At 41.3% G+C, this 288,358-nt stretch overlaps 1 protein-coding gene and 1 non-coding gene across 3 annotated transcripts; both read left to right on the top strand.

The window, feature by feature from the left end:
* Nucleotides 1-44,038: 44,038 nt before the first annotated feature.
* LOC136879018 (golgin subfamily A member 6-like protein 2) lies at nt 44,039-226,800 on the top strand. Of its 2 annotated transcripts, none has more exons than XM_067152720.2 (3): nt 44,039-44,506; nt 182,300-182,719; nt 189,572-190,417. In XM_067152720.2, exons 1-3 carry the CDS (start codon nt 44,463-44,465, stop codon nt 189,633-189,635), a joined length of 528 nt encoding a protein of 175 aa, XP_067008821.1. In that variant the 5' UTR covers nt 44,039-44,462; the 3' UTR covers nt 189,636-190,417. The 2 variants fall into 2 exon arrangements, with proteins under 2 accessions (XP_067008821.1, XP_067008823.1); XM_067152722.2 differs by lacking the exon at nt 189,572-190,417 and adding an exon at nt 226,429-226,800 and having other exon boundaries at nt 44,055-44,506.
* On the top strand, nt 162,604-162,710 carry LOC136879437 (U6 spliceosomal RNA). The gene has a single exon (XR_010860932.1). It is a non-coding gene; the product is annotated as a U6 spliceosomal RNA (small nuclear RNA).
* Nucleotides 226,801-288,358: the final 61,558 nt, after the last annotated feature.

Below are 288,358 nucleotides of genomic sequence, written 5' to 3' on the forward strand. Positions count from 1 at the left end.
CAATTCTGTTACTGGAGTTAATTGTATAGAGTTTTGCACAAAGGTTGAAAGTTCTGGTAATACATCTGTTTTATTTGCATCTTCAAGTTTGTATGGTAGCGATAGAAAGAAATCATTTATATAATTAACCAAATGATGCGGGTCATTCATTTGTATTTTCTTAACATGTTTTATGGCAGCAACTTTATTTCCAACTGCGTGTCTGTTTGTTTCTCCCTTGATTACATCCCATACAGTTCGTGATTTATTGCATGATTCTTTAGCTTTTTGTTATTGTGCGTTATCTTAGCCCCCCTAAGAACTCTTCGATAGACTGATTTGTAGTTTTTAACGTACTTACAAAAAACCAGGTAACAACTCCGCTGTGCTAATATATTATTCAGTGGCGTATGCTGGTATTAAGACATGGGCTACCACTAGACTTAGGTTACCTCTTTTCGATGGTTGGTTTAGTGAACGTCAAGCCTTCAGCGTTCTGAGCTGCAGCTAGTAGCCAACGGTGAAGCCTGCTCTGTTGTCAAGGCTGCTTTACAGGCTACTGCCCCGGCCTCTGCTACTGCCAATGCTCAACCCCTGATCAGTGGAGATGGTAGCCTAAGGTTTAGCAAATGAAAGTCCGGCTTTGTGGCTAAATGGATAGAACGTTTGTCTTTGGTCCGACGACCCCGATTCATTTTCCAGAATCAACCCCCTCATACTGTTGATTCCCCTGGCTTGGGGACTGGGTGTTTATGACATCTTCGACATTTATTTTATCCCCATTAGGTCAACGCCAAGCCTATATAGATGCCATGCCCCATTATTAATATTATTATGATTATTATTCTTCTTCTTCTTCTTTCGAATGGGCCACCAGAGGACCACGTGCCAATTTCAATTCCTTCTTCTTTGTTCTTTCCTTTTCTTCCAGTACGCTTTCATCTGTTCACTATGTTTCTTCTTTCTGTCTTCAGACCACTTTGAACCAGTCGTTTTTACTTTCCTACCTTGGAATCCTTCTATTTTCAATACTTTTAACCGAAAGCCTTCTCTATTATTTATTTCTTCTGTTGTTATATTGTTTTTTTCTAAATCCTTTCTTACTTCGTTGACCCAGCTTGTCGTTGATTTCTTACTCCACAAATATCTGAAAATCTTACTGGTTAATCTACTATCTTGCATTCGATATAAATGTCCAAAAAACATAAGTCTCCTTTTCCTCATTACATCTGATATATTTTCTATTTGTTGATATATTTCAGCATTACTTCGTAATTTCCAACCTTCTGCTGTGTTTTGTGGGCCTAATATTTTCCTCATGATTCGCCTTTCTAGTATTTCTAGCTTATCTAAATTATAGTTTAATGCCAGACACTCGCTTGCATATAGGCATTCTGGCTTCACTACTGTGTTGTAATGCCTTATTTTTGCATTTTTGGATAGGCATCTTTTATTGTAGATATCTTTGGTGACACCATAAGCTCTCTCCATTTTATGTACCCTCTCCTCTACTGCAGATTTTTCTAAACCATTTTCTTGGATTATTTCCCCTAGATATTTGAATTTTTTTACCCTCTCTATTTGGCCAATATCTGTTTTCAGAAATTTTGGTGCATCCCAAATATTTGTTAAAAATTTTGTTTTTTCTGCAGAAATTCTTAAGCCAGTTCTGCTGGCGATTCTTTCCAAGACATTTACTTGGGTTACAGCAGATGTCACATTTTCAGAAAGTATTGCAAAGTCATCTGCAAATGCAAGACAATTTATTTCAATCCTTTTGTTTCCTCTTCCTAACCTTATCGGTGAAATGTTGAGTTCAATAAGTTTTTCGTTCCAAATTCTCACTATTTTCTCTAGGACACAATTAAAAAGAATTGGGGATAGTCCGTCGCCTTGTCGTACACCAGTTTTTATTTTGAAAGGCTGTGATATCTCTCCCAGAAATTTCACTTTAGAGACTGTGTCTGTAAGTGTTTCACGGATTAGATTTGCCAGTTTAGACTTTATGCCAAATTCTCGAATTATTTTATATATAGTTTCTCTGTCAACAGAATCAAAAGCCTTTTTGAAATCTACAAACATGACTACAATGTCCTTTGAATTAAGTAACCTGTGGCGAATTATTGACTTAAGATTAAATATTTGTTCTGAGCATGATCTTCCTTTCCTGAAACCACCTTGATATTCACCTAAATGATTGTCTAGTGTTGTTTCTACTCTGTTTAATAAAATCTTGGAAAATATTTTATATGCCACTGCTAATAAAGATATTCCTCTGTAGTTATTAACGTCCTGTTTATTACCTTTTTTGTGGAGTGGATGTATCAAGGCTACTTTCCATTCCTCAGGAATTTTTTCAGTTTTCCAGATTTCTTCAAAGAGTAATTGTAGCTCATTTGCTATATTTGGCAAGGACCACTTCAAAAGTTCCGCTGTAATAGAATCTTCTCCGCTAGCTTTGTTGTTTTTGAGGGTTTTAATTACTTCTTCAATTTCTTTTATAGTTGGTGGTATGTCTTCTTCCAAATTTTCATCAATATCTTGAAATTCTAATTTATTATTATTATTATTATTATTATTATTATTATTATTATTATTATTATTATTATTATTATTATACAGTGGTCGTACCCATCGTTCACTGGTTAACTAGCTTCCTCGGGAGCTCAGTGGTGGTGTCCGATCATGATCACGGGTTCGATTCCAACCAACAAACGAAAACACTAAACCTGAAAGACGGCATTTCATTTTAGCAGATCTACCAATAAGAATAAAACTATATTGCTCTTCTAACAGCAGCCCTGCAGTCTCTTCCTATAAGGATGTAGAAGTAAATGGGAGTGAGGAACACCCACACTCTCGTATCTATATCATTGAGTCAGAAGTATGAAGTGAGGAAGTATATACGATGAGTAACGCATGGTTGATAGCAGTAGCGATCTGACGGACCGAAGCCTAGCGCACCCGTCCTCCTCCGGTCCCCTTTCTAAACCGATATCCAGCATCAAGCCGCGTGTGGCGAGTCTAGGGGAGAGGGGCGAGTCTGGGCTGCAATATCAGTCTTTGATGCCTTGTTCTCAGAAATATGTGCGACGTTTTTCTCACTGCTTTCAAGTTTTGTAAATGGAACAACGTTTCAGATGACATTATAATGTGCTTTAGACTTCCATCATTCTCAGTTGAGATTTGGGCTTCACTGATAGCCTTGGTAGCCCTCAGTATACGCCACTGATACTATTTATGTTTTTTACTTGTAATCCGTATACCCTTCGTGATCCATGGCTTTTTTGAAGTTTCATTAATTACTGCAATCTTTTTGGAAAATGTAATTCAAATTGCATTAAAATGCTTTAAAAGGTTCTGTACTTTTGGTCAATGCTATGACCAAATGTTAATGGAGCCCACGTCTGAAGTTTAAGACTTTCAATGAAACTGCCACATGCAGCTGCGGAGAAAAAGCTAGTTAATTGTGCTTGCTTCATTTTGGTTGAATGCATGTTAGCATTCTCAACTTCTAGTTGGAGAATTTGAGCATGATGATCTGATAATCCAAAATTTATATTTGATGCTTGCATTTTAGAACAATGAGAATTAATACAAATGTTTTCTATCGTTGTTGCTGAGGTGGCAGTTACTCGGGTGGGTGTAGAATTTAAGTGTTTTAGATTACAGCTTTGAAGAACATGCAGTAGTTGTGATGTTGACGGAAGGTTTTCTTCAGCAAAATCTATGTTAAAATCACCACAAAGTATTACTTCTGCGCTGCTATTCCTACCGAAAATGTTAGTGATTTGATCTAATTTTCCTAAGAAAATCTCCACATCAGCATCCAGTGAACAAAAAATGAAATGGCGTATGGCTTTTAGTGCCGGGAGTGTCCGAGGACATGTTCGGCTCACCAAGTGCAGGTCTTTTGATTTGACTTCCGTAGGCAACCTGCACGTCGTGATGAGGATGAAATGATGATGAAGACGACACATACACCCAGCCCTGTGCTAGCAAAATTAACCAGTGATGGTTAAAACTCCTGGCCCTGCCAGGAATCGAACCCGGGACCCCTGCGACCAAAGGCCAGTACGCTAACCATTTAGCCATGAAGCCGGACTCCTTTTACCATAGGGAATCTTAAATTCCACTGAAGTTAGTTCAAATTCTAATTCAGAATTATGCATTTGAAGATCCTTCTTTCTTTACATTCCATTCCTGACTTAGCAAAAATACAAACTTCCCCACACTCTTTATTAACCCGGCTGTAATTACTTGCCAGATAATGCCCTTCAATATTAATGAGTTCAAGTTCATCATTATTATACCAATGTTCATCCAAACAAATAAACATAACATCCTGTATTGGTTTTAAAATTACTTGTAATTCTAATATTTTATTTTAACACATTGAATGTTCTGATGAAATATTTTGAACTGCCTATTCCCACCCCCTCCAAGTCATTACCGGTATTTAATTCTGGACTCACATTCTGGATTGAAATGTTATTGGGTCCGGAATCTAACACATGTTTACCGGACTAGGTAATAGTGTAGATCATCTAAGACTACTGGCAAAAATGAGTGCAATTGGACTAGAAGAAAGAGTGACTGAATGGGTGGCTATATTTCTAGAAAATAGAACTCAGAGAATTAGAGTAGGCGAAGCTTTATCTGACACTGTAATAATTAAGAGGGGAATTCCTCAAGGCAGTATTATTGGACCTTTATATTTTCTTATATCAATGATATGTGTAAAGAAGTGGAATCAGAAATAAGGCTGTTTCCAGATGATGTTATTTTGTACAGAATAATAAATAAGTTACAAGATTGTGAGCAGCTGCAGGGTGACCTCGATAGTGTTGTGAGATGGACGGTGGACAATGGTATGATGATAAACGGGGTTAAAAGTCAGGTTGTGAGTTTCACAAATAGGAAAAGTCCTCTGTTTTAATTACTGCGTTGATGGGGTGAGAGTTCCTTTTGGGGATCATTGTAAGTACCTAGCTGTTAATATAAGAAAAGACCTTCATTGGGGTAATCACATAAATATGATTGTTAATAAAGGGTACAAATCTCTGCACATGGTTATGAGGGTATTTAGGGGTTGTAGTAAGGATGTAAAGTAGAGGGCATATAAGTCTCTGGTAAGACCCCAACTAGAGTATGGTTCCAGTGTATGGGACCCTCACCAGGATTACTTGATTCAAGAAATGGAAAAAATCCAAAGAAAAGCAGCTCGATTTGTTCTGGGTGATTTCCGACAAAAGAGTAGCGTTACAAAAATGTTGCAAAGTTTGGGCTGGGAAGATTTGGGAGAAAGGAGACGAGCTGCTCGATTAAGTGGTATGTTCCGAGTTGTAAGTGGAGAGGTGGCGTGGGAGGACATCAGTAGACGAATAAGTTTGAGTGGTGTCTTTAAAAGTAGGAAAGATCACAATGTGAAGATAAAGTTGAAATTCAAAAGGACAAATTGGGGCAAATATTCGTTTATAAGAAGGGGAGTTAGGGATTGGAATAACTTACCAAGTGAAATGTTCAATAATTTTCCAATTTCTTTGCGATCATTTAAGAAAAGGGTAGGAAAACAACAGATAGGGAATCTGCCACCTGGGCGACTGCCCTAAATGCAGATCAGTAGTGACTGAGTGATTGAATTCTAGGACAGTCTTTTCCTGATCTTTACTTGTAATGATGTTACTTATTAACTTGCTTAGGCTACATATTGCTTCCCCAATCTATTCAAGTGCATGCCATGGCTCGTATGGGAAGTTCAGTTTAATTTAATGACGTCTAATAGTGTAACATTTTAATAATAATAATAATAATAATAATAATAATAATAATAATAATAATAATAATAATAATAATAATAATAATAATAATAATAATAATAATGTTATTTGCTTTACGTCTCACTAACTGCTTTTACGGTCTTCGGAGACGCCGAGGTGCCGGAAAATAGTCCCGCAGGAGTTCTTCTACGTGCCAGTAATTCTACCAACATGAGGCTGTCGTATTTGAGCACCCTCAAATACCACCGGACTAAGCCAGGATCGAACCTGCCAAGTTGGGGTTAGAAGGCCAGCGCCTTAACCGTCTGAGCCACTCAGCCCAGCCAACATTTTTTTTAAATGAATACATATTTGCCTGAATTTCTCATTTGTGTCCTTGACAGCTTTAGTCACAATTGACCAGTCAGTTAAATCATGTCTATGGGGTACGTTTGTCACTTTCACATGTGTATGGGTCAACTTACCTAGAGTCTTTTTCAGAATACTTGCAGCCTAATGGCCTTCATTTCTCGCTACATCGTTGGTTCAGTCGACAATAACTATGACGTCGTTTGATGAGAGTTTATCAGCATTCTTCGAGAGGTGTTTCACGACTTCTGAAAAGTGGGTACCTGGTTGAATAAAACCTGTCGCTTCACTGTCGGCTAGCACTTCTGCTAGATTTGCTGAAAGGCCTAAACCGCAGGCCCCTCCGCCCCCCCCCCCCCCCCCTCCCCCATTTTGTGAAGAAGACATTTCATTTTTATTCCATTTTAGCAGGCTCAAATTAGGAATTATTTTAGAAAAAAAGCCATTTGTACAAGCCTTGCTGTCCTATCAGCTAATTCTTTCCTTTATTTATTTAATTATTAACAAAACGATTTGCGGAAATTCGCACGAAATGTTGTCGTCTTTCGGCTGTTATGTCGAAGTATATAAACACCTCATCTCTCACATGATTCGCTGAGATTCATCCTTGCCAGCCAATCATGAGTGATCCTCTTTTCAAGACCATGCCCTGAACTACTTCTCGGTCCCAAGACATAAACAAACTCTCTGGTGTGTTTCACATGAGTCAAAGAACTTTCCTTGTACAACATCAACAAGCTCATGTGATTCTGGGCTATTCAGATGATTCATCAAACTTACCAACAACAACAAGTACATCACGTAAGACACTCGGATGTCCGCATGAGTTATACAAATTACCAGAGTCCAATATAGCAATGTTTTCCCACTCGTTGTTCAAAACAAATTACTCATACTACATATATGGAGATCTCCCAGCTTACAAATATTAGTAACAAAAAATACAAGTGAAATACTGATGATGAAGATGATAATAATAATAATAATAATAATAATAATAATAATAATAATAATAATAATAATAATAATAATAATAATAATAATAATAATAATAAATCGAATACTGACAATAATTTCTCTCACTTCCACATATAGCACGAGGGTGTGATATATGTACTATCACAACTCTAGACTAATGTATTCTTGTGCAGTTTCCTTCCTTTTCAGCTCTTCATATATATTTTTTGTCAACTTGGTAGATTAAGGTTCATTTCTAGCTCATATATTATTCTGTTAAAACCCTAGAATAATGATACATTTCAGCTCTTCATATATTCTAGCTCATAATATACTGGTTGTACCTATTTATGTACTAATTCCCTACAATAATGATACATTTCTGTAAATTTATATATTTTGTTAATACCCTAGATAATTAATTAATTTGTTGTTGTTGTTGTTGTTGTTGTTGTTAATTCTCCAAAAAAATAGAATAGTAATAATAACACTAGCCTGCAAAAAGAAAAAAAAAATCTCTCCGGCAAAACATTGAAGAGGTGATTTACCCTAATTTAGGCGTGCTGATTTCAAATATGTAAACCATTTTTGCCTATCACATACAGTTTTTTTTTTTGCTATTTGATATCCAAATTTGACATATTGGTGTACATAATTTCTATAGAAAACACCATAAGAGAGAATATATTTAATTTTAAGGGGACATGATCAAATTGCAACGAATATTTTTAAAAAGTAACACGTTCATTGCTAGAATGTACAAATCTCACTACAAGAACACTATTGTTTGCTGTGCTTTGATGTGAATGAACTCTGTGTTGATTTGCGTTTCTGTTCCTCAGTAGTGTTATCTCGCACTAGACAACGTTCCTTGCTGAATGCTCCAGATGATTGTGCAGGTTAACAAACATCCTTGAATGATTCCCATTTCTGAAGCTGTGTTTTGTTCGTCGTACTGAATGTCGGATCCTTCATAAGCTTCAGAATTTGGAGGCCGTCAAAAACACGTTCCTTAATTTTGGCATCCGACAATCCTGGAAATTTCTGACAGACGTACCGAAAGCAGGGACTGCCTCTATCCAAACTCTTCACATGCTGCTTCATAATTCCCTATTTAATATGTAAAGGGGGCAATAACACACTTTGAGGATCAATTAATGGATGATTTACAATGTTTTTTCTCCAGACCTGAACTTTTTCCTTTTGGGCCATTCGGACACTAATCGGTGATGATCTCTGTCCCAAGAGCCCCACTCGCACAGAAAACACGGGAACTTTGTATATCATCCTTGTTGCCCTAATATGATGCTGCACACTTTTAAATCACAGCACAGTAACCATCTGTGTTCAGTGTAGTTCTGTTTCTGCAATACCATAGATAAATTGTGATAGTTTTAACAAAGAGATGTTGAATGGGAGACTGGCACTGAAGCAAGTTTATTTCTATTGTGCAGAAGAACACATCTGAGACTTCTATTACTGGTATCAATAGATGCCAGGGATATCGCAGCAAAACACAAATTCTTCTTCGTGAACAAAAAACTGCTGGAATTCTCCCTCCCGATTTCTGTAACAATATGAATTTGTCTCAGGAAGTAAAACATTTCTCTCTTTTGATCTTGATCCTAAAATTTCACTCTTTTCTTTAGTGAGGCTTTGGTCACACACCAAATCAGTTAAGTCACACTGATTATAAAACTGTGGAGTTTTATCCTCAACATCCGGTACTAAGTTATCATCACCATCCTCCGCACTTGAAGATGATAAAGGCACACTCTCTGGTAACTGTATTGGTGGTTTTGGAACAAGAATATCAGGTCCATGTGGTATGGGTTTTATGGCAGATGGAAGGCAGGGATACACAATGTGCTTTTTGTTTTTCGTACTGAACCTGGACACTTTACATACACAAAAATAACATTTGTCAAAATTATTTCTTTGTACCCGCCAAGCCATTGAGATTCCGAATGGCATTGACAGCAAAAACCCATTATACCATTGCTGCAGGTTTTCTACACACATTTTTCACACAATATGGGGTGCAAAATTCTTGTCCTGATCACCTAACTTCATGTTAAAATATGCCAAGTACAGGCTTTTTTAAATGGCATAATATTTCGCTTCTGGCCTTTAATTGTATAACTGGCCACATATATAACAAAGAGTTGATTGTTCACACATTTTTGCCTCTGAACATCACTGCTACTTGCCATTTTAACACAAACTAACTCACTTATTCACTCAATCGACTTCAAGTGCACGTTGTAACTTGTAGACAAAGGTGTGACACACGTTCTCAGATTCTACTCTCAGGCCATGGAGAAACGCGATCTTGGCATTTTGAACTTGTCTGACATTGCACATGCGTGAACTGCAACTGTTCTAATTGTTCTTCCGGTGTTCCTGTATGATTACCTACTCCCCTCCAAAACAGAGCACGTACAATATTTTCTCTCAGACATGTCCATACTATACGCGCACTTTATCTTGAGCCCGGATCTCCATAGTAACGAATGGGAACTAGGGCTCAAGAAAAAGTGCGCGTACTATACTTACATTCCATACAACCAATCCAAACCTCATTTACAACAACAAAGCTCCATTAGCATAAACATGAAACGGACTTGTGACAAATCTGTACGTGTTACAAAACAACTGGTATTATATTTTATATAAGGACACTCGTCATCGGTTATAACTTGATCCGAGTATATATAACTTCTTCCTGCATACATTGACCAGTTCAGCTCAGTTTATAGATGTGTTTATGATGACTAAACAGACCAATCCTGGCATAAAACATACGCCCACACAAATCACACTGAATGGATGGAGGAGGGCAGGGTTGTAATTGACAGAGTTTTCTTGCTTATCGCTTGGCCTCTTGATGTCCGCGGTGTTCTCTTTCAAACAAGTTGACAGCGGTGGATGTAGTGTTCTGCCACAGTGAGCGGTCCACAGCATATTCTTCCCATGTCTGTATATCTATACCGGTTGTCTTCATGATGTGTTTCAGTTGGTCCTTAAAATGCTTAAGAGGGGCTTCATGAGGTGTACTGCCGGAGCAAAGTTCACCATAAAGAATTTGGTGGGGAAGCCTGGTATCACCCATGCGGTGAACATGGCCTAACCATCTCAGTTGATGAGCGATGATTGTTGCCTCACTGCTATTTAGTTGTGCTTTGTCGAGAACTGTCATGTTGGTCACATAGTCCTCCCACTTAATATTCAAGATGAATCTCATTTTCTGTTGGTGGAAGCGCTCAAGTTTTTTGTTATTACGGCGATAAAGTGTCCAGGTTTCACAGCCATACAGAAGCATGGAAGTGACAACAGCTTTGTACACCATGAGTTTGGTATGCAGTTTTAGGTCATTATTCATCAAGACTCTGTGCATCAACCATCCAATTACTGCATGAGCAGCTCCAATTCTTTTATCAACATAAATGTCAGTGTTACATCCCTCTTGGATAGTTTTATTAGTGTTTTCAATAGCAAGTTTTCTCACTTAACATGTTCTTCCTTGTCTGCTGCAAAAAGTCATAACAAGGTTTTACTATAATTACTATTTCACAGCCTTTTTATTTTATCTGTACTGTGTGTTAAAAAGCCATAAAGGAAAGGAAAACTATTACATAGAGTAAGTTGTTTTATAGCAAATTTAAGTGTTCTATGAATCTTGCACCATTTCGTTATCCTAGGCTCCTAATGTATATTTTGTGTCTCTGTCTCCGGTCAGACTTTCAAACAGAGCCTGTTGAGTGTTGCACAGGCTGAGAGCTGCCAACTAGTTGGATCTGTTTTAACAAACATAACAAAATGGCAATTTCTGTTTCAGGAGATACTATGTGCTGTCTTTATACAATATGGTCTGTTTCGTCAGAGAGAACAACCACACAAGCCATAATGTCCTAAAGAATTTGTTGCTGAGCGAGTCGCTACGCAGTTTGGGTCACTTAGCTGTCAACTTGCATTCCGGAGAAAGCAGCCATTATCACGAGTGCCTTTCAGGAAGATACAGCGGGGAAACTCAACACACTAGAACTCTTGGTGGATAATAACACATTCCACAAAAATGTAATTGTCATCTGAAGGAGTTTCCCCTTTGACATTTTATGAATTTTAAAGAACATTTTAAATACCCTCCTAGTCAATTCCTAAACTCAAATTTCTATGAAAATCATTTTAATGGTATCCAACTCGATTATATCTTATATGATTTAAATTCTAAGTGTGAGTTTAAGTGACATAATTTTAAGGTTATCCTTAAAATGTTGAATTCTGGTGTATGTATGCATTGACTACAAGTTGATGCTCAAGATAAAATTTAACTTAATACACATTACTTTTTTTTTAAACCAAACATGTAATAATACTAAATGTTGTCCTTGTAATCTTATGCATATCTTTCAAGGAACTGAAGACTTATCTATAAGAGGCGAAACATATATTCCCACTAATATGTAACTCAGTATAGAGATAGTGTTGAACAGGTGGATCCTTTCATTTGAGAATTGGGTAGTGTCAACAGAGGACATTTATCAATTGTTAGAGATAGTGGGTTCGAACCCCACTGTCAGCAGCTCTGAAGGTGGTTTACCATGGTTTCCAGTTTTCACACCAGGCAAATGTTGTGGCTGTAACTTAAGGCCATCGTCACTTCCTTCTCAGTTCTACCCCTTTCCTATCCCATTGTCATTATAAGACCGGTGTGTTTGTGCTACGTAAAGCAAAATTATACTTCAAAGTACTTGCTACAAAAGAGTGTCTACAGGGTGGCCAAGAGGTTCCTCTACATGTTATAGCATAGGACAGTGAGACATACTGCTATGAATAAAACTGGATTTTTTTTATTTCAGTATTTATTTTAAATAAACAATGTCTGGTTAAAGTAAACAATTCAATTCATTGATCAACAATGTCAGGATGGCCGAAACATATCTCACATTTTCGATGGCTTCCTTTCTTAAATATCTTGCTCTGTGGGTGGTGGTGGTAGAATAACACCTACGGTGTCGGCTGCCTGTCATAACAGGATACTAGGGAACGTGGGTTGACGATCACGGGGCCCTGAGCTGAGTCGTGATGTTGCTTCCACTTACTTGTGCCAAGCTCCTCACTGTCACCTATCCTATCCGACCTCCCTTGGTCAACTCTAGTTCTTTTCTGACCCCAACGGTATTAGGTTGCAAGGCCTAGGGAATCTTTCATTTTTATGCCCTTTGTGGCCCTTGTCTTCCTTTGACCAATACCTTCATTTTTCCAAGTGTTAGATCCCTTCCATTCTTTCTCTCTGATCAGTGCTATACAGAGAATGGTTGCCTAGTTGTACTTCCTCTTACAACAATAATCACCACTTTCTTTAACATCGGAATAATTACTCACTTGGACCAATCTTCATGCACCTGATTATCATGCCACACTGTACTTACAATTCAGTACATCCATCAGATGCCAGATGGTCCTGCTGCTTTGATATCAGCTGCTACTTCCTCCATCCCAGCTGATTTACCACTCTTCATCTGATGTATTGCTCTTTCTACCTCATTCCAGATAATCAGTACATCACCTCCAGTTATTCCTGACCATTCAGCAGATTCTTATTTGCAAGTAACAAAGTTAAAATAATGAATTTGCTGTTATTACCAAAATTCACATGAGTTAGAAATGAAATTCACTAGAGACAGCATTGTTGGTAGCAGGATTAAAGCTGCTGATGTCGGTGGGATACATAGCTCTAGTGTAGGGAAGGACGTGGGAAGTGACTGCGCAGCATAAAGCTAAAGTTCTGTAGGAAGATTACGAGACACGTGTTCGAGACATAGGACTTGCTTCCATTTTAACTGTAAACAGGTTACGAAGACAAGATACACTAAAATTATGCTGACAGCTGACATTTGCTGTATTGAGTAATAAAATGTGTGTTTCTATCAGTAGAAATTGTACACTCATGTTCATAAAAAAAACAGAACACCTTTAAAGAATAGAGATAGGAAGCTCATATTCACAGGGTATGTTCATTAGTATGTTCAGCAGAAACGATTAGCATTGCAGTCACCTAGGTTCAGAATGTGTCCTGTAGGCACTGGATCCTCCATGGGAACTGATAACTTGTTCCATGCGTCAATTGTGTAGACTGTTTTATTTACACATATTCTTACACACATGCACTAATAAACCGCCATGCTGACAAAAAATTTGACTGCTACATCAGCATGTCACAACCAACTACCAACATAACCAATTCACATACACTAGAACCCCGTTTAACCGAAATAAAGGGGGCGGAACCACTTAGGTTGACACTTTTTTTGGATGACACATGGCAAATATTTTCGGAAGTTAAAAGTCGAAATAAAAATGCATAAACTCTGTTAAGCAAACATTCATACTGTATATTAACATTAAACTGTTTACATAATATCACTCATTGTATAAAATCAGTGATTTTCTTGTGAATTTTCTCGGTGCAGCGCTGTCGTGCAACTATGTCATGCCACCGTTTAATCAGCAATACATCAGCTGGTATAGATTCATTGCATTGTTCAACAAAGCGCAAAGCAATCTGAAATAATGAAACAATTTTTTTGTTACTTCTGAATGTAATACTGTATACAGTAATTTTATTACAGTAGTGTAATTAAAGCATGTGGCACTGTATTTTAATAAAAATTCAAAATCAATCTTATCTCGACTGCATTAAATCCATCATCTACTGTAACTCGATTCTCAGAACTGCTATTGTTAAAGTCGGAGTCGTCTGCATAACCTTAACGACGAATAATAGAGTAATAATAATACAGTAATAATGAAATGGCGTATGGCTTTTAGTGCCGGGCGTGTCCGAGGAAAAGTTCACAGTAATAATAATTCCTGTTTGTTCAAGAAAAGTATATCATGGAATGAACTAGAGGGTAAGGAACTATTTTGTTTTGTGCTACACGTGCATTCTAGCATAAGTCATACCAATATAAAAATAGGGTTTGCCTAGTAGCTCTCAGCACATATAGCAAGAGAATTACTAATATCGACAGCTGAGAATGCAATTTTGCCAGAAAATTTTGGTTAAACCGGGTTTCGGTTAAGCGGGGTTCTACTGTACTTGACGTCACTCGACTAACACGACTTCCACACAAGTCTCATTAAAACAACTCTACTCCCAAGACTGCCTCTTTATATACGTTGCCTGGCCAGGCTTCTAGAAGAACATGATGCAACATGTTTTCTCGTAAATTTGAGAGTCTCCAATAGCCTATTTACAATGTAAGGAAGTTTCTTCATAAATCTAGTTGCACATTACATTGTTCTGGACTTACTACAGTGTGTTGCACAATGTTGCATTGGATTATACATCATATATACAGGTAATAAAAATTATATACTATTAATTACATGTTCTTACATTAAATAAATTCATATTAATATATATATATACAGCAGATGTTTCATGACATAGCCCCACAAATAATACGATCATGATTATACCAAATAAAATTCATACACAACTATGTAAATAATATTACCAATACTAACAGATGTAAGCAACTTCATAGCCACACCTCACAAGTAATAATAATAATAATAATAATAATAATAATAATAATAATAATAATAATAATAATAATAATAATAATAATAATAATAATAATAATAATAAATATTTACATTATTTACGCAGTTATATTAAATGGCATTGACACGTATAAGGCATGAATGGTGCCCTGGAGTATAGCCATCCATGCTGCATTCACCTGGTTCCACAGTTCATCTTTGGTGGTTGGCATTGGGTCACAGCTCCGCACCCGTCGTTTCACAATATTCCACACATTTTTGATTGGCGACAAGTCTGGTGATCAGGTGGACCAGGGCAGCAGTCTAACATCCTGTAGCAACAAGAAGGCGCGTGTTCGTGCAGCAACATGTGGTCATGCATTGTTCTGCTGAAATATGGTGTCTGGGGTGTCATGCAGAAAGGGTACAGCTATGGGTCGCAGGATATCATTCACGGAGGTCAAACTGGTCACAATGCCCTGGACTTGCACCAACTGTGATTTGTGATTATACCCAATAGTACCCTACACCATAAGGCCTTGAGTTGTCACTGTATATTTTGTGCAGTCAATGTGATGCCTCTTCCCTGTCTGCGGTGAACCAAAATGCGGCCATCATTTTGAAACAAACAGAACCTGGATTTGTCTAAAAACACTACCTGCTGCCATTCCTGTCCCCAGTGACGTTGTTCCGTACACCATTGCAGTCTAGCATGTTTATGCACATTGGTAAAAGGAAGGCGGAGAAGTGGACGACGCACCCGTAACCCAGACCATAATAAACGGCGACGGACTGTCACTCCTGATTAGTGTACGATGTGTTACACTGTTCCACTGTTGCGGCATAGCAGAGGAGGACGTAGATTTGTCTTGCAATGCCATTTGGATGAGGTGTCGATCTTTTTGGGAGACCCATTTTGTCGTGTTCTATGGCCTACTGTAAACCATTTTGTACACACCCGTTGCACTGCCGACACACTTCATCCCACACAAGCACCTGGATGGATGCATCATGTTCTCTCTTGCCAATAATGCGCCCTCCTTCAAACTCACTCATTTGGCGGTATGATTCTCGCATGTCTGCGAGGCATCCTGCACGTCTGCTCAATTCACGCTGATCCATTACCTTCGGTATATAGCAACAACAAGAGCTGCAGACATATTTTACCAGTCGGCGGTGGTGCACCAAGATATCGATGTGGACCATAAACTGAGGGCCAAAATGGTTCAAATGCTAATCGTTTCTTCAGAACATACTAATGCACAGGTCCTGTGAATATGAACTTCCTATCTCTATCTTTCAAGGTGTTCTGGTTTCTATGAACATGAGTGTATATTGCTTGTCAGTTGGCCATGAAAAACAGAAAGAGAAAAAGTTACATACTGGACGAGAAAATAAAACTCATACAAGAAGTGGAAAACTGAAATGGTTGTATATTTCACACTTTGCATAGTCTTTAGTGAAAGAAATGCTGTTAGAGACAAATTTTTAAAATTGGGTGCACTGATCAACAAAACATAGCCGTCAACAACAGGGGGGATTACAGATTTGGAAAAGCCTTTCCTTCAAATATATGTTTCAACTCTCCCAGTCAATGGCGACACGCTGAAAACTAAAGCAGTATATCTATTGTCGCGGCCACCAAATTAGGCGGGTCAGAGAAATTACACTGTTGCCAAGGATATGTAGCAACTGGCGAAGAAATGTCGTAACTGAATACGTCATTTCGGAGCGCGAAGCAAGTTGTTCTCTCTCAAGCTCCTGATGTTACTTCACACAATGTTTCGAAACAAATGATACTACAAGCTTCAGAAAAGACTGTTGATTTCAGTGGCATAACTATTTTCCATATAAACCACTTTAAATAATTATTAAAAATAAAATCTTGAATGAGTAAATTTAAATCCGTAGGATCATGTATTGAAAATTTCAGTAAGCGGCCAAGTTTTTATTTCTTCAGCCAATAAAATTTTGTCTGTGGGAAAAATGTAAAAAATTGCCTGACTTATATTTTTTATCTGAAACATATTTCTGCGAGTCTTATAATTTTCCTGGAAAATGGCCGGGAAAGCGATCATGTAAATGTCGCTAGCTGAGGCAGTTCGGGGCGCGCGCATCAGCACAGGCTGCAGGACCCCGTGAATACTTTCGGATTACATATTAATCCGTATCAGTTTTATTACATTATAACTTTAAATATTTGAATACTGTATATTGTACTGAGTGATATAGAAAAAGATCTACTTTAAAGAATAGGTTTACATTAATTTACAATGAATTAAGAATCGGTTTCTAGCTTCAGGGCAGTCTAAGATTTCTTAGTCACTGTCATCACTCATCTCACTATCTGTTGAGTCGTCTTTTACACTGATGATGATGATGATGATGAATGGCTCCATTCTTTTGTCCCTTACTATTTCCTTGGCCCAATCGTCTGTTTGAAGATTTTCTGCGCGATTGAAGCACTTTGCCCAGTCTGCAGCAGTCACTCGGTCTATGGCTTCCGACGTGAGTTTTTCGACGTCCTTTATTTTGAATGTCTTGTTCCTCTCTGCCACTTCTCTCTTGACTTGAGCCCAAATCAATTCACATTCACTATCCATCTTTAACTGCACTTACGGTGCGAGCTCAACAGCTGCACGACAGGGAATGACTCGAGTAAGGTGGCCTGGAGCGGATGGGCTTCAGTTTGACATCACTGCACGATCAGTGTTGCCAATCCGTGCCTGGAGGTAAGCGACTCTCGACCATCTGTTGCTTCACCGTTCCCATATCTGACAACAGCGCAGTTTTCCTCACCCGCCTAATTTGGTGGCCGTGACAATAGCTAAAATGATTATCATTACTGAATTACTTAAAGCCTTGTCAGGATGGCTGCAAGGATTTAAAGATTGTCATGTAACCACTGGAAGAAAGATTTGTGGCAAGTCCAACTCTGCAGAAAAAGTCACATTGGAAAGAAGAGATTCTACCAGAAATCACAAAAGAATATGAGCTTCAAAACATTTACAACTGTGATGAGACTGGCCTATTCTGCACTCTCGTTCAAAGTTAAACACCAGCTGAAAAGGTTGATCCATGCGATGAGGCCAAAAAAGCAAGATTTGCATTACCGCTCATGCTTGCAATGTGGGTAGCTCTGACAAACTGCCTCCTCTTTTGATAGGAAACTCTCAAAATCTGAGGTGCTTCAGGAGTGTCAAAACAAAACCTACTGGTCATAAGCCCAACAGAAATTTGTGGATGACCATGGTTGTTATGGAACAATAGCTAAATAAATTGGACCTTAGAAAGAGAAAGGAAAAGAATATCCACTCAAAATAGCCTTGGAAAATGTTTGAGTGGAATTGCACCGGTGTTCTTCAGCTGCTTGACCTGGGCAGCTAGATTTATGACAGGCTGTTACTTTTTATACCTATATACACTTTGATGGTGATCTGGCTGTATGTGGAGACTTACAGGATGTCTGCCAACATGGCGTTGGTCAAGAGGACAGAGCCATTACAAATGATGACACTTTTAGTTACCCAAACTCAGTGACATGTTAAATGCAACAGATATGTGTAGACATTACATCAATGCAAAAAGTTGTAGTGAAACATGGTAAGTTTGTGAAATAAAGTTTATATACTTAATAATAGAAGAGTAAAACAAACCAAAACCAGGGTCAACCTCAATGTCTTTAATGTTCTTACTGTTTTCCTAAATTTCTGCATTATGTTGGTAAACTGTACAATATTCTGGTATAACATTTCTAACGAACCTTCAGTGCTAAATAGTTTCTTTTCTTTTTTTTTACAGTGACAATGATGAAGCAAAAAGAAGTTTAAAATAAAAAGTTCTGATTAATATTAAAACTAAAAGTTTAGCAGTTGATGTGATGTTCACTGTCACTGTATTCATAAAAATGTTGCAATGTTGCAATGTTTCCTGTCTTTAGTCTTATTCTTGAAAATAGAGAAAATTATTTAATAATTATAAGACATAATATTTTAACTTGATTTGTAAATAATTATTAGTTATATGCAAAATCTGCTATTCACCTTGATATTCGTGTAACTCAGGCTCAACTGTGTATATAGATCACCGATGACCTTTCCAAATCGAAAACTCTAAGATAAACTTCTGGTATCCTGCAAGGGGCCCCTTAAACCCTCTACAATTTTACAGCAGACGTCACTCAGTCACTAACCCCTCAAGAGGTTAAAAGGTACATCTACGCAACGATATGGTAACAGCCTCTACATCACAAAATTAACTACCAGCAAGTTTCAATCTGCTGGAAAATTGGGCAGAAAGAAATGAACTCAATCAATTAATCACTTCTGATCTATAATTAGGACACTGACTCAGGTGGCAGATTCCCTATCTGTTGATAACATAGTCTTTTCTTAAATGATTTCTAACTCCCCTTCCTATAAATGAATCTTTGCCCCAGTTTGTAGAGCAGAGAAGGGGACTGGAGAGTGATCATGGAGAAGGAGATCTACATGGATAGACAACACCATCCTACCTGGCAAGCTGGAAGGGTTACATGATGACAATGATGAGTTGCCATTCTATCTTCATAGTGAGGTCTTTCCTACTTTTAAAAACATTACTCAAACTTATTCATCTACTAATGTCATTCCATGCCATCTCTCCATTGACAGCTCAGAACATACCACTTAGTCAAGCAGCTCGTCTCTTTTCTCCCAAGTCTTCCCAGCCCAAACTTTTCAGCATTTCCGTAACGCTACTCTTTTGTCCGAAATCATCCAGAACAAATCAAGCTGCTTTCCTTTAGATTTTTTCCTGTTCTCGAATCAAGTAATTGTGGTGAGGTTTCCATACACTGGAACCATACTCTATTTGCCATCTTATCAGAGACTTACATGCTCTCTCCTTTACATCCTTACTACAACCCTTAAATATCTTCATGACCATCTGATGAGATCTGTAAACTTTATTTACAATTCCATTTATGTGATAAACTCCAGTGAAGATCTTTCCTTATATTAATACCTAGGAACTTTCACCCCATCTATGCAATAGGTCTAATTAAAACTGAGAGGAGTTTTCCACTTTGTGAAACTCACAACCTGAGTTTTCACCCCATTTTACATAAAACCATTGCCTGCTGTCCATCTCACAACATTGTTGAGATCTCTTTGCATTCACTCACAATCTTGTAACTTATTTATTACTCTATACAGTACAACACCATCCACAAAAATCCTTATCTTTGATTCCATTTCTTTATTCATATCATTTATTGATATATAATTCTGCCCTAAAGAAGTCAAAAAGGACCTGGAGAAATCCCAGATAGATACATCAGAAATATTAGACAGAAATCTGTTCCATAAAAAAAGTAAACAGATGGTAGTACAGCCAGAAAATGAAGCTCCAAGGAGACCAGGAACCAAGTGGACTGAAGAAAGGAAGAGAAGCCATGGAGAAATAGTGAAAGCCATATAGAAGACAAGAAAGTCGAATCATAAAAGCGCTGCATGATCCAACAGGATCCATATGCAAATAATAATAATAATAATAATAATAATAATAATAATAATAATAATAATAATAATAATAATAATAATAATAATAATAATAATAATAATAATAATAATAATAATAATAATAATAATAATAATAATAATAATAATAATGATGATGATGATGATGATGATGATGATGATGATGATGATGATGATGATGATGATAGCCTGAGGAATTCCCCTCTTAATAATTATAGCAGATAATGCTTCACCTATCCTAATTCTCTATTTTCTCCAAATATAGCTACCCATTCAGTCACTATTTTGTCTGGTCCAATTGCGCTCATTTTTGCCAGTAGTCTCCTATGCTCTATCCAATCAAATACTTTAGGTAGGTCATATGTGATACAATCCATTTGACTTCCTGAATCTAAGTTATCTGCTATATCTTGCTGGAATCCTACAAGGTGAGCTTCAATGGAATAACCATTCCTAAACATGAACTGCCTTCTGTCAAACCAGTTAGTAATTTTGCAAACATATCTAATATAATTGGAAAGAATGCTTTCCTAAAGCTTGTATGCAATACATGCTAAACTGACTCACCTGTAATTATTGGCTTTATGTCTATCACCGTTTCCTTTATACACAGGGGCTACTAAAGCAACTCTCCATTCACTTGGTATAGCTCCTTCATGCAAGCAATAATCAAATAAGTACTTCAGATATGGTACTATATCCCAACCCATTGTCCTTAGATATCCCTAGGATTATTATCAACTGCAGCTGCTTTTCTAATTTTCAACTTTATCTTATTATAAATTATAAATATTTCCTGAAAATGTCAATACTTCCATTAGTATTAGTGACCTCCCCTATCTGGACATTATCCTTGTAACCAACAATCTTTACATACTATATTAGCGAGGGAATGACCCTGTAATTGACCTTTAGAAGAGGAAGAAAGCGACATTATACAATCATAAGACCGGATCAATATCTACAGTGACACACTTCAAATATCTGGGTGTGACATTTCAAACATCTGGCAATATATACACCTGGCACATTAAAAACAGGGTTATTACAACAATAAACATAATGAACAACATAAAGTATCTTGGCAGATTATCTCTTGGTACAACCATGAAACAATTCCACATTAAGATATCTAACACCTGTCACGACATCTGGGAATGCCTCACAAAAAGGCAGTCAAAAGGCATGTATCTCAAGGAGGTCTTGTTCCTATCTAAGTTTGGTCTATTAGATACTAGACACAGAACAGTACTACGTAGAACAGCCTGTCCTCAATCTGAACTGACTTCTGTGCCACTAATGTTATGTTTTTTCAGGACTGCATCATGTGGTGCACAGATTTCACCATCTGATATGTGGTAATTCAAGATTTCACCAATCAGGATCAGATTGTATTTGAGAACTCTGTGGGATGATGTGTGGAAGATAGCACGTAATATAATGTAAAGAGTGTCCGGCGTGCTAGCCTTTGGTCCAAGGGATTCTGGCTTCAATACCGAGCGTGGTTGGGGATTTTAACTTTCATTAGTTAATTCCTATGACTGTGGGGCCACATTCTCACTGACATGCAGGTCAACTCGAAATACCTGCGCCAGACCTCTCCGGAGGCCATACGGCAGGCATTATTATTGTTATAAAGGGAGACAATCAGAGTGTGGGCATTATAGGCCGGGACCAGGGCGGCAAATTTATGGGGCAGCAAAAATGAAAAGTTCTCATAATTTGAAAACGAGTCTTTAGAATGTGCGCATTTTCATGGTATTCAAAAGCAAAAGCTCCCGACATGAATAATCAAATTTTCATTCCACTTATATGAAGGCTGTCAGTAAAAATATAAATACTACCACAGTGTTGAAACACAGCCTTCTGACTTCGCCCTGCAATTTATTCAAGTAGGCTTCGATCAACACCACCTAGAGACAACAGACTGGTGTTGATTGAATCGGGAAGGCTGCTAATTTCCCATAATACCAAGAGTTCCAGAGAAGTCCATGAAAGTGAAAGCCATTTTTATTGTGAGAGATTTATTGTTTTTCGTCTTACGTACACAACATAGATGGTCGAAAACGATTACGGTAAGTGGCATAAATTGTTGTAGATTAGCAGAAGGGAAAATAAATTGTGTCTCAGTCACCAAAATTGGACTTGTTCTTCCACAGATCCAAACTACAACTCAAACAACTTCTCTCATGCAATGACTAAAATAAAAATAATTGTACTGGTGGTGGTGGTGATTATTGTTTTAAGAGGAAGTACAACTGGGCAACCATCCTCTATATAACACTAATCAGAGAGAGAGAAAATGGAAGGGATTCGACTCTTCGAAAAATTAAGGTATCGGCCAAGAAAAGACAAGGGCCACGAAGGGCGTGAAAATGAAAAACTCCCTAGGCCTCCAAACGTAATATTGTCGGGGTCTGAAAAGAACAAGAGTTGACCAAGGGATGTCGGATAGGATAGATGAAAGTGAGGATCCTGGCACAAGTAAGTGGAAGCAATGGCAGGACTCAGCTGAGGGCCCCGTAGTCGCCAACCCACGCTCCAAAGTTCAGAGCCCCTGAGGCCCCTTTTAGTCGCCTCTTACGACAGGCAGGGGATACTGTGGGTGTTATTCTACCGCCCCCACCCACAGGGGGATAATTGTACTGGCACAGAACACTTTGATGAGTTGCGTTTCCATTGGTCTGCTGTTGGAACTGTAACTGAAAAACGTGAAGATGATTTAGTACCAAGAGAAGATATCTTTAAACCAAATGATTACACTTATTTTTGTCTTATAAATAATGTTACTAGAAACTAATATGCTAAAAGTGGACTGAAACAGAATTTGGATGTTTTCTGTAATTCTATGCAGATGTGTCCTATACAATTAGCAATTTCTGACAGAAGTGCTGTTTAAAAGAAAGCTTTTAAATGAAGATGTTATGAAATGTGAATATCTGGTTTATTCCTTCAACCAATGATTTGCTTTTGTGCTCCTTGTAAACTTTTTGGAGGGACATCCCAATTTGCAACAACTGGCTTCAGTGACTGCAAGCAGGGAAATCAGCGGTTAACGGAACATGAGAATTTCCACTCTCATCATGATTACATGTTAATAGACATGATATAGGCTTTTGGGCTTATGCCGTGTCAAGAAAATAAGGTGAAATTCTTTATGTTTTGCAGAGAACTGTGCTCCGCATCATCAGAAGAAAATCTCAACTGTCCACAAGAAAGGTTTATTAAGCAATGAATTTTTGAAATTAAAAGTTATAATAGAAGTGGAAATGGTACATTCATTCACCACCAGATGGCTCCCAGAACATGGCACAATGCTAGCGTTCGAAGCGGAAGCTGACCGAACCATCAGAATCAGTCTAAGAGGGTCACATAACATGTGTACATAACATATGACATAGACAGGTGTATGATATAGACACAAGCCTGGAATGAAACATCTGGCGACGAGGAACGTACGAATTTGGAAAACACCAAGACAAAATAACAATAGTGAAGGGACAGGGAAGGGAACTACCTACGTAAATTCTTAACGGCTGGTAACCAGGTATTACTTAATTGATAGCCAGTGTCCCTGTTGAAATTGTTAGGATTTCTACGTATTTCCACAGCTTCCCATATAATCCTGGACCTGTAGTGTCTAGTGTGGGTAAGAGCTCGAGCATCTTGGAACATGACATCATGACCCGACGATAGAGCGTGCTCAGCTATTGCCGATTTGTCTGGATGGTTGAGACAAATATTACGTTCATGTTCCTTGATACGGGTACCAATGGACTGGAATGTTTGGCCGATGTATACCTTCGTGAGAATGCCTTGATTTTGTGCTGGATAGTGGTGAGAATCTGCATGAAGATAGCGATTTGTGTGGGTAGGCTTACGATAGACGGTAAGTCCTAAGGATGTTATAATTGTCATGTTTTGGTCCGTTTGGAATTATCAACTACATTTTTTCTTTTATCATTAATGTAATGCCCTCAACCTCCGCAAGGCGCCACTTTACAAGGTTTAACGTAACAATTTATGTTCTTATAAAATTATCAGTATACAATTTGTTACCAATTTTTAAACAAGGACATTCAAAAAAGTGTATAAATTTACAACTATTTGTTTTTTAAGACTTTATTAAGGCTCCATTTTAAGAATAACATAACTATTGTTAACCATTTGAAGCAATTTCCAACATCATCCTCACACATTCATATGTAATTTTAATACAATCAGGTACCTGATTAATTACTTTTCAGATTGAGATTAAGGCTGAAGATGCCCTTAATTAAAGGGCGAAACATGTCCCTATAATTTTATTCAAGATTTTATTTTTTTAATTAAAATCTCTATTTATGTATTGAATAGGTGGAATAAATAAATTTTAATATTTATTTGACTTCATATCCTAAGGAGCTGTCCGGTTTCTTTCTGACTAGAACATCCAAGAAAGGAAGGCATCCATCCGACTCCATCTCGATAGTGAATTTAATTCAAGGATGTTGCTGATTTAGGTGGTTTAGAAATAGATGAAGTTCCTCAGGACCTTCTGTCCAGTTTAGAAGAACAAAACAACAAGGTCATCGACCTCCAAAATAAAAAATTATGCACTAAAATATAAGGTAATTTACTTAATCGCACACGGAGGAAACGTCCAGGCGATGTCACACGTCAAAACAATGATCCCACACTCACACACAGGATGCACAATCATGCCGAAATGCTGACAAGATGAGTCCAAATAAACAAAGAGAAAGGTATAGGGTTGGGGAGCCCACAGTTCAACTGGTAATCAATCAATCAATCAATCAATCAATCAATCAATCAATCAATCAATCAATCAATCAATCAATCAATCAATCAATCAATACTGATCTGCATTTAGGGCAGTCGCCCAGGTGGCAAATTCCCTATCTGTTGCTTTCCTAGCCTTTTCCTAAATGATTTCAAAGAAACTGGAAATTTATTGAACATCTCCCTTGGTAAGTTATTCCAATCCTTAACTCCCCTTCCTATAAAGGAATATTTGCCCCAGTTTGTCCTCTTGAATTCCAACTTTATCTTCATATTGTGATCTTTCCTACTTTTATAAATGCCACTCAAACTTATTCGTCTACTAATGTCATTCCACGCCATCTCTCCGCTGACAGCTCGGAACATACCACTTAGTCGAGCAGCTCTTCTTCTTTCTCTCAATTCTTCCCAACCCAAACATTGCAACATTTTTGTAACGCTACTCTTTTGTCGGAAATCACCCAGAACAAATCGAGCTGCTTTTCTTTGGATTTTTTCCAGTTCTTGAATCAGGTAATCCTGGTGAGGGTCCCATACACTGGAACCATACTCTAGTTGGGGTCTTGCCAGAGACTTATATGCACTCTCCTTTACATCCTTACTACAACCCCTAAACACCCTCATAACCATGTGCAGAGATCTGTACCCTTTATTTACAATCCCACTTATGTGATTACCCCAACGAAGATCTTTCCTTATATTAACACCTAGATACTTACAATGATCCCCAAAAGCAACTTTCACCCCATCAACGCAGTAATTAAAACTGAGAGGACTTTTCCTATTTGTGAAACTCACAACCTGACTTTTAACCCCGTTTATCAACATACCATTGCCTGCTGTCCATCTCACAATATTTTCGAGGTCACATTGCAGTTGCTCATAATCTTGTAACTTATTTATCACTCTATAGAGAATAACATCATCCGCAAAAAGCCTTACCTCCGATTCCACTCCTTTACTCATATCATTTATATATATAAGAAAACATAAAGGTCCGATAATACTGCCTTGAGGAATTCCCCTCTTAGGTCAGACAAAGCTTCACCTACTCTAATTCTCTGAGATCTATTTTCTAGAAATATAGCAACCCATTCAGTCACTCTTTTGTCTAGTCCAATTGCACTCATTTTTACCAGTAGTCTCCCATAATCCACCCTATCAAATGCTTTAGACAGGTCAATGCGATACAGTCCATTTCACCTCCAGAATCCAAGATATCTGCTTTATCTTGCTGGAATCCTACAAGTTGAGCTTCAGTGGAATAACCTTTCCTAAAACCGAATTGCCTTCTATTGAAAAAGTTATTAATTTCACAAACATGTCTAATATAATCAGAAAGAATGCCTTCCCAAAGCTTACATAGTTCAGTACCGTGCAAAATGTAATTGGCCCAGAGGAAATCTCTGTGAGCGACTAATTAAGGGTTAAGATCTCACAAAAACTATTTCTTCAGGAAGACAATCATACTCATCTATGAGAGATAGCCCATTAATGTCTGTTTTCCAAGTTTTTGGCTGAAGATGACGCGGAATAAGCATTGAAACTGGTTCCATTCAATAATTAAATGTTGTAATTAATGTTATAGGAATGTTTTGTATTGAATAGGTGAACCCATTATTTTGTTCCTATTTTAGGTCTCTAATATGGCAGAATTTTTAAACATTTTAGCTGGCGGTCAAGTTTTGTGTGGTTGAGTGAATATGGTCTAAACCCTCAAAATGCTGTGTTGTACTGTAGGTTGGCTAATGGCTAGATTGGCCTTTTCAATTTCTTTGACAGTTTACACCAGCCCTGTCCAACATGGCGCCCTTCGCAATTAATTTCCAAATTAAATTTGACTTAATATTTGAAAACAATACTTTTGCATACATACATACATACATTCATACATACATTATCATTATAGACTGTTATGCCTTTCAGCGTTCAGTCTGCAAGCCTCTGTGAATTTACTAAACGTCGCCACAATCCTCGATTTGCAACTAGTGTTGTGGCCTCATTTAGTTCTATACCTCTTATCTTTAAATCGTTAGAAACCGAGTCTAACCATCGTCGTCTTGGTCTACCTCTACTTCTCTTACCCCCCATAGCAGAGTCCATTATTCTCCTAGGTAACCTATCCTCCTCCATTCGCCTCACATGACCCCACCACCAAAGCCGATTTATGCGTACAGCTTCATCCATCGAGTTCATTCCTAAATTAGCCTTTAATTCTTCATTCCGAGTGCCCTCCTGCCACTGTTCCCACCTGTTTGTACCAGCAATCATTCTTGCTACTTTCATGTCTGTTACTTCTAACTTATGAATAAGATATCCTGAGTCCACCCAGCTTTCGCTCCCATAAAGCAAAGTTGGTCTGAAAACAGACCGATGTAAAGATAGTTTCATCTGGGAGCTGACTTCCTTCTTACAGAATACAGTCGATCGCAGCTGCGAGCTCACTGCATTAGGTTTACGGCAACTTGATTCAATCTCACTTACTATATTACCATCCTGGGAGAACACACAACCTAAATACTTGAAATTATCGACCTGTTCTAGCTTTGTATCACCAATCTGACATTCAGTTCTGTTGAATTTCTTACGTACTGACATCAATTTAGTCTTCGAGAGGCTAATTTTCATACCATACTCATTGCACCTATTTTCAAGTTCCACGATATTAGAATGTAGGCTTTCGGCACAATCTGCCATTAAGACCAAGTCGTCAGCATAGGCCAGACTGCTTACTACATTTCCACCTAATTGAATCCCTCCCTGCCATTTTATACCTTTCAGCAGATGATCCATGTAAACTACAAACAGCAAAGGTGAAAGATTACAGCCTTGTCTAACCCCTGTAAGTACCCTGAACCAAGAACTCATTCTGCCATCAATTCTCACTGAAGCCCAATTGTCAACATAAATGCCTTTGATTGCTTTTAATAATCTGCCTTTAATTCCATAGTCCCCCAGTATGGCGAACATCTTTTCCCTCGGTACCCTGTCATATGCTTTCTCTAGATCTACAAAACATAAACACAACTGCCTATTCCTCTCGTAGCATTTTTCAATTACCTGGCGCATACTGAAAATCTGATCCTGACAGCATCTCTGTGGTCTGAAACCACACTGGTTTTCATCCAACTTCCTTTCAACGACTGATCGCACCCTCCCGTCCAAGATGCCAGTGAATACTTTGCCTGGTATACTAATCAGTGAGATACCTCGATAGTTGTTGCAATCCTTCCTGTTCCCTTGCTTATAGATAGGGGCAATTACTGCTTTTGCCCAATCTGAAGGTACCTTACCAACACTCCACGCTAATTTTACTACTCTATGAAGCCATTTCATCCCTGCCTTCCCACTATACTTCACCATTTCAGGTCTAATTTCATCTATTCCTGCTGCTTTATGACAATGGAGTTTATTTACCATCCTTTCCACTTCCTCAAGCATAATTTCACCAACATCATTTTCCTCCTCCCCTTGAGCTTCGCTGTTCACAACACCACCAGGATGATTTCCTTTTACATTGAGAAGATGTTCAAAATATTCCCTCCACCTCTCCAGTGATTCCCTGGGATCTATTATGAGTTCACCTGAATTACTCAAAACACTGTTCATTTCCTTTTTCCCTCCCTTCCTAAGATTCTTTATTACTGTCCAGAAAGGTTTCCCTGCTGCTTGACCTAGCCTTTCCAGGTTCTTACCAAAATCTTCCCATGACTTCTTTTTGGATTCAACAATTATTTGTTTCGCTCTGTTTCTTTCATCTACATACAACTCCCTATCTGCCTCGGCCCTTGTTTGGAGCCATTTCTGATAAGCCTTCTTTTTATGTTTACAAGCTGCTCTCACTTCATCATTCCACCAAGATGTTCGCCTTTTCCCGTCTTTACACACAGTTGTTCCAAGACATTCCCTGGCTTTTTTACTACAGCATCCCTATATGCCACCCATTCACTTTCTATATCCAGAACCTGCTTAATGTCTACTGTTCGAAACTTCTCACTAATCATATCCATGTACTTCCGTCTAATTTCCTCGTCCTGGAGATTTTCTACCCTTATTCGTTTGCAGACAGATTTCACTTTCTCTACCTTAGGCCTAGAGATACTTAGTTCACTACAGATCAGATAGTGGTCTGTATCATCGAAAAATCCCCAGAAAACTCGTACATTCCTAACAGATTTCCTGAATTTGAAGTCTGTTAAGATATAGTCTATTATGGATCTGGTACCCCTAGCCTCCCACGTGTAGCGGTGAATAACCTTATGCTTGAAGAATGTATTTGTAACAGCTAAACCCATACTAGCACAGAAGTCCAGCAAACGCTTCCCATTCCCATTAGCTTCCATATCTTCCCCACATTTACCAATCACCCTTTTGTATCCTTCAGTTCTATTCCCAACTCTCGCATTGAACTCGCCCATTAGCACTATTCTATCCTTGCTGTTTACCCTGACTACGATGTCACTCAATGCTTCATAAAACTTGTCAACTTCATCCTCATCTGCACCCTCACATGGTGAATACACGGACACAATTCTAGTCCTAATTCCTCCAACTGACAAATCTACCCACATCATTCGCTCATTTACATGCCTAACAGAAACTATGTTCCGTGCAATGATATTCCTGATAAAGATCCCTACCCCAGACTCTGCCCTTCCCTTTCTAACACCCGTCAAGTACACTTTATAATCTCCTATCTCTTCCTCGTTATCTCCCCTTACCTGAATATCACTTACTCCTAGCACATCCAGATGCATCCTCTTTGCTGACTCAGCCAGTTCTACTTTCTTTCTTCCATAATCCCCATTAATATTGATAGCTCCCCATCGAATTCCATTTCGTTCGCCAAGTTGTTTCCAAGGAGTCCCTCGCCTGTCAAATGGGAGTGGGACTCCGTTACTCCCATAGGTCCGAGGCTTGCTTAAAATGTTCTGAGCTCGGTCGATTCATGAAGCAGGATGCTGCCCTACTTGCACATAGTCCAAGTGAGGATCTCTCCTCTAACGGGTTATGGACCACCGGTGAATTGTATAGTTCTAGCCGCCTGAGCACAAGGAGGACCACGACTCAGAATATGTCCGAGATGCCCACTCCCATTCCATAGCAACTGGTATCCCGACTCTCAGGACCACTTACTAGGCCACTCAGCCATTTGCCATGGTTCACGAACTAGGACGTGACTACAGAAACCCACATACTTTTGCATTTCAATAAATATTCTTACTTTTCTCTTAAAAATACCGTCCTCAAAGTCAGGAAATTTGTTATATACGTACCTCCAAATACACAAAGAGCATTGAGTAAACCATAAATGTGATCTAGGCCTAACTAACTTGTGTCCACAATTAGTGAAGAGATAGAAGAAAGGTTCAGAAAGAGAGCTATTCGACATATAAGTAGTTGCGACAAAGGGAAATCCACAAACCTCTCACTGTGGGGGGGCTAGCACCAGGTATAAGACCCTCTCTATTCAAGAAGCCAAATATAGCCGCATATTTATTCTGCCAAACAGAACCGCTTTCTTATGATTCACTTGATTGCAATGCCATAACTACCTACCATGACAGAGTTTCACCAGGACGACAATGGGACACCCAATTTGCACACAACTGGTTTGGGAAGAATTGAGAGAAAGAAGAACAGCTGCTCGACTAAGTGGTATGTTCCGAGCTGTCAGCGGAGAGATGGCGTGGAATGACATTAGTAGACGAATAAGTTTGAAAGGCGTTTATAAAAGTAGGAAAGGTCACAATATGAAGATAAAGTTGGAATTCAAGAGGACAAACTGGGGCAAATATTCATTTATAGGAAGGGGAGTTAGGGATTGGAATAACTTAGCAAGGGAGATGTTCAATAAATTTCCAATTTCTTTGAAATCATTTCGGAAAAGGCTAGGAAAGCAACAGATAGGGAATCTGCCACCTGGGCGACTGCCCTAAATGCAGATCAGTATTGATTGATTGAACTTTAATCCCAACAAAGCTCTGCCGTAAACAATGAACAAACGATTTATGAAAGTCTTGCAATTGGAATGTTCCCAGTTCCTGGCCTTCAGGCGAACATTCAGTATTACTTGTGAGCTTGTGCAGGGCTTATGGAATACGTTTTGAGTGCCTTGTGTTGTGATAAGAAAACACAAAGTGAAAAACCTAAAATCTAAATTAGGATTGCAACATTGTGCATTTAAGAAGCCAGTTCAGCAAACGCATAATGTGGCAATAGCTTCTTGTAAAGTTTGTGACGTCCTAGCTAAAAGGAAAAACGTTTTCAGTGATGGGGAAGTAGTAAAAGAAGCTATGCTAAATGCCACTGAATCTCTGTTCGAATCTCACAAAGATAAATCTGAATTGATATCTTCAATCAAAGGACTTCAGTTGTCTCACCAAACTGTTGCTAGGTAGGTTGAACAGATTTCTTATAATATGGAAACTCAATTACATCAGGATTTGAAATCGTGTGAACATTATTCACTCCAGTTTGATGAAAGTGCTAATATGTCTGATACTGCTGAGTTGTGTTATTTGCTAGAATGGTTTTACAGTAAAGGAAGAATTTGTCAAGCTATTGCCACTTCATGGACGTACTAGGGGAGAAGACATATTTAATGCTTTCGTTAAATTCACCAAAGAGAGTAACTTACCACTGTCAAAGCTTGTCGCTATAACAACAGATGGGGTACCGTCTATGACTGGCAGAAATAATGGATTTCTTTCTCTTTGCGCTAAGGATGAATCATTTCCAAAATTTATTTCTTATCATTGTATTATTCACCAACAAGCTTTATGCGCAAAAGGTTTTAAAGTTCGATTGTGTCATGAATATTGTAACTCATTACAAGTAACAACTCTCATTATTGTTCCGTATTGAAGATGACGTTAGGCATAGATATCAAGGATAATTAAATAAAAAACCACCTATTCAATACTTTCCACGTTTAATGTGGTTATTATCTACATGATTTTATGGAGACTTATTTGGTCAGGTACATGTTTCACCCATTATTTTGGGCATCTTCAGCCTGTAAACAACCTTTAGGTCAAGGTTTGGGACCCTCTAAACCAATATAAACATACTAATATATACACTATATACAACATATACATTATATACAATATATACAAACATAAGTCAAACAGTAAAGTTTTTTGGTCCTAATCTATCTAATATGGAAAATGTCTAAAAACTAAAATGGATCTTCTTTTCGGTGAAGAGGATTGCATATCGGGGTTTATGTGACCCCTGTATCATATTAAGTACTTGACGTATCGTGTCTGGTGACAGGATGTGTCGTCAACAATAAGTGGAGATTTGAACTGATTGTAGGTTGGTCAAGATTGAAAATATAAATTTAAATTGAATGTGTTTTAACTTGGCAGTTCTGGTTAACTTAAAATGTTCAAAAATAAGAATAAAATGAAACGGATCTTCTTTTTTCTTGAGAAGGGGTGATATTAAAACTGGAGCTTGTTTGACCCTTGATTTTCATTTCATGTTCTTGACGTAACTAATATTTAAATGTGTTGTCGTGCACAAATGGAGATTCAAAAGCCGATTGTTGTAGGTAGACTGGTCAAAAACGTTGTGAATGAAACTGTTAGAGTCTTGACTTTGGGTCTCATGTAACGTCAAGGAACTGACAAGAGTATCAAGTGTCTAGGATGTCTCTTCTCTATTAAGCAGCAGCCTAAAACTATGAAACAGCTAAATATTGTACTCTTGTCAGTTCCTTGACGTTACATGAGACCCAAAGTCAAGACTCTAACAGTTTTATTCACAACGTTTTTGACCAGTCTACCTACAACAATCGGCTTTTGAATCTCCATTTGTGCACGACAACACATTTAAATATTAGTTACGTCAAGAACATGAAATGAAAATCAAGGGTCAAACAAGCTCCAGTTTTAATATCACCCCTTCTCAAGAAAAAAGAAGATCCGTTTCATTTTATTCTTATTTTTGAACATTTTAAGTTAACCAGAACTGCCAAGTTAAAACACATTCAATTTAAATTTATATTTTCAATCTTGACCAACCTACAATCAGTTCAAATCTCCACTTATTGTTGACGACACATCCTGTCACCAGACACGATACGTCAAGTACTTAATATGATACAGGGGTCACATAAACCCCGATATGCAATCCTCTTCACCGAAAAGAAGATCCATTTTAGTTTTTAGACATTTTCCATATTAGATAGATTAGGACCAAAAAACTTTACTGTTTGACTTATGTTTGTATATATTGTATATAATGTATATGTTGTATATAGTGTATATATTAGTATGTTTATATTGGTTTAGAGGGTCCCAAACCTTGACCTAAAGGTTGTTTACAGGCTGAAGATGCCCAAAATAATGGGTGAAACATGTACCTGACCAAATAAGTCTCCATAAAATCATGTAGATAATAACCACATTAAACGTGGAAAGTATTGAATAGGTGGTTTTTTATTTAATTATCCTTGATATCTATGCCTATTGTAACTCATGTCGTGAATTATATAAGATCATCATCTACTCGTCATTGATTGTTCAGAAATATTTTAAGTATGTCAGATTCGGAGTATGGTGACGTCATCCTTCATGCAGATGTAAGGAGGCTTAGTAGGGGGAAAACACTCAAACGGTTTTGCTGCCTGTTGGATGAGATACAAGACTTTATGAAATCATCTCCTGGGAAATATTATCACGAACTTGATGATATATCTTGGCTAATCGAATTAGCATTCTTGGCAGACATCACCTCAAAATTAAATGAGTTAAATCTCAAATTGCAAGGAAAAAATCATAATATTTCAGGTATGATAAGTATTGTCAATGCATTTGAAAAGAAACTTAAGGTATGGATTGTCCATTTAAATGGAAATTCCCTTTCACGTTTTCCAAATTTCAAATCTATGGCAGATAACAGTAAATGGTGGCAAGCGTGATTTTTCATCTCTTGCTAAACATTTTGAAACTCTTGGGTCCAAATTTGGTAGCAGATTTAGCCAGTTTTCAGTGCTTGAACCATGATCATGTTTGTTAATAATCCCTTCGCTTCTGTTGACGTTTGTGAGCTTGGAGGGAGGGTGTGTGAAATATTCGAAAATTATAATCCTGAAGAATTAGAAATGGAAATTTTAAGCCTTCAGTCAGACCTTTCTTTGAAATCCTCCTACGCAACATGTGGCAATTTCTGGACCCTGGTGGATGGTAAAAAATATCGCATTACCCACCGTGTTCCTCTGAAGATGCAATCTTGTTTTGGTTCAACCTATATGAAGTCACGTTTTCGACTATGAACATAATAAAAAACAAATACCAATCCTGCCTGACAGACTCGCACCTGGATGATGTGTTAAGAGCAGCCTGTTCCAGTTACCCTGCTACAAAGAGAGATGTTACTGAAGTGGTCCCGAGACCAAAAAAATCAGCAGTTTATATACCCTCGTGGAACATTTGAGACCTTTCATGAATGATAACAACCCACCCATAAATTTTTATAGGTCGGCTAAAGATTACAAGTCAAAACTGAAGAAGACATCTAGGATTGGTGGAAAATTAATTACAGAAATTACTCATTGGTCAAATTCAAAACTGGCGGAAAGAGAAGGGTTATACTGCCAACCCAAACAATGACTGAAAGAAATTTAACAAAGAACAAACTTATGAATACCAAATTTCTTTAAAAAAAAAAAGTTCCTTCACTTCGCACTAGGGTGCACCATTGTAGTTCTTAAGTAGTGCCATCTAGAAGAGAATGTTCACACTTCTTACTACAGAGCCAACAAATACAAATCGAAACAGACATAGTTCAGAACACTTCAAAATTTACAGTAGAGACATCTTCTGAGAAACCTTAGAATTAATATGGTTGTTAAAGTTCAGGCTTTCTCCAGTAGAAGAGTTTCAACTGGTGCAATGTTTGAATTAGCGGCGTGGAGGTGTACCGCCTGGTGCAATTATTATTATTATTATTATTATTATTATTATTATTATTATTATTATTATTATTATTATTATTATTATTATTATTATTATTATTATTATTATTGTACCGGGCGGTACACCTCCACGCCGCTAATTTAAAATGTGCGCCAGTTGAAACTCCTCTGCTGGAGGAAGTCTGAACTTTATTGACGGTATTAATTTTCTACTTTCTCAGAAGATGTCACTACCTGTAAATTTTGGAGTTTTAGAACTGTGTCATTTTTGATGTGTTTTTGTTTTGCTTGAAGTAAGAAGTGTGAACTTTCTCTTCTAGAGGACACTACTGAAGAACTACAATAGTGCACCCTAGTGCGAAGAAAAAGAACTGTTCTTTGGAGAAAATTTTATTTCAAAAGTTTGTTCTTTGTTAAATTTATTTCAGTCATTGGTTAACTTGGCAATATTACCCCTTTCTTTCCCCTTGTTTTAAATCTAGCCAATCCCTAATTTCTGAAATTAATTTTCCACCAATAATGTGTTTCTTCTTCATTTTGTGTAGGGGGTTCTCTGTATTCTCCAATAAAGTGATTGTGGGCGGGTGTTCTCATTCCCCTAACGCCTAGAACCTTCCGCGAGAGTATATAAACTGCTGATTTTTTGGGTCTCTGAGCCACTTTTGTTCCATCTTTCGGTGTGTAAAGTACATAGCAGGGGGCGGGAAGCGCCTCTGTCTTCTCCAGCCGTTCAACAACCAGGTAATGGCCTCTTAATAACTTCTTTTCTTGCTAGGTCGGCAGTTTGATTCTCGGGGCGGGTTCGAAGCGTTTCCTCCATGTAACCTTTTCCTAAAATGTAACTACTCTTTTCATCTATTCTCTTTTAAAGCTACATATTGGGATAGAGAGTGCTAACCCTCTCGAGCTCCCACTCATATTGTTGTGAGGTGAACTTAGTTTTCACAACCTATTCTTCCTTGAAGTAATGTAAATTGTTTCTTTTGAGTCACCTCTTTAGTATGGGATTAGCCCTTGTATTAATGGCCTAGTGCCAAGTAGGTTTTAAACAAAGTGTATTAGGAGTGCAAGTTCGCCTCCTCTCAAATTGTTAGTTTAGAGGTCATGTAATCAACCTTTTTTTTTATTTTTTTTAATTTAAAAGACCTCAGTAGGTTGGGTATTTTACCCCTGTGTATATGTCCTTAGAGGACAGCTTGAAGGTGGAGTTTGGTGTGGCCTGTGATTGGCTTAAACTTTGAGAGCAGATTGTTCTTTTGGAATTTGACTTTTGTATGCCGCGGGGAGGCTTTTCTGTGTAAAGAGGAGCTAGTGCTCCTGAACATGAATGGGGTTTTCTGCCCCTCTGGTAAAACTTATTTTGAAGTAAGGTTGGGCTGATTGCCCAAACATTGTAAAGTCAGGGCGCGAAGCCCAAACCCTGTAAATATTGTAACTACCCTTTGACTTGCTACTTTGTACCTGCCATGCTTGTTATTTCTTTATTTTTGAAAAGAAAATATAACCTTGTTAAATTTTACATTTAATTTTAATTCCGTAGTTGGAGACCTATTCACACCCGCACCTTCTTTCACCTCTCCCTACCACGGAAATCTCCGTAACAATTATTATTATTATTATTATTATTATTATTATTATTATTATTATTATTATTATTATTATTATTATTGTTATTATTATTATTATTATATAGTCATTGTAGTACTGATAACAGTAATTGAATTAGTGGAATCGTACCTGGCACCCGCATACCCTTAGTTATAATGTGAATGTGCTCGCGTAGAAACAAATGTTGGACAGCCCTGGTTTACACCATTCTTGGCTAAAGAAAATCATTATAGTCTAGGAACAAGACAACTATAAAAAACCAATTGCTGCTACTGTGGTATTATAGGATATCTGATTGCAAAATAGGCCCTACTTGACAACACACAGGACTGGATTTACCTCTTTCATGCCCCCTAGGCCAAGCAAGCCCTGCCTCTCCCTATTGTGTTCTTGACAATTGAAACATACATACATTATCATTATAGACTGTTATGCCTTTCAAGCATTCAGTCTGCAAGCCTCTGTGAATTTACTAAACGTCACCACAATCCTCTATTTGCAACTAGTGCTGTGGCCTCATTTAATTCTCATAAAAATTGAAAGAAATCACTTTTTTTGCTAACTGCATGGAGTACCAGTAGGATATATCAGGTGTATCCATAAGGTTTTGCCAGTTTTTGTGGTAAAGAAAACATATAATTTTCAAGGGAAATTCATTTTTTGTTTATTCAAAATATTGGCCTCAGCTTCTACACACTTCATCCATCTTTTAGATAAGTTATGAATACCATGCCCAAGAAAACTGCTTTTCTTTTGTAGCAAACCATTCGTTGAGCCATTTTCAAACTTCCTTGAAATTGCTGAAGTGCTGCTCTGCGAGCGCGTGCCCCATTGATGCGAAGAGGTGATAGTCGGATGGTGCCAGGTCAGGGCAGTATGGCGGGTGCGAAAGGATGTCCCATCCAAGCGATTTCAAGGAGTCTTTCACCTGTTTTGTATGTGAGATGGCACATTATCATGTAACAAAGTCACTTTGCCATGTCTTCTGGCCCATTCCAATTGACTTCCGATCACTGCGTGATTTAAATTAATCATTTGTTGGCGATAGCGTTGTGCATTAATGGTTTCTCCGGGCTTCAAGAGTCTTCGCACTTTTGTGGTCTACTAGAGTGTGCTGTCTTTCACACTGAAATCACCAAATTTAAGTTGCCAAACCATGTCTCAGACGTTCTAATTGATGGAGAATGTTTACCATATGTTTCTACCAGCTTACGATGACTTTCCACAGCCTTTTCTTTTTCTTTTAAATAAGTAAAGCAATGTATGCTGCAAATGTTCTTTTTTCAGACACGAACATCGACATGATCACTGAAAGATACAACAGACACACTAGTGTTTGGCAGACTCAACTTGTGTGTGTTGATAGGTTAATGTTAGGCGAACAAACTGACACATGTGTCAAATTCATACACTGCGTACTGTTTGCTGGCACCATCTCTTAGTGAAACCAGAAAAGACTTATGCATGCAGCTGGTAAATTAAACGATTAGTACAGTTTTGAGATCTGAAAAATGTAAGAAAGAGATGATATACCTAAATTATATAAATTGATTTTAACGTATGGTACCTCATTTTCATGAGAAGATTTTTCTCGTTGTTTTGTGATGAGCAGAATGATCAATCAAGTCATCAAATTCCATTATCTGCATCAACATTCCTTCAGTGTTAAAGAGCGCTGACTGCTGAAATCCATTCCCTAGCAATCGATGAACGTTGGTAAGACACCACACGCCTCAAAGTTGGAGAAGTTAACAAAAAACATTTCAGATACGCTCACTCATTGTGCAAGTTTGAGTTAAGATCAACTTAATTGGCTATGCCTGACAACCCTGTCTTTAATTAATAATACAATGTTATTAACATGGTTCACACTTTCTGGAAAGTTGTGGAAAATTGGGGAGTCAGAGAATTTGGGGGAAAAGTCAGGGAAACACTGAAAAAATGCTGAAAATCAGAAAAAATAGCTAGGTCTTTTAAAAAAGTCAGGGATTTTTAAATTACATCTTTCACTCGTGCTTGTTGCTATGATAAATCATCAACAAATGTGCGATTTCTTCTTGATAACTGCTGGTGAAACAAATTGTAATCAAGTATAGGTAAGAAATATTTATACAGTATATTAAATATCTGTTAGTACTTTTAAAATAGAATTAATCAAGAACTACTTTAATTTACACTATATTACAAAATTACACTATAAGTGTGCATTTACTATACTTCAACTTTTATTGAATAAGTACTGCAAAAGTACAAAACCATATGAAGTATGCTTCATATACATAATACCATGTTGTTAATACAAAGGAATTCACTTTATGCATTTAATATATAACGATAGACAGGAGATAAGTCTACCACTATCTTAAAGGCTACAGAAATTTTCCATCAAAGGCTACATTTTATTTTTATTATTTTTATTATAGATATTCTCCAGCAGAGAAATGAGAGAGAATGTCCCAGTGAATTGGTGAAAGCCCTTGGGAATAATGTGCCCTCCCATACCGTATAGTAGCATGGTGGGTAGGAAAGTTTCAGTGAGGATGTGTGGTGTATGATAAATAAACATTTCCAGAAGGCTTAGGTCTATTTATTAGGAAACTCACTCTGACCAACCAACCAATCAGAGGACAGGTGGCCACAGATCTACTGTGGCTATCCACCTCTGCATTCAAGAGACATAATAGGAGCATCTCATTAAGAATTATTATCTTATATTCCTAATCATTATACAACAGTTAAGGAATATTGTAGAATAAAATTGTAGAATTTTTAATTTTTCATTTTCAGGTAGCTTTACGTTGCACCGACACGCACAGGTCTTATGGAAATGATAGGGCAGGAAAGAACTAGGAGTGGGAAGGAAGCAGCAGTGGCCTTAATTAATGTACAGACTGGTGTAAAAATGGGAAAACCATCTTCAGGGCTGCCAACATTGGGATTCGAACCCACTATATCCCAAATGCAAGCTTTGTATTATGATGATGATGGTTATTATTATTATTATTATTATTATTATTATTATTATTATTATTATTATTATTATTATTATTATTATTATTATTATTATTATTATTATTATTATTATTTCGTTTCAGCCAGCTATGGACCACGCTATTTCAACCGTTTTCTGTCTCACTTTAACACTCGCCCAGTACCTACTCCCGCTTCCTTCTTTGGTCCACATTTTGCCTGTCTTCATTTTTGTTTTTGTTCAAAAACTCTGTATAGCTTCAAGTTTCTTATTTAAAGGGTCATGTTGCAAGATGTCATGTCATGTCAGTTCTTGTAAATCCTTTTTCCACCTCAGTGGACCAAACCCCTTTAGTTTTCTTATACAGAAAGTAGGCAAAGATTTGAGTGGACAATATTTCTTGTCTCATTTGTGTTAAGTGACCATAGAAAGAAATCCTTCTTTTCCTAATACTGTCTGTTAGTTTCTCCATATGCAGATATAGTTCATGATTGTGCCTTCTCCTATATTCTCCATTTTCCTTTACTGGGCCCAAGATCTTCCTTAAAATCTTCCTTTCTTTGGCTTCTAGTTGTTCTGCTAGACCTTTCTTATTAATTGAGAGGTATTGTTGTTGTTGTTGTTGTTGTTGTTGTTGTTGTTGTTGTTGTTGTTGTTGTTGTTGTTGTTGTTGTTGTTCCAGGGATTTTGTGGACCCCAATGTTAATTGGCTAGAGAAAAATACACAAAAATTCCTGATTGGTTAATAACTAAGGAAGAAGGGAGCCATAGAAGTGCTGATAACCTTAGCACATAAAAAATCTACAAACACCAACATTGTCAATAGAAAATTCCCTTAAAAATGAAAAGTCCATACTCACACCAGAGAGGGCACATCAGCCGATAGCAGAGACATCTAAAGATTAAAGGTCCAAGTATCTTCAGATACATAGTTTAGGATTCACAGTACAGATGGCCTTCTAGGAGGCACGCGGTTCAACTAGACGGAGAAGGTGTACTCCCGGTACTATTGTTATTATTATTCAAGGAATATGAACAATGTCCACCATGGTGCTGTATCGTTTTATTATTACGATTATTGCAATGACGTTATTGCTTAGGCCTATTTTATTATGAGCTATTTCAGTACATTGTTTTATTACAGCATATCCTCCATGTCATATTATTTAATAATAATTGTATTTGTTTTATGTACCACTGACTACTTTTACTGTTTTCGGAGACGCCGATGTGCCGGAATTTAGTCCTGCCGGAGTTATTTTACATGCTAGTAAGTCGACCGACACGAGGCTGACGTATTTGAGCACCTACAAATACCACCGGACTTAGCCACGATTGAACCTGCCGAGTTGGAGTTAGAAGGCCAGCGCCTCAACCGTCTGGTAAGATTTTGTTCAAGATTTTCTGTTCTATTATTTTAGTTCTCTGTAAGTGTCCGACTCGTTGGCTGAACGGTCAGCGTACTGGCCTTCGGTTCAAAGGGTCCCGGGTTCGATTCCCGGCCGTGTCAGGGATTTTAACCTTAATTGGTTAATTCGTACTGCACGGGGGCTGGGTGTATGTGTTGTCTTCATCATCATTTCATCCTCATCATGACGCGCAGGCCGCCTACGGGAGTCAAATAGAAAGATCTGCACCTGGCGAGCCGAACCCGTCCTGGGATATCCCGGCACTAAAAGCCATACGACATTTCATTTTCTCTGCTAAATATATTCCATAGTAGTGCATTGTGATTTATCTTCTTTCAGGAAATGTGTTTTTTTATTTTCTTTCTTTATGCACTTGCATTTTTAAGGCCGTTTTTAAAAGACATTCTGCACCTTGGAGTGCTTTCCTAACTAAGAAAACTCGATAACGGTCTTAACTCCTACAGCCTGTGTAACCCGCTTGCTTCATCAATCATCACGATCATCACCACGCCCACTTGTTTTGGTCATCTATATATATAAAATAAGAGTTTTGTCTGTACATTGCTCAGAATTTGAAAAGAATGGTATTTCTGTATCGGTCATGTCCATAGTAACAAGAAAATGTACTTTTTACTTTTCCGTAATGTCTGTCTGTCTGTCTGTCTGTCTGTCTGTCTGTCTGTCTGTCTATCTGTCTGTCTGTCTGTCTGTCTGTACACGCATCACGAGAAAACGGCTGAAGAGAATTTAATGAAAATCGGTATGTAAAGTCGGGGGATAAGCCGCTACAATCTAGGCTATAAATCATTTTATTTACGCTGAGTGAAATGGTAGTTTAGGGGAAGGCCTTAAATTTAATTATCGAATATTTATATTATTAGCAGTCCTATCGATAAATACTATATAACTAAAGTTATATAGAATTCAATTTCCAATCATTTATGTCTTATACATTTTTACCGTACCGGCTCTGATAACACAGATATTAATGAATTTGTATTTTTGTTGCTAAGTCCATATCAACGCCGAGCCACGAGAAAACGGCTGAAGAGAATTTAATGAAAATCGGTATGTAAAGTCGGGGGATAAGCCGCTACAATCTAGGCTATAAATCATTTTATTTACGCTGAGTGAAATGGTAGTTTAGGGGAAGGCCTTAAATTTAATTATCGAATATTTATATTATTAGCAGTCCTGTCGATAAATACTATATAACTAAAGTTATATAGAATTCAATTTCCAATCATTTATGTCTTATACATTTTTACCGTACCGGCTCTGATAACACAGATATTAATGAATTTGTATTTTTGTTGCTAAGTCCATATTAACGCCGAGCCACGAGAAAATGGGTTAACAGAATTTAATGAAAACCGCTATATAGAGTCGGGGAATAAGAAACTACAGTCTAAGCTGTAAATAATTTTATTTTCCCGAGATGAAATGGTAGTTTAGGGGAAGGCGCTTAAAATTTAATTTTTAAATACCGGTACCTATGTTATTGGTGCTATCGAAAAGTACGGTACTACATAACAAAAGTTATAGACAATACAATTTCCGATCATTTATGTTTCATTCAGCTTTACTGTACCGACTATGATAAGAGTGGTATTTCAGAAGGCCTACAGTATCCAAAGCGCGTAACACTGATCAACAATAACTTTACATTGATCATTGTTTGTTGTGATGTTCTTCGTGCCGCTCAACTCTGATAGATGAGATTACTACTGCGTACCGAGTATAACAGCCTGACTGAACATTGGCGGAAATAGCTAGAGAGTTGGAAAACTTTCTTCTTTAGCATGCCACTCCTCTGGTTCATACATTTTCTGATAATGCTGGTACGTAACACACTGGTTCATCATAGCATTCGAGCTATTCAATCCCTACTTTGATGCACTGATTGAAATGAGTAGTGTGCATATTTAATGGAATAATGACAGAGGAGTGTTCATGGCAGTTTGCGACCTGGTTATTTCAGCTCTGGAACTTTGGACTGTTAGATCGGCACCGTAGTACTGTTCGTTGAAAGTGAGAAAGTGTGCGGTTTTTCATTTGATCGAGTATTTTATATGATATCATTGCTTTCAATCGCTACATTCCTACTGACGTTTTTGTAATGACCTATGTTGAATTCAGTTAGGAAAACCACCAAGACAGTCTTTCTGAGAATCCCGTAGCGAGCACGGGTACATCAGCTAGTTTAAAATATGTCAGACGCGGAGTTCAGGTGGATTCAAATATGGCGGCGTAACAGCCACTCTACTAGTACAGTCACTGTATTTGGTACAGTCTTCTTTCAAGCGCGTTGTTTGTCGCCTATTCTGCTTTACTCCTTGCTTTTGCTACTGATTACAGCTCCATCTGGCAAACTGGAAACGATGTTGTAATAAACAATGAGCAAGAGCGGGAATACTTAAAATATTATTTTAGTGCACCGCACGACGAAATGGCAAATTTTTGGTATAATTTTCAAATAAAATGATTTTTACTCAAGAAGATGATTAGGATAAGTGGTAAGCCCCTCATACATTATTATTTTATATATTTTGTTTTGCAGTCTCAACTATATTCTTTCAAATATCTCATGGGCTAATCTGAAGTAAGCTCGTCATTTCCCTGAGTTCAAATGAAATAATATCTCCTTTTTTAGTTCAAAATACCATGAAAAAAGCATACAGAGTCAAAATTAATTAACGCGATGCATAAAGAAGTTGAATATTTATGCTTAAATAGTCTATGATATGTCGCAAGAAAGGCATACCGGTATCATTCTTTAAAGGCATAGGTTAGTTTAAATTAAAAAGCTTTAGTATTAATATGAAAGCGTGCATTTAGCATTCAAGCGATATTTATCTTAAGATTTAGGGCACCACTTCGAGAAAGCTCGGGATAAAATATAGCCTGCAATGATAGAACACATTATATTTTATGGGTATTTCTAATACGATATATCGCCACGGCACTGTTATTAAAAGAAGCTTCATAGGTAAGGGATAATATTTCAACTCTCGTTATTGATAACTGACAATTAATGTGACTCTGAACTGAAATGTTCCATGTTCTGAAATTGTAATGAACGTAGGAATAAAAATATAAAAATATAGGAACATGAGAATATGTCCAGATAAGGATGCAGAAGTAGGTCAGTGTGTTGTACGCGTGGGCGCCATGCATGCAGACCGAATGGCACCTGTAAGCATAGACGCAGCATTTTCGATCAATATGAGGCGAGGGAGCACATTTCACCCGTGTCAATAACATTCATCTCTTTTATGAAAGGAGACATCCAACCTTCAGTATAAAATTATCTTAGGTCTGACGAGTCTTCCATAATTTGTTATAATTTCCTAGTACAGTATTGTATAAAAGGGAAGTAGTCGTGCATCGACGAACACTTGGTGTCGGCGCCGGTCGAGGGTTAGACGAACTAAGCGACCGACAGCAGGGTACTGACGGTGCAATCTGTACATTTGTTCACAGTATATTGCGTTCGCACTATAATATTTGTCTTCTCTCATATTTGTTTCGTCAGAGGTGTGCGAGTCGTGTGGTGCCTTCTCCACCTGACACGAACACGAGCCAACAAAATTCTACGTGTGTAGTTCTAACAAACCGAACCGATACATCATGTTCTCGCTCTGGTACACAGTCTTGGCATTACAAGAACTCAAGTAAGTGGACACAACATATATTAATATATAGACTGTATACGCTGCTTTTGTACATAGCTTTTATTTTTAGAAATGCTAAATATTCCACAGCGGTGCCGAAGTTTGCTTGTAGAAAAATGCGTGAAAGTTAGCTCCCCACTAGCTTACAGAAACTAACACTGCAATGCTAGCGAGCTTCCTTTATTTCGTCATAGACCTCTATGTCTAATTTGTTGTGTGCCATGTAGCAAAGTATTGGACTTGAAAATTTGCCCTGATTCACGTGACCTACTTTCGAATGGGAGAGTTTCTTGAAATCTTCCTTGGCCTTCATACAAAGAATCCGTCGCTTTATAGAGAGCTGTGTTTTCGTTTCGTTATAAGTTTATATTAAATTGATATGCAAAAATATACCATTTCCATTTTAATATTTTCCTTAATTTGGCGGTAGCCCACGATTTGCTATCGAACATGCGCAGTATGATAAACAATTCGATTTATTTTCGGAATGGTCGAATAGCAATGCTTTTTATAAGTATAGACTATGATTACACATTACACTTCACTAAATACGTAAGCTAATTAGGAAAAAAACAAAGGATTTTGTGACTGAATGCCAGACCAATTATTCTTTTTTCTGTTTCTGACATTTCCTGGCGGGCGACATTTCTGTAGAAGGAACGTAAAATAAGCTTCTCATTCAGTTTACTTTGCATGTAAAGACAAAAGATATATGTGTGTGGTAATTAAATTAAACTAGAATTACAGTAGACTCAAGGGAGAAACAGAATGTTACTCGAGAATTAAATGCGTTTCAAACAATATTATCGCCAATAACGTGTATGAACTGATCAGTTAAATAAATATTATGTTTTATAAATATTGCTAAAATATGCAGCCAGCTTAATGGTGCAAGGATGGTACGTCTGCCTCTTACTCGAAGACACCAGGTTCATTTCTCGGCTATTTGGAACAGGATTCTTCACCCCACTTAGGTCAACTAAGAAACTATCTGCCACGAGGGGTAACCAAATAAATTTATCCAAGAAAGCCAAGCATTATGGCTGAGAAACTAATAACATTTACCACAAAACGCTTTAATAGCAGGCTATCTAGGTGGGCAGGAGTCCTCTTAGCACGCCCTGCGCCCTTACTAGGCTGTACTGTACGGGCCACCAGTGACTTAGTTCAAGTCTGTGATAAGCAAATGTACACATTTAGATTTGCCTCAACTTTCAACATGCATGCAAAAGAAAATGCAGCGGCATCAAGAATATATGGCATATCAAAATCCCAAAACCTTTCAGTCTTAACATGAGTCGCCAGCGGAACCCGCAATCTTCAGTTTATTAATGGAGGTAGAGTTGAGATTCCTTCAGCCATTGCAGATCACATTGCGTCACATCATTTCGTAGATACGTCCAGCTCTGGGAAATATGACCCTGAATTTCTTTCTATTAAGCACAAGGCGGAGGCTCACTACCTCTTTTTTCCCTCTGTGGGTGGGAGCGGGAGAATAACAGCCACGGTATCCCCTGCTTATCTTAAGAGGCGACTAAAAAGGGCCCCAGGGGTTCACAACTTGGGAGCATCTGGCATTGCTTCCACTTGTGCCAGACTCCTTACTTTCATTTATCCAATCCGACGTCCCTTGGTCAACACTTATTCTTTTCCGACCCCGACGGTATTAGGTTGCGAGGCCTAGGGAGTCTTCACGCCCTTCGTGGTCCTTGTCTTCCTTTGGACGATACCTTAATTTTCGAAGTATCGCATCCCTTCCATTTTTTATCTCTGATTAAAGTTATATACAGGAGGGTGGCCTAGTTGTACTTTCTCTTAAAACAATAATCTCCACCACTACTCCCTTTCGCTTCTAGCGCTTCGTATTCCTATATCGTGCTTTTCACGGACCGGGAATTGCGGAGTGCACTCGCGCTGCGTGGTGACACAGCTCCTGGGTCGGACAAAATCCATATCAAATGCTTAAGCATAACCACTACCATTTCAGGGCTGCCGACCTAGGGCGCCCATACCCGGGGGCAAGGTGGGGCCGCGGCCCCCCTCTAGCTCTCAGGGAAAGCAAAAATCTAGTGTAGTCAGGTGTTTTCCTTTCAAGAAAATGATTTAAAAGTCAGTATTACGTAGAAGCGGTAGTACCGTCCCCCACCAACAAGCAGAGGATACCATGGGTTATTCTACCGCAGAATATAAGTCGCCATTTTTCTTCCAAAATATTAAAAATACTACGTACACCCAGGTCTGCCCCCCCCCCCCCCCCTACAAACTGTCATATGGGAGCCCATGCTGCCGACCACTACCTTCCGAATGCAAGGAAGTTGTAATACCAATTCTCAAGCCAAGTAAAGAGCCAAAGCTCCTGGATAGCTATAGTCCAGTATGTCTCCGTGGGCTGAGTGGCTCAGATGGTTGAGGCGCTGACCTCACGCCAGCTTGGCAGGTTCGATCCTGTCCCAGTCCCTGGTATTTGAAGATGCTCAAATATGTCAGCCTCGCGTCGGTAGATTTAATCGCACGTAAAAGAACTCCGGCACCTCAGCGTCTCCGGAAATCGTAAAAAGTAGTTAAGTAAGACGTAAAAACAAATATCATTATTATTTGAAAGGATGGTAAACCGAGGATTTGTGCACGCCCTGAAAGAGAGAGGTCTCCTGACTGACTACCAGTGTGTTTTTCGCTATGATCAGCCACCGGTCATCTGGTTGGGATGGAGAGCGCCATGAAGGAGAGGCCTTTCTTCGGAAGGAGAACCTAGTCTTTGACCTGGAGAAATGCTTACGATTCTGTCTGGCAATATGGGGCTATCTCCACCCTACACCAGTGACGGTTCCGGAGTCCGTGTACGGAATGCATATTCTCAGTATTCAGTTCAAGGAAGAGTACCACAGGGATCACTACTAGGTCACTCTGTTCACAATCGTCATCAGTGGCAAATTGCCGCCGCTGGCTCCGCAATCGTTCCGTATGTTGACGGTTTAGCTCTAAATTTCAACTCCGAAGGATAGCTACAGGAAGCTATTAACCGAGTCGACAAATGGGCCTTACAACACAGTTTTCGACTTTTAGCGGCGAAAATCTCAGTTGTTTCTGTCGACGTCGGCTTGTGCATTCTGAACCAGAGTTCCGCTTGTAAAACACTGTCCTACACCTGCCGGTTTCTGGGTCTCCATATCAATAAGATATTAACGTCGCAGCTCCATATCCGCCAGTTGAAGGAAGCCTGCATTATGAGACTTTAGGCACCTCGTGAGGGGCTGACCCTGCGGGACGGCTAGGGTTCTATGGCCTATGGAAGTGCGGCTTGATCTGCGCCGAACCTTTTAGACAGTACAGACATTTACCGATTACCGTGTCAATTAAAGGTCTTGTTAATTACTTTATCGGTTATTTTCCTTTAAAATCATCATGAAATCCCTCATTTGACTTCTATTAGATTGCATTAACGTACTGTCCGCCACTGTGGTGCAGTGCTTAGTGTGATTAGCTGCCAACCCTTTAGGCCCGGTTTCGATTCCCGACTCTGCCACGAAATTTGAAAAGTGGTACGAGGGCTGGAACGGGGTCCACTCAGTCTCGGGAGGTCAACTGAGTAGAGGTGAGTTCGTTTCCCACCTCAGTCATCCTCGAAGTGGGTTCCCACTTCTCCTCCAGTAAATGCCGGGATGGTACCAAACTTTCCATCCCCCTCGCAACAAGGCCCCTGTTGAGCATAGCAGGTGAGGCCGCCTAGGCGAGTTACCGGTCCTTCTCCTCCGTTGTATCCCCCGACGCAATGTCTATGCTCCAGGACACTGCCCTTGAGGCGGTAGAGATGGGACCCCTCGCTGAGTCCGAGGGAAAAACCAAACCTGGAGGGTAAAGGGATTAAGAAAGAAGATTGAATTATTTATTAATTTAACTAAATGTTGCATGATTTTATTTCGCAAACATCAATATTACTTTTGCTTTAACCTAATAACATTTGTAAAAAATATGGCACCGGGCGAGTTGGCCGTGCGGTTAGAGGCGCGTGGCTGTGAGCTTGCATCCGGGAGATAGTGGGTTCGAATCCCACTGTCGGCAGCTCTGAAGATGGTTTTCCGTGGTTTACCATTTTCACACCATGCAAATGTTGGGGCTGTACATTAATTAAGGCCACGGCTTTTCCTTCCAACTCCTAGGCCTTTCCTGCCCATCGACACCATAAGACCTATCTGTGTCGGTGCGACGTAAAGCCACTAGCAAAAAAAAAAAAAAAAGAAATATAGCCATAGAATTAATTGAGATATACTTCTTTATTAAAGTATAATGTTTAATTATGCTATGTTGCTAGATTTTCGGCCTATGTATTAGGCCTACATGTTTAACATCCACTACCAGTAGAGATATGAAAACCGACCGAATGCCACACAATTGATAGCTTGTGTCGTAAGTTGGATGTGGCTGGCGGCTGTTGTCTTGAGCGGACCCCTAACGAGGTGCCCCCCGTGGCTGGTTCCGCGATCGGATATACGACTAGATGTAATCCGTTGACCGAAGGTGAACACGGATGCCTCTGTCGATCGGAAGAATCCTAAAGCGCGACGTGTCTTCACGGACGGTTCTAAAATAGGAAAGGATGCTGGGTGTTCGTTCGTTCGTGCACCCAGATCTCGCTTCCAAGTGTCTGTAGCATGTATACTGCGGAGTTCTTCGCCATATTAGAAACTTTGCAGTTTGTACTGAATCACGAACGAGACCACTTTCTCATGTGCACCGACTCCATTAAGTTCTCTGCAGTCTACTGATAGGGACGCAGGCGAATACACCCACGGTATCCTCTGCCTGGCATAAGAGGTGACTAAAAGGGGAGATAAGGGATGATCGAATTAGAACCATCAGACTACTTACTTGTATTTGTAATTAGTACCACCACGCGGGGAACACCACCATAGGTCGCCTTTATCAATCAATCAATCAATCAATCAATCAATCAATCAATCAATCAATCAATCAATCAATCGCTACTGATCTACATTTAGGGCAGTCGCCCAGGTGGCAGATTCCCTATATGTTGTTTTCCTAGCCTTTTCTTAAATGACTGCAAAGAAATTGGAAATTTATTGAACATCTCTCTTAGTAAGTTATTCCAATCCCTAACTCCCCTTCCTATAAACGAATATTTGCCCCAATTTGTCCTCTTGAATTCCAACTTTATCTTCATACTGTGATCTTTCCTACTTTTAAAGACACCACTCAGACTTATTCATCTACTGATGTCCTCCCATGCCATCTCTCCACCGACAGCTCGGAACATACCACTTAGTCGAGCAGCTCGTCTCCTTTCTCTCAAGTCTTCCCAGCCCAAACTTTGCAACATTTTTGTAACGCTACTCTTTTGTCGGAAATCACCCAGAACAAATCGAGCTGCTTTTCTTTAGATTTTTTCCAGTTCTTGAATCAGGTAATCCTGGTGAAGGTCCCATACACTGGAACCATACTCTAGTTGGGATCTCACCAGAGACAAATATGCCCTCTCCTTTACATCCTTACTACAATCCCTAAACACCCTCATAACCATGTGTAGAGATCTGTACCCTTTATTTACAATCATATTTATGTGATTACCCCAATGAGGATCTGTCCTTATATTGATACCTAGGTATTTACAATGATCCCCAAACGGAACTTTCACCCCATCAACGCAGTAATTAAAAGTGAGAGGACTTTTCCTATTTGTGAAACTCACAACGTGACTTTTATCCCCGTCTATCATCATACCATTGCCTACTGTCCATCTCACAACATTATCGAGGTCATTTTGTAGTTGCTCACAATCTTGTAACCTATTTATTACTCTGTACAGAATAACATCATCTGCAAAAAGCCTTACCTCTCATTACACTTCTTTACACATATCATTGATATATATAAGAAAACATAAAGGCCCAATAATACTGCCTTGAGGGCACGTAGTACCACTATGCTATGTACACAATAGGTTTGTGACTAGTAGCGACAGTGTGTGAATCAAGGTGGGTTTTACAGTACCTGTGATTAGTACCACTATATGAGCGACACCGAGGGTCTGCCTTGCCTATGAGTAGTACCCACTGTGTGAGGGGATAGTATGAGTCCCTGTGGTTAGTACACCTAGGTGAGGAACACCATAGGTTTGCGTTGCGTGTAAATGGTGCCGCTGTGTGAGAAACGCCATAGGTCTGTGTTACATGTGCGCATTATATTACCTGTCTGGCTGCATGATTAGCGTGCTGAGCTTTGGTCACAGGGGTCCCGGATTCGATTCCCAGCAGCGTCGGGAATTTCAACCATAATTGGTTAATTTCGCTGGCACGAGGGTTGGGTGCACGTACTTGTTCTCTTCATCATTATTTCATCCTCATCACGATGCGCATGTCGCCTACGGGAGTCAAATCAAAAGACCTGCATCTGGCCTTAATTAAGGTACAGCCCCCGGCATTTGCCTTGTGTGAAAATGAAAAACCACGGAAAACCATATTCAGGGCTGCCAACAATGGCGTTCAGACCCACTGAAATGAAATGGCGTATGGCTTTTAGTGCCGGGAGTGTCCGAGGACATGTTCGGCTCGCCAGGTACAGGTCTTTCGATTTGACTCCCGTAGGCGGCCACAGCCTCTTCCTTCCCATTCCTAAGCGTTCCCTGTCCCATCGTCGCCATAAGACCTATCTGTGTCGGTGCGACGTAAAGCAAATAGCCCCCACCCCCACCCCCCAAAAAATTCTTTGCGGAATTTCTAATTCTCACTCGTAAAGAGAATTTTCCTACGAACAATCGATCGTTTGATGAAAATATTCGCCACAGTTTCAGAGTTCAATTTGCTTTTTTTTTTTCATGATTATGGAGAGGCTATGCATGATTGCATTGTCATTCAATTTCCCTTGCATCATGGTACTGCACAGGTGAGTTTTAAATCTTCTCAAGGCGGAAAAAGAACGTTCTGATGTACATGTAACAACACGTATAGTATAAAGCGAACTTTGGCAAATTGAACTACCGTACCTCTGGAATCAATTACCCTTTATGAAATTTTAGATGAATCAGATCTAATTATTAACATTAAATATCCATATACTGTAACTCACTTGTGATTTAGAATAAAGTAAACAAAAGTTTCGCAATGAGCTCTTCAGCTCCCTCCCCCCATTTCTAATCTAGGGACAAAAATACCCCCACTTTTCTTCTGTTATTATCTCTTTTTAAATCTTTCTTTTCCTTGTTTGTGGCCTTAATATCCCGGATGCGAGCCAAATCGCCCGGTTTTAAATTTTAAATTTTGTACTAAAAGTAAATTCGTGTCCTCACCCCGAGGTGGTGCAGCTCTTTTCAGGCACACCCCCATTGGAGGTGAGCTGCATGTACCATATCAACCACATACCAGCCCTCCTGCCAGTTTTAACTTTCTGGCAGTACCGGGAACCGAACCCGGGTCCCCGAGGTCGGCAGCTAATAACACTAACCGTTACGCTACAGAGGCGGACAAAGACTTGTCTTCAGACACTCCCGGCACTAAAAGCCATACGCCATTTCATTGTTATTACATTATCTGTGAGTAGTACCATAATGTAGGAGCCTCCGTGGCTCAGACGGCAGCGCGTCGGCCTCTCACCGCTGGATACCGTGGTTCAAATCCCGTTCGCTCCATGTGAGATTTGTGCTGGACAAAGCGGAGGCGGGACAGGTTTTTCTCCGGGTACTCCGGTTTTCCCTGTCATCTTTCATTCCAGCAACCCTCTCCATTCTCATTTCATAACATCTATCAGTCATTAATAAATCACTTTGGGAGTGGCGACCCCATCGTACTAATAGCCTATATCTGCTTCATTCATTCCATCCCTGACCCGGTCAATGACTGGAAAACAGGTTGTAGGTTTTCATTTTTCAGTACCATAATGTGTGGAATACCGCGAGTGTACGCTACTTCTCTTTAGCACCGCAACATGACAAATACCATGGTTCTATTTTCCTAGCGATAAATACCATTATGCGGGGCCGATGACCCGGACTGTGGACCCCTTTAGACTACAAGCATCATCGATTCAGTATTGTGCTTTAGAAGCAGTACCTTAGTCAGTACTACTATTGTTTAACGCTAGTTTCTGGGAATGTGGGCCATTGCGGGTCGGATCCAGTGATTGTTTTAAATTCATGTCCAGCCATTCATTCTTCGTCATCACGTTTTCAATTATTCTAGTCGTGTGGCTTTAAAGGCACACTGGGAATGCTGAGAAATAACTTGTGGACCAAGCTGCAAAGGAAGCGGTACTTTTATCACCTAGACACATGAAAGTACCTGTCCGACTCATTGGCTGAATGGTCGGTTCAGAGGGTCCCGGGTTCGATTCCCGGCCGGGTCATTCAGACAACACACTACAGAAACACGCAATAGTAATTACATCCCTCCATATAGGATTGGCGTCAGGAAGAGCATCCGGCTGTAAAACATGGAAAACCCCCACACGTGCGACACAGTTTGCACCCTTGACCCCACAGCTGTGGGAAAAACGGTGGAAGAAGAAGACACATGAACGTACCTGCTTGGGATATTTGTTGTCAGCTACGTCAAAACCATCTTGACGTCCAAGGAATCGGAGTGGCTAGCTATCCGAACTGCCAACAAGCTGAGAACAATTAAGAAGACAAATGCCATGTGGAGTGTTTTGATATTCAGGGAACTTACGTTCCCTTTTGATGTGTTTGAGACCATTTTGGCTTAATAAAATATGTTTTTGTTTTATTTTTAATTCATTTTCGAATTCCCCCGTTGAATAAACAGTTTAATTATACTTTCATTTTTGTTTTCACATGTACTCAAAGAGGATGGTTATCTCTCTCTCTCTGTTCCTCTTAAAATAAAAAATCCCCACCACCAACGATAGTGTGAGTATGAGAAAGAAGGGGGTGTGAGTAACGAGAAGCGTACTGTAGTGTGACGAGAAGGGAAATACAGAAGCCATAACTTTCACTGGTAATTTCTGATTTATGTATTTATTTTAAAGCATGTTTTCCGTATGTCTCTCAACACTTGTACCCTGCCTAGGACTATTTTAGATTCTTTTGCTGATTCACTCAACAGAATGAACCGCCAGGCTGGGCTGGTTATGACTTCCGTGTGCTCGAAGCGAAGAAAGCCAAATAACCACCAATATTCTCCCTGATTTGACCCTAAAGAAAACAATAATCAGGAAAATAAGTGGCCATTTGTTTTATTGAAAGGGTTTTTTGCTTTACGTCGCACCGACACAGATAGGTCTTATGGCGACGATGGGATGGGAAAGGCCTAGGAGTTGGAAGGAAGCGGCCGTGGCCTTAATTAAGGTACAGCCCCAGCATTTGCCTGGTGTGAAAATGGGAAACCACGGAAAACCATCTTCAGGGCTGCCGATAGGGGGATTCGAACCTACTATCTCCCGGATGCAAGCTCACAGCCGCGCGCCTCTACACGCTCGGCCAACTCGCCCGGTGAAAGGGGTTTAGTGAACCACTGAACCACATGAGAAACCGCGCCTGCGCAATGTAGAGGGAAATCAAGCAATCACCACTGATCTGCACTTACAGCTGGTGCCCAAGTGGCAGATTCCCTATCGTCTGTTAACCTAGTCTTTTATTAAATGATAAAGAAATTGGAACTGTATCCAGTAAATTGGTAAATTCTTCCAGTTCTTAACTCCTCTTCCTAGAAACGAGTATTTCCTACTTTAAAAGCTCCACTCAAGCTTATTCGTCCGCTAATGTCATTCCACACCATCTCTCCACTGACAGCTCGGAACATACTGCTTAGTCGAGCAGCCCGTCTCCTTACTCCCAAATCTTTCCAGCCTAAAATTTGCAACATTTTCGTAACACACTCTTTTGTTGGAAATCACCCGCAACAAACCATGCTGCTTTACTCAGGATATTTTCCCGTTCTCGAATCAAATAATCTTAGTGAGGGTCCCATTTAGGGTCTTACCAGTAACTTATACGCCATCGTTACTACAATCCCTAAATACCCTCGCAACTATATGAAGAGCTCTGTAACTTGTACATAGGACCTCGTTTAAGAATGGCAGGAGGGCTGCTAAGTGATTTAAATGGTACATACAGCTCGCTTCCATTCGGGCTGTGCCTGGAAAGAGCTGTACCAACTCGGGACGAGAACAACAGTTTACTTCATTTACAACCTTCTTAACGTGAGATCTTAATCTGAAATTAACGCCTAGGCGCTGCTACCGGTACTTTAACTCCATTAACGCAATAATTACAACTAATCTCGTTCCTAGGACCAAATAATTTACAACTCAAACGTACATCGTAAGCCTACTTAGCTACACTGACTGCCAAGAGTTATAAATAAGCTCCAAACTTCAGTATTTAGAGTTTAGATAACAAGGATGTGTGTTGATTGTTGTGAGTGGCAGCAAGGGATGGTTATTATTGGAACAGTTTGGGAAACCCACATTCTTTCGGAAATAACTACCACCGGGCGAGTTGGCCGTGAGGTTAGGGGCGCGCGGCTGTGAGCTTGCATCCAGGAGATAGTGGGTTCGAATCCCACTGTCGGCAGCCCTGAAGGTTTTTCGTGGTTTCCCATTTTCACACCAGGAAAATGCTGGGGCTGTACCTAAATTAAGGCCACGCCCGCTTCTTTCCATTCCTAGGCCTTTCTTGTCTCATCGTCCCCATAAGACCTATCTGTGTCGGTGCGACGTAAAGCAAATAATAATAATAAAATGTATGTAAATTATATCCGATGTTTTAAGATAATTACTACAAGGTGTACAACTTTGCTTCCGCCGTTTTGTCCCCAACATTGGAGGCTTTAATGAAACAGATTACTTACACATGTATCATTCAAAGTAGTGTACATCGCTGGCCACGACTTTCTCCCATCTTTCGGGCAGTGTTCGAATCCCGTGTCGAAAAAATTGTTCATCTTTTGAAGCGATCCACGAATCGATCCAATTTGTGACTTCTTCATGAGATCGGAAGTGTCGGTCAGCCAGGCCATGCGCCATTGATCGAAACAGGTGATAATCAGAGGGAGCAATGTTTGGAGAATACGGCGGGTGGGGTAGGACGTCCCATTTTAACATTCCCAGGTATGTTTTGACCTCTTTTTCAACGTGGGGTCAAGCGTTGTTGCAATATCACTTTATCGTGCCTCTCGCTGTATTGCGGCCGTTTGTCTTTCAATGCTCTGCTCAAACGCATGAATTGCGTTCGATAACGAGCACCCGTGATTGTTTCGCCGGATTTTAACACCTCGTAGTACACGACGCCGAGCTGGTCCCACCAAATGCAGAGCATGATCTTGGAGCCGTGAATATTCGGTTTTGCCGTCGACGTTGAAGCATGGCCGGGATATCCCCATGATTTTTTGCGTTTAGGGTTATCGTAATGAACCCATTTTTCGTCCCCGTTCAACGTTTCTTGGTTTCAACTCATACGGGACGCAAGTTCCTTCTTTCTGAATCATGGCCGTGGTCTTGAGACGTTTTGAAATGGCTTGCTGTGTCACTCCCACTGATCGTGCCAATTCTTCTTGGGTTTGACGCAAGTCTTCACTCAGCAATGTCTCCAATTCTGCATCTTCGAAAACTTTCTCTCTTCCACCACTATGCCGGTCTTCGACGTTAAAATCACCCTTCTTGAAGCGTTGAAACCACTCACGACACGTTCTTCCACTAATAGCGTCCTCACCATACGTACATGAGAGTATTCGAGGAGACTCAACCGCTGTTTTCTTCATATTGAAACAAAACAGTAACACCTCCCGCAAATGCCGAGAATTTGCCTTGTACACTGCCATGCTCAATCGAGAACAACTTTATGATGCAGACACACATCGACTAAGTTTGAATGGGGTTATGTTGACCGAGGTTCAAGCTAAATGCCTGATGTCTGCGATCTGTTTCGTTCGACCGCTACGCACCGTTGTCACCATCCATCGGCAAACGGCGGAAGCACACCTTGTAGCTATCTGCTTGCCTTGCCACGACCAGCACAAGCGGTGTTTCCCATCTGGGCACTTCCAAGACGTTACGGTACGCCGGCGCCTCGACTATTACCTTTAACTTCTGTTATCCCATGACTTTTGGCATGTCAGTGCATATGCTACACTGTGCATTTCCAATGTGTGGTATCGCTTTAGGATGTGTTTCAGAAATCGCACGCGCTTCTTCAGTCTTGCTTGCTTACCCACTTCCGCAAGGTCCGAACTTCCTCGAATTTCTATTGTCTCGCGGGAAAGAAGACGTGAGCTATCATTGGTTGAATTTAGAGTGGAAAGAATTCTACGCATGTGAAGCCACGGGTAAACTCTAGTACTACATATTTATTTATTTATTAATACAACTTCCCCCATGAGGAGGCTGCCACAAGGACAAAGTATCTCCACTACACAGTATTTTGTCTTCTAAATTACTGGTGAATTTGCTAGTGTGCCAGATAGAAATAACCATCACAGGACTCAGGAATGAATTTGGAATGTGGCATGATGTATGGTTCTTCAAATGTTTTGTAGATGGTTGCGGAGTATGTTTACTGAACTTCGTATTGCGGCGATAGTGATGTGAAGTCGTGTTCGGTTGAGACCGAGAGAATCCCATAGCTGTACAAGAAATTTAGGGATTGTGCCTCGTGCTTCAATCATGAGTCCATGGACAGAGATATTGTCTAGGTGATATCTGTCTTTATAGTAGTTCACGGTTGGCTGGTAAATCGACTTCTTTTTGGCGTCCACCTCTTCGGCCTGGCCAACATGCGATCCGAAGCGTATTGTGGGATCTAAGATTAGTCCTTGCTTGCTACCTGGTTCAAAGGCTTTCAGTCAGTTACTCCCACCGGTAGCTAGGCCAGAAACCTCTTCGTCTACCGTGAAACCGTGATCCCTCAGCGAGGTTGCGATCATGTGTCGTATTGTATGATGGCGGGAAATTCTCAATACCTGTCCGTGAGGACATGGGCAAGAGTTTCGTGCTCTCTGCGGCAACGCCGACAGAGGGTGTTGTCCTCAGACCTTCCCGTGACGGAGCGAACGGCGCACACATTCGCTGTCATCTTGATGGCCTCTCTCCATTCCGCACAGGATAAGCCTCGGTGATCTCTTATCCATTTGTTCCCTGGCGTGTATTCCTTGAAGAGTCCAACGCTCGGCAGCTTCGTCCATGGCTGAACTTCTCTGTCTCGTGGTATCTGTCGGACCTCCCTTACATTGGAAAGATGGCTGCTTATGGACATAACTTGATCATTCATGTCTATGCCTAGATCTTTCAAACAAATTATACGTTCTTGCTCCAGGTTCCTAGTACTATTAATGTAGACGTTATTTGCAAGAGTTGATTTATTACAGATGTTAACATGCTGCAGTTTGGCTTCCCAATTGGCGCAAAACAAACCGAGGCCTTTATACTTCCTTTCGGTACACACCATGTGATCCGGAACGTCTGCTGGTAGTTGTAATAATTCATTAATTTATCTGGCCCGTAAATAGGCTATTGGTGTTAACTATAGTATTGTATGTATCGTTGGTCGTTGGAGTCCTCAGCCCGAAGGCTAGTAGGATCTCCAATAGCTCCACCATCAGCTGTCATAGACTGCCTAGGTGACATTGAAGAGACGTACCGGGATTGTTTCCTGTTGCTTTCCTCACAGGTGGTGATTGTTTTAAGAGGAAGTACAACTGGGCAGTCATTAGTGATCTGTTAACTCTAATCAGGAGAAAAGAGGAGGTCCGACGCTTCGAAAAATGAAGGTATCGGGAAAGGCGAAGAAGCGCCACCAAGGTTATGAAAATGAAAGACCCCCTAGGCCTCCTAAACCTACCGCAGAGATCTGAAGAGAAGAAGAGTTCACCAGGAGAGGAAGATGGGAGTCAGGAGTTTAGAAGAAGTCAGTGGAATCACTGTCAGACTCAGCTAGAGCCTCGCTCTCAAGTCGAGAGCACCAGTCCCTGTCGACAGACAGGGGATATCGTGGATGCACTCTACCGCCCCCACTCACAAGGGGAAAACGCAGACAACTTCCTCGGTAATGCATTAGATTACGATAGACTGTAACACACCAACATTTTTCGTTTCCTTAACTCTTTCAACCAACAAATAATTTGAGGTGCCCCAATATTTGTTCAAAATATGACGATATCAATCTCTTGAGGGCACATGTGATTCGTACTTCTTTTGTTTCTCTTTGAGTCACAGCCTTCACACCGGCGCTGTCATTCTTCCCACTCATTTGTGTATTGCCAAGACGCTGTGTGTCTGGACGATATTTTAAACACTGCTGGCACTTGAAACATAGCGCTAGTCATTAACTCTCAAAGTAAATCGAGGTCAACGGCTGACCAATATTTTACCCTCTGAAAAAGAAAAGAAAGAAATGACAAGTATCATTCCATGGCTAAACTTTACCTAAGAAAGTCCTATCATCTCTCGCTTAAAAGGAACGACAAAATGTGTTGTAAATACGTAGCATTCATATTTGCATCGCAAGATAAAATCACTTAAACCGAAAATCAATACATCATTGATATATACATATACTAGCTGATGTACCCGTGCTTCGCTACGGGATTCTCAGAAAGACTGTGGATTTTCTAACTAAAGTCAACATAGGTCATTACAAAAAGTCAGTAGGAATGCAGGGATTAAAAGAAATGTTATTATATAAAATGCCGGTTCTCGATCAAATGAAAAACAGCACATTTTCTCGCTTTTAACGAACAGTACTACAGTCCCGATCTAACAGTCCAAAGTTCCAGAGCTGGAATGACCAGCCCTCAGACTGCCGTGAACACTCCTGTGCTATTGTTCCGTGAAATATGAAAACTGCTCATTCCAATCAGTGCCTCAGAGTAGGGATTGAATAGCTCGAATGCCATTATGAACCAGTGCGTTACGTACCAGTAGTATCAGAAACTTTATGAACCAGAGGAATGGCATGCTAAAGAAAGTTATCTAACTCCCCAGGTACCACTTCCCGCCAATATTCAGGCAGGCTGTTACACTCGGTACGACCGAGCGAGTTGGCCGTGCGGTTAAAGGCGCGCAACTGTGAGCTTGCATCCCGGAGATAGTGGATTCGAACCCCACTGTCGGCAGCCCTGAAGATGGTATTCCTTGGTTTCCCAGTTTCACACCAGGCACATGCTGGGGCTGTACCTTATTTAAGGCCAAGGTCGCTTCCTTCACACCGAGCTCGATAGCTGCAGTCGCTTAAGTGCAGTCAGTATCCAGTATTCGGGAGATAGTGGGTTCGAACCCCACTGTCGGCAGCCCTGAAGATGGTTTTCCGTGGTTTCCCATTTTCACACCAGGCAAATGCTGGGGCAGTACCTTAATTAAGGCCACGGCCGCTTCCTTCCCACTCCTAGCCCTTCCGTGTCCCATCGTCGCCATAAGACCTATCTATCTCTGTCGATGCGACGTAAAGCAACTAGCAAAAAATAGCTAGCTTCCTTCACATTCCTAGCCCTTTTCTTTACCATTGTCATCGTAAGACCTATCTGCGTCGGTGTGACGTAAAGCGAATAAAGAAATACTCGGTACGCAGCAGTAATCCTACCTATCGGAGGTGAGTGGCAACAGAAGACACAAAGCACATCACAAAAAACAATGGTCAATGTAATGTTATTGTTGATCAATTTTATGAGCTTTCTATATTGTAGGCCTTCACATTTAGTTTTCTTTCGACTCTGTGATATTAGGACACCTTATAAAATTATTTATAGCGTAGACTGTAGTTCCTTATTCTCCGACTTTACATATCTACCGATTTTCATTAAATTCTGCTTACCCATGTTCTCGTGACTCGGCGCTGATATGGACTTAGTAAAATAAAAAATAAAATAAAAAAATCCAAATTCAGGAATATTTCTGTGATCATAGTCGGTAACAATGTATAAGACATAAATGATCGGAAAGGTAATGTTATATAACTTTAGTTATGTAGTATTTATTGCACGACCACTAATAACATAAATGTTTGAGAATTAAATTTTAGGCCTTCTCCTAAACTACCATTTTTTCTCAGCGTGAATACAATTATTTATAGCCTAGATTGTAGCGACTTATTCCCCGACTTTGGGTACCAATTTTCATTAAGATACGACCACTAATGACAACTACTAGGCCTTTCCTATCCCATCGTCGCCATAAGACCTATCTGTGTCGGTGCGACGTAAAGCCGCTAGCAAAAGTTTGTGACGCCCTCTCTCTGGCCAGAAGATGTGTTGCTAAAATATCGCGTTTTTATTTTATTTGCTGATTGTGGTGGTTATTGCTTTAAGAGGAACTTCAATTATGCAATGTCCAACTTCGTAGCGTATAACTGTTAGCGCTATTAGCTGTCGTCATCGGAGGTCCCGAGTTCGATTCCCATTAATGCCAGAGGTTTCCAATGGTACATGCAACTCACCTCCAATGGGGGTGTGTCTGAAAAGAGCTGCACCACATCGAGACGAGGACAAGAGCTTTGTACAGCTCCATGGCTAAATGGTTAGCTTGCTGGCGTTTGATCTATGGAGCTCCGGTTCTATTCCCAGCTGGCTCGGAGATTTTAACCATCATTCGTTCATTCCTCTGGTTTGGGACTGGATGTTTCTGCCGTCGTCAGCATTAGAATTCATCTTGGGCAGGGCGCCATCCTCACAGACCTGGCGGTGTCGTGTAGGGCGTCACCTTGAAAGACCTGCATCAGGCCTCTCCGAAGGCCACACTCTGTTGTTGTTGTTGTTGTTGTTGTTGTTGCTGTTGTTAATATTACCGTGATGTAGGAGTAGCGTGCCTGCCTCTAACCCGGAGGCCCCGTGTTCGATTCCCGGCCAGGTCACGGAATATTTACCTGAATCTGAGGGCCGGTTCGAGGTCAACTCAGCCTACATGATTACCATTGAGGAGCTATCTGTCGGTGATACAGCGGTTCCAGTCTAGAAAGCCAAGAATAACAGCCAAGAGGATTCATATTGCTGACCACATGACACCTTGTAATCTGCAAGGCTTCAGGCTGAACAGCAGTTGCCTGGTAGATCAAGGCCCTTTGGAGCTGTTGAGCCAGAGGGTTTGGGTTTTTAAAATTATTATTATTATTATTATTATTATTATTATTATTATTATTATTATTATTATTATTATTATTATTATTATTATTATTATTATTATTATTATTATTATTGGGCAGCCAGCCTCTAGTAACACTAATCAGAGAGAATGCGGAAGACACCCGACCTTTGAATAATGAAGGCATCGCAAAAGAAAGCGAAAGGCCATGAAGGGGTGAGAATTAAAGACTCCCTGAGCATTGCAAATCTTTTGTGTTAGAAGAGAACAAGAGGTCACCAAGGGTGGTCGGGTAGGAAAGATAAAAGTGAGGAGACTGACACAAGTGAAAGCAGCTAGGGGGATTGTGATTTTCAATCCACACTCCTGAACTCAGAACCCTAGGTCCCTGTTTTAATCACCTCATATGACAGGATGTATTCCACCATCCCCTTCTACAAGTTTCTTAAGTTTGCTCCTATAGCATTTTTCTGGAAGGCTCCCTTCCTGAAAAATTCCCAGCTGCACCTGAAAAATTTCCTGGCTATGTTGCCTTGTTGCTGTCCATTTCACAAAATTTTCGAGGTATTTTTGCAGTGCCGAGTAGAGTAGCTCGGACGGCAGAGTGTTGGCCTTCTGAGCCCAACTTGGCAGGTTCAATCCTGGTTCAGACCGGTGGTATTTGAAGGTAGATTTACTGGCACCTAGAGGACAAACTTTTGGCACCTCGGTGCCTCTGAAAACCATAAAAGTAAAAACCGGTAACATAATTATCTTTTTGAGTCTCTCAAAATCCTGTGATTTATTTACTACTCTACATTGGACGAAGGATGGGAGTGGTGGAGAGAGAGACAACTATAGAAGTCCTTGATTCACAACCCGACCCAGAAGGCTAGAAATGGGAAATGAAGAAGAAGGTAAAGAAGAATATAACATCTGGAAAAAAAAAGTGTGATTCCAGTACTTTTCCTATATTATTATTTCTTTTCCTTCAACATTTCCCATCCTACCACATTTGCCATATTGTTACTATTCCTTATTATTGCAGTAGTGAGACAGAAGATTAATTAATTACCGGTACATAAGAACTCTAAGCAATTTATTGTCAATCAATCAGTCAATACTGATTTGCATTTAGGGCAGTCGCCCAGGTGGCAGATTCCCTATCTGTTGCTTTCCTAGCCTTTTCCTGAATGATTTCAAAGAAATTGGAAATTTATTGAACATCTCCCTTGGTAAGTTATTCCAATCCCTAACTCCCCTTCCTATTCCTCGTGAATTCCAACTTTATCTTCATATTGTGATCTTACCTACTTTTATAAACGCCATTCAAACTTATTCGTCTACTAATGTCATTCCACGCCATCTCTCCGCTGACAGCTCGGAACATACCACTTACATGTTATAATTCTCATGTTAGGTCCGTATTGAAATGTACGTAAATACAAAGTATGTTACAAGTGTTTATTTATATATCTGTGTGTGTTTGAGTCATCAGTCCATAGACTGGTTTGATGCAGCCCTCCATGCCACCCTATCCTGTGCTAACCTTTTCATTTCTACGTAACTATTGCATCCTACATCTGCTCTAATCTGTTTGTCATATTCATACCGTGGTCTACCCCTACCGTTCTTACCACCTACACTTCCTTCAAAAACCAACTGAAGAAGTCCTGGGTGTCTTAAGATGTGTCCTATCATTCTATCTCTTCTTCTCGTCAAATTTAGCCAAATCGATCTCCTCTCACCAATTCGATTCAGTATCTCTTCATTCGTGATTCGATCTATCCATCTCACCTTCAGCATTCTTCTGTAACACCACATTTCAAAAGCTTCTATTCTCTTTCTTTCTGAGCTAGTTATCGTCCATGTTTCACTTCCATACAATGCCACGCTCCACATGAAAGTCTTCAAAAACATCTTTCTAATTCCGATATCAATGTTTGAAGTGAGCAAATTTCTTTTCTTAAGAAAGCTCTTCCTTGCTTGTGCTAGTCTGCATTTTATGTCCTCCTTACTTCTGCCATCGTTAGTTACTTTACTACCCAAGTAACAATATTCATCTACTTCCTTTAAGACTTCGTTTCCTAATCTAGTATTTCCTACATCACCTGCCTTCGTTCGACTGCACTCCATTACTTTTGTTTTGGACTTATTTATTTTCATCTTGTACTCCTTACCCAAGACTTCATCCATACCATTCAGCAACTTCTCGAGATCTTCTGCAGTCTCAGATAGAATAACAATATCATCGGCAAATCTCAAGGTTTTGATTTCCTCTCCTTGGACTGTGATTCCCTTTCCAAATTTCTCTTTGATTTCCTTTACTGCCTGTTCTATGTAAACATTGAAAAGGAGAGGGGACAAACTGCAGCCTTGCCTCACTCCTTTCTGGATTGCTGCTTCTTTTTCAAAGCCCTCGATTCTTATCACTGCAGACTGATTTTTATACAGATTGTAGATAATTCTTCGTTCTCGGTATCTGATCCCTATCATCTTCAGAATCATAAATAGCTTTTTCCAATCAACATTATCGAATGCCTTTTCTAGATCTACGAATGCCATGTACGTGGGCTTGTCCTTCTTGATTCGATCCTCTAAGATCAGACGTAAAGTCAGGATTGCTTCACGTGTTCCTACATTTTTCCTGAAGCCAAATTGATCTTCTCCCAACTCAGCTTCAACTTGATTTTCCATTCTTCTGTAAATAATACGTGTTAAAATTTTGCAGGCATTAGATACTAAACTAATGGTGCGGTAGTTTTCACACCTGTCAGCACCGGCTTTCTTGGGAATAGGTATAACTACATTCTGCCGAAAATCGGATGGGACTTCTCCTGTCTCATACATCCTGCACACTAAATGAAATAACCTTACCATGCTGGTTTCTCCTAAGGCAGTCAGTAGTTCAGAGGGAATATCATCAATTCCAATTGCCTTGTTCCTATTTAGGTCACTCACAGCTCTGTCAAACTCTGACCTCAAAATTGGGTCTCCCATTTCATCAGCATCAACAGCCTCTTCATGTTCCAGAACCAAATTATCTACATCGTTACCTTGATACAACTGTTGGATATGCTCCTGCCATCTTTCTGCTTTGTCTTCTTTCCCTAGAAGTGGCTTTCCATCTGAGCTCTTAATATTCATGCACCTAGATTTCCTTTCTCCAAAGGTTTCCTTGATTTTCCTGTATGCAGCATCTACCTTTCCCAAGACCATACAGTCTTCGACATCCTTGCACTTCTCCTTCAGCCATTCTTCCTTAGCTACCTTGCACTTTCTATCCACTTGATTCTTTAATCGCCTGTATTCTTTTCTGCCCTCTTCATTTCTAGCATTCTTGTATTTTCGTCATTCATCGATCAGGTCTAGTAACTCCTGAGTTATCCACTGATTCTTAGTTGATCTTTTCTTCCTTCCTAACATTTCTTCAGCCGCCCTACTGACTTCATTTTTCATGACTCTCCACTCTTCCTCTATTGTGTTTCCTTCAGCCTTTTCATTTAGTCCTTGTGCAACATGTTCCTTGAAACAATCTCTCACACTCTTTTCTTTCAACTTGTCTAGATCCCATCTTTTTGCAATCTTTCCTTTCTTCAGTTTCTTCAACTTCAGATGGCATTTCATGACCAACAAGTTGTGGTCAGAGTCCACGTCTGCTCCTGGGAAAGTTTTGCAATCCAACACCTGGTTTCTGAATCTCTGCCTAATCATAATGAAGTCTATTTGATACCTTCCAGTGTCTCCAGGTCTCGTCCACGTATACAGCCGTCGTTTGTGGTGTTTGAACCAAGTATTGGCAAGGACTAAATTATGATCAGTGCAGAATTCAACCAGCCGACTTCCTCTTTCGTTCCTTTGTCCCAATCCGAATTCTCCTACTGTACTACCTTCTCTTCCTTGGCCTACCACTGCATTCCAGTCTCCCATCACAATTAGATTCTCGTCACCTTTTACATATTGAATTAAATCTTCTATCTCCTCATATATTCTTTCGATTTCTTCATCATCCGCTGAACTAGTAGGCATATAGACCTGCACTATTGTGGTGGGCATTGGTTTGGTGTCTATCTTGACAACAATAATTCTTTCGTTATGCTGCTCGTAGTAGCTTATCCGCTGCCCTATTTTCTTATTCATTATTAAACCAACTCCTGCATTTCCCCTGTTTGATTTCGTGTTGATAATTCGGTAGTTGCCTGACCAAAAATCCTGTTCTTCCTGCCAACGTACTTCACTTATACCAACTACATCTAACTTTAGCCTATCCATCTCCCTTTTCAGATTCTCTAACCTACCACAACGATTCAAACTTCTAACATTCCACGCTCCGACTCGCAGAATGTCAGTATCCTTCTTCCTGATGATCGCCCCCTCTCGTGTAGTCCCCACCCGGAGATCCGAATGGGGGACTAGTTTACCTCCGGAATATTTTACCCAGGAGGAAGCCATCATCAGTACATCATTCATACAGAGAGAGCTGCATGTCCTCGGGAGGTAGTTACAGCTGTAGTTTCCCGTTGCTTTCAGCCGAGTAGCAGTATCAACACAGCTAAGCCATGTTGAGTATTATTACAAGGCCGTATCAGTCAATCATCTAGACTGCCGCCCTTGCAACTACCGAAAGGCTGCTACCCCCCTTTCGATGAACCATTCGTTAGTCTGGTCTCTCAACAGATACCCATCCGATATGGTTGCACCTGTGGCTTGGCTATCTGCATCATTGGGACACGCAAGCCTCCCCACCGCGGCAAGGTCACATGGTTCGCAGAGGAGGATTTATATATCTATATATATTTATATCTAAAAAGATCTCTTTGTATTGAATAGGTGGATATATAAATAAACACTTGTAACATACTTTGTATTTACATACCACTTAGTCGAGCAGCTCTTCTTCTTTCTCTCAATTCTTCCCAACCCAAACATTACAACATTTTTTTAAACACTACTCTTTTGTCGGAAATCACCCAGAACAAATCGAGCTGCTTTTCTTTGGATTTTTTCCAGTTCTTGAATCAGGTAATCCTGGTGAGGGTCCCACACACTGGAACCATACTCTAGTTGGGGTCTTACCAGAGACTTATATGCACTCTCCTCTACATCCTTACTACAACCCCTAAACACCCTCATAACCATGTGCAGAGATCTGTACCCTTTATTTACAATCCCACTTATGTGATTACCCCAATGAAGATCTTTCCTTATATTAACACCTAGGTACTTACAATGATCCCCAAAAGGAACTTTCACCCCATCAACGCAGTAATTGAAACTGAGAGGACTTTTCCTATTTGTGAAACTCACAACCTGACTTTTAATATTAATATTGTAAATACTTACTACTCTGTAAACTTTGAAAATCGTTAATGCTATCTTCTTACACAAAGAGCACTTGGCGGTCACTGCTTCCTAAGAGTAAACACTGGCACATCTCTCAATGCATTATGCCAAGAACCTTTAGGCACTTCTCTGAATTCTTGCCTAGACACAGGGCTGAATTTAATTAAAGTCATTCCAAATCAGCTACTTCAGTTCAGGAAAGAGTTCAATTAATCAGTGTTACAGCTGACAAAGCCTAAGCATTTCTGCAGATCAGTGTATAGCACAGGAGGACCAAGAATTTTTAACATTTCTCTGGTGGAAAAGTAATTGTATTAAGACATTGCAGGGGGTGTTCTGGGTAGCCCCTAGTCTGCTTTTATTAAATGCTACTTTGTGCCATCGCTTGGACCTGGCACCTGAGCAATTGAGAGTTACCTCTCAGAAGCTGAGAAAGTCATTCCATGTAGACAGCTGCGTGGCTAGTGTCGAGTCCGAGGCTGAGTTATAAAAGAAGCAAACAAACTTTGGTCTACTGCTAAATTTGAACTCCATGGATGGCTCAGTACAAAACTACAAACAGACGCAGATTTAACTGGAGGTGAGACTGTACCATTGCTTGCACTACTGTGCGACATTTTGAGTGATGTCAGTTCTGCAGGGCTCACAGATAGCAGCTGCTCTTGGATGTGCAATGTTAGTGCCAAGACTGATTTTTGTTGTATTGGATATTGTCTAGTCTCAGCTGCAGTGCCTCAGTTGTACGCATCTACTTATCTCCGGCTCACAATGCTTCCCAGATGAAAAATCTAGTTCGTCGCCCCATCTCTACTAATCCTGTTGTTGACATTAGGCCGATTCAGATTTTTGCAGTCCGTAATCATAACCTTGGCTTGGTATTGATACATAAACAGTATTCAGCGCTAGCATCTTCCAGCTTGCGTGTCAGTTTTTCAAGTTCCTTTTGACTGGAGGTAATAAGAGCAATGTCATTAACAAAGTGGAGGTTTGAGTTCTTAAATCTACTGATAGAAACAGCTGCATCCCACTCATCTAACACACCTCACATGATTTATTCACTATAAACATTGAATAATAGTAGCAACAGGATACATCCTTGGTGGATTCCCTTTCCACTGGGGCATTTGCAAGATAGGACATTGTCTATTTCCAGGAATGACTGGAGAGAATCATATAAGACTCTTCAACAGGAGGATAAGGTGAGGCAGCCTCCCCATCTTTCCTGGAATTTTCTGCAGGTTTCTCCATCAGAGATTATCAAACACTTTTTCATAATCAACAAAACTGATGTACATGGGTGTGTAGTACTCTCTTGCCTTTTCTTCTTCTTATTCTTCTTCTTCTTCTTCTTCTTCTTCTTCGTATTATTATTATTATTATTATTATTATTATGATTATTATTATTATTATTATTATTATTATTATTATTATTATTATTATTATTATTATTATTATTATTATTATTATTATTATTATTATTATTATTATTATTTTTATTATTATTATTATTATTATTATTATTATTTTAAAAATCCAAACCCTCTGGCTCAACAGCTCCAGGTGAATACAATAAACTTCACAATCATATGCAATTTGATTGTGAACCATGTTTAAGAGAACAAGATATACAAACAAACCGAAAGAAAACCCGTCATTAACATTACGGTAAGTTTTCTATTACATTATCAGTAATTATGTCATAAATACAATAATATTTCTTTTCATTTGGTACAGTATGCTGTGTCTGAATCATTAAGTTGGTTGGCTCTAGAGTCGAGACAGTACTTATTGGAAAAATATGTCGTCTTAGAAGTACTTGGGTTTGACCTTCCACTAGTCGGTGATCCTTCTTGCATATCTGAGTTACAAGTTGATTGCAGTCAACATTAGTGCTTACAGCAAAGAAGACAGTGAAATTTTCAAGAAATCTAGAATAGAACAGAAAATGAGTACAAATAATTTTAATATTCCAGGCCCTAAATGCTTTTCTGGAATTAATATGAAGTTGAACCACTTTTTAAGTAGGAGACGAAGCATTTGGCCAAGAGTGACATAACTAAACAGACATTCGTGCCATAAGTATATCATAAAACACATGGTCATTTGTTTACGATAGTCGTAAACAAATTAGCATTTTTGTTTAATTTCCCAGCATTATTCTTCCAGATGTTATCACGGATATTCCCATCTTTGTACGACTAAACTTCAGGATCGAACAACAGTGGATTTTCTACAGCTAATTCTGCTAATAGCTCATCTTCTTCAGCAGTAAATTTAATTTCCAATATAATATCACTTCGGAAAACGTGCTGCGACAGTTTGTTGTGAGACACTACTGGTCTGAGAGGTCTCTGTCACCTGCCTCTGTCTCGCGCTCTCAAATGTACTTCATATGATTCAATGAGAAGCAGTTCAAAAGTGACGTGTCTCGGTCTCACAAATCTGTTGTCTGTCTCAGCTGCTTGTCTTTGTCTTGTGCAGCCAAGGTGTCATAATGCTGTACATACCAATAGTTCAAAGTGAGAACCTCGATTTCCAGGTGAATACAGAGATATAATGCATAAATCTGCACACTTTACATAGCTGTGTGGAACTATGCAGGATAGATGTCTGACTTCACAGAGTAGTGAGGATTCAAATCCTCCTTAACTCATACATTTTTTAAATTTTAATTTGTACTCAGGTTGATATCCTTTATGAAGATTTGGTATTCCTTAAATCTCAGATATCTTCATAAAGAAATGTAGTAGAAACAGTAAATATCACCAAGTATGGACAAACGCATTGTGCATACTGTTATTAGCATTGCTGCACCCTTTTAACCAAGTGTGGAATGCACTTTCCTCACAGGCCTAAGGAGGGGTATGATTCAACACCAACAAGGCAAGCCTATCTACGCACAGTTCTTGTTCAAGCAACCACTATGTCTTCAGGTGACGAGTACGTGGATAACCACAAGGAGAAGATTACGTCATGGAAAGCACAATGCATATACCAAGAATGATTTCCTGGATGAAGGCTACTAACTGTGCATACATTTAACAGGGTAAAAGACACCTGCATGAAACGATGTTCACTGGAAGGGAATCATCTATTCAGAATGCTCCAGTGATGTCTAGTGATAAGGAAAAATATGTGCATGACATAATTAAGAACAACCCGCATACATCTCCTGGGCCATTGCACATGATCTGAACATCAGCCAGACACCTGTACTGTGCATATTCTTATTCTCCTCAACCCTAAGGTTGGTGAGTAACATGCATGTCTTCCAAGCCAAGCCAACAGCTTCCAGTGACAATAGCTGTGCTTGCTTTTAATGTTGTCTATAAATTGCACTCTAGTCCTCTTTCTCGCCTTCGTGGAAAGAGGCCATAGTATTGTGTAGGTTGAGGATAGGTCATTTACGATCTACGCACACTTCTCTCCTAAAGAGGGAAGACACCCCAGTGTGTTCTTGTGGTGCCAACTGCACCGTGGCCCACATCCTTACAGAGTGTGCCGATCTTTCTGGCCTAAGACGGAGCCTCGGCTTACAGGAAACACTCAAACGCATACTAGCCTATGATGCAACTACTGCTGATCTCGTCATCCGCTTTATGTGCAACAGTGGATTAATCAAGGGTATATAAATTGCAAGTGTACTGTTACTCAGGGAACGCATGTTCCCTTTTGATTCGTTAGTAATTCTTCTCGTCGCCATAAGACCTATCTGTGTCGGCGCGACGTAAAGCCCCTAGCAAAAAAAAAAAGTAATTCTTCGGCCTAATTCAATCATTTTTTGTTTTATTTTGTACTGCGTTTCCAAACTCCTTTGTTGAATAAATAATTTTATTTTCAATTTCTTTTCCACTAATTTGTTCAGAGAGGATGATCACCTAGTTGTACTTCCTCTTAAAACAAAACACCACCACCACCAGATGTGCAACGATGAGTCTCATGTACTCCAACACCATCGGCCACCAGAAAACGAATGATACTTCTCTGCTCTTCTTTGCTGGCCTCCATTTTTACTGCTGGACGAACACTCTGGAGCAGTCTGCGCACCAACAACTGCATGCACCTGTGAGTTTTCACTGTGCAGTTCTCCTTCCATAACAATGGCAGTATCGATACATAACAACAGTGTTGCCACCTTTCATGAGGAATGTTTGTTAGGGCGGGTGGTTTTCATTATTCTATACCCTTCCCAACAATTCTTTGTGATGATTTTCAGAAGGATCTTGAATGCTTGATTTCTAATCTCACAGTGGTATATGAATCCTGAAGACTGAACCCCTCATCCCTTTATAAATATATCTGACTACTTTGAATCCATTGGAAATAGGAAATTATTCTGAAAATTTCATCAAGATTATTTTGGCAAGTTGAATATCATTCAGTCAAGATTGGGATATGTCATGCTGTATAAACCAGTTTAAAAGGGATTATGAAAACACTTGTTCAAGCTGCTCTCACATGCATAACTTACATAACCCAAGGAAACTGAATAGAAGGGACAGGAAGTTCAGTTAATCAATATGAAGTATTGTAAAGAGCGAAATTACAAGTAGGCTATTTTATAGCAGGCCCTATCAAAGGAAACATTCAATAAGAAACATATGAATTCCATTTTCACAATTGTTCCTGTGTTACATTAGAGTTCACATAAGTACGATAATTCGTCCACATAGCCCACAGTACTTTATGCATCCAAATAAATGAGAACATTATTCTCATCATATCCCTGCCATTCAAAAATAAGCTAGAGATTCATAGCAGAATGCTTTCTGATAAGAATGGCTATAGACAGCAAGCTTGCTACTATTGCCTTAGTCACATAGGAAAGCAATAGAGTTGGTAGGTCCTTCTAATTTGTAGACCTGGAACACTTTTCCTAATCCTAGCACGACCTACTCAATACTGTACATCCCGGGTCCTCATTTCATGTGTTAATTCAGCAGCAGATTGTGTAAATGACTTATTATTTTTACAGATTAGAAAGACTACAGATCCACATGAAGTACAGGCTACAGACTGATGGATACGTTGCCCTTGGTCAGAAAGATAACTGAATGAACAACTATGGTATTAAAAGAAAGCATGGATCTTGCCGAGACTGATTTGTTTGTAACTGTTGTTACTTTCCCAGGTGCTTGAAGCTCTGAGAGGCTGTACTATGGTCGTCTGATGAAAAGCTGCATGATTGTAGGATGAGAGTTGTGGGGGGGGAGCAAGTCTCAAGGCTTGACAATATACAACTGTTTCATCCGCGGTGACTCTTGTGAACTGAGGTACTGTCGTGAAGTTTCAAAGTGGTAGTGAAATACATTTACAAGTACTGCATATGAACAGTTCTATAATGAATATGCATGGATTCAGAGAGCTCACGTTGTCTGTCACGACTGAAGTTTGTAGCAAAGAGTGTAACTGTGAAATGGCTGGTTACACAGTAAAACACAGTAAAATTAACTTAAGTTTCTACCGAAGCGATGTGCTATAAAGCGTAAACAACAGGTTGGAAAACATGGCTTCTATAAAATAGATGTGGAAAGAGGCATGGATCCTACAAGGTAAATGGAATGTATCCATTGTGAAGGGGGAAAAAATATAGAGGGTAATTACCCTTTATTTCATTTATTTAAAGTAAATAAATAAATAAATAAATAAAAAGACAGACAGACAGACAGACAAAAACTCAAAGATTTTGTTATAGTAAATGTGTTAACTGTGCCTGCAGATATGATGCGCAATGTGTCAAGGAAAATTTTAAGCTTCACTTAAGTATACAATGATACATGATGATTTAAATGAGGACTAATCCCAGTCTACACAGTGTAGGGAAAAAATCCTACCACAGAGACACAGAAAACTTGCATCAGTACCTAAAACGCTTCCAGTAATGAGCATAGATTTTAGGTGCATGTGTTAAGAGTTGCAGAACTACAGGAGGCAAACCTGAGGAAAAGGTTAAATTACATGTTAGTTACTAGGTTAAAAAAAAAAAAATTCTACAATTTTGGTGATGAATGTGAATTTCGAGGATAAACTCCTGTGCATAAAAAGAAATAATTACAATGTCTGAAATAAAAGAAGAAATAGTGCTTACCCCGAGAGAGGTATCCCGTGACAGGACTGATGCAGGACCGCGTCCGCTCTCTACAATGGTCAAAAATCAAAGATGCAGAGACTACCTCGCTCCCACCGAAGAAGCAGATGAGATCGAGAAACCGGAAATGGTGCAACCACCAAAGTAACCAATCAGGGTACGGAATTTACCCTCGACTTTCACATTCACCAAAATTATATTTGATATTTTCACAAATCAGAGGTCTATTCATTTCTCGCTGACAAATATTCGAGATAGTTCTTTTATGCAACAGGAAATTTGCCTCTAGAATGGCACGTGTAGGTACACCCTGTTTCTCAATTTTAACAACAAATTTTAAATTCACAGATAAATGATCCAAAACAGAATTCTTCCAAGTTCAAAAGTACAATCCAGATAATATTTTATACAACACCATAAATAATTTTTAAAACAATAAATTAAGAAATTTACATCGATTCCCCCAATCCTGCCACAAAGACTGTCGTATATGTTACTTATGCCGTACCTACAAGCTGCCATGACTTCTCATCAGATGCAGATTAGTATTATTCTCTGCAGTAAGCTCTCACTGTTGACCCCAGATCGTGAGTTCAAAACTGGCAGAGGTACCTAGTCGGATTTTTGAAGGGCGGTGTGCCGGCATGTGAAAGATCTGAGGTGATACATTTGGTGTTTCTTCTTCTTCTTGTTTTATGACTGCATAGGATCGCTTTAGTCAGTCCATTGTTCAGGTCTCTTTGAAGGGATTGTTCGGGCTTTGCGGTCCTCCCAGTACTTCTTCAGATGCTCCGATCTTCGTGCCCTTTCCTCGGTTGAAAATGTGTGTATTGTTGGTTTGTTTCATGTAAGGGTAAAGCAGAGTTTGTATTCTTCAGTTTTGTATTCAATTTTATCTTATTAGTGTGTCTTCTATTGTAAGGCCTATTTCCTTCAGGTCCTCCCTTACTTCTCTGATCCATTTACATCCTGTTGTGGTATTTTTTGAGACAAGATTGTTTTGTACTGGTTGTTTCAGAAGTCTCAAATTCTGCATCCTCATGATATGTCCAAAGAATCCCAGTCTCCTCTTAGCATAGTATTTGTAATGGGTTCTAGCTCTTTATACACGACCTTGTTAGGTATTATCCGCCACTGTCCATCTTTCTGGTATTTTTTGTTGATGCAGGTTCTTCCAATCCTCCTTTCAATTTTCGGAAGTCTGTCAGTCTTTGATTGTTTATTCAGATGAAAAAGTGTTTCTGCTGCATATGTAGCTTCCAGGTTTATAACTGTGTTGTAGTGTTTTATTTTTGCATTTATTGATAGACATTTCTTTTTGTAGATGTCCCATCATAAGGAAACACTACCACCCTATCCTGTGCTAAACTTTTCATTTCATTTCATTTCATTTCATTTCATTTCATTTCATTTCATTTCATTTCAACGTAACTATTGCATCCTAATCTGCTCATCATATTCATACCTTGATCTATCCCTACCATTCTTACCATCTATACTTCCTTCAAAAACTAACTGAACAAGTCCTGGGTGTCTTAAGATGTGTCCTGTCATTCTATCTCTTCTTCTTGTCAAATTTAGCCAAATCGATCTCCTCTCAACAATTCGATTCAGTATCTCTTCATTCGTGACTCGATCTATCCATCTCACCTTCAGCATTCTTCTGTAACACCACATTTCAAAAGCTTATATTCTCTTTCTTTCTGAGCCACTTATCGTCCATGTTTCACTTCCATACAATGTCACGCTCCAGATGAAAGTCTTCAGAAACATCTTTCTAATTCCTATATCAATGTTTGAAGTGATACATTTCTTTTCTTCAGAAAGCTCTTCCTTGCTTGTGCTAGTCTGCATTTTATGTCCTCCTTACTTCTGCCATCGTTAGTTATTTTACTACCCAAGTATTCATCTACTTCCTTTAAGACTTCATTTCCTAATATAGTATTATCTGCATCACCTGCCTTCGTTCGACTGCACTCCATTACTTTTGTTTTGGACTTATTTATTTTCATCTTGTACTCCTTACCCAAGACTTCGTCCATACCATTCAGCAACGTCTCGAGATCTTCTGCAGTCTCAGTTAAAATAACAAATTCATCGGCAAATCTCAAGGTTTTGATTTCCTCTCCTTGGATTGTGATTCCCTTTCCAAATTTCTCTTTGATTTTATTTACTGCCTGTTCTATGTAAACATTAAAAAGGAGGGGAGGACAAACTGCAGCCTTGCCTCACTCCTTTCTGGATTGCTGCTTATTTCCAAAGCCTTTGATTCTTATCTCTGCAGACTGATTTTTATACAGATTGTAGATAATTCTTCGTTTTCAGTATCTGATCCCAATCACCTTCAGAATCTTAAATAGCTTGGTCCAATCAACATTATTGAATACCTTTTCTAGATCTATGAACGCCATGTACATGGGCTTGTCCTTCTTAATTCAATCTTCTAAGATCAGACGTAAAGTCAGGATTGCTTCACATGTCCCTACATTTCTTCTGAAGCCAAATTGATCTTCTCCCAACTCAGCTTCAACTTGTCTTTCCATTCTTCTGTAAAAAAAAATTTCTGTTAAAATTTTGCAGACATGAGGTACTAAACTAATGGTTCAGTAGTTTTCACACTTGTCAGCACAGGCTCTTTTGGGAATAGGTATAACTACATTCTGCCGAAAATCGGATGACACTTCTGTCTTATACATCTTTCACACTAAATGGAATAACCTTGCCATGCTGGTTTCTCGTAAGGCAGTCAGTAATTCAGAGAGAATGTCATCAATTCCAGGTGCCTTGTTCCTATTTAGGTCTCTCACAGCTCTGTCAAACTCTGACCTCAAAATTGGGTCTCCCATTTCATCAACAACAGCCTCTTCTTGTTCCAGAACCAAATCATCTACATCTTTACCATGATACAACTGTTGGATATGTTCCTGCCATCTTTCTGCTTTGTCTTCTTTCCCTAGAAGTGGCTTTCCATCTGAGCTCTTAATATTCATACATCTAGATTTCCTTTCTCCAAAGGTTTCCTTGATCTTCCTGTAAGCAGCATCCACATTTCCCAGGACCATACAGCCTTCGATATCATTGCACTTCTCCTTCAGCCATTCTTCCTTAGCTACCTTGCACTTTCTATCCACTTGATTCTTTAATCGCCTGTATTCTTTTCTGCCCTCTTCATTTCTAGCATTCTTGTATTTTCGTCATTCATCAATCAGGTCTAGTATCTCCTGAGTTATCCACTGATTCTTAGTTGATCTTTCCTTTCTTCCTAGGTTTTCTTCAGCAGCCTTACTGATCTCATTCTTCATGACTGTACATTCTTCCTCTACTCTGTTTCATTTAATCCTTTTCATGTAGTCCTTGTGTTACATGTTCCTTAAAACAATCCCTCATACTTTTTTCTTTCAACTTGTCTAGATCTTATCTCCTTGCATTCCTTACTTTCTTCAATTTCTTCAACTTCAGATGGCATTTCATGACCAACAAGTTGTGGTCAGAGTCCACGTCTGCTCCTGGGAAAGTTTTGCAATCCAACACCTGGTTTCTGAATCTCTGCCTAATCATAATGAAGTCTATTTGATACCTTCCAGTGTCTCCAGGTCTCATCCATGTATACAACCGTCGTTTATGGTGTTTGAACCAAGTATTGGCAAGGACTAAATTATGATCAGTGCAGAATTCAACCAGCCAACTTCCTCTTTTGTTCCTTTGTCCCAATCCGAATTCTCCTACTGTATTACCTTCTCTTGCTTGGCCTACCACTGCATTCCAGTCTCCCATCACTATTGTGATGCACTATTGTGGTTGGCATTGATTTGGTGTCTATCTCGACGACAATAATTCTTTCACTATGCTGGTCATGGTAGCTTACCCGCTGCCTTATTTTCTTATTCACTATTAAACCATCTCCTGTATTTCCCCTGTTTGATTTTGTGTTGATAATTCTGTAGTGCCCTCACCAAAAGTCCTGTTCTTCCTGCCAACCTACTTCACTTTATACCAGCTACATCTAACTTTAGTCTATCTATCTCCCTTTTTAGATTCTGTAACCTACCACAACAATTCAAACTTCTAACATTCCACACTCCAACTCGTAGAATGTCAGTGTCCATCTTCCTGATGATCGCCCCCTCTCGTGTACCTGTAGGCCCCACCCGGAGATCGAAGTGGGGGACTAGTTTACCTCCGGAATATTTTACCCGGGAGGAAGCCATCATCAGTACATCACTCATACAGAGAGAGCTGCATGTCCTCGGGAGTTAGTTACGGCTGTAGTTTCCCGTTGCTTTTAGCCGTGTAGCAGTATCAACAGAGCTAGGCCGTATTGAGTATTATTACAAGGCCATATCAGTCAATCATCTAGACTGCTGCCCTTGCACCTTCCGGAAGGCTGCTACCCCCCTTTCGATGAACCATTCGTTAGTCTGGTCTCTCGACAGATACCCATCCGATATGGTTGCACCTGCGACTCGGCTGGGACACGCAAGCCTCCCCACCGCGGCAAGGTCACGTGGTTCGCAGGGGAGGCTTACCAAACTATACTTGTAAATTGTTTCAATAGTTCTGAAACACAGAATGCTACCAGTGCTTTGCATTATGAAGTGTTCTGTCATCTGTGGTGCTTTGACTGATGGCTTCACTTGCTCTCATCATACCTCAATGCATAGTTAACTATTTTGTACCAATCTGTGAAGTGTAAATTTGTTCTAATTAAGTGTATTAACATTGATTCCAATGCTATTCTTCTATTAGATCAGTATTATTCGAGGCATGAATTGTTTCAGTATTTTTAGAATGTGCAGTTATTTATTTTGCGTAAACCGTATACATTGCAATCCCGTCACCTGCTTCGATATTATTTAATCCTTGGGTGACTTAGGTGCCTTTCTCAGATTTAAAAAATCAATTTGATACTGGTAAGCAATTCATGAAATATAAAACTACAGGATTATCAGTCCCATGTAACAAACAAAACAGAATAAGAAAGAGGCCAGATGTCTCAGAAAAACAAGAATATCAGCTAAAATAAGGGAGGGACATAATCATTGGGTAGAAGAAAGACTCCCTGGGCGTGTCAGACCTTATAGGCCTACCACTGGATTCGGAAAAGCAAGTGAATTGATCAAGGGAGGTTGGACAGGGAAAAAGGAAACAAGGAGCTAGGTAAAAGAGGAAACAATTCTAGACTCAGGTAGGCTTCTGGTTGCCACATACATCTTGCAAACAATGATCCCCTTGGTGGAATGTTAACTACAGTACCCGAAGAATTGAGACTGATTAAACAGTCGGAGGAATGGATGTCTATACTGGTTTGGCCACTGGAGCAAATTTTCTTCTCTATCCTAGCTCCAGTGAATTATGCACACAATTATCAATACAAGTTATCAGAGACTTAATATGGGGCTTTTGATGTAGAGAAAAACAATAGCTGGGCTGAGTAGCTCAGACTTTAAGAGCACTGGCTTAAACCTAGGTGGCAAGATCAACGCTGGCTCAGCCCGTTGGTATTTGCAGGTGTTAAAAAATACCAGCTTCATACCGGTAGATTTACCGGCAAGTGAAAAAACTCCTACAAGATAAAATTCCCATCACCTCAACATCTCCAAAGACAATCATTGGCTGCAACTCGTATCCAAGTAAACAATACTCTTCAGCATTTTACATTTTCACACTCACAAAAGTTTGTGAATATGTTTTATATAGCTTATAGCCCAATCTTGGCATGAAATATACATTTACATAGATCACATGGAATGAAATGGTTGGGGGGAGGGCGGAACTGAGCTTCACGGAGCTTCCATGCTTGTCGTTTCTCCTCTTCACGTTGCCCTTGTTCCTCTTCAAACACCGAGAATAGTGTAGAAACAGTGTGGCGCAAGCATATCCCAGCATTGAGTGTTAATTCCAGCTCTTTTCATAGTATGCTTTAGCTGATCCTTGAAACGCCTCAAAGGGGCTCCGGACAGAGTTCACCACACGGAAGTTCACGAGGAAGTCTGGGTTCACTCACGCGATGGACGTGCCCTATTCATCTGAGACGGTGGCCAATGATGGTAGCCTCAATACTTATAGCATGTGCTTTCTCAAGAACTGCAAGGCTGGTGACCCAGTCCTCCCATTTCATGTTCACGTTTTTGCAGATAGAAGTGCTCTAACTTTTTGATATTCTGATGGTAGAAGGTCCACGTTTCACAACCATAAAGCAGTGTTGATACGACAACAGCATGGTAACCATGATCTTGGTACGCACTGTAAGGTCCTTATTCATGAAGACACAACAGGATAAAGATCCAAATGCTGAGTGGGCGGCACCAATTCTCCTATTAACATCTTTAGTTAGCATTTATTGAGAGGATACTTCCTAGATATAAAAAGTGGTCGACCTGCTTCAGTGGAGTATCCGCAATGGAGATATTGAAAGGTGGGAGGTTCTATCCAGGTGCAGGCTGCAAGAGTAATTTGCTTTTCTGAACATTAATGGAGAGACCAAAACAATCGCAAGCACTCTTGAAACAACTAACTGACTGTTGCAGCTCCTCAGGTTTGAGAGCAGGTACGAGAGCATAATTTGCATACTGCAATTCCATAACGGAGGAAATATTGCTAAGCCATACAACAAGTAGTTAATGATACATAAAACCATATTATTATTATTATTATTATTATTATTATTATTATTATTATTATTATTATTATTATTATTATTATTATTATTATTATTATTATTATTATTATTATTATTATTATTATTATTATTATCATTATTATTATTATTATTATTATTATTATTATTATTATTATTATTATTATTATTATTATTATTATTATTATTATTATTATTATTATTATTATTATTATTATTATTTTCTTGTGCTAGTATGGGATAAACAGTTACAAACACATTCTTCAAGCATCAGGCTATTAACCACTACACATGTAGGGTAGAGGAACCAGATCCATAATAGACTATATCTTAACTGACTTAGAATTCAGAAAAATCTGTTAGTAATGTTCGGGTTTACCGGGGATTTTTTTATGATACGGACCACTATCTGATCTGTAGTGAACTAGGGATCTCTAGGCCTAGGACAGAGAAAGTGAAATCTATCTGTAGACGAATAAGGGTAGAAAATCTCTAGGACAAGGAAATTACACAGAGGTACATGGATAAGATTAGTGAAAAGTTACAAACAGTAGACAGTAAGCAGGTTCAGGATATACTGTAGAAAGAGAATGGGTGGCATACAGGGATGCTGTAGTAGAAACAGCAAGGGAATGCCTAGGAACAACTGTTTGTATTGATGGGAAAAAGCAAACATTTTGATAGAATGATGAAATGAGAGCAGCTTGTAAACGTAAAAAGGGTGTATCAGAAATGGCTCCAAACAAGGACTGATACAGACAGGGAACTGTACATAGATGAGAAAAACAGAGCAAAACAAATAGTTATTAAATCCAAGCAGAATTCGTGGGAAGATTTTGACAATAACCTGTAAAGGCTAGGTCAAGCAGCAGGGAAACTTTTCTGGTCAGTAATAAAGAATCTTAGAAACAGAGGGAAAAAAAGGAAATGAACAGTGTTTTGAGTAAAATCAGGTGAACTTATAATAGATCCCAGGAAATCACAGGAGTGATACAAGGAATATTTTGAAAATCTTCTCAACGTAAAAGGAAATCTTCCCGGTGATGTCGTTAACAACCGATCTCATGGGGATGGGGTCAATGATCTTGGTGAAATTATGCTTGAGGAAGTGGAAAGGATGGTAAATAAATGCCAGTGTCATAAAGCAGCAGGAATAGATTAAATTAGAACTGAAATGGTGAAATCTAGTAGGATGGCAGAGATGAAATGGCTTCCTAGAGTAAAGATTAGCATGGATTATTATTAAGGTAATTTCTGATTGGACAAAAGCAGTAATTGCACCTATCTATAAGCAAGGGAACAGGAATGATTGCAATAACTATCGAGGTATTTCATTAATTAGTATACCAGGCAAGGTGATCACTGGCATATTGGAAAGGAGGGTTCGATCAGGGGTTGATAATAAGTTGGATGAAAACTAGTGTGGTTCAGCATGCACCAGGTCATTTTAAAATGCTACAAGATAAAGAGACAGTGATGTTCATGTTTTGTAGATCTAGAGAAGGATTAAGTCAGAATAGCAAGGTAAAAGATGTTCGTTCACTGTACTGGAGGACTATGAAATTAATGGCATATTATTATTATTTATTTTTTATTGTATTTTTTTACTATTTGCTTTACGTCGCACCGACACAGATAGGTCTTATGGCGACAATGGGATAGGAAAGGTCTAGGAATGGGAAGGAACCGGCCATGGCCTTAATTAAGGAACAGCCCCAGCATTTGCCTGGTGTGAAAATGGGAAACCACAGAAAACCATCTTCAGGGCTGCCGACAGTGGGATGCAACCCACTATCTCCCGAATGCAAGCTCACAACTGCGCGTTCTAACCGCATGGCCAACTCGCCCGGTAATGGCATATTATTAAAATCAATCAAAGACATTTATGTTGACAATTTTGCTGCAATGAGCAATGATGGTAGAATTGAGTTCTTGGTTCAAGGTACTTACAGGAATCTTTCACCTCTATTGCTCATAATTTACATGGATCATTTACTGAAAGATATTAATCTTTTCATTGCTAACATATTGAGCGACTATCAGAACCCTCCATGATGAAGTACATTTTTTTAATATAATGTCTAAAAATATATGAAATACTGTATATGAAAAGAGAGCAAAAATAATACAAAATGTCATCTCAACTGGCAAAAGAATTCCAAAATTTCTTTCAGTTTTAATTCTTTTGCACGAAAATTAAGGACAGAGAAAATCAGGGTAGTCCATTGGAGCCAAAAATACACTATCCTATAAAATGTTTGAAATTCCTCTTTCATAAGTGCCAATTCTGACTAATGCTGGGGCTGTACCTTAATTAAGGCCACGGCCGCTTCCTTCCCACTCCTAGGCCTTTCCTGTCCCATCGTCGCCATAAGACCTACCTGTGTCGGTGCGACGTAAAGCAACTAGCTAATTCTGACTAAATTGTGCAATGCTCTTTCAAAAGTTATGAATGCCAGAGATATTAGCTATCTTACAAATCATGGTTGTCCATAATAGCCGAAGTACTCACTGGTCATCACCTTGAGCAGACTGGGTATGACTAATTACTTCCTAACAGAAAGCAATCAAAGAACATTACATTATTTAAGAATGTAAATTTAAAAAATTAAGTCTGGGTTGATCAAGATTAGAAATGTAGAGGAAAACACTAAACAGGCTAATAAAATCTAAACTTACATAATTTACATCATTTACAGCGGACTCTCCAATGAGTCCATCTGGAACACAGAGAACTACGTCACATTTGACACACATGTGCAGAATCTTGGAGAATTTCTTCTTTGGAGTAGGCCCTATACATTGTAAAGGGGATGGAAAATGTCTCTCCGTCAGTCTGAGTGGTTGGTCAACAGATGCAGGCCATCCTCTTTTTACTGGTGTATCTAGAAACGTGGTACTTCTTGATGAGTTCCCTTATAAGCTGCAGCTGGAAATTTCCTAGAGATATCTGTCCAGTTTTGATACTGAAAAGGGCATGAGAATTTAGAACAGTGATGTCCAGATGGCAGAAAAAGAACTTTTGGTACCACTGATGGTAGAATTGAGTTCTTGGTTCAAGGTACTTACAGGAATCTTTCACCTCTATTGCTCATAGTTTACATGGATCATTTACTGAAAGATATTAATCATCATATCTGATTGGTCAACAGGACCCATATACTTGTTATAGTCAATTACACAATGGGGTTTCATTAAAGGCTGTTTTTCTGTATTTCTTGTGGGTCTCATGTTGTTGGTAAATTGTGTGGTCAACATACAGTACAAACTTCCCTAAAATGAAACCACCTGATGGCAATCATGTTATCTATCACTCTTGATTCAGTTTGTCCTTTCACCTAATGTTTTAGTAAATTTTGGCATGCCCCTTCTGTTTTTCCTGACGGCACCAATGTAACTACGGTACTTGATATTAAATTTAAATAAATACAGCTATGGGTACCTAGTCTTAATTTCTACTAACAAACACTAAACACCATGGATCACACACAGAATTAACCTAATTTCTATACAGAAGGTATTAACTACTTTATCACTACAATAAAACAAGTGGCTTTCATATCAGCAGCGGTGGTAAAGTGCATCCTGATAATATCACTAAACATCAATTGTTTGATATTGCACTTATGAAGACGGTGGGTGGGAAAACGAAAACTGGAACAACTCCCTAAACACTACAAGAGCTTGAATAATTCCTACTGGACGAGTGGACACATCTACCTCGAGTGAACAGGCAGCGTCTTGTCAGAAGCAGGAGAGTAGGAAAAGTCCTCTCAGTTTTAATTACTGCGTTGATGGGGTGAAAGTTCCTTTTGGGGATCATTGTAAGTATCTAGGTGTTAATATAAGGAAAGATCTTCACTGGGGTAATCACATAAATGGGATTGTAAATAAAGGGTACCGATCTCTACACATGGTTATGAGGGTGTTTAGGGGTTGTAGTATGTAAAGGAGAGGGCATATAAGTCTCTGGTAAGACCCCAACTAGAGTATGGTTCCAGTGTATGGGACCCTCACCAGGATTACCTGATTCAAGAACTGGAAAAAATCCAAAGAAAAGCAGCTCGATTTGTTCTGGGTGATTTCCGACAAAAGAGTAGCGTTACAAAAATGTTGCAATGTTTGGGTTGGGAAGAATTGAGAGAAAGAAGAAGAGCTGCTCGACTAAGTGGTATGTTCCAAGCTGTCAGCGGAGAGATGGTGTGGAATGACCATTAGTAGACGAATAGGTTTGAATGGCGTTTATAAAAGTAGGAAAGATCACAATATGAAGATAAAGTTGGAATTCAAGAGGACAAACTGGGGCAAATATTCATTTATAGGAAGGGGAGTTAGGGATTGGAATAACTTACCAAGGGAGATGTTCAATAAATTTCCAATTTCTTTGAAATCATTTCGGAAAAGGCTAGGAAAGCAACAGATAGGGAATCTGCCACCTGGGCGACTGCCCTAAATGCAGATCAGTATTGATTGATTGAAAGTATTGTTTGTTTAACGGCACACAAAAAAGTTTTCATACAATTAGATCTTAGTCATGTATGGTATGTTTATCTAGTTTAACAGTGAGTATTAGTGCCTCAAACTAAAGGTGTACAGGAATGAGACATCGATTGGGTGAGTTGAACACTGTTGTGAAGGAAAAGAAGTGTGTCCTTATGGCAAGAAGGATTTCGTTGCCGAACCATTGCTGAGAAACTGAACTTCTCGCATGCTGCTGTCCAGTACCGGTATGTTGGGAACAAATACAAATGACAAGAGCTGTGAATGTCTGAACGTCCTAGAGCTTTAACGGACCGAGAATCGCGATGTGGCACAACAAGCGCGCAAGAACTCGAGCGTGAGCTGGAGATGTCGCAAAAGCAACAGGTAAGGAAATAACACCTCAAACCATAAGGAAATACATTCACGAAGCTGGCTTAAAAGGCAGAGTGGCAAGAAAAGAACCATTCATTAACCAGCGCAAGAGGGCAAAAGACTGGAGTTTCCTTGCGAATATCTCAACAAAGCTATGGAATATTGGAAGAAGGTTATATTCTCAGATGAGAGCAAGTTCAACCTTTTTGGATATGATGGGTGAAGGTACGTGTGGCGTAAACCAACTCAAGAATTTGACCCTAAGAACATTGTAACAACTGTCAAGCATGGCGAAGGTCATGTCATGGTGTGAGGATGCATGAGGTACGCTGGGGTGGGAAAACTGGTTGTTGTTGTTGAGGATAATATGACTGCCACAGCGTATGTGGACATACTCCGTGATAATTTGCTGGCCACTTTTGCGAATTAAATCTTGAGGACGCATTTGTTTTTTAACAAGATAACAATCTAAGCATCGTGGGATTCTTGACTACATTAGCCCAGACTCCATACAAAAAGCAACTGCAACAACAAATCATCTTCTTTCTGGGCTAATAATGTAGATTTTAGGCTTCTTAAAATAATAGTAATAATAATAATCATCATCATCATCATTTTCTAAGTTATCTGAAGTGTTTGTATTGCGCATACTCTCCATCTTCATTTTCGTGGCCTTCAATCAATCAAGCAAGTAGCCATCATTAATCTACATTTCGAGCTGTCGCCCAGATGGCAGATTCCCTATCAGTTGTTCACCTAGCATTTCCTTAAACGTTTTCAAAGAACATGGAAGTTTTTCGAACTCTTCCCTTGTCCTATATATGAATATTTAACCCAGTTTGTCCTGCTGAATTGAACTTTATCTTCATATTAAGATCTTTCATAATTTAATAGCTTCACACAAGCTTATTCGTCTACTGATGTCATTCCAGACCACTTCTCCATTGACAACTCGGAACATTCACTTATTAGTCGAGCGTCTCGTCTCCTTACTCCCAAGTCTTCCGAGCCCAAAGTTTGCAACATTTCGGAATATTACAATGATCACCTTGCCTGGTATACTAATGAGTGAAATACCTCGATAGTGTTGCTTATAGATAGGTGCAATTACTGTTTTCGTCCATTCAGGCGGTACCTTATCAACATCCCATGCTAATCTCATTACCCGGATAGGTTAGAATAAGCCGCCCCGCTGTATAGGGGTAGAGTACCCGCCTCTTACCCGGAGGCCCCTGGTTCGATTCCCGGCCAGCGTCAGGGATTTTTACCTGGATTTGAGGGCTGGCTCGAGGTCAACTCAACCTACGTTATTACAATTGAGGAGCTATCTTACGGTGAGATAACGGCCCCGGTCTAAAAACAGAAAATACCGGCCGAGGGTATTCGTCGTGCTGACCACATGACACCTCATAATCTTCAGGCCTTCGGGTCGAGCAGCGGTCGCTTGGTAGGCCACGGCTCTTCGGGGCTGTTACGCCATGCGGTTTGGTTTTTAATAGGTTGGAATGCAAACTAATTTGGTGTCGGTTACGCCGCTATTCCGTAATGTAGCAAGAGTAACATAAATTCTAGGGGTTCTGATGGGCGGAGCCCCTAGTGTTTATACAAAACTCGTAGCATAACCGTTGTGTTGATTGCAGCGTACAGTACTTGTCACCCGCTTCATAAAGTTTGCATAAAAATCCTGGCTATACGCATTACTCTATTAAGCCATTTCATCCCTGCCTTCACTCTATATTTCACCATTTCAGGTCTAATTTCATCTATTCTGCTGCTACTTTTTTCTCAATTGATGCGGGCACTTTTGTGGACTTGGTTCAATTTTGCGGTCGGATGCCTATGTAGAGGGATGTAGTGTGGTGAGTTGTATGAGACGAACACAAACACCAGAGAAATTAACCTTACATCTTCATGATATACTGTTATGCCTTTCAGAGTTAAGTCTGCAAACCTCAGCGAATTTACTAAATGTCATGGAGCCAGACTCTTAGTTACTGACATTCTTTTATTCCTGGAAAGGCTAATATTCAAATCATACTCATTGCACCTATTTTCAAGTCTGAAGGCTTTCAGCACAATTTGCCATTAAGATCAAGTCGTCGGCATAGGCCAGACTGCTTACTACATTTCCACCTAACTGAATCCCTCCCTGCCACTTTATGCCTTCAGTAGATGATCCATGCAAACTACGAACAACAAAGGTAGAATATTACAGCCTTGTCCAACCCCTGTAGTATCTTGAACCAAGAACTCATTCTTACCGCAGCCCAGTCGTCACCATAAAGGTCTTTGATTGCTTTTAATAATCTACACTTAATCCTACAGTCCCCCAATACGGCAAATATCTTTTCCCTCGGTACTCTGTCACATGCCTTCTCTACATCTACGAAACATAACTGTCCATTCCTCTTGTAGCATTTCTCAGTTACCTTGTGCATACTGAAAATCTGATCCTGACAGCCCCTCTGTGGTCTGAAATTACACTGGTTTCCATTCAAATTTTTCTCAACCACTCATCGCAACCTCGCTTCCAAAATGCCAGTGAACACCTTGCCCGGTGTACTGTTAAATGAAATACCTCGATACTTGTTGCAATCCTTCATTTTCCATTGCTTGTAGATAGGTGCGATTACTGCTTTCCTCCAATCAGAAGGTACCTTACTAACATTCCATGCTAATCGTATTACTCTATGAAGCCATTTCATCCCTGCCTGCCATTTCACCATTTCACGTAGGCCTGTAAGTTCATCTATTCCTGCTGCTTTGTGACAATGGAGTTTATTTACCTTTCTTTCCACTTCTTGAGCGTAATTTTCACCAACTTCAATGTCTTCCTCCCCCATGAGCTCGACTGTTCGCGACGTTACCAGAAAGACTTCCTTTCACGTTGAGACTTTCAAAATATTCCTTCCACCTGTCCAGTGATACCCAGGGATGTACTATAAATTCACTTGTTTTACCCAAAATACTATTCATTTCCTTTTTTCCCCTCCCTTGTTTCGCTCTGTTTCTTTCATCCACGTAAAATTCTCTGTTTCATTTATCCGTAAACATTCTTATGTCGCGCCCCCTTCTGGAACATAAAATTCCTTGAGCCCCCGTTTATACTCTCTCTTGCTCCACACTATTTGAGAAGGAAGACTGGAACTAGCATACCAAATGATTGAAGATACCTACCAAAAACCAAACCCCATGGCGCAACAGCCCCGAAGGGCCTTGGCCTACCAAGCGACCGCTGCTCATCCCGAAGGCCTGCAGATCACGAGGTGTCGTGTGGGCGGCACGACGAATCCTCTCGGCCGTCAGTCTTGGCTTTCTAAAATCTGGCCTTGGCCTACCAAGCGACCGCTGCTCATCCCGAAGGCCTGCAGATCACGAGGTGTCGTGTGGGCGGCACGACGAATCCTCTCGGCCGTCAGTCTTGGCTTTCTAAAATCTATCAAGAAAAACTAAAATCAAACACTACAACACAGTAATCAAACCAGAGGTTCTGTATGCTACAGAATATACGTTCGCTGCGAAAACCAGCGAAATAGAAGAGATACAGAAAAAGGAAAGAAAAATATTGAGGAAAATCCCGGGACCATTGAAAACAGAGGAAGGAGTGCTTAGACGTAGGAGGAATAAAGGTCTATACAAGGACGAATAAAATGAAAGGTTATCAGACACGATTAGAAAGAGGAGAATTAATATGTTTGGCCACACAATGAAGATGGATAACAGCAAATTGACAAAAAGAGTGTGTAACCATGTTTACAAGAGGAAGAATGGGAACCAGAGGATCCAAGAAGAAAAAAATATGCCAGAGATTGGAATAACTGAAGATATAATACAAGACAGAACAACTTTCAGAAGACTGATACAAATTTCAAGAGTTTGCAGGAGAAGAAGAAGAGGAAAGGGAATAACATCTGGACACAAGAGAGGAGGAAACAGCAAATCACACGAAATTTCAACAGTTTTTTTAAATAATCCAGTACTTGTATTGCTCAAAGATATCGAAGATTTAATACTACAACCAACTAGGAAATTTTAGTGACTGCATGAAAAAATTGGTTCACTTCAGTAAGTTTGTCACTAATTACCATAGTTCTTTACTAATTCACGTCTGTGTTGCTTAGTTCGATTAGAATGTGTCTAACATTTGAAAACTTATGACATTAATATTAAGAATATCGCCAAAACACGAAATAACATATACAATATGAAAATGTATTCACTGACATTTAAATGTGAATTAAAAGTTAGATCATAGCCGCGCCCCCTTGCATTGCTGTCTGATTCACATCCTTTTTACGCCCACAAGCTGCCCTCGTTTCATCATTCCACCAAAATCTTCTCTTTTTCTCCATCTGTACACACTGTTGTTCATATGCATTCCATTGCTGTATGCCACCCATTCTCTTTCTATATCCTGAAACTTCTTACTGTCTATTGTTTTATTGTTTGGAGCTTTTCACTAAGTATATCCGTGGACTTCTATCTAATTTTCTCGTCCTCGTGATTCTCTACCCTTATTCGTCTGCAGACATGTTTCATTTTCTCTATTCTAGGCCTAGAGATACTTTTAGTCTTCTTCTTATTAATTCTCATTCCATATTCTTCTAGTTTCATGTTGAGTTTATCTAACATTTGTATCATTTCACGTTCGCTTTCTCCCATCACAACCATATTATCTGCAAATCTTATACATTCTACTCTCCTACCTCCAACACAAACTCCACTATTTCCATTAAAACTTTCATTGATTATTTCTTCGAGATAGATGTTGAACAGTGTCGGTGATAAAGAGCAGCCCTGTCTTACACCTCTTCCTAATTCAATTTCTTCACTCAACTCATCTCCTATTCTCACTCTTGCTCTCTGGTTTATATACAAATTCTTTATTAGCCTTCTATCCCTCCAATCAACTCCATGTTTCTTCAGGATTGTCATCAATTTGTCCCATCTGACACAGTCAAATGCCTTCTCAAGGTCAATAAATACAGCATAAACCTTCCTGTTTTTCTCTATGTACCTCTCTCCTATCACCCTCAGAAGTCCAATGGCGTCTCTTGTTCCAGCTCCTCTCCTGAAACCAAACTGTTCTTCACCTATAAAGTTATTCAGCTTTCCATATATCCTTCTGTTGAGCGTCCGCAGTAAGACTTTGGCTGCATGTGAAATTAGACTCAATGTCCTATGTTCTTCACATTTTTTGCTGTTCTTTTTCTTTTCCATAGGGATTAAGATTATTTCACTGAAGTCCTTTGGCCATTTTCCTGTCTTGTATATTTGATTACATAATCCAATCAACTCCTTTCTCCCTTCATTATTTAACGCTTTTAACAGTTCAACAGGAATCTCATCTATTCCCATTGCTTTTCTATTTTTCATCTCGTTCAGTGATGCTTCGATCTCTCTTCTCAGTATGGTTTCCCCTTTATCATCCTCTTTAACCATATCTTCCTCCTCTAATTCAAGTTCTTCTTCATTTGGTCGATTGTCCCGATCATATAGCCATTCTATGTATTCTTCCCATCTTTTCATTATTTCTTGGGGTTCATATATCATTGTGCCATCTGTAGCCTCTATTTCCTTATTGCTGTTGTTCCTTCTCTTTTCTCTGAATACTATATTTGTTGCTTCCTTGTACATCAAGTCATATTTCCCTTCTTTCTCCAGTTGCTCTATCTCATCACACTTTTCTGTCAACCATTTCTTCTTTGCCTTTTCTGTTTTTCTTCTTAATTCATTATTTCACTTCCTGTAGTTACGCTTTCCTTCTTCTGTATTTACTGTTTTCCATTTCCTGCGTTCCTCCATTTTACTTATCATTTCTGATGTTATCCATTCCTTCTTTGCCCTTTTCCTCTCCTTGACTCCAAGCGTTTTCTTAGCTGCTTCTTTTATCCCATTTTTAAAAGTTTCCCATCTCCTTTCTACATTTTCTGTTTCATTTCCTAATGTATTATTGTTACAATACTCATCCTCTAGTTCTCTACACTTGTCTTTATCTTTCAGTTTCTACAGATCTATATCATCAAAACGTCGTCGGAATACCCGCACGTTTGTAACAGATTTCCTGAATTCAAAGTCGGTTATGATATAGTCTATTATGGATCTGGTACCCCTACCTTCCCATGTGTAGCGGTGCTCGAAGAATGTATTCGTAACTGCTAAACCCGTACTAGCACAGAAGTCCAGTAAACACTTCCTATTCCTATTAACCTCCACATCTTCCCCACGTTTACTCATCACCTTTCCGCATCCTTCAGTTCTATTTCCAACTCTCGCATTAAAATCGCACATTAGCACTATCCTGTCCTTGCTATGGACCCTGACTACGATGTCACTCAGTGCTTCATAAAAGTTGTCAATTTCATCGTCATCTGCACCCTCACGTGGTGAGCAGACTGAGACAATTCTCGTCCGAATTGCTCCAACAGCTAAATCTGTTCACATCATTCGCTCATTCACATGCCTAACATAAACTATGTTGCGTGCAATAGTATTCCCGATGAACAGTCCAACCCCACACCTTGCCCTTTCCTTGTTAGAACCTGTGAAGAATAATTTACTATCTCCTATCTCTTTCTCGTTATCTCCTCTTACCCGAATATCATTTTACCATAAGATATAGGGTTTTTTTTTTTTACAAATGCTTTACCTTCCAGCGACACAGATAGGTCTTATGGTGACAATGGGGTAGGAAAGGGCTAGGAGTGGGAAGGAAGTGACCGTGGCCTTAATTAAGGTACATAGTGTTTGCCTGATGTGAAAATGGGAAACCACGGAAAACCATCTTCAGGGCTGTCGACAGTGGTGTTCGAACTCAATTAGGCACCACGGTAGATTTTATATCCCTAGCCGCCTGAGCACATGGAGGACTACGACTCAGAATATGTCTGAGATGCCCACTCCCATTCCATAGCAACTGGTATACCGATTCTCAGGACCACTTACTATAAAGGCCACTCGGACGTTACTCATGATTCACGGACTAGAAAGTGACACCACGAACCATTAACCTTGCACAGTTAAAATCCACGGAGTCGAACCCGAGGCCCTCTGAACCGGGGACCAGTATACTGACCGCGCAGCCAAGGCATCGGACTCTCCATAGAGCTCACATGTTGGTCAGCAGTTCATTACGGGCCATTCAGCAGAACGCGGGCTACTAAATATCAGGATACGGATGATTACTGAGACAGCCAAGCCCACAACCATTCTCTGTACAACGAAGATTTAGCTTGACTGAGTCAATTATAGCGTTCAAGGCTTGCTCTCTCAGACTACTGCGCATTTAGTTAGGCGGCACAAATAGACTAGGTGGAATATTTGATTATCAGAGAGGTAACAACATTTAGTTGTGTTTGTTTAAAGAGTCTGTCACAACAAATACCCATAACGAAGATGACTTCGTCTCAATATATCTATACAATGAAACACGTCAATGGAAGATCGTGACTTCGAGTCTTCTTATTCAACCTAAGAGTAGGGGTTGGCGACTACGGAACACTGGCTGAGTCCATCATTATCACTCAGACCTGCTGGTGTCAGGTTCCCCACTTTTAACATTCCTATCCGACGTCCCTTGGTCAACGTTTGCACTCTTATGACCCCGACGGTATTAGGTTTGCGCAGTGTAGTGAGTCTTTCAGCTCAAGCCTTTCATGGCCCTTGTCTTTCTTTGCCATTACCCAACGATAGGAACTCTTCCATTTTCTCTTCTGATGAAAGTTAAAAGTTAAGGAGGAATGGTTTCCTAGTTGTATATCAATCAATCAATCAATCAATCAATAAATCAATCAATCAATCAATCAATCAATCAATCATATTGATCTTCATTTAGGGCAGTCGCCCAAGTGGCAGATTCCCTCTCTGTTGTTTACAGAGTCTTTTCTTAAATAATTGCAAAGAATCTGGAAGTTTATTGAAATGTATTGGTAAAGTATTCCAATCCCTAACTCCTCTTCCTATATAAAGGAATATTTGGCCCAATTTATCCTCTTGAATTCCAACTGTATCTTCATAATGTGATATTTCCTACTTTAGAAAACACCACCTAAATTTATTCGTCTACTGATGTCATTCCACGCCATCTCTCTACTGACAGCTCGGAACATAGCACGTAGTCGTCTCCTTTCTCCCAAGTCTTCCCAGCCCAAACATTGCAACATGTTAGTAACGCTACTCTTTTGTCGGAAATAACCCAGAACAAATCGAGCTGCTTTTCTTTAGATTTTTTTCCAGTTCTTGAATCATCTAATCCTGGTGAGGGTTCCATACTCTGGAACCATACTCTAATTGGGGTCTTACCAGAGACTTATATGCCCTCTCCTTTACATCCTTACTACAACCCCCAAGTACCCTCATAACTATGTGCAGAGATTTTTACCCTTTATTTACAATCTTATTTATGTGATTACCCCAATGAAGATCTTTCCTTATATTAACACCTAGGTACTTACAATGATCCCCATAAGGAACTTTTACCCCATCAACGCAGTAATTAAAACTGAGAGGACTTTTCCTATTAGTGAAACTCACAACCTGACTTTTAGCCCCATTTATCATCATAATATTGTCTGTTTCCCCCTTTAAACAGCACAATCAACACCGAGTCTTCTTCTAACGTATTAGATATGATGGTCGTTGCTGATTTCATTGGAAATACGACAAGCATAGATCCTTGTAGTACTTTGTTTAAAGAAAGTTCTGACTTCTCGACGTCTGGATCCTTGGCTGAATGGTCAGAGTACTGTTCTGCGATTCAGAGGACCCCGTGTTCGATTCCTGGCCGGGCCGGGGATTTTACCTATGAAGGGTTAATTCATCTAGCTCAGGAACTGGGTGTTTCTATTCGTCTAACACATAGCTCAGTGCATTGCGGCACGCCCCGCTATGGCCTCGGGAGGCAGGTGGGTTCGAATCCCCCGTCGGACATCCAAAAAATGTTTGTCGGTGTTTTCCCATCTCAACCCCAGGCAAATGCAAGGATGGTACCACTTCCGCTTCCTTCCCATTCCTAGCCCGTACACTTACACCCACATGGTGCATACCGGGAAAGCGAGCCGAACATGTCCCCGGACTACGAACCACCACTGAAACAAATCGCTCCATATAGGGCTGACGTCAGGAAAGGCATCCGGCCGTAAAAACTGGGCCAAATCCACATGAGGGATCTACCCCAAGGAATTAGGAGAAGGCCATAAAGAAGTAGTTCCGACTTCTCCATGAATGACGTTATCGGTTTAAGAAAGAGAAGAAACCTTGATAGACGGGAAAACTAACTTAGAACTCAGAAACCTAGTATGTCGGCGTAGAATAGAACAAGAAGTTGTCAAGGGAAACTGGACAGGAACGGTAACAGAAAGAGGCTGAGTGCATCCAGTTTCTTAAACCAGTCTTAGTGTTATAACCCGCAATCGAACCTGGGACAACTGGGTTGGAGGCCAGCCGGCGGACTGAAAATACAGAGGCGATGCATTCAACAGTAGGTAAAACGTGTTTTAAAGCCGTCGTGTTACGTAAATCAAGTTCGTTAAGAGGTGTTTAGGGTAAGTTCTTCCTTGAATAATCTGACTAAGGTGTCGCTGTGAACACTTTAGCACCGTAGTAGTAGTAATCTGCTAGTATACAGAATAGTTTAGTGCCAGTTGGCAGCTGTCCATGTGGGTTCGTTGCCACCGTAGACCATCCTTGGAACTGCTTAATTTCAATTAGAGGTAAATGCTTTTATGGGACCTTCCTTATAGCCCACGACTTCTTCTCGCTTTTCCACTGTGGGATGCGTACAGACACCACAAACCACAGGTTACACACAGTTAATTATAATGTTATTGGTTCACGTTCCGCTGTCTACTTCGCACACGAACACAGGAGTGATTTATATGATGTCCTAAGAAATATATATCTTCATTATAGACTCTTACGCCTTTCAGCATCCATCCCGCATGCCTCTGTGAATTTATTATACGCCTCCACAATCCTCTGTTTGTAACTAGCTGTCTAGCTTCGCTCAGTTCTCCTGCTACTACTGAACGTTTTTATTTCTTCCCTGAAGGGGGAGGCGGGCCTCTTAGACGTTGATGCCGTCTCTCAGGCCAGGAGGTTTGTATCGGAGAAGGTGAGGGGGTTGGCAGCCGTGACCTATACTAGGAACTGTCCCGGTATTCGCCTTAGTGGAGGAGAATGGAAAACCACGGAAAACCATTCTCAGAACAGCCAACAGTGAGGACGAGCCTCTCTTCGTTTCCCGAATACAGAGGCGTAGAGCCACGGTAGAGCTGTGGCCACCCGTCCTCTGCTCAGTTGGTCGGTCGGAATGCAGAGCTGTCGGACCATGGACCAGCCGTGGCCACTCTGCAACTGCCAACCGCCCAGTTGTTCATCATCATCGCCTTGGTCTCCGTCTGTTTGCTGAGTTCATTATTAACGTCCTCCATTTGTCTCATTGGTCTGCGAACACGGCTTCATCCAGTAAGTTCATTCCTAACGTAGCCTTTATCTCCTCATTCCGGGTGCCATCCTGCCATTGTTCCCGTCTGTTTAGGGTGATTGGAATGCCGTGGTAGGCCAAAGAAGAGAAAGTAATGTAGTAGGAGAATTTGGACTAGGACAAAGGAATGAAAGAGGAAGTCAGCTGATTGAATTGTGCACCCATCATAAGGTTCAAACACCCCAAACGAACGGTTTATATGTCGTCAAGACCTGGAGACACTGGAAGGAATCAAATAGACTTGATTATGATTAAGCAGAGATTCAGAAACCAAGTGCTGGATTACAAGACCTTCCCAGGAGCAGACGTGGACTCTGGCCACATCCTGCTTGTCATGAAACACCCTCTGAATTTGAAGAAATTGAAGAAAGGAAAGAATTCAAGGAGATGGGATCCAGACCTGAATGTTGAAACATAGTGGGAAAGCAGAGTTGAAATTGCTTCATAGAATAATAAGATTGATGATGATTATGATGCTTGTTGTTTAAAGGGGCCTAACATCAGGTTATCGGCCCCAATAATAAGATTAGGATGCAATGTAAGGTACCTTCTGATTGGACAAAAGCAGTAATTGCGCCTACCTATATGCAAGGGAACAGGAAGGATTGCAATAATTATCGACATATTTCATTGATCTGTATACCACCGGGCGAGTTGGCCGTGCGTGTAGAGGCGCGCGGCTGTGAGCTTGCATCCGGGAGATAGTAGGTTCGAATCCCACTATCGGCAGCCCTGAAAATGGTTTTCCGTGGTTTCCCATTTTCACACCAGGCAAATGCTGGGGCTGTACCTTAATTAAGGCCACGGCCGCTTCCTTCCAACTCCCCAGCCTTTCCTATCCCATCGTCGCCATAAGACCTATCTGTGTCGGTGCGACGTAAAGCCCCTAGCAAAAAAAGATCTGTATACCAGGCAAGGTGTCCACTGGCATTTGGGAAGGGAGGGTGCGATCAGTGGTTGAGAATATGTTGGATGAAAACCAGTGTGGTTTCAGACTGCAGAGCGGCTGTCAGGATCAGATTTTCAGTATGAGACCGGTAATTGAAAAATGCTACGAGAGGAATAGACAGTTATGTTTGTTTCGTAGATCTGAAGAAGTCATATGACAGACTGCCGAAGGAGAAAATGTTAGCCGTACTGGGGGATTATGGGATTAAGGGCAGATTATTAAAAGCAATCAATGGAATTTATGTTGATAACTGGGCTGTGGTGAGAAATGATGGTGAAATGAAATGTCGTATGGCTTTTAGTGCTGGGATATCCCAGGACGGGTTCGGCTCGTTAGGTGCAGGTCCTTCTACTTGACTCCCGTAGGTGACCTGCGCGTCGTGATGAGGATGAAATGATGAAGACAACACAACCAATTAACCAATTAAGGTTAAAATCGACCCTGCCGGGAATCGTACCCGGGACCCTCTGAACCGAAGGCCAGTACACTGACCGTTCAGCCAACGAGTCGGACAAGAATTGATGGTAAAATGTGCTTTTTGGTTCAAGGTACTTTGGCAGGGGTTAAACAAGGCTGTAATCTTTCACCTTTGTTGTTCATATTGTAGTTTAGATGGATCATCTGCTGGAAGGTATGAAGTGTCAGGGAGGGATTCAGTTAGCTGGAAATGTAGTAAGCAGTTTGGCCTATGCTGACGACTTGGTCTTAATGGCAGATTGTGCTGAGTATGAAATGAAAATTAGCCTTTCCAAGACCAAAGTGGTGTCATTAGGTAACAAATCTAAGATAATTAAATGCAAGTTTGGGAATACAAAGGTGGAACATGTATTTTATAAGAAGGAAGTCAACTCCCGGATGAAGCTATCTTTACAGCGATCTGTCTGCAGACCATCTTTGCTTTACGGGAGCGAAATCTGGGTGGACTCCGGATATATTATGAATCAATTAGAAGTAACAGACATTAAAGTAGCGAGAATGATTGCTGGTACAAACTTACTAAAGCTGAAATAAATAATACAAACCCTATAAACAAAAGTGACATTCAATCAAACAAAAAGGTCATAACAATTGAGCTTGTATTCAAAACAATGGTAGCAAGGTACTAGAAATGAGAAGATAAAGAATGTTAGGAATGAACTCGATGGATGAAGCTGTACGCATAAACCGGCTTCGGTGGTGGGGTCATGTGAGGCGAATGAAAGGAGGATATAGTACCTAAGAGAATAACGGACTCGCTCGTGGAGTGAAAGAAAAGTAGAAGGAGACCAAGACGGCGATGGTTAGACCCATTTCTAATGATTTAAAGATAGGAAGTATAGAACTAAACAAGTCCACAGAACTAGTTACAAATAGAGGACTGTGGCGGCGTTTAGTACATTTACAGAGACTTGCAGACTGAGCGCTGAAAGGTATAAACGTCTGTAATGAAGATGTATGTATGTTAATTTGTTCAGAGAAGATGATTGCTTACCTAGTTGTTCTTAAAACAAAAACCACCACCACCACCCATCCAGTAGAAATTAAGAAGGACAAGATGTGAGGGATGCTATAAAATTACCAGTCATCAACGTTATGAATGTTCAGCAAGACCAAGACGATGCTTGCGTGCTTACCTTTGAAGAAAAATAAAAAGAAGTTTCCTTCTGTACAGACTAACACTAGCTCAAGAATAGTGTTCGGTGATATGAAATATCTATTGATTACTTAGCCTTGTACCACCTCACGACATGGATTTCTGTGAGGCCTTGGGAGTGTGGGAGAAACTCTGGTCGATTTTGGTCTCAGGGCCGTAGTAACTCGTGTACCCTCGAGTCAAGTTCAGCTGCGTATAACCCAGACCTTGTAGGAGTTAAATATAACACCCTCCCAGTCCCGGCTCTGCTGTATTTCTGGCACCTGCTTGCTTTCTCTGGAACCAATTTACTGCGAGCCCACTGTACCGACCAATGACCGACGAACTGTAATGTTCTCCGCTCTGCCTGACAATTAAAATACTGATATTGTCTTCAGATAATGATCTTTTTCTGAAAGCATGAATACAAGAATTGTACCATTTAGATAATTAAATTGGATAAAGAATTTCTGAAGTGACAGCTATTTAAGCTGGGCATTATCCGCATTTAGCTCTCCACAGAACTAGAAAATACACCACTCCAAGTCACGTGTACAGGATCAGCCCTTAATGCAAATAAACTCTATCCTTGGATCATGATGATGGTGGTGGTGATTATTGTTTTAAGAGAAAGTACAACTGAGCAACCATCTTCTGTTAACATTAATGAGAGAGAAAAAGTGAAAGGGGTCCCATGCTTCGAAAAATGAAGGTATCGGCCAAGGAAAGTCAAAGGCCACGAAGGGCATGGAAATGAAAGACTCCCTAGGCCTCGAACCACGGAAACCATATTCATGGCCAAGCTCACAGTTACGCGAACTGCGGTCGATTCGCCCGATATTATATTATATTATATTATTATTATTATTATTATTATTATTATTATTATTATTATTATTATTATTATTATTATTACAAAAAGGTGTAGTATGATCATACTGAACACCCTTCAGAAATAGTGTTATAGAGACAAATGTCACTTCTATTTTACTTTCTTTCCCTAATCATTGGGGCTTATAATCCCATTGCTTTCCCCTTAATACAACAATCCCATTATTCATCGCTCGTCATAATTTTCCCAAAACCGAGCGAATGGCTCCGCGATTTTGGTCGCGTAACTGTCAGCTTCCATTCGGGAGATTGTGAGTTCGAACCCCACTGTCAACAGCCCTGAAGATGGTTTTCCGTCTTTTCCCCATTTTCACACCAGCCAAATGCTGGGATTGTACCTTAATTAATACCACGGTCATTTCCTTCCCACTCCTAGGCCTTCCCTATCCCATCGTCGCCAAAACCTTCGATATGTTAGTGCGACGTTAAACTAGCGAAACAAAACAAAAAACTACACATGATACCTTGCAACTTTCGAAATGATATTTTCCTATTATTTTTATTTTTGTCGATGGCTTTTAGCCTTTCAAATTTTTTGCCATTCACTTTGGTTCTTAAAATTCTCATTTCTCATTCGATGTCTTTGAGGGGGGCGGGATACATATTTGCCTTACAGGGGTACTTGAAGGAATACCTGTGTAATTTTAAGAACATCGTTAGGATAAGTATAATGGTGTGCTGGGAAGTACCAGAGAGGTAAGAAGGTACTGGTTCTGATTCCGTGCGATGCATATCAATTAGGTACTAGAATGTAACGATTACAATTTTATTTCCAGAAGTAAATTACAAGTAAAAATAACTGGTTGTAAAAAGTAAGAATGTAATCGTCAGAAGTAATTCGATTACTCCTCAATTCTGGTTATGTGTTACTAGTGTCCGCGAGTTGGTGCAGCCCTTTCCAGCCACACTTCCAGTGGAAGTGAGCTGAGTGAACCAGCCTTCGAAGCGGACAACATTTTTTGTTCTGGGTTCAAAAAGAAACCTTGATAAACCGAGGGAGGTGGCTTCACGGTTGCTGTAATATTGTTTTCGAGAGATGATGGGTTCAAACTGAACATGTTTTTTCCGTGGTTTCCCATATTCACACCGGATAAATTGAGTTCACAGATACTATCTTTCCAATCCTTGCACTTTCATATCCCATCGTCGCCGAAACCCTATTTCAGACAGTGCGCGGTTTTAAACATCTAGAAAAAGTAAAGAAACCTTCATGAAGTTGCCTCAGGATATCAGTGGTAGAGGGTCGTGTCGTACGAGCCGGCTGAAGAGGAAGCTCTCAACCTGGAAGCAAGGAACCACGGAGGTCCACTTATCGCTTTCCTGCTCACCCCATGTTCTCTTGGTACTATGTTTCTATCGCTAGGAAGTCTTTAATGTTCAGCCATACGTGGGTGAGGGTGGTAGAATATATCCACGGTATCTCCAGCTGTCGTAAGAGTAACGGAAAGGGGGTGACGTCGGTTGGCGAGCGTAGTTCCCTTAGTGAGTCTCGCGTTGTTTCCACTCGTGCCAAGCCCCTCACTTTCGTCTATTCTATCTGACCTCCCTTGGTCAACTCTTGTTCTTTTCTGATCTTACGATATTATAGCATTCGAGGCTTAGGGCCCTTGTCTTTCTTTGGCCGATGCCTTCTTTTCTCGAAGTGTCGGATCCCTTCCATTGTTTCACTCTGATTAGTTTTAATAGAGGATAGTTGCCCAGCTGTACTTCCTCTCAAAATAATAATCACGACCACCACCTCCTCCTTAAAACTTGGCTTAATCCACACATAACACAGACCCCAAGTAATAAGAGTAGGAACATTATTATTGTTATTAGGAAGGTTCGGCTTGTGCCGGTAACATACTGGGCTGACTCGACCTAAGCAAGGACTCACCCTCTTGATTATGTACAGATATCTACAAATAGTTACAACAGAAATAATTGCAACACATATAAATGTGCACAGATGATGTCCCTAAACATTTTTTAATCTCCCCATTTTTCACCGGCACTGCGGCCTGGATCTCCATACTGTTTGGTGTAACTCAGAGTAAAAGTCGTTCCTAGAAACTGTCTCAGTGTGACAGGTGCTCAGGAGGGTAGCTTTCTGTAGGTGTGATGATGCAGGTTTAATGAAGCCAGAGAGCTGTGCAAGGTTTTCGGAATAACACCAGTGCATGATATTACTATTGGAACTGTGTTGACTGATTATTATTATTATTATTATTATTATTATTATTATTATTATTATTATTATTAGATGAATCGGACAATACTTCCTTTTATTTCTGCCAGGCTCGTCATTTTCAGCTGAACTCCTTCGGTAATCTCTTGCTCTCTTTCGACTCCGACGGCAGGTACTGAGTCTAAGGAATCTTTCATTTTCCAGCTTTTTTCCTTCCTTTAACCGATACCTACACTCTATGAAGGAATGTACTTTTTCATTTCTCCAATGATTAGAGTTAAGAGTGTGTAATTATCTCGTATTTCCCCTTAAGGCAATCATCACCACTGCTTTGGAGCTCGTAAATTTGTCCCCCTGTGGGTGGGGGCGGTAGAATAACACCCACGGTATCCCCTGCCTGTCGTAAGAGGCGACTAATAGGGGCCCCAGAGGCTCTGAACTTTGGAGCGTGGCTTGGCGACCACGGGGCCCTAGCTGAGTCCTGGCATTGCTTCCACTTACTTGTGCCAGGCTCCTCACTTTCATCTATCCTATCCGACCTCTCTTGGTCAAATCTTGTTCTTTTACGACCCCGACGCTATTAGGTTTGCGAGGGCTAGGGAGTCTTTCATTTTCACGCCCTTCGTGGCCCTTGTCTTCCTTTGGCCGATACCTTCATTTTTCGAAGTGTCGGACCCCTTCCATTTGTTCTCTCTTAGTGTTATATAGAGGACGGTTGCCCAGTTGTACTTCCTCTTAAAACAAGAATTACCACCACCACCACTCGGAAATTTGCATTGGCAAAGCCGAGACCTCCTAGGACACTAACTGCGACGAGCTCCGTGTGCGAGTCCATATCTCACCGATATTCTCCGTGGCTTAAAAAGGGCCGAAAGCCAAATACGTTATATAGCACTGCAAGGTTCGTGAGATAGACCAATGCAACGCCGAGCTGAAGACAGAAGGCAAGCGGATAGAATGTCGTGATTGCCCAAAATAGTCTCGAGTGGTATCGTGCATGCGAGACTACTTCCAGCAGCGTCTTCATTTGCTCTGCTCTTTTTTCTTCTTGAGGAACAAGAGGCATTCGGAATAGTCTCAAAGAAGGGCCCGCCAGCAACTCGTGTGATCTATTCAGTCCCCCTCATCACATCACCATGCATGATCAACTAACATGCCAGCTTTTTCTCTCCTTTTTTTCCTGTATTAAAGTAGACTGGGCCATTCGGAGTGGTCAGCTCTCCCTCTGTGTCCGAAGATGACCTTCGGTAGGACGGTAAATGTATGAGATACTACAGGTCTTTCAACAAATTCTTATTTTGACATTTGTGGCGAACTGCATCGCAAGCAATGAGCGAATTGGCTGCGCGGTTTGGATCACGTATATGTGAGCTTGCATTCGGAAAATGGTGGGCTCGAACCTCACTGTTGGAAGCCCTGAAGTTGGTTTTCCGTGGTCACCCATTTTCATACCAGGTTAATTCTGGGTCTGTACCTTAACTAAGGGCGCGGTCGCTTCTAGCCCTGTCCTAGCCCATTGTCGCCATTAGACCTGCGGCATGAAATAAATGAAGCCCGCGAAGCCCCTGGCGCTCTAGATTGTCTTGCGGGTTGCATACTAGAAGCACATTTGGCGCCAGCATTAAGTTCACAAATGGTTAGCGTGTTGACCTTTAATTCAAGGGGTCCTGGATTCAATTCCCGGTCGGGTTAATTGGTTATTTCCAATGGCTCGAGGGTTGGGTGTCTGCGGCATTAGGGCCTCATCCTCACAGACACACCTATAAGGCGTCAACTCCAAAGACCTCCACGAAGCCATTAAAATGTATTTCTAAGTTCCCCGCTACAAGAACGACTGAAAGAAAGAAGCATATTATAACAGAGATTCACCGAGCGAATTGGCCGTGCGATTGGGGTCGCGTAGTTGTGAGCTCGCATTCGGGAAATGGTGGGTTCGAATCCCATCGTCGGCAGCTATGTAGATGGTTTTCCGTGGATTCCTATTTTCACACCAGGCTGCACCTTAATTAAGGCCACGGCTGCTTCCTTCCCACTCCTTGAGTCGTTGAAAACCTTCCATGTATTTGTGTGACGTCAAACCATTAGCAAGGAAAAAAGTGTACAGTAAAACCCCGGTTAACCAAATTCGGCTTAACCGAATTCCGGGTCATACGAAATTTCTCCAAAATATTTTTTTTTAAAGCAACACAGAAACTCGAGTCCGTACATGTGGTGGTGTTATTTTAAGTTGTCTAAGATATGTTGAACAATGCAGTGAGTCACCGCCGGCCGACTCCCTCTGATGAAAGATGCTCGAAAACGTTGGAAGGGACGCAATAATCAAATAAAAATTACCGAAAATATCAGGAATTGGGTGGTTAGGCCGTATGACCACGCAGTTACGCCACTGCTAAGCAGTCCTGGAGGGGCGAGAGCCCAATTGACACGTCTGGGCGACACACTGCAAACGCACACGGCCTAACCACCCAAGCGCTGATTTTTAGATCTGCGGCTGTGAAAGCCATTTTTCTTAATTTATAAAATGACTGAGTTTGATGAATGAGTAATCCTAAAAATGCAATTTTAACTTTAATAAAGAACGTAAGTGTAACCTACAAAGAGTTTTTAATTCGTTTGGACTTCAAAAAATAGTAATAGATGTCCTTGGCTTAACCGAAATATTCGTTATCCGGAACGGCTCCCGGCCCCCCGCCGCCTTAGTTCGGTTAACCGGGGTTGTACCGTACTTTTCTTTATATAAAACACAGGGGTACATGTGGCCTAGTCATTGGCGTACCACTAGGCGATCACCGGGCAATGCATTTGGGATTTTTGAAATGAGTTCAGTTACGTTCCTGTGGGCTGGACTGGCGAGAGTTACCTCTCACGGGATGGAGGAGACTCAACGTGTTGTGTTGGGTGGCGGGAGCTTCTTTAGTTGGGTGCCTGTTCTCCAGGTTAGGGGCGGGTACACTGAAACCTTGCAGTTAGATATGGGGTTGCGAGCCTATATGAAGCGCCCAAGTCGATCAGAACAGTCGTGTCTCCAAGGAGGAGCAAGAAGTGGCTGCCCGAACCTGATGGGAATCGAACTCAGGACCCTCTGAACCCTCTGACGCTGACCATCCAGCCAAGAAATTGGGTGGGAATTACTTAAGAGTATCATTCACTTCTGTAATCCGTTTACCCTCCAGCGTTGGTTTCTCCCGCACAATCAGCGAGGAATCCCACCTCTACCGCATCAAGGGCAGTGTCCTGGAGCGTGAGACATCTGGTCGAGGATACAACTGGGGACGAGGACCAGTACCTCTCCCAGGCTGGGGGGGGGGAAATTGAAGGGATAGGCAAGAAGGAGGGAAGGAAGCGGCCTGGCATTTGCCTGGAGAAGAAGTAGGAAAAAACGGAAAACAACTTCGAGGACGGCTCATCAGTTGGATTGGCACGTCCCTCCAACACTGCTTAGCAGTGGCAGACCAACTGCGTGGTCACACGGCCTAACCACCCAATCCACTCTCTACCCAGTTGACCTCCCGAGGCTGAGTGGACCCCATTCCAGTCCTCGTACCACTGTTTAAATTTCGTGGGAATCGGACCTTGGCCTTCGGGGGTGGAAGCTAATCACACTACACCACTACTTAAGAGAATAGGTTTAAAATATCCACTACAGGCTACTTGACAAAGGTGTCTCCGTGGATAGTAAGAGAACTTACGCGCGATCACACACGGCGTTATAGAGTTAAATGAAAATAATAACAGCAGGTCTTTCGAGTTGACGCAATACAGGCGACCTGCGCGTCTATGAGGATGAGGCCCTATCTATGATGAGTTCTAATGATGAAGACGGCCCCCGAGCCAACGGAATTAACTAATGAAGGTGGGCCAAAGACCAGAACGCTAACCATTTAGCCATGGAGCCGCACTAAATGAAGGATCTTACATTCCACACATGAGTCACCGAGTTACTATAGGTTATTATTACACAGCGAGGGTGAATGAACGGGCTCTTTACAAAGTGAAAGTAGTACAGAGTTCACCTGCCGTTCCCAAGGTTGCGGTGTCGAAACCCGACACAGTCGGTCAGGGCCTACGAGAGCTCGATGGAGCAAATCCCCTGTAACCTGGGACCGCGAGGTGTCTAGCTGAGTCTGGCATTATGCCAGGCTCATATCCGACCTCCCTTGGTCGAGGAGGTTAGGTTTACGAGCCCTAGGGAGTCTCATTTCCACGTCATCGTAGCCCTTCTCTTTCCGACACCTTCATTCTTCGAAGTATCGGACCCTTTTCACTTTCTTTCTGATTAATACAGGATGCTTACCTGCCTATACTTCCTACTAAAACAATAATAATCACACCACCCATTAGCGACATTGTCGCTGGCTTATCATGAAGTCAGATGCAGTTCGAATACCGAACAATGCATGTGGAAAATTCGAACTAAATGTCACGTATTTTTTGTTTGGATTTCATGTAAAATTGGAGGTGGTGTAGTTATGATCACGAATCAACAGCCAAGTTGCTTTACGTCGCACCGACACAGATAGATGTTGGGACAGGAAAGGGCTAGGAGTGAGAAGGAAGTGGCAGTGATCTTAATTAAGGAACGTCCCCAGCATTTGCCTGGTGTGAAAATGGGAAACCACGGAAAACCACCTTCAGGGCTGCCGACAGTGGGATTCGAACCCACTATCTCCAGAATACTGGATACCGGCCGCATTTAAGCGACTGCGGCTATCGAGCTACAAACTTGCTTGAGATCATAAGTTGAATAAAAAGCTGTTTGGGTGGCAGAGAATCACTAGACGCACGAAATTATTAATGTAGATTTAATGAAAACACACCGCATTACCAACCGCCACAGAGTGAATGCATCCCTCCACATAAGGTTGGCGTAGAACTGCAAGCTCGTTAATCTGATAACCCCAATGAAGATAATTCCTTATATTAACGCATAAGTGATCCCCCATGAATTTACTCTCACACCACCAACACCGCTGAAGAGTCAGTTACATGAGTTGTCATGGATGTTGTGTTTTCAACTGAACATCTTGGTAGGTATCAATGCGACTTGTCGAAAGTCAGTTCCTCAGCTATAGAGAATCCTTCTGAAATGTGGTAGCAAGAAAATTGCAGACCTATCATTTAGACAAGAGAAATTCTTTAAAGATTTGAGCTTTTGATTGGCAACCCAATATAAAATGATACTAATATGTTGAATAATCAGCGAATTCTTTTAATTATGCAAATGGAAGTAAGAATGAGATGAATTCCCCGAGCAAAGGTTTAAGAGGGTAGCGTTACCAGCTCAGAGCAAAGAGGTGTTGGTACACTCACTGTTGCTGCCCTGAGAATAAGCTTTCAAAATTCACAGTGCGGTAGTGTGTCGGCCTCCGGATTCCAAGATTGCGGGTTCTAATCCGGCAGAGGTCGGATTTTTGAAGTGTCGTACGACGATGGCATGTAAAATACTCGTGTCTCTGGTGACACCTGGTTTTCTCCGCCATCTAGTAGGAAGATGGCTGCACTCGATAGCTAAGCCTATATTATTATTATTATTATTATTATTATTATTATTATTATTATTATTATTATTATTATTATTATTATTATTATTATTATTATTATTATTATTATTATTGAAAATGAAAATCCACAGCCTGTTTCCAATCATTCGACCGGGTCAGGAATGGAATGAATGAAGACCCGTCTAGCGGCGAGGATAGGAATTGTACCGGCTGCCGAAGCCTGTCGCACTCCTCTGGCGCAATGATTAAAGCATGGCAGATGAAATGAAATTATAGTGGAGAGTGTTGCTGGAATGAAATATGACAGGGAAAACCGGAGTAACCGGAGAAAAACCTGTCCCGCCTCCGCTTTGTCCAGCACAAATCTCACATGGAGTGACCGGGATTTGAACCACAAAACCCAGCGGTGAGAAGCCGGCGCGCTGCCGCCTGAGCCACGGAGGTTCTATTACTATTATTATTACTTATTATTGTTGTTGTTGTTGTTGCTGTTCTTGTTTGGGTCATCAGTCCATAGACTGATTTGATGCACCCCTCCATGCCACCCTATATGTGCTAACCTTTTCATTTCTACGTAACTGCTGCATCCTACATCTACTCTAATCTGCTTATCAGATTCATACCTTGGCCTACCACTACCGTTCTTACCGCCTACACTTCCCTCAAAACCCAACTGAACAAGTCCTGGGTGTCTTAAGATGTGTCTTATTACACTTGTAGCCAGCAGTGTACAGGAGCTTGTCGAGGCAATGGATCTTGTACAACAGGAAAGTCACAATCTTGGCATGGAAATTAATTGGAACAAGACAAAACTAATGATTGTTAACAAGGGTGCAGAGATTCAGCTGCCACAGCACCTGAACAATCTCCAAAGAGTCTGTCAGTTTCCTTATCTTGGTTCAATAATCTAGGATACAAGTAGCTTCGAAAAATAAATCAAACGTCGCATCATTCTAGGATGTACAGCTATGGTAAAATTAAAGAAGATCTGGCAACATAGAGTAATATGTATGAATACGAAGAAAAGATTAGTCGATTCGGTTGTGTTCTCGATCTTCCTGTATGGATGCGAAACTTGAACCATAAAAGCTAAAGACAGGAAGCGAATCAACGCCTTTGAAATGTGGTGTTGGAGAAGGATGTTGCGAATACCGTGGACAGCCAGGTGAACAAATGATTCTACCATCCGGAAAATTGGAATACAAGATAGTCTATGCCAGGTTCTGTACCAGAGAATCCTGCAGTTCTTTGGTCACATCATGAGAAGGGAGAGTGACAACCTGGAAAAATTAATTGTCCAAGCAAAAGTTTGTGGCACAAGGTCACGAGGGCGGGTCGTAAAAAGATGGGTTGATCAAGTAAGAGAGATCATGGACTTACCATGGAGGAATACTGTCCGAAAAACGCAAGTTCGTACAGAATGGCATCAGCCTATAAAAGAAACAACAAAGTCCTTGGGTCACGATACTCGGTCATGAGTGGAACGACTGGAGAGAGAGAGCATTTTATCTCTTCTTTTGGTCAAATTTCACCAAATTATTATCCTTTCACCAACTCAATTCATCATCCCTTCATTCGCGATTCCATCTATCTATATCACCTTCAGCATTCTTCTGTAACACCACATTTCGAAAGCTCCTATTCTCTTTCTTTCTGGGCCATACTCCAAACGAAAGTGTTCAAAAACGTCCTTCTAATTCTTATATCAATGTTCGAAGTAAGCGAATTTCTTTCCTTAAGAAAAGCCTGTCGACCGCCTCTGTGGTGTAGTGGTTAGCGTCACCCCCAGAGGCTGGGGTTCGATTCCCGGTTCTGCCACAAAATTTGAAAAGTGATACGAGGGTTGGAACGGGGTCACTCAGTCTCGGGAGGTCAAGTGAGTAGAGGTGGGTTCGATTCCCACCTCAGCCATCCTCGAAATGGTTTTCCGTGGTTCCCACTTCTCTTCCAGGCAAATGCCGGGATGGTACATAACTTAAGGCCACAACCACTTTCTTCCTTTCTTCCTTCCAATCTTCCCATCCCTCTACAAGGCCCATGTTCAACATAGGAGGTGAGGCCGCCTGGGCGAGGTACTGCTCCTCCTCCCCAGTTGTATCCCTAACTCAAAATCTCACGCTCCAGGACTCTGACCTTGAGGCGGTAGAAGTGGAAGCCCTCGCTGAGTTCGAGGGAAAAACCAACCCTGGGGGGTAAGCAGATTAAGAAAGAAAGAAAGAAAGAAAGAAAGGCCTGTCTTGCTTGTGCTAGGCTGCATTTTATGTCTTCCTTACTTCTGCCATTGTTATGTCACTAACCAAGTAACAGTATTCCTCTACTTCCTTTATGACTCCATTTCCTAATCTAATATCTTCTGAATCACCTGACTTCATTCGATTGCACTCCATTACTTTTGTTTTGGATTGATTTATTTTCATCTTATACCCCCTTATACAATATAAACATTCAGCGTCAGTGTTCTGGCGATCTTAGAACCGAGGTGATGTGTGTAAATCTACTTTTCTTAAAACCATTCCACTTCTAAGAGATACTCGATTTATTGCAGGTGAGGTATTGAAGCTACTTTATGTCAGTGTTGTTGCCATCCATTTGTTACTGGCTTGCTTGTTAATCCAGATACCAAATTCCTCATAGGAATCTCAAATGATCGTCTGCCTCCGCGATCGATCGTGGTGATACCGGTTTCCTGGAAGATTGATAATACCTAGCACACCCTGGCGCCAAGGTTGGGGACTGAGCCTTGTGTTGACAGTTGGGAAGCCATGGTGCCATGAATGCCGCTGCATTGACCATGCATTCCATTTAATTTGTAGGCCATGACCCGGTGAGCAGCAAAGGCCGCAGAGTCACTGAGTTAAAAGGGAAATAGTTAGAATTCGTCTGCTTTGTTTCAGATGTCATATGCCTTATCAGATCTTTTAAAATGCGTTGACATTTTCTGCTCACATCTGGTCACTCTTATTCCCCATCAGATGTTTAGAACATTTTGGTTTGTATTTATATGCTCCCATTAAGGAAACCACATTGTCCGGCTCTTTGGCTTACTTATATCAGCGTAGCGGCCTCCGCTTCAATGGACCCGTCTGGTTAATTGCTCTAGAATTCAACATTGTAGGAACATAACTGGCTCAGGCAGTTTTCTGTCCCCTCACCTCAGGGTAGGATAACTAACGTTGTGCATAGAGAGGCTCTTAAATATAGACATTCAAACAAAGTTTGAGCATCAGATTTTAATTCCTGGGTTCGGTTCTCGAGCAAGGCGGGCATTTTAGTCTTATCCGGTTATTTCTCTGGTTGTTGGTGTTGTCTTATTTCACATATTTTCATTCAAATAAGGCACATTACACTACCAACAGCATGTTTACACGTGATATATATATATATATTCTACCCTTCCAGCCTAACCGATTGGGTTCATCATATAACTTATATTACAATTTGATTTACGTCGCACCGACACAGATAGATTTATACGTAGTATATATATTGGCGTTAGGCCTCGAAAGACCATGCGGCCAGCATTTACAGAGTGAGCATATTTTTATGGTACATACATTTCGTGGTTGAAAAGACAAAGACATATCTTATAAATTAATGTTACAGTCTGATAAATATTGGAAAATTACAACGCATAATATTGTGGAGTAAGGTTTGATAACAGGAAGGCAATTGAAGTTGGCAGTGACACAGATAGATCTTATGGCGACGACGATATAGGAAAGGACTAGAAATGGAAAGGAAGATGCCGTGGCCTTAATCAAGGTACAGCCCAAGCATTTGTCTGGTGTTAAAGTCGGAAACCGCGGAAGAACATCTTCAGGGCTGCTGACAGTGGGGTTTGAACCCACTGTGGCCCGAATGCAAACTCACAGCTGCGCGCCCCTAACCACACGGTCAACTCGCTCGTTTCCACGTGATACTGAATAGATCACTCCTCCTGGTGGGGAGGGAGGGAGGTTGTAGGACGAGCATCCAGCACCAAGCCCATGTGTGCGATACAGAGCGCAGGGTGTGAGAAAAGTGGCGGAGAAACAAGATTTATTACACTTTCTAAATTTACTCCGCTTTTAAATGTTTTACCTGGATTTATGTGGATAATCGAGGCAAGCGATAAGCGTCGTAATGATGCATTTGAAAAGTGGTGTTGGAGATGAATGCTTCGGATTCCATTGACGGAGAAAAGGACGAATGATTCCATAATCAAAGAACTAGGAATACAGAAAAGACTCTCCACTACGCTGCGTCGGAAGGTTAGGCGTAAGGGACACAACTTGGAAAAGGTCATTGTCCAAGGAAAAGCGAATGTCAAAAGGTCAAGAGGAAGACCGAACAAAGGGTAGATTGCCCAGGTAGAAGGTGGGGGAAAATGGAGTAATTTACTATCGCATAATATGTGATCACGATGTTCAGAGAGAGAGTTTTTACTTTGTATATTTACAGGCCACCGAGCTTGATAGGTGCAGTCGCTTAAGTGCGGCCAGTATCCAGTATTCGGGAGATAGTAGGTTCGAACCCTACAGTCGGCAGCCCTGAAAATGGTTTTCTGTGGTTTCCCATTTTCACACCAGGAAAATGCTGGGGCTGTACCTTAATTAAGGCCACGGCCGATTCCTTCCCACTCCTAGCCCTTCCCTGTCCCATCGTCGCCATAAGACCTATCTGTGTCGGTGCCGACGTAAAGCAACTAGCATATTTACATTTTCATTATGTATATGTTGGAACTATCGAAGTGTGTCACCTGTTGGTAGCTATTTATTAAGAAAGAGTCACGCTGATACTCAAATATGTAGCTAACGGCTCCTTATGACCTGCACGTGCCATAGAACTTGGTTTATAGTTGTTCTAGTATAATCATTTCGTGTCTGACCGTCAGTGGTTATGGTGTCATTGCTATGGGGGGAGGGGACATTCTAGATAAATATTCTGACTTCAGAATGTAGAGTCGCAGCCCGTTCTCGCCAAACCTCTTTTTCCAATGTTCTACCTAGTGCCGAAGTGGAAGGCAAGGCTGAGCTCCTCTGAAAGTAGAATACCACGTCGTACGCATGTGGGAGTGTCCAGGGGTGCGGAGACTGAATAATCAGCCATAGGTGTATCCATACAAAGGTTCAAGAGTTGGGACGAGATGAACGCCGACGGTGATGTCAAAAGGCGGTGAGAGCACAGCCGGACATCGAATCATGCTTGTGACTGACTATCTTGAACCATGTCAGAAATGAAGACTTGCAATGTAGACATGTCGCACGAAACAATGAACATTCCCTTCAGCTTGATTCAAACGGACGCCGACCACCAAAGAGACCGCCGAAGCGGTGGATGGATAACATCATGGAAGACATCCGTGCTGTCAACCGTCAAGACGTCCTAGACATGGCCAAATGGCAAAAATGTAGCAGAGCAGCGAAGCCCGTTTGATGAGAAAAACACAAGGAAAGAGAGAGAATACGTTTGTGTGGCTATTACTAGCATGGCGCAGCCGTAGTGCGGGTTACACATGGGATCCGACTCGATCAGATTCGGACCGACTTTCCAGATCGTCGGAGGGATAACACACTCAGTCCAGCATTAGAGCTCTTATGCGTCCACACTTGTATCAGATCAGAGTATCTGTATCAAGAATTGACACGCGATTATGATACAGCTGTCTTTTGACAAGGCAGCCCGATCTGTATCATCCATGCCTATCTGCCAGTTTTCTACCAGTCGGTCTTGTATCATCAGCTGAGTGCTGACAATGTGTCTCCAGCTACAGATGGCTGCTATCAGCTATATTTCCATGCATTAAAAGAGAAGTCGAGAGGATCACGAAGATGGTGATGAAAAGTGCTTTTGTCAACAGAGGAAGTCATGGGGGTTCACGAGTACGCAACTTGAAGTTTCAGTCAGTAAGTGGACAATATGAATACTTCACCCTTATGTCAGTGACTGAATTCGAATACCTGATAGGCTAAGGCCACACGAGACAGTAAATACAGTTGCAGCAAGCAGCAAAACCTGTACCACGGCAATTGCTGCCGCTGGATGCCACACGGCAGTTGTAGCACAGTTGCTGCACAGCAAAGATCATCTGTTGTTCCCGAAGATCTAGTTCAGTTATGAATCTTGCAGCGAATGTTGATTTATCCGTGTTACTTGTACGACTGAGGTGGAGTTGACAAGAAGTAAATGTGGTGGATTCATCCTGTTATCACTGAAAGGTCAACGAAGGGTAAATGTGTCCTTATTCATGGGAACCTGAAGCTTTACCAAGACTTTTTTTAAATATTACGGGATGTTAGTGAACTCTTTTCACGGTCTATTAAGTAGCGAAATGTCATCGTCGTTGCTCTTCATTGTAATGATATACAATCTTGTACTACGAAATAAACATGTAACTTTCCTCATCAGGAAACGGGGGGGGGGGGCGATTTTCAATTATTGCGCCGCCCCCCCCCCCCCCAGCTTCTTAGCGCCGCTACTTCCGCTTATTGTACAAACATGGCTACTTCTCCACTTCCAGAATGACACGTTCACTGTCCACATACTTCATATTTCGTAAATGTACTATTGTCTTCCAGTACAACCACAATGAACAGTAACGATTCAGACAGTGCTGTGCGAAACAGCGTTGCCGATTTTGTGAAAAGTTACAAACCTGTTTAATTATTAATCTTTCTCAAGGTTATTGTTAACTGCAATTATTGTAATAATTTTGTCTTTAATAAACATTGATTTAAACTTATGTAATGAATGAAAATGAAATACGCAGTAAACACCGTCTCTTGTGGCCACTGTCCAACAGCTTATGCAGTGAACCTATGCCTTGAACTACATTTACTGACAAGTGTGGCAACACAAGGTGCACATTTTTTCTCCTGTATTTGCTGCTGTTCATGTGGCCGTACATTACGAAGAACGACACAACATTAAGAAAAAGCGATCCCGGTGCAGAACCTTGCGCTTGATTCGTACACAAGCTTACAATGCCTGTTTCGAGCATCGAAGCCAGCTGATCAGGGAAACGCTCCGTCCACACTGTTCGTATCTGTATCACGGGTCTTCTCTTTGATGAGGCGGCAAAAGACCAACTCCCTGATTGTATCCTATTTGACACACGATCTTGATGCAGAACTCTGTTTCCACAAGGCCGATCATGATACAGATGAAATGAAATGGCGTATGGCTTTTAGTGCCGGGAGTGTCCGAGGACATGTTCGGATCGCCAGGTGCAGGTCTTTTGATTCAACGCCCGTAAGCGACTTGCGCGTCATGATGAGGATGAAATGATTATGAAGATGACACATACACCCAGCCCACGTGCTAGCGAAATTAACCAATGATGGTTAAAATTCTCGACCCTGCCGGGAATCGAACTCAGACCCCTGTGACCAAAAGCCAGCACGCGCTAACCATTTAGCTATGGAACCGAACATGATACAGGTACGATCATCTGATGCAAGTTTGGACGCACCTTTACATTGCAACCGACCCGATTGGGAATGAACTCTAGCCGAAACGGCATCCAGAGTGTCACGGTTCATTTCAGCTGCCCCAAAGACTATGAACTCGCGACTAATATCGGTCATTTTTCAGATTTTTACATTTCACCCCTTCCGTTAGGGGTACTAGGGGTTTCTTGCCCCTACAGTAATTTTTCCAGATAGTAAGTTATACAGGTATTCGAAAAAGTATTCGTACACTTAAAAATGCTGGTTATTTATACATTCTTGGCGTCTGTGGATAAATATATTGATATGCACGGGGACTGTATGGATTAAAATAGAACGAGACGTAATGTCTGAACGTTCTTTGCCCCATTTCATTGCATCAAGAGGTTTAGATAGTTGATTGTACAGGTTGAGTATGACATTACGCACCTCATAAAACTATTCATACACCAAGAGACAGGTTCTTGTAGTCACATGCAGTGGCACGCGAGTACTGCAGTCCACGTACAATCGCTGTGTACGCCTGCAGTTGACGCAACGTCCAAACAAGCGCAATGGGACGAAAAGGGCACGAAGGGGCTCTGAACTTTGGAGCGTGGGTTGGCGACCACGGGGCCCTCAACTGATTCCTGGCATTGCTTCCACTTACTTGTGCCAGGCTCCTCACTTTCATCTATCTGATCCGACCTCCCTTGGTCAACTCTTGTTCTTTTCCGACCCCGACGCTATTAGGTTTGCGAGGGCTAGGGAGTCTTTCATTTTCACGCCCTTCGTGGCCCTTGTCTTCCTTTGGCCGATATCTTCATTTTTCGAAGTGTAGGATCCCTTCCATTTTTCCTTCTGATTAGTGTTATATAGAGGATGGTTGCCCAGTTGTACTTCCTCTTAAAACAATAATCACCACCACCGAAACAAGACAAGAGGAACGGAAAATAATTATCACGCTTCACAATGAAACAAAGTCCCTGTCTGAGATTTCAGGAATAACCAATCGACCTCGGTCGACAGTTCAATCCATCATTGACAGGCTAGAAGTGTACGGAACAGTCCCAGAAGCGGTCGCCCCCAAGTGCTGTCTCAGAGGGACAGGGCGTTTATTGTTCGAACTGTTAAAAAGGATCCGAAAACCAGTGCTCATCAGATTGCTGCCGAGTTGGAGAAGCGGGGCGTTAAGGTATGTACGGATACCGCACGAAATACCTTGAAAACAGCAGGGTGTAATGGTCGAGTGTCTAGGAGAACTTATCTTTTGTTAGTGAAAGGAACCGCAAGAAACGCCTAGAATTCGCTTTAAAACATGTGGATAAGACGAAGTTTGGAAGCGTGTGATACAACGTATACAACGTATTTGGTTCCGTTAGAAGGAGATTAGTGTGGCGAATATTGAACACAGAGCTGGACCCCAGAAATCTCACTCCTACATTCAAAAATGGAGGGGGCTCCGTTCTTGTCTGGGGGGGGGGGGGGCATGAGTGCTGCCGGTGTTGGAGAGTTGTGTTTTATAGATGGAACCGTCAATTACAAATGCTACATAAAGATTCTCAAAATACATCTTATACCCAGTGCTAGGAAACTTGGTGTGAAATATAATTCCATGTTCATGATCCAAAACACACACCGCCCATAATACAAAGATGTGGATACTTTACAATGTGCCAAAGCATCTTCCTACATCCCGTCAGTCCACTGACATCAATCCTATAGAGCAAGTATGGGAGATATTGGACAGAAAATTGCGATCCAGAGTAATCTCCAACAGGAATGATCTCCAAACTGTCATACTGGAAGAATGGAACAACATTGCGTCGTCGGTTACCGGGAACTTAGTTGCTTCCATTCCACGACGACTGCAGGCAATAATAGAGGCAAAGGGGAACCCGACGAAGTATTGAAAAGTGAACAAACGTCTTGGACTGGATATGCTGTACGAATACTTTTTCCGTGTGTAATTCTTTAGAAGGAATGCGGTTGTCTTTTTTGTTTCAGACGTACCTTCATATTGTAAGGAATTCTTGATGGTAAGAGTCCGGTTCCATGGCTAAATGGTTAGCGTGCTGGCTTTTGGTCACAGGGGTCGCGGGTTCGAATCCCGACAGGGTCGGGAATTTGAACCATCATTGGTTAATTTCGCTGCCACGGGGGCTGGGTGTCTGCGTCGTCTTCATTATCATTTCATCATCATCATCACGACGCGAAGGTCGCCTACGAGCGTCGAATCAAAAGACCTGCACCTGGCGAGCCGAACGTGTCCTCGGACACTCCCGGCACTAAAAGCCATACGCAATTTCATTTCGATGGTAATAAATAACATTCGAAACTATGCAATCCGTGTTTTATTTATATTACGTTTTGATATTTGCCCCTAAATATACGCACTTGTACGTCCCGTTCTCGCATAATGTGACGTGTACGAATACTTTTTCGAGTATCTGTATGTGTATCTAGTTTGGTTGAGAGCTATGCTGAAACATACACAGACATTCACCCGTAATCTTTGCCATTTTCGACATTTTCTTTCTTCACTCCTTCTTAACCCCCTTTGCCATGGGGGATGAACTTGGACTTTTCATTTTTATATTCCGTTTTTTAGAAGAAGAAGATTCGGGAGATAGTAGGTTCGAATCCCACTGTCGGCAGCCCTGAAGATGGTTTTCCGTGGTTTCCCATTTTCACACCAGGCAAATGCTGGGACTGTACCTTAATTAATGCCACGGCCGCTTCCTTCCCACTCCTAGCCCTTTCCTGTCCCATCGTTGCCATAAGACCTATCTGTGTCGGTGCGACGTAAAGCAACTAACAAAAAAAAAAACAAGAAGAAGAAGAAGAAGAAGAAGAAGAAGAAGAAGTTTAAAAAAAATCACAATCTTCACATACTGTTGGTTAGGCAACCCACCGACCAGACTTGTCATGCGGCCTATTTTCTTTCCTTTTTTTTTTTTTTTTTTTTTTTTTTTTCCACCCTTCTCACCCTCTATGCCGAACTACCCATCAGATTTCGGTCAAACCACTTCCTAAACCCTCCCAGAAGTCATAAGAACAAATTGTGAAATTTTCAGCCAGATCGCTCCAGTAGTTTTTGAGTCCATTCGAGACATACATACAAACATTCATTTTTATATATAGTAAGGGGGGCAAATAAGGCCCACTTACAGATAGACTGCCGTTTGCTCTTAAAGTAACAGAGATACAAGAATTTGTTTCAAATAAAAAACGTTCCTTGATGTATCTTTTCACCAGATATCACAAATAAATAATTTTATATGTATCTGTGGTTCCCACATAGCACAATTATATAAATAATGTAATTGGGCCTTATTTCCTGCTCTAATATGTAATAAGGCCCGCAGTGGAAGAGTACCTTAACCTCATCTCTATGGGCAATTACGACGTCAAATTGGAAGAGGAAATGGCATGTTTTGTAGATAAGAAGTATTAAAAGACATGTTCATTAATTAAAAAAATATTTATGTTGACATTTTTAAATTGAAAATATAATATGGAACATTTCACCATGCTAAATTAGAAGATATGAATTTTCCTCTTTAAAAGTTACAGGAAGCATAATTTCCTCTGATCTTACTTCGATAAACTAAGCTAATGTGCTTTAAAAAACTAATAATAACCACTAAATATAAAATTCTTGCAATTTAAATCACATAAACATTCAAAAAACACTTAATTTTCAGACAGTCTTTTTTAACTTTTCCTTTCACTCATTTTAAAAACTAATTTACTTTAAGATAACATTTAATTCTGCATGAAATAAGAGTCTTTGATGTTTTGAAAACGAAGTCTGAAAACAATAGTTTATAATCAGTCCAACACACACTTTCATCTCTTCTCTTGTTAATTCAGTAACGGTCACTACTAGCGGCGCAGCTGAAATCTCGAACAGGAGTGAGCGACTCCTGATACGCAGGTTTGAGTTTCATTATGCCGCCACACAACGCAACGCTCCGCTCGCCACTTGCACTGTGGCCGAAGCATAACGCTTCCCTTAGTTTTTTTACCGATGCGACTACTCACAAATGTTCTCACGACGCTGGGATAACGTCATTCCATATCTCCTGGCCTCCTGGCTTTTCTAAATTACGTGACAATAGTGGGAATCGAATTCAGGCCGAGGAGGTAGCATGCTACCCTGAGACCACCGCGGTAGTCTTTAATACAAAAGTCGTGTGTAAGAACATGTCTTCGACTTCAAGTTCATATCAATAGCATTGTGCACACTGGATCAAAAACATAAAATTGTTTGCTTATTTAAAATAATTTTGGTCTATTTAGTATATTTGTGAAACATTACGACCTAAAATAACATTGGGTTAGCATATTTTTGTATTAAATTGGAACTAAATCTTTCGTAGCAGCTGCAGGAAATAAGGCCCACATGTTGCAAAGCGTGAGCCTTATTTCCTGCATCGTGACTTTGAGGGTTTTCGATTGCATCATCTTGTATTCTTAACCAAATTCGATAAAATGTACACCGTTTCATTACTTCGCTATATAGATTACCGAGCGAATTGGCCATGCGGTTAGTGTCGCGCAGCTGTGAGCTCGCTTTCGGGAAATACGGGGTTCGAATCCCACTACCAGCCCTGAAGATGGTTTTACGTTGTTTACCATTTTCACTCTAGGCAAATATTGGGGCTGTACCACGGCTACTACCTTTCGAGTCCTAGCCCTTCCCCATCCCTCCGCCGCAAAAAACCTTCCATGTTTTGTTTATTTTAAAAAAATGCTATTTGTTGGTGGCGTCGACCTCCACTACTTTCACCATATGATAGGAAGTGGAATTGCGGAAGTGCAGAGTGCTGAATGTGGGAGGAACGTTAAGAACGTCACAAACATCCAGTTCCCAGGCCAGGGATATTAATCATTTACAATTAAAAACCCCTGACCCGGCCAGGAATCGAACCCGGGGCCGCCGGCGTTGCCCCCTACACCGCGGGGCCGGACAACCTTCCATGTTAAACATGTAGCAATGTACAGTATATGTTTTATTTATCGTATGGCTTTTGCAATAGTGCCGGGAGGGTCCGACTGGCCTGCGTGTCTCGGTGTAAGATGATAAGATGATGTAGGGCGAGGGTGAAAACTGGTGTCGGCATGTAGCCTACAGTATGAGCCCTGCTCAAGGATTAACGTCGCCTTCAGACGAATCACCGTTAAGAGCGGCATATGGCCTCGTTCCGTATGAACACTAGGCAGAGGTTAGGAATTGAATCTAGGCTTTTCGCACGCAATCTAGTGATTAGAAATTAACTGAGCTCGATAGCTGCAGTCGCTTAATTGCGGCCAGTGTCCAGTATTCGGGAGATAGTGGGTTCGAACCCCACTGTCGGCCGCCCTGAAGATGGTTTTCCGTGGTTTCCCATTTTCACACCAGGCAAATGCTGGGCTGTACCTTAATTAAGGCCACGGTCGCTTCCTTCCCACTCCTAGCCCTTTCCTGTCCCATCGTCGCCATAAGACCTCTCTGTGTCGGTGCGACGTAAAGCAACTTTCAAAAAAAAAAAAAATAGAAATTATATACCAGCAGCCCTCCTACCCTACCGGTCAGCCTTCTGATGTCTCTTGTGTTAGATATGACAGAGACTTCTTTGCTGACCTTGTGTCAGCGTTGTCAGTAATTAATCTTACGGTATATACCTAATCTTATATCTTACGTTCGTTGTAAGCTAGATAGCTTAGCTTATCAAGTTCATAACCTCAGTGCGTTACGCGTTCGCGTCTTGTGCTCAAGATTATGGATCGAGACTCTCCACATCAGCGCATCCGGGATTCGATACGACGGTGGCTTGATGCACGTATCAATGCTAACATGGGGATTTTTTTTTAGGGGCTTTACGTCGCACCGACACAGATAGGTCTTATGGCGACGATGGGATAGGAAAGGCCTAGGAGTTGGAAGCGGCCGTGGCCTTAATTAAGGTACAGCCCCAGCATTTGCCTGGTGTGAAAATGGGAAACCACGGAAAACCATCTTCAGGGCTGCCGATAGTGAGATTCGAACCTACTATTTCCCGGATGCAAGCTCACAGCCGCGCGCCTCTACGCGCACGGCCAACTCGCCCGGTAGGAGGGAATTTTGAACATTTCATGTGGCATCCTGGTACGTTCTGTTCCTGTGTGTTTCCCATGATTAATGTACAGTTGTAGAGTTTCCGGACACAACTTTATATAACCTTCTACGTGTGAGCAATGTGTTCGGCAGGTTTGGCCGTAACTTATTGTTACATTCTGTATAGCTCGGAGCCTTGATGACGTAGACTGGCCTAGTAGACATGTACGGATAGTTATGTTTTAAGGTACGTAAACTTTTTATATCGAAAGTGAAATGTTGACAACACGAACAGAACCTGCACACTTTACTAACGCGTACGTATATGAATATGGCAAAATATAAGAGTTCTAATATGTCTGTATCGTTCATAATGGAGGCAAAATCAGTATGTAATATAAAATCTTAGTCATCTATATATAAACATACATGCAATTAATATAATATTTTATCAAAACAAACAAACGAGCGGTTGGCCGTGCGGTTAGGGTCGCGGGAAATGGTGGGCTCAATCCCATCATCGGCAACCCCAAAGATGGTTTTCCGTTGTTGCCCATTTTCACACCATGCAAATGTTGGGGTTGTACCTTAATTAAGGCTACGGTCGTTACCTTCTCAATCCTAGCCCTTTCCCATCCTTGATCGCCGAAACTTTCGATATGTTAATGGCGTATGGCTTTTAGTGCCGGTAGTATCCGACTGGCCAGAGAGTAGGTGTTCCCTACTAGGTGGCCCGCCTCCCCACCTCACGGGTGGAATAAGAAATGGCGTATGGCTTTTAGTGCCGGGAGTGTCCGAGGACAAGTTCGGCTCGCCAGATGCAGGTCTTTCGATTTGACTCCCGTAGGCGACCTGCGCGTCGTGATGAGGATGAAATGATGATGAAGACGACACATACACCCAGCCCCCGTGCCAGCGAAATTAACCAATTAAGATTAAAATTCCCGACCCTGCCGAGAATCGAACCCGGGACCCCTGTGACCAAAGGCCAACACTCTAACCATTTAGCCATGGAGCCGGACAGGGGTAGAATGAAAGCTTAGTTAGATAGTATCCGAGAACATGTTCGGCTCGCCAGGTGCAGGTCTTTAGATTTGACGCCCATAGGCCACCTGCACGTCGTGATAAGGATGAAATGATGATGACGACATATATACCCAGCCTCCTTGCGAGTGGAATTAACCAATGGTGGTTAAAATTCCCGATCCTGCCGGGAATCGAACCCGGGACCCCTCTTACGAAAGGCCAGCACGCTAACCATTTAGCCATGGTGCCGCACTGTGGAACGTTAAACCACTGGCAAAAATATTAGTACAAAGAAGGAAACTGCTTCATTATTGGTCAGAATCATTCATATTGTCATGCTGTGGATGTTCTGATGCTTTACGGAAATCTTGCAAACTTTGGAAAGACCTATGAGTGAGGAGACGAGCTGCTCGACTAAGCGGTATGTTCCGAGTTATCAGTGAAGAGATGGCGTGGTATGACGTTAGGAAATAAATACGCTTGAATGGCGTTTTTAAAAGTAGGAAAGCTCAGAATATGACAATAAGTTGGAATTCAAGAGGAGAAATTGGAGCAAATACTCGTGTATAGGAAGAGGAGTTAGGGGTTGGAATATTTACCAAGGAAGATGTCCGATAAAATTCAATTTTTTTACAATAACTTAGGAAAAGACTAGGAAAACAACGGGTAGGTAATCTGCCACCTGGAAGACAGTCCTGAATGTCTATCAGTGTTGATTGATTGATTGATTGATTGATTGATTGATTGATTGATTGATTGATTGATTGATTGATTGATTGATTGATTGATTGATTGTCATCCAACGACGTTCAATGCAATTAATGCCTTCGATGTACCACGTTCCTTCACTACAGATACAAATTCCTATTATTTCACTGTTAGCATTAAGTTTCAAACCAAACCCACTCCCGAAGGGCCATGGCCTATTAAGCGGCCGAAGGCCTGCAGAATACGTGGTGCTTGTCGGTCTCCGGCAGGACTCGAGCTTGTGGCACATTTTCGATCCGTGAATTAGAATTAATTTCAGAAACACGTTGTAAGTATGCACTCGTAGATACGCCCAGATAGAATAGCCAAATTATCGTGGTTTCCGTTGGAATTATTTAATCTTGATGCCGGCATTATGTAATTATATATGATTATTTTACTGAAATCTTTTCAATGCTCCGTCTAACGTGATAAGAGAGGTGTTAGAAACGTTATCTGTCGTTGATTAGCTGTAATTCGATCCGTCTGCTCGCTGACTCATTCCCACTCCTATCTCTGTACTAGCCCTATATACAGCTTAGCGGTGTCTTCATACTTCCTCTTCCTATCGATAACACACTGCACGAACATTACATTACTTATTGCACATCTTGCGTTCTCCGCACAGTATTTTCATTTAATTCTTATTCTTAGGGCCTACTCTTTTTCTTCTTCTGTTGCTTTCCGATGAGGCCTGCTAAGGACCACGCGCCAATTTCAATTCAATTCTTCATACTGCGTTGTTTTCTCTTCTGTTCCTTCCAATATTCTTTCATCTTTTCACTATGCTGTTTCTTTCTGTCCTCGGACTTCGTACCAGATTTCCTTGTTCAATCTTCCTTGGAATCCTTCCATACTTACTACCCTCTTTCTAAAAATTTCTCTGTTCATAGTTTCTTCTTATATTATTTCTTTCCAAATCTTTCTTTATTTCTTGAATCCAGCTAGTTGTTGCCTGTTTGTCCCAAAGGTACTTGAAAATCCTTTTTTGTTAATCTGGAGTCGTCCATTCTGTAAATATGTCCGAAAAATTGCAATATCCCTTTCCTGTTATGTTTTCTATGTTCCTGAATATTTCATCATTAGATCTTAATTTCCATACTTCTGTTGTTTTCACAGGGCCTATGATTTTTCTCATGATTCTTCTTTCTAGTACCTCAAGTTTATCTAGTCTATTGTTTAGTACCAGGCATTCCGGTTTCACCACTGTACTGTACAGTTTTTGTGATACCCCATCTTGTGTACCCTTTCTTCTACTGCAGATTTGTCTAAACCATTTTCTTTATTTATTTCTCCCAGATATTTGAATTTCGTTACTCTTTCCACTGGACCGATATCTATTGCCAAACATTTTGGAGCGTTCTTGATATTTGTATTTTGTTTTTTCTACGGAGATTCTCAAACCTGTCTTGTTGGCTATTTCTTCCAAGAGATTTGTGTTGTTGCACTCGTTAGGTTTTCTAACAATATAGCAAAATCGTCTGCAAATTCTAGGCAATTTATTTCAATGCCTTTGTTTTTTCTCCCCAAAGTTACCGGGTAAATATTATGTTCTTTAAACTTTACATTCCAAATTCTTACAATTTTCTCCTGACCACGGTTGAATAGAAGGGGTGTCAAACCGTCACCTTGCCGTACCCCTGTATTTATCTTAATAGGTTTTGATATCTCGCTCTGGAATTCTCTCTGTTCTCCAAATATCTTCAAAGATTAACTGCAGCTCTTCAGTGATTTTTGACTGAGGCCATTTCAAAAGTTCAGCTGTTATAGAGTCTTCTCCATTAGCTTTATTATTTTGTAGAGTGTTAATTACTTCTTTAATTGCTTCAGCAGCGGGTGGTTAATATTCTTTAATAATAATAATAATAATAATAATAATAATAATAATAATAATAATAATAATAATAATAATAATAATTCCAATTGGTACTTATTCCATGTCAAATTTTAGACAAATGGGCTAGCCCGGTTGGTAAACTAAAGTCTATTCTGGGAGTCAGATCGGGCCGGGCAGAACTCTGCCAAGCCTACTAAAACGTCTGCAGAAGCCTACCCTGCAAGCCATGCTTTCACACCGTCCATTACAGGAGCTGGTTACGTGATGTTACTAGCAAGGCTCCGGCGTCAGTCTCTTTTATATTAACAAAGCCAAGAGTCAGACTGAGACAGGTCGGTCAAAGTAACAGGCGTGCTCCAGTCCATATCGGAAGACATAGCGCACGGTAAATACTTCATCTCACCAGACTGAGCGAGCTGCTGACTCATGTAACTATGAGCTTGCATTCGGGAGGTGGTGATTTTGAATCCCACTGTTGGCAGCCCTGAAAATGGTTTTCCGTGGTTTCCCATTTTCTCTCCAGGCAAATAATAAGGCCACAGTCGCTTCATTCCCAGTCCTATACCATCGTCGCTTTAAGACCTGTCTAGGTCAGAGTGAGGAAAAACCAACACCATAAACAAAAATATCTCACTAGAAATGATGGGAACGTAACTAATGCATATTATTCTTTCTTTCTTTCTTTCTTTCTTTCTTTTTTTTTTTTCTTACCGAGCTCGATAGCTGCAGTCACTTAAGTGCGGCCAGTATCCAGTATTCGGGAGATACTAGGTTCGAACCCCACTGTCGGCAGCCCTGAAGATGGTTTTCCGTGGTTTCCCACTTTCACACCAGGCAAATGCTGGGGCTGTACCTCAATTAAGGCCACGGTCGCTTCCTTCTCAGTCCTAGCCCTTTCCTGCCCCATCGTCGCCATAAGACATATCTGTGTCGGTGCGACGTAAAGCAAATAGCAAAAAAATATTCGTTCTTTCTTTCTTTCTTTCTTTCTTAATCCGTTTATCTTCCAGAATTTGACCTTCCCTCGGTATCAGCGAGGGATTCCTCCTCTACCGCCTCAAGAGCAGTATCCTAGAGCGTGAAACTTTGGGTCAGGGAGATACAACTGGTGAGGAGGACCAGTACATCGCCCAGGTGGCTTCACCTGCTATGCTGAATAGGAGCCTTGTGGGGGGGGGAGTGGGAAGATAGAAAGTGATAGACAAGGAAGCGGCCGTGGCCTTAAGTTAAGTACCATCCCAGCATTTGCCTGGAGGAGAAGTGGGAAACCACGGAAAACCACTTCGAGGACGGCTGAGGAAGGAATCGAACCCCTCTCTGCTCAGTTGACCTCCCGAGGCTGAGTGTTTTCCGTTCCAGCCCTCGTACCACTTTTCCAATTTCGTGGCTGTGCCGGGAATCGAACCCGGACCTCCGGGGGTGGTAGCTAATCATACTAACCACTACACCACAGAAGCGGACAATGCTTATTATATCAATTATAATAACAAACGTAACGGGGGTGGGAATTGGTAAGGAATGGAAAGGAATGGTAAGGATCCACTATACTATAACAGAGAAGTAAAGAGACTAAGAAGGAGGTGCAGGTTGGAACGAAATAGAGTTAGAAATTGTTATGGGAGTAAGGAGAAATTGAAGGAACTTACTAGGAAATTGAATCTAGCAAAGAAGTCAGCTAAGGATAACATGATGGCATACAAATTTTAGTGAAAAATGGAAGGGTATGTATAGGTACTTTAAGGCGGAAACAGGTTCAAAGAAGGACATTCCAGGAATCATTAATGAACAAGGGGAGTGTGAATGCGAGGATCTTCAAAAGGCAGAAGTATTCAGTCAGCAGTATGTAAAGATTGTTGGTTACAAGGATAATGTCCAGATAGGGGAGGTGAGTAATACTAAAGAAGTATTAAAATTTACCTATGATAACAATACCATTTACAGCAAGATACAAAAGTTGCAAACTAGAAAAGCAGCTGGAATTGATAAGATTTCTGGGGATATACTAAAGGCAATGGGTTGGGATATAGTACGATATCTGAAGTACCTATTTGATTATTGCTTGCATGAAGGAGCTATACCAAATGAATGGAGAGTTGCTTTAGTAGCCCCTGTGTATAAAGGAAAGGGTGATAGACATAAAGCTGAAAATCACAGGCCAGTCAGTTTGACGTGCATAGTATGTAAGCTTTGGGAGTGCATTCTTTCTGCATATATTAGACATGTTTGCGAAATTAATAACTGGTTTGAGAGAAGGCAGTTTGGGTTTAGGAAAGGTTATTCCACTGAAGCTCAGCGTGTAGAATTTCAGCAACATATAGCAGATATCCTGAATTCAGGAGGCCAAGTGGACTGTATTGCGATTGACCTATCTAAGGCATTTTATAGGGTAGATCATGGAAGACTACTGGCAAAAATGAGTGCTATTGGACTAGAAAGGGTGACTGAATGGGTGGCTATATTTCTAGAAAATAGAACTCAGAGAATTAGAGTAGGCGAAGATTTATCTGACCCTGTAATAATTAAGAGGGGATTCCTCAAGGCAGTATTATTGGACCTTTATATTTTCTTATATATATCAATGATATGTGTAAAGAAGTGGAATCAGAGATAAGGCTGTTTGCAGATGATGTTATTCTGTACAGAGAAATAAATAAGTTACAAGATTGTGAGCGGCTGCAGGGTGACCTCGATAGTGTTGTGAGATGGGCGGTGGGCAATGGTATGATGATAAACGGGGTTAAATGACAGGTTGTGAGTTTCACATATACGAAAAGTCCTCTCAGTTTTAATTACTGCGTTGATGGGGTGAAAGTTCCTTTTGCGGATCATTGTAAGTACCTAGATGTTAATATAAGAAACGACCTGGGTTGGGGTAATCACATAAATATGATTGTTAATAAAGGGTACAGATCTCTGCACATGGTTATGAGGGTATTTAGGGGTTGTAGTAAGAATGTAAAGGAGAGGGCATAAGACGGATTATGGAGGAAAAAATAATCCCAGGAAATATATTGTCATTCTGAAAAATTACCTCACACTTTGCGGAAAAGACGATTGAAATTTTATGGACATATTATCAGAATGAACAGTAACAGACTAACTAAAATAATTCTCAACTTGGCCCTTTCATCGAAAACCAAGAACAGTTGGCTTTGTGATATTGAAACGGATCTCCAGGAAATCAACATCTCGGAAGACATTCGACAGGACAGATGTAAATTCAGAACCAAAATCGACAATCACCAGCTGGAAGACAAACCCAACACCAGAGCCACTGAAATGAAATGGCGTATGGCTTTTAGTGCCGGGAGTGTCGAAGACAAGTTCGGCTCGCCAGATGCAAGTCTTTCGATTTGACACCCGTAGGCGACCTGCGTGTCGTGATGAAGATGAAATGATGATGAAGACGATACATACACCCAGTCCCCATGCCAGCGAAATTAACCAATTATGTTTAAAATTCCCGACCCTGCCGGGAATCGAACCCGGGACCCCTGTGACCAAAGGCCAGCACACTAACCATTTAGCCATGGACCAGAGCTACTATAACTTGGACAGAAGAACGAAGGAAGCAGCTCAGCGAGAGGATGAAGAGATTTTGGGAGGAGAAATCCAACACATCAGCTAAGCTGTTTCAATCGAGCTCCTAAGTACGCTATAACGATGTAAACAAAAAATATGCGGAGTGCTAATAGACGGAGCCGGCCCGCGGTATAGGGGTAGCGTGCCTGCCTCATACCCGGAAGTCCAGGTTCGATTCCCGTCCAGGTCAGGGATTTTTACCTGGATCTGAGGTCTGGTTCGAAGTCCACTAAGCCTACGTGATTACAAGTGAGGATCTATCTGACGGTGAGATAACGGTCCCGGTCTAGAAAGCCAAGAATAACGGCTGAGAGGATTCGTTGTGCTGACCACACGACCCCACATATCTGGAGGCCTTCGGACTGAGCAGCGGTCGCTTGGTAGGCCATGGCCCTTCGGGCCTGTTGCACCATGGAGTTTGGTTATTGACAAATGGACCTCGCAGTGTGAGGTAGATATATAAGTACAGTATACTCCTTAGTCGGGGATGAGGGGAGATGAATGTATATGGCATGTTTTACGGCTGGGTGGCCTTCCTGACGCCAATCTCAGTTGAGAAGCTAATGAAAGTTAAATGAACGATGGTGAGTGAAATTAGGTCTGGAGGTGACTCCAGGGGGGTCATACTTTTAGTGGCCTCTTATGACGCTTTTGTTGGCGGGACGTAGTGTTTAGAGTGTTCTATTTCATTGGCCTGTCTCAGTCTCAACCTTGGCTTTGACAACCTGAAAGTGACAGAGATATGCCATTCCTTATGCAGCCAGTCCCTGTTATGAAAATGTTGCTCCTAGGGTCAGTTGGTGCGGGCATTTCAGTGGGCTTGGCAGACTGATACCTATGTGAAAGCAACGGGAAACTACATCACTCCTCATTTCCCTAGTATGCCTCTTCAGCTTCGCCTAGGCCATCTATAACAGCTGTTGGCGGAACTGTTGAGGATCAAACCAGTCTTCAGGCTGAATACCCAACAAGCATAGACTACATACATTATGGTAGGCAGCGGATAACATGGATGTATGCGGCACATTTGACATATCGTTACTGATCCGTACTCATCATTATCTGAACGATTTCTACCAGACGTCTTTAAATCTGTCTCCCAAATTATATGATTTGCTTACTCCCTCGTGAAGTCGAACTAGAAAAACTATGTCATTCTCCTGTTTGTTCTTTATTTCTGTACGCAAACTCGACCTGACGATAAGTCTGCCGCCCTCCTGTTAATAGGGGAGTAAGCGGCTTTCATATCAGCAACGGTGGTAAAGCGTATCCTGATAATATCACTAAACATCAGTTGTTCGATATTGCACTTATGAAGACGGTGGGTGGTAAAACGAAAAAAAAAAAAAACTCTGAAAGTGTCAGTATTCCTAGCTACCTGTATCAATTCAGTAGCTTGCACCAATGAAGGTGGATGTTTGCTTTACGTCGCACCAACATAGTTAAGTCTTATGGCGACGATGGGATAGGAAAGGCCTAGGAGTTGGAAGAAAGCGGCCGTGGCCTTAATTAAGGTACAGCTCCAGCATTTGCCTAGAGTAAAATTGGGAAACAACGGAAAACCGTCTTCAAGGCTGCCGACAGTGGGGTTCGAACCCACTGTCTTCCGAATGCAAGCTCACAACTGCGCGCCCCTAACCGCAGGGTCAACTTGCTCGGTAAATTCAAAAGTAACAATGTGATGTGCTATCTGAAAGAATCTAAGTACAGTATCAGTATTCTTGAATCTCTCACACAGTTCAGTAGCTATTTTAGCCTCAGGAAGATGGGATTGTAGGACAACCACAGTGTTCTGAAAGAACCAAAGTATTAATGTCCTTGAGTCTCTCGCACAGCGACCACGGGGCTCTTAGCTGTGTCTTAGCACTTCTTCCACTTACTTGTCTCAGGCTCCTGACTTTAATCTATCCTATCCGACCTCCCTTGATCAACTCTTTTCTTTTCCGAGCCGGAAGGTGTTAGAGCATTCGATGCCTAGGGAATCTTTCATTTTCACGCCCTACGTGGCCCTTGTCTTTCTTTGGCCGATACCTTTATTTTTCGAAGTGTCGGATCCCTTCCATATTTTCCTCTGATTAGTGTTAGTAGAGATTGGTTGCCTAGTTGTACTTTCTCTTAAAACAATAATCACCACCACCTCCCCTCTCGAACAATTCAGTAACTATGTGTGCGCCATGAACCTGGATGGTAAGAAGATCAAAGTGCAGAGTGCGCTCTGAGAGAATCAAAGTATCAATATCCTTGAATCTGTTGTACAATTCAGTAACTGTGTGTGTGTGCGCCATGAACCTGGATGGTAAGACGATCAAAGTGCAGAGTACGCTCTGAATCAAAGTATCGATATCCTTGAATCTCTCACATTGTTAACTACATATTTCACCTCAAGAAGGTGAACGGTAAAAGATCAAAGTACAATGTGAGTTCTGAAAGAATAAACGTATCGATAGGATTGATTTCCTCACGCAGTTCAGTAGCTATTTGCGCCTCATGAAGATGGATGCAGTGTCATAAGGCATAAAACTAGACTAAAGGGCGTACGAAAGAGGTTCGGTCCAAGAAGTGAAGGTGGCCGGGGTATGTAGCAAGATCTGATCTGGTGGATAAAGGCAGTAACGGAGTAGTATCCGTGAAGAGGATGTCCATTGTTTACATGGTCCGATATAGTGAGACAAACTGTGGGACCTTTGTGGATACAAAATGCCTAAGACGATGGGAAAGGCCTTTACTTCAAAAGAGGATTGATCAGGCTCTGATGATGATGATGATGATGATGATGACGAAAGGAACATCAAAATGCTATACGCGCTCTCAAATTATCCAAGTATCAAAACCTTTAACACACCAATATTTTTCATTGGATATCTCCACCACGTGAAGATGGGTGGTAGGAGAGCCAGGGTGAGGATTAATGTAGTTGCACCAAGCAAGACCTTTTACTACTTGCAATATTTACAGAAAAATTCATTAACATATTAATGGTCATATCCTGTGTAATACAGTGGGAAACTAACCTGACAGAATTCTTAGAAAAGAAAGGAGTTCAGGATGGAAGCGAAGAGCTTGACAGATAGGACTCATGGCAAGACCACTTCAGGAATACATCCTGGGAGGGCATCGTCCCTACGTTTGAAAATAGTTTATTCTGCTGTAATATTTTACAAGAAGTATTTATTTAACATGATTATAAATGAGCGGTAGTTAATATTATCTAGGTTATGTTCTTCGTAGAGGACAACGCCCAAACTGCGCCTTTCATCCGACCAACCAGAGCACTCGTACCTCGCCGGGGCCTAAGTTTAAAAATACCAACAAGGCAGAGAATGCAGTTGAGGCATTTTAAAATAACGTTGAGCGACAAAATACAACCGTCAGCTGATCTCACAAGGAGAGGGCTAGCAATAGAACATGGAATGTCTATCACCAAGTACAATGTGCTGTATCCGGGAGCCACACACAAACTCAGCCATTGTTCTAATTTATCTGCCTTATCAAAAACGGCAATTCATTCAGAAACCATCAGTTCTTGAATGAAAACTGTATAAACGTCGCAATAATCGGCCACTATCTCTTAAGACGGTGTTGATTAGTTCTTTTCAAGAAATAGAAAACTGAATGATGTCCAGTTGACAGTCTACAAAACGTTTCAGTATCCCTTATAAACTTGTGTGGCGAATAGAGATACCTGGTGCAGCTCTTTCTAGTTGACGCCCATGGGCAAACTGCACGTACAGATATGAGATTATGAAGGGGTGCGTAGCCTACTCCTGTCGAATAACACCAAGGGACCTGCTCAAGGCTTAACGTCCCCATCTGACAGACGAATTACCATATGAGCACTGAGGAGAGGTACATCGCCACCTCCCCCTACCCTGCTGGTCAACATTTTGATGTTGAAAACGTTTTTCACCAACAGGACTCGAACCGGTAAACCACGGTTCAGACCATGAGAACTTAACGCCTTAACCATCATTTCAGAACAAAAAATGATAAGTTTGTTCTGATCCTTCGAAGGCCCACGGTTATACCATCAGGCTCTGAAGAGAACAAAGAGCCCCCAAGAGATCCCCCTGTGGGTGGGGCAGTAGAATAACACCCACGGTACCCCCTGCCTGTCGTAAGAGGCGAATAAAAAAGGCCTCAGGTGCTCTCAACTTGGGAGCCTAGTTTGGTGTCCACGGGGCCCTTGGCTGAGTCTCTGGCATTGCTTCCACTTACTTGTGCCAGGCTCCTCGCTTTCATCTATCCTGTCCGACCTCCTTTAGTCAACTCTTGCTCTTTTCCAACCCCAACGGTATTAGAGCACTCGAGGCCTAGGGAGTCTTTCATTTTCACGCCCTTCGTGGCCCTTGTCTCTCTTTGGCCGAAACCTCCATTTTTCGAAGTGTCGCATTCCTTCCGTTTCCTCTCTTTGACTAGTGTTATATAGAGGATGGTTGCCCAGTTGTACTTCCTCTTAAAACAATAATCACCACCACCACTCCCCAAGAAAGGCCGGATAGGAAAGATGGAAGTAAGGAGCTTGGCGAAAGAGGAAGGGTCTGTCCGTTCGAAGAATGTAGGTATCGGCAAAATAAAGAGAAAGGTCATGGAGGATGTAAAAGTAGAAGACTGTCAGGGTCACAAGAGATGGAGGTTGTTAGTAAACTCGTATCTTCGTGCTATTGCAGCTCTTTTTCAGGCGATTTGCGCGACCTTTTTTTAAACCTCATACCAGCCCTCCCGCCAATCTTAAATCTCTGACAGTACCGGGAATTGAAGCCGGGCTCCGAGGACGGCAGCTAATTGCACTAACCATTAGACTGCGGGAATGGACAATAGTGACGATGAAATTGAGGAACATGAAATAAGTAAGCTGAAACAAGTCATATTCAGCTAAAGATCCCGTGGTTTCCCATGTTGAAAGCCCCGGGAGTATGCAGGTGCAGAGGGGGAAGAAATGCATGTAAGCTTCTAGAGCGTCGAGCCAATTTTTCCATTCTTAGCCTCACACGCACTTGAGCGGGCTCATTGAGCGGAGGCGAGGCCATGTTTCCCTCGTCACTCACCGACGTCTTTATTTATGTAGACCTTGGAAGGTTCATGTGCCTAGCGCAGGTGTCGAGAACCGCCCCATCTACGCCGCACAGTAACAAAAACCGTGCCTTAACAGTGACTGTTCTAACACAATTCGCAGATTATTATTCACTGTCCGCCTCTGTGATGAAGCGGTTAGTGTGATTAGCTGCCACCCTGGAGGCCCGGGTTCGATTCCGGGCTATGCCACGAAATTTGAAAAAGTGGCACGAGGACTGGAACGGGGTCCACTCAGCCGCGGGAGTTCAGCTGAGTAGAGGGGGTTCGATTCCCACCTTAGCCATCCTCGAAGTGGTTTTCCATGGTTTTCCACTTCTCCAGGCAAATGGCGGGATGGTACCTAACTTAAGGCCACGGCCGCTTCCTTCCCTCTTCCTTGTCTATCCTTCTAATCTTTTCGCCCCGTCCACAAGACCCCGTTCAGCATAGCAGGTGAGGCAGAGGCCGCCTGGGTGAGGTACTGGTCCTCCTTCCCAGTTTATCTCCCCGACCAAAGTCTCACGCTCCAGGACACTGCCCTTGAGGCGGTAGAGGTGGGATCCCTTGCTGAGTCTGAGGGAAAAACCAACCCTGGAGGGTAAACAGATTAAGAAGAAGATTATTAATTTCAGGACATGGGCGCCCGCAAAGGGGGGGGGGGGGGCAAGGGTGGCGCTTGCCCTCCCCGCTCTGGAATTCTAAAAAGGTTGATGTTCAATTGTTTAATATCATACCAGACTATTTCATAAACTGAACTTGCTGACAGTCATCTAGCATCTGTTTTAACCGGACATTTCTGTAAACAATTTAATGTTGCTGATGTTATATTGGTTTTTATATTCAAGAAAATTGTTAATGTGCCCCCCCCCCCCTCCCTGGAAAAGATCCTGCGGGCGCCCATGTTTCAGGAATAATAATACCATGTAAAGACAATCTAAGCTCAGACATCACAACACAGAAATTAAAACGGAATGTCTTTATGGGTGTCTGCGAATGACTGGAAAGGCTGGTAGCTGGACAATATGTGTGAGAAGTGTTGCAATTCACTGAATGACCTGGTTTGCTTCGCCAATCCTTGTTTTCAAGTATGAACATCATCAAAAGTACAGAATTAGGTTCACTGATGAACATTTGGAATCGTACATTCGACTCCAGTGTTACCAGTTTTTCCATCCAAGAAGAACAGTTTCTGCCAAATTTCACACTAAATAGCAAAGTAGTTCATATTTTTGCAGTATAATTATTCCCGTATGTAAATGCTAATTTCATTGTTTAGAGATTACTTTCTTTCTTTCTTTCTTTCTTTCTTTCTTTCTTTCTTTCTTTCTTTCTTTCTTTCTTTCTTTCTTTCTTCATCCCACCTCTACCACATCAAGGGCAGTGTCGTGGGGCGCGAGAGTTTGAGACATTTGGTGGGGGATACAACTGGGGAGAAGGGCAGTACTTCGCCCAGGCGGCCTTACCTGCTATGATGAACAGGGGCCTTGTGGAGGGGGGATTGGAAGAATGGAAGGGATAGACAAGGAAGAGGAAAGGAAGCGGCCGTGGCCTTTAGTTAGTACCACCTCGGAATTTTCCTGAAAGACAAGTGAGAAGTGGGAAATCACGGAAAACCACTTCGAGGATGGCTGAGGTGGGAATCGAACCCCCCTCTACTCAGTTGACCTCCTGAAGCTGACTGAACCCCATTTCAGCTCTCGTACCACATTTCAAATTTCGTCACAGAGCCGGGAATGGAACCCGGGGCTCCTGTGATGGCAGCTAATCACACTAACCACTACACCACAGAGGCGAACCTAGAAATTACTGCTACATAAAATATAGGAATGCAGTACTTTAAAGGGTTGTTATTTAATATAGTTGTTTGAAGATGTGAGAACTTTTTGGTAGATAACTGACGCATCTAGTTGCCGGCTTCTGTCCTTCATGTGGGAGTTTCAGCAATATACCAGTATGACATCTTCATCAGACGTGAGCGCCGACATTATAAACGATTGCGAGCCCCCAAAATGATCGAAGTGGATTTGGTCATTTTAGTTTTTGTGTGCCGAGTGTTCAAATGGTCAAGTTAAGTTACCGTATTTAATTAGTTTATGGCTTTTAATGCTGGGAGTGTCAGATAATGATATTCGGCTCCGTTGCTGCTTCCCTGATACCCATGGGCAACCTGCGCGTCTGGGTATAATATGATGTAGAATGAAACCCTGTGTTGGCACAAAGCCTACTTCTGTCGAATAACACCAACAGATCTGGTCAAGGCTTATGGACATTAAGGAGAGGTTTGAAATTGAATGCAGGCTTTCGGCACGCAATGTAGTGATTAAAAATGGTATACCACCACCTTTCCTGCCCTGCCCTGCAGGCCAATATTCTGATGGTGAAAAATTGTTTTCACTACGGAACTCGAATTGGCTAACCACGACGTCAGGCCATGCTAACTTGACGCTTGATCATGGCCACCAGTTGAGTAAAACATTTTTGGCACGTAGAAAAAATCATAACGACAGATGTTTGTGTTGTGAGTAGTTTCCTTGAACTCTAACTGATAGTTAATTTCTCACTTACGCAACAATGAGCCGTAGTTACATACGAAGGCGTTGGCAGTCTCTTTCAGCTACTCATTTTTGCGGAAGTAAAGGTCGTTGACTCGCACGAAGGAAGGTACCGCTCCTTTCTGCAGGTTAACTGATACAGGAAATAGCCGATGGGATATTGGCAGATGACAGACTACTTCCTATGCACCAAGTTGTACAGTCGTTTGGCATTTAAAAGTTTTTAACCCCTTCGGTGGCGGGTTTTGGCAGACCTCCTGTGCCAGAAAAGTGAGGTTTTTTCGGAGGAATTTATTTATTTTTAGGAAGCAAGGAATGAGTAACAATTATTAAGGGAACACATTCATATATTATTCAAGGTTAATAAAAACTTACTTTACACTCTATTTACACTTCTTAGAGTAGGTCTGTGATATAGTTTCATAAAATATTGGTGTTTTGAGTAGGGCCTATACTGTCCTGTGAGCAATGCATTTTTATTTCAGGCTTTTGTATTATTCCCATCAGCAATACTAACGCAATAAATTGCCAAATTTTGTAAGAGCTTCTTTTTTACAAAACTGTACCCTTCCATGCGGAGATTTATTTACAAGGTTTTCAATGCACTTTTAGCATAGGGCCAACGAATTTTTTTCGGTCACTGTCAAATTTACAACTTCATCTGTTAGAATCAGTTCAAAACAGTCAATCGCACTCACCTCTGGTAATAAGCTAAGCCTCACACCAGGATTTCCCGTAAATTGAATAAAATTAGTTCACACACTATCCCCAGGCTTACACTTTTTCCAAACGAATGTATATTCAACATCTACCATCACCTTAGCGTCTGACGTAATATCTTCTTCACTTTCACTAGAATTACTAAGGTCATCATCTGAAGAATCAATAGAATCATTATAGCTACTATCAGAAATACTAATGTCACTTAGTGATTCATCTTTGATGTAGTTCCTTATTTTGTCGTCAGACAAACTTCTCTTCCGTTTCGCGCTCGCCATTTCTGTTTACCTCGTCAGCTGGCCAGAGGTTGTATATGTAAAGTAGAGAAGATAAGGCATATTTTAAGCCAGACGCTACGTGAATACAGCTGGAAATCCTCCCGCCATCTGTTGAGAATACTTGAAAACATTTTCCCAAACGATTAGAGTACCCGAGAAATTATTGGGCGATCGCGAAATGAACACTGCAGCTAAACGAGAATTTCTCGGGCGGTGACGTTATGGGCAGGCGTGCGCCACCCGAGAATTTCTCGGGCGTGCCACTGAAGAGGTGTGCAAGAGACTCATGTTGGTAGATTTTGTGGTACGTTACCTAAGGGTGTCCGGACATTTCGTACCACGGACATTCCGTACCACTTGATTTTTGAGGACATTTCCTACCATTTAGGCGGTTATCTACCAGCGAACGGTTTTCACGTAATCACCAAATATTTACGCCAGGACAATCCGTACCACTTGATGTCAAATTGGACTTCCATTTCCACGCCATCAGGCGAAATGGGCCTGACAGACACACACTGGATATCATAAACGAAAATAATTCACAATATATGCTGAAGAAAACTTCTATATTATTTTAATAATTGCACTTTAAACTGTATTTATTACTTATGTTGACGTAGGCTAAATATTATCATAAAAAAGTCGATTTTTGAAGCATAAATTCTGAAACAAAACAATGCAATAGAAATATACATCGTGTTCGGGCGCGATGTGCCCGACGAGTCCAAGGATAGATAATATTACTATTATTGTGAATATTTATAAACTACTGCATTATTTCGTTATCACGTAAGCAAAATAAAAGATCCTGATAAACTGCCCAATACGGACTTGAAGGTCTCGCGGTAACAGGATATGAATAAACGCGTGTGCCAATCAGATCAGTTGCGCCCGACGGAAGGTTAACATCAGTGGTGGTCACACCGTGCGGAGGCTTCTGCGCCAATAGCGGACATTGGATATACAAATGAATACATTCATTAGGATATTGTTTTTACTTCACAATACTTCCCACTCTTTCAGGTGGTACGAAATGTCCGGTGGTACAAAATGTCCGTGGTACGAAATGTCCTAGAACCACGTTAAAGAACCTCTTTAGAACAAATAGGCACAGGAGTAGCGGAAGTGACTATTGTTTTAACTTGATAAACAACTCGTCTTTTCTCTGATCAGAAGAGGAAAAGGGAAGAAATTCGACTCTTCTAAGAATGAGGAAATCGACTAAAGAAAGGGGAGGGGCACGAAGGACGTGAAAAGGTAAAGCTAATACTGTCAGGGTAGGAAGAGAGTTACCGGGGGTTGGATAGAGAGCAGTGCTGGACTCATCACTGAGCCTTGTGTTTGCTCTCCACGCACCCAACTTGAGTAGCCCGGACATACAGTAGGTGAGTCGTCCTTTACGACAGGTAAGGTCTGCTCTATTCCCCGCCCACACGAGTTGTATGCATCTTCTTCTTCCCTGTCTTCCTGGTCTTATTCCCAGTCATTTGAGGTCGGCTGGATTTGGCCCCGTTTTACGGTTGGATGACCTTGCTTACGCCAACACTATGTGGAGGAACGTATTCACTACTGCGTATTTCTTATTTTTAAGTCGTACCAACACAGACGGATCGACGATGGGATAGGAAAGGGTTAGTACTGTGAAGGAAGCGGACGTGGCCTTAATTACGGTATAGCCGTAGCTTTTGACTGGTGTGAAAATGGGAAACCACAAGAAACCATCCTCAGGGTGGAGTTCGAAGCCACTATTTGCTGAATGCACGCTGACAACTGCGTGACTAATAGAACGTGTTTAATGGGCTAACAAGTACAATAGCATTATATTCACTGAATGTTGTCACCCATAAAGTCTACTACCTTTTGCCAACTGTCGGGAAGCCGGTGGGGACCGTTGGCACGGCGTTCTCTGTTGATGACAGCGATTTAGCGCCCTGCTGCGCGGAGTACAGATGCCACGTCGGGACATCGGCAGTCTCGGAGGGGTTCCTTCAACTTCGGAAACAGGTCGAAGTCACAAGAACTCATGTCTGGTGAATACGGAGGGTGTTCGGAGACCTCCCAATGCCACTGTTGCAATAAGAGCTTGACATTGTTTGCGACATGACAGCACGATCGGGCAATCGTCTCGCAATAAACATGGACGTTTGGCAGATGTCGCTCCAGAAATCGGCAGTAGAAGTCACCGTTGGCGGTTTGTTCCTCAAGCACAACATGCGTAAGAATAACACCCTTGTAGTCGTACGCCACAGTCAGCTTAAGCTTCTCCCAACTGGGTTCCTGTCGAAATTTCTGTGCACGTGGCAACTCTGGGTGACTCCATTCATTCGACTGACGCTTTCATTCACGCTCGTAGGCTCGTGTCCATGTCTCATCAATGGCGACAATACGCTACAGAAATGCGTCTCCTTCGTTGCGGTGTCTGTCCAGGTGGATGCTAGCCAGTGCATACCGGTGCCATTTCTGTACGTCGGTGAGTTGGTGTGGAACCCAACGGGATACAATTTTCCTCATGTTAAGATATTTCGTCAGTAGGGTGCCACACCGTTTCATGACTGCGGATAATTCTCGGACAGTACATCGATGGTTTATGGAAACGAGATCACTCACGATGTCAATCTGATCTTGAGGAATGGACGGCCGACCTGTGCGGTACAAATCCATCATGCAACCGTCCTATATGGTAATGCATCCTCGCCACAGGCTTCACGTAATCCTCGATAACATTCTGATGCATTTTTGGCACGGGCAACCTCAATTTTAATCCACGAACGCTGATGACCTTTAGAAACCGTGCTTTAGGGCGGTGAAATATACACTCTTCACTTCAACGCCACCCAGCAACAACACTCCCAACTTGATGCCCGTCAAATGCACACCATACACCGGCAAGAGCGCCACCTGACCGCTTTCATATTCTATTTGCGCATGCGAGTGTCTGGAGTACGTTGCCACTACTTTATTTCCAGCCCTCCTATGTATGTATGTATGTATGTATGTATGTATGTATGTATGTATGTATGTAAATAAATTCTTATCGGGCGAGTTGGCCGTGCGCGTAGAGGCGTGCTGCTGTGAGCTTGCATCCGGGAGATAGTAGGTTCGAATCCCACTATCGGCAGCCCTGAAAATGGTTTTCCGTGGTTTCCCATTTTTACACCAGGCAAATGCTGGGGCTGTACCTTAATTAAGGCCACGGCCGCTTCCTTCCAACTCCTAGGCCTTTCCTATCTCATCGTCGCCATAAGACCTATTTGTGTCGGTGCGACGTAAAGCCCCTAGCAAAAAAAAAAAAAAATTATTTCAGGATGTTAACACGTTCGCGGCGGCTGGTACCACCCGGTGGTATACTGACTCATGTCTATCTGCCTTTTCAGAACCGAGCGAGTTGGCCGTGTGGCTAGGGTCGCGCAGCTGTGAGCTTGCATTCGGGAATTCGGATATAGGGGGTTCGAATCCCCCTGTCGGCAGCCCTGAAGATTATTTTCTGTCGTTTCCCATTTTCACACCAGGCAAACGCTGGGGCTGTACCTTAATTAAGGCCAGCTCCACTTTCTTTCCACTTCTAGCCCTTTCCTATCCCATCGTCTCCACAAGGCCTATCTATGTCGGTGCGACGTAAAGCAGTACTAATTCCATATTTAGCAGAGAATTCAATTCTTGTCCTACGGCTCCAGTAGAGTCATGGTGTATTGGTAGCACCTGGCGATAGTAATATACGACGAGAAATAAGCAGAACCCATCAATAATGGTAGGAAAACTTGATGAGTGTAGCAGGGAGACGTGCAGGGTGCGCACCACATGACTCCCTGTACCGACCGTTAAAAAACAACAGTTCTTACAGTCTAAAAGCACCACCCCTCTCAGTCGTGGCTAGGCGCATGGTTTTGTGTGCACCATGCCATGTCCTACCTGTTGTCCTATACAAAGCTGCGAAGTCTAGCAACCGTATTAATGATCACCACATGAATTAATGCTCCCAGAGCGAACTGAACTGTCTTCCCAGGTAACCTTGATGGGAAAATGAGACGGATCGCGTGTGTACCACCGGTGAACACGAAAAAAATACGTGGAGAAGTACCGAAAGTAGACACGTATCTTCTTGTACCTACTACAACAATACGGAACAGGGGAAAATTCCACTTAAGGCAGAAAGGAGGAAATTATATACTGTATACATATTTTATGCCTGGCAGGACCTAGTGTTTACAGTGCACTAGGTCTTCTGCTGTAGGCTAGAGCAATTTTGTTACTTTCATAGATCTGTCTCTGTCTTATCCTTGGCTTTGACAATATGAAAGTGACAGGTAATGTCAATCCTTATGCAGCCAGTCCTGCTATGCCAAACCCCCAAACCCCATGGCACTACAGGCCTTGAAGGGCCTTGGCCTGCCAAGCGACCGCTGCTCAGCCCGAAGGCCTGCAGATTACGAGGCGTCGTTATTCTTGGCTTTCTAGACCGGGGCCGCTATCTCAGCGTGTCAGATACCTACTCAATTCTAATCACGTAGGCTGAGTGGACCTCGAACCAGCCCTCAGGTGCAGGTAAAAATCCCTGACCTGGTCGGGAATCGAACCCGGGGCCTCCGGGTAAGAGGCAGGCACGCTACCCCTACACCACGGGAGTCCCTGCTATGAATGGTGTGAAAATGTTGCTCATAGGGTCGGTTGGTGTATGCATTTCAGTGGGCTTGGCAGACTGATATGTAATAGCAACTTCTGGCTCCGTGAGGAAAGCAACGGGAAACTACCTCACTCCTCATTTTCCTATTACGCCTCTTCAGTGATGCCTAAGCCATCTATGACTCCTGATGGCAGAACTGTTGAGGATTCAACCAGCGTTAGCGCTGACGGACTGAACATACATACATATTTTACAATTGACTTTACGTCGTACCCACACAGATATATCTTATGGTGACGATGAGAGAGGAAAGGGCTAGGAATGGGAAGGAAGCGGCTGTGGAATTAATTAAGGTACAGCTCCAGCATTTGCCTGATGTGAAAATGGGAAACCAAGGAAAATCATCTTCAGGGCTGCTGACAGTGGGGTTCGAACCCCCTACTTCCCGGATGCAAGCTCACACCTGCGCGCGCCCCTAACCGTACGGCCAACTCGCTCGGTGGAAATGCAGTAATATTGAGCTCCGTCGCAAACTTGTCAAGGATGTTTTAATTTTGTCATGAGGAGGGTGGCCTATTAAGACTGCATAATCATTTAAATCATTCTGAGGAACAGTTGCAGCTAAGAAACATTTGGCTACACGTAGCTGTTAGCCAGCATTCGGGAGATGGTGGGTTTGAACCTTTGCTTCCCATATTCATATCAGGCAAATGCTGGAGCTGTACCGTAATTAACATTACGACCGCTGCCTTCCCTTTCCTACCCGTTTACCTCCTTGGTTCGCCGAATACCTTCGTTATATTAGTGCGACGTTAAAACTTTAGCTGTCGGTGCGACGTAAAACAGACTGCAAAAAAAAAAACACCTCTAGCTAAACGAAAGAAGTGGTAGTGGTGGTGTTTGTTTTAAGAGAGACAACCACCCTTCCTGAATAAATCTAGTGGAAACAAAAATGAAAATAATATTCAACGAGTGAATTCGGAAATTAAATAAAAAATAAGACAAGACTATTTTATTAAATCGACATGGATTCAAATACATCAACATCAAAAGGGAATGTGCATTGCCTGAGTAACAGAACACTTGAAATTCATATGGACTTGTATAATAAACTCACGCATAAAGTTCTCGAGACCTAAGATGATCGATTTACGTATTTCATGCATATGATGTGGGGTTGCGTAATGCGACAGGAATGAAGAGAAGAGTTGTAAAGTACAAGGTGACGACAGAGATATTGGACGTGGACCATCACAAGCACACGTACTTGATGATATCATGTCATGAAGGAGTTCTCTGATTATGACTTCCCCTAGCACTCAACAGTAATGTAATGTAACAGCTGAAGGCTATTAAATTCTGAAAGCTGCTATCTAAATAGAGATGAGTAATTATCAGCCTTGGCCATTGATCATTAATCCTCAACTTCACCAGCTGATTCATAATAATTCTCGGATTTACAAATTGCGGTATTACTGAGATTCTTATCTGGGACTGGGACCTGTTTATCTACACTCTTATTGAGTCCTTTCTAGCATATTCAGTTAACTGTTAATTGGACAATGTAGGCATGTTCTTGATAGGCTACAGGTAAGTTCGTGACAAATCTTTGAGTAAGTATCACGTGTCTGCTAGAGCACGATGAAAACGAGTGGAAGTAGCTAGAGATGTGTTGAGAATTCAGGGTAGTGGTTAAGTTAAAATATTTTGTTTGCAATGATACGTCTTATTCAAAGATTTATCACGATTATACCTCCCTTTACCCTACCCCATACGTTATATACAGGGTGCGGTACAGCCAAACTTCCAGTACACATTCCTCACACGTAGAAGAAGACAATATGTTATATGGACACGGAGCGGGAAACGCTTTATTTCCACATTAGAACTCGTTTTCTACAAGCTACATAGTACATTAATCATGGGAAACACACAGGAACAGAACATACCAGCATAGTACAGGAAACTCTTTGTTATATGAAATGTTCAAAATGCCCTCCGTTAACATTGATACACGCATCACCAGCCGTCGCAGGGATACATCAGCTCATCCGGGATTCACAGTGATGAGTACAGCTAGTTTCTTTTAAATATTATTATTATTATTATTATTATTATTATTATTAATTATAATGGTTGAAATGAAGAAGAAACAAACGTATGTCTATTAATAATAATAATAATAATAATAATAATAATAATAATAATAATAATAATAATAATAATAATAATAATAATAAAACTTTACAACACCGTGGTCAAAACAAAATGCCTGTATGCAAGCTGGAGAAGCTAGAGGTCCTGGAAAGAAGAATCCTCAGAAAAATTATGGGAGCTGTTCAAACTGAAACAGGATGGAAACTTCGGAGAAAGAAACAGGTTCACCAGAAGGTTGAAAGAATCTCAGAGACCGTAGAGAAAAGGAGACGGGCGTTTGTCGGACATCTGTACAGAATGAACGCAAACAGATATTTGATTACTTCTGGAGAAAAACAAAAAAAGGTCACTACAGCATGGATTAACCCTCCAAGTGGCAAGCGCCTGATATCAGGCGTTTTATGCGTTTGCCCAGTGGCAACGCCTGATATCAGGCGTTTTGACATGCTCTTTATTTTATTTCGATAATCATATTATTATTCATCGAAATGTGCTAATTACGGATCAGTTGAAGGAGAAATGTTCGGCCATAATCATGAAATAGTTTGTATAATAACATCTTCCACTAATCTAGTGTAAATCGTTGCCAAAGTAGCATCATAATTACGCTGTCTTGTGCTAGCTGCTACATACTCAGCGGCCGGCCACACGAATGTCTCAGCTGAGCCAGCTATATTTAGTCGCCAGTTTTCCTTCTGATATCAGTTGATATGCACTCATCTCAGCAATACTGAATCATTTCCTCACAGGAACAGTGAATAAATCTTCAAAGGGACTGTCTCAGATTGTTTTAGGTACAAAACTTGAACCTATACTTCGCACGGCCTTACTTCTAAATTGAAGTTTCGCAAAACAAGTGAGCATCGCCTTCCCTCTGTTGCCAGCGCACTACGCCTGCGAGAACAGCTGATGCAATATGACCGCGGTAAACATCCCGTTTAAATTGTAATACAGTACTAAGAAAAAAATGTGAATATGGATTGTTAATAAATTCACAAGAACTACACTTTCTAACAATATCTGGCACTAAAAGAGAATATATTATTAACAATAAAAGAGAATGAGGAAATAACACATCACTAACGGCTAATGGCTGGCACAGAAAGGAGGTTATGGCCTACAAAGGGAACACTCTACTGATCTCAGAGTCACTGGAACCCTCCAACAATATAAAAAAAACCACTGTAATTACTGAAGGAAAATTCAAAAGATCGCGAACCGTACCGAATACCATACACTTTGAGCGAGTTAGGTTAACCACGTGGCGAATGTAAATATTAGAGTTGGCAACTAGGTTTCGAGATCGTGCTCTGCCGATATAAATCGATATGAGTGGCTGCTTGGGATTGGTTGGATGTCTATGCTTCAGCGAGTAATCGCCAGACAGAGCTAAAATCTGCTAAAACGTCAATTTAGAAGTAGAGCCGTACGGAGTATAGGCAAATCGTTTACTTTAGGCAAGGTGACGTTCTACTGGTTGCTTATAAAGAGACGAAAACAAGGAAACCAGTTTATTGTCTCACAACGGGATGTTACACTGAGGGAAATGAGGGGTTGAAACCACTACTGATTCATAAGTACAATAACTTCATGGGAGGTGTAGATAATAAAGGTAAGTGCATTTTCCATGCCACTTGTTCCAGACCCACTAGAAGGTACTGGAAGCAGTTTTTTTCAAATCTTCTAGATATGACATTATTTGACACATGCGTCCTGTACATAAAGAACACTGATAAGTCTTTAGCAAGATGAGACTTCATGATCACTATAGTTAGGGGATTGCTCAATGAACAGTTCCCAATTCCAGTTGTGAGGCCAACAGGTCATACAGGAGGCCCCTCTCATGCTCTCGAAATATTGCCACAGAATAACACTCGCCTATGTGTTGTGGGCTTGAAAGAAAAGAAGAAGAAGAAGAAGAAGAAGAAGAAGAAGAAGAAGAAGAAGAAGAAGAAGAAGAAGAAGAAGAAGTCTACATTCTGGTGTCGAGGTTGTAATGGTGGGATTCTCCAGGGGTGTTATAAACTAGTGCACTTCTGGAGGCCTCACAATCATGGAGTAAAAAGAAAGACCCACCCAAGTGACTCTGAGTGAAATGTACAAGTGGTAGCATACAATTGTTGTATACACTGTTGTATAATTTTTCCAGCTAAGAACAGTATTATAAACTATATACTGGTACGCACCTATTTACTATGAACTGGTGCTTCTTTTGCATATGTCATTTTTTTTTAAATTTAGCTAAATATAAACATATTACATATAGCAAAACTTTTGCAAAAATAAATAATATGAACAAATTCAACATATTTTTGGTCTTACACTTTGTGGATGATAAATAACAGCTTTAGTATCATCATCATCTTATTCCTTGTACTTATGAGGATAAAAGGGTGTGCTGTTCATGTATGTATAACATGTCAACGATTTTTAACACAATTTATACTAAGAGTCTGCAACACCGGTAAAATATCGCTGCCATTACAGGATAAATGACCGCCACTTCGAGGGTTAAGGAAACGGAGAAGGATACGGAAAAGTTAAGCATCTTGGAAGACCAGCTGTTAGAAAGGAATATGTTTAGGAACACAGTCAACAATACGGAAAGGGTTCAAGCCGCAGGAAGAACTAATAAGACCGGAAAAGCCTGGACAGATGAACAACGGATGCAGGCCAGCGAACGCATGAAGGAGTATTGGACACACAGAAAACTCCGCACGAAAAGAAAGACATGAAGTAGCGTCATCCTTAGTGGTCCATTCGCTTGTAATAATAATAATAATAATAATAATAATAATAATAATAATAATAATAATAATAATGTAGGACATATGTCTACGAAGAATAGAAGAAGGAAGTAGGAGAAAGAACGAAAAGATACTGGCCAGAAAGTGAAGGCAGAGAAGGCTAAATATACCGCTAACAGATTGTCAAACGTGATCAGTAGATGGTTGAAATGAAGGAGAAACAAACGTATGTCTATCCCTTATACCCGTTTCCTTAATTAAGGGGTCGGGTATAAGGGGAGATGAAGTGATAGGGCATGTTTTTCGGCCAGATGCCCTTCCCGTCGCCAACCTCAGTTGAGGAGTTAATGAAGATGAAAAGAATGATGGTGAATGAAACTGGTTAATGACGTGAAGGGAATCGGCTGTGGCCTGTGAATAGGAACTGTCCTGGAAAACGGGGAGCCACAGAACAGCTGGCGGTGGTGTTCGAATGCTCGTCTCCCGCAGCACGTTAACACTCCACTTAATAATAATAATAATAATAATAATAATAATAATAATAATAATAATAATAATAATAATAATAATAATAATAATAATAGCGTTATTTCGATATTATCCATTGCAACGAACAACAGTATCCGATTCATGGCGGAAATCCAGTCGCTGTAGCGAATACAAGGAGCATATGCGAAGTTCCTGCCCCATTCTTTAACACAGGATACCGTACGCAGGAAGGGTGGGAACGACATACAGTAACAGGACTCTGTTTCTAGCGCAAACTTCAATGATGGCCGAGCGTAGAAAACAGCTGTGTAGTGGAAACGTCCTCGTAGTACTTGCTACAGTAGATGCTGTATCTCACATAACGAAGCTGCTTCGGAGGATCAGTGGTAGAGTGTTCAACTAATGATCCCAAATTCGCTGGTTCGATCCCAGTTGAGGTAGGTCACAAATCTTGGCACATGGTGGCTCTGGTGGCGCATTCAGTGTCATCCGACAAAATTAAATTCACTCAGCTACAGCAACCGCTCCAGTAGAATTCCACATTTTTGTGGCTAGATGGCAGCACGATGGGAATGCCGAAATTGACAGGAAGGCTGCCTAGATGGCACCATTTCAGAAGGTCTGCACCATGGTAGCTGAAGCCATATTATTATTATTATTATTATTATTATTATTATTATTATTATTATTATTATTATTATTATTATTATTATTTGTCTACATAATGTAGAATAATAATAAAAATAAATATACAGAAGTTCTCGCGCACATCTCTCATTATATCTATCACTAGAAAAAAGGCTGGCCGGGTTCGATTCCAGACCGGGTGGAGGGATTTTAATGTTAAATGGTTAATTCCTGTGGCGTAGGGTCTGGGTGTTTGTGCTGTCCCCAACACCCGTGCAACTCATCGGCATACAGCTCCCACAGCAATAACACGCAACGACAAATGCTACACTTACATTGTACAAGGAATCCGATCATACTTTGAGGATGGTATCTGTTTTAAGAAGAAGTATTAGTAGAGGATGGTTGCCCAGTTGTACTTCCTCTTAACACAGTAACCACCACCACCGCCGGCATCCTTCAACTGATCCACTGAGGAGTAGCGTAGCCAGGATCGGCGGGGGGCGGGGGTTATAGTTACAAAATTATTATAGAGCATATTGAAGGTGCGCGCATGCAAGACACTGAAACAGGTGAATTATGTTGATATTCAGATTGCAACACTCGACAAAATCTTACATTAAAATACAGAACAAGAATAACAGATCAAGGTCAACAATTTTACAGCGAACTGTTAGTTCAGATTACCATCTAAAATCCAATTTTTGAGACTCCTTAGAAAATAGATTCAAAATATCTGTTCGTTTTACAATTAATTATGTTTCTGTGAATGTTCAGAACAGCCAATCCATTGACTCGACTTTCACTTGTTTATTGTCAGTTTCTGTTAACTTTCTTTTGTAAAAATTCCATAGTTGGTTGGGGGGGGTCTAACTCTCAGTAATAACCCCTTTGGCTACGTTCCTGCCACAGAGGGAGCTATTTTTAAATGAATAAACTATCCGTTACTGGAGTAATACTATCTTAAGTGTCAATTACTTCTGCCTTTATTTAAAAAAACAACAAAAAAAACAGCGCAAGTCAACAGCTAACTTTATGTAACAGACAAGTATTAGTTCTCATCTGTGCCGAGCAGGTACAGTCTGAAACTTGGAGCTCTTGTACTAAATCCTTCAGTAACATCTCGGCGCCAGAGGATCAATAGTTTGGCCACGGTCAAGGATGTTGTACCGATGAAATATTTAGCCGACCTCCGTCACGAACAAACGTGTGGCTCATGGAAGGAAGCCAAGCGTCCTAGATTCTTTCTTGTTAGTTACCTCAAACCTCGAACTCTACGGCCCAGGCCCCAAACAGTCTCCAGAAACCCTCACAGGCTTTTGAAGAACTTCATAAACTGAAATTAAATATCAGGGGAAAATTAGAGGATTGTCGTAGCAGGTGTTTCTTCAAAATGCCCGTCTGGTCTCTTAAGCACTTCATCTAGACAGCAGTGAAATTCATATTTCTGTAGTTCAAGGAACAATTTTAGCATGCACCCCGCAAAGAAATTATAAATGAAATAACTATAGTACTATCTTCAGCAACACGACAGAGTTGCTCGACAGTTCTTATTTCAGTGCACAGTCTTGAATGCTCTCGAGACATGACGTTCTTTTTTCTGCCTACTCCTCGCTGTTCTACAATTTTACTTGTTAAAATAAGCTGGAATATTGCATATCTTTCACTACGTAACACATGCTTCAGGTATGCACTTTTTCTACATTTGATGTTGGTTAGCAGCTCTCTTTTAGAGTTTGCTCTCTGCAATATCTGTTCATTAGAGACATGCTATACCCAGGAGACTTTTAGCGTTCTTCTATGAAACCACCTTTTCATAGCTTGCAGCATTTTTATGGTAGTCGTTTTCAAAGTCCAAGGTTCAACTCCATAAAGCAAAATTGACCAAACATAACATTTAACCATGCGCTGTCTAAGTTTTTTATTTAAGGCGTTATCACTCAGTAAAGCCTTCATTTTCTTGAAGACTAATCATGCCATTTCTGTGCGGGTCTTAATATCGAGATCTGGGTTTCAATAATCTGATATCCAACAACCAAGATATTTAAATGTGCCAACTTCTTGGATTTGTTGATCTTTCAGTTTCAGAATAGCTTTATCTCTTCCTCGACCGAACATTACTTTCGTTCGGTGCTCAAATACTCCAGCCTCGTGTCGGAAGATTTGCAGGCAAGTAAAAGAATTTCTCTGGGACAAATTTCGGCACTTTGGCGTCTATGAAATCCAAAACTGGCTGTTAGTGGGACGTAAAACGAACATTATTATTATTAACAATGTAGAACCGGGCGAGTTGACCGTATGGTTAGGGGCACGCAGCTGTGAGCTTGCATCCGGGAGATAGTGGGTTCGAACCGCAGTCGACAGTCCTGAAGATGGTTTTCCGTGGTTTCCCATTTTCACACCAGACAAATGCTGGGGCTGTATCTTAACCCCTTTTCTATCCCATCGACGCCATAAGACCTATCTGTGTCGGTGCGACATAAAGCCAATTGTAAAAAAATACAATGTAGGAGTTTTTGATAGAAGACTGCTTTTGTCAATACAGAGGTCCCCCAACTTTACCAAGAAAATGAACTTGTCGATGTCAGACAAGTCACGCTTAATGTATTATGGTCAAGAGGACGCCGATATACCGCTAGCCATTAGCGATGTCCCTCGAAACAAAACTGTCATATTGAAAGGGGCTGAGAATAATAGGTATTAATTATACAATACGGTATGTTACTTGGCTGTAAGACCACACAGGTGTTATATTGTTCTAAAAATAAACAGCGAAAAGTTCAGTCAATAACTTGTAAATGTAATTAGGTCTATTCAAAGCATAAAAAGCAGTATTTATTTATTTTATTTATTTATTTATTTATTTATTTATTTATTTATTTATTTATTTATTTATTTATTTATTTATTTATTTATTTATTTATTTATTTATTTATTTATTTATTTATTTATTTATTTATTTATTTATTTATTTATTTATTTATTTATTTATTTTTAAGTGGCGAATTTAAGGCTCTTGGCCCTCTTTTACAATTAACCATATTCTATGCTGAAGGTTAAATCGTCTTTTCTTACAAATTATAAGATAATGATTATGACAACATTGATGATGATTGTAATGGGGGAGAGCAGCTTTTAACAAACAAACTGCTGTGAAAAAAGAGGGTATATGATAATATACTGATAACAGTTTGTGTGCTAATGGGTAATAATGGTGATTCTAACAATGTTTGAAATCAAACACGTAAGTTATAACATGATATAGGCTACACCATTGGTTTATGCAGAGTTATAAAACTAATGCTCTATGTGACTTAGTGCATCTTAACACTGGTAATTTATGAATTTATGTAAGTACTTAAGTGCTACGTCATTCATTCTCACATTCACCTACACACTTAGAATAAAATCCTTGCAAGATCTTCTAAAAATGGCTAATGTTGCCCAGTTCCTAACTCTCAATGGGAGAGAATTGTATAACCTGCCGCCAGACACTTGGAATGAACGTTTATACACTGATGTGTAGTAAGAAAGGAGTTAGATCGAGTACAATGCTGATGAGAGTGAGCTGAGATCTGAGGTAAGATACTGCGGAATATCTCATTCGCTTTATCTATAACCAGCTGAGTGTCTCGTAATAGGGGGTGACATGAGTGGTATACTTTAATGCAAAATAAAGCGGATGCAAGAGTTTTTTATTAGCTAAAATTTGCCGCCGCCCCTAGGAACATGCCTACAGGTCCTGTATTATAAACCCACCTCTGCGTCTATATAGCTCCGAGCGATGGCAGTAGAGTTCGGAGCTTCCACGCAGTTTTCTCGGGTTGCAACTCGATATCATCCGTGGTGCCTTGTGTGGGTCTGTGTGACTTCGGCGGGGTTTGCCATTGCCTCCTTATAGGATAAGAAGCTGTAATTTCACGCATATATTTTTTCAGCACATCCATTACAATTTTGTTTAGACCGTTCAGACCTAAATGAATTTCGACTCAGAAAGTAATTTGTACGAACATTTCTTTGCTGAAAAAGATGATAAAGCAAGCGCCGTCTGTCAAAAGAAAATCGTTGTTAGTTTTATTGATACGCCGGCCCCGCGGTGTAGAGGTAGCTTTCGTGCCCCTTACCCACAGGCCTCGGGTTCGATTGCCCGCCAGGTCTTTTACCTGGATCTGAGGTCCACTCGGCCCTAAAAATATGATAGCAAGATACAGTATATACTGTAGGTGTTCATAATGTTCTGTATTTCTAGGAGTAACATATACTTAAGTCTACTCGTGTTCTAACTTGTGAGTTTGCTTTGCTTTGTATTAGATTAGTGTTGCTTTACTGCTGTTTGTTTGCTTGTACTATGTAGTTATAGTTACGTGACTGCAGTGAAGCTACTAACTATTCAGTTATTTCACTTTCATAACAATCGCTTTGCGGAGAATTTAGATTATTTTGGACTCTAGTATAACAAAGTTTGTTTTTCGCTTTCGGTAAAACTATAAATATCTAAGAACTGACATGGAGGAGATTGTATGACATTATGTTATGTATTTTAAGTGATTTTATGTATTTCTATAGTGGTGCAGACTTTTGCTTTAGTAACAACGATTCATTTGCGGTTGGCATCATCCAAAGCACCCAAGCGACAAGCAGAATGATGGTATATGTACTAGATCCAAAAATTATGCTTAATATCTTCAGCTGTACACCTCTTCTTATTGTAAGTATAAACTCTTATCTCAAAAGGCACACTCGAGGGAGCGGATTTTCATAGAAGTTAAACTGTGAGCTTCCATAAACTCACGCAATGTTCTCTGACGCATTCCTCTGAAAGTATAAAGCACTAAATTATATTTCTTGAGGAGGCAGAGAAAGAGTGCTGTGTAAGCAGAGCAAAGAAACGAGGTTGAGCGCTATTTGTTTTAACTCAGAGATTCTCAAACTTCCTCACTCATGTACCCGTAGGAAAAACTCCTTAAATAATACATTTAACAAATGTGAGTATTTGCCTAATTATTAAGTCAGTTTTAATTAATTGAAAACCATTCTTTTAAATACACAGAATAAATAAGGCAAGATCATGAAGTGAAATACAATTTTTACAGCAAATCACAAGAATTGTAAGAGTTTTATGTCTGCATCAAATATGCGATGATGATAAAATAACAAAGCATTCCCTGTTTCTATGAAAGTTTAACTGAACGCTAGATGTTAGCCTCATTATCAAAATAACAACTAAGGATGAATAACTTTAATCTTTATTTTGGGGTGCAGATATTACGAATCATAAAAATGCTAATGGGATGGGCTTGACGGTTTTCTAATCCAAGTGAAACTTCCAAGCGACGTATGGCTCCGAATTTAGCTTACTGTGGTGCCGTACTTACCATGGATGAAAACCCACTCTTGCATGGATACGTTATTGAAAAACGGATCATAATGTTGATGACAGGGTCAGCGATGTGAGGACGTTAAAGTAAATAGATTTAACCCCAGTAAAAATCTAGGCGAGCCGCTAGGGGTACGCATACCACTGTTTTAACTGGCTATGCTGATCGAACTGCGAAGTATGAACTTGGACTGCTACAACACCTAGAGTAAGGCACCCTAAATATGATGCAGAATCATAAAATTTGATGTTATGCTGAAGGTAAAAGGAGTATTTTATTAAAAACATCAAAAGTTAAGTGCCCAGAAGGAAAGCATAATTTTAATTGCAGCGACTGTAAGTGTTGTAAACATTAGAACTCTTTAGGCTTTTTCAATCATGAAATTACTTCCTCTAGTACAGCGTCACTGTATTGTAATGTATTAACGGGGCGGTGTAATCGTTGTCAACTCAAGTCCTGAGCGGTCCCTTTGATGGTATACCGAAAGTCAATTCAAGAACCGAGGAGTCCTCTCTGCTCTCCTCCTGAACCTTGCGGGCAATGTAAGCGGCTTGTATACATTACGTATTACATCAAAGTGTCCGCTTGGGACTTGAGTCCGAGTAGCGTCTTGGAAAGGTGTGGCAATCCAACTGATGATCCCACTGCTTCACGGGGCAAAACACTGGTAATTTTACGAATGAAAAAGCCTAAGGAACTTCAATAATTTATTTATTAAAAATAGTTTAAATTTCACAAGGTAATCTTACCAATTATATTATATTTAATTAATCACAGAGATTATTTAGCTTAGAAAAAAGTATGACGTAATGGTATAATGTTTTAGACTAAAAATCCTACAAATGATATGTACGGGATTTCCATGTAAATACTAAACGTAGCAACTTGAGGTGTTAAAAACGAGACATTTATACAAACATACATTTTTCTGTAGCTTTATTTTCAGGGCATTTGTGGCATTTAATGTATGTTACAATCATGGAAGAAAATTCCTCCTCCCTTTTAACATAACTTAATTTGGATAAACTGTATTTCGTTCTCAAAAACCAGACTATATCATTTTTTTCGAAAGTTTTAGCTGACTCAATTTTAGGGCCTCTTATCCTAGATTACGTCCAATAGGGCGGTATAGGTGTGCTCGGTTCACACAGGAGGTCGTCGAAAATTTTCACAAACAAGATGTTTATTTCCTGAGGATCACATGGTCTTTAAGTTCACTCAGCCTACACACAAAATGAGTGCCAGATTAATTGTTGAGGGCAAAGACAAAGGCGCGTAGAACTAATCATTCCACCCCTCAAAGGGTCTTCATGCCTGTATGAAGCGCATTTGGGAGTTAATGCGACGGCTGGTTGATGCTTGTATTAATGCTAACGGAAGGCGTTTTGAACATTTCATGTGGTAGCTGGTACGTTCTGTTCCTGTGTGTTTCCCATAATTAATGTACTATGTAGAGTTGTAGAAAATTAGTTCTAACATGGAAATAGAGCGTTTCCGGACCCGTGTCCACGTAACAAATTATCTTCTTCTGCGTGTGAGGAAAGTGTCCTGAAAGTTTGGCCATAACTTATTGTTACACTCTGTATACGGAGGTCGGTATATATGGAAGTGAGGAGCATGCCAGACTCAGCTAGAGGTCCCAGTTCCAAGCCGAGAGTCGCTGGGGAGTCATAACCATTAACCACCGTGCTCCAGACGAAGGTCTTGAGGGATTCCTTTCTGGACACTAAAAAGATGTGATTGTTTTATAATTTAGAAGTTCCTCTCATTTTAGAAAACTTATTTTGCTATCATTCACGTTTTAAAATCTCTATTAGGGACATATTGTCAGTATTGATTACACTTGCTCGGCTCCTTGACATTCTAACATGTCAGTGCTTGAACGTAAATATCGTAAAGATCACATTTCAAAGATGAAAGTGATATTCCCTGCAGGAGGATCGAATGTCATGCACTGGAGCAGCCAGACCAGTATTCTCTCAGGATGAGGCAAAAGATACGGAAACCCAGAATAAGAACGGCAGCGAGTTCTTTCTATTCTACGACCAAGTTATATCCATGTCATTGGTTGCCAGGAGCTGGAGGTACGTAGTTCCTTTACGGAGACTTGCAGTATATAGACAACGCATTTGAGGCTGGAAAACTCACAATTTATGTTTATAATTTTCCCCTAGTTTCCCCCATTTTCACACCAAGCCAAGGCTGCACCTTAATTAAGACCCCGGCCACTTCTTTCCCAGTCTTAACCCTTTCCTCTCCCATCGTCGTCGAAAACTTATCTGAGATAGTGTGACATTAAAACCGCTAATAAAAAAGACTCTTAATCCAAGTAGGAAAGTAGTGAAGTCCTGGCTAGCTGGAAGACTTCAACTGTACGTTATCTTATCAGTATCATGAATGTCCCCTTAAGTTTAGCAATGACAGCATGAAGAGGTTTCCAATTTAAAGAGAACTCTAGGAATTTGAAGTGATATATGGTTACTTCGTTTCGAGGTACCATAAACCTGAGCCAAATATATGTCGTTGCATGATAATAGGCTACTAAACTGTATTTCATTTTGCTAAGAAGAGCTGTTTTCACAAATATTAATCTGAACGTATTAATGTATGAACATAAAGTGGATAGAGTCTCAATGAACTAGTGGCACTGCTGGCTAAGGCCAAGGTCACAGCACTGTCACCGGGGATCACATCAGCTAAAAGCGGTTCTTGGCATTGTGACGGTGACCTAGAAGTTTTGTTACATCTCCAATAATGTCGGCTGTGAGGGGAAGAGCGCTACAAGTCGCATGCCGGTCAATACAGGCCCTGAAATGAGCGTGTCTATTTCCACAGCTGAGCGCAGCACATCAAGCTTGTTCCCAGCTACTCCCACCTCGCACTATCCTCATTTCATTTCTCATGATGGCGGTTAACAACATATCTTTGACACCGTTATTACAAAACAGTACACTTTGGAGGTCAGATCTTGTTAGAAATATGTGCTAAATACAGGGATCAGATGAGTCTAACATTCATTCCAACTGCATCAGCCAGTCTCCTCTCTTTAACCTTTCGCATCCGACTGTCCTTGATCGACTTTTATAATTTTCTCACCCCCATACAGTAGGTTTACGAACCTTAGAGAGTCGTTCACGTTCTTGTCTTTCATGACAACAATTGTTTTTATTTTCCAATACCTTCTTCAATCTTCGAAATATTTCCATTTCTACAATTAATATTAGGATAGGCTGACCATATGAAAAAAAAAAAACAAAAAAAAAAAAAAAAGAAGGAACAAAAGTAGGACACGTGTGATTAAAATTCAAGAGTACCAATTTAGAATATAGCAAATCTGAACAAGTCAACTCGAGTTCTCTTTCGACCCCTACGAGGCCCAGGAAGCTTCTCATTTTCACGCCCTTCATGGCTCTTGTCTTTCTTGGGTCGATACCTGCAAGTTTCGAAGTGTCGGGCCTCTTCCATTTTCCTTCAGAGGATGGTTGCCCAGTTGCAGCAATCACAATCCTTAGCCTCTGCTTCCACCTTTGAACATCGTAATGTCAATTATTAGCCCAGCAACTAAGATATATTTATTTAGCGTATGGCTATAGGACTACATACAAAATTAGAACAGTAAACACATAATGTATGTATGCAGAATAGAGGTGTCGACCAGAGAATGTAAAAAACAGCTGATACACTCGCCTGCTGCTAGAATGAACGAGTCTGGGCTCGTTGTTGCTCAGTAAGTGGGCAAGTTGTGTGTCAACCTAAACTCGAAACTCGATAGCACGCCTGGTAACGCAGAGAGTTATCGCCTTGTTTCTGCTTAACGTCAGGGTGGGGGTGGAATCCCCTGCCTGTCATAGAAAGTGGCTAAAAGGGGATCCAGGTGTTATCATATTGGGAGCGTGGGTTGGCGACCACGGGTCCCTTAGCTGAGTCCTGGGATTGCTTCCACTTACTTGTGCCAGGATCTTCGCCTTCATCTTTCCTATCCGTCCTTCCTTGGCCAATTCTTGTTCTTTCCCCTTTCTTTTGCCGATACATTCATTGCTCGAGTGTCGAACCTCTTCCATTTTCCTTCTGATTAGGTTAATAGCCCGTCTAGAAAGCCAAGAACACTGTACCGGTCGTGCTGACCACACGATACCTCGTAATCTGTAGGCCATGTTGCGCCACGGGGTTTCGGCCGTAAATCGTGCCATATAATTGCACTTCACCTCATTCTCGACCTGGTTTTCCGTGGTTTCCCATTTTCACACCAGGCAAATGCTGAGGCTGTACCTTAATTAAGTCCATGGCCGCTTCCTTCCCACTCCTAGCCCTTTCCTGTCCCATCGTCGCCATAAGACGTACCTGTGTCGGTGCGACGTAAAGCAACTAGCAAGAAAAGCATTCCCAACCCCGTATACACACGCCGTGATGGTCACCTTCCGAGACGAAACCGTACGGGAGAAAGACACACATAATTTAAATTATAATCCAGATTTAATATTAAGAACGTAGGTGTGACTGGTCGGTGAGTCAGTCGAGTGCCGAGATCGAGATAATTCGCTCATACGTCGACCATGGAAGTCAGTCTTTACTTTAGATAAGATAACACGACTTGGGAGAGAACGCTCTGCTCTGGACAGACAGGTATATTCAGAGAGATGAGACGCAAACAAGAAACACAGCTGGTCATGTTCTTCCTTCTTGTGCTCAGCTCGCAGGTTCGAGTCACGGCACATACATAGGTTGACAGTTAAGCAGGGCGACCATATTTTGAAGACAGGGCACCGGGACAACGAAACGTGAAAGTCGAGAATATTTACACATATCTCCCAACATCAATTCTCAAATGAACGAAAAATCTTCTTGAAGTTTGGAATTGAATAAACACTTTCTTTTAAGCGATGTCAACGTCAGTAACACATTATTTTTTGCTAATAATGTGACATTCACGCCGAATGAGTTTGGCTTTATTCAGTGCAATCTTGCCTTCATTGCTTTATTTTTGAACATTCTAGGAACCAGAAATCCCAACATAATGCTTCAGTTGTTTAGAGAATGGATCGGATTCTTTTTTGAAAACCATGACATTTCTGCGTTCCGAGAAAACATTTCTGGATACGGGGACAAACTACAAAAACCGGGACTGACTCTGTAAAATTGGGACGACTGGTCACCCTATATTTAAGAAAGCTCAATGACGGTTCTTGCAAAAATGTAACTGTGAGCTTTAGTCTTCAAGCAAGAAACCGAATAGGGCCTAAAACCACAAAAACATATAAGTAACTCCCAGTTGTGATGTGATGGTGGGAGTGGGGGTGATTATTGTTTTAAGAGGAAGTACAACTAGGCAACAATCCTTTATTAACACTAATCAAAGAGAAAAAAAAATGAATGAGTCCGACACTTCGAAAAACGAAGGTCGGCCAAAGAAAGGCAAGGACCATGAGGGGCGTGAAAATGAAAGACTCTCTAGATCTCAAATGCTCTAATACCATCGGGGTTGGAAAAGAGCAAGAGTTGACCAAGAGAGGTTGGATGGGTTAGATGAAAGTGAGGAGCCTGGCAAGTAAGTGGAAGCAATGCCGGGACTCATCTAAGGGCCCCGAGGTTGCCAACGCATGCTCACAAGTAAAGAGCCCTGGGGCCCCTTTAATGACATCTTACGACAGGACTTGGTGAGTTGGCCGTGCGGTTAGGGACGAGCAGGTGTGAGCTTGCATCGGGAGATAGTGAGTTCGAACCCCACTGTCGGCAGCCTTGAAGATAGTTTTCCGTGATTTCTCATTTTCACACCAGGCAAATGCTGGGGCTGTACCTTAATGCCACGGTCGCTTCCTTCCCATTCCTAGCCCTTTCCTATCCCATCGTAGCCATGTCGGAGCGAGGTAAAACAGATTATAAAAGCAACTACTAATGCGCTCTGTGTAAGTAGGGATGTCTATTAGGATTGGCTTCTAAGGGCTTTCATCTTGAGAACAAATACTTTCTTGGATATGAACCTGCAAATTGGGCCTTAAAACATACGTTCAGGTGTCCTTAAGAGATACCGGAGTGTCTTGAATAGGAGTTCTCTAACATTCCAATAAATGTACAAGACGCTGTCCTAAATATCAATTGAATGCGCAGGGATTCGAAGCCACTGCATTGAACTGCTTATCAACTATACTACTCTCTCGATCATGAATTTTTCCCTATCTGCTTAATGTCACACTAACACATGCAGGTTTTCGGTGATACGTGGCCTTCATTAACGTTTTAAATAGTGAGGAAGTCAATTTGGGATCGATCTCGGGTTGTTTCTTTTTTATTGAACAAAAAAGAAAATGGATTGACTGGATTTCCCGTACAGTTCCTTCATTCCTTTGCACTTGTACGTACTTTTTCATTCCCATACTTTTACTGCTTGCGGAGACACGATGGAGCTGGAATTTTGTCCCACGGGAGTTCTTCCGACACGAGACTGGCGTATTTGAGCACCTTCAAGTACTAGAGTTCAGAAACCCGGTGGTTAGGTATCCCCGTACAACAGTATTTAAAAAGATACGGCGTGTTGGCTTTCAAGAGCAATGTTCAAGAATGCCAGCATTAGATTACGAGGGTCTTGGAGGGAAAGTGATCACGAGTTGTATCTCGACCGGCAGGCACAGTGCGACCGTCAGTTGGCGATGTTTGTCAGCGTGCCTTACATAACCTAGTTCGTGCTACAGTCATTTGGAGACTGAGCAAATATTCAGCCGTAACATTGTTGGCAATGACACTGGCAGCTTCAAGGGCACACTCGAGTGAGGGGCACGATTATTTTTCCGAGACCGTCGTAATGTGAAGCTGCTAGAACTCTACTGTTAGTAAAAGATAGGTTTTGTGAGTACCTATTAGATAACGAAATTTAAAGAAAAATGAAATTAGGCTCCTAACATGAGACACAGGACCAGTGTTGGCAACTCCATATAAAATAAAAGAGCTAAGTGTTTGCTATAAACAAAATATGAATTAAAAAAGAGAAAGGGGGCTCTATTTTGCACCAAAGATTGCAATATGATTAGTTTAATTCTTCTGTGGAAGTTTCACTTCTAAGACTGCAGTATGATAGTTGACATTCTCCCGTAATTTATAAAATCATAGCATTTAGAGTTTTAATTTTATTTTACTATTTATCGACACACACACAGGTATTTTATGGCGACGAAGGATTAGGAAAGGGCTAGGAGTAGGAAGGAAGCGGCAGGTGCAGTCCCAGAGTTTTAAACATCAAAAGACAAAAGAAATACAGTACAGTAACTGATTATTTTTTTTTTTTTTTTTACATTGTATGAAGTATATGGTGGCTTGTGAGCCCATATTGCGAAGATTCGTCTCATTTCATACCAGACCTCGTAGAAACGGGTCAAGGATTGGCTATATTGTTCATACAGGCGGCATTCTTGGATATTCTAAACCATTGTCTAGATTAAGGGCTTCAGAATAACTAATCAGTGTCACGGTCGGACAAGCCACATGATTTTAAAGATGGGAATTCTTCAAAATCTTTCTCCTGTAATTGGTTTTCGAACACTAAGAGTTCCATCCTATAAGCACGCATTCTGTTCCACGTAGCCACCAATACTCATCACAAGAAAGATCAAAATATAAGATAAAATTGGAATTTAAGAGGACAATTGGGGCAAATGTTCATGTATAGGAATTAGGGGATAGAATAATTTTAACAAGGGAAGTCTTCGATAAATGTCCAAGTTCTTTGAAATAATTTAAGGAAAGACTGGGTAAACAGCTCATAGGGATTCTACCACATGGGCGACTGCTGGGTGAAGGTTTCGGTTGAGGCACTCAGCAAAACGAATGTACGTCTTACTCTCATCCTCCAACAATACTCTGCTTGAGAATTGCAATTATATCAAAACAATAATTGACATTTATTCAATAGCATCACCTAAGAACAATTTTATGAGTAAGTGGTGCAAGCACTTATACAAAATACGAGCTCCGTACGATCACTCACTGTCTGAGTGCAGTCAGATTCATTGTGAGAACTATCTAGTTCCAGCTCAGCGTTTGAGGGCGAGAGAGACGTGACGCTGTCCCGTGTCTGCCCAGGGTTGGCCATCATTACTCTGTCACTACTGCTGTGGTTATATAAGAATGGCTAACCTTGTCTTTCTATTATATAATAGACAAACCAGTTCAGTGATTTAAATATTTCTTTGCAAGATGCAAACGTGTTGATTGGTGCTGCGTGGAACAGAATTTGTCCTTATTAGATGGAACTTTCATTGTTAAGAAACAATTACAGGAGAAAGATTTTGAAGATCTTTAAAACCATGTGGCTTGTCCGATTGTAACACTGATAGTTACTGTGAAGTCCTTAAACTAGACCATGGTTTAGAAATATCGGAGAAATGCCGCCTGTATGAACAGTATAGCCAGTTTCTCTACGGGGTCAGATGAATCTTCGCAGCGAGTTTTGCGACCGGATGCCTTTCCTAACGTCAACCTCATCACAGGACTCCATGTGATGAAATGAATGATGTCGTATATGTTAGCAGGAAGAGAGAGAGAGAGTGAAACCCGGTGCCGGCACATAGCCTGCTCGTGTCGAATATGACAAAGGGATCTGCTGAAGGCTTTACGTTTCCATCCGACGGACGAATCACCATTCAGAAGCGTCGTATGCCCTCACTTCCTAGGAACACTGCGGAAAAAGGTTTGAAATTGAATCCACGCTTTTTTGCAGGCAATATAGTGATTAGAAATTATGTACTATCATCTCTCCTACCCTGCCGGTCAACATTGTGATGGAGGATAATTTTTCGACCAACGGGACTCGAACCGGCTAACCACGGTGTGAGACCGCATAACTTGCTGCCTTAACGATCATGGCCACCAGGTGTCGCCTGAATTAAACCTTTTCATGACGTCATTTTCTGTAAATTTGGAGCAGGCTCCAGTCAAATATCAAAGAGAACTGAGAAGGCTTCAATGGAAAACACCTTCTAAGATTCCAGGCGGCCTCTTTGCATTATATAAGAAGTTGGAACAAAACTAGTATCCAGACGAGTAGATGCTATTTGAGGCGAACACTCATGAACCTGAATGTTTCCTGACACCACTAAGTTGTCGAAATCAAATAATAATCTTAATTTTACATCCCACTAACTATTTTTACGATTTCCGGAGTCGCCGAGGTGCCGGAATTTCGTCTCGTAGGACTTCTTTAACGTGCCAGTAAGAATTTGAGCACCTTCAAATAACACCGAACTGAGCCAGGATCGAACCTGCCAAGTTGGGGTCAGAAGGCCAGCTACTCAGCCCGGCATGGTGAAATCAAAGAACTGTCATGTGTCCTCCTAAATGCCCCCGAAAAGAGGGCACTTTTATTTTGTTGTATTATTTTTCTAATGGCTGACTTTTGTGATTCCGGAATTCTTTCCATTATGCAGACCATACACGTCTTTCCCACTCACTCTGGCTCTGAGTGTTTGTGTTCGCCTTAAAACATTTCTCTTTATCTACACACTCCACATTACCAAATACCCTCTGTGTGATATCTCCTACGCAAAAACGACTAAATGTGGACGGAGGGGCTTCATATAGAAAGCATGGGTTAACATTGGTTCCACTGTTCGTCATCATCTTTCCTATCCGACTTCCCTTGGTCAACTCAAGTTCTCTTCTGGCCCCGGCGGTATTAGGTTTTCGAGCCCTACGGAGTCCTTCGTTTTCATGTAGTCAATACCTTCATTCTTCTAAGTGTCAGACCTTTTTCATACTGATTAGTGTTAAAATGGTTGTCTAGTTGTACTTCCCCTTAAAACCGCCATCTCCCTCTCTCTTTCGGGGGCCGGGCTGAGTGGCTCAGACGGTTGAGGCGCTGGCTTTCTGACCCCAACTTGGCAGGTTAGATCCTGGCTCAGTCCGGTGGTATTTGAAGGTGCTCAAATACGTCAGCCTCGTGTCAGTAGATTTACTCCTGCGGGACTAAATTCCGGCACCTCGGCGTCTCCGAAAACCGTAAAAGTAGTTAGTGGGACGTAAAGCAAATAACATTATTATTATTATTATTATTATTATTATTATTATTATTATTATTATTATTATTATTATTATTATTATTATTATTATTATTATTATCTCTTTCGGGGCTCGCTCTCAGCCCTGGATCCCGCTGCGACAAATTCCCAAGCTGAGTCTGACATTGCTTCCACTTACTTGTGCCAGGCTCCTCACTTTCATCTATCCTATTCGACCTCCCTTGGTCAATTCTTGTTATTTTCCCACCCCGATGGTATTAGGTTTTCGTAGCCTAGAAGGTCTTTCATTTCCACGCCTTTCGTAGCTCTTGTCTTCCTTTGGTCGATACTTTCATTTTTCGAAGTGTCAGAGGTCTTCCATTTTCCTTTTAATCAGTGTTAATAGAGGATGGTTGCCCAGTTGTACATTCCCTCAAAACAATAATCACCGGGCGAGTTGGCCGTGCGTGTAGAGGCGCGCGACTGTGAGCTTGCATCCGGGAGATAGTAGGTTCGAATCCCACTATCGGCAGCCCTGAAAATGGTTTTCCGTGGTTTCCCATTTTCACACCAGGCAAATGCTGGGGCTGTACCTTAATTAAGGCCACGGCCGCTTCCTTCCAACTCCTAGGCCTTTCCTATCCCATCGTCGTCATAAGACCTATCTGTGTCGGTGCGACGTAAAGCCCCTAGCAAAAAAAAAAAAACAATAATCACCACCACCAGCACCACCCGGAGCTGCCGTGAGCCAAGCTCGGGGACTGGCAACTTGGAATGATCTGCCTTATCGTAATGACCTTGTCCCGCACTTCCATTATGTATCGGTGGGCTCAAAGACGAGTTCCTCTAAGTTTTCCCCCTCTGGGTGGGGGCGGTAGTATAACACCCACGGTATCCCCTGCCTGACGTAAGAGGCGACTAAAAGGGGCCTCAAGGGCTCTGAACTTAGAAGCGTGGGTTGGCGACCAAGGGGCCCTTAGCTGAGTTCTGGCATTGCATCCACTTGTGCCAGGCTCCTCACTTTCATCTATCCTATCGGACACGACTTGCTCAACTCTTGTTCTTTTCAACCCCGACGGTATTAGGTTGCGAATCCTAGGGAGCCTTTCCTTCTCACGCCCTTCGTGGCCCTCGTCTACCTTTGGCCGATACCTTCATTTTTCTAAGTGTCAGATCCCTTCCATTTTTTCTCTGTGATTAGCGTTAATAGAGGATGGTTGCCTAGTTGTACTCCCTCTTAAAACAGTAATCACTACCACCACCACCACCACCGGTATACTCGCTTCGGCGGTAGATATACTGAAATTGGAACGATGCAGAGAAGATTAACATGGGCCCTGCGCAAGGATGACACACAAAACCTTGAAGCGTTCCGCATTTTTTAGGGGCTGATTGGCCGAGACAGTAAAGGCGTGCTCGGTTCACCCGGAAGGATGTGGGTTCGATTACCCGTCAGGAAGTCGTAAAATTTAAGAAACGAGATTTTCACTTCCCGAGGCGCATATGGCCCTGAGGTTCACTCACCCTACACAAAAAATGAGTGCCAGATTAATTCCTGGGGGCAAAGGCAGCCGGGCGTAGAACTAACCAAGCGCCGGGGTTACGGATAGTGGAAGTCTTTATCTTCTACCCCTCCAGGGGGCTTCATGGCCTGTACGGAGATGACTTTTGCTTTTGCTTTGGCCACCACCTGTAAGTTTTTCCAGTTTGTTTCTTTAATCCGGAGAAGTCCCTTATACAAAGGAGTGACAGATATTGATGGCCGTTGTCTTCACACTCTTTTCTTGAAGACTACCTCATAGTACTCGGGATCTGGATTCAATGATGGCTTTGAACGCAGAACATGTGATAATTACTTTTTAAAACGCATCCACCTTAAGCATGACCACCTTATTGGATGTCCATATAGGCTACGCCTTTACATTGTGACATCGATACTATGAATCCATTGCATCAAGTAAAATAACATTTAAATACATTAATTTAAGAACGCGTTAGATGATGCTTAACTTTTGCATATAAACCCAACCCGTGGTCTAAATTCATATTATTCTTCCTGTCCTCTCCATGCTGTTCACACTTCCGTCCACACACGGTAGCACCAAATGGATATTCGCAAGTACCATATCTCCAAGTACAAGGAATTAATTACTGTGTTTAAGGATTCTGCATTATTCTTAAAATGCGCATATCAACGCAACAGTGTTGTGCGGCATTATGCATGAAACGAAATATTAGCAATATGGTAAGTAAATGTGTTTTTAAACCTTGTGTTTGTCATATCACATCTGAGTCCGGCATTTCTTTCACTTCCTTGTGTCTATCTGACCTCTAAAACTCTTGTTATAACGAGTCTCATTTTCACGTACTTCGTGAACCTTCCCTTTCTTTTCCCGATACCTTCATTTTTCGATATATCGGACCTCTTCCATTTTCCTTCTGATTAGTGTTAATCAGTTGTACTTCCTCTTAAAACAATAATCACCACCACTTCACCATCTTACAAGGCTCAATATGTGATGTTATTATTATTTACAATTTCCTTTGAGTCGCACCGACTCAGATAGATCTCATGGCAACGATGATTCCATCGTACAGCCCCAGCATTTGCCTGGTGTGAAAATGGGAAACCGCAGAAAACCATCTTAAAGGCTGCCGATAGTGGGGTTCGAACCCACTATCTCCCGAATGCAAGCTCATAGCTATACGATCCTAACCGCATTGTCAACTCGCTCCGTTATTATTGTTGTTATTATTATTATTATTATTATTATTATTATTATTATTATTATTATTATTATTATCTGTTTTACAGAATTGATTACATATATTCCTAAGCATATTTGAATATTTCACCATTAGTTATTGCGTATGAATTTTATAAATGTATAAATGAATTGCGTAATAGTTATTCATTATTCTAGAACTGTAAATAAGGCATACAACCTATTTCCAACAGAACTCAAGAGTGGAGAAGTGACGGGGATCCGCGATGCAAAATTGTTTGAGAACCTGTTCTCTTACTAGTCTCAACACAGAACGTTGTGATATTCTCTTGATGAAGTGTGGCTTTTCATTCAGTGGCTCTTCATCTTGTATGTGTATGTTTAGTCATCAGCCCGAAGGCTGGTTGGATCCTCAACAGCAACGCCATCAGCTGTCATAGGTGGCCTAGGCATTACTGAAGAGGAGTGCTAGGGAAATGAGGAGTGAGGTAGTTTCCCCCTGCTTTCCTCACTGAGCCAGAAGTTGCTATTACATATCAGTCTGCCAAGCCCACTGAAATGCATGCACCAACCGACCCTATGAGCAATAGTTTCACACCATTCATAGCAGGGACTGGCTGCATAAGGAAAGGCATTACTAGCATCGCTCATACCTCACCGAGCTCGATAGCTGCAGTCGCTTAAGTGCGGCCAGTATCCAGTATTCGGGAGATAGTAGGTTCGAACCCCACTGTCGGCAACCCTGAAAATGGTTTTCCGTGGTTTCCCATTTTCACACCAGGCAAATGCTGGGGCTGTACCTTAATTAAGGCCACGGCCGCTTCCTTCCCACTCCTAGCCCTTCCCTGTCCCATCGTCGCCATAAGACCTATCTGAGTCGGTGCGACGTAAAGCAACTAGCAAAAAAAAAAAAAAAGCTCATACCTCAGTCACTTTCATATTGTCAAAGCCAAGTATAAGACAGTGATAGATCAATGAAAGTAACAAAATTGCTCTAGCCTATACCAGAAGACACAGTGCACTGTAAACACTAGGTCCCGCCAGCAAAGAAAAATCTGTTGCAAAGACCATGAATTGCTATTTTATAGACGTGGTATTCTTTAAGAGTCAATAAAACATTTAATGCTGTCGTTAACGTGCGATATTCTTAGGGTTCCAACATGCGAGTACGAAGGATTAATTTATCTTTGAGTCTAGCGACACCGACGCCTTGAAGTTGGTGTGGGGGCTTCTCCAATCCGATCGGGCACCACCGGATCGTCAAAGAAGCCTGGCAAACCATAAGCCAACTCTCCTCATAGTACGGAGAGGAAAGAGTGAGTGACCTCCACATATTTGCGCTCGTTCCTTTCCCGGGGGGGCCTAGATCTCCCAGGAAGAAGGCCCACTGTGATCAGTCACCCAGAGGCGGATCCAGAGAGGGGCTAAGGGGAATTAAAATTAAAAGTTTACGAAGTTATTTTTGATAATGGAATTGTACCTAACAGTAGCTCCTATAGCGTATTATGCTCCGGATTTATTTTATAAAATATTCTCGCCGCGTGTTATCGCAAACATAACTTCATTTTCGCAACACTATGAGCGGCTGAAACATGTGAAGTGAGGACACTCTCCCTTCTATACGCTATGCTAACAGTTTTATTGCTGCCTTAAATACATAAGTTTTCACACCAGGCAAATGCCGGGGCTGTAACTTAAGGCCACGGCCGCTTCCTTCCAATTCCTAGGCCTCTCCTATCCCATCGTCGCCATAAGACATATCTTTCTCGGTGCGACGTAAAGCAAATAGCAAAAAAATACATAAGTCACCGAAGTTCGCTAGGGATGAGCATACATCCCCAGAATAGTAACTATTTTTTAAATATTTTTATTGACCTTTAGCTACATTACTATTTGGTCACCACAGGCGTCAATATAAAACAATATACACAGTGCAATACAGAAAACGTAACAACAAATATTACAGTAAAATCAAGGTTTTACGTACAGTTTATTCCACCTTCAAAGAATTAGTGTCCGTGTTAAGTCCAAGTAGTACACAACTATTGGACTGGGCCTAGCACGGCGGACTGACAACAGGCTGCATGTCGGCGACCGTACTTCACAACAAGTTAACGAGGATCTTGCGGATTGCGTTGCATGAACACACACAGTGAATGTGTTTCAAAAGTAGTTTGCTTCACAACTAATACTAGCTGAAAGTTAACTATTTTTATGCAAGGAGTAACAAACGTTAATTTTATAGTGTTCCAATGTCATCACTTTTAAAAAGAAAAAAAAATGAAACAGAAGATAAAACATGTCGAAATTCTGCAGTTAATGTTTCTTCTAGTGACGTTGAGATGATTACTACTAAAAAAGAGAACGGATCTGCAGAAGATGAAATAAGGATAAGTCCTCCTAGTACTTCATTGGAAATAGCTAATATTACCACAATCTCTAAAATGTAGAAACAGTCGCATGAAAACAGGTAGGCGAAATTAAACAGGAGCAATGTTTACTAGTAAAATAACTTTTCAGTTAACGCTAAGCGGTTAGTCAGTGATGAGCAAAAGCTTGCGATAAAATTGATCAAGTTACTCATGTGTAATTTTTGAAAGACTCTTGTATTAAATTATTATTATTATTATTATTATTATTATTATTATTATTATTATTATTATTATTATTATTATTATTATTATTTTAAATCAAAATTTGCACGTGACCAAAACAAGGTAATAACGTAGCTGCTGGTGGTGTCTTTGCATGCTTAGTACATTTTCCATATTTGTATATGACAGATATCCGCTGAACTCTTTCAAGAATTTTCCTTCATAACTAAAATGTTTAACATTGAATACTTCGTGTAATTTTGATAGTCATGTAACAATGAGAGCTCTAAAACTTTAATATTCATGAAAATGTATGGAAATATAACATTTTTATTTGCTGACGGTTCTGTCTTCTCGCTTTGCTAAAAAAAACTCGTTGTTTTTGCTTTGTGATATGTTTACAAAAAATACCCCTCCCTCCTTTTTACGGAATCCTGGATCGCCTCTGTCGTCACCCTCTGCTGAGGAGTCCATGGAGACTGAGGCTCTCATCTGCGGAGATGGCGACGACGACGACTACGATAAATGACATCTTTTGATCTACACAATGGCACTGCAACCTCACCGATTTGCGTCAGGTGATGCGTTCACTATAGTCTTGTCTACAGGCATCTCGTCGGAGACCTGGAGACAATTTGACCACCGATATTCCAGACACCAACGAGCTGTCGATGGCGAGACGTCTGGAAGTATCTGTACCGTGACATTTTTTGAGAAGAAGTGCCGTTACGTACTCAGCTGGAGGCAGTTACAGTTCGCACTCCACTGCTAGTAACAACAACGATGTGTAACGTGTACTTTCCTCTGAATCACGATCTCAGCCTCCTCTCCTCTGGCTGGGTGACGTGAACGCTCGCAGCTCTCTCTGGGGCTTTCAATCTTTTTGGAATAGGAGGAGAGTGATTGAGTGATAGATTAACTAGTAGGATCTTTGTGTGCTCAGCACAGGTGAACGTACTCACTTCAGAAGCACACATCGGACATTCTCTCACCTGGATTTCACATTGTTTAGCCATACGTTAGTTCCCCTACTCGGGGGACTTCAGTGATAGCGATCATTTCTCTTTAGTTCTCACGCTCTTGAGTAAAACACAGACCGAATTACCAAAGCGTTTATTACTTCGTCGAGCATTTAAGTGATTTTCGAAAGGCGCAGTGATTACCGATGGGGTGCTTGGGTCTGTTGACTGTGACGTTTCTTCTACTGCAACTGGAATTCTGACGGCAGCAATACTTTCCTCCTCCTGCATGCCTCGCTGGAAATAAGTCCTGTGATGGAGCGACGAATTGCCGAAGCCACATGGGATCGCCGACGGGCCTTTTTAAGTGTTATCGCCTGCGTCGTACAATTGAAATCCATATTACGCACTAAGCCTCGCTTTTTGATTCGAGAGAATAAGAAAGCTACTTGCGGAAAGTATGTGTCTTCCATGATAGCACATATATTGTCATCACAAGTGTTGGCAAAACTTTTCCGTACCGTCCAATCTGCCAAGGGAACAACCTCTGTAAGCTGCTTGTAAGCATGATGAACCGACGACTTGTGAAGGCTTTAGAGGAGAGGCATCTCCTGACTAACTACTGGTGTGAGTTTGCTCTTATCGGTCTGCCGCCGATCATCTCGTCAGGCTACAGAACGCCATTCAGTACATTTTTAAACTTTGTATTTATTATCCCAGCAGTACAGGATTATGTCCACTCTACATCAGCGGAAATTCCAGGGATATTGCCCACGTTTATTAAGAATGTATGTCCCTCCGGCTATTTTGAGTCCCAGTAGGGAGGGCTTATTCTCGGCATCACGTTCAAGCAAATGGAGTTACTAAGGGATCTGTGTTGAGTGTGACAGTATTCGCAATCACCGTAAACGGCATAGTTGCGGCTGCTGGGTCCGCAGTCTATGTAGACGATTTAACCTTACATTTCAGATCAGGAAGGGTGGCGGTTGCTGAAACATTTGCAGCAACTTATCAACTTAGTAGACAGATAGGCCCTACAACATGGTTTTTGATTTTCAGCTGCGAAAACCTCCGTTGTACACTTCTGGCAATGTGGAATATTCCTTTTATTTTTTTCTCGCGCATAAAGGACAGGCTCAGGTGACTGTCTTGTTCATGTGACCTTTGAAGTCTAGTCTCGAAAACTGAAATGTCGCAATCTCTTGATAGTTGAACTTTCCTCATGTTACAGGAGACTCTTTACGTGTCATGAAAGAGAGGGTTAATCAAATATTCGGGAATACAGTATAGCAAGAGAAGACATTGCCAAAGAACAGAATAGATAAGAGCAATTATTATTTGCATCGAGCAGCACGCGAAATAAGTTATTTCAGATCGATGGCGGCGTCCAGAGACTAGCACACGTTTAAATATACACTGCGTTGAGAAACAACATACCTTAGAAAATAAGTGAAGGTGGTCAAGGTTAGAAATGTAAATTTGGAATAGAAACCGTTATGATTTTCGAGAAAAGAAAGAGGTTGAATCACCTCCATATATGGCGACATAAACCTAGAGGCTAGTTTAGTGTCCACTGCAAATTTTAAAGTTTCAATTTTACGAATATGAAGTACGTTTGTCCGAAAGTTGAAGCCATGGTGAATGGTACCATATTGCCTTGTTTTTCATTCTGTTGGTGTATTGTCAGTATTGCTAGCTGCCTGCTAAAAGCCTGCCACCCTGAAGGGGTGCGGCAGGCCTCCTACACGGTGACGCCCTCTCTCAGGCCAGAAGATGAGTTGCCATGATTTGAGGTGCGGTGAAGGGTGAGAGGGAGGTGACTGTGATCTGTAGAAGGAACTCTTTCGGCATTAGCCTTAGTGAGGATAATGGAAAACCACGGAAAGCCATCTCAGTTCAGCCGACCGCCTCCCAAATGCAGCTCGGTGAAAGTATTGATGAAATGTTGTTCTCGAGCGAGAGATACTGCCAAAACTGGAATGGACTGGAGACTTCTCGAATATTTACAAGTTCCAGGCCTTCTTTAAGACACAATCTACATTTACCAAAAATCAATAGTAGTCACTGTCTTATTTGCCTCAACAGTCGAAATTACATAGGAAAATAGAATGAAAATAATGAATTTTAACAGGGGCAATAAGTACCTGGCCTTAGTTAAAACAAGAAAAGGTTAAAGTTACTGGCCGAAAATCAAAATGTTAGGAGGCGAACACTTGTACTCCGTGAAATTCGCATGAAAATACTTAAAACCCTACCTGGGCTTAAGGCCGGACGTTACAGAGGCTAAGCCTATACTACAGAGGTAACTAGATGAACGAAAATATATATATTTTACAAAATTAAGAGGTAGCTTTTAAAGATTACAAAATCCTAGTCACCTCAATATCAAGTTGAAAGGGAATACAAGAGGGTTCTCACTCTTTGTTCCCTAAGTTCGGTTAAGTTCTTGTTTGAGAATTTACACTGAGAAACTTTTCCCTTGAACTATCTTTCAGAGACTGTTATATAATTACACGGAGTCTGCCATTACCTTGAGCTGGTGGACCTCCCGGCGATATACGAGGCTCCCGCTACGAACACACTCTAAACCTCTTGACTGGAGCGATCGGAAGACAACATGGCCCGAAATGTCTCAGCTTTTATAGCGGAGAGGAAGGTTCTAGATTTCTCTGGGCCGAAGCCCTGACGCACCCACAATTTCCATTGGGCAATCAAATAAATATCAAAAACTCTGATTGGTTACTTAAATAAATGTACAAAATTTCCTACTGGCTACGATTTTAAACTGGCGGGAAGAGATAGAAATTAGATAACTTTAGAACACTAAAAACAAACTATAAACAATTCAGTTTTAGGAAACCTTAACACACAAAATTACTTTGAAAATTAATTGTTCATCCTCACCCCAGAGGGCGCACGTAAGTTGATAGTAGGGACATCTGTCGATGAATGTTCAAATTATTTCCGAAATGAGTTTCAGAGTTTGTCATAGATGGCCTTCTACAAGGCGCTTGTCTTAATTACACGGGACGGGTGTACCTCCGGTACAATTATTATTATTATTATTATTATTATTATTATTATTATTATTATTATTATTATTATTATTATTATTATTATTATTATTATTATTATTGGGATCTAAAGTAACCAGTTCTGCACCCCAAGCCCGATCTACGTAGAAGCGAGCTTTAATCAGCTTCACTGCGCACAGGAAGTCGGTATTATGAAAATGAAGTGAAATGTTTATTACATCGGGAAATGGCTGAGTCAAAGTGAATCCAGGCAATGGGTTTCTGAGACTGAGACAGCAGACTAGACACAGAGAGCGTTGGAACTGCACATTCAAATCGGACGATGTGGCCTGGGAAGTGCTCTTAATTGAGGCTTATTGTTCCAATTGAGAGAGCGTCTGTAACACATCAGTTGAACGGCTTTGTACATCTCTTTCCCGAGCTCTGGTGAATACATTCTGTCACTACAACGTCGACAGAGAACCTGTGCTACTTCATTGAGTATTTCTTTGATCAGTATTCTAGGCAATGCGGTGACAGATGTTGAGTATCATCATTAGTGACGAATAAGATGGAAGAAAATTAGGCTACAACGAGGAAATCAAAACCACAATGACTGTTTGCACTGAATAATTGAGAATTACAACAAGAGGGATAGTCACTCATCAGGTAGATCTAGAAAAGACTAGCTGTCTAGCAGGCCTATCCTGCTGTAAGCTTGCGAGGCCTCCACTTTCTAAATGACACGTTTTCCAAAACAAAACTTTGAGAATGATGTGTACAGTTGCTGAAATCTTTTAAAAAGATACTATACGAACTTCACATTCCGCTTGTTAGATCTCTCGTAAACAATGAAGATGACCAAATCTTGAATCGTCCTTAGCCAGTCTTAAAAGGGATTATAAGGGCCAAGAAGCCAAACAGTTCAAACATCACGGCCCTTCGCTTACTTAGGATCTGTTTTAAATAGGAAAACAGCAATCTTTCGGCCTTTCCCAAATTTAAACCACTTGTCACTAAAAATGAGAAATTCGTTTCTTAAAAAGTGAGGGTTTGTCCCTCCACCCCTCCTGTCTAATACTCCGCCATTAATCTTTAAAACTAAATTTAGTGAAGAGGGGGTTTCTTTTCTGAAGGAGGCAAAATACCACCTCCCAGCCAGATCGATTTTCCCGCGCCAGTGCAGTAAACAGAGACTTTCCGATTCATCGGTATTTCTCGGAAACAGATGAGACTAGTAAAAGGGCATAGTTTTCGTCCTGGGACTCTCATTTAGTTGCCCTCAACAAAAAAATAATAATGAAATAAAAGTGTCCAGGTCGGTGGATGTAGAGTGCGCTTCGGACCACAAGTGGCAACGGCTGGTCCGTGGTCCGACAGCTCTGCACTCCGACCGACCAGCCGAGCAGAGGAAAGGTGGCCGCACTTCTATGCCTCTGTATTCGGGAGATGAAGAGGAGCTGGTGCTCACTGTCACCTGTCTTGAAAATAGTTTTCCATTATCCTGCACTGAGGCGAATGCCGGGACAGTTCCTAGTACAGGCCACGGCCGCCAACCCCCTCACCCTCTCCGAGCTTCTCCTTCACCGTAACAAATCTCCCGGCCTGAGAGACGGCGTCACCGTCTAGGAGGCCGACCTCCCCTGAAACAGTAGTATCCATGCATTCCCTACGCATACAAATCCCAATGAGTTTAGGGAAAGAAAAAATATCGCCGATAAATCCATATAACCAACGAAATGACCTGTTACATAATCATTATTGAAGCCGGTCGTCTCGTTTAATTAAACGACATTTGTATAAGTGGCATTACACATTGTTCCTAAGTTCACGTATCGTATACCTTTAGAAAAGAAGTTTCCCACCAGACATAATAATAATAATAATAATAATAATAATAATAATAATTGTTACCGTGTTTTTGTGGTAGTTATGCGTGAAAGAAGGTGCGGGGTGGTGAACGGGTCTCAAGCTACTAAAGTAAAATTAATTAAAATTTAACCAGGTTATGTTTTCTTTTCAAAAACAAAGAAATAACAAGCATGGCAGGTACAAAGTAGCAAGTCAAAGGGTAGTTACAATATTTACAGGATTTGGGCTTCGAGCCCTGAAAACACAATGCCTGGGCAATCAGCTCAGTTTTACCTCCAAACACAAGTTTCAACAGAGGGGCAGAAAACCCCATTCATGCCTAGGAGCCCTAGCTCCAAATTACACTGAAAAGCCTCCACGAGGCATACAACACTCAATTTTCAAAAGAGCCACTCGCTCTCAAATTTAAGCCTCTCCCAGGCCACACCAAACTCCACCTTCAAGTTGTCCTCAACGGACATAAACACAGGGGTAAAATACCCAATCTACTGAGGTCTATAGAATGAAAAGAAGGTTAATTAAATGACCTCTAAGGGAACAATTTGAGAGGAGGCGAACTTGCACTCCTAATACACTTTGATTAAGACCTACTTGGCACTAGGCCGATAATACCAGGGCTAATCCCATACTAAAGAGGTGACTTAAGAAAAGAACAATTTGTTTAACGTTAACGAGAATAGGTTGAGAAAAATAAGTTCACCTCAAAACAATATGAGTGGGAGCTCGAGAGGGTTAGCACTCTCTATCCCAGTATGTAGCTTTAAAAGAGAATATATGAAAAGAGTAGTTACATTTAGGAAAAGGTTACATGGTGGAACGCTTAGAACCCGCCCCGAGAGTTAAACTGCTGAGCTAGCAAGGAAGGAAGTTATTAATCGGCCATTACCTTGTTGTTGACCGCTGCCGAGGAAAGAGGCGCTTCCCGCCTCCTGCTATGTACTTAATACACTGAAAGATGGAACAGAAGTGGCCCGGAGACCCTAAAATCAGCAGTTTATATCCTCTCGCGGAAGGTTCTAGGTGTCAGGGGAATGAAAACACCCTCCCACAAACTTTTTATTGGGTAGGATACAGCAACATATTCAAGTTGGGGGAAGATACCTACGATTGGTCAGAAATTAATAACAGAAATTCGGGATTGGTTAAATGCAAAACAAGGGGAAAGAGAGGGGTATACAGCCAACTTAAACAATAACTGAAAAAAATTTAGCAAAGACAAACATTTGAAATAAAAATTTCTCCAACAAAATAGTTCTTTGACTTCGCACTAGGGTGCACTATTGTTGATCTTCAGTAGTGTCCTCTAGAAGAGAAAGTTCACACTTCTTACTTCAAGCAAAACAAAAACACATCAAAAATGACACAGTTCAAAAACTCAAAATTTTCCACGTGGTGACATCTTTTGAGAAGGTAGCGAATTAATAGCGTATATAAAGTTCAGACTTCCTCCAGCAGAGGAGTTTCAACTGGCGCAAATTTTAAATTAGCGGCGTGGAGGTGTACCGCCCGGTACAATAATAATAATAATAATAATAATAATAATAACAATAACGGATTTCGGCCTCCGGAAAGGCCTGCTTTGACGCCGTATAAGCGACCTCAGCGCCTGTGATGATCGAGCCCCATATATAATGAAGTCTAATGCTGAAGACTACACACACACACACACACACATGCCCCGAGCCCTCGGAATTCGGAATTAATCCATGAAGGTTAAAATCCCCGACCTAGCCGGGAATCGAACCCGGGACCTCTTGGGCCAAAGGTCCGCAAGCTAAAGATTTAGCCATGGAGCCGGAAAACGTAAACGCATGTCCTCGACCTGAAGTGGTGCATCTCTTTTCAGACACACCCCAAATCTCTGACAGTACCAAGTATCGAACCCGCGCCCCCGAGGACGGCAGCTAATGGCGCTAACCGTTGCGCTACAGAGGCGGACTCCCACCAGATGAAGAACATGTTTACACTTGCATTCTTATGAAGTTTGGGAATTTCCTATTTTACTAGGGATCTTGAGGGAGTTTTAAAGGCCTGGGGAACCTGAACGGGCCTCATTAATTCATATTTATTTATTTGCATGTTTATATCTACGTTTAAAATGCTACCGTTATGCTGAGACTGCTGGTTGTTTCAGGCCATAAGCACTGACTCCGGTTACAGTAACAATTGCCAGACAAGTCTCTTGTGACCTGGGCCCGCCTCTGCGGTGTAGCTGCCACCCCCGGAGGCCCGGGTGAACGGGATCCACTCTTTCTCGAGAAGTCAATTGAGTACAGGTAGAGAGGATTCGATTCCCACCTCAGCCATCCTCGAAGTGGCTTTCCGTCGTTTCCCACTTCTCCTCCAGTGCCTGGATGGAACCTAACTTAAGGCCACGGCCATTTCCTTCCCTCTTCCTTGCCTATCCCTTCCGATCTGCCCATCCCCCACACGGCCTCTGTTCAGCATAGCATGTAAGAACGCCAAGGAGAGGTTTTAGTCCTCCTCCCTAGTTGTATCATCGACCAAAAAGTCTCACGCTCAAGGACACTGCCCTTGAGGCGGTAGAGGTGAGATCCCTCGCTGAGTCCGGAGGAAAAACCAACTGACCTGGAATAATAACTGATTGTAGTCTTGCTTGTGAGGCAAGTAACTGGGCTGAGTTACCTGACAAATATTTTACTCGTTTACAATTAAAACTTACTTTCTCAACAAGTAATCAATACAATTGCTTCACGAAACTGCTGCCTTGAAAAGATCATTGACATTCTTTTCGCATGGGGCTGCAATGATACCAAATTTGCAAAGACAAATGTATTACTTCTTTTTGTGTGGGTTTTGTTTTAAGCATAGAGCCAATAACTGGTTGTGATTACTAAGAGAGGGTGAGCATGATACTCTTGAACTTCAGAAACGATGTTTTCCTAAAGGGCAGTGTCCTGGTGAGTGAGACATTTGGTCAGGGATACAACTGGGCAGGAGGACCACTACCTCCCCTACTGTGCTGAACAGCGGCCTTGTGGGGGATGGGACGATTGCAAGGGATACGCAAGGGAGAGGGAAGGAAGCGGCCGTGGCCTTAAGTTAGGTATCATCCCGGCATTTGCCTGCAAACTACGGAAAACCACTTCGAGGATGGGTGAGGTGGGAATCGAAACCCCTCTACTCAGTTGATCTCCCGAGGCTGACGGGATTCGGTTCCAGCCCTCGTACCACTTTTCAAACTTCGTGGCAGAGCCGGGAATCGAATTCGGGTCTCCGGACGTGACAGCAAATTTGTCATTTACGTTACAAAATAATTCGTTCTTAACATTCTCATCGCTAAACAAAAATACTCTCCGCATTTCTCGAAAAGAAACTCTGCAAGGATACTTGAAAGAATTATTGTGTTTAGTTTTAAGAATATCCCCAGCAGTGATGGATGTTGTAAGTACCTCGTGAAACTGTTGCTTCTGCTGTTGTAGAAATTAAAAAGTTATAATCGTCATTACTTAATATGTTTTCCGTTTCTGCTTCCACGTATTTGTAACGAATACAAATTCTATTTCGAAGATATTAAATGGAAATCCAGGGGTACAGAGAGGACGAACCAGAAATGGGCTACAGAAATTGGAAAGTTTTAGCGGTTGATCGAGATAAATGGCAGAAGATTGTTGAAGAGGCCAAGGTTTACATAGAAGTAGACAAATTCTATTTCAAGGAGTAAATTTAAAGCAACAATTAATAAAAGAAAGTACTACTTACAAGTAATTCGATTTTTTTAATTTCCCAGCTCTGGCCTAAAGCGGTGTAGGATATCACTTGTTTACTTTGCTGATTCAGGTTTATGCTCAAAATGAGACACAGTTGTGCACTGCAACCAAATTAGTGACAGTTACAGCATACGAAGAAGGGTCACTTTTGTAGATGTATGTTTGTGTTTTAGTGACCTACAGTAACTACTCCGGCCAAAGTTTTAATTCAAGCGTGGTAGGCTAGTCTTAAATCATCATTAGCGTATTTTGATTTTCTCAAAAATGATTTCTCCGAATCTTTCTGAATAAGAAAATGTACACTTTAGTGGTCATATGATGTGATTTACGTCACTAAATCATATTTAAATGGAGTGTGAACGCACTAGCCTACGTTGTCGAAGGTGTAATAATAGAGCAGGTGTAGTTGGAGTGCTAAAATGGTGTAATTGTAATTAGTATAGATTACTGTGTTGTCCAGGTTCATTAGTGAGATAAGTGAGAATATTGCAAGTCAGTTAAACATATCTGTAAATAGTCGCCTCTTACGACTTAGCCTTAGCTGAGTTCTGGCATCGCTTCCATTTACTTTCATCTATACTATCCGACCTCCCTTGGCCAACTCTTGTTCTTTTCCATCTTCAACGGTATAAGATTTTCGAGGCCTAGGGAGACTTTCAGTTTCACGGCCTTCGTGCCCTTGTCTTTCTTTTGTCGATAATTTAATTTTCCGAAGTGTCGGACCTCTTCTAATTTCCTTCTGATTAATGTCAATTGAGGATGGTGGGCCAGTTGTACTTCCTGTTAAAATAATAATCACCACCAGCACTATCAACCTGGTACCACCTAACAACATTGCGAGAATACAGAGCTGCATGCCCCCTCAGAACGGTCCGCTCAGGTCCAGAGTTCCTTTAGATGAGAGGTGCTCACGCTGCGGGCGCCCAGCACTGTAATTGGGCGGACTGGCAGGCGATGAGCGCAGCGTATGCTATTCAACCACAGTGACATCGTGGCTACGTCATAGGCCATGAAGGTTGGGCGAAGTTCTCCCGTTCACTCTCGACCACTGCCGCGATACCCGAGTTTGAAATGGAGGCAAAAAATAATGAAAGAGAGAGGGCAGAAATCCATATCATTTTCAATTTACGTTGTAAGAAATAAGTTATATATATTCATTGCAGTTTAAGTATTTTGATCGTCTACAATAAAGAGTTAGACCTACAACCTCAAATATTTGTATAATGTACGTAATGAATTACAATTGTCACTGTTACGTTTTAAGAGGTGCTTTGGAAACAGTTGTAATACAATACGGAGTTAAGGTGGATAAGCTGCGGCTTGTACTTGTTTGGCTTCAAATTACCTGATAAACTCACCAACAATCGAATGCTTACCGGAAAGAAAATGACTTAGGTTACTTATTTGAAGGCATACTGTATATCTGTTTGATATATGCATTTAATTTGTTGTTGTACTTTAATCTTGGATAGTAAATATTTATGTCCTCACTCATGATGAAGCCCCCTCGCCATTTAGAAGCTAGCTATTACCAACGGATACCTGGTAAGTTTTAAATACTATTTTCAGAAATTCATTGAACAGGGAAAGTCACACAACACTACAATACTGTGCAAAATCAAGCAGTAAATTTGTTGAATTATGAAAACCTACAACCTGTTTTCCAGTCAATGACCGGATCAGGCACGGGATGAATGAAGCGGCGAGGATTGGAACTGCGCCGGCTGCCGAGGCCTGTCGCACTCCTCTGGGGTTCTTGAATTATATAAATATATACTACTTTTTGCTGAATGAATGACAGGAATTTTACTTTTTAAGAAATGGAATTACTGTCATTCCCATCCAAGGAATTGTAAATCGTAGTTTGTACGCTTAAACCATGTACTTTGGGAATTGTAAAAAAATAATTATTACGTGTTAGTTTTCTTTGAATGTATAAATATAAGAAAATTAAAGTGACTGTTTACAACGAGCGCAGTATAAATCAAACAGGAACATCTTGAAAAGGCCGGTTTTCTGTAGCCTACTCCATTCAGCATTTCGCTGAGTGGTGGAGGAGAGCTTCGTAATGACAATCGAACGTCACCGTTCCCTTCCTGCAAAGTGCGTTCGCTCTCTCGCTTCACTGTGACGTATGCTTGCTACGTAAACTGCCCGAAACTGACGTCACGCCAGCCCGGCCACACTGGGCTAGCCTCAAGGGGCCTCCAGGTGAGCACCTCTGGTCTAGATCAAGGAGAACGGACTACCATTTGTGTAGTACATGTCAGACTCAGGTGGAAAATCCATTATTTTTATTATTATTATTATTATTATTATTATTATTATTATTATTATTATTATTATTATTATTATTATTATCATCAATGTGGTTATTTGCCGGTAATGTTACTATACTTGACTAAACGGTACTGTTACACACTTCAGTCAGGTCAAAGGGTGATGCGATAGAATTAGTGCGTTGGATGGGACGAAGATGTTCTATTGGATTAACAACGCTGGTGTCCGACTCGTTGGCTGAACGGTCAGCGTACTGGCCTTCGGTTCAGAGGGTCCCGGGTTCGATTCCCGGCAGGGTCGGGGATTTTAACCTTAATTCGTTAATTCCCACGGCACGGGGCTGGGTGTATGTGCTGTCTTCATCATCATTTCATCCTCATCACGACGCGTAGGTCGCCTACGGGAGTCATATAGAAAGACCTGCACCTGGCGAGCCGAACCCGTTCTGGGATATCCCGGCCCTAAAAGCCATACGACATTTCTTTGTAGATAATGCGTGTTTATGACTGGATGGCTGTTGTGTTGGTATTTGAAGGTGCTGAGATTTACTTGCACGTAAAGGAACTCATGTGGGACACCACCTCGGCGTAGTTAGTGGTACGTAAAGGCAATAACCCAGTTTTACATTAAAAGTGTCAGTGCTCTTATTGTAAGAATGTTCATTTAATTCCTTTCTTGTGACGTCAGGTGATGTGATATCGTGTTCTGGTTGTGTGGTGATGATAATAAAAATTAAATGGCGTATGACGTGTAGTGCCGGGATGTGTCCGAGGACTTCGGCCCGCCAGGTGCAGGTCTTTTGATTTGACGCCGTAGGCGACCTGTGTGTCGTGATGAGGATGAAATGATGACGACACCCAGTCCCCGTGCCAGGGAAATTATCCAATTATGGTTAAAATTCCCGACCCTGTCGGGAATCGAACCCGGGACCCCTGTGACCAAAGGCCAGCACGCTAACCATTTAGCCATGGGGCCGGACGGAGATGATGATGATTATGAGGTAGAGATGGATTGAAACCCGGTGTTGGTATATACAGTAGTCTATTCCTGACGAATAACCACAAAGGTCTGTTTAAAGCTTAACGTCTCCATCCGACAGACGAATCTCAGTAAAGAGCGTCGCTATGTTACACTCTTTGTCCGCTAGATGGTACCACCGCCAGCCTATTATTATTATTATTATTATTATTATTATTATTATTATTATTATTATTATTATTAATTTGCTTTACGTCGCACCAACACAGATAGGTCTTATGGCAACGATGGGATAGGAATGGACTAGGAGTGGGAAGAAAGTGGCCGTGGCCTTAATTAAGGTAAAGCCTGGCGTGAAAATGGGAAACCACGGAAAACCATCCTCAGGGCTGTCGACAGGAGGTTTGAACCCACTATCTCCCGAATGCAAGCTCACAGAGCGCAACCCTAACCGCACGGCCAACTTGTTTGGTCTCAACACTTTTATTACAGTGCTTTAACATAGCACTGGCCTGTCTTATTCCAGTATAATGTGCTATAAACTGGTCCTTAAAGTCAGTTGAGGCCACCCAGCGAACGGCGATGGAGTACCACTGGAGGGCAGTGATGATGGTGGTGATGATGCTTGTTGTTTAAAGGGGCCTAACATCTAGGTCATCGGTCCCTAATGGTACGAAATGAGACGAAATGTTATGACAATTTAAAAATCCATAATCCTCCACTGACCAGAATTCGAAAGCGTGAGGACGAAGAGTGAATGGATGGATATAGAGTTAAAACAATCAGTGATCCGACCCGCAACTAGCGTTAAACAATAGTATTACTGACCAGGGGACTGCTTCTAAAGCATGATACTGAATCGATGATGCTTGTAGTCGAAACGGGTCGAAAATCCAGGTCATCGGCCGTTCATAATGGTACTTATCGCTAGGAAAGTAGAACCATGCTATTTGTCATGTGCGGTCTAATCAAAAGTAGCCTAGACTCGCGGTATTCCACACATTATGGTACTATTCACAGGTAATGTAATACGCACATGTAACAAAGGCCTATGGCGTTCCTCACATAAATGGACTAACCAAAGGGACTCGCACTATCCCGTGGTGTTCCTCACATAGTGGGTACTACACATAGGCAAGGCAGAACCATGGTGTCGCTCATATAGTGGTACGAATTACAGGTACTGTAAAATGCATCCTGAGCCACACACTGTCGCTTCTAATCACAAACGTATTTTGTACCTAACGTAGTGGTACTACGCGCAAGTAAAAGAGACCCATGGTGTTCCCTGCGCGATGTTACTAATTACAAGTAGTCTCATGGCTCTAACTTGATCATCTCTTGGTCGCCCTTTTTAGTCCCTCTTACGACAGGCAGGGCATACCGTGGGTGTATTATTCGTCTGCGTCCCCCACCCACAGGGGGTCTGGAGGGCAGTAATAAAGGTTAAATACAGGCAATGTTGGCAATGATGGCCATGGAGTGATATCAAGTTTTGACGCGTTTTTGCTGTCCTGTCTTCACACCACATGAACACCAAGGAGAGTTTTGGCAGGCTATCTAGTGATTAGAAATTATTGAATACCTCCGCCTCTCTTATCCTGCCGGCCAACATTCTGATGGTGAACATTTTTCACATCAGCGGGACTCGAACCGGTTAAGTGTAAGAGAGGGCCGTGGGCCCTAACTTCGCTACAAATACAGTCAAGTCTAAACCGACCGACCACGGTGTCAAACAAAGACCATTAGGCGGACAATTCCCTTTATGTAATAATAGACAACCATCTTACATTAAAAGCGTCAGGACTTTTATTGTAAAAGTGTTAATGTAATTAGTAATCGTATAACAAAACGTAGCCTACATTGCTTTCATGTCAATATGGTTCCTGACGTAGGTTTAGTGCTGCAACGTGACTGCAAATGGTGTTTCATACGTAGGTAAAGAGAAAGCAAAGGCATCTCCGTACATGCTATGAAGGTCTTCCAGTATACGTAACCGCGGCATTTGACGCTCGGCCGCCTTTGCCCCCAGGAATTAACCTGACCTCATTTTTGGTGTAGGCTGAGTGAACCTCAGGGCAACGTGCACCTCCAAGGAGGGGAAATCTTGTTTCCTAATTTTTCGAGGTCCTGACGTGGGATCGAACCCACGTCCTTTCAGGTGAACCCAGCACGCATTTATCGCCTCGGTGAGACAGCTCCTTTTATATGTAGGTACAGTACATAAAAATAAACTCATCGTATTATTATTAATATTTGTGAAGAACGGCATTCCCATTCAGGAAACCTAATACGTTTATGTCATTTAAGTTAATATTTACAAACGAGACATACCGAAGTGATTAAAAATTGATTTACGTCGCACCGACACAGATAGGTCTTGTGGCGACGATGGGATAGGAAAGGGCCAGGTGTAGGAAGGAAGCGACCGTGGCCTTAATTAAGGTACAGCCCCAGCATTTACCTGGTGTGAAAGTGGGAAACCACGGAAAACCATATTCAGGTCTGCCGACTATCGGGCTCGAACCAACTATCTCCCGAATGCAAGCTCACAGCTGCGCGCCCAACTTGCTCGGTATATCGAAATGAATCACAAAGTTTCGCCCATTCATGTATAACCTTGAATGTTTGTGTTTCCTGTAATTTGCGGTCCATATTAGTTAACGAGCCATTGTGATCAATCTGAAAGTGGCAGCATAGTGTTTGTCTACCTGCAGAACACAGCCTCGCAACTCTGCTGTTTTAGTTTATGTTAGGTCCATGAACATTTAGTGCCTTTACTCATCCTGAAAACGATTCTTTTTGACTGTGTCACAGGAAGGCGCTTGAAGAATGGTCAAAATCTTCACCTCCACCAAAACAAGAGAAGACAGGTGCAGAGGCTGCCCCAGAAGAGCCTCCCGCAGAAGAGAGTCCCCCAGAAGAGCCTCCCGCAGAAGAGAGTCCTCCAGAAGAACCTCCCGCAGAAGAGAGTCCCCCAGAAGAGGCTTCCGAGGAAGCACCGCCAGCAGAGGAAACTGAGGAAGGAGGTGACGCAGGTGGAGAAGAAACTGCCGCGGCCGGGGAAGGTGAAGAGGCAGAAGGAGGTGAAGAGGCAGAGGGAGGTGAAGATGCAGGGGGAGGCGAAGAAGGAGACGGAGGTGATGAGGAAGAGGGAGGTGAAGAGGCAGAGGGAGGTGAAGAGTCAGTGCCAGTGGGAGATGAAGATGCAGGCGGAGAGCAAGCGGCACCCAATCCGTAAATATGATTTATACTAACCTCAGTTTGTTTAAACAACGGCGTTTCGTCATACATTTCACATATGCACCTACACGCACGAGAGGTTGATATGTATGAAGAAACGTCGGCAGGAGATAAAGCTACTTAACCACATCAGATAACAACGCAAGACTAATATTGTTCAGGGATAGCTGCACTGTTCAAATTCAGTTAAAGTTGTCTCTAGCTGCAGAAAGGTATACTTTGCACCAGGCATGTGATTCCCGATGGTATTAAAATCTACTTGTGAACACAACTAATATATAGGAATGATGGTCAAATGAAACTGTTCATGGACATTTGTTTTTTTTTTTTTTTTTGCTAGGGGCTTTACCATGGACAATTTGGTTCCTCCATTGGACATCAGGCTGGTATATAATTTTAGTTTTTCTGGAGGGTACTGTGGATAAACTTGAGCCACTCTGCTCTATTCATGACATCACCCGTGTAGTTCCCCTTGCTACTATGGTAACCTTAACCATATCTGTTCAGAAGTTTCTAGGTCTCCCAATCAATCGTGTTGTTTCCAGCTCATTCAGAATACTCTCCTAGGTTCATTTCCCATCACGAGCCCGAACCCCAGTATGACTTATTTCCACGTATCCTGTATCTCTCCTTCGTTCTTATTCGTCTTGGTCTTCTGGATAGCGAACCCGAGGAACTTCATCTCAGTGCCTCGGGCCTTCAGACGTCTCTTAACGTGTGTGCATATTTCGAATGCCATAGGTCAAGATCTGTTTGAGGTTACTCTTGAACCTTACTAACTTAGCACACTTTGGAATTTTGTCATCACAAAGAAGGGTCCTCACTAGAATGTAGAAGTAGGAACTCTTTTTCACCCGACTGGCCTATGGCAAAGACCACTTTACCAAGGTTCACTTTCAAGTTTATGGCCTGCTTGTTTGATGCTTGCTAATTGATCATCTCGGTTCAATGCCATCTCATTATTATCCTCATCCCACTGATCTTGACAATGAACTCCTGGAACTTGGCTTTCAGCATGTTGCGTTTGTCTTCACATAGTTTCTCCCTAATTATGACATCAGCAAAGACAAGTGTTGAGTATACTGGATAGTTCGTAAATGATCTTAATTATACTGTATTATTTAAAACTGGAATAAATAGTGATAGGGAGAGTGCACTACCCTGTCGGGCTCTGTTTTCGGCGAGGAACTAGCTCAAATGTCCTTTTCCCACCCGCATACAGCCCGTACAGTCATTGTACAACATCTGAATTTTCTTTACCAGTCCTTCAGGCACCTTCATCCTTCTCAAATACTACCCGATCTTGTCTCCTGTAAAACTGTCATGTATTCAGGAATAACATGAGCAGTTCATTTTATTCATCTCTCAAAAGATTCTTCTTCAACTGTCAAACATTTGAGTATAAGACCCATAGTTGGTAGGTTAGCTCTGAAGATATACAGCCGCACAGTAGATGGCTTTCAGTCTCCGCTCTATGAACTTCTCGAGAATTTTCACCTCATGTGATAAGAAGATATCCCTCTATAGTTGGTTCAAAATTTTTCCATATAGGATTTGTAACACAGTCGACTAGCAACATCACAACGATGCTCTAAAAGATCTACTCTTCATACAAGCCAACTAGACAGTGTGTGTGGGGTTAAATGTTACTGAGGTGACACTTCAGACCAATGGCAATAATTGGACACTCGCTTCAAAGTACAAAAAAAGGCCCATGAATTTGATATGACATAGAATTTTGGTACAAGTGCAAGGGAAGTTAGATATTAGTTTCATGGCTAAGTGCCGGGCATAACAGGGAAATAGATATTAATGGGTAAGTACAAGACAGACATAAGGAAACAGACATCGATTTAGTGGGTAGGTACAAGGTATATACCGGGAATTAGACAATTGTTTTTGGATAAGATACAAGTTAGATACAGCGAATTATACACTGGGGTTAGTGCACATGTATAGCGTAGATACAAAGAATTAGATATTGCTGTTATTGGAAAACAACAAGTTAGATAGATGGAATTCGTGTGACTGTGACTGGTGTTAGTGGACAAGTGCAAGGTAGATCATGGAGTTAGACTCTGATATTGGTGGACAAGTATAAGGTAAGATACAGGGAATTAGTGTGATTGGTGTTAGTGGACAAGTGTGAGGTAGATACAGAGAGTTAGTGTGACTGGTGTTAGTGGACAAGTCTGAAGTAGATACAGGGAGTTAGTGTGACTGGTGTTAGTGGACAAGTCTGAAGTAGATACAGGGAGTTAGTGTGACTGGTGTTAGTGGACAAGTCTGAAGTAGATACAGAGAGTTAGTGTGACTGGTGTTAGTGGACAAGTGTGAGGTAGATACAGAGAATTAGTGTGACTGGTGTTAGTGGACAAGGGTGAGGTAGATACAGAGAGTTAGTGTGACTGGTGTTAGTGGACAAGTGTGAGGTAGATACAGAGAGTTAGTGTGACTGGTGTTAGTGGACAAGTCTGAAGTAGATACAGAGAGTTAGTGTGACTGGTGTTAGTGGACAAGTGTGAGGTAGATCAGAGGGTTAGTGTGACTGGTGTTAGTGGACAAGTATAAGGTAAGATACAGGGATTTAGTGTGACTGGTGTTAGTGGACAAGTGTGAGCTAGATACAGAGAGTTAGTGTGACGCGTGTTAGTGGACAAGTCTGAGCTAGATACAGAGAGTTAGTGTGATTGGTGTTAGTGGACAAGTGTGAGCTAGATACAGAGAGTTAGTGTGACTGGTGTTAGTGGACAAGTCTGAGCTAGATACAGAGAGTTAGTGTGATTGGTGTTAGTGGACAAGTGTGAGGTAGATACAGAGAGTTAGTGTGACTGGTGTTAGTGGACAAGTGTGAGCTAGATACAGAGAGTTAGTGTGACTGGTGTTAGTGGACAAGTCTGAGCTAGATACAGAGAGTTAGTGTGATTGGTGTTAGTGGACAAGTGTGAGCTAGATACAGAGAGTTAGTGTGACTGGTGTTAGTGGACAAGTCTGAAGTAGATACAGAGAGTTAGTGTGACTGGTGTTAGTGGACAAGTGTGAGGTAGATACAGAGAGTTAGTGTGACTGGTGTTAGTGGACAAGTGTGAGGTAGATCAGAGAGTTAGTGTGACTGGTGTTAGTGGACAAGTGTGAGCTAGATACAGAGAGTTAGTGTGACGCGTGTTAGTGGACAAGTGTGAGGTAGATACAGAGAGTTAGTGTGACTGGTGTTAGTGGACAAGTGTGAGGTAGATACAGAGAGTTAGTGTGACTGGTGTTAGTGGACAAGTATGAGCTAGATACAGAGAGTTAGTGTGACGCGTGTTAGTGGACAAGTGTGAAGTAGATACAGAGAGTTAGTGTGATTGGTGTTAGTGGACAAGTCTGAGCTAGATACAGAGAGTTAGTGTGACTGGTGTTAGTGGACAAGTGTGAGCTAGATACAGAGAGTTAGTGTGATTGGTGTTAGTGGACAAGTCTGAGCTAGATACAGAGAGTTAGTGTGACTGGTGTTAGTGGACAAGTCTGAGCTAGATACAGAGAGTTAGTGTGACTGGTGTTAGTGGACAAGGGTGAGCTAGATACAGAGAGTTAGTGTGACTGGTGTTAGTGGACAAGTGTGAGCTAGATACAGAGAGTTAGTGTGACTGGTGTTAGTGGACAAGTGTGAGCTAGATACAGAGAGTTAGTGTGACTGGTGTTAGTGGACAAGTCTGAAGTAGATACAGAGAGTTAGTGTGACTGGTGTTAGTGGACAAGTGTGAGGTAGATCAGAGAGTTAGTGTGACTGGTGTTAGTGGACAAGTGTGAGGTAGATACAGAGAGTTAGTGTGACTGGTGTTAGTGGACAAGTGTGAGGTAGATACAGAGAGTTAGTGTGACTGGTGTTAGTGGACAAGTGTGAGGTAGATACAGAGAGTTAGTGTGACTGGTGTTAGTGGACAAGTCTGAGCTAGATACAGAGAGTTAGTGTGACTGGTGTTAGTGGACAAGTGTGAGGTAGATACAGAGAGTTAGTGTGACTGGTGTTAGTGGACAAGTATGAGCTAGATACAGAGAGTTAGTGTGACGCGTGTTAGTGGACAAGTGTGAGGTAGATACAGAGAGTTAGTGTGACTGGTGTTAGTGGACAAGTCTGAGCTAGATACAGAGAGTTAGTGTGACTGGTGTTAGTGGACAAGTGTGAGGTAGATACAGAGAGTTAGTGTGACTGGTGTTAGTGGACAAGTATGAGCTAGATACAGAGAGTTAGTGTGACGCGTGTTAGTGGACAAGTCTGAAGTAGATACAGAGAGTTAGTGTGACTGGTGTTAGTGGACAAGTGTGAGCTAGATACAGAGAGTTAGTGTGACGCGTGTTAGTGGACAAGTCTGAAGTAGATACAGAGAGTTAGTGTGACTGGTGTTAGTGGACAAGTGTGAGCTAGATACAGAGAGTTAGTGTGACTGGTGTTAGTGGACAAGTCTGAAGTAGATACAGAGAGTTAGTGTGACTGGTGTTAGTGGACAAGTGTGAGGTAGATACAGAGAGTTAGTGTGACTGGTGTTAGTGGACAAGTCTGAAGTAGATACAGAGAGTTAGTATGACGCGTGTTAGTGGACAAGTCTGAAGTAGATACAGAGAGTTAGTGTGACTGGTGTTAGTGGACAAGTGTGAGCTGGATACAGAGAGTTAGTGTGATTGGTGTTAGTGGACAAGTGTGAGCTAGATACAGAGAGTTAGTGTGACGCGTGTTAGTGGACAAGTGTGAGATAGATACAGAGAGTTAGTGTGACTGGTGTTAGTGGACAAGTGTGAGGTAGATCAGAGAGTTAGTGTGACTGGTGTTAGTGGACAAGTGTGAGCTAGATACAGAGAGTTAGTGTGACTGGTGTTAGTGGACAAGTGTGAGCTAGATACAGAGAGTTAGTGTGACTGGTGTTAGTGGACAAGTGTGAGGTAGATCAGAGAGTTAGTGTGACTGGTGTTAGTGGACAAGTGTGAGGTAGATCAGAGAGTTAGTGTGACTGGTGTTAGTGGACAAGTGTGAGCTAGATACAGAGAGTTAGTGTGACGCGTGTTAGTGGACAAGTCTGAAGTAGATACAGAGAGTTAGTGTGACTGGTGTTAGTGGACAAGTCTGAAGTAGATACAGAGTGTTAGTGTGACTGGTGTTAGTCTACAAGTCTGAGCTAGATACAGGGAATTAGTGTGATTGGTGTTAGTGGACAAGTCTGAAGTAGATACAGAGAGTTAGTGTGACTGGTGTTAGTGGACAAGTGTGAGCTAGATACAGAGAGTTAGTGTGACTGGTGTTAGTGGACAAGTGTGAGGTAGATCAGAGAGTTAGTGTGACTGGTGTTAGTGGACAAGTGTGAAGTAGATACAGAGAGTTAGTGTGACTGGTGTTAGTGGACAAGTCTGAAGTAGATACAGAGAGTTAGTGTGACTGGTGTTAGTGGACAAGTGTGAAGTAGATACAGAGAGTTAGTGTGATTGGTGTTAGTGGACAAGTCTGAAGTAGATACAGAGAGTTAGTGTGACTGGTGTTAGTGGACAAGTGTGAAGTAGATACAGAGAGTTAGTGTGATTGGTGTTAGTGGACAAGTCTGAAGTAGATACAGAGAGTTAGTGTGACTGGTGTTAGTGGACAAGTCTGAAGTAGATACAGAGAGTTAGTGTGACTGGTGTTAGTGGACAAGTGTGAATTAGATACAGAGAGTTAGTGTGATTGGTGTTAGTGGACAAGTCTGAAGTAGATACAGAGAGTTAGTGTGACTGGTGTTAGTGGACAAGTGTGAAGAAGATACAGAGAGTTAGTGTGATTGGTGTTAGTGGACAAGTGTGAGCTAGATACAGAGAGTTAGTGTGACTGGTGTTAGTGGACAAGTGTGAAGTAGATACAGAGAGTTAGTGTGACTGGTGTTAGTGGACAAGTGTGAGGTAGATACAGAGAGTTAGTGTGACTGGTGTTAGTGGACAAGTGTGAGGTAGATACAGAGAATGAATCTGCTGATGTTAGTGGACAAGAACAAGGTAGGAAGAGAGAATTATTGGGTGTGGTGTTAAAGTACAAGTTAAAGGCAGATGCAGGGTCGAGGGTATCGGTGTGAAATTATAATGTATCGGTTGTAATAAATTCAATAATTTTAACTTCTAGGATTGATAGCTGAAAAAAGAACAAAACCAGTATGTTTTATTAAATAACCACAGGTCGGAAATTGATATATGGTGTACTTCTTGAGGTAACTGAAGAGACCATTACATTTCAATACACCACTGAAAAGTGCGGGAATATGAGTCGTGGAGAGGAGTACCCGAGCTCATCGCGCCGCCGTAACAAGTCACACTTTTCAACAGTTTTTATGAAGGATTACAATGTAAAGTATTAGTTTCACTTTGTATCAAACCAAAAGTATCTTAACTGTCAATTTCCGACCTATGGCTATTTGCTTTGGTCTCTTGGACCTTGGCTGAATGGCCAGCCTCCTGAGGGCCCAGGCTTCAATACCCGGCCGGGCGCAAGGCTAACTTCTCTGGCTCGCGGACTGAGTGTTTGCGTTGTTCTTAACACACACATCTACATACAATACAGCACACTACCATCTGCCAGAAGAATAAGCAATAATCGAGGTTTGGCGTCAGTAAGACCGTCCGGCCGCAAAACGGGGCCGAATTCTTATGAAGTGCCGGCTCAATAAAATCAGTAAAATGGCCAGGAAAAGAAAAATGTGTTTTGGTACCTACAAGTTAAAGTATCGTATTGAATTCCATTACACCCGGTACTGTTGGCTGTTGGTTGCACAGCCCATGCAAAAGGCTGCAAAGTATACCGATGTTAACTTAAACTGATATCTAACAATCTCTTAACATGTTTACTTGTAGCGAGGACGTCCGAGTGTCAAGAATGCAGACTGCGGTGTCAGAAGAAGAAATCTACTCTCTTTAAACGCTGTGCTGTACGCGTCGAACGGAGCACTACATTGCCTGTACCTTCTTTTTTAAAAAAATTCTCGTACTGTACATAACACTAGCCACGATTTGATCGTACCCAGTCGTCATCGGCGTCCTGTGTCGTCTTCAAAACAAATGTGGATTTGACCGTTGTTATTTTTGTCTGTAGGGAGGAGGAAGAGCCCGGGGAGTGCGCTTGTGATGGCATGGAGGAAGATTAAACCACCTGAAACGTAGTAGTAAGATTTGGCAACATTGAATCCTCCACTCCACGTGGACTTGACAAACTGCAATAAAATGAATCGCACACCTCACATTGAGTGACCCTAGTTTTATTTATTGTTCTCTACTTCAAAGATTTGGCGCTACAAGAAGTCATATCACAATAATAGAGTGGCATGGGTACGATTAAATCGTGTCTGGTATACGGTACACAGTGACCAGACTTCGTACTCCATCCTTCACCATAAGTACCACACACAAAATGTTATTGAAATAAAATGTTCATTGTTTCAGTGGTGAGTAATTCCGTCTTTAAAGAAATTGTGTGGTCATCTTGAATGCGCCAATTCAACAGGTGCGTGCAAGAAGGTAATTGAGAAAATGCCCTAAGAAGTTTCCTTTGCCAGGCTGTGAAAACTGCAAAATCAATACCGCATGTATTAAACTGATCCCTTGACCAGGAGTAGCCTTGCAGAGAGCTTCACGTCTTCCTGCACGCACCCAAAAGTGAACAACGTGAACGTGTATAACACTGGCAGACATTTATGTCGGAATATTTTGGAGACTTACTTAACTTTCAAAAGGGGATAAGTGCCATTTCCGTCAAAAAAGTGCAGTAATTCTAGAATAATCGTAATTTTTAAATATTCTCCCCCAACTGGTTGGACCGACTACCTGTCGTAAGAGTCGTGTGGGAGGAGAACCTCCAGGGGCTCACATCCCGGTGACCTAACTGAGTCTGGCATTGCTTCCGGCTCCTCACTTTCATCTTTCCTCTCTCACCTCCCTTGTGTCGTATTAGGTTTCCCTTTCTTTTGCCAATACCATCTTTGATAGGATGGTTGCGAGGTTGTACTTCAGCGATCACCATCACCACTCCTTGAACCAAATCTTTTAAACCATTTAAAACGAAACTTTTTTCAATAAGATGGTATTAAGCTTTATTCTGTTTTTAAAGTATATACCAGGTGGCCCTCTAGCTCCGTACTTTCTACTTATAGGTGTCCCGCATGCAATAATGATGAACGGGATGCCTAATCGCTGGTTTACAAAGGAGCACTACAACTCGCTGAATTTCAGATGTCAAACAAAGAGCAGTCATTTTTCTACACACGTTCTGTAACACGACGCATTTGTAAATACGCCGAAGGTGGAGAAAATAATAACTCGTTAATTTATACACGTACAGACATTCCACTCCACCAAAAAACTGCTTGTATGCGGTAAGTACCGTGAACGATTCATTAGCTCTTAATTGCTGCTCTGTTCGGAAAAATACTTGTATAGAAAGCAGGTGGCCATTAGGAGATTCCCGCGCATACCGTCTGTAAGCTTCGGCTGCATTCCTACCAGATTCTCCATAGATTAAAATTATGCCTGTGTATACAACGTTGAACATTAACCTTCATCTTAGAACCCTAGTCCTTAAGTGTTATGACTTCTTCACTTTGTATTACGGTGCGGAGGCTTGGACACTAAATGGTCAAACTGCCTTTGAGCTCTGGTGTTATTGTTGTATGCTCGGAATATCTTGTTTGTATCACGTAACGAACGACGTGGTTATGCAGCGCATGAGTAAACAATTAAAAGTAACAAAGACCATCAAAGGAAGGACACGTTGGACACATTATGCGTAACGAGAAAGGCCACCTCCAACAACTCATACTTCAAGGAAAAGTAAAATGCCCTGGGCGACGAGGCATTTCCTGGTTGGGAAACCTCTGCCAGTGGTCCAACTCATCATCAGCTAGGAGTTGTTAGTAGGGAGGCCTGGACCGGAGAGACCGCCAACGTCCACTGAGGATATGATATGACACTTCCAGAAGAAATTTCATCGTTGCTGAACACACTAGCCATCGCCAAATGTTAACAGCAACTATACTGCTGCTGTGCAAAATACCAGCCCATTACTATGCGTTCGAGAACGAGGCTTACTAACGCAAGGGAACGCATTTGACAGGAACAATTAGCGAGCGGCCGTATTCTGACGTCACCTACGTGCAGGCAGTAGTATCCCTGTGAAATCAGTTATTAGACAACCCATTCATCATTAGTGCGTGTGGGACACGTGTAAGTAGAAAGTACGGCGCTGGCGGGCTACTGCTATATGCTATATTCCTTGAGAAAATGTGTCTAATGAAGTACTAACTAATGAATCAGTATTGTAAAATGAGCTAGAAGTCTGTAAAATAAAATCAGTAAATACAGTTTTATGGTAATATGTCGATTTTGCTACCTATCTCCTTTAAGAAGGTAACTGTTCACTTGTTCCAAATATGACGGAAATAGTACAAGAATGCGGCGCTCAGTAATGTTGGTAACCGCTCGCCCTTGCTCTGGCGTGAAAATGTACGCCTCTCGTACGGTCCTGCCGGCCTCAGCAGCGGACGAAGTGGAGATGTGACGATGGATGGTGAAGGGACCCGATCCCTAGTGAAGGCACGCCCGGCCAGGTGAGAGCCCGTGCTCGGCGGCCTATGAAATTTTAGTTGGCGGCCTCTCGGTCGGCCAACGGAGCAAAGCAAGTCTGTGTCCCGCAGGCCGCACTCGTCGGCGGCGGGCTACGACGCTCGGTTTCGGCTCTCGAGCCAGCCAGCTCCCTGGTTGATCCTGCCAGTAGTCATATGCTTGTCTCAAAGATTAAGCCATGCATGTCTCAGTGCAAGCCAAACTAAGGTGAAACCGCGAATGGCTCATTAAATCAGTTATGGTTCCTTAGATCGTACCACTTTACTTGGATAACTGTGGTAATTCTAGAGCTAATACATGCAAACAGAGTCCCGACCAGAAGTGGAAGGGACGCTTTTATTAGATCAAAATCAATCGGTCGGCTCGTCCGGTCCGTTTGCCTTGGTGACTCTGAATAACTTTGGGCTGATCGCACGGTCCTCGTACCGGCGACGCATCTTTCAAATGTCTGCCTTATCAACTGTCGATGGTAGGTTCTGCGCCTACCGTGGTTGTAACGGGTAACGGGGAATCAGGGTTCGATTCCGGAGAGGGAGCCTGAGAAACGGCTACCACATCCAAGGAAGGCAGCAGGCGCGCAAATTACCCACTCCCGGCACGGGGAGGTAGTGACGAAAAATAACGATACGGGACTCATCCGAGGCCCCGTAATCGGAATGAGTACACTTTAAATCCTTTAACGAGTATCCCTTGGAGGGCAAGTCTGGTGCCAGCAGCCGCGGTAATTCCAGCTCCAATAGCGTATATTAAAGTTGTTGCGGTTAAAAAGCTCGTAGTTGGATTTGTGTCCCACGCTGTCGGTTCATCGCTCGTCGGTGTCTAACTGGCATGGTTCGTGGGACGTCCTGCCGGTGGTGGCGAGTCGAAAGCGTGCGGCCGCCGTGGTTATCCGCGTGCGGTTCCTGCGCGCCGTAGGCGGACCCCGATGAAATCCTACCGCGGTGCTCTTCATTGAGTGTCGAGGTGGGCCGGCACGTTTACTTTGAACAAATTAGAGTGCTTAAAGCAGGCCGGCTGCGCCTGAATACTGTGTGCATGGAATAATGGAATAGGACCTCGGTTCTATTTTGTTGGTTTTCGGAACCCGAGGTAATGATTAATAGGGACAGGCGGGGGCATTCGTATTGCGACGTTAGAGGTGAAATTCTTGGATCGTCGCAAGACGGACCGAAGCGAAAGCATTTGCCAAGTATGTTTTCATTAATCAAGAACGAAAGTTAGAGGTTCGAAGGCGATCAGATACCGCCCTAGTTCTAACCATAAACGATGCCAGCTAGCGATCCGCCGAAGTTCCTCCGATGACTCGGCGGGCAGCTCCCGGGAAACCAAAGCTTTTGGGTTCCGGGGGAAGTATGGTTGAATTCCAACTTGTAGACTGAGGCAATTGTTTGATGGAAGCGCCGCGTTCTTACGGAAACCGTCCTCCTACTAAGCAGTTCCACTACACGAATTATAGTGCTGACTACGTGAACACGACTGCCAGTCTACTGTCCTACTCTGAAGCTGTTCAGTCTGTCGACATTCAGTTGATACCAGAATGGCATATTTCGTTCTTGAAAGAACAGCATCAGATTCTAAAATCACTCTAAAGTTCATTTCCACGAACATCGGTGAAGTCACCGAAGCACGACGTAAAGGAACGTTACCGGCAGACAGCGAACTGGAATGACGCAGTGAGTCAATCCACCCTGGACAGCTGAGGGAAGAGGAAGTACAATAGGAGTGCATCAATGAGACGAATTCCAACATTCCCACATTTATCAAGATGTTATAAACTGAGTTTTAACATAAAGGTTTTTACACTTTTTCACAATATTAATTAATTCCTAAATAATAATAATAATAATAATAATAATCATAATCAGAAATCTTAATCATTGGTGGCGGATCTTTAACCAAAGACATTGAGAAACAAGAAAGGAAAATTTGTGGCCCAGTTTGTATAGGTGGAATATGGAGAGAAAAAAACATCCCAGGAGATATATTGTCATTCTGAAAAAAAAAATTCTCACACTTTTCGGAAAAGACGATTGAAATTTTATGGACACATTATCAGAATGAACACTAACAGGCTAACTAAAAGAATTCTCAACCTGGCCCTTTCATTAAAAACCAAGAACAGCTGGCTTCGTGAAATTGAAATAGATCTCCAGGAAATCAACATCTCCGAAGACATTGTACAGGACAGATGTAAATTCAGAACCAAAATCGACAATCACCACTTTGAAGACAAACCCAACACCAGAGCTACTATAACCTGGACAGAAGAACGAAGGAAGAAGCTCAGCGAGAGGATGAAAAGATTTTGGGAGGAAAAGAAGGCCAGCACATCAGCTAAGCAAGTTCAACCGTGCTCCTGAGTAGGGAATAACGATGTAAAAAAATACATTTCGGACTTCACCCAAAATTAATCAAATTGATAGAACTACCTTAGCCAGCACAAAATCTAGAGTAAAGTTCAGAGGGGAATTTTTTGAGGCATTCCTCATAGAAACAAGTTTAAGACAGGGAGATTGCCTGTCACCACTGCTGTGAGAAAATGGTACAAGAATAACCTGACAAATATCAAAATTGGAAGACCCAAAGACAACATAAGTTTAAAGTGCTGATGACCTCACTCTCCTTTCCAACAACGTTCAGGAAACCCGACATCAAAATAGATCACTATAGGAAACAGCGCATAAAATCGGCTTCAGAATATCCTTCGAAAATATACAAATTATGTCAACTGACCCACCACTCATAAATAAAATCACAATAGAAGAACAGGAAATCAAAATCGTTGACAAAATTAAATATTTAGAAGAAATCATAATGTATAACCTCAATGAAAAGCCGACATCGCATAATAGAACAAATAAACTAGCCAGGGCACAAAATATCACCAAGAACACATACAATAAAAAGACCTCGCAAAAACAACAAAATAAACATGATAAAACAGTTATACAACCAGAAATAGCATACTCAAGTGAAACCATTTTCAAAATCAACCCTGCAGAAATAGACAGATTGCTCAAGATTGAAAGAAGAATGAGAACGTGCATAAACAAAAACTACCAAGGAAAAGAACAGTTCTAATGAAACGGCCTACAAGGAAATGGGACACAATCAGGAATGCAGTCGCTTAAAATGCGGCCAGTATCCAGTATTCGGGAGATAGTGGGTTCGAGCTCCATTGTCGGCAGCACTGAAGATGGTTTTCCGTGGTTTCCCATTTTCACACCAGGCAAATGCTGGGGCCGCACTTTAATTAAGGCCACGGCTGATTCCTTCCCACTCCTAGCCCTTTCCTATCCCATCGTCGCCATAAGACCTATCTGTGTCGGAGCGACGTAAAGCAACTCGCAAAACAAAACAAAATCAGGAACAAACGAAACTTTTTCTTTGAACATCTGCTCTGGACACCAAAAATCAGGGTCATCAAGAGAATCATAGAAAAATTATGGAATAGTAAAGACAACAGTAGATGTATCACAGAAGTCAAGATATGAACGGACTACCACTTACAATAGAACATTTAAAAAACAAAAGAGACAACATCACTCGCAGACAAACAAACCAAGATCAACAGACGGACAATGGGACGGGTGATTTCAGACGAAGAAAGAAGAATTACTGGGCCGACAGGAAACTGAAAAACACTTTTTTGTTAAATAATTGACTAATGTGGTCCAATGAAGGCCATGCAATGTACAAAAATTATAAAGAGTGATTTCATAGAATCTTATGATGTTCTTCCAAGAACTAAACATGTCATTCTATTGTTATTTAAAGGTTACTTTTCTCAGGCATATTCTGTTATTAATTAATTGTTTTCTTTTTTCAGGTACAGTATTTTGGGGTTTTATGATTCTTGCATTAGTTCTGACAGACGGAAAAACTTCAAAGTGATATACCTAGGTATTAACTAATTCGAAATTGAAAGGAAAATGGCTTTCAATTTAACAAAAAAAATATAAAAACATAAGTGGTTGAGAAAACGAGAACTGTGAAGTATATAGGAGAATGTTCTGCGGGTTTAGACGACACAGTTTCAAAGAATCTGGCATTTTAAGCTATCGTATAGTCGCCTTAATGGTGACAGACCAATAACACCACTTTACTATCTTAATAAAAGTGCTGGGTATCTCGCGACAGACACTGACTTTATGAAATTGATGTTAACCAGAGATAACATTGTACGTAAGTTCAGCGTTGACAAAACTATACAAGCTGTTTTGCGCGCGCGCTGAAGTCAGGTTTTGTGGTTCCGTCAACACATCAGTGAATGTGTCTGTAAGGAGATAAAATGGTAGTGTGTTTTATAAAGGGCCTCTATAAAACTCCATATGAATCGACTACGACTCGGAAGGTGATAAGACCAAATGTTTTGTGCTGTCTTGTTAGAGGAAGATTGTTGACTTGTGATGAGAAGTGGAGTTTTACGATACTCGGTTAACACCACATGAACACATCACTGCATCAAAAGAAGGCTTAGTAGACTGCTCGGGGAATCGCAAGTCACAAACAGCAGCTACCAGGTCACCTGTGTCAGCATCTACCTTGGCCTGGAAACACAAAACGTACGGCATATTATCTTGATATTACTACTTCTGGTTACCATATATTCCATTTGTTGAACCACTTTCTACGACAACGAACTCTCAACGAGGAAACAAGCAAACTGGTTAGCATATTTAATTCACTGATGATAACAGAGGAAGGTTCCTGGGCTTGTAGGCTGTGGTCCGTTTGGCTTTATGGACGGATACCATGTCCAGTATTGTCCTTTTCTTTTCTAAAGGAATCGAATCGGTGAGAGTCCCAGGGCGAAGTTTACCTGATGAGCCAGAAAAATAGGTTACCTGCACTGCTATAATATAGCGGTGGTGTAATGTTATCTGTACAGTCTGGAATTTCGCTGTGTCATGGCATTCGGCGCTAGGTGGTCTGCTGTCGCTGGTTGGTTGCCGTGCACTTGAAAACGCCGGGCACAGTATCTGGTGAAACGTTGGAAGCTATAAACCCAGGTGGGCTATGGCCTACACGCCCAAACAACGTCTTCTATTATCATTGTGATGCCACCCATGAAAGACTAAGCTCTGATTTTCCTTTGTTCATGTTTGGAGGATTTCTACCAGAGTTCTGTCAGAATATTGGAGAAAGTTCATTAACGATGATGGTGACTACGTTTCATCTGCCCGGTAGCCAGGTACGTCTTACTTCATATTATAATATGTACCTCTGTAGGGTCAAGATACCACCGACGTTTATTGGTTATCTTTACATAAAATTTGCTGTAAGCAAGTAGTTTGAATTTCAACGCCGAAATGTATCAAATCAAGAATTTATCGATTATTTTTAAATTTCTTTGATGTGCAAATTAGACCTAACTTACTTGTTATAATATTTGGATAGAATTTTTCAAGCAATATTGTCCAGAACTCAGATTTATCGCTATTATAACTCTTGCTTTCAGTTAAAAATCGTAGTGCAATGGCACTGTTTCTCATCTGCTTACTTGGAGGTATCCTTCCAACAGTACTGACATTTTAGAACGGAATTTATTTTCGCATTCAGTTTTATTCCTTAAATTGAAATTCCAACGTTCTTCAACTCAGAAATCTCTGTAAATATCTGTGTACAATACGTCTAATTATTCTAAGAGATATTTTGACCCAGTGCTTCATCCTTCCTCAGCTGTGTTGCAGCATCATAATCCTTTCCTTGAAATTCTTAAATCACGCTGTTATAATTGCAAGTAGAGTCATGCCATTTCATTGAAAGTTCAGTTATTCGATGATGTCACAGCTTCAGCAACTATTAGTGCCATTCTAACTCAACATAATCTTCTCCTCTCGATTATAAAACCCGATCATTTTCTCCTGAACCTCCTTACGAACAGAACGCGATGGAGTCACAGTGTACATGCAGCGTCATCGAAAATGAATACCCATATTTAAAAAAAAATGCTGCCTCAAGTACAATACATATATTGAGGCGATTATGGTCTTGAACTGAAGAGGAAAGATGAAGGTTTTAGTGGCATGGCAGACATCAAGTCGATAATCAGTTTTTTGCCTCGTACGCTGGAGCATGGTTGGAGTGACAGTTGCGATAGTAGCAGTGATCTTTTCTCTGAGACGCACCGATTGACATAAATGTTAATGGAGAGCATTTTGGACAATAGTCTTAGGTATTCCTAATTGTAAACTCCACCGCTCATCAGATTTCTTGAGACTAACACACGACTCAACATTATCCTGTGATGTTCCTGCCAGGCCTGATGATTTTCCTTTGGTTACATATTGATTGTACTATCGGTGAATTGCTTTATGGTCCGGCGCATCGCCACACTGTTCAGTTGTTCTAGAGTTTTGTTGAACATCGTACAGGTCACACGTGCAGCGAGGAGTAGAGCGCGATTGCTATCTGATGGCACAAAACCTTGGTTGCGCATTAAATGAGTTTCGTATGCGGGCAGGTCAATGTGCTACAGCGTGAGTGAGAGGGGAGAAACATTCACTTTGCCAGTTGCTACAGAAGTGTTCACATCGGTTCCTGCCCCGCACTTCTCCTGCTGTCAGCCAGGGCCGTAGCCGGTGGAGAGGGGTGAAGCGGTACTGGGTGTTAGAAACCCCCATGGAATGTTTACAAAAATAAAATAAACAAAACTGACAATAAACTAAAGAAACATTCTCAGAGACATTGTAAAATCAACAAATCTATTGAATATATTTTCAAAGAAGCCTCGAACGTTGGATTTTAGAATGTAAACAGTACATAACATTCGGTGTAAAACTGTTGACCTTGGATCATATTGTTCTTTTTCTGCACAAGCACCTTCATTAAGTTCTATTATATCCCCCACCCCATCAGGCTACTGCTGTCAGCAGACCAGCCGGAGGCAAGGCTTCATCTCGCTCCCATAGTTACCCACCTTGCTTACCCTCCAAGCTTATGGCTTGGCGCAGGTTTGTACCACACTCTACATCACCCAGTCAAGGGCAAGCAGCGGTTTGAAAAATACTCCTTTCTTTCCTCATTACTTTTAAGGCTGAATCGCCTCAATATGTTTATCGTACTTGAAACAGCCTTTTTTGTTAATGTGAACACTTCTGTAGCAACTGGCAAAGTGAATGTTTCTCCCCTCTCACTCACGCTGTAGCACATTGACCTGCCCGCATCATCATCACCATCGTTTTCCAACTCCAGTTTCCCGGGTGTGGTGTTCGATGTATCTACAAAATGAAAACAGCTCCATCTTCTTCAAACAACACTCAAACTTCCGTCCTTGCAAGCTCTTGACACTGATCCAATCTATATCTATATATATAAAATAAGAGTTTTGTCTGTACATTGCTCAGAATTGGAAAAGAATAGTATTTCTGCATCGGTCATGGCCACACTAACAAGAAAATGCACTTTTTACTTTTCCGTAATTTCTGTCTGTCTGTCTGTCTGTCTGTCTGTCTGTCTGTCTGTCTGTCTGTCTGTCTGTCTGTCTGTCTGTCTGTCTGTCTGTCTGTCTGTCTGTCTGTCTGTCTGTCTGTCTGTCTGTCTGTCTGTCTGTATGTATGTACACGCATCACGAGAAAACGGCTGAAGGGAATTTAATGAAAATCGGTATGTGGAGTCGGGGGATGAGCCGCTACAATCTAGGCTATAAATCATTTTATTCACGCTGAGTGAAATGGTAGTTTAGGGGAAGGCCTGAAATTTAACTTCCAAATATTTATATTATTAGTGATCCTATCGATAAATATTGCACAACTAAAGTTATACGGAATTAAATTTCCGATCATTTCTGTCATATATTGTTACCGTACCCGCTATGATAACACAGATATTAATGAATTTGTATTTTTGTTGCTAAGTCCATATCAACGCCGAGCCACGAGAAAATGGGTTAACAGAATTTAATGAAAATCGGTATATAGAGTCGGGGAATAAGATACTACAGTCTAATTTATAAACAATTTTATTCACCCTAGATGAAATTGTAGTTTAGGGGAAGGCGCGTACCTACCGATTTTATTGGTCCCATCGAAAAGTACTAAATAACAAATGTTATAGAGAATGCAATTTCCGACCATTTATGTTTTATTCAGTTTTAGCGTACCGACTATGATAAGAGTGGTATTTCAGAGTCGGAAGAAAACTAAATGTGAAGAGCTACAATACCGAAAGCGCATAGCATTGATCAACAATAACATTACACTGACCATTGTTTGTTGTGATGTTCTTTGTTTCTTATGCTGCCGCTCAACTCTGATAGATGGGATTACCGAGTTTAACAGCCTGACTGAATATTGGCGGGAAATAGCTGGGGAGTTAGAAAACTCTTCTTGAGCATGACATTGCTCTGGTTCGTACATTCTCTGATGCTGCTGGTACATAACACACTGGTTCATCATAGTAGTAGCAGTAGTATGACCTGGTCTAGAATTACAATTTAAGGCTATTACAAATTATAGAACCACAATTAACTAAATAACTCAAAATTCAACACTGAAAGAGCCGTTTCTTAAGAAGAGCTTCTTCCTCTTCACTTTTATTAAATTCTACATTAATTATAGTTCAAATTAACAGTGAAGAGGGCGTTTCTCCTCTGGCTTGGAGGAAAAATTTGCCTCCAAGTCAGATATATCTTCCGCCGCCAGTGTTGTGAATTGAGATTTTCCGACTCATCGGGTACTCCTAGGAAACATATTAGTAAAATGGCACAGTTACCCTGGGACTCTCCACTATTCGACCCCCCTCCCCGAAAAGAAACTAAGAGTGTTCTCGGATCACGGCTGTCTGCAGCCTGGTCATTCCAGCTCTGGAACTTTGGACTGTTAGATCGGCAGCGTACAGTAGTACTGTTCGTTAAAAGTGAGAAAATAGTTAGTTTTTAATTTGAACGAGTAGGTAGTTCATATGAAAGCATTGCTTTTACTCGCGCCATTCCTACTGGCGACATTGTAATGACCTATGTTCGTTTCAGGTGGGAAAAACACTAAGACAGTCTTTCTGAGGATTTAAACAGGCAGGTGGAGAGTGAGTGTCTGCCATTATAATGAAATTCCCCAACCTGATTGTGACTGATGGTAGGCAAGTGGGCCTACCATTACAATGAAAATTCCCTAACCCAGTCTTCATATGAGAAAAGACGTTTGGTGATTTCCCCGTCGCGTGTATAGGGCAAAGTTAAGAGCTATAAAATTTAATACAGTCTTGCTCACAACGTATACACTACCTAACCTAGAAATCTGTATACAATGTAGAATCCCGTAGCGAAGCACGGGTACATCAGCTAGTTAACAATATAACCCGAGTACGAATTACGAGTATTTTTGAACAGATCACTTAGTGAAGAATTATACAATAGTTCCATGTGAATGTTAAGTTAGCGTGACCAGGTTCTAAGATCTTCTTTGCTTCTGTGAGTGGGGATGGAAGAACACATGTACGGTACACCTTGTCTGTCGTAAGAGGCGACTAAAAGGGGGAGCAGGGTATTAGCGACCACGGTTTCTCTAGTTGACTCTGACTTGCTACAGGCTAGTGCTTTAACGTCGCACTAACATATCGGAAGGTTTTCGGTCACGTAAGGATGGGAAGATAGTACCCGTGGCCTTATTTAAGGTGTGAAAATCGGAAACCACGCAAAACAATATTCAGAGCTGCCGACGATGGGATTAGAACCCAGCATCTCCTGAATGCAAGCTCACGACTACTCGACCCCGACGGTATTAGGGAGTCCTTCATGTTCACACTCTTCGTGACCTTGCCCTTTCATTTGCCGATACCTTCGTTCTTCGAAGTGTCAGACCTCTTCTATTTTCCTTGTGATTAGTGTTCCCAGTCGTTCTTCCTCTTAAAACAATTCACAAGACATGTAAGGAAAAGGACAATTTCCTTATTTATTGCATGTTTTCTCATTCTTCAAGAGAGCTGGTTAGAAAATAGAACTGTACTGCGAAAATTAATATGAATGGTCACCCCGATGTAGCATCCTTTCGGACGCCCTGTGGCCGGGGGTGGTAAAACACACCCATGGTATTCCCCGCCAGTCGTAATAGGTGACTAAAAGAGGACCCAGGGGCATTCATCTTGGAAGCGTGGATTGGGGACCAGGGGTCCCCTAGTTGAGTCTGGCGTTACTTCCACTTTCTTGTGCCACGCTCTTCACTATTATCTTTCCTATCTGTCCTTCCTTGGTCAACTCTTGTTCTTTTCAGATCCAAACGCTATTTGAGTATTCGAGGCCTAGGGAGACTTTCATGTTCACGCCCTTCGTGGCCCTTATATTTCTTTGGCCGATACCGTGATTTTTCGAAGTGTCGGACCCCCTCCGTATCCCTCTGATTGGTGTTAATAGAGGATGCTTGCCCAGGCGTACTTCCTCCTAAAACAATAATCACCACCAACACACTCATCCGTCAGGAGAGTAATAAAACCAACTTGATTTCCAACCGCTTCTGTTGTAATGGCCACCAAAGTGGATCATAAAATCTTTTTTAGTAACAGAACATTTAAAAGCATCGTAAATGGATTGTATTCCCGTCTGGGCCACCAAGGATTAAATACTTAACAGTTCTTATTTTGAAGACCCCCGAGAGTGGCGGCGGTAGAATAACACCCACGGCATCCGTTGGCTGTCGTAAGAGGCGACTAAAAGGGGCAGCGTGGGTTAGCGTCCACGGGGCCCTTAGCTGAGTCCTCACACTGTTTCTACTTAGGCCTTCTTATGCCATATTCCTCACTTTCAGCTATCCTAATCGACCTGTCTTGTTATTTTCCGACCCGACGCTCTTAGAGCACTCGAGGTCTAGGAAGTCTTTCATTTTCACGCCCTTCGAAGTCCTTCCCTTTCTTTGACCGATACCTTCATTTTTCGAAGTATCGGATCCCTTCCATTTCTTCTCTCTGATTAGTGTTAATAGAGGACGGTTGCACTTCCTCTTAAAACTATAATCACCACTAACATCACCACCTTCTGGGCCACCAAGGTTACAATAGTTATCAGTTCTTATTTTGACGACCCCCTGTGAGTGCGGGCGGTAGAATAACACCCATGGTGTCCCCTGTTTGTCGTAGGAGGCGACTAAAAGAGGACCCAGGGGCATTTATCTTGGAAGCGTGGATTGGAGACCACGGGTTCCCTAGTTGAGTCTGGCGTTGCTTCGAGTTACTTGTGCCAGGCTCCACACTTTCATCCATCCTATCCGACCTGTCTTGGTCAACTCTTGTTCTTTTCCGACCCGATAGTATTAGAACATTCGAGGCCTAGGGAGTCATTCATTTTCACGCCCTTAGCAGCTCTTGTCTTTCTTTGGCCGATACCTTCATTTCTCGAAGTGCCGGTCCTGTTTCATTTTCCTTGTCATTAGTGTTATATAGAGGATTGTTGCATATTCTGCTTCCTCTTAAAACAATAAGCACCAATACCAGCACCACTGTTATTTTGACGTGTTTAGGATAACATTTATGAGGGTACTGGCCGGCCTCACGCTCGGAGGCCCCGGTTTCGATGTCCACTCAACCTACGTGCGAACAATTGGGGTCTTGGAAGCTATGAATAACGGCCGAAAGGATTCGTCGCACTGACCACACGGCACCTCGTAATCTGCAGGATAATGGTGTTTGTTTGTTTGTTTGTTTGTTTGATTGATTTGTGTCAGTAATGCCAGCAGATTTCTCGAACTGTTCAGACATAAAAGTGCATAAATCTTCCTGCTACTGGTCGCCAAATCCTTACACATGTTATTCGTTCTCCTCAGCTCAAGAGTTTCACGAAAGAGAAATGTCTCTTCTAACAGATAATATTTTCACTTTATTTCTCGCATATCTTCTTTCGCTTTACAAAAGCCTTCTGTAAATATTTCTCTATTTTAAAATATATTTTCTGTTTAATAAGACCTTTCTCAGCCTTAAAGGTCGCTGATGTTACTCTCTGTAACATGGAAATATACTGCTTTTTCCTTCAGTGAATTTATAGTAAAAAACAAGACAAAATATTTTTTTGCATGGGCGAGACTAGAATTTACACTGTGAATTCCATTTCGTTGATAACACTGCTTATTAGAAGTAAGTGATGTCCACGTCAGAATACCTGTGTCCTGAACTAGTGGAGCGGTTTTCATATCTTCAGCAAAACAAGTGATCCGGAAATTATTGTGTATTTGCTGTCCATATTTCCCGAGGAAAGAAGATTTATTTATTTATTTATTTATTTATTTATTTATTTATTTATTTATTTATTTATTTATTTATTTATTTATTTATTTATTTATTTATTTATTTATTACTTTCTGTACATGGCGGGACTCAGGCTATGAAGCCTGCTATTATGCCAAACCATATAACTATGCACCTGCACAAACGTAACATACGAGTATTGAGCATTATAACCACTTAAAAGTAAATTTAATATAATTTAAAGATAACGTAAAACGTCATTTAACTGAAATTATCACAAACACCAATTTGGAATCGAAAGATCGAAAGATCCTGAGAAAAATCATGGGCCCCATTAAAGTGGGAGGTAAATACAGAATCTGGCACAACAACGAACTTAACGAATATTTGGAGAGCATAACATCCGCCATGAAAAAGAGGAGACTCATCACATACGGTCACATAGTCAGGATGGACAACAAGAGACTGACTTCAAGGATCTTCAACACCCTTTGCTAACAGGTTCGAAAAGACCTACAAGTTTTAAACATTGTGAGCAGAACATCTGACACTCTCCAGTCACTGACAGCTAAAACATTGCGTCCGGGACTGGGAGTGAAGTGGAAAGGAAAGGATCTCACAGCGCAAACTTGAAGGAATACTGGGCTAAGCTCACCAGAGTTAGGAACCTCGTGGTCCAAGGGGCCTCGACGAAACAAGAAGAAGAATGTACAGTATTAACTATGATCAAAAACTAAATCTTGAAAAATTTAAAGTATAATGTTACTAACCTTACATTTACATCATATTTATTTAACTTTTGAGGATGCTTCTTAGTGTCATTAAACTCAATGCAGGTACAACGTCCAGCACTTTCTTCTAAATACCTTTAGGTTATTCATGTCTCTAATTTCAGCCGAACAGAATTCCAGGAATGTTTGGTTCCCGGTACAAATCCCCCTGTGGGTGGGGGCGGTAGAATAACACCCACGGTATCCCCTGCCTGTCGTAAGAGGCTACTAAAAGGGGCCTCAGGGGCTCTGAAATTAGGAGCGTGGGTTGGCGACCACGGGGCCCTTAGCTGAGTCCTGGCATTGCTTCCACTTGTGCCAGACTCCTCACTTTCATCTATCCTTTCCGACCAGTCTTGGTCAACTCTTGTTCTTTTTCGACCCCGACGCTATTAGGTTTGCGAGCGCTAGGGAGTCTTTCATTTTCATGCCCTTCGTGGCCCTTGTCTTCCTTTGGCCGATACCTTCATTTTTCGAAGTGTCGGACCCCTTCCAAATTTCCTCTCTGATTAGTGTTATATAGATGATGGTTGCCTAGTTATACTTCCTCTTAAACCAATAATCACCACCACTTCCCGGTACAAATGAATTTTTATAAGTATTGCTGTGATGAGTGGGGATGGACCCTGCTATTGATGACCTCGAAGGTGCTTTATCTGAGGAAGAAAGGTAGTTGAAATCTATTCTGAGATAGCCTGGTTTACATGTTTTTAGTATTTTATGCAGAAGAGAAACAGCTTGATCTATCACATAATCTTAACTAGGACAGCTGATGGAGGAATGACAAGTTCCGTCATACGAGACCAGTCTTATGTCAACGGAACAGGACAACAGGGCGCCCAAGAACCGTCACCACAAACGACAATCATGACCGACTTCAGGTGTTGAACAGCCTCCAAAGCACAGTCCGCGACGATCATCGCTGAAACAATGTTTGGGATTTTGGGATTTGTGCCGGTTTTGTCGCATCAGAAACTGGAGCAAATGGAGCTAGAATCCACTCACTTACCCTTCTGCCTCGACACTTTGGGTCCAGTTGGTGGAGTTGCTGGAAGTGTCTTGTTACGGAAAGTACAATAACAGGAAATATGTACTCGTAACTCAAATATCGAAGTCAGCATACTTGTGTGTGATTCATCCAGAGAGCATGCGCTTGCTGTTAGGTTACTCATAGGCCTACACTGTAAGTGCAAGCGTATTTCCTTCACTTGACACCACAGCAGTCGTCTCCAGAAAATATAACCGGAAAACTTTCGGCGTTTCCCCACATGAATTCACAGGCTAAATCCTCTGTGGGTGAGGACGATAAAACAACACCCACGGTATCCCCTGCCTGTCGTAAGAGGCGATTAAAAGGGGTCTAGTGGCTTGGGAGCGAGGGTTGGCGAACACGGGGCCCTTAGCTGAGTCCTGGCATTGCTTCCACTTACTTGTGTCAGGCTCCTCACTTTCATCTACCCTACCCGACCTCCCTTGGTCAACTCTTGTTCTTTTCCGAGCCCGACGGTATTAGGTTTGCGACTCGTAGGGAGTCTTTCATTTTCACGCCCTTCGTGGCTCTTGTCTTTCTTTGGCCGATACCTTCATTTTCGAAGTGTTGGATCCCTTCCATTGTTTCCCTCTAATTAGTGTTGCCCAGTTGTGCTTCCTCTTAAAATAATCAGCACCACCACTCACAGGGGTGATTGCTCTTTTCCAAGAGTTGGAGTCATGTGCTGAACGTCTTCCACATGACAACCAAGTCTTCTCATCAAACTGCTGGAGTGTGAGTACAGTTGATTTCTATCCCTGTTCTATCTTACGCCCGTGACCCGACAAGGACATGTCCCTACTTTCCTCTTTGCTGATTTATTAGGATTATTTATAGCGTGATGTTTGTTTGTCTGCTATTTGCTTTACGTCGCACTGGTGCAGAGAAGCTTTATGACAACAATGGGATAGGAAAGGGTTCGCGGAAGCGATCGTGGCCTTGTGCTTATTTGTCTGGTGTGAAAATGAGAACCACCTTCAGGGATATCTGGCAGTGAGGTTCGAACCAGCTAACTTCCGGCTGACGGCTACGTGACTCAAACCGCGTTGCTAATTCGCTCAGGGGGCGAGATTTGAACGTTGTTTTTTTGATAATACGTCTCTCAGTCGTGGCCATCCATCAATACTTCACATCACAGCCTGTACGGTTGCTAGGTAACATTCCGTCAAACATCTTGTATCGCTAATTTCATGGCACAAATTTTCAAATGACCTCCAGCCATAAGACATATTTGTATCAAAATCCAAACCAATAAAACATTCAAAACTGCCGTGTTTACGGGGTCATAAATCTACACCGTACTACTGTAGGTTTAAGTGCAGTTTCGATAGAGACGTGTTTAGTCACGCTCAGAATGTACAAGCAGTGTGACGTTATTATCCGCGACCGTCTTGATAAGGACCCACCAGTACAGAAAGTCGTAGAGTATTCAGCGGCACTGAAAGAGCGAATGGGGCCTGACCGGGGCTTCCACTGTTCAACAAGCTCCGATTGCTATTTTTGACTAATATTAAAGCAGCTATGTTTTACTTACATTATCTTACAAACTTCACTGTCATAGTTTCCGACTTTAAAAAAATTACAAGTATGAATTACATTTCCTATAAAAATGCATAACACAAGGAAGATGTAGCACGGTAGACCCATTAAATATTCAGCCTATGGTAATTAACATCTATGCATGTAGAGTCGTCAGCCCAATAGTTGGTTGGATCCTCAACAGTTCCGGCATTGCGTTTATTATTTCTAAGAAAGAGGACTGTAACGCTTTTTGGGGCAGTTCCTAATTCATTTATTCTCCGATCTATTTATATACCAGAGTATTTGTCTACCCGGTGGTCATGATCATTAAGGCGTCAAGTCTAAACGGTCGACACCGTGGTTAACCGGTTCGAGTCTCGTCGGTCGAATAAATGTTCATCGTCAGAATGTTGGCTGGCAGGGTAGGAGAGGTGGTGGTATACAATCTCTGATCTCAAGATTACGTACCAGAAGACTGGAAACCTGTCCGCATTATTCATATGGAGCGAGGGCGTATGACGCTGTTGATGGTGATTCGTCCGTTAGAGGGGACGTTCGAAGTTGAGCAGGAGTAGGCTATATGCCGGCATCGGGTTTTTGAGATGATGTTATACTGTATAGAGAGAGTAATAAATAACTTACAGAATTGTGAGCGACTTCAAAAGGACCTCGACAATGCTGTGAGGTGTTACACGAAAGGTCAGGTTGTAAGTTTCATCCAGTCCTCTCAGTTTTAATTACTCTGTTGGTACGTCATGGAGATTTCTGTAAGAACCTAGAAATTATCTTCATTGGGATAATCACATTAACGAGCTTGTAAATAAAGGTTACATATTTTTTACATGGTTATGAGAATATAGAGTATGGCTCTTGTGTATGGGGCCATTAATAGGATTACTTGATATGAGAACCGGAAAAATCCAAGGGAAATCACCACGATTTATTCTGAGTGATTGCCGACAAAGGAGTAGTGTTGTCCCCTTTTCCTACCATCAAGGTAAACTTCCTCAGACTAGTCAGCCGCTCCCAGGCGTGCTCAGTTCGAACAAGCCAGACTACGAAAATAACTTTAAAATTGCACCCTGGATTTGATGGGGAAGATATATCTAATGTGAACGAGGTCAAGTAATAGCTATAAATGATGAAAGTCGAGGCATAACGTCCGTTTTGAGGACAACGTGTATTAAAATAAACTAAAAAAATGGAAATAGACTACTGAAATCAAAGTGTGACAAAAAATGTACATGATTCAAAGGTTGTCTCAATCAGAGAGTTCATCTTGAGGAAATATACATTTACAAATAAAAAAATGTACGCCGACACACGTACTTAACATTTACACAAGGAACAATGAAATGTCGTATGGCTTTTAGTGCCGGGATATCCCAGGACGGGTTCGGCTCGCCAGGTGCAGGTCTTTCTATTTGACACCCGTAGGCGACCTGCGCGTCGTGATGAGGATGAAATGATGATGAAGACAACACATACACCCAGCCCCCGTGCCATTGGAATTAACCAATTAAGGTTAAAATTCCCGACCCGGCCGGGAATCGAACCCGGGACGCTGACGGTTCAGCCAACGAGTCGGACTAGGAACAGATTATAAACTTTAACACTTCTTAAGAGACGATTTGGCTAGCGTGTCCGCACCACGCGCTTGGCTGGTTTGTTAATTATTTCCACTTCAGATGAGTATTTCCCCTTTCCCGCACACTTTACATTGTAGACGGGGTCCCTAATATTAAAATAAAAATGTGTTCTAATGCGCTTCGGGGCGAAACTAACTAATCTAACTGTACATACAAAAATACGCTGAGTATTAAAACATCCTACCAAAATATACACCTCGATAGTGCGTATCCACATGAACACAAATCAGCTATGGATTGGAATCACACACAATAAAAATCACATAAATGGCAAAATATACAAAAGTCAGAGAGCAAAAACATGTCATATTTTCTCTGGCATCACCAAGAAAAGCATGCCGCATTCGGGCAACTCTCACTCACACAGTCTCTATGGATAATATTAATGAAATAAATTTTACACTTTGAGCGACCACTTCCTATTTAACGTAGTTTCCTGAAATAGATTATATGACAAAACACCAATCATCTGGTGAACCTTACAACGTCAAGCATAAATCAACGTAGGTTCCTGAAATAAAATGTACGGCACAAAATTCAAGAAAATAAACAGAGTGGGCTTTGACTTTCATCACATAACTCAACGTTGGTCTCTAAAAAAGATTACATGACACAAATAATCCTCAGCGTGGTCATATCATGAAGGATTACTCAAAATATCAACGTCGCGCTATAAAATCTCGTCAACAGCATCAACCGCAGTGACATAGACAAAATACCAATAAAATCAACAAAATAGACTGCTATACAAAACTCTCCTCGATAGAAACACAAATCATCCTCGCCTACCACACTGCCGAATTACTCAAAAGCGGAGATTCAGTCTCCCAAAATTGCAGCATATACCAAAAATATCCAGGGACCAACCCTTAACACACGCTGCTCACGAGTCTATCCGAGGCAAATTACTCAAACATGAAAATGCAGGCCTTTAACAATGAGGAACGCGTCTCCTAACTCATCATCACACAATACATCACATGTCCTAAAGTTGCCAGATCGTACACAAATATAAATGACGTCGTCTTTCTTTCACTCTCTAAAAAAAAAAAATATCGCCCTGGTCCCATACATGAACACTCGAGCTTGTTAAGTTCAACTTTAAATAAAATGACGAACTCTGCTATAATATAATAATTAGAAGACTGAGAAATTACCACCATAGACATGATTCGTGTTTGAAAATCTGAAAGTTGCTGAAATATTTTACACGTTCAACTCGAGAAAATCGCATTATTAACGAAAACCTACAACCTGTTTTCCAGTCAATGACCGAGTCAGGGATGGACTGAATGAAGCCCCACCTTGCGGCGAGGATAGGAATTGTGCCGGCTGCCGAAGCCTGTCGCACTCCTCTGGGGCAATGATTAATGACTGACAGATGAAATGAAATGATAGTGGAGAGTGTTGCTGGAATGAAAGATGACAGGGAAAACTGGAGTACCCGGAGAAAAACCTGTACCGCCTCCGCTTTGTCCAGCACAAATCGCACATGGAGTGACCGGGATTTGAACCCCGGAACCCAGCGGTGAGAGGCCGATGCGCTGCCGTCTGAGCCACGGAGGCTCGCATTAATAATAATAATAATAATAATAATAATAATAATAATAATAATAATAATAATAATCAAAATATTTAAAGAAACCTGATTCTTATATTCGGAACTTGAAATTCGAAACTGCGATCGAGGAAATTGTGAACCAATCACAAATTCACACCAATAATGACAACGACAAGTACACTCATATTCACATGCGCATAATCATGAAGATGACGCTAACAAAGGTTGTGGATCCAACCTCCACAACATACACATTCTGACCCACATTTCATGTAATAAATCGGAAATCGTGACAGCATGTTCTCATACACTTTGAAATCCCATTATATAATGAATCTAGGCCTTTCTGACTTTAATTTACATCCCTTTTACACTTAAATATAAGCCCTGAGACGTTAATTGCGTCTCAAACATAAAAGACAAACAAATTATGAAACTTGGCTAAAAGCATGAATATGACTTATAAAAAAATGGCATTAACCACTCAGCTATAGAATCACTGTAAGAAAAAGGCAAGCTGTGACCTCATGCAATCGATCCACATGTACTTTATAGTTATTTAGATTTAAATATACAAGCCTCCCTATAGTTTACTGAGATAGGACGTAGTCCTCCCAAGCAACAGCTAAACCTACTGAAATTACAGAATAAACCCTAACCTATCCCCTTAGCTAGTGATGGGCAACGCTCTCGCTCGAGACTCTCGAGACTGACGTCGCAGATCTCGAGACTCTCGCGATAATCCCGAGACCGATCCTCCTGTAGCGCAAGCTGTGCGACGTACGAGTAACTACGACTGTAAACTTGATAGTATATCATAGGCAGTTTTTGCGTGAAATAACGTTCTTTTATGAAAACGTGTGAGCCAATACATTTTGTCAAAAGCCTGGGAAAGTACTGCATGTTCAACTATGAACCCCTTAATACCATTAACTAAAGTGGAAACAGAATGTCAGTATCTTAAACTGTTCACGACTTATTTGGGGTGGACATCTTAGGTGAATAACAATGCATAATTTGTGAATAACTGTAGACAGGATGTACACCTACTTGGATACTAGAGGCGTGCATTATTCGAACCTGAGACGGGGAAGATGTGCTTTGCTACATACGCAACCCCAATTACACATGAGTGGAACGTGTAACAGGGGTGATGGGCAACGCTCTCGAGACCGATTCTCGTGTGCTGCGAGCTGTGCAACGTCCCAGTAACTACGAGTGTAAGCTTGATAGTTATCATCAGCAGTTCTCACATAGAAACGTGTGTGACGATAAATTTTGTCAAAATCCTATGAAAGCACTGCATGTTGAACTATGAGCTCCTTACCATTAACGAAAATGAATACAGAATGCCAGTATCTTAAACTGTTCACGAGTTATGTCAGGTGACTTCTTAGCTGAATAACCCGTATAATTTGTTAATAATTGTTATTAGGATGTAATCCTACCTGGATGCCTCACAATCGTTGTCGGCAGGGTAGCTTCTTGTGATTCAGACTGGGCCGGAGGTGTTCTGTGACGATTCCTCTTCATTGATATTATGCGTTTGTAAGTGCCGGATCATCCCAGAAGTATTTTAGTTCTTTTGAATAAGCAACACAGTGGGCTGTGCTATGTGACATCTTTTAAAAATAACCGACATCCACGACTTACGTTGCGTTTCGGACATCGCGTTCAAGTTGTCGCGTACAATTCGACACAGTTCACATTGCACCGTCATATATCGAAGTACCTACCTAATTGATGACGCGAATACTCTATAAAAATTTAGATTGCACATTCTACTCATACGTAATGGTGGTTGCATATGCAGCAAGGCGCATCTTGCCTCGTCTTGAGTTCGAATAATGCACACCTCTTAGTATCCAGTTACGTGTGCCTACAGTAGCCGTCAGGTTCTGTACTTAAACCACTCATTCGTGCACCTACCGGTGCATACAATGCTCGAATGCGTATCCTTTATAATTATGTTACACTGCGTCAAAATAGACCTTGGTATAAATGAAAGCCCTAGTCGCTTGTTGACATGTATTTACGAAAACGAGAAGGCCCGTGGTTGGCTATTCGCATATTCGGAACAAACAACATTCAGCTCCGACTACCTGCAGGCCTACGACATGCTGCTCGCCGCACATTGCGGGGACAACGCTCTCGAGATTTCTCGAAATTTCTCGCGAGAAATAATGCCTGCGCTAGTCTCGAGAAATCCCGAGAAATCTCGAGACCTCGTCTCACACTTCCCATCACTACCCTTAGCTACATTAAAACACGTGCACAAGCACATTATGACACTGCAAATCAATACTTATATTTAGTCAAATCCGCCGCCTGCTTTCGGTGAGCTGGCTCCCTTTTTTTTTTTTTTTTTAGCGATGAGCCGTGCTCACTGTGATGTCTTCAAATTGAAGCTCGTGCAGTCCATGGACTTCCATCCTAGCGTAGAAAACACGTTCCCGATGTCTTGCTTCTTCTGCTGGTTCGGAACCTGTGTACAACAACCCGTTCATTCACGGTATTACAACGTGGTTCATGCAACCTGCCAGTTACTATCTACAACAATCGGTCGTAGCTTCTCCGTGACCGTGAAAACCAGTTCTCGTTCAGCCGCGCGACGACTCACTGCTTGTTAACACCTTAACTATGTCAATTTTCCCTTTCACTCCGCACTTCACCCGTATTGTCACAACTCTACATATGGTCACAGTACACAATGCTGGACTGGAAACTGTGCTATCTATCAGGCGTTCGTGTCCCATCAAAATCTACTTTACTCCACCCAGGTATAGGCAGGCAAATATACGTGTAAATGTTCATATCGAATTGTTCATCCACCTAAATTTCGTAGACATTAAAATAGAATTTATCAGCGTTCATTTCCACCCAGAAATGCTAGTGCGTAATGATCAAGTTGTTATCTCGACATTCTTCTTAGAAGCTCCCCATGCCTACAAAATATTCTTAGCTCGCTTCTAGTGATGAATAACTACAGTGACTCACATAATTATTCGGACACGTTAGTAATTATAGCCTTTGCTACACACTGTCCCTATATTTCAGAGAAAATATTGTACACGCAAACTAGTTTCTGACAGAACCCAGTTTGACAGATTCAACAGGGCGTTGAAATGTGTACTTTTAGTTAACAGAAGAGAACCAGTGACCCTGGAACCCCAGAACGCAGTTAACGTGCTTCAACAAAATTATTCGGACACAAGTCAGTTGCCATGCAGAGGGCGTGTATAGAGGAGCCACGGACTGTATGAACGTAAACATTCAGTGAGTTAAAGTACTGTGTTCAACTTAAGAGAAAATGGACCGCAGAGGAAGAGAGTGCACAATCGAACAGCGGCAGCTAGTAATTTTTCCACCAAGCCAAAGGTAAAAGTCGTCAAATTGCTGAAATGTTGTAAATGAAGAAAAGTACAGTCTCTGATATTATCACAAGATTCCGGGAAGAAGATAGGACTGAACATCTACCGCATACGGGACGTCCAAGAACTTTCTCTGTGAGAGAAGAGAGTTATATCACCAGAAAGCCAAAAAAGAACCCAAGTTAAGTGCTCCAAAACCCGTTACGGGGATTGCCGCAGACACTGGAAAGAAAGTGCATCCCTAAACAATATGGAGAGTGCTCAGAAGAGGTAACTTTCACGGTCGTATTTCAAGAAGGAAGCCCTTCATAAATCAAATAAATCGAAGAAAGAGAATGCTGTTTGCCAAAAAGCATGTTAGAGAGGACAATGAGTGGTGGAATTACGTTATATTTGCTGATGAGTGTAGATTTAACATATTTCAGTCTGATGAGAGGATAACGGTTTGGCGGCGTCCTAATACTGAGCTTCAAGAGAAAAATCTGAAAGCAACTGTGAAGGATGGCGGTGGGCATGTAATAGTGTGGGGGTGCATGTCGACGAATGGAGTTGGTGAAATGGTTTTTATTTGGGTAAAATGGACCACTTTCAATGCCTTAAAATACTGAGGGACAATATGAAAAAGAGTGCCGAAAAGATGGGGATTTGTGAACATTTTAAGTTTTATCAAGATAACGACCCAAAGCATATGACCTGGAATGTAAGGATGTGGTTATTGTTTAATTGCCCAAAGGTGCTTCATCCTCCCCCTTAATCACCGGACTTGAATGCGATTGAGAACCTTTGGAACGAACTTGATAAGGAAATAAGATAAACAACAATCACATCTACAGAACAGTTGAAAAACCGACTTCAAGAAGAGTGGCAGAAGATATCTCCCGATTACACCCGGAAATCAATGGAGAGCATGCCAAATCGACTCAGGGAAGTAATTAAAATAAAAGGAAAGACAACCAGGCACTGAACCTTTAGGAACATAAGTAAAAAAGGAAAGTGTCCGAATAATTATGTCCAATCTTTGGTTTTGGTTTTATTTTGTTTTTTAATTATTATATTTTCATTGACAGTGTTCATTAAAAGAATGATGGACGTTTAGTTTTTATATTCCTTACAGAAACTTGTATTCAATTTATATCAGTGATTTATTATTACTGAAATCACTAATACAAAGAAAAATGTAATAAATCATGTCTGTCCGAATAATTATGCGAGTCACTGTAAGTAAAGTACAGCATATTGAGCGAGTGTTAAAATGTCCCAACACACGATCAAGACTTAAAATTCTGACCTCTCTAACTCCGCACACGCGGTGAGTAAACACTTCTCACGACCTGACTACTTCGAAGACTCCTGCCGAATAGACAACTTCACTCCTCGAAGACTCCCGCAAAAATAGACCGCTAACCCACGCCGGTCACTTTTATTAATTCGCCTCCACAGCCATCATTTTCAAACAAACAGAACCTGCATTCGTCCGAAAACACTGTCTGCTGCCATTTCTGTCTCCAGTGACGCCGTTCCATACACCATTGCAGTCTAGCATGTTTATGCACATTAGTCAAAGGTAGGCAGAGAAGTGGACGACCCGCCGGTAACCCAGACCGTAATAAACAGTGACGGACTGTCATTCCTGACAGTGTACGATGTGTTACACTGTTCCACTGTTGCGCCAGAGCCGAGGAGTACGCAGGTCTGTCCTGCAATACCATTCGAATGAGGTGTCATCTTCGCGGGGGTTGGTCTGGGTGATGCGACCAGACCCATCTCGTCCATGCCAATAATGCGTCCTCTTTCAGACTCACTCATTTGACGGTACGACTCTCGCATACGTCTGCGAGGCACCCTGCACGCCTGCTCAAGTCACACTGATCCATTACCTTCGGTTTATAGCGACAACGAGAGCCGCAGGCACATTTTACCAGTCGGTGGTGGTGCGCCTGAGGGCCGATATGATTCAAATGCTAATCATTTCTTCAGAATATAATAAACCTCATCGTAATCCCTTACTTACTGGTAAAGTATGAAGGCCCTGATATGTTCCCTCTCGTGTAATATCACGTCATCATTGAATTATAGTTAGAGTAATTAAAGTTAAACCTAGAAATAAAAGGGAATTGTCGTACTGGTGGAATCATTTAATTATTCCTTGCACTTGCCCTGTGAATACGAACGTCCTACCTCCAGTCTTTCAAGGTGTTCTCGTTTTTATGAACATGAGTGTATGTAAAAGCAATAAATGATACGTACAATCAATTTCTATAGTTTCATTTATTTGTTGCCATGTTGTTTCGTGGTTATATCTCTTTAATAATTTGACAGACAAGTATATTTTTGTATCTCTTTAATCAGTCTTTTATCCTTTGGTCTGCCTTCCATGATCATTAACAAACAAAGAAACAATTATGCAATAAAATAGCTGCTGTATTGAAGTAATTCACGAAAGCCACACACATACGACTGTTTGCTAGAACCCCGGGCAAAAAAGTGTTGTGCGCCAGGTGATCTGTAAAATGTAGCTTAGCTTAGTTTAGCTTTTTGCGTGTGGCGGCCTTCAGGCTCGTCCCTGCTGCTGTCCGCTTGGGAGTTGCCGTAACAAAGCAAACCGGCAGCGTTTATGGGTAGCCTACATTACGATAAATTAGTACATCGAACGATCAAAGATGGTTGATTTTAACAAATGTTTAGAATATATAATACTCAGAGGCTTGCAGACTGAACGCTGAAAGGCATAACAGTCTATAATGATAATGTATGTATGTATGTATGTATGTATGTATGTATGTATGTATGTATGTATGTATGTATGTATGTATGTATGTATGTACGTGTGTAATATATGTTAGGTTTATTAAACTAAATATTTAGAAGAAAATACGACATACGAAGTGTAAAATTATTGGGAGTTGTGCAACACTGCGACGATACCACGCACCGCCCTTGGTACATATTATGTAAGAATAAAAACGTTTGTTTTGTCTCCTAAACCTAATTAAAATGTATTAAGTAACTACCCTGTTTCCTTACGCAGATTCCCAAACAAGATTAGTAATCGCAATGCATAACATAAATTAATGTTCAATCCCAGTCGACTTCACTGGTATTCAGTAGATAACCCCACCCCCCTACATGTTTTGACCCAAGGTAAAATGGCGGACATAAGTTGAACTGACCTCATACTAGCCATAGTTCGTTGTTAACTAATGGCGTACACAAGACTTTCCCTTGGGGGAGGGGGATATTATTATTATTATTAATATAATATAATATAATATAATATAATATAATATAATATAATATAATATAATATAATATAATATAATATAATATAATATAATATAATATAATATAATATAATATAATATAATATAATTATTTTTTGCTAGGGGCTTTACGTCGCACCGACACAGATAGGTCTTATGGCAACGATGGGATAGGAAAGGCCTAGGAGTTAGAAGGAAGCGGCCGTGGCCTTAATTAAGGTACATCCCCAGCATTTGCCTGGTGTAAAAATGGGAAACCACAGAAAACCATCTTCAGGGCTGCCGATAGTGGGATTCGAACCTACTGTCTCCCGGATGCAAGCTCACAGCCCCGCGCCTCTACGCGCAAATAATAATAATAATAATAATAATAATAATAATAATAATAATAATAATAATAATAATAATAATAATAATAATAATAATAATAATAATAATAATAATAATAATAAGTTTGTTTTGTCTCCTAAACCTAATTAAAACGTATTATTATTATTATTATTATTATTATTATTATTATTATTATTATTATTATTATTATTATTATTATTATTATTATTATTATTATTATTATTATTATTATTATTATTATGCATGCCTGTTGAAAATAATCCAAGAACAACTCGAGCATAAGATTGGGAAATATCAATCTGGGATCCGCCCTCACAGATCGTGCACTGAACAGATCTTCAACCTCAAAACCGCTCTAAAATTCAGGGCTCTCAGAAACCTTCCAATCATCTGTACTTTCGTAGATTTCAAGAAGGTTTATGATACCATTGATCGTCATTCCCTGTTCAGCATACTGAAAGAACAGCGACTAGACTCCAAAACGCTAAACTTGACCAAACAGACCCTCACAGGCACGAAGTCAAGAGTAAAATTCATGGGAGAAATCTCAGACGAATTTCTGATAAAAACCGGTGTCCGGCAAGGAGATGGATTGTCACCCCTCCTCTTCAACCTCGTCCTAAATAAGGTGATGAGGGAATGGGAAAAATAACTGAAAGCACAAAATAGCTGGAACCCAGTAACATTGGGACACAAAAAACAAGCTTGAAATTCCATGCTTAGCCTTCGCGGATGACCTGGCCCTTTAGTTCAGGGATGATGTCATAGCGATAAAGCAAGTTGAAATTCTCCAAGAATGTGCCAGAAAGGTCGGACTTCATATCTCCTTCCAGAAAACTGAATTTTCCTGTTCAAAACTAGACATCCATAGTCTCAATACAAAAAACGGACAAACCAACAGAGCCCCTCACTTCAAATACCTGGGCGAAATCCTCGAACCAACCAGACAAGAAAAAATAGCCCAAAACAACCTTGTCCAAAAACTCAGAAGAGCATATGGGAGAACAATAGAAATATACAACAAGAAATGTATGTCTCTCCACGTTAAGATTAAACATTTCAATACTGTAATCAAACCTGAGGCTTTATATGCAAGGGAAACTCTAACGCTTCATAAAAAGGCGAACTGGAAAATATCCTAAAAGAAGAGCAAAAAATCATGAGGAAAATTTTAGGACCAAGACACACGTAAGAAGGGTACCGCCTCCAAACCCGGAAATCCACAAAAAAAGTATCTAATATTGCGGCAGACCTCAGGAAAAGAAGGCTAAAATTTTATGGACATGTTGAGATGCTTCCAGAAACCAGAGTAACCCACCAAGTTCTTGAAAGAGTTGATAAACTGAAGAATATCCCTTGGATACAACAAACAAAAGCGGACGTGAAGGACGCACAAATTCAACCTGAAGACATTTTGAATCGAAATACATATAGAGAGAAAATTGACAAGTGGGAAGTTACTCCAGAGAATGAAGTACCAAATAGAGCAGGTACCAAGTGGACGGAAGAAAGGAAAAGGATCTTTAGTCAACAGATGAAAGCATCCTGGATCTTACGCAAATGAAATCATACATAAAGCTCCGTAATAATAATAATAATAATGTCCGCCTCTGTGGTGTAGTGGTTAGCGTGATTAGCTGCCACCCCCGGAGGTCCGAGTTCGATTCCCGGCTCTGCCACAAAATTTGAAAAGTGGTACGAGGGCTGGAACGGGGTCCACTCAGCCTCGGGAGGTCAACTGAGTAGAGGTGGGTTCGATTCCCACCTCAGCCATCCTGGAAGTGGTTTTCCGTGGTTTCCCACTTCTCCATACCTGACTCGGATGGTAGCCAGCTTTCTGAGTAGAAGATTGTTCTTCATGAACGTAGATGGAGAGCGCTCCTCTATTCAAGGAATAGAAGCGGAAGTACTCCAAGGTAGCACACTTTCACCGATGCTGTACACTATCATGGTGAATGATCAATCAATCAATCAATCAATCAATACTGATCTGTATTTAGGGCAGTCGCCCATGTGGCAGATTCCATATCTGTTGCTTTCCTAGCCTTTTCTTAAATGATTTCAAAGAAATTGGAAATTTATTGAACATCTCCCTTGGTAAGTTATTCCAATCCCTAACTCCCCTTCCTATAAATGAATATTTGCCCCAGTTTTTCCTCTTGAATTCCAACTTTATCTTCATATTGTGATCTTTCCTACTTTTAAAGACGATCTTCCCAGATCACCGCACATGCGTACAGCGCAATGCGCAGATGGTGTTGCGCTGTAAGTGATGGCTACACCACATCTGAGCTTTAAATTTATCTAAATATATAAAAGCTCTTTGAGAATTGGTGCAACATTAACCGAATGAAGGTTAATACGACAAAGACGGTTGCCATGATATTCACTAGAAGAAGACTGGACGTCCCACCCCTGACTTTAAAATATACGCCCGTACAAAGGTAACCCAGGGCTAAATATTTGGGTATCACATTGGACAAGATGTTGCTGTGGAGTGATCACATTGCGCAGGCTGTCGCGAAAGCAAAAGTCCATATGTGCTCCTTGTACCCTCTATTGAGAGACAGGCATTTGGCTATTCGACTCAAAAAGAGCCTGCATTAGGCCTGTCCTAATGTACGGCAGCGAAACTTGGGGATACATCCCTAAAACTTACGTGAGAGCGCTACAAGTGGTTCAGAACAGGGCCAAATTCCCCACGATATACGAATCTACGTAAACTACATATATGCCCCTTCGAATGCCGACGATTCGAAGTTACATAGACAAGACAGCTCCAGGTGTTTTAAATTTATCTAAATATATAAAAGCTCTTTGAGAATTGGTGCAACATTAACCGAATGAAGGTTAATACGACAAAGACGGTTGCCATGATATTCACTAGAAGAAGACTGGACGTCCCACCCCTGCCGGTCCTCACGATCGCGGCATACAATAAGTTAGAAGAATTTTACAAATTTATAAATTTCTTACCAGGCATAAATGCCTTTGCTGGCAGGACCTAGTGTTTACAGTGCACTATGTCTTCTGGTATGGGCTAGAGCAATTTTGTTACTTTCATTGATCTGTCTCTGTCTTATCCTTGGCTTTGACAATATGAAAGTGACTGAGATATGAGGGATGCTAGTAATGCCATTCCTTATGCAGCCAGTCCCTGCTATGAATGGTGTGAAAATGTTGCTCATAGGGTCGGTTGGTGTATGCATTTCAGTGGGGTTGGCAGACTGATATGTAACAGCAACTCTGGCTCGGTGAGGAAAGTAACGGGAAACTACCTCAGTCCTCATTTCCCTAGTACGCCTCTTTAGTGATGCCTAGGCCATCTATGACAGCTGATGGCAGAGCTGTTGAGGATCCAGCCAGCCTTCGGGCTGATGACTGAACACACAACACCAGGCATAAAACCCGAGGACCGTGGTTATTATTATTATTATTATTATTATTATTATTATTATTATTATTATTATTATTATTATTATTATTATTATTATATAAAAGATAAAACTGGTGAGTGTTAAAGTATTCTATACAAATGACCAGATACGATTTTATCCCCGATAGCGAATATCTTTCAGGTAAGAAGAGACTTATCTTAGGTAAGTTTCGTTTTTCTTAAAATTGCTCTAGATTTGACACCTTAGGCTACATGTAAAAGAACCAGATTTAGGTCCTGGGACATGCAGTTCCATACGGGAGATACAAAAAAAAAACCAGCGTCGACAAAAACCGACACCGTAACCAGGCAACCAGTGACGTCATATGGATGGAAGAACGACGCCATTTTGGTGGACGGAAAGACGTGTTTTTGGAAGGTGTTGTTCTTGGACTTTTTAAGACCTTAATGTGAATACAGTAATGGCAAATAATTGAATCGGGAAAACATTAATTAAAATTCTGAACACTGCGGAAGGAAGGGAGAAAATACTTTCTTCCTTTCTTTCTTTCTTTCTTTCTTTCTTTCTTTCTTTCTTACTTTCTTTCTTTCTTTCTTTCGATCTATCGGAACTCTATCTCCCCTGTGGGTGGATTGAAAGGTTACATTAATTATCTGCTCCCCTCCATGTCGTAAGAGGCTACTAAGAGGGGAACCTTTACTCACTCACTCGACTTCCAAGCCCCAAAACATATTCATGATTGTGTGTTTTTCCGTGTAGCGGATAAACGTTCACTTTCAAGTCTGAATACAACATACTGTATATGTTTCACGAAATGAAATTAGAAATACCAAAATCGCTGTTTAACTTCAATGGAGGCCTTTTTATACAGTTTAGAGCTTGGTCTATTGCACAAAAATTTTCTTCGGCTTGTCCCAGTTATTTCTGAGCCACCCAGGCTCATCTTAATTTTGGTCAGGGATTTAAGGTCGGATTTTTTAAGTAAAACTTCCAACCTGGATCGACCGGGATTCAAACCCCAGCCGTCCGGCTAGAAATCCAGCAGCTAAGCAACTGCACTAATCACACCCCCAGAGCTTGGCCTACTGTATGCGAGTATTATGCTACCTTTGAAACTTCGCTTATTTATGTTACTGTTTTAAATTTAGACCTTAAACATGTACAAATAAAATAATAATAATAGAAATGGTAATAAGGGGATGGTTTAGGAAATGTCCCCCAAAAATAAAGAATGGCCGAAAAATCAAAACAAGTTGCCTGGGTTTCGCTGACGATTTAGAATTACTAACAGTTTTAACATAAAAGAAGCAAAAAAAATGTATGCCCCAAAAACCAACACAACTAAAATAATTTACCATAAATGGTAATAAAATCAAAATAGTAACTCAATTTAAATATCTTGGAGAAGTAATAACACATAACCTAAGTGAAAAATCTCAATCCAAACAAGAACAAATAGATTAGCTAAAGCACAAAAATTAACATGGGACATCTACAAAAAGAAATGTCTATCAATAAGTGCAAAAATAAAACACTACAGCACAGTTATAAAAGCGGAAGCTGCATATGCAGTAGAAACAAATTTTCACCTGAATAAACGATCAAAGAATGACAGACTTCAGAAAATTGAAAGGAGGATTGGAAGAACCTGCATCAACAAAAAAATACCAGAAAGATGGGCAGTGGCGGATAATATCTAACAAAGTCGTGTACAAAGAGCTTACGGATACTATACGGAAGAGGAGACTGGGATTCTTTGGACATATCATGAGGATGCAGGATTCGAGACTTCTGAAACAACTAGTGCAACACAATCTCGTCTCAAAAAATACCACAACAAGATGTAAATGGATCAGAAAATTAAGAGAGGATCTGAAGGAAATAGACCTTACAGCAGAAGACGCCACAAATTAGATAAAATTGAATACAAAACTCAAGAATACAAACCTCCACTTTACTCTTACACAAAACAAACCCACAACACGGACACTTTCAACCGAGGAAAGGGCACGAAGATCGGAGCGTCTGAAGAAGTACTGGGAGGACCGCAAAGCCCGAACAATCCCTTCAAAGAGACCTGAACGACGGACTGACTAAAGTGATCCTATGTGGTCATAAAACAATAATAATAATAATAATAATAATAATAATAATAATAATAATAATAATAATAATAATAATAATAATAATAATAATAATACATAAAGCATATTATTCCATGAATATAGTAACGTTTAATTTTTTTACAAGTTGCTTTACGTCGCACCGACACAGATAGGTCTTATGGCGACGATGGTACAGGAAACGGCTAGGAGTGGGAAAGAAGCGTCCCTGGCCTTAATTAAGGTACAACTCCAGCATTTTCCCGGTGTGAAAATGGGAAACCACGGAAAACAATCTTCAGAGCTGCCGGCGGTGGGGTTCGAACCCACTATCTCCCGAATACTGGATACTGGCCGCACTTAAGCTATCAAGCTCGGTCGAATATAGTACATGGTAGACAATTTAAAGTAAAACAATTCTTTCACTGAGTTTGTTATCACACTTTATTACAAAAATTACATTCAAACTTTCCATTTACTTTTCTTAGTGCATGTATCTGAGGTACAGGGTGACCGAAAATCCATTAACATTTGACGAGGCAATACTTCACGGAATATTGGAGGTAGAGAGGTATTAATTAACACACATGATTGACAGAGCATGGGGTTTTATTGACATCAAAATATAGTACAAAAAATGACCAGCAGATGGCTCTGGCCAGGGATGCTAAAAGACATCCGACGGCAATTTCTTAGCGTACCTATGCATATGCTGTACAGTGCTGTTCACAACATTGTCCCTCGACTACAGGAGTTGTAATGAATGACGGCCGACATATTGAGCTTGTACTATAAAGAGCATCATCTATGCTAAACCTGGATTGTTATGCTAATTATTGCTTGTGTATCGTATGAAGCGCCAATTATAGGAGTCATAAATAATAAATTCACACGGGTAGTTCCTACGGTTTAAGCAAGCTTAAGTAAGTCTTCACGGCCTTTTCACCTCGGACACCTTCCAAAGGAATGTTCGATTGAATAGTTTCAGTGGCTGTTTCCGTGTGTCGTGCACAGTACAACAGCCCTCTTTCTTCTGTAGCATGCCTTTGATACAGTGTGGCACCCACGTTATTTTATAAAATGTATTTCGATGCATATGTGCCGCCATACCTGGCTCGGGTGGTAGCCATTTTTCTCAGCAGAAGATCGTTCTTCGTGAGCGAAGATGGAGAGCGCTGTGGCGCTGCTTTCTACGCGGAATAGAAGCGGGAGTACCCCAAGGCAAGATGCTGATGGTGTTACGCTGTACGCTATGGCTAGGGGGCACCTGAGCTTTAAATATTTAAATATTTATTTGAATATTTAAAGCTCTTTGTGAACTGGTGTAATGTTAACCTTATGAAGGTTGTCGCGACTAAAACGGTTGCCATGATATTCACTAGAAGAAGACTGGACGTCTCACCCCTGACTTTAGATCATTATCCCCCCCCCCACTACCATGGCAATGCAGGACTAAGTATCTGGGTATGACTCTGGACAGGAAGTTGTTGTGGCGCGATCACATCGCCAGAGCGAAAGTTCGTATGTGCGCTCTGTATCCTCTATTAAGAGACAGGCGTTTCCCTGTTCGACTCAAACTCAAAAGAGACAATACTTAGGCTGCGAATCCTGGGGACACATCCCTGCGCTGCAAATGCTTAAGAACAGGGTAATATCCACAATTACAAACTCCTCCCCCCAATTCACAAACAGACGCAGCCCTACAGACACAGACGATATGCCGCTACATTAATAAGACAGTTCTAGGTGTCCTAGATCATATCTCTGCTGGATCTCATGATCGCGGCAATAGATTAATTAGGATACTTTTTCAAAAGTCTAAATTTCCCACCAAGAGAAAAATCCATCCATTATATAAAAGATATACTGATGTGTGTTAAAGTACCTTTTATCATTCCGATTATGTGTTTAATACATAAACAGATACGAATTTATTCCCTATAGAGAATATCTTTAAGGTAAGTAGAGACTTATCTTAGGTGAGTTTCTCTTTTCTTAAAAAATCCCTAGTTTTTATACATACATGCAAAGGGACCAGGTTTAGGTCCTGGGACTTGCAGATCCATAGGAGAGATAAAAAAATATATTTGTTCTGTGCCGTATGATGTGGGATACGCAGTTACTATAAACAGGGTTAGGCATCTCGGTCGTATTTTGAACAATGACTTTTCTTGCCCTCGCGTTGCTAGGACTGTCCAATCCACCAAGGTCCCTAAACCATTAGGTTAAAAAATATTATCACTGGGCGATGTGTAAGTAAGACTAGCATTTTGCTTCACATACATTTACCGAGCACGTTCACAACATTTTCAGCAAGTCTCGGGCCTATAGATGTGAAGGATAACCATTTCCATTTGACAGGCTAGGGACTCCTTGAAAAAGGTGTAAAAGCGAAAGAAGCATCAGCACTATAGTATAGTGTTGTGGAGACGAATAGTACACTCACAGAAACTTGCAGACGGAAGGCTGAAAGGCATAAGAGTCTACATAGAATACTGTATGTATGTATGTATGTATGTATGTATGTATGTATGTATGTATGTATGTATGTATGTATGTATGTATGTATGTATGTATGTATGTATGTATGTATGTATGTATGTATGTATGTATGTATGTATGTATGTATGTATGTATGTATGTATGTATGTATGTATGTATGTATGTATGTATGTATGTATGTATGTATGTATGTATGTATGTATGTATGTATGTATTTAAATTGAAGGTACAAAATACCAGGAGTATAAACTATATTGAAATGTCCTCGTAATCACATCGAACTTCACAGTCACAAACCTACAACTCAGCCTCCAAGCCAAACACCAAGCTGAATCCAAGATCCGCCATGCTATCACTATCTATATATGGATCGTGGGTTAAGATCTGTTAACATTGTAGTTGGTCTTGTTGCAGATGTTGATCCAGTGAACGTGCTTACATCATCGTAATCAACCAGTCTGCAGAAGATCGGCTTTATAATCGACCCAGAAATGAGAACTGAAGGAAAAAGTGCTTAGGCAAAGACGTTGATTCCAAGAAGAAGAGGCATTATGAACCTTGCTTAAGCTACATGGATTAATACGAAATATCCTTATCAGGCTGAGAAGTGATAGGACTATTCTTTGGTTCACCGAAAATCTGTACAAAATTATGTGTAAATTCTTTCATAGTTTAAAAGTAGGTTAGGCCTATTTCAGCCCTTTGAGACCTGTATGTAAATATGTACTGTACTAGGAAACTAGCTCATCACAGTATGCATCATCTGTACAGTTTAATAAAAGGAAATTAAATCATGATTTTTTTTAAATTTTATTTTGAATTCTTCCTGTGTAAAACGCAGACAATCAAGGAGACAAAGAGTACCGTGACCCTAACTTGTTTCGATATAGTTCATTATTAAATTCAACAGCCACAGGTTAATGCAAAAGCACGGGAATTTTTTTTTTTTTTTTGAAATTTGGACATCTGGCTCTCTCATGTCTGAAACCTGATGGTAGGCATGGGACGCGTTTGGCTTGACAGCAATGGTATCAATTCGCCCGTCATAGCCTTCACTGGAGCGGCCAAGTACCCCCTCAAAGGTGGTGTGTCCCTTTTCCTGCAAGACATTTGCAGTATTGTTGACCTGGCTCTTTGATGCAAAGTTTTACATACGATACTACCTAATGTGCAATGTCCTTCTAACATACCAACGAAAAATGACAAGAGATCGCAATGAAATCCCACTTCTAGAGGATGGAAATTTTATTTACACGCCCTTTAAGAAGTTTATAACACACAATCATCTGTACATGGTCATACTCGTGAGTGTAGAGCCAGTAGGTCATGCTGGAAAACCGTCTGAGTACTTTGTATATCCTCCAAAAGCGATCATGCAGACAACTTGGGCATGTACACGGTGGAAGAGTTGACGAAATTATCCTGTGGAATAGAATCTGAGGCACATTTCACCTCGTGGCGCAGTCGCACAAGGAGTTTACCGAAGACTGAGTCAGACAACGTTCAATCCAGATCCGCAGATGCTCAAAGGATGACAATTCAGATCAGAAAGCACGTTAATTTGTAAGAGTGGTATGTTGGCGGGTGCTACCTTATTGTAACTGCTGATCTCTGTATTATCGGAGGCCTGAATATATCATTCGTTGCTCAAAAATCTCTATAAAAATATAAGACGTGAACGGATATTGTACGCTCGCCGTACTGTGACTCGAAACAGTGGTCCTGTGAATCACTGTCGTATACACTGTGGAAGGTGTCACTCATCTACCCCACACCTGACGTGCAAATGGCCATAATTTGCTCGGAGGCAGGATCTACACTCGACAATGAACACATCCGCTCCTCCAGATGTTTCTTTCTGGATGTCACTGGGGGTAGACTGATCGGTAGTGAGATGTGAGTGGACGTCCAAACAGCGCCACTAGTGATTGTACCCGAGCTTCAAGCAGGCTGTTGCGGGTTGTCGTATTGTAGATAACACCCGTGGTGCGACACTACCTCTCTCAAGGGAAACTAATCTATCCGAATTTGGGTGTCAACCTAAGTTGAATAAAAACTTGAAGAGTCTTGAAAACAGCTTTTATCCCATAAATAATATTTCCAACAACTTTGCCAACTAATTTTCTCAACGATAACTTTGAATCTAATCGCCACAGAAGAAATAAAACAAAAAGATATTCGTACATTCCTCCGCTACATGGAAAAGCATAGAATCATGGATGTGCTTTTTGGGTTTACAAGACAAGAGCGCGAGTTCAGAGTCTTAGTAGCCTGTTGCGACATGAAGGGTCCAGATAATGTATCCTTTCACTCCATCCGCAGAGGAGATAAAGCGAAAGAAATGCGTAGCACCATGATCTACGTCCAATAGTATGGCAGCCCACCGATCAAGTTCTACGTCCAGTAAAATGGTTCTGATTTAGCACACCATGGCCATGAATATTCGCAAGATACGTATTATGAGAAAAATCCTGCTGTCTTCGGTGATGACGTTATCGTTTGGAAGGGGCTTTGCTGTAACCTAGACGGAACGCTAGTGAGATCAACGACATTAAAGATATTATCCGCGCACTTTTTAGTGATAGATTTTTGTACTCGTTGGAGAAGTAAGAAGGGTTCCGTTAATACTGCCAACTGAATGGAAATGAAATCTGAATTGAATCGATAATATGATCGATCGATATGAATTTTATAAACCTTTATTATTTTAAGCAAACAACTGTGTTACACACACAATATTTAATACTATATAACATTTCCCGTTGCGAAACGTGTTCCTAGCATGAATTCTATAGTTTGGCTTTGCTGTGTAAACAACAACAGTACGAGTACTTAAAGTGTACGCCAGATAGCGCACAGCGATGATAAGCGATTCTTAGTTTGTGTTTCAAAGGTTGCCAATACGAACTCGAAGATAACCAAAGTCGACCGCTTCAGCACTAGGGTGTAAATCTATCACTAAAAAGTGCGCAGATAATATATAGACTGCTAAACATACTCGTTACAGCGCCCCTGGTTGAAGCACAGCGAACTAACTTTTGCCTACAACTGTCATGGCGGCTGCCACTTCTTGGTCTTGACAGTTAGCCCTTATCAGTTCAATGAATTGATGAGATTATACGTTATTGCAAATTAAAGATATATTTAAGAACAAACACGACATTTTCAAACATGCTGAATGTTGCATAGATGTTATTATGAAACAAGCGCAGTAAATATGGTGAGCATTTGCTTGGTTAAAACGAGAATTACGTGTGTAGAAGAATGGATAATTCGGCGTCATGCACAAACAATAAAGTCATTCACTACAGAAAGACATGTTATACGTACAGCAGTTCATTGAGGAATTCACACGCGTAGAGAAAGATACCCTGCCTTTCATGACATACCTTCAGTGTCATTCTGGTATAATTTTTGAATTTTGCTTCTTTGTCTGGTTTGTTACGTTTTATGCTTTTTGCTACTTATGGCTACTTTCTAAGAACTGCTGTGCGACATGTAGCACAGACGTCCGTTGGTTGCGGTGTACAATATCTCTTCGGCATCCTCTGCCTGTCGTAAGGGGCCACTAAATGGGGTAACCCCAGATTCTAAAGTTGAGAACACCTGACCCCTGGTTGAGTGTAGCATTCCTTCCACATACGGTATCCTACCAGCTTTACCACTTTAATATTTCTACCGGACCTCTCTTGGTCAAACCTCACCTGACTTCATTCGACTGAATTCATAGCCTATATTTATTTATTTATTTATTTATTTATTTATTTATTTATTTATTTATTTATTTATTTATTTATTTATTTATTTATTTTAACCTTGCACACCTCTCAAAGACCGTACTCCATCACACAACAACTTCTGCAGAGCCTTTCTATGGCAGATTCAGAGGAAATAAGCATATGTTTTGCCTACAAGTGTCATGGCTGCCAGTGGTTCAAGTAGATTCAAAGATGGCCATCAGATTAGCAGTCTATATTTTTAATGTCGTTGAGTGAGATACACAGCGCCATTTGTACCTCCTCCATATAGAAGACACGGTAATAAAGTTCTGATGATGTTAATCGCATACAACCGAAAATGGATCAAGAGCGTCTCCAATAGTGTAAGTCCTTAATATAAAATCAACATGGCCGACGCACAGTTGAATGTAAACAAACCTGTGATCCATAAAAATAACCTTATGATTATCGTATTGAATTGCTTGTATGTTGGGTATTCAGCTCAAAGGCTGGTTTGATCCTCTACAGCTCCACTAACAGCTGTCATAGATAGCTTAGGTGTCACTGAGGAGGCATACTAGGGAGTTGCCAATAATAATGTGCAAATTTGAATATAACATATTAATTTAAAATAAAATAATAAGGAGATCCATCTGAAAATATTAAACTAAACCAAATGTCTACACTAGACACATGTAACGCAGATTCCTATTTGTAAGAAACATAATATTATTTATGCACTAATGGCACTGATACATCAGCGATATTGAACACCAATTGTATCACTAGAATTTTTATATGGTGTATCAGGTTGAACTATTTTAGCAGGGAAGATCAATAATGTCCTTATTTCGTGGATATGACGTTGAAGAAATAAAAACCGACATCTACTTTATTTTCTGCCAAACGCACATGCTCATGTTTACATTTGAACAAACCGAACGCGGCGCCATTTTTGCTAATATCGATAGCTGCATTAAGATGTGAAGTTGTCATTAAATACTGCGTTAAAAATTTTAAGTTAAAAATCACCCCAATAGTGACATATTGTTTGACATTAATTTGGGACCAACTTAAACAGAAGAACCTGAAGGAAATCGAGCAATTAAAAGCAAGATTCCTGAAAAAGAGCTTATGGTATATGTAACCTGTTCGCCAGAGAATCCTTCTACATTGAGGACTTGAGATATGAGCTATTACTGCCATCAACAGAAGTATACCAGAGTCTATTCCGCGGAATGCAAGGAAAAAGGAGGAGATATTTTCTGAGTTTTACGCTACAGATGCAGTGATCAATAGAGAATGGATAAAAGCCAATTATGCATCAAGACACATCATGACACACTTTGCGGTTCATGGTTTTCACCACCGTATCTGCATGACAGACATCTACCGTCAACCGGACGAACTATGCATATGCAAACTTTATGGTGACCCATGCGACAGACATCACGTAATGACATGTAAGCGTAGAGAAATATCTCTGGCGTAAGTCTGTGGAGGTGCTTAAGATTTAAGATTATGTACCCTACTCTACTTATGCATATTGTATGAAATTAAATTAAATTATCTTAGAAGTGAAGCTTCCACTGTGTGAAGAGTTATTTAGTTCTTCTTGCGGGTTGAACCGTGTTGTTGTTTTCTGTACATTCTGCGGTATTCTTTGTCAAGGCGACTGAAATACCCCTACTCGATTCGAGGTAATCAGTCTCCCAGGCAGCAGGGTAGCCTGGAAGAACTAAGTGAATTAAAATACACTCATGTTCATAAAAAAAAAGAACACCTTGAAAGAATAGAGAGAGGAAGTTCATATTCACAAGACATGTCCATTAGTATGTTCTGCAAAAACGAATAACATTTCAGTCACCTAGGTTCAGCATGTGTCCTGTTGCCTTGTAGGCACTGGGTCCTCCAAGGGCACTGATTACTGTTCCATGCGTCATGGCATTGATGCGTATAAGGCGCGAATAGCGTCCTGGGGTATAGCCATCCATGCTGCATTCACCTGGTTCCACAGTTCATCTTTGGTGGTTGGCATTGGGTCACAGCGCCACACCCGTCATTTCATATATCCCACGAATTTTTGATTGGCGACAAGTCCGGTGATCGGATGGGCCAGGGCAACATTCTGACATCCTGTGACAATAAAAAGGCACGTGTTCGTGCAGCAGCATTTGGTGGCGAATTGTCCTGCTGAAATATGGCGTCTGGGATGTCTTGCAAAAGCGTATGGCTACGGATCGCACGATGTCATTCACATATTTCAAACTGGTCACAGTGTCCTGGATATGCACAAACTGTGATTTCTGGTTGCACCCAATAGCACCCCACACCATAAGGCCTTGAGTTGGCGCAGTATGTCTTATGCGAATGCAGTCAATGTGATGCCTCTCCCCCTGCCTGCGGCGAACCAAAATGCGGCCAGCATTTTCAAACAAACAGAACCTGGATTCGTCCGAAAACACTATCTGCTGCCAGTCCTGTCCCCAGTGACGTCGTTCCATACACCATTGCAGTCTAGCATGTTTGTGCACATTAGTCAAAGGTAGGCGGAGAAGTGGACGACCCGCCGGTAACCCAGGCCGTAATAAACGGTGACGGACTGTCACTCCTGATAGTGTACGATGTGTTACATTGTTCCACTGTTGCGCCAGAGCGCATGAGGACACACATCTGTCTTGCAATGCCATTCGGATGATGAGTCGATTTTCTCGAGGGGTGGTCTGGGTGGTGCGATCAGACCCATCCCGCCGTGTTCTACGGCCTTCTGTGAACCATTCTGTACATACCCGTTGCACTGCCGACACTCTTCGCCTCACACGAGCAGCAATTTCCCGGATGGATGCATCACATTCTGTCATGCCAATAATGCACCCTCTTTCAAACTCATTCATTTGACGGTACGGTTCCCGCATACGTCTGCGAGCCATCCTGCACCTCTGCTCAAGTCACACTGATCCATTACCTTCGGTTTATAGCGACAACCAGTCGGTGGTGGTGCGCCTGAGGGTCGACATGGTTCAAATGCTAATCATTTCTTCAGAACATACTAACGCACATATCCTGTGAATATGAACTTGCTATCTCTAGTCTTTCAAGGTGTTCTGGTTTTTATGAACATGAGTGTATACTGAAGATAGTCTTGAAAGGATCGAAGTCACAGGTTTGATAATCGGGAGTGGGGTACGATACCTCGAAAATTCGTTGAGTTTTGCAAGACATTCATCCTTCCAAAATCTTTGATTATTGACGTTGCACTTCCTACCTTGAAATCGTCAGTAATTATTTTAAGAAACCATCCTTCGGTAATTTTCTTTAAAATTCAATAGACTTGTTTTAATTTTTCCTTTACACAGTATCAGTTGGGATTAAATATACTTTGTCTTTTAGGCAACCTCTAACTTGAGGAGGTGTTGCTATGTACGAAGTCTGTAGAGATGTGACGGACACTGGTTGGCTGGTTACAAAGTATCGGTTTTCTGTCCACGCAAAATTGTCTACGCTAAATTAATGATGCTAATTTCGGAGAAACTTCGAGCCCAGAAAAATATCCATGTAATGAACAATTCCATATTCTTCGTTGCTATCGTCTCTGTCACATCTCTATTCTCCGGTCCCTATCCTGGGAGGATTGTGTCAAAATGCTCCTCGTGCGCTATGATTTCTTACAATTACTTCCTCTACATGAGAAAACAACAGTTACAATTTACATGGGTGGAATTTCACCCTTTTATTGGGGAAGCGGGGATTACCGGAAGGGTCCATGGATCCTCCCTTTTGAGAGCAATTTGCGACCACAAAATTATTGCTGATATTCTCTTTCCTTTAATATCCAATGTTAAGTACCGTTATGTAACAACCAAACCTCTGTAAAGCAAATAACACACACAGAATTAAAAAGTAGACCTAATTTGTTAGTTTGCCTGTTTTATCCGTAAAATTAAACATCAAGCAGATGACATGGACAAAAAACAAAACTTCTCTTTATATATCATATTTGTTCACTTCGTATTTTTACACAGAATGAAATTTCCTCTTTCACTTTGCATGAAAGTCACTAATTGCTTATGAAATGGCGACATCAGTACTCCTTTTGATGGCCAAGAAGCCATCTCCTAGGCGATCGTGATCCAGCAGTATGTCTTTAAACGCCGCAGTACCTCTCACGAGTTGCTGAATTCATTGTAAAAAGCTCAAAAATGAGAGTGACACACTCGACGAATACGCGTACAGTAGGTATTCTGACCATCGCGGTACTGTAGTCGTGTAGAGCCACGGCCCGCAGTCCATGGCGTTCAGCGCGCCCGTCAGCATTTATTCGGAATTTATTAGTGATATTTAAATTGGAATTGACGCGGGAAATGTAAAATTGAATAATAATAATAATAATAATAATAATAATAATAGAAATAATTTCTATCAACATTACATAGGTAGCCTATACAAGTTTACAATGATCATTTTGTTTAGTTGAGCTAAATTAAGCCCCGCGGTGTAGACGTAGCATGCCTGCCTCTTACCCGGAGGCCCCGGGTTCAATTCTCGGCCAGGTCAGGGATGTTTACCTAGACCTGAGGGCTTATTCGAGGTCCACTCAGCCTACGTGATTACAATTGAGGAGCTATCTGAGGGTGAGATGGCGGAAACGGTCTAGGAAGTCAAGAATAACGACCGAGAGGATTCGTCGTGCTGACCAGGACACCTCGTAATCTGCAGGCCTTCGGGCTGAGCAGGAGTAGTCTAGTAGGTCATGGTCCTTCTGGCCTGTTGCGCCAAGTGGTTTGGTTTGGAGCTAAATTAAACAGAGTAACGAAAAACGTACTTGTAAAATATGTATGTCTGTAATACACTACGAACATTTAGTTTCTTTCAAAATATTGGAGGGGGGGGGGGGGGGGGGTCAACTGCCACTCCAGAATTACGCCTATGACGATTTATTTGATGATTGCAAGAGATAGTTATATGATTTGCTATGTTCTTGTAGACTTGTAATGGCGGAAAACGGACCGCCTAGGAATTGTTTTGTAGAGAACCGATGCGTACTGTAAAGTCGGTCATTTTTCTTGCATGTTTAATAATATATCCACAGAAGTGATGAATTACATTCATTTTTGAATTGCTGAAAGAAGATATTGGTTCATATTCGGAATGGTAGTTGATCAAAGGTAAGTTTGCTGTGAATTTCTTCCTGAGCTGTACCGGTATTAATGACTGGCATTTTAGAGAATAGAGTGGGGTCCTTTGGAAGTGAAAATAGACGTCATTTTTCATTCGACTGTTTATCGTAACCTGACCTGAAACCCGCGACATAGCAAGCTGCAGGCTGTTCACAAGCGGTAGTAATTTGAAAGATATGAAGAAGTATACGTCCTACTTATTAAACACTATTTTTCGCTGTTCAGTTCACAAAAAGTTAACGCCAGATGTTTGGCGCATTTACGACTAACGAAACGAGCGCCTACTTGCCTTTCATTACACGCCGCGCCTCTTAACACGTGATTCAATAATAATAATAATAATAATAATAATAATAATAATAATAATAATAATAATAATGTTATTTTCTTTACGTCCCACTAACTACTTTTACGGTCTTCGGAGACGCCGAGGTGCCGGAATTTAGTCCCGCAGGAGTTCTTTTACGTGCCAGTAAATCTACCGACACGAGGCTGTCGTATCTGAGCACCTTCAAATACCACCGGACTGAACCAGGATCGAACCTGCCAAGTTGGGGTTAGAAGGCCAGCGCCTTAACCGTCTGAGCCACTCAGCCCGGCAAACACGTGATTCAGAGGGAGTCGTCACACTATTCGTCAGCGGCGTAACGTTTGGGCCTGCTCCTTTAAGGGGCCCCACACACTCCTCACAAAAAATTTAAAATATCACGGGCCGAGTGGCTCAGACGGTTGAGGCGCTGGCCTTCTGACCCCAACTTGGCAGGTTCGATCCTGGTTCAGTCCGGTGGTATTTGAAGGTGCTCAAATACGTCAGTCTCGTGTCGGTAGACTTACTGGCACGTAAAAGAACTCCTGCGGGACTAAATTCCGCAACCTCGGCGTCTCCGAAGACCGTAAACAAGTAGTTAGTGGGACGTAAAGCAAATAATACTATTATTATTACTCTGCACGGAAAGGATCTGGACGGTTTTGTAGGATCAGTCGTCTCTTCCCCCCCGCCCCCCACCCCCTTTTCTTGTTACACTTTGTACGTAGAGGAATTGCCACCTGATTGCATCTAGCAGCTGTTGAGTTTAACACAGCACAGCTGGAAACAGTCTCTCGCAACACTACAACACGCTCTTCAGAAAAGACCTGCACCTAATTATTTAAAAATAAGTACAGTAATAAAAATGAATACCAAATATCATATTTTAGTTAGGAAAGTATACTTTCTTGATGTGTCGTCCACCTGAGATCGTATATTTCATGAATCGTGTAGAACATTTAACTTTTGTCACACATTTATTCGACAGGATACCATAATGCCAATGAGAAGTTTGTGTAGTAACAATCAGCCAATGTTACCATTGATACTTTGGCGGCCCGTATTTGTACACATGATATGCCGTGTCAAGAAACTCTTCACGTTACTCCGTCATTGTTCGTGAACAGTCGAGATTTTCTTCTGTATTGTATTTATTAATGAACAAAACAGGCTTCCAGCCCAAATACATGTTCACAAAGCAATAATCCTATTAAATATAATAATAATGCAAATGCAAACTCGTGTCCTCATCCCGAGGTGGTGCAGCTCTTTTCAGGCACACCCCCATTGGAGGTGAGCTGCATGTACCATTTCAAGCACATACCAGCCCTCCTGCCATTCTTAAATTTCTGGCAGTACCGGGAATCGAACCCGGGCCCCCGAGGACGGCAGCTAATAACACTAACCGTTACGCTACGGAGGCGGACACAATAATAATAATAATAATAATAATAATAATAATAATAATAATAATAATAATAATAATAATAATAATAATAATAATAATAATAATAATAATAATAATAATAATCTGTTTACGCTCCAGGGTCGGCTTTTCCCTCGGACACAGCGAGGGATCCCACCTCTACCGCCTCAAGGGCAGTGTCCTGGAGCTTCAGACTCTTGGTCGGGGATACAACTGGGGAGAATGGCCAGTACCTCGCCCAGGCGGCCTCACCTGCTATGCTGAACAGGGGTCTTGTGGAGGGATGGGAAGATTGGAAGGGATAGGCAAGGAAGAGGGAAGGAAGCGGCCGTGGCCTTATGTTAGGTACCATCCGGGCATTCGCCTGGAGGAGAAGTGGGAAACCACTGAAAACCACTTCCAGGATGGCTGAGGTGGGAATCGAACCCACCTCTACTCAGTTGACCTCCCGAGGCTGAGTGGACCCCGTTCCAGCCCTCATACCACTTTTCAAATTTCGTGGCAGAGCCGGGAATCGAACCCGGGCCTCCGGGGGTGGCAGCTAATCACGCTAACCACTACACCACAGAGGCGGACAATAATAATAATAATAATAATAATAATAATAATAATAATAATAATAATAAACAAAAATCTACCTCAAAACAACGAATCTGGCCCTACCTTGACCTTGCATTCACCACATGACTGTACACTTCACAACAGATTATGCTGCAAGAACCGCTGACTGCTTCACGCTCTTGTAGTCACTACTGCTTACTCCGCATTCTTTTATTCCATGACCCAATTCCTCTGGATTCAAGTAAACCAAATGACAACAATTGCGTACTTTTAATACTCAATATCGCAATCGGTAAGGCATCTACATTCCAAGATACCAAAACATTTACTCACTCACTACCTCGCCACCTTTGTTATCACTTGGTCTTACTTAGCCTCCAGGCTCGAATTCAAACTACTTCACTATATCCACATCACCCACACTTCACGAGCTTCTAAATTTTCCAACAAACTCCAACGACTGAATATCCTCATACTCTTAACTACTTCTCCCTTACATCCTGACATATCGTCCTATGCTCCTTCCTCTTCCATTTTTCTCACACAGGAATTTTTTTACCGCACATTAATACCTGTTCAGTTCTCCTCCGTTTTCCCATTCCTTAACAATCCACCTTATAATACCCTGCTCATCCCCCCGATGTTTGGCACTCAGTAAACTATTTCTAATCTTATTTGTTTCTTTACACTTACCTAATAAGGAAAATCACCGTTCTCCGCCCCACAAAGTATACATGCTGCCCTATCTCTCCCTCTTAGCCACCCCTTGATTTTCTTCTGAAGACGCGGAGCGAAACGTAGAGTTACGCCTTGTTTTCTTGAATAAGCTCATATATCATGTCAGCTCAGTTTCGAACGAGCTCTCCTCGCGCGAAGTTAATAATGGGCTTATCAGTTGTACGGTTTGATATTTTTCAAACTGTATTTGATTTAATTTTGTTCGTATAATTGTCTGTGTTCTAATGGAATAAATTATTATAACCGAGACTTCAGTATCGGTACAGAGTATAGTTCCGTAGTCACTGGAAAATGAAACTAATTAAAGTTTAGTACGCACATCCAGTCCGCCTCTGTGGTATAGTGGTTAACGTGATTAGCTGCCACCCCCGGACGCCCGGGTTCGATTCCCGGCTCTGCCACGAAATTTGAAAAGTGGTACGAGGGCTGGAACGGGGTTCACTCAGCCTCGGGAGGTCAACTGAGTAGAGGTGGGTTCGATTCCCACCTCAGCCATCCTGGAAGTGGTTTTCCGTGGTTGCGATGATGACGCACATCCAAGTGCTTCAACTCAGCAGCTAAGGCAGTCAAATACAACCTATTAAACCTTAGTTTTTAATAATCTTACAATAATGAATAATTCCTTTATTCATATAACATGACAATAATTATATTACCTGCTGTAATTAAATTTATATTAGTCTAACTTATTCATAGGTTTCATCTTTTATTTGATGGGGTCCGAATTTTTATTTTGGCAGGCGGGCCCGTAACACACTATTTACGCCCCTCCTATTCGTCCTGACATAACCTCTATGAGTACTTCTTCTTTGTTATATTCGTTTGTCAGCTCAAACGACAGTCATTGTAACTGGTCGTAGCGCTAAAGCGAATCCCAATAAGTTACCAAGAAGAAAGCGATCAAGATGTAGCTGGCGGTGTTAAGTTCTGTCCGCTCGACAAATGGTGGACGATGGGCTCACTCCTAGCGCTCGATTCGGCGTTCTTGTTAGTTACAGAAATCGGTATGATCATTTATCTCTGGAATTAATGGATTCTCCTTGATTACACTGAACTGAAGTTCTTTGGAATAGAATTGTTTGCGTGAACAACGTACAGTTCGATTCTATAACGTCGCTTATGTTTTCGCTTACTTCTACAGGGAGAAAATGAAGAAGTATTGAGCAATTAGTGTTATGAATCGTGACGAATTAGCTGTTTACGGACCTTGTCGTGAAACTGAGTCTATTCTGCCTTTATGAAGATCGTCCTTATGAGAAGTGGCCCATTTGTGTAACAGATTACTTCGTTCCTGGTTTGCAATAGCTATGACGACGTGTGGCAGGGGGAATCCTTGCCCGTTCAAGAAATGGTAAGTACATGATATGCTGTCACTCATTTTCTTCTCCCACGGCAACAGCAGCAGTCAGGAGCAATATGCACATGTCAACACGTCGTTGTCCTCCAACACGGGGCGGGGAAGCAAAGGAAGTTGAGTGAAGTTACTTCTTAACTCAGTATCATTTTCATTCTGTGAGTCACAGAAAATTTCATAGGTTTCCATTCTTAGCCTTGGTACATATACTGGTACCATAATCTATTAGTTTCATGGTCCGTATTGATAGTTCAAGTACAAGTATGAAGGATGAGTTCTCCACCTAATCAATACTTTATTTTACATAGTGTCAATATTATTTACATAAAAACAGTACCGGTTTCGACCCGTAAATAGATCATCTTCAGCTGCTAGAGAACCTACTTAATAGCGACTGTACAGAATAAATACTATTAAAATTAAAATTAAACAAGAATGCCATTAAATAAACATGATACCACTATTCTAAAATTACTTAATGTTAAGATATTTACATATGGTACAGTTTTGGGGTTAAGGGGGTTATCTTCAAATATTACATTAACTGAGGCTGGAATCGGATACAGTTCTTAGAGTTAATTAAGAATCACTGATATTCAGATGTCATCTGTGTTAAATGCCATTATTATGTCCAACGGTTTATGAGATCTTTGAAGTGCATTGTTGTGCCGAAAATATTACGGGGGTGTCGTGTTCCTTAAGCCGAGTTTACACGAGGACAATATGCAAGACAGGACAATATTGTATTGTCCTGGTATTGTCCTGTGCTCCGTGAACAGTTCCCTTGTGCAGGACAAGACAATATCAAGTCGTCCGCTTTCCATCATCAAAATGGATCCACGACACCGTGCTCTTCAAGGAAAATTAAGGAAATTGATTCATATCTTATACGAAGATTGTTAGATATAGTTGAAGACGTTATAACTAAAAATAAGAAGAGATTGTGATTACGGAAATGGTTGTCACACAGATCTTCATTAGGATCGTCTGTTTTATTATTAAAAGAATTAGAAGATCCTCAAGAATATAAAATGTGCATGAAGATGTCAACTGAATGTTTTGAAGGCCTTCTAAGGAAGGTCTCACCGATGATTCAACGTAACGATACATTAATGAGAGAAGCAATGCCCGCCAGAGAAAAACTACAAATCACTCTAACATACTTATAAACAGGACAATTAAGAGCGATGGTGGGGGGAAGGCATTGTCCCGATAGATAGGAAGCGAGGCTAACTCGTAAGACAGTAGCTTATTCATTGTCCTGTCCTCAGCTAGTTCGTTCACACGAGGACAATATTGTCTTGGCTCACTGTATTGTCCAGTCTACTGTCCTCGTGTAAACTCTGTGTTAGAATAAGAGGTTCAGCAACCACTTCACGGACACATAGCTTATACTCAGTCTATATCACTGCTGAAAAATATGTTAGTGAGTGCCACTATTCTAAAAAAATACTTAATATTAATATATACATATGGTACAGTTATGGGGTTGAAGGGTTTTACACTGACCCCATGATTACCACATATTACAAAAGTTCCGTTTGCTGAGGTTGAAATTGGATACAATTCTTGGGGTTTATGGAGAATCATTGACATACTGGTGTCAGGCTCAGATATCCAATGTTAAATGCCAGTACTATGTCCAACGGTTATTCAAGGTGCATTGTTGGGCCGCAAATATGCGGGGACGTCGTGTTCATTAGAATAAGAGGTTTAATAACCTGTTTACAGATACATAGCTCTTACTCAGTCTATATCAATGATGAAAAACAGGCTAGTTTATATTAGACTTCCTTATTGAGGTTTACGTTGCTGTGCGCTACATATTGAAATCAGTGAACGCTTGACATCTGAATATCAGTGATTCTTCTAAGAACTGTATCCGATTCCAGCCTGTTAATATTTGAAAATAACCCCAAAACTGTACCATATGTATATATTTTAACATTAAGTAATTTTATAATAGTGGTATCATGTGTGTTTAATGGCATTCTTGTTTAATTTTAATTTTAGTAGTGTTTATTCTGTACAGTCGCTATTAAGTAGGTTCTCTAGCAGCTGAAGATGACCTATTTACGGGTCGAAACCGGTACTGTTTTTATGTAAATAATATTGATACTATGTAAAATAAAGTATTGATTAGGTAGAGAACTCATCCTTCATACTTGTACATATACTGGTTACGATATTTTATTAAAGCGTGGAGTAAATTGATACTAAAGGTAATCTTACTTCAATTGATTCATTACAGTGTAATAAAAATATTCACGAGTGTCTTTTCTGACGCCAATGTCATCGTGTGTCGTAAGAAATGCTGCAAATCGGAAATGCACTTAGGATAGTTGTATTACTTCTTTTAGGAACGTGGTTAGCGGAAGAAAGGGTTTATGGTCCACCGGCCACGTAACGGAAACGACTGGAAAAGAATAGAATTGTTCTCTGTCGTCTATTTAGAATGGGAGGGAGAAATGGCTGCTGTTGCTAGTGGAAAAGAATTATCTTACCAAAATATTACTTTGGTCAGTGAAACAGGATCGAGCAGAATTGTCAACATTCGTATCGTGGTAGAGCAGTGTGTTGAAAATGAAAACCTACAACCTGTTTTCCAATCAATGACCGCGTCAGGGATGTAATGAATGATGCAGATATAGGCTATTAGTACGATGGGGTCCCCACTCCCAAAGTGAGTTATTAATGACTGATAGATGATATGAAATGAGAATGGAGAGTGTTGCTGGAATGAAAGATGACAGGGAAAACCGGAGTACCCGGAGAAAAACCTGTCCCGCCTCCGCATTGTCCAGCACAAATCTCACATGGAGTAACCGGGATTTGAACAACGGTATCCAGCGGTGAGAGGCCGACGCGCTGCCGTCTGAGCCACGGAGGCAGAGGAATGTGTTATCAGCTAATAATTGCCCATCATTAGGGAGGATTATCTAATGATTTTAACACAACCAACAACGAATTACTTCATTTTATTAATTCTCCAAGAGAGAGATCAGCTTACAAAACAGTAAGTCACCATGAGGGTCCTGAAACAATAACGCAATTACTTGCATTGTTGAGTATCGGTATGTATAGTTGAGTAATAATAGGATTGACTCCCTATCACGTGAAGTACAAATGGTGATGGAGAATTTTAAGTCAATGTTTAAGGCGACTTCTAACAGAATCTCGCGATTAGAAGAAATCGCACCAAACATTAATTCACCTCATACGAAAATGAACTGTTCATTTCGTAAATTGCTTTCGAGAGTACGTTTATCTTCAACACATATCTCCTGATGCTCTCTCCTCAAAGGGTTCACTATCATGGAAGTATTTTCGTCCTCTAAACTACCATTTCACTCAGCGTGTTTTTCTTTTAATTTGCTTTACGTCGCACCGACACAGATAGATCTTATGGCGTCGATGAGATAGGAAAGGGCTGGAAGTGGGAAGGAAGCGGGGTATTAATTAAGGTACAACCCCAGCATTTGCCTGGTGTGAAAATGGGAAACCATCTTCAGGGCTGCCGACAGTGGGGTTCGAACCCACTATCTCCCGAATGTAAGCTCACAGCTGTACGACCAACTCGCACGGTAAGATAATTTGTATACATGTAACCCTGACCAAAGAAACATTAAGGTTACTCAGTCCGGCTATTCCTGCGCAGAAAGGAACTTATAATAGTTCGATTCGATTTAGCGGATGCAGGCTTCACGCGACGCCCAGAACCTCATGTCACTCGCTCAGTACGGTACAGATGATGATGATGTATGACCTCCGGAGAAACCTGATACCTATAGGCGACCTGCTCGTCTGTGACGATGGAATATGAATACTAATGCGGAAGTCGACACAAACACGCAACTACCGGGCGAGTTGGCCGTGTGGTTAGGACAAGAAAGTGTAAGTAATATTGTGTTTGCAGATATATTCTTCCAATGACAAAGAGATTTTTATAGTACTTCATAATCTTCTGACCTGCTCGACCCATATTTTAACTGGCTTAAAATATAATACGCATATTTTATTGTATAGTGCAGCAGTTAACCGTTAATACCGATGTGTTGTTGTAGGTGTGATCTGTAGGTTTGATTTAATTCAGGAAAATACATATGCATATGAGTGTGGCTGGTTGTGTTCCAAGTTACCCCATTTGGAATGCCGTAATGCGTTGTCAAGCACTGAAGAAAATATGGGTGATTTAAGAAATATACATATTTTGTTGAAACAATATGATGATGCAAATTTGCTTTACCCTAATGTAATGGCATTATGGCAAGCATTGCTTATAGGGAAACTTTGAATGTTTTTGAGGCTAATTTTATAGATTTTCATTCTGTTAGTAGGCTTCAAGTTAAAAGGAAAACTGCTCAGCTCTTAAACGTAAATTCATTGAATCATGTGTGTAAGGAATGTGCCGATATTTTTGTTGACAAGTGTTTTAATATGATGATACAATACTTTTAAATGAGAAAAAAGAAAAATCTAGCCGTGAACGTTCAGGCAGGAATTCTAAAGCTAAAAAAGTAATGCATAAATGAAAGATCAAGCCCTTTCACAGCAGCCCATTTCACATCTTCATTATGTCTGATTTCAGTCTTTAAATAATAACCTGTTAAATTATTCTTCATTCATTTATCCAGAATTGCTTTAGCAACTTTGAAGTTAATATCTTAGTAACACTTTCTTTCTAGACGTAATTTATTTATCCATTTCCGTATATACATTTCCATTGATATTTGAATTTAGCGCGAATTTTCAGGTCAAGCCATAGGAGCGCCACTTGCGACTTGTCTCCCATTTTAACAAGGCAAAATCCGGAAGTGTCGCGTACTGTCTCTACTGTATTTGATAACACACTGGTTCATCACAGCATTCGGGCTATTCGATCCCTACTCTGAGGCACTGACTGAATGAGCAGTGTGCATATTTAACGGAATAATGGCGGAGGAGTGTTCACGGCTGTCTGCGGCCTGGTCATTCCAGCTCTGGAACTTTGGACTGTTAGATCGGCAACGTAGTACTCTTCGTTAAAAGTGAGAAAGTGTGCCGTTTTTCATTTGATCGTGTATTTTATAAGATAAAATTGCTTTTAATCGCTACATTCCTTCTGACGTTTTTGTAATGACCTATGTTGACTTCAATTAGGAAAACCACAAGGCAATCTTTCTGAGAATCCCGTAGCGAAGCACGGGTACATCAGCTAGTATAAAATAAGAGTTTTGTCTGTACATTGCTCAGAATTTAAAAAGAACTGTATTTCTGTATCGGTCGTGTCCACAATGACAATAAAATGCACTAATTAATTTTCCGTCACCTCAGTCTGTATGTACGCGCATCACGAGAGAATGTCTGAAGAGAATTGAATGAAAATCGGTACACAAAGTCGTGGAACGCTGCACTACAATTTAGGCTATACTCGTAAATAACTTTATTCACGCTGAGTGAAATGGTAGTTCAGAGGAAGGTGCCTATTTTTTAATACCTATGTTATTGGCCCTATCGAAAAGTATCGCATATTATAATTATAGAGAATACAAGTTCCAATAATTTATGTCTTATTTGACTGCTAACATGGAAATATTGTTTAATGGTGTTAACGGGCGATGGGTTTTGTCATGATTGTCTTAAGGTGTAAAGGCGCGTGGTCATCAGTCCGTATCGATAAGGAAAAATGTGAAGATGATTATAAAAATGAGAAGAAATTCGTAAAGGAACGCTCGCTTGAAGAAAAAGACAAGAGAGAGTCGTGAGAGAAAGAAGGAAAGACTGCCTTTACATTAGATGCTCTAATATCCCAGAGTCGGAAGAAAACTAAGCGTCAAGGCCTTCAAAATCTAAAGCTCATTGACCATTATTGTGATGTGTATTGTCTCTTCTGCTGCCACTCATCTCAGATATATGGGATTACTGCTGCACACCGAGTAAAACAGCCTGCCTGAAATTAGCTGGGGAGTTTGATAACTTTGCACATTCTATAAGATGACGAGGACTGCAGCTGGGCACGTACAGTATTACAACGACTACATGGAACGCGTATATCACCGTGAGTTTTTTACAATCTGCTTTTCGTCGCACCGACACAGATAGGTCTTACGGCGACGGTGGGATAGAAAGGGGCTAGAAGTGGGAAGGACGAGGTCGTGGCCTTAATTACGATACAGCTCCAGCATTTTCCTCGAGTGAAAATGGGAAACCACGGAAAAGCATCTTCAGGGCTGCCGGCAGTGGGATTCGAACCCACTATCTCCCGAACGTAAGCTCACAGCTGCGCGATCCTAACCGCACGGCCAACTCGCCCGGTACATTATCATTTACTGAACTCAAGAGATACATTATATATGGCCATATTAATTTTTTTTCCATCTCTGGTGAGATAGTGTGCAAAGTGTACTCTCTCTTTCTTTCTCTCTCTCTCTCTCTCTCTCTCTCTCTCTCTCTCTTTCAGTAAGGGCTGAATTAATTTTATTTTCGTTTTCCTGTTTCAGTCTCATCTTTGGCTTTGACAATGTCGTCGCTGAGGAAACAAGACCTCTTATCCCACTCTGCTCTTCCCATCCATTATTCTCCTTAAGACTGGTCTCGCCTCCCAGCCACATATGGAAATGCAGTCCATCAGAACAATTTTCGCTGTATTCATTTTCTTGTGCTAACGTATAAAGAAAAATTGACTTTAAATATCAAACAAGTAAGTTCCTAGAAGGAAACTGTAATGTAATTTCATCCATTTTAAGTGTTAAAAGCATTTAAGATCTTCAAGCCTTTAGTCTTGAAATTGCCAACGTTTCGCCCAGTGTGGCTGGCATTTATACAAGTGGAGGTAGATACTTCTCCCAGTGCACCGTCGCTGCATTGACCCGCAAAGGAGCTATCAACGCCGCACTGCCACACTGGGGGAAACGCCGGTAATTTCACTATGGAAAAGGCTTACAGAGCTTGAATGGTTTTAACTGTAGAACTGTGCAAATACGCCATGCAAACATATACTTCTACAGTACGGTACACGTAAACATAGGAAAATGAACATAACGAAAATTGTTCCTGGGAGGCGCGACCAGTCTTATAATGGATAGAAAGAGCATAGTGAGATATGCGGTACTGTTTCATCAGCGACGGTATGAAAGTGACGACACTACAGGAAAAGTACCAATAGAGACATACTTCAGTTTCAGCTCTAACTGCAATTATGAGGTCGTCAGAGAATGATATGGCTTTGGTGTTCTTCCCATAGTCTAGATTGAGTAGTTTATTCCAGTACACCGGACCACAGCATGAGCCTTGTGGACAACCTTTGTAACTACTGTTTCGACTTGGATGCTATTCAAAGCCATAAAGGCTGTTCTTCCCTTGCTTAGTAAGGTAATACAAGTTTCTCGGACACTGAAAATATTTAAGGGCCTTAAGGACACTTGGCCACCACGCGGAGTCAAAGGCTCGTTTTACATCAAGGCTAACAATGGCTGTGACTTCTCTTTTCGTAAACGCCTCATTTATAAATTACTAGCTGATGTACCCGTGCTTCGCTACGGGATTCTCAGAAAGACTATCTTTGTGGTTTTCCTAACTATAGTTAACTTAGGCCATTAAAAATCGTCAGTAGGAACGCAGGGATTAAAAGCAATGTTATCATATAAAATACTCGCTGAAATTTAAAACCGCACATTTTCTCACTTTTAACGAACAGCACTGCGATGCCGATCTTACAGTCCAAAGTTCCAGTGCTGGAATGGCCAGGCCGCAGACAGCCGTGAACTCTCCTCTGTCATTGTTCCGTTAAATATACACACTGCTCATTCCAATCAGTGCCTCAGGGTAGGGATTGAATAGCTCGAATGCTATGATGAACCAGTTTGTTACGTGCCAGTAGTATCAGAAAAATTATGAACCTGAGGAATGGCATGCTTAAGAAGAAAGTTATCTAACTCCCCAGCTACTTCCCGCCAATATTCAGGCAAGCTGTTATACTCGGTATGACCGTGCGAGTTGGCCGTGCGGTTAGGGGCGCACAGCTGTGAGTTTGCATCCGGGAGGTAGTGGGTTCGAAAACCACCGTCGACAGCCCTGAAGATGGTTTTCCGTGGTCTCCCATTTTTACACCAGGCAAATGCTGGGGCTGTACCGTAATTAACGCCAGGGCCGCTTACTTTCCACTCCTAGCTCTTTCCTATACCATCGTCGCAATAATACCTGTCTGTGTCGATGCGACGTAAAACAGATTTAAAAAAATACTCGGTATACAGCAGCAATCCCATCTATCGGACATGGCTGGCAACAGAAGACACAACAAACAATGGTCAAAGTAATGTTATTGTTGTTCAATGTTATGAGCTGTAGACCTTCACATTTAGTTTTCCTTCAACTCTGCGATATTATGGCGTCTTACGATATAATTTATAGCGTACTGTAATTCCTTATTCCCCGACTTTACATAACGATTTTCGTTAAATTCTGTTTACCCATTTTCTCGTGACTTGGCGCTGTCATGGACTTAACAAAAATCCAAATGCATGAATATATCTGTTATCAAAGTCGGAAGGGTAGAAGTGTATAAGACATAAATGATCGGAAATTTAATACTGTATAACTTTAGTAATGTGGTATTTGTCGATAGGACCACTAATAACACAAATATTTGAGAATTACATTTTAGGCCTTCCCCTAAACTACCATTCCACTCAGCGTAAATAAAGTTATTTATGGCCTAGATTGTAGTGACTTATTTTCCGACCTTGCATACCGATTTTCATTAAGATGGGACCACTAACAACATACAAATTTGAGAATTTAAGTTTAGGCCTTCCCCTAAACTACCATTTCTTTCACCGTGAATGAGGTTATTTATAGCTTAGATTGTAGCAACTTATTTCCCGACTTTGAATGCCGATTTTCATTAAGATAGGACCATTAATAACATAAATATTTAAGTATTAAATTTTAAGCCTTCCCCTAAACTACCATTTCTCTCAGCGTGACTAAGATTATTTATGGCCTAGATTGTAGCGACTTATTTCCTGACACTACATTCCGATTTTCATTATTTTCTCTTCAGCCGTTGTCTCGTGATGCATGCACATACATACAGACAGACAGAAATTACGGAAAATTAAAATATGCATTTCCTTGTTACTATGGACATGACCGATGGAGAAAAACCATCCTTTTCAAATTCTGAGCAATGTACAGACAAAACTCTTATTTTATATATATAGATAGATTTAAGTGCCATTGCTGCTCTTTTGGGGTGTGAAGCCGTACTGATTTTCGTTCAGTAGTTTGTTGGTATAGAGGTTGTGGTTTATTATTATTTATTAATAGTTTCTCTAAGACTTTCCCTGCCACATTTAATAAGCTTAATGGTCTGAATTTGGATGAGTCCATAAGATTCTCTTTCCCTGGTTTTGTAATTGGTATAACTCTCACCTTTTTCCATCTTTTTTGGAAACATGCATTCTTCAAACAAACGTTATATATTGATGTCATAATTTGAGTGATACTTTGCTTAAGGAAGAACAACACGGGTTCAGGAAAGGTCGAAGTACTGTGGATCTTATCTTTGCAGTAAAGATGCTGACAGAAAAGTACTGGGAATATGGAAGAAATCTTGTGATTGCATTTGTGGACATTGAAAAAGCATATGATAGTGTTCCTCGAAACAAGATATGGGAATGTCTTGAAAACCTAAAGGTGCCAAAGTACTTAATTGACAAAGTGAAGATGCTATACCAGAAGTGCTACAGCTGTGTCAAGATAGGCAACGGACGATCAGAATGGTTTGAAACAAAGAGAGGTGTCCAACAAGGAAGTGCTTTGTCACCACTCCTGTTCGTAATAGTAATGGACAAGGTCATCAAATGTATCAAGAAAATGGACAGTGAACCAAACGCCCTGGTATTTGTTGATAAGGTATTTTTATGGGGAGAGACAGAAGCCGAAGTTCAGAAGAAACTTAACGAATGAAACAACACATTAAAAAATTTTGGACTGAAGATGAGCAAAACAAAGACAGTGGAAATGACCATCAACAGGGAAGGAACAAGCTCAAATATATTTCTGGAAGGAGCAAAAATCGAATCAGCTTCCCACTTCAAGTAGCTCGGAAGCACAATATCGAAAGACAACACTGTTAGGCAGGAAATACTCAGCAGGACACAGAAAGCACCGAACTTCTACAGTCAAGTCAGGAATCTCCTCTGGGACTGCAAAATACCATAGGAAGCGAAAACAATCGTGTACCACACTTACTTCGTACCAATCCTCGCGTACGGTTTAGAGACATGTACCCTACTAAACAAAGGCTTCAGTAGAATCCAAGCAACTGAAATGAGATTCATTAGAACCATGAACCAAACATCCAGAAAGGACAAGATCAGAAATGAAGTGAATAGGAAAGAAGCTGGTATTGAGGTTCCTATTATCAGTGTCATAAAGAAACGCAGACTTCAGTGGTATGGGCACGTAATGAGAATACACAGGGAAAGACCTGCCAGAAAATATTTTGACCTTAATCTCGTAGGAAGAAGACCAAAGGGAAGACCAAGACTGTAAGATCAGATGTGGAGGAGAGAGGATACAAATGGGAGGATGTACTGGATCAGAAGATGTATGAAGACAGAAGGAGATGGCGAGCGCTTGTACACCACACCCGGGAAACTGGAGTTGGGAAATGATGATGATGATGATGATGATGACGATGATGAATTTGAGGGAGACCTTCATTTGGCCACCATAATATTTTGCTAATGATTCCGTCTTCACATGGTGTTTTGTTTATGATCTATATCTTTGATTGCGGATTTTATTTCTTCTTCTGTGAATTCCCAATCGTCCGGTGTTTCCATTGGTTCAACACTTTGAAGAGAAAGCTAAATATCAAGCAAAATTCAGAAACGCAAAGATAATATATTGGAAAGGTTATTGCAGTAACACTTCTTCAAATCCCTGGAATAAAGTATATAAATCAGCTTTAAGAAATATAAAAGACGCCCAAATTCTATCAAATCTTCTTAATACTGAAGAGCAGTACACAAGAGATTTACAGGAAACATTACAGAGTATATTAAACTACCTCATCCCTAAAGACAATGAAATGGAAGATAGACAAATAAGGAAATAAATAATATTTTTATTGGCTTTACATCCCACTAACTTTTTTTTAAGGTTTTCGGAGATGTCCAAGTTACCTCAACCAAGAATTCTGCACAGCAGGAAACACGTGGCATTCAAATAAAATGTAATGAAAGAACCCTTTCGAACATTGCTATTGAGAATATATTGAAAATAGTCTTACTTTGGCTATAAAACGACGTGTAGTTGAGATTATATGTCACACCTGTAACCATTGATTACAAAATTGTATCAGACGGTTTATTCGTTACTGACCAACTGCTATTGATATCAAAACTGGTAACACCTTGGGTACATGAATAAAATAAAAATGATGATGTCTTCCAAATGGATTTGCTAAGGTCTCACCTTTTACTGGGTTTTGCGCGCGCCAGTCACTTCACAGAGCAGCTCCATCCACACAGATTCGAACGCACGTCTGTTGACTATCACAACACACGACTACTGTACGCTTGGATCGACTCCAGACAATATTCGAAGTGAGAAAATTTCTTTTCAGTAGTCTGTTGGTATAGAGGTAGTGATTTATTATATTTATTAATAGTTTCTCTAAGACTTTCCCTGCCACATTTAATAAGCTTATTGGTCTGAATTTCGATGTGCTAGTCTGCATTTTATGTCGTCCTAACTTCTGCCATCGTTAGTTATTTTATTACCCAAGTAACAATATTTATCTACCTCCTTTAAGACTTCATTTCCTAATCTAATGTTTCCTGCATCACCTGACTTCGTTTGACCGCACTCCATTAATTTTCTATTGGATCGATTTATTTTCATCTTGTACTTCTCCAAGACTGTGTTCATATTATTCATCAATTTCTCGATCTTCTACAGACTCAGATAAAATAACAATATCATCAGCAAATCTCAGGGTTTTGATTTTTTTTCTCCTTGGTTAGTGATACCCTTTCCAAATTCCTCTTTGATTTACTTTACGGCCTGTTCTATTTTAAAATATTGAAAAGGAGAGGTATAAACTGCAGCCTTGCCTCACTTCTTTCTGGATTCTTGCTTCTTTTGCATAGCCCTCTATTGTTACCACTGCAAACTGATTTTTGTACAAATTGTAAATAGTTCTTCTTTCTTGCTATCTACTCCCGATCACCTCCAGAATCTTAAGTAGCTTGGTCCAATGAACATTACCAGATCTACGAACAGCATGTGCGTGGGCTTGTCCTTCTTAATTCGATTCTCTAAGATCAAACGTAAAGTCCTACGTTTCTTCTGAAGCCAAACTGATCTTCCATTCTTCTGTAAATAATGTGTCAAACGTTTGCTAGCCAACAAAACATACTAAATATACATTCATACACATCTGATACGAGACTTAATTTCTGTCAGAAAGACGAGCCCCGCGGGCTCTCAACTTGACAGCGTGGGTTGGCGACAACGGAGCCCTTAGCTGAGTCCTGGCGTTGCTTTCACTTACTTGTGCCAGGCTCCTCACTTTCATCTATTTCATCCGACCTCCGATCCCGACTGTATTAGAGCATTCGAGGCGTAGGGAGTCTTTCATTTTTCGAAGTGTCGGGCCCGTACCATTTTTTCCCTCTGATTAGTGTTAACAGAGGATGTTTGCCAGTTGTACTTCCTCTCAAAACAATGATCACCACCACCACATGGCTCTGACATTCAGCCTGTCCGTTTTGTATTGGTTTGTTTAGTTCTCGTGTTAGCAGCCTTTTCAACTCAGTAAAACTGGAAATCCATTACTGATAACGCTGTTTGGATTTTTTGACAATGGTGTGGTGAAATCCTTCGGCAAGCAGCCTTTAAAGCGATTGGATGGATCTTCAACAGAGCCAAGACAGTTTGGCTATGCGATGAGTAGACATTCTGACAACAGTACATTTGAGGGTTAAAGTATGAGGAATTATCAACAGCTTTTAATATTCAGGCGGCTTCATTTCTTCGAAGAAAAAAAAAAAACTTACTAGAAAACAAGAAATCTGCTTACAAGTTATTTTGCAACAGACAATTTCCTCAGTTGTCCACATTAATTTCTCTTGTAGCGAACTTGAGTGATGGATTAGAAGCTGTAAGGTACCAGACCTGGCTACCGAAAAGACAAGAAAGATAAAAATAATAAATGAAGATATATATTTCCATAAGTCTCTGGCTTGGTTCTAAAAATGCCAATGTAAAAAGAAAGGAGTTTTCGAGCAATGGATGAAATTTTGCTTATAATTTCTCAACTCCTTTTTTTTTTTCAACAACTAGTTTTAAAGTAGTTTACGCTTTCATTGTGGAAATCAACGGATTAATATTTTTCTATCGTATTATTTAAAAATGTGTAGTCTTTCTCGGTAATCTAACATTATAGACAAAGGTTTATTTAATTAAACGCTAACTATTCGTTTAATATAATCAGAGACATTGGCCCTTTTCATATATTGTACGCCAGAATAAACCGCTTTTGTGTCTGTTACTATCTCATTTTCGATTTTAAACATGATATTAGCGCTTTTAGAACCAAGCCACAGAAGTATTGTTTTTCTCCGTGTTTGATGAGATACAGCGTACAGAATGTATTGTGCCTCCTAGTATGGGCTAGATCAAGAACTTAAACTATTGGAATGGTATGATAATATTAAGAGAATTACTTCAAATAGTGTCGCAATAGAACGAACTGCTGGAGACGAAGCTCTCGTGATGTCTGGCAGAAGCAATGTTAAAAACACATAGGAGAGGATGTGTAAATTGGCATAATACAATGGATCAACAGCTGTGGAGGATGGGCAGGACAAACATGGAGGGGCTTCTAGCTTGCTGGAGCGATGAACTGATGGTGATACTTCGTAACCAAATCCCATAATGAACATAATGAGGGGTCTGGGTGATCTTAAGTTCTATTTTTATTCCTTTTTCTTTCAGTATTGATAGAAATCTATACGTATTATAACATAAAGTCTCGAGAACCACCGAACGAAATTTAATTCGTATTTCACCACTGTATTGAGCAGTTATCGAAGAATGTATGAAACAGTGATCTACAACAAAGTACCCCTGTGGGTACGGGCAGTAGAATAACATCCACGGCAGACCCTGTCTGTCGTAAGAGGGTCTAAAAGGGGCTGTTAACGTGGGAGCTTGGTTTGGTGACCACGGGATCCTTAGCTTTGCTTCCACTAACTTGTACCAGGCTCCTCACTTTAATCTATTCTATCCGATCTCCCTTGGTCAACTCTTTTCATTTTCCAACTCCAATGGCATTAGGTATCAAGGCCTATAAGCTCTTCGTGGTCCTTGTCCGATACCTTCATTTTTCGAAGTGTTGGATCCCTTCCATTTCCCCTCTGATTAGTGTTAATAGAGGGTGGTGTCCTAGTTGTACTTCCCCTTAAAACAATAATCACCACCACTCTACAACAAAGGGGATCCGAGCAGGGTGATTTTATTAAGATATTAATTAAAAAAACGGTCGTCCGACCGTTTTCTTGGCTTACGTTACCGAATTCGTTAATATAACCCCAAGTGAGTATCGAAGAATAGTTGAGAATAAGAAACTACACAAATGTCGGCGACGGTTTGTAGCTATATGTAAAATTCGCCCTCAATAAGCAACTTGTCGTAAAAAAAACTTAAAAATTAGAAACTATATTTTGTGATTAATAATGTAATCCTTATCGAAATAAATTGCATATTCACGTCAATAATCTTATAAATAAGGATACAAATGTCCTTTAATAATTTGCATGAATGGTTTACGAGTTATCCCCATGTAAATGAAAGTTTAGGATTGGTTTATAGGAGCGACATAGCAAGCAGGCGGCCAAACAGCGTACTGAGAATTCGCTTACATAATACAGAGTGATGGAGAGTTCAGGTGCGAATTACCTTACGGAAGATAAGGATGAATGTCCGCAGTTCGTAATACAGAATATAATTTTTTAAAATTAAAAAACAGCGAATAGTTTGTCCGACGGAGGAGCTTCATGTTTGTGAGGTAGATAGCAGCTTCGTTTGCCCCTCGGCTTGTACCATCCGCCGTGCCATGTTTCAGGCAGTATGCATGCGTAATGTGTAAGAAACAATTATATTCTAAGTGCAACACTGCACTGCAGATGTACACAATCATTCCAGTCTTCAATGATCTGTCGCCCAGGAGGCAGATTCCCTATCAGTTGTTTTCCTACCATTTTCTTACATGTTTTCAAAGAACTTGGTAATATATCGAACATTTTACTTGATAAATTATTCCAATCCCGTATTTTCTTTCCTGCTTTTAAAAGTTTCACTCAAGTTTACTCGTCTACTAATGTCATTCTACACCATCTCTCCACTGACAGCTCGGAACATACCACATAGCCGAGCAGCTCGTCTCCTTACTTCCAAGTCTTCCTAGCCCAAAGATTGCAGCGTTTTTGTAACGCTACTCTTTTGTCGGAAATCATACAGAACAAATCGTGTTGCTTCCCTTTGAATGTTTTCCAGTTCTATCAAGTAATCCTTGTGAGGGTCCCATATACTGGAACCATACCCTAATTGAGGTCTTACCAGAGTCTTATACGCCCACTTCCCTTCACTATAGCTTCAGGACGTATTCTGCATGCGTAATGTTCAAGAAACAATTCTAAATACATCACTGCGCTACAGCTTCAGGTAGTATGACAATGATACTGCCTTCCGGAACGCCACTGTTAATCATTATAGAATTGGAAATACTTCACCTACTAGAAATGTAGCCACCCGTTCAATCACTATTTTGTCCGGGAAGTAATCACACACTGTTTTGATGCGACATGTTTAGGCTAGTATCAGGGGCCTGCAATGTAGGCGGGCCCGGGCCTTTAAGGGGCCCCGCAAAAACATTATACATACGTTGTTGTTGTTTGAGTCATCAGTCCATAGACTGGTTTGATGCAGCTCTCCATCCCACCTATCCTGAGCTAACCTCTCCATCTCTACGTAACTGCTGCAACCTACATTTGCTCTAATCTGGTTGTCATATTCATACCTTGGTCTACCCCTACTGTTTTTTACCACCTACACTTCCTTCAAAAACCAACTGCACAAGTCCTGGGTGTCTTAAGATGTGTCCTATCATTCTATCTCTTCTTCTTGTCAAATTTAGCCAAATCGATCTCCTCTCCCCAATTCGATTCAGTATCTCTTCATTCGTGATTCGATCTATCCATCTCACCTTCAGCACTCTTCGGTAACACCACATTTCAAAAGCTTCTATTCTCTTTCTTTCTGAGCGAGTTATCGTCCATGTTTCACTTCCATACAATGCCATGCTCTAGACGAAAGTCTCCAAGAACGTCTTTTTAATTCCTATATCAATGTTCGAAGTGAGCATTTCTTTTTTCTTAAGGAAGGTTATCCAACCTAATGTCAAACTGCACGGAAATGATGAGGGCGGTTTTTAATTCTATTTTCTACAATTTGTACGCAGAGGAATTACTTGCCCTTCCCGTCTCTCACATCGCCACGGCACGCTCCTCACAAAAGGCCAGCACAAAATTGAATTACAGCAATTAAAATTGATATTGTTGATGTGTTGTGCACCTGAGATCGTATTATGCACAAATCTTACTGAACATATGCGCGAAGTTCATAATAGACTAGGCTTATCAGTTGTGCGATTTCTTATTTTTTTAAACTTTATTTGAACAGTTTTTGATTCAATTTTGTTCGTATATTTGTTTGTGTTGTTCTCGAGACTTCGGTATCGGTTACAGAGTAGACCAATAGTTATGTAGTTTCTGAAAAATGGAACCAATTAAAGTTAAGTACAAGTGGGTGATGGTTGGCAGTTGAACAGCTCAGCAGTTAAACCATGGAGGCAGCCGAATAAAACCTATTAAACGTTATTTTTAATTATCTTACAATAACGAATAATCCCTTTGTTTATATAACATGACAATACGTTGCATTACTCTTATCTCCTGTAATTAAATGTGTAATAGTTCTTACATTTGTTTTGAGGGCGCTCTCATAGCATTCGTTACACCGTTGGCTAGTGATGCTGTCCAGCGCCTGCTGGTGAAATACATTATATTAGCTTCTGCCTAACCCTCAACAACTTTCTGGTTTCCATCCATCTTACCGAATACCCAACTCGTACGACCACTGTTTGAAGTCACCCACAATAATCTTAGCATCCTGATTGTTGAAATTCTGAGAAAATAAACCGTATCTTATAAAGTGATGCTACAGTAACACCTTTGATATCTACCATTAGAATTGCACATCTTCGCTGATGTCTATTGACAAGATAGTAAGTTCAGGCGTTTAGAAGACTGTACTATCAGAACTGGGCGATGAATAGCCAAATGCATTCCTGGAACACCTGGTGGGTCTCCTGAATGCAAAGGACTTACCAGGTTTTGGAACACAAATCAGCCAACACTTTAGATTTGGTTGATGAGAAACCTTTTACATTCAGCGACACGACTGAATTACATGTAAGAGCCGATTCATTTTGCCGTGAAAAGGACGATTTTTGAGAAAAGGCATACACACTCATTTTTATCGTCTTAAGCATTTGGGGATACCCGTATCGAGAAAGTTAGCCGCTCTACTACAGAACGCGGGGAGACCTTTCTCACTTACCCCACAAGATTTGTGAAACAACCCCCCCCCCCCCTGGGATATTCATTCTTTCTTTCTTAATCTGTTCACCCTCCAGGGTTGGTTTTTCCCTCGCACTCACCGAGGGATCCCACCTCTACCGCCTCAAGGGCAATGTCCTGGAGCGTCAGACATCGGGTCGGGGGGTTAAACTGGGGAGGATGACCAGTACCTCGCCCATGAGACCTCACTTGCTGTGCTGAACAGGGGCCTTGTGGCGGGATGGAAAGATTGGAAGGGATAGACAAGGAAGAGGGAAGGAAGCCTTAAGTTAGGTACCATCCCGGCATTTGCCTGAAGAAGTGGAAAACCACTTGAGGATGGCTGAGGTGGGAATCGAACCCACCTCTACTCATTTGACCTCCCGAGACTGGGTGGACCCCGTTCCAGCCCACGTACCACTTTTCAAGTTTCGTGGAAGAGCCGGGAATCGAACCCGAGCCTCCGGGGGTAGCAGTTAATCACACTGACCACTACACCACAGAGACGGACTGTGATATTTATTACTGCATGAAAATAGAAAACACGCATTACGAAATACATATTTAGGCTCTAAAACTTTCAAATAGGTAATGATGAGCAAAATAGGCATGTTGGCATTATAAAACCCTCTAATAAACGTTCGTATTTTATATTAAACAGGGAGATATTTAATTAGTTTTTAATCCCATAGAAAAAAATACTGGATACATTTAAGTCTAAAACCCGATGTCTAGTTTATATTCCTCCTCATAAGTTCACGAGTCTATTGATCTTACATGAAGCCACACAACAGCTACAACAACAACAACAATGATAAACGATTAGTAGTTGTCCTTTCTTCCCTGGGTATGGGGTACGATTCTGGCTTAGATTATGTGCCATTTCAGGTGGTTTAAAATGCAACTCGGTGTTAAGGAACTCGTGCAGACCAAAATTCCGACACCCCGACGTCTCTTAAATTCGCCGCCAACAGAAGGAATGTTAAAAGAAAATCTTTATTACAAAGATGAGGAAGAAGTCTGAGAATTGTACAAGCCCCAAGTTATACCAGTGTACAGATCACGTCAGGAGATGACTGAACGTACTCGAGAAGCTGTATTAACAAGTGGCCCAAATTGTAACCGTGATGCCAGGAGTTGGGCGGTGTGTGTCGCTGGAATATTCCACTCGCCAGGTCTCCCGTCCATCCGCCCGACACGTAAACAACATCATCAACTCCAAGACATAACATACTCCTGCCAAATACCAGCAGAGGAAGCCTGCCAGTAAGTTAGGAGACTGTACTCTGTTCTATGATTGATACTCACGTTCTATTGTTTATTTATTCAACACCTATGAGATCACAATATTCCATTATTTGTTTCTTTATTCTCCAACCTACCCAGCCAGCAAAGATGTGGTCCAAGTCCACAAAACCTTTTTTTCCCATTTATTACACTTGAGTTTATGACTCCATAATTTTAATCACCACTTCGCCACGAAAGCCAGATGGTGCTCTCGAGTTATGCGGGACGTAGAACAATCCAATGTTGATTCTGCTTTGATAGGATGCACTGGAGAAGAATGATCAGAAAATCCGATCCCCTTTTAACAAGAAAAACGCTTGGAAGAAGATAATAATGTTATTGGCTTTACGTCGCTCTAACTACTTTTACTGTTTTCGGGGGCCGAGGTGCCGGAATTTAGACCCGCAGGAGTTCTTTTACGTGCCAGTAAATCCACTGACACGAGGCCGACGTATTTGACCGCCTTCAAATATCACCGGATTGAGCCAGGATCGAACCTGCCAATTTGGGGTCAGAAGCCAGCGCCTCAACCTGGCATGGAAGAAGATGAAGTGATAACACATTTAAAGTTTCTTAATCCTGGAACTCTCAATCTAAAGAGCGTACAGTGGTGAGTAGAGGGTCCGTAACCGAGTATAACATCACCGTTAAGCTCATCACGTTCGACCTCTCTTGGTTAACTCTTGCTCTCTTTCAGCTCCTTCAATGGTTCGCGAGGTCTATAGAGTCTTTCATGATTCTTCACTGCTGTCGTGTCGGCTCCATGGCTAAATGGTTAGCGTGCTAGCCTTTCGTCACAGGGATCCCGGGTTCTATTCCCAGTCGGGTTGGGGATTTGATCTTTCATTTGTTGATTCCTATAGGTCTGGGGCTGCGTGTTTGTGCCGTCTTCATCATTAGAACTCATCACAGGTAAGGCCCCGCCTTCATAGACGCGCAGGTCACCTGTACGGCGTTAGCTCGAAAGACTTGCACCAGGCCACACTCCATTAAATAACTTTTGCTTATCTACTTCTGTAAAGGTTACCCCAGTGAGGCTCATCGTGTGGGATTGCCGTAAGATATAGCTGATATTTTAGATTCAGGAGGTCAAGTGGACTGTGTCCGACTCCTTCGTTAAATGGTCAACGTTGAGGCCTTCCGTTCAGAGGGTCCCGTGTTCGATTCCCGACCGGGTCGGGGATTTTAATCGCGTGTGATTTAATTCTTCTGGCTCGGGGGCTGGTTGTTTGTGTTTGTTCCAACACTCTCCTCTTCATATTAAGACAACACACCACACTACCAAACGACAGAAACATGCAGCAGTTATTACATCCCTCCATACAGTTTAGGGTTGGCATCAGGAAGGGCATCCTGCCGTAAAACAGGGCCAAATCCACGTCTGCGACACATTTCACACCCGCGACCCCACAAGGTGTGGGAAAAGTGGTAGATGGTGATGAAGAAGAAGAAGTCAAGTGGACTGTATTGCTGTTGATTTTTAATAGGGTAGACCATAGAAGACTACTGACCATAAAACACTTCAGAAACCTGGTATCCAAACCGTTGTAATCTTCTGCTTTTTATCGGCCACTATGTGTTGATATTTGTACAAATTTCGTAGCTCACTATTTCTTATTCTCCAAATTCCATGCTCCACTACTGGCCCAAATATGTGACTCAAAATCTTCCTTTCCCGGACATTAGCAACATCATACCCATTTCTGACAGAGGCCACATTTCACTTCCATACATTATCATTGTCTTACATATGTCCTTGACGGGACAGTCATGTAAGTTGTCTAACTCCTCAGCTATTTTCTACCAATATTCAGGCAGGCTGTTTCACTCGGGACGCAGCAGTAATCCCATCTATCGGAGTTGAGTGGCAACAGAAGAGCCAAAACACATCACAGCAATGATCAATGTAATGTTATTGTTGATCAGTTGAATGAGCTTTCGATATTGTAGGCCTTCATATTTAGATTTCTTCCGAATCTGTGATATTAGGGCATCTAATGTAAAGAGTGTCCTTCTTTCATGACTCCCCCTCGTCTTATTCTTCAAGCGATCGTTCCTTTACGACTTTCTTCTCATCTTTAATAATCATCTTCACATTTTTCCTTGTCGATACGGACCGATGACCACATTTTAAGACATCATCACCAGTTAACACGATTAAACAATATTTCCATGTTAGCACTGCTTGATATGGACTAAGCAACAGCAGTCGAAATTCATTATTTTATTATCACAGTCGGTACGGTAAAACTGTATAAGACATAATTTATTGCAACTTGTATTCTCTGTAACTATACGTAGTATGTAATAATACTTTTCAATAGGGCCAATAACATAGGTATTTGAAAAAATAAATTTTAGGCACCTTCCCCTAAACTACCATTTCACTCAGTGTAAATAAAAATTATTTATAGCCTAGATTGCATCATTCCCCGAGTTTATATACCGATTTACAATTCTCTTCAGCCATTCTCTCGTGATGCCCGTACAGTCACAACAGACAGACAGAAATGACAGAAAATTAAAAAGTGCATTTCCTTGTTGCTGTGACACGACCGATACAGAAATACCATTCTTTTTAAATCCTGAGTAATGTACAGACAAAACTCTTATTTTATATATAGATTTTTTTTTGTTTTTTGTTCACTTCTCGTTATTTAAAAATATGTCTTAGACTACAATAACATGTTTTCCCAGCAACAGTCCTTGCTTTAACTTCCTTCGTTTCTTCATTCTTCGAAATTATCAAGGATCCTACATATCTAAAACAGTTCTTCGAAATATGCACCACATAAATAGCCAGCGATTGCATGTCTAGTAACTTCCATGTAGGCGCATTTGTTTTTATCCGGGTAGAACAGCTAATGAAGTATATATTTTGACATCTTAGCTCGTAGCAATTTCTCTTGCAATATAGCCATCTTTTTTTGCGTATTCCAAAACCGGGCGCTGCGCCTCATCTCTGGTGCACTATGGTTTGAACGGAATCATGACATCCACCAATCCCTTAGGATTGAGGAGATTAGATCCAGAATCAAGAAGACGTCCCGGAAATTCTATTCTGGCCTAATCAACAGGCCCAACCCACTCATCTCATCGCTGGGCAATTATGATACCGAAGGTTACCGCTATAAGCGTCCTAAGGCAATTTTAGATTAGTCGCCCCCCCAACAGGGCGCAGGTCATATCCTGACCAGTTCTGATTCCGTTTGTTAGCAGGTTCCCCCTACCCACCATCAATGCAGCTTCAGCTAAAGTGTTATGAGATAGCACCCAAGACCTCACTTAGGTCGGAGGGCTAAAATCCTCAACGGAACCCACTTGGATTCCGTCTGAGATTGGGGCATGGCCATTGGCACACGCTAGTGCCGCCATTCTGTCTGTCTCATTTATAACTGTGAGAGTATGGATGTAGATGATATTCAGGGCACGGCCAGTGTCTGTACATGTTGTGTAAGGTATTACGCATAATAATCAGTAAACGGCAGCACTTGCCAGTGAGTGTCTCAGTCTCCTGTCCAACCCCTCTTGATCAGCTCTTATTTTCTTCTGATCCCAATGACAACAGTTAATCACTACAAAAAGGTATAGTATAGAAATCTCCCGAGTACCCCACTCGGTAGCCATGATCGTTAAGGCGTGAAGTCTATGCTGTCTAATACCGTAGTTAACCGGTTCGAGTCCTGTTGGTCGAAAAGCAAAGTCACCATCAGAATGTTGGCCGGCAGGATAGGAGAGGTACCTGTGTAATTTCTAATCACTAGATCGTGTGCCAGAAGCCTGGATTCAGTTCCAAAACTCTCTGCAGTGTTCGAATGGCGAGGGCATGTGACACTGTTGATGGAGATTCATCCTTCAGGATGGGGACGTTAAGCCTTGAGCAGACCCTTTGGTGCTTTACGACAGGAGTAGGCTGTGAGCCAGCACCGGGTTAAACCTATCCTTTCCTACTCGCATACATCACGCCATTCATTTGATCGCATTAACTCCTCTCATGAGGTTGACGTCAGCAAGGGCATCCGGCCGTAAAATCTCGCTATGAATATTCATCTCACTTCATACCGGAGGCCATGGTCCTCCAGGTTGGAGGCTGGGAGTAGGGTGAACAACTCTACCTTAGAAAATCTTATTGCTTAACAATGTTAGAACAGAAGAGGCGGCTGTTTAGGAACTGGACAAGGGTTTGACACTTTTCTGTAGTGATTAACGGTAAATTGGCAAAGTTAGCGTCCTGAATGTATTGACTTCACAGTACCTGAACTAACATCAGGATAGGTCTCTGGAAGGTCATTTTTTTCTCGGTACATTACATTGGGACGCTTGATGCAGGATGCATGCTAACTCTATATCAGCAGCTTTCACTACGGCTAACTTCAGACGATCGAACATTGGCTTTCTGAGCCGAAGTTGGCGAGTTCGATCCTGGCTTAGTTCGGTGGTATTTGAAGGTGCTCAGGTACCCTAGCCTCGTATTGGTCCGGCACCTCGACATCTCCGAAAACCATAAATGTCGTTAGTGCGACGTTAAACTATTATTATTATTATTATTATTATTATTATTATTATTATTATTATTATTATTATTATTATTATTATTATTATTATTATTATTATTAAAGTAACCGAGGTATGAGCGATGCTAGTAATACCATCCCTTATGCAGCCAATCCCTGTTATGAATGGTGTGAAAATATCCCTCATAGGGTCGGTTGATGCGTGCATTTCAGCGGGCTTGGCAGACTGATATGTGAGCAACTTCTGGCACGGTGAGGAAAGCAACGGGAAACTACCTCACTCCTCATTTCCCTAGTATGGCTCTTCAGTGCTGCCTAGGCCTTCTATGAAAGCTGTTGGCATAGCTGTAGAGGAACAAACCAGCCTTCGGGCTGAATACCCAACATACAACATTATTATTATTATTATTATTATTATTATTATTATTATTATTATTATTATTATTATTATTATTATTATTATTATTATTATTATTATTATTATTATGGCTAACTAGTCACAGGGGGAGCAATTCAGCTCAATTCGGTGCCGGTCCTAAGCCCGGGTAAACGGTGAGGGTGAATGATTGGTTATTGATTTTTCACTGGTTACGCCAATGTCGAGCAGGTGCCTCCGGGAAGCATTCGAGTTAGTAGTCTCCTACTTAGACAACCCCGTAAGGATGGGTTAGGGGAAGTGTCTAGCGTCTTAAAACTGGATCATGTTGGTGAAGGTATGATAACCCGAACAGAAGATGCCAAGGTCCTCCAGGCCAGGGGCTGGGCGTAAGGCTAACAACTCTACCCTAGAAAATCTTATTGTTAAGAAACCTTAACAATGCAAGAATAGAACAGGTGGATTTTTAGATGACAAGACATTGAAAAGGGACAGAGGTAGTGGAAAATAGTAAAGGAAAAAAGTATGGAAAACTATTGAGGCAGGACAAAATCCATCCAGAGTTATAAACCCGAGGAAGAATAAGAATAATTATCCCGGCACATGAAAAACTCCTTTTAAACAGCAGTTATGACAGAGAGAGAGAGAGAGAGAGAGTGTGTGTGTGTGTGTGTGTGACTACACGTACAGGTGAATCTCAGATTTCAATAAGTGATATATTTATTTTACCAATGATAAGAAGTAGACAGATACGTAATAAGATATCCCCCTTGGCTGGTTTCGCGTGTGCACTGCAATGTCGCCTCTCCACGAGTCCAGGCGCGATGTACAGAATATGGGGAACTACAAGTTGACTAAAACCGTTCCTACAAGAGTCGTCACTTGTGTTAGCAACAGCAAGCTGATTATCTGTGGTCGGCTCGGAGCTTATCGGTTACATCAACAGCCTACGTGACAAGTGTACGCTTACTTCAAGGACAGGCTACCATAAACCTTGCGCATAACCTAATCTTCACTTTATCAGCATGTTGTAAATGCAAAACCTGCGAACTTTAAATCATATTTTCCTGTAGTACTGTGGCACGATATCCATAGTTTGTGCGTGTACCTGTAATGCAGCTTATCACCATTCCAAGGGATCGTCTCAGAGTTGGAGTATTGTGACCCAGGGTTTCACGTCTTCTGGACAACGGGAAGACTGATTTGACAGTATAGGATGAATTAATGTATTATTGCTATCTCCGTGGCTCAGGCGGCAGCGCGCAGGCCTCTCACCTCTGGGTTCCGTGGTTCAAATGCCGGTCACTCCATGTGAAATTTGGGGGGAAAAGCGGAGGGGGTGGGGGGCAGGTTTTTCTCCGGGTACTCCGGTTTTCCCCGTCATCTTTCATTCCAGCAACACTCCCCACTATCATTTCATTTCATCTGTCAGTCATTAATCATTGCCCCAGAGGAGTGCTACAGGCTTCGGCAGCCGGCACAATTCCTATCCTCGCCACTAGATGGGCGCTTCATTCATTCCATTCCTGATCCGGTGAAATGACTGGAAACAGGCTGTGGATTATCAGTGTATCATTGCTATCTTCAGAAAACCATAGAAAATGCACATGGACCTGCGTTGTGTCCTGCGACCAGTGGACAGGGCATCTACTGCATCAGTATTGCCAACTTATGGGGTTTACCCCTAAATTTAGGGGATTTAATCGTCGCAGAGGGAAAGTTATGGAGATACAAGAGTCAGGGGGTATTTTAGAGGGAAAATTACTTTTTTGTCGAATTTTGAGGACCTATAGGGATGCTACAGTATGCTAGGTTACGCTATTGTGTTGATTTCATCTCGAGGTTTCGCTGTTGGCCGGCCTTAAGTAGGAGGGAAATCCCCGAAGTGAATGTAGCAGTCTGATGGAGTAAATCAAAGCAGTTTTCACTGTGACTGCATTGTTTATGCAGTTGTAAGGCTATTTGCGTCGTGTGTTAACAAAGAAAGGCGATGTTAGAATAATATTGTTGAGTGATTTATTTTAATAATGACTGCTATTATTATTATTATTATTATTATTATTATTATTATTATTATTATTATTATTATCCATCCCCGGAGGCCCGGGTTCGTTTCCCGGCTCTGCACGAAATTTGAAAAGAGGTACGAGGGCTGGAACGGGGTCCACTCAGTCTCGGAAGTTCAACTGAGTAGAGGTGGGTTCGATTCGCTCCTCAGCCATCCCTGAAGCGGTTTTCCGTGGCTTCCCACTTCTCCAGGCAAATGTCAGGATGACAGCCACGGCGCTTCATTCCCTCTTCCCTGTATATCTCTTCCAATCTCCCCATTCCCCCACAAGGCCCCTGTTGAGCATAGCAGGTGAGGCCGCCTGGGCAAGGTACTGGTCCTCCTTCCCAGTTGTACCCCAGACCCAAAGTCTCGCGGTGCAGGACACTGCCCTAGAGGCGGTAGAGGTGGGATCTGTCGTTGAATCCAAGGAAAAAATTCAACCCTGAAAAGTAAACGTATTAAGAAAGAAAGACATTATTATTTGGTGGTGGAGGAGGAGGGGGGATAATTGTCTCATTTAGAGGTATTTTAGAAGTGACCTGGGGGTGGATTTGGACAGCAGTTGGCAACACTACTACTGCTCCCTTGGTAGAATTATAAAACCCTATCATTTCCGGCTCATTGCTAGTTTAATTTATGGCCGTTGTTTATGTGTTGTGGAGAGTCCGCCTTTCTAGGTTAACGGTTAGTGTTATTAGCTGCCGTCCTCGGGGGCCCGGGCTCGATTCCCGGTACTGCCAGAAATTTAAGAATGGCAGGAGGGCTGGTATGTGGTCGCAGCTCACCTCCATTGGGGGTGTGCCTGAAAAGAGCTGCACCACCTCAGGACTAGGACACGAGTTTACTTTGTGTTGTGGAGAGGAAGAGTACAAGTGGGTGTGGCTCCGTCTTGTAGGACATCGAAGAAAGTTAGTTATCGAAACAGAACATTGAAGTGCCCATCTCCCTCCCGTTAAATGCTAACATTTCAGAAGGAATCTTCATGTTTGATTTCCGTAGCGTATAAAGGTAGCCCAATTATCCATGGTAATATTACGGTTGGACCTATGGACAAAGTTATGATGAAGTAATCTGCAAGGAGAAGAACTTTACTCTTTTCTTTTCTTTACGTCGCAAGACACGGACAGGTCTTATGGCGATGATGGGATAGGACAGGGCTAAGAGTGGGAAGGAAGCCACCGTGGCCTTAATTAAGTTACAGATTTGCCTGGTGTTGCCGACAGTGGGGTTCGTACCCACTGCCTCCCAAATGCAAGCTGATAGCTACGTGACCCAAACCGCGCGGCTACTTGCTCGGTAAGAACTTTACTCTGCGTGTGCTTTTCTCAATACGGACTCTCATCAAACATGTACTTCGATTTTACACCAGGAAATGGGGAGGCCACATAGCAGAGATTCTGTTATGTATCAGTCTTTTCAGAAGCTTCATTGTAACACTGCGGAGTGCTATTGGCCGGAAACTCTCAACTTTTGTTTGGTCCTTAGATGTTTTCAATACAGCTATTACTTTTGTTTTCTTGAAGAGTGAAGGTAGGTTACCTGTCTGTAGTATGCTTGTGAAGAAGTTAGTAAGCCATTTAGCAGCAGCTGGTCCAAGATGAAGAAGGAACTCTGGATATATACCATCAGCACCTGCCGCATTCCCAGGTTTTAGACTTTCTATGGCCTGCTTAGTTTCTTGTGGTTGAAATGGGGCAGAGAATTCAGAGGATCGTTGAGCCGACCGTTTCTTTTCCTTCAAGAGGTGCTTTACGTGCCGTCTATGATGTTTTTCAACTTAAACCTTTGAGGTAGAGATCATATGCTTGGCCATGTCGTCTTACTGATGCTTGTTTTCGGTCTAATTTTGCTGTTTGGTGTGTCCAAATACCTGATCAGGCTCCAAACTTCCCTGCTGGAGTGAGTGAAGTCTAGGGACTCTACAGTTTCTTGCCAAATTCTCTTCCTGTTTTCATGTAGGGATTGAAACAGTTCAGAAGCTGTATCTGGATCACCATTGGCATCAAATTCTTTAAAGAGCCTTTCACTCTCCTCGTTCCAGCCGGGGATGTATTGTTTACGATATCCTCTTGGGATACATCGTTTTGCTGCACTTTTAACTAACTGATGAATCTGATGTAATTATTATGGATAGGTCTTATCCATCGCAGGTTGGAGTCAATCTGTTTAGAAGACTGAAGAATTATTGGTCTGTGCTGAGTGTGAGGAAATTTGTTGAGCACTGTGCGTCGTATGTTGCTGACTGGGTGTTGTGACTGCGTTAGACACGATCAGGAAGAGGAAAATAAATTTTTTGGTCACATAATGAGGATGGATAACAGCAGATTGACAAAACGAGTGTTACAACCATGTGTACAAGAACAAGAATGGCAACCAGTGGATCCAAGGAGTAAAAAAAGATATGGCAGAGATTGGAATAATAGACGATGTAATACAAGACAAAACAACTTTCAGAAGATTGATACAAATCTTCAAACGTTTCCAGGAGAAGAATAAGAGGAAAGGTAATAATAACATCTGGACACAAGAGAGGAGGAACCAGCAAAGTGAAAGGATGAAGATCTATTGGAAGTCAAGAAAAGAAGGATTAATGAATGCACAGGGTTACTTTCCGTGGTCCTTAGATGGCCAAAATAGAAGAAAGAATAATAATAATATCGTGTGGTCTCCTAAGAGGCCTGGTGCAGGTCTTTCGAGTTGATGCCGTGTAGGCAACCTGCGCGTCTATGAGGTTGGGGCCCTACCTGTGATGAATTCTGATGATAAAAACGTCATACACACCCAGTCCCCGAGCCATCGGAATTAACCAATAAAGGTTAAAATCCCCGACCCGACCGGAAATCGAACCAGGGACCCATGCGACCATGTTAGCCATGGAGCCGGACATTTTTTCCGATAGAAGAAATATCTTTGATATTTTGACGTTGTGAATAAAACTCCCGATTTTACCAAGCGTCATCAGATGTACAGTAGTTTACCTGTTTCCCTTTTTCTCTACTAGTAGATGTAATAAGATCTAGAAGAATCAAGGTGGTAACGGTTAGTTGCTATAATCGTACGCACTGAGCCGAAGCGGTGCTCCGTTATTCGTAGGAGGAAGCGAAGCTGGCACCACAGTCGAATTAGAAACACTATCACCTTGGCTAGACATCGCATCGCTATGTGAATACATATGTTCTGAAACAGTACCTGCAGCGTTCTCTGGTGTTATTGCTTGCTTCTTATCAGTGTTACCTGAAGACTCGTCTAAAGTAGTCTACGCTTGTTTGCCCGCACCGCAGATGAACAACCCGACTGCATATTATAATCATAGGTACAACACTATACAAATTAGAAGGACCATCCTCCCCATTATAAGCCCTGCCGGGCTGAGTGGCTCAGACGGTTGAGGCGCTGGCCTTCTGACCCCAACTTGGCAGGTTCGATCCTGGCTCAGACCGGTGGTATTTGAAGGTGCTCAAATACGTCAGCCTCGTGTCAGTAGATTTACTGGCACGTAAAAGAACTCCTGCGGGACTAAATTCCGGCACCTCGGCGTCTCCGAAAACCGTAAAAGTAGTTAGTGGGACGTAAAGCAAATAACATTAATTAATTATCATTATAAGCCCCCGTCCACAGACCCCCCGTGGGTGCGGGCGGTAGAATAACACCCACGGAATCCGCTGCCTGTCATAAGATGCGACTAAAAGGGGCCTCAGGGGCTCTTAACTTGGGAGCGTACGTTGGCGACCACGGGACCCTTAGTTGAGTCCTAGAATTACTTCCTCACAGTTGTGTCAGGCTCCTCACTTTTATCTACTCTATCCGAACTCCCTTGGTCAACTCTTGTTATTTTCTGACCCCGACGGTATTATGTTTGGAGGCCAACGGAGTCTTTCATATCAACGCCCTTCGTGGCCCTATCTTTCGTTAGCCGATACCTTCATTTTTCAAAGTGTCGGATCCCTTCCATATTTTTCTCTCTAATTAGTGTTATATAGAGGATGGTTGCCCAGTTGCACTTCTTCTTAAAACAGTAATCACTACCACCACTATCCGTCCATAGCACAAACTGTTAACTATGTAGCAAAATTAATTATGCAATTAAACTACACTCTATTGGGGGACATGATTACATGAACACAGGCGTGTGAAATGAGGAACAACTACTAATGCAAGCATTCCTATTAATATTCACAGACAGACAGAACAATATTAGAGCGTGTACATATCTCAAATACATTTTTGAATGAGTCTCATGTACGGAGTTTTCAATAATCTTCACAATAAACACAAAAATAGAACTTGATTCATAAATAAATATTTTTAAAAATGTTTTATTATGTACGAAGATATAAAAAATAAACACAAGTAAAAAAAATACCGGGCGAGTTGGCCGTGCGGTCAGAGGCACGCGGCTGTGAGCTTGTATCCTGGAGGTAGGAAGTTCGAATCCCACTGTCGGCAACCCTGCAGATGGTTTTCCGTGGTTTCCCATTTTCACACCAGGCAAATGCTGGGTCTGTACCTTAATTAAGGCCACGGCCGCTTCCTTCCAACTCGTAGGCCTTTCCTATCCCATCGTCGCCATAAGACCTATCTGTGTCGGTGCGACGTAAAGCCACTAGTAAAAAAAATAGAACTTGCTTGATAAATATATTTTCTTAATAAATATCCGATTACCGTATTGTTTATTATGCATTTCATGATACGAAATGTGAAAAGCTCTACCACCAGCCTGAAAAGTCTCCACTGGGAATTGTAGTTCTGTGAAGGATAGAGGATGGTTGCCTAGTTGCACTTCCTCTTAAAACAATAATCACCACCACCACCATCTCTGAAGGAACGCCCACTTTCTAATCCCATTTCTTGATATAAAACCATCTACCACCTTCTCCGGATTTAACGCCTTAGCAGCCTCCGAAGACTTCGAAACTCCACATTTAAGGAGAATTATTATCTACAGTAGGAGGAGAATTTATGGGGCGAGTCAAAATGGCAGAAAATGCCTTCCCCCACCCCCTAAGTCTGCGCTTTGAACAGTCTGTCATTGAAACAACACGAATGATGAACACTTACAACACACCAAATGTGATTACCAGGAGTTACTGGTGATCTACCGACACGGGCACCTTTAAATACAACTGGGCTGAGGCAGATCGACCCCATCATCTTGAGTTCTGAGAGCCAATGCTCTACCACCTGAGCCATTCAGACCGTCAGATCATAAGAATTACATGCTTGTCTGGATTTATAAAGAAATTTACAGAGATAATGAAATATATTCGTTCATAAAAATCATATCTTCGTTACAATTTAAAAGCATCATACTAGTTTGTCAGTATCATTAGAAAATAAGCAGACCTCTTTTCTCGTTCTTGTCACAAAATATCGTTGAATACGCACGAAGTAACTTAATAGGATAGTCTTCAATGGATTAATGTCATGACATATTTGTTACATCACCAATTCACCTTCTGTCTTCTAGCCTTTTCCCAATTACACTGAAACCCCTCACTTTGGACACCCCTATAGCCTGGGCACCCCTTTTGATTGGACATATATTGAATGCACCGTGTTGAAAATCGTCTGTACGTTGGACACACGTCAACTCTGGACATTGGACAGCCACTAAACGACAGTTTGGACAGGTTCAAAACTATTTTGTTTTATTTTTTGTAATGGTTTAGTGCAGGCAATTTTAACACTGTCATTGGAAATGCTGCCTGTCCAGCATTTAACAACGATCATGTTAAGGCAGATTCTTCCTGCAGTTTGGCTGATAAGCGTAACAACGCAATCGCAATTTTCTGGATCGATTATGCTTGGATGGACGTGACTAAAGAAACAATTGTGAAATGTATTAACTGAGGAATTGAGCTGTGTCCCTCAAATCCTTCGCAGTGAATTGTGAGACGTTGGGATTTTTAGTGCGTTCGATAATGTGTTGGAAGTTTACGATGGTATTCCTGGAACAATATTGATGGATTGTTACAAAAGTGACTTCCTCAGAAGAAAGATTGTCAGAAGAAGAAGAAGAAGAAGAAACAGTTTCTGTCCCCCAAGGAGCGACCTACTCATCAAAGAGCTATGCAGTGTATTGATGAGTTGGAACGTATAACCAACCAGAAATTATTGAAACTCTTAACTGGATTACGTAGGAAAATTGAATCAGAATGAGCACGTACACAACTGGAAAAACAAAACAGTTTTGCGACATATTTTCGATAAGCAGTAAAGGGTGTGTACTGTACGTACAATATGGAAAATAAAACTTAAGACAATATTGTAGTGCGTTTTCTAAAGGTTTTAGCAGGCATAAAATTCGGCGTTCTGTACTGTTTATCAATTCAAAGAACCACTGTTTTTATTAAGTATCACACTAACTCAGAGTTTTACTTTTCCTGCACTGTCGATGTACTTTTGAAATATTATACACGACAACTCCCGGGCGTCAGGACGCCATGGCGCGTAAAATTATTTCTTGACGCCTTCTTTTTCGAGCTGAGTATAATCTTCCCATTTGGTGCCGCTGAACTATTGCAAAGCGCATGTAAGCGATATGATCTTACCGACCTCGGTTGAACAAGAGAATGAGGTTAGCAAGTTGGTGAGTTTGGGCGATTTCTGCTTTCATATTAATGTTATTATCATTTTACATAATGTCCGACTCGTTGGCTGAATGGTCAGCGTACTGGCCTTCGGTTCAGAGGGTCCCGGCTTCGCTTCCCGGCCGGGTCGGGGATTTTAACCTTAATTGGTTAATTCCAATGGTAGGGCCCTCATCTTCATCTTCACAGACATGCAGGTCGTCTAATATGCAGTCTACTAGAAAAAGACCTGCACCAGGCCTCTCCATTATACGCCATTATTAATTATTTTACATAATAATCAAGGCTGCATTATATAAGCAATAGAAATGAAATGGCCGCGAGTGTCCGACGACAAGTTCGGCTCGCAAGGTGCACATCGTTTGATTTGACTCCCGTAGGCGACCCGCACGTCGTGATGAGGATGAAATGTTGATGAAGACGACACATACGCCCAGCCCCCGTGTCAGCGAAATTAACCAATGATGGTTAAAATTCCCGACTCTGCCGGGAATCGAACCCAGGACCCCTGTCACCGAAGGTCAGCACGCTAACCATTTAGCCGTGGGGCCGGACTAAGCAATAGAAGAAAACTTATTGTTAAGTACGAACGTTTGGGTATCAAGGAAACCTCTCGTAAAGAAAGGATTCCCGGACATAGAAATAATTCAAACTCAGAAAAATGACACGAATAATATCATGCGATGCTTCTTTACTATTAAAATAGAATCTTGTTTGCTATTATTTCATCATCATCATCATCATCTGTTTACCCTCCAGGTTCGGTTTTTCCCTCGGACTTAGCGAGGGATCCCACCTCTACCGCCTCAATGGCAGTGTTCTGGAGCTTCAGACTCTTGGTCGGGGATACAACTGGGGAGTATGACCAGTACCTCGCCCAGGCGGCCTCACCTGCTATGCTGAACAGGGGCCTTGTGGAGGGATGGGAAGATTGGAAGGGATAGACAAGGAAGAGGGAAGGAAGCGGCCGTGGCCTTAAGTTAGGTACCATCCCGGCATTCGCCTGGAGGAGAAGTGGGAAACCACGGAAAACCACTTCCAGGATGGCTGAGGTGGGAATCGAACCCACCTCTACTCAGTTGACCTCCCGAGGCTGAGTGGACCCCGTTCCAGCCCTCGTACCACTTTTTTTAAAAATTTCGTGGCAGAGCCGGGAATCGAACCCGGGCCTCCGGGGGTGGCAGCTAATCACGCTAACCACTACACCACAGAGGCGGACTGCTATTATTTCAACAGAGCTATTATTGTAAAGTGGAATAGAACTCACTCTCGCGGAATTTATTTCCGTATGTTGACAGCATACGAAGCTCCCTTTTTTTTTTTTTTTTTTTTTTGCTAGTTGTTTTACGTCGCACCGACACAGATAGGTCTTACGGCGACGATGGGACAGGAAAGGGCTAGGAGTGGGAAAGAAGCAGCCGTGGCCTTAATTAAGGTACAGGTCCAGCATTTGCCTGGTGTGAAAATGGGGAACCACGGAAAACCATTTTCAGGGACGAAGCTCCTAGCCATGTGCATGGATACAAAAGGCACAATAACGATGTCTTGTCAAGTATGGCTTGTTCCTAGTATCATAATTTTTTTAGAAAGTAGATCGATAATGTTTAAGCTTAAAGTTATTAATCCTTTAACATGACAGACTAATACACACAAACGAACTGTACAACTTGGTGTTGTTGACGACATAATGCACTTTGCTATTTACATTTTACCATGTACAAGTTTCGCCATATTTAATTTTTCAGAAGGCTAGACGCCAGTATGTTAACGATGTAAGTACTAGACACGTCCGCCTCAGTCGTGTAGTGGTTAGTGTGATTAGCTGCCACCTCCGGAGGCCCGGGTTCGATTCCCGGCTCTGCCACGAAATTTGAAAAGTTGTTCGAGGGCTGGAACGGGGTCCACTCAGCCTCGGGAGGTCAACTGAGTAGAAGGAGGGTTCGATTCCCTCCTCAGCCATCCTCGAAGTGGTTTCCCGTGGTTTCCAACTTCTCCTCCAGGCAAATGCCGGGATGGTACTCAAGGCCACGGCCGCTTCCTTCCCTCTTCCTTGTCTATCTATTTCAATCTTCCCACTATTCCAATCTTCCCATTCCCCGACAAGGCCCCTGTTTAGCATAGCAGGTGAGGCCACCTGGGTGAGGTACTGGTCATTCTCCCCAGTTGTATCACCCGACCGAACGTCTCATGCTCCAGGACACTGCCCTTCAGGCGGTAGAGGTGGGATCCCTCGCTGAGTTCGAGGGAAAAACCAACCCTGGAGGGTGAACAGAAGAAGAAGAATAAGTACTAGAAACATTACCTGGCTCGTAGCTGTACACCCACTCTGTAGATTGGACACTCCACTACATTGGACACATTTTTAACACTAACTTGAGGGAGGTTCACTGTGCCTTGCTCTGCTTTGCAGCCTTTCGTGATGCCGTTCCTATGTGGTATGTTGTATGTAAATAAAGATGCGCATTATGACGAATACAAACACCCAGTCTCCAAGCTAAAGGAATTAACAAGGCAAATTTAAAATCCCTGTGCCGGACGGTAATTCAACCCGGCCCCCTCTGAACCGAAGAACAGTCTACCTTGTATCAGATTGCTAATATTAGTATTTTTGCTCTTTCCGGCTTGGATTTCACTCTTTGATTATGCATCGCTGACGGGGACACACAGCTGCTGGTGAAAGAACGCCTCGTTGAAAGCGCAGTTTCCCGTGTTTTTGTACCCATTCAGAAGTCCCTCCTACACGTAACAACGTCACGGGTCCAGAATATTACGTAAAGAGAAAACGGAGTACTCAGAAACAAACGTTATGGAAAAAGATTATCCAAACTCTTAACGAAGTACTGTCCAGTATTTCAGACAGGCAGGTGTAGGTGATTATGAAATAGAATACTCTTCGTTCAGGCAATCAGGAGAGGAAGGTAAATGCTTCAGCTACCCGTAACCTCTGCCGCCTTTACTCCTAGGATTAACCTGGTCCTCATATTCAGTATATTACACTGGCGGCCAAAAAAGTGGATCACTTTAATTTAAGAGCAAAAACTGTATTTATTTATCTTTTTGATTTTGCTAGTTGCTTTACGTCGCACCGACACAGATAGGTCTCATGGCGACGATGGGGTAGGGAAGGCCTTGGAGTATAGGGAAGGCCTTGGAGTTGGAAGGAAGCGGCCGTAGCCTTAATGTGCCTGGTGTGAAAATGGGAAACCACGGAAAACCATCTTCAGGGCTGCCAACAGTGGGATTCGAACCCACTATCTCCCGGATGCAAGCTCACAGCTGTGCGTCCCTGACCGCATGGCCAACTCGCCCGATATTTATTTAGGCCTATTTATTTATTTATCTTAAGTCTTGCTTTTTCTTCATTCCTACAACATATTATTATAAAACGAAGATAACCAGTGCTCTTCATACTTCATACTGATTGTCGAAATTCTCTTTTTGAAGTACACCCCAAAAGTTCTTAGATGCTGTAATTTATGAAAATGCCATTAGCTTGAATTAACATTGCATTCTACTGAGCAAACTTATGAACATACCATTGAAAGTTTTCTCGATGACACACTACACTTATCTTGCCTTAGTCTCGGGTGTTACCACCCCTGGGGATGATCACGGCTTCCATCCTTCGTGGCATGCTAGCTAGAAGGTCCTGGATAGTTTTCTGGAGGAAGAGCGCCCACTTTTCCAGTAGTAATGCCCGCATTTCGGTGAGGGTATCAAAGTTGCGACGCCAGACATTTCGGCCAAGCATATCCCATAAGCGCTCTATGGGTTTGTGGTCTGGACTGCGAGCTGGACAGTCGAGGGTTCGTATCCTGAAGTCGCGTAGATATTCCATCACGCAGCGAGCGGTTTGGGAGCGTGCATTATCTTGCACCACAATGACATTTTCTCCAGCTAAGGTAGCTAACACCTCTACGATGTAACGGTGTGCACCCAGAGCACCTCCATCGATTAAAAGAAATTCCGTCCGAGCCTCAAAGCTGATATCGGCCCATACCATGATGGAGCCACCCGCAAATGGTGAACTCTCGGAGATGTTGCAAGGTAAATATCGCTCCCCACGCCTTCTCCACATTCTCTCACTCTACCATCAGGTGACCGGAGGCAAAATCGAAAATCGTGACTCTGTGAACAGTACCAGTGATCACTGCTCTACAGTCCAATTCCGATGTTGACGCGCAAGCTGTAATCGAGCGGCTCTGTGCTGGAGGGGGGGTAAGCTGTGGGCCAGTTTCAGGTCTTTTTGAGGTCAAATTGGCCGCTCAGAGTCTTCGTCTGACAGTCCTCGCAGTCGCCGTGATATTTCTTACTGCCTCAAGTCGATTTCTGGCTTGGATAGCGGGTAGTTCGGCATTCGCTCAAGACTTTGATGACCAGAAACCTATCGTCCCTAGCATATGTAGACCTCCGACGGCCTGATCCAGGTCGTCTGTGGTAGGTACGGAGTTCACGAAATCGTCTTAGAGCACGCTGGACGCTTCCATATGATGAATTCACTGATGGCATTAGCCGCATAACGTATGTTTCGTCCATCATCCACCAACGCCACTGCTCTTGCAACGTCTTCTGGGCCAAGAGGCATCTTAACTTGTCAAATCTGAAAGAGAAACTGAAGGAAAATGTTCCTTTGTGTCAGATATTGTCACACACTGCTAATCCGTCAATAGCTTCCACCCCAGTATCGTAAACCGCAAAAAAATGTATTGCTAATTCTTCTTCTTCTTCCTCCGCTTTTCCCACATCTGTAGGGTCGCGGGTACGAATTGTGTCGCACATCTGGATTTGGCTATGTTTACGGCCGGATGCCTTTCCTTACGCCAACCCTATATGGATGTAAGTACTATTGCGTGTTTCTGTGGTGGTTGGTTGTGTAGTGTGCTGTCTGAGTATGAAGAGGAAAGTTTTGGGATAAACACAAACACCCAGTCCCCGGGTCAGAAGAATTAATCAAACGCGGTTAAAATCCCCGACCCGACCTGGAATCGAACCCGGAACCTTCTGAACCGAAGGCCTCAACACTGACCATACAGCCAATGAGTCACACGTCATAGGCCTATTGCTAATTGACGCAATAAAAGTAAGTACCAAGCACTTAGGGATGGAAAGCGTCTCCTTAAGTTTATCATATTCTTCTCCAGAACTTCAGAATACGCATTAGAAACCACCTTAATGTAACAATCAATGTAATTTATGAAACAATTCCCTCTAACAATTGGTGTTTAACAATTACGCTTTTGATTTTACAAAGTGAACTTTTTTTTTTTTTTTTTTTTGACGCCAGTGTATTTTGCCGAAAGTTTCCGCACAGATGTCCGTTTGCAAGTTACCTCTGATAACAATGTTCCTAGTATGACGTTGGTCCGCCTTTTGATGCTATCACCGGCCGCAATTCTTCTGGGAAGGCTGTCCACAATGTTTTGGTATGTTAGCACAGTTCCATCTTTCTTGTATAACCTCAAGAACGTCGGGAGCATATCGTGGGCATATCGCAGTCGGCGTTCTAACTCGTCCGAAAATAATGTTCGATCGGGTGAAGATTGGGGCTCTGAGCAGGCCAATCGAGTTCTTCAACCCCTATGTATCAAACAATGCCTATATAGATGCCACTTTATGTTCTCCGAACTGTTGCCATAGTGTGGGAAGTGTAGAATTGTCCAGAGTTGTTTCATACCCGCTGGTCTGTAGCGCTCCCTGAACAGTCACTACCACGATAAACAACCCCATACCATAATGCCTCCTCCACAACTTCACAGTTGGTCAGAAAGGTGGCGTTCATCTGGGGTCGTCCATACCCAGAACCGTCCGTCAGATTGCCAGATAGAGAAGCGTGATTCGTCGCTCTATAGCACTTGCCTCCATTGCTCAGGAGTCCAATAGTGGCTTTTTCCACACCGCCTTACCCGACGGCGGGCATTAATCGTGGTGATGTTCGGTATGTGTGCAGCTGCCCAGCCATGGAAACCCAACTGCTCTAGCTCTCGACGAACACTTCCGGTATTAGCGGTGTTAAAGGACGCACTTCGGAACTCGGTGTGGTGTCTTGCAACTGATGAAATGCTGTTTTGTCGCGCTACCATTTTCTGTACTCTCCGGTCTCCGTCAGTCATTTTATGTGGTCTGTTGGTTCTTGGCTGCGCTGCTGTCGCTCTCTTTCATTTCATTTTACCAGAGTGTAGGCTTAATTGACAGTCGATCAGACTTACGGGAGAGGCGGCTGCCTGCAATCAAGCCGCGTTGAACTCTGCCGTCTGTCCCATTTTTTGAGCCTCAGTACCTGTACTGTAAACAAGCAATGCCGTACATAATAGACATATCCAGAAACTTCCGGCAATGTATTGTATGATTTAGTTTGAGTGAACCCAAGGTTGTGAGCCAATACTTCCTGATGCTGTAAATATAGGCTTAATTTCTACATGTGCTGCTCTCAGGCTTACTAGCGACGTAAAATGAGGTTCTCCGCTAATTTTAAGTTGGGCAGCCCTGGTATAGTGCATGCGGTTTGAATTGTTTGTTCATGGAGAAAGTTAGTGCTTTGGGAAGTACTGTGCGTGTATTTGGCATTATTCCTAAGGGTGTGCAGAAGGAATAGCGTGCCTGTTACTGACCCGCAACCATGGGTTCTATTCCTCTCCAGTTCAAGGATTCTAATGGCTGGGGCGGGGTTCACGCAGCCTCCTGAGACCAACTGAGGATCTGAGTAATATGAGAGACAGAGGACCCGGTCACGAAAGTTAAGCGAAATGGATGAGAAAGTCGTTATGTTGCTTATGAGGTACTCCAATATTTGCAGGCCATCTGTTTGGACAGCATTCGTCTCCCCTAAAAGGGCTGTATGTGCCAAGGATTGTTCAGCGTGGTAAGAGCCCCACAATCATATCCACGGTCACAGAATGTAAATGTAAATGAACATTGTCCAGCCATTCAAACTGTTGGTGTAGCTCTTTCCCTGCGCCAAGCTCGAGTGGTTACAGTGGTATCTTACTGTATACAAGATCGCGGTTGTGGTCAGATGATTCATGAAGATGGGAAAATCCACAGCATTCCTTGTCGTTCTAGGCGGCATGCAAAAGAACTTTGAGGTACACATTAGGTGTTCATTCAGTTAAATTATCTCAGCTCTCTAATACATCCGCATAGAGTTTGTGTTTCATTGACTTTAATTACCTGTAGTCCCCAGCGGCTCTCAATTAGGGAACGTACGATCGCGACCACGGACCTCCAAGATAAGTCCTGTTATTGTTTCCATATTCTTGGGCCAGATTCTTACTTCGTCCCTACGCTGATTCCACAGGAGCTTTCAAGCATGTACCCGAGCTAAGTCTGCTTGTGCAAGACTCTCATAATTCCTATCCGAAGTCAACTCCGGCATTGAGCCTTTTATTTTCACGTCTTTCATGATGCTACCTGGCTCTTTCCGATTTCTTCATATTTCGTTTGCTTTCTGCTTGATTATAGTTGAGCGGGAAAGATTGCCGCCGGCCCCGACGAAGGGGTAGGGGTAGCGTGCCTGCCTCTTACCCGGAAGCCCCAGGTTTGATTCCCGGCCAGTTCAGGAATTTTTACCTGCATCTGAGGGCTGGTTCGAGGTGCGCTCAGCCTACGCGATTAGAATTGACGAACTATCTGACGGTGAGATAGCGGCCCCGGTCTAGAAAGCCAAGAATAACACCCGTTAGGATCCGTCGTGCTGACCACACGCCACCTCGTAATCTGCAGGTCTTCGGTTTGAGCAGCGGTCGCTTGGTAGGCCATGGTCCTTCGGGGCTGTTGCGCCATGGGGTGGGGGGGAGGGGAAGATTGTGCAGAATTTCGTCTGGGCGGGGGATTTTTAATACTAGTTAATCAAATGTAATTTACCAGCATTTTAATTGTTTCCTGCTGCTGCTACTAGTATGCACTACTAAGTGTAAAATAAAAAAGATATTTGTTTGAATTAACTCAGGATGATGAATATAACATTATTTCAGTTCACACTCTATGAAGAATTTTTTTTTTGCGTCGCACCGACACAGATAGGTCTTATGGCGACGATGGGACAGGGAAGGGCTGGGAGTGGGAAGGAAGCGGCCGTGGCCTTAATGAAGGTACAGCCCCAGCATTTGCCTGGTGTGAAAAAGGGAAACCACGGAAAACCATCTTCAGGGCTGCCGACAGTGGGGTTCGAACCTGCTATCTCCCGAATACTGGATACTGGCCGCACTTAAGCGACTGCAGCTATCGAGCTCGGTGAAGAATTGTTACATCAGTATTCCGGAGATAGGCAAATGCTGGGGCTGTACCTTAAAAATAAGGCCACGGTCACTTCCTTCCCACTTCTAGCCCCTTTCCTGTCCCATCGTCACCATAAGACCTAACTGTGTCGGTGCGACGTAAAGCAACTTGCAGTGTGGAATTGTTACATATTGCTCCATTCCACTTGAATCTATTATTACAGCGGTTTACAACAAGTTCCCGCCCGTTCAGTTGTGGACAAGTTATTCTGCAGGTGACATGGCTCCAATGTTTTCCGAAATCAACAGAGAGTAGATTTGTTGGCGTGTAAGAGGCACATAGCATAGTACAAGCACTGACGGACACATTCTTTAGAGTTTTGGGGCATAGTGTATCATTAAAGGCACAACATGTACAATTATTTTTGAACAATGCAACATAAATTAGCAATCTACGTCTCTTAATATTCGCTTGTAGGTTATATGACGTATAGTGCATAAGTTGTGTGACAGTAAAACATTTTAGGAATTTGAGAGGATAATAAATGACGCATTATCAATCAAGTAGCTGAGACGGCAGTGCTGGCATTCTGAGCTGAAGTCGGCGGGTTCGATCCTGGTTCAGTCCAGTTGTGTTTGAAGGTGCTCGAATACGTCAGCCTCGTGTCGGTAGATTTACCAATACGTAAACGAACTCCTATGGGACAACATACCGGCACATCGGCGTCTCCGAAAACCATAAAAGTAGAGTAAGTGGGACGTAGTCCGACCCCGTGGTGTAGGGGGCAACGCGTCGGCCTGTAACTCGGCGTCCCAGGGTTCGATTCCCGACTGGGTCAGGGGTTTCTAATTGTAAATGATAAATATCCCTAGCCTGGGGACTGGGTGTTTGTGTCGTCCTTAACGTTCCTTTCCTCACATTCAACACTCTACACTTAGGCCTACTCCATTCCAATTACACGCAGGTTCATATCATATGGTGCAAGTAGGGGCAAAAGATCTCTATAGGTCGAAGACCCGAACAAATAGCATTTTAAAAAAAGTAGGACGTAAAGCCATTATTATTATTATACATCTTCATTATAAACTGTTATGCCTTTCAACGTTCAGTCTGCAAGCCTCTGTATTATTATTATTATTATTATTATTATTATTATTATTATTATTATTATTATTATTATTATTATTATGTTTCAGTTTTGAGCTTTTTTTCACCGTCTGCAGCCCTGAAGCTGATTTTCCGTAGTTTCCCATTTACACACCAGGCAAATATTGGAGCTGTATCTTCATTAAGGACACGACTCCCTTCCCAATCCTAGTCCTTCCCCATCCTTTAGTCGCCAACAACCTTCAATGTGTTCTCTAGCAAGGAAAACCAACAATTTTCAGTGTTCGAGGAAGGGGATGGGGTAAACCCCCTTCCGTACGCCACTGCTCTTTGCAGTTCCCGTATAAAATAGTGTATTTTAACTTAATGTTGCTAATAGTTTGGTCTGATCCTCCAAGGTAAAACATATTTCTATTATTATTATTTATTTAGCGTATGATGTTACAGTTGACAATCAACTATGTACAAGTTCTTAACAGGCACAAAAAAAAAGCTCTATATACCTAAACCTTTCTAACATATTTTTCTGAAGACTGAAAATAACATGGTGATTCTGTTGCTGGTTTCTGAACGATAGCCCTTTGCAAAGATGAAGAAAGCGGGTTTTTTTTTTCCCCTTCCATTTTTGGAATTTACAGATTCTTTGACCATCAGGTGCTGAGATGCTTGTTTGAAAACGAATGTTAGTTTTGCTTCTTGAAGATAACGAACTGATCCTAGGCCTACTTATCTGTAGTACATACTGTATGTACATGTTTCAAAGTACAGCGGCCAGATAGAGCGATAATGAACCCATCAGGTCACTATGGTTTACTAACGTTTCACATTAAGTCACTGTGATTTTCGGCGAAATTCTACCACCTCTGTTTTTTTAATTTAATTTTGTATGCTGTTTGTTTTGATATGGTGAAAAATAATCTTAAAATATTTTATAGATGCATCGAACAGTTTTAAGTTCTTCGGCTGTAAAACTGCTCTTTATTTTCAAAGGAGTTTCGACAGATGAGTTTTAAAATGGCATTTTTTACACACACAACTGTGCCAGAGAGTTGGGAAAAATATAGTTTTCTTGTTTTGTTTTTTGAGGGCTTTCATATGATGTACGACACAATATGGATTTCTTCTGGAATATCTGTTTTAAAATAGACTGTTGATTTCTCATAAAGCCATACTTTGAAAAATCGATCTAAGATTTGGGTCATTTACTTTATACTTAGCACAGCGTTAAATGACATTACTGTCTGAAACAGGGAGTTTAAATTCTTGTGCTGACTTGGTATGGAATCACCTCCGCTAATGCTGGAATTTCGAGATGAAGAGAAAGCATCGATGCCACCACTCTTGAAGAAATTGTGCAGAAGGCCCAAACAATTTCGCGGTACAGTAATAACGTTATTGGTTTTACGTCTCACCAACTACTTTTACGACTTTCGGAAACACTGAATTGCTGGAATTTTGACCCTCAAGAGTTCTTTCACATGCCGGCAAATCATCATCATCATTATTGATCTGCATTTAAGACTGTCGCTCATGTGGCAGATTCCCTATCAATTGTTTACCTTTGTTTAATGCTATTTGTTCGGGGCGTCGGAGAGACCAGTGTGTAGGCGAAGATGACAGAACGAAAAATTGTACTGTGTGTTCGTGTAATTCTGTGGACTTGAGAATCGCCGTGAACCAGCGAAGAAACGCGCTATCGTGAGTGCGAGGATAAATGGACCTGTTGTAATGTTCGCCGTTGTGAGTATCGTCCTGCTGTTGAATACTGTTGAGCTATTGAATTGTTCACTGCATGGAACTGTGTGAAGTACTGGACATTGGAGTCGAACCGACGAACAGTCGTCGTATGTTGTATAGCCCAGTGTTCTAATCCAGCTGTCTACTCACGGTGGCTGTGGGAGGTGACTGGACTTGAGGGAAAGTGAAAGTAAAGATTAGTGCCCCAGGTGAAGGAACGGGCTGGACGCTTGCTGCGCCATAAGGTAGAGGGACTTGTGAATAGACTGGTGATTAGTGTGGCCATTCATAACTGGTTAGTATTGTTTGTGTTTAAATTTGTGTGCGTGCATTTATTAGATCATCCCGAAATAAATTAGAGTAGTGAAACAGGTGGAGTTTTATTCGCAACAGTATGTTCAAAAGATGGCTCGCGGTATAAAGTGTTTCACTGCCGCACCTTCCATGCTCTTTCTTCTGCGGTTATGCTAAGAGAAATTACTCTTGTTGTATTTCAGTCAGCCCCTTGGAGTAGGTGTAGCATGCCTGTGTCTTAGCTGGAGGCCCCGGGTCGATTCCCAGCTAGTGCAAGGACCCAGCGGTCCGATCACGAAAGTCAAGCTATACTCTGAGAATGTCATCACTATGTTGGCACTCCATTATCTGCAGGTCATCTGGCAGGGTAGCGAGTCTTGACAAACGAAGCTCTCAAGCGCGTGTCAATATGTGCAAATTTTCTTGTTTATTTGATATATATGAGAAATTGGTTAGAATATTACAGGTATTGTAAACCCCCTCCTCTGCGAACCATGTGACCTTGCCGCGGTGGGGAGGCTTGCGTGTCCCAATGATGCAGATAGCCGAGCCGCAGGTGCAACCATATCGGATGGGTATCTGTTGAGAGACCAGACTAACGAATGGTTCATCGAAAGGGGGGTAGCAGCCTTTCGGTAGTTGCAAGGGCGGCAGTCTAGATGATTGACTGATACGGCCTTGTAATAATACTCAACATGGCTTAGCTGTGTTGATACTGCTACACGGCTGAAAGCAACGGGAAACTACAGCCGTAACCACCTCCCGAGGACATGCAGCTCTCTCTGTATGAAAGATGTACTGATGATGGCTTCCTCCCGGGTAAAATATTCCGGAGGTAAACTAGTCCCCCATTCGGATCTCCGGGTGGGGACTACACGAGAGGGGGCGATCATCAGGAAGATGGATACTGACATTCTGCGAGTCGGAGCGTGGAATGTTAGAACTATGAATCGTTGTGGTAGGTTAGAGAATCTGAAAAGGGAGATGGATAGGCTAAAGTTAGATGTAGTTGGTATAAGTGAAGTACGTTGGCAGGAAGAACAGGATTTTTGGTCAGGCGACTACCGAATTATCAACACGAAATCAAACAGGGGTAATGCAGGAGTTGGTTTAATAATGAATAAAAAAATAGGGCAGCGGATAAGCTACTACGACCAGCATAGTGAAAGAATTATTGTCGCCAAGATAGACACCAAACCAATGCCCACCACAATAGTGCAGGTCTATATGCCTACTAGTTCAGCGGATGATGCAGAAATTGAAAGAATATATGAGGAGATAGAAGATTTAATACAATATGTCAAAGGTGACGAGAATCTAATTGTGATGGGAGACTGGAACGCAGTGGTAGGCCAAGGAAGAGAAGGTAGCACAGTAGGAGAATTTGGATTGGGACAAAGGAACGAAAGAGGAAGTCGGCTGGTTGAATTCTGCACTGACCATAATTTAGTCCTCGCCAATACTTGGTTCAAACACCACAAACGACGGCTGTATACGTGGACGAGACCTGGAGACACTGGAAGGTATCAAATAGACTTCATTATGATTAGGCAGAGATTCAGAAACCAGGTGTTGGATTGCAAAACTTTCCCAGGAGCAGACGTGGACTCTGACCACAACTTGTTGGTCATGAAATGCCATCTGAAGTTGAAGAAATTGAAGAAAGGAAAGAATGCAAAAAGATGGGATCTAGACAAGTTGAAAGAAAAGAGTGTGATGGATCGTTTCAAGGAACATGTTGCACAAGGACTAAATGAAAAGGCCGAAAGAAACACAGTAGAGGAAGAGTGGAGAGTCATGAAAAATGAAGTCAGTAGGGCTGCTGAAGAAATGTTAGGAAGGAAGAAAAGATCAACTAAGAATCAGTGGATAACTCAGGAGATACTAGACCTGATTGATGAACGACGAAAATACAAGAATGCTAGAAATGAAGAGGGCAGAAAAGAATACAGGCGATTAAAGAATCAAGTGGATAGAAAGTGCAAGGTAGCTAAGGAAGAATGGCTGAAGGAGAAGTGCAAGGATGTCGAAGGCTGTATGGTCCTGGGAAAGGTAGATGCTGCATACAGGAAAATCAAGGAAACCTTTGGAGAAAGGAAATCTAGGTGCATGAATATTAAGAGCTTAGATGGAAAGCCACTTCTAGGGAAAGAAGACAAAGCAGAAAGATGGCAGGAGCATATCCAACAGTTGTATCAAGGTAACGATGTAGATAATTTAGTTCTGGAACATGAAGAGGCTGTTGATGCTGATGAAATGGGAGACCCAATTTTGAGGTCAGAATTTGACAGAGCTGTGAGTGACCTAAATAGGAACAAGGCACCTGGAATTGATAATATTCCCTCTGAATTACTGGATGCCTTAGGAGAAACCAGCATGGTAAGGTTATTTCATTTAGTGTGCAAGATGTATGAGACAGGAGAAGTCCCATCCGATTTTCGGCAGAATGTTGTTATACCTATTCCCAAGAAAGCCGGTGCTGACAGGTGTGAAAACTACCGCACTATTAGTTTAGTATCTCATGCCTGCAAAATTTTAACACGTATTATTTACAGAAGAATGGAAAAACAAGTTGAAGCTGAGTTGGGGGAAGATCAATTTGGCTTCAGAAGAAATGTAGGAACACGTGAAGCAATCCTGACTTTACGTCTGATCTTAGAGGATCGAATCAAGAAGGACAAACCCACGTACATGGCATTCGTAGATCTAGAAAAGGCATTCGATAATGTTGATTGGACCAGGCTGTTTATGATTCTGAAGATGATAGGGATCAGATACCGAGAACGAAGAATTATCTACAACCTGTATAAAAATCAGTCTGCAGTGATAAGAATCGAGGGCTTTGAAAAAGAAGCAGCAATCCCGAAAGGAGTGAGGCAAGGCTGCAGTTTGTCCCCTCTCCTTTTCAATGTTTACATAGAACAGGCAGTAAAGGAAATCAAAGAGAAATTTGGAAAGGGAATCACAGTCCAAGGAGAGGAAATCAAAACCTTGAGATTTGCCGATGATATTGTAATTTTATCTGAGACTGCAGAAGATCTCGAGAAGTTGCTGAATGGTATGGATGAAGTCTTAGGTAAGGAGTACAAGATGAAAATAAATAAGTCCAAAACAAAAGTAATGGAGTGCAGTCGAACGAAGGCAGGTGATGTAGGAAATATTAGATTAGGAAATGAAGTCTTAAAGGAAGTAGATGAATATTGTTACTTGGGTAGTAAAATAACCAACGATGGCAGAAGTAAGGAGGACATAAAATGCAGACTAGCACAAGCAAGGAAGAGCTTTCTTAAGAAAAGAAATTTGCTCACTTCAAACATTGATATCGGAATTAGAAAGATGTTTTTGAAGACTTTTGTGTGGAGCGTGGCATTGTATGGAAGTGAAACATGGACGATAACTAGCTCAGAAAGAAAGAGAATAGAAGCTTTTGAAATGTGGTGTTATAGAAGAATGCTGAAGGTGAGATGGATAGATCGAATCACGAATGAAGAGATACTGAATCGAATTGGTGAGAGGAGAGCGATTTGGCTAAATTTGACGAGAAGAAGAGATAGAATGATAGGACACATCTTAAGACACCCAGGACTTGTTCGGTTGGTTTTTGAAGGAAGTGTAGGTGGCAAGAACGGTAGGGGTAGACCAAGGTATGAATATGACAAACAGATTAGAGCAGATGTAGGATGCAATAGTTACGTAGAAATGAAAAGGTTAGCACAGGATAGGGTGGCATGGAGAGCTGCATCAAACCAGTCTATGGACTGATGACTCAAACAACATTGTAAACCCTAAGACCATTTCATAAATAAATTATTTGTCAGCTGTCTTACACTGTTTATCACCCCTGGACTATTTCGAGAACCTACTATTGTTACGATGACGTCATCTATAAAGTTCATTCACTGACTAAGCACATAACAATCACGTCGACTTGCACACTCAACAGCACTCGGTGACAGTACAATAGAATACATTTTTTCTTTAGAAACTATACATTTCCTGACAGGTTTAAATCACAAGCCCACTGTAACGAAATTCTTAGAATTGTTATTCAAGCATTAGAAGTTCTCAGTGACTTTCCAACGTATTTGCCAGTCAAGCGATTTTGATTTATGATTTAGTGTACAGGTAGTAACATCGAGATAAATAAATTACCGAAACAATCAATCAATCAATCAATCAATCAATCAATCAATCAATCAATCAATCAATAAGTCAGTCATTTCTCTGGATTTACGACTATCACCCAGGTAGCAGATTCCCTAGTAATTGTTTGCCCAGCCTTTCCTAAATGATTACAAAGAAGTTCGCAATTTGTCGAAAATTACCACTGATAAATTATTCCCTTCCCTAATTCATCTTCCTATAAATGAATATTTGCCCCAATTTGTCCTCTTGAATTCCAACTTTATCTTCATAATCTTTCTTTCTTTCTTTCTTAATCCGTTTACCCTCCAGGGTTGGTTCTCCCTCGGACTCAGCGAGGAATCCCACCTCTGCCGCCTCAAGGGCAGTGTCCTGGAGCGCGAGACTCTGGATCGGGTGATACAACTGGGGTGGAGGACCAGTTCCTAGGCCAGAAGGCCTAATCTGCTGTGCTGAACAGGAGTCTTGTGGTGCGGATGGAAGATCGGAGGGGATAGACAAGGAAGGGGGAAGGAAGCAGCCGTGGCCTTAAGTTAAGTAGCATCCCGGGATTTGCCTGGAGAAGTGGGAAGCCACGGGAGGTGGGAATCGAACCCCCCTCTAGTCATTTCACCTCCCGAGGATGAGTGGACTCCGTTCCAGCACTGCGAGTTAGATCCACTGATCATTTTAAATTAATCATCATTTGTTTTAAATTCTAGTCAGTGGATTCATTTTAAAATTGCAATTACCATAGATTTCGTTCAACCTCGTACCACTAGGGGCCGATGATCTAGATGTTAGCCCTGTTTAAACAACAAGCATCATCATCATCATGAACATTCATGGTCAGCAGCACGTTCTCGACCAATGCAAGACAGTATATCATCTCCACATGGTTTGGTTTTAAACTGCCTGTGATCGATACAACTGAGTTCTTTTGCTGGAGAAGGATGTTGAGTTTTCCATGGACCAATCACACCCACGGCAGGTTCGGCTCCGTCAGCCGAAATACTGTGGCCATGTAATGAGAAGACAAGAAAAACCGAGCGGTTAGGGCCGCGTAGCTGGTGGGTTCGAATCCCACCTTCGGCAGCCC

This window comes from Anabrus simplex, chromosome 8 (assembly GCF_040414725.1).
Source record: "Anabrus simplex isolate iqAnaSimp1 chromosome 8, ASM4041472v1, whole genome shotgun sequence".
Taxonomy (NCBI): Eukaryota; Metazoa; Arthropoda; class Insecta; order Orthoptera; family Tettigoniidae; genus Anabrus; species Anabrus simplex.

What these genes read in the sequence shown, in the direction of transcription:
- LOC136879018 (XM_067152720.2), top strand. Translation starts at nt 44,463, where the DNA reads ATGTTCTCGCTCTGGTACACAGTCTTGGCATTACAAGAACTCAA. An exon ending in TTGGCATTACAAGAACTCAA is followed by an intron (nt 44,507 to 182,299) that starts GTAAGTGGACAC and finishes ACTGTGTCACAG; the next exon opens with GAAGGCGCTTGAAGAATGGT. An exon ending in GAGCAAGCGGCACCCAATCC is followed by an intron (nt 182,720 to 189,571) that starts GTAAATATGATT and finishes GTTTACTTGTAG; the next exon opens with CGAGGACGTCCGAGTGTCAA.